This window comes from Panthera onca, chromosome C2 (assembly GCF_046562875.1).
Source record: "Panthera onca isolate mPanOnc1 chromosome C2, mPanOnc1 haplotype 2, whole genome shotgun sequence".
NCBI lineage: Eukaryota > Metazoa > Chordata > Mammalia > Carnivora > Felidae > Panthera > Panthera onca.
The window spans coordinates 95,469,443-95,746,587 of record NC_138347.1 but is presented as its reverse complement, the minus strand read 5'-3'; the positions used below and the strand labels follow the sequence as shown (position 1 = coordinate 95,746,587).

Genomic DNA, 277,145 nt, shown 5'->3' with positions numbered 1-277,145 from the left:
TCAAAAATTTGATAAAGTCAGGTTTAGTGACTGTGTTCATAAAAGCCAATGCACCTGGTAGTTAAAAACTTTGCTTAGTGAAACATTACTCAACACTTAATTTAATATGCTATAATTAAAAAGAATTTTTTAATGTTTATTCGTTTTTGAGAGACAGAGAAAGAGACTGAGCACTAGCAGGGGAGGGGCAGAGAGAGAGGGAAACAGACTCTGAAGCAGGCTCCAGGCTCTGAGCTGTCAGCACAGAGCCTGATGCGGGGCTCGAACTCACGGACCGTGAGGTCATGACCTGAGCTGAAGTCGAATGCTCAACCGTAATATGCTGTAATTTTAAATGAATCTTTTTTCCTACTCAGACACCTTGGAAATGCAGCTAGATTGTTTCAGACACTCACTCAGTGAACCAAAAAAGTGACTTATTGCTTGCTACATACCGGGAAGGTGACGGGTCTGCCACGAAGGCAGCATGGTTCACAAGTTTCTTTTTTCATTCACTCCTCACCATCGCAGCACTTTAACCAAGTGAGGAAAGCACTGTTACATCGGGGTCAGAAAACTGTCTGAATGCAAATAGCCCTGTGTTTATTGCCACTCTTACTCCCCAAGTTTATGTATGTTTTAGTAATCTGCAGTTCAGAGGAGAATTACCCAAGCCTTTTTCCAATGCAGATCTTTCACGATTTGTCTTCCACTAAAAACCCCTGTGCAGATAGACAAAGGACAGCTTGAGGATACCCGAGTGTTCATATTTAGCACTGACACAGCACTTTCATCTGTAATGTGCCTTACAAACATTAACTAATTAAGGGGAACAACACCCCTGCAAGGTATTTAGCAAGATGCAAAAATGAAAATCTACAAGCAAGACAGACAGGATGCATAAATCATGAAGTGTTAAATCAACAAGACCTGAAAACCAGCAGGACTCCCTCCCCCTTTTCTTGTCATGACCGTCTTTTGGGGAAGGCAAGAAGTTAGATTTTGTGCCAAATGATAGGGGTGGGGGTGATGTCTGGGTAGGGGTGACTGTGACAGAGTTCCAAGTATCACATTTCCAAAAGGGAAATGTTCTACTAACTCAGAGGAGGGGCTTCAAGAATACAGCCCTTTTAGAAATACCCCAGAGAATAGAAAATCAATACAATGTTTAATTAATCTACTGCAGATTGACTTCACATAAAGGAGCCCCAATCAGGAAAGTACTGCACTAGGAAATCTGACAGTGCACAGTTGGAGAGTCTAAGAGGGCGGGAGAATGGCCTGTGGCATAATTTGCATTTTTTGTTAAGGGGTGGGGGAGGGCATCGTGGCTGCACTCTGGTCCTACTACAGATTTTGCTCGCTGGCTCTGTGAAAGCGTTCTCAACAGCTAACAGCATTACACAACGGCGAGTGGTAGCTTTTAGGGGAAGGAATGGAGTGTCGTTCAGAAGAATCTGCAGTTCGGGGCTTTGGATGAAGAAGGCTGGGATTCTAACGAGTTCTGTGATCCAAGTCCTGTGTCTTCATCTCATGTGGTTTAATAACCTCTATCACAAACAGGATGCTAGAAAATGAAATGGAGTGGGTGGGAAACATGCTTTGGTGCAGAGTAGATATTCCACGAACGGTAGTTCTCTTCTTGCTGCCTTGGGTGTGCTGCAGGCATGAGGCAGGTACACCCCTGTCTTAAACCCAGGAGGCCCCCACCTGAGAAGCAGTTCTAGAGTCCTGTTGCTTCTCAGATGCCCTTGAAGACCTCTGAGTTGCACTCTCTAACGTGCTGGCCATAAGCCACATGTACTACTGAGCATTAGGCTAGCTCAAATTCAGATGACCTGTCCGTGTAGACTACATGCCAGATTTCGAAGACTTAGTAAGAAAAAAAAATAAACATTTTTATGAATAATTTGTATATTTATTACATGTTGAAATAAGAGTACTTTGGACATATTGTGTGTTTGTTTTTATTTTTATTTATTTATTTATTTATTTTTTTTTAAATTTTTTCCCAACGTTTTTTATTTATTTTTGGGACAGAGAGAGACAGAGCATGAACGGGGGAGGGGCAGAGAGAGAGGGAGACACAGAATCGGAAACAGGCTCCAGGCTCTGAGCCATCAGCCCAGAGCCTGACGCGGGGCTCGAACTCACGGACCGCGAGATCGTGACCTGGCTGAAGTCGGACGCTTAACCGACTGCGCCACCCAGGCGCCCCTGTGTGTTTGTTTTTAAATGTTTATTTCTTTTTGAGAGAGAGAGCAAGTGGGGGAGGGGCAGAGAGAGGGAGACAGAGGATCCAAAGCAGGCTCCGCACTGACAGCAGCAAGCCTGAGGTGGGGCTTGAACTCACTAACCGCAAGATCATGACCTGAGCTGAAGTTGGACCTCAACTGACTGAGCCACCCGGGTGTCCCTGGACATACTGTGCTAAATAAAATATATTGCAATTAATTTCACCTCCTTTTACTTTTTAAAACTGTGGCTATGGAATACCTGAAGTTACATATGGGACTCACATTCGTGGTTCACATTGTGTTTCTATTGGACAGTTTTGTCCCAGAACATAACTCTGAAATAGCTCACATAATTCATCAATGAGAAAAAAGTTTGAGAACGCAGCCCCCAAAGTGTATTTTTTTTGCTAGAAGTTTACTTTATATACATTAGAAAACACAAAAATTGAAAACAAACACATGAATGGATGTTATAGTATCTTCTTCCCACACCTCAGTGATTACCATGTGTACCCCGGGGATGTATATGTGCCCCTTTGGAAATTGTTACCTTAGTACTGGCTAGCTCTTGATGAGGTAAAGGACCTATTTCTTCATACTCCTTTGAGTAGGGGAACCAGGTCCTTATAATCAGAGAGAAACAACATTACAATAAAAATTGTAACAACACACAGATTAAGCAAGTACAACCAAAGTCAAATATTACAAATGTTGCACCTTGAGTAAGAAAAAAGGCTAGGAGGAGGCTCCCCTCAGTTGCAGCTGTAGAAGTTTGTTCAGAGAGGGGCAAGTGGAGGAGGGGCCAAGTGAGAGGCAGTGAGATCCAGCCCCCCCCCCCCCCCCCCCACCTCCCGAAGCTATCTGTACCCAGGACTTTACCTAGGGACCCCTGGCTGGCTCAGTTGGTAGAGCACAGAGCACGTGACTCATCTCAGGGTTGCGAGTTCAAGCCCACATTGTGTGTGGTGCCTACTTAAAACCGAAGAGACAAAAACAGAACTTTACTTCGGATTACAAAATTGTCAAAGGGTTGAATCAAAGATTATGGGGGAAGGACTAAGGTACACCCTAGGTTCTGCTTAGTATCTTGTCTCCCCTCCTCTGTACCCCACCCCTTACAGTGAAGAGGAACAGGCTCTGAGTTTCTAAACGTTCATTCAGAAGAGAAAGGATAGAAGAAAGTAAGGAAGGAGCCAGTACTTACGTCATTAGGTTCTATGAGCAGGGGCCATGGAGTCCTGCTCCACATAGGGCCCCCAGGGGCAACAAGACCTTTCTGATGAGAAGTGTAGGGAGATACTAAGGTTTGAAGGCAGCAGTGAAAGAAAGACTCCTCTCTCCAACTTTGGACCAAGAACTGAAGAGATCACGGACTTTGACGGGACATGGGAACCTACGTGCGCTAGAGACTGGAGAACCTGCCCTGTGCATTCTAGAATACATGAGATCTTCTGGGACTCTTGAATGACCTTAGGGAGACGAGGATTCCAAATCTTGACTGAGATTAATTTCTTGGCAGTAGAATGATTTGAAATAGAAATGTGGCAAGTTTTTAATGAAAAATATCTTAATTTATAAATGTACACAGTTACATAATTTGAAACATCAAATAGAAGTGAAAATAAAAATCCCTCATCCCACCTCCACAAGGTAGATTCCTACTTCCCAGGAACAACTACCTTCAACTTTTTTAGCTGTTTCTTCCCACATTTACCTCCATAATTCTAAATAAGGTATTCATATTACTTCTGAAGTTCTTGAGTTTTAGATATTACCTAAGGACTTCTCACTATGGAAGATGAAAGTTCAACTCCTTTATGCGCGCGCACACACACACACACACACACACTTTACCTTCCCTCCTTCCTTCCTTCCTTCCTCTCAATATAGTTATATCACAACTGCACAATTTTGGTTATTTATAGAGGATTTACATTATTATGACTATTCCAGTTTTATTTACAGCAGAGCCAATTAATAAATTATTTTCCTTTCTTGAGTGATTTTTTTCTAGGGTTACCTAAAAAAACCCCAAAACTTTGCTTAGTTTTCTATTTACCTATTCGTCACTCATTCATCTTCAAACTTTCTCACTACATACTAGGGCTCTCTAAATATGTTCAAACGTTAGGCAGTGTGTCATTTTCTGTCATTTCTCATTCTCCTGCACTAATGTGGCCTGAAACATGCTTGTCATCTGGGGGTTCCCTTCCACATCAGTCTCATCTTTCTGTCCTTTGTCCTCATCTCTGGCGTTTTGTTGCTGCTTTTGTTTGTGCTTACTTTACTCATTTACTTCCCTTTTTTTTAAGTTTATTTATTTTGAGAGAGACACAGACACCACAGGTGTGGGAGAGGCTGAGACAGAGGGAGAGAGAGAATTCCAAGGAGGCTCTATGCTGCCAGTGCAGAGCCTGATGAGGGGCTGAACTCACAAAACCGTGAGATCATGTCCTGAGCTGAAATCAAGCATTGGATGCTTAACTGACTGAACCACCCAACGCCCAGGTGCCCCCATCTTAATGAAGGTTCAGAAAGATGCAGATATCATTTTTTCAGGATGTGTGCTTATTGGGTAGTAGGAATGTGACATTTCCCAACCTCACTCTTGTAGAATAAAAGTCATAGCAGCCACACAGGAATAGCAGCACTTGAAAATCAGGAGCAATCCAATACCAATGACACATTGAAGAGAAGTTCCGTCTCCCAGTTGGAGCTGACTCCAGCCATCTGCATGACAGCTGGACTTCACAGAGGAATGCAGAATCCTCCTAAATTCTAGTAGCACACAGAGTTTGCTCTATAAATACCAGATTTAAGTAACTCATAACAAATTATCTTGTAAGTTTCCAAAAAGTGGCTCCTAGACATATTGCGAAGTAAATGCTGATGTGACTGTGGGTCATTCATCTCTAAGAACCAAAGCAGCTCCTATGGCCAAAAATAGGGCATTTTGGGCAAAACCAAACTATAATAGATTGAGGTACTGAAAATGCACTAAAATCCATGAGTTCATAAGGATGCAAAGATTAAAACTTAAAGTATTCCTTGGTCATCTGTGGAAGATGCTTATCATCCTGAAAACTGGTAAATAAAAGGCAAACATCCTGCCTTCCCTGAAAAACAAAAAACAAAAACAAAAACAAAGCACCCGTACCTGAGAGTAACCAATAGATAATAAAAGGGAGAGTTCTTTTAAAAACACATTCTAGCTAATAAATGAGGAAGGAATAGATGATATTACAACCTTTAGTGAAATAATGAATCCAAGCAATGTCCATCAATGGCCTGTTAAATCATTTGTTGAAAACTGGTGAGGAACTCGAGAATAGATGGATCAGGCTGACAACGCTTGATCAGCTGAAAACACTGATTGATCTTAATAGTACAGAAAAGAGAGACAAGTAGACATTATGTGTCTCATGTGCTGTAAATAGGAAGTATACACCACTGCCAATAAAATATTTTTGCCAACAAATCATACATAATCTGATCAAAGTCTCTAGATTTTACTACCATTATCAAGGAAAAGAGAGGGAGCAGGTACATGAAAAATGAACATTATAGGGATGCAGTCAATAAAATCATCAAGAATCAGAATATAGAAAACTGTACAGGGCAAATGGCAATTTCTTCCACAAATAGATTGCAAAGTAAAAGGCATACCTATAGACTAAAAGACTCAAGAAATACCCAAGTGTAGTTTGTGGATCTTGATTCAAACATATCAACTATAAAAACAAGCAAACAAGCCTTTACCAGAAAACCAGGAAAATATGAACAGTGACTAGATACTTGATGGTATTAAGGAATCGCTGTTAATTATTTAAGGTATGGCACTGGTGCTGTGATTATGTTTTAAAAGAATTTGTTGTTTGGGGTGCCTGGGTGGCTCAGTTGATTAAGCATTTGACTTCGGCTCAGGTCATGATCTCATGGTTCATGGGTTCAAGCCCCATGTCAGACTCTGTGCTGACAGCTCGAAGCCTGGAACCTGCTTCAGATTCTGTGTCTCCCTTTCTCTCTCTACATCTTCCCCGCTCATGCTCTCTCTCTCTCTCTCTCTCTCTCAAAAATAAACATTAAAAAAAATTAAAAAAGAATTTGTTGTTTACAGGTACATATCAGGGTAAAGAGAAGTTTATTTTTTTGCCTTCCTTGTCCCAACTATTATCCCACGGGATTGGCTTTCTTTACAATGGAGTCAGAAAGCTAGTGTAGATGCCCAGGCCCCTTCTGGCTTGTCACAGAGCCCACTCTGTGTGGGCCCTTGGAGTCAGTCTGGGTCTTCAGAGATGAGGAAGATCTACTGTAGCTGGCCACTGTGAAAGGTAATAATTGCTGAGTGTGAAAATGTGTGCCAGGGACAGTGATGGGGAATATTGGGGTTATGGTGAATTCAGGAGCACATGTTCTATCTGAAAGCATCCAAATTCAATGACACATAGAAAGGGAGAGAACCCTGGAGACTGAAGGGCATAGGTCTGAGCTATATTCTTTTTTTTTCCCCCCAGTATTTATTTATTTATTTATTTATTTATTTATTTATTTATTTTTGAGAGAGAGAGCAAGAGAGCACACAAATAGGGGAGGGGCACAGAGAGAGGGAGACAGAATTCCAAGTGAGCTCTGCACTGTCAGCACAGAGCCTGATGTGGGGCTGGAACTCATGAACCATGAGATATGACCTGAGCCGAGTCAGATGCTTAACTGACTGAGCTACCCAGGTGTCCCTAGGCCTGAGCTATATATATTCTTCAGTCAAATTCAGGATCCCCGCAGCAGACCTGAACCTTAACCTATACTGGAGCTGAATCTAGACTTTTCTTGGCCGTACATCCATCCCTTTGACAGCCAGTAGAGAACGCTAGTGCCTAATCAGAGTGGGTTAAAAAATATTTTGCTTATCAAACTGACACAGCAGGAATGGGGAGGAAACGCACTACCAGGAAAAAGTCTGTCCCATAGGGAGCCTGTCTGTGTTGACCTAATGATAAGAATCTGTACACCAGGGTGTCAGCCAGACAGGAAATCCATCCTGGTGGAGAGTCAGAAGTGCCCCAGTCAGGACTGACAGGTTGTGGCCACATCGACTGGCTCCAAAGGGCATCCTTTATACACACAGGCAAAGGGCACGTCTAGACTTTTTAGTCACCAGAGACTTTCCTGGACGCTACAAGGGAGTAAAGGGCAGTGGGAGGAGAATTAAGGGTCTAGGAAAGAGGCAGGGAACTTCTTTCCTCCCTGTGATTGGTTGATTTTTATTCAATTTAAAAATAATTCTGAGATTCTCCCTAATTATTAGAGAAATATCTGTGGTCAGAAACTATTACAAAAAACCAGGATTTGGGTATGTTTTAGGATCTTGCTGATTTGCTGATAGGATTATTAACTTATGTGGTGGGTTAGTAGGAAGGCTGACTGTATCAACTTCTGCATTGTCAAGAACAAATACTTACTGAGAGTACCACGTAAAGGAACCATACCAAACCCCATGGGAGATGTCGACACGAATAAGACGCAGTTCCTGCCCCACCAGATCTTTTAATACAGATGATGATCTAAGATCATAAAATTACATTCTAATACATAATATAAGTATCAGCCTTTCCTGAAAGGCTGAGATAGACAGGCCAAGCTTCACAAAAGATCTGGGAATTGACTCTGGCTTTGAAGGGTGGCCCAAATTTTAGTAGATGTGAAAGGGAGAGAATACCTTCTTCCTATCTTTCACGATGTACTAGATGTTTCTAGTGCCTGCTTGTTTGCATTCCCTCTAAAGAAGCTGTCTTGCTCAAACGTTCTTCTAGGCGGTCAAGTTTTAATGCCCATGACCCCTGTTCCAGCAAAGTAGGTAAGAGATGGTTACATGACCCACAGAATGTCACTCCCAGGTGTGGCCTGATCAGCAAAGCCCAGCTAAGAAAGATATTCTGAGCCTATGAGAGTCTCCTTCTTAACAATGTAAAGGTTGAGATATGAAAAGAGAGCAAATGAAAGGATGCCATTGTGTCAGTCAAAGTTATGATATGAAGGTGGTACCAGGCTATCTAGGAGCCTGAGGACTTTCTGGTTCCAGTTATGGGTGTCTTTATAATCTTCTACCTCTAAGTGATTAGAAGTAAATGGAATGGATATCTGTTTAACCAAATTATCCAATTAAATTATATGGACAAGATGAATGGAAATACTAACTTTTTGCCCTCTCTCTCAGCTTTGAGACTCTCTTCGTACAAATACCTTGAAAGTCGTCTTACTATTTATAAAGTAGACATTGCCCTTACATTTGCATGTGACAGGAACTGATAAATGGTGCAAGTTAACCAGAACTTCCAGTTTCTCTTTCTCTTACTTCGAACTTTTCTCTCTCCCTCCCTCCTTCCTTGTCTCATGGATGAAATGAGAAGGAGAAATTGGAGGTGGGAAATAAAATCAAGACAGATATATAGCCAATACACAACTGTAGCTGGACATTGCTACAGATCTGATTCTGAGCTCGTAAGGAGCCGGGGGAAAACCTGGTTAATAACAAGCTTTTTAGTATTTTAAGACAGAAGTAAAGCAGTCGGGGCCCAGCAGAAATATCTGTATGGGTCCTCATGAAGGAAACACCACATCATCCTCAACCAATAAATGGCAGGTGACTCTTTCTTAGAATATCCATTATACAGAAAGGGCAGAATACCAAATCCTACTAAGGAAGGGAACTCTCCTTGTTTTAAGTATGAACATTGATGGATGAATTTGAACCCAGGAAAGGGGGGGAAAATATAACATGCCTAGAGGAGTGGACGGCCTTCCAGTCCTCCAGGAAATGTTTGATGAATAGCATTCCCCACAACTGTGCTTCGATAAGAATTAAAAAGCAGAGAGGTTATATCATGAAGGGCAGAAATTGGATACAGCTGATTAACGGTAGATGCATATTTCTGACATTTTGATATGTGGACAATCAACAGAGCAGGTGTTATGGCTGGCATCATTTTCTGGAAGCAAAGAGACAAACCTGGAGAGGTGACACCAGACGATCTTCTGGCTTAGGTAAAGGTCTCAACAGAACATCTGTGCAGGTGTGGGGTTGGTAGAATCATAGAGGCCTGTGGGAGACTGGACTCATTTCCTATTTATTATGGCCCACCACGATCTCAGCAGTATGTATTTCATGGAGGGCCTTAGAGGTCTGCTTCAGTATGGATGATTGTTTACAGCTAAATAATTCTGCAATGTTTATTGGCAAGTTGTTCTCCATTAGCCTGAAATTATGGTAATGTAGTATTTATTTTATCTATTTTTAAATGTGTGAAACATACCAAATGCCTGGCACTTGTCCATCCAGGAGAAAGTGACTAAAGCACATGAGGAAAATATTATATAGAGCTTTATTTGACAAGCTGATTTATTTAAAAATCAACAAGGTGGCTAATGGAACTTCAGGGTAGTAATTTCACATTTATATTAACCTTTAATGAGCCCATGTGGTTTCTTTAAAATCTATATTACCTGTGTAAAGAAAACCTATTCATTAGAAATCCCGTCTCTGATTTTGGTAACACAGCCAATATTCATATCCCACAGAGGCCAATTCTAGTGAGCTTTCAAATCCAAGATATTTAACTTTGTGAATATAAGACTTCATTATCAACGGTTATTTCCCATGCTGTCAGTTGAAAGAATATGTTGACCACCTACTGTAACTAATTTAACTGGTAAATGGTTGAGACATTAATGGATAAAACAACAGTGTTGTTAATATTTTCTTATGAAAATAACTTCTATATTTACATTAGGCATATTTGCAAATAATCATTTTATTGCTTGAGGTTTTAATATATAACTTTATAATTTATTTATACAAAGAAAAATGTATATGTCAAGTCTAATTGCTAGTTCTGTATTTTTCTGTTAAATTGTAAAAGGAGAAGGTGTAATTGGCCTAATTAATTAGTATCAACCTTTCCAGGCCAGGCCTTTTGGGTCAGGCTAAGTCTAAAAGTTATTGGCCAGCCTATGATTCAGGTCCCCATTCCTGATCCAGTCAGTGACTGCCCTTTGCTCAAGGAATAGTCTAAGGCCACAGCAAAAGACTATGAACACGGTGGGTTCTGTTAGAAGAGGATGGAGAAGTTGCTGGCATCATGATTGATGTGTCTCATATCAGAAGTTTCCAATCTTTCTTCTTTTTAAAGTTTATTTATTTTTGAGAGGAAGGGTGAGCAAATGAGCACGAGTAGGGGAGGGGCAGAGGGAAACGGAGAGAGAGAATCCCAAGCAGACCCCACACTCAGCATGGAGCCCAGCTCGGGGCTCGATCCCATGACTGCGAGATCATGACCTGAACTGAAATTGAGAGTAGGATGCTCAACCGACTGAGCTACCCAGGCGCCCACCCAATCTTTCTTTATTGTAAATAACACTGACGTACATCCTTGTTTTATATCTTTTCATGCTTGTCCATTACTGTTAGAAGAAATTTCTAGAAGAGTAACTATTTAATTTTTTTAATGTTTATTTTTGAGAGAGAGATAGAGTGAGCGGGGGAAGGGCAGAGAGACAGAGACACAGAATCCAAAGCAGGCTTCAGGCTCTGAGCTGTCAGCACATGAATATTTTTAATTTTGCTACTTATCCTGCCTTAGTCTCTTGCTATTTCACTTCCTGAACACCAAGAATATAATACTCCTCTCCATGAGTGTAAACATATAAGAAATAAAAGTTTTACTTCTGTAATCAACTCACAAAAATGATCGAGCCTTACCACTTTGCTCTTTTTCTTGTTTTTCTGCAAATCTGTTATGAAAGAACTTTAGTGTTATATTTTGGGAGGTATTCATATCTCTAGAATTTTTTTTTTTGCTGCAAGAAAAGGCTAGAGCTGCTTGCCTAGTGCTAGGGAGACTAGAATCCAAGAGAGAGAAAAAGAGAAAAGTCCAGGTGCTTTTTTTTTTTTTTTACTTAATTTTGCAAATTTTGCAAAAGATTAAAAAAACAACAATGACAATAACCAAAAACAAAAACCAAAGTGCCCTCAGTGTGGTGGGACAGCTGACAGAGTTTGCAAAGTGGGTCTGGTTGTTGTTTCTGGAAAGGGTGCACTTGTACTTGTCCTGTCTGCCCAACTGGCTGGTCTGAGTGTTTCTGCTGCCACAGCTGTCCCTGGTCACATTTCAGGTAGAAGAATTCTTCCCTCTGCCTTTCCTGTGTACTTCCCTTGGGGTACAGCTCCTCAGACTTGAGAGGGCAGAGCTGTGCCTGGACGTTTATTCAAAGTGCTGATTCCTGCACTCTAACCCCTGAGATTCTATTTTGGCAGTTCTGGGGCCCAAGAGTCTAGATTTTTAACAAGTTCCCCAGATGACTCTGGGGCAGGTGCGTGGTAAACCCCACTTTGAGGAAAATTGCTGTAGGGACTTAATGGGTACCTTTTGGGTGTGAGGAAATAAAAAGTTTTCTACTTAACAAAATTTTCCTCTAAAAAATGATTATGCTGTCTTTGTTTCAGTAAGTCAGATCTCAATGCATTTTTTTGAAGATTTTATTTTAAAGTAATCTCTCCACCCAATGTGGGGCTTGAACCCACAACCCCAAGATCAAGAGTTGAATGCTCCACTGACTGAGCCAGCCAGGTACCCCAGATTTGGACACATGTTTTTTTTTTTTTTTTAATGTTTATTCATTTTTGAGAGAGAGAGAGAGAGAGCAAGCAAGGGGAGGGGCAAAGAGAGAGAGGGAGAAACAGAATCTGAGGCAGGCTGCAGGCTCTGAGTTGTTAGGACGGAGCCCAACGTGGGGCTTGAACCCACAAGCCGTGAGATCATGACCTGAGCTGAAGTCAGATGCTTAACCGACTGAGCCACCCAGGCGCCCCTGGACACATCTTAAAGATGTGTTTCCCCAGTACTTCCTGAACAAGAATACTGTTGCCCTTGCTTTCTTTTACTATCCATCCTTTTTAATTAACTTATGTGTCTCACAGTCTTCCATTCATAACCCCTATGGTTCTCCTGTTCTTATTGGCCCATGCCAGAATCCACTGAGGAACTCTAGAGTTTCTTCTGACTCTACTTTAGGAATTAATATTTTGAGGACAAATTCCTGGGACAGGTCAGGTATTGTGTGGGGAGGCCATTTGGCTGTCTGCCAGGTACAGACCCAACTGACATTACCTGGCTTAATTAGAACCTGGTTCTTTGCCTAGAAGCTTCAGAGGCTTGATTTTGTCAACAAACAAGATTGGATCTGGTCTGTGAACAGGTTCACTTTAGCCAAACTCCCAGCACCTGGTGCACAAAATCAGCATGGAATGCACTTGTTTACAGTTAGCAAGGAACTGGACATTTGCATTGACATGGACCTCTCGCCACAGTACAGTGGTTTGGGAAACTCAGTTAAACCCAGAAGTTCACTTCATGGCTAAGAAGTCAGAGTAAGGGAGGTTAAATACAAAATTTGCTTTCTGGATACATTGAGGCTGATGCATTCATTTCTACAATTGAGATAGGCTTGCTAATCTTGCTGACCAGTTATACCTTCTGAGGGATACATTTATTTTGCAGGTTTATTTTTTTATTTTTTATTTTTTTTCAACGTTTTTTATTTTTATTTTTGGGACAGAGAGAGACAGAGCATGAACGGGGGAGGGGCAGAGAGAGAGGGAGACACAGAATCATCGGAAACAGGCTCCAGGCTCCGAGCCATCAGCCCAGAGCCTGACGCGGGGCTCGAACTCACGGACCGCGAGATCGTGACCTGGCTGAAGTCGGACGCTTAACCGACTGCGCCACCCAGGCGCCCCTGGCAGGTTTATTAATGCAATCAGGTAAACCTTTTTTTTTTTTTCTTTGAAGACTTTATTTTTAAGTAATCTCTTCACCCAAGGTGGGGCTCAAACTCACAACCTCAAGATCAAGAATCACACGCTCTACCAACTGAGCCAGCCAGGCACCCCGGCAGTTTTACTCTGACCAGAGAACCATTTCGTGTCTTCAAAGCGTTTTTGCCCCTCTCTGCTTTTCTTCTTCTTTCCTTCCCTTCTTTGTTTCTTTCTTCCTTTTTGTTTGTTTTACAAGTAATTCTTATTATCTTTTTCTGTCTTAATCTTGATTGGGAGGTAGGGATACAGTGTACAATGACTGGGTCAGGCGCTTCACAGTTGTTCCCTAGTGTTTCTGCACCACTCTCAGGTTTCTTTTGATTCTCATCTTGACACTGCAAGCCAGCTTCACTATTTGTGTCTTGTCTCTCCTAGAGAGTTATGCGGCCCATTATGATAGTCACTAGCTACATATGGTGGCGATTTAAACTTAAATTTATTAAAATTAAATGAAAATTTTCTGTTTCTTAGTTGCGTTAGCCACATTTTAAGTGCTCAACAGTCACATGTAGCTATGGGCTTCTTGTTGTAAGGTACAGTGTACATACAGAACATATCCATCATTGCAGACATTTCTATTGGACAACACTGGCCTAGAGGCCCCTGAGTTTAAAAAAAGCAAGACGTTCTTTAAATATATATATATTTTAATTTTTTTAACATTTATTTCCTTTTGAGGCACAGGGAGACAGAGCATGAATGGGGGAGGGTCAGAGAGAGAGAGGAAGACACAGAATCCGAAACAGGCTCCAGGCTCTGAGCTGTCAGCACAGAGCTCGATGCAGGGCTCGAACCCACGAACTGCAGGATCATGACCTGAGCCGAAGTCGTAGGCTTAACCGAGAGCCACCCAGGTGCCCCTCTTTAAATATTTTATATGCCAAAGGCAAAAAAAGGTGGGGTGTTTTTAACCTTTCTTTCTTTCTTTCTTTCTTTCTTTCTTTCTTTCTTTCTTCCTTTCCTTTCCTTTCCTTTCCTTTCCTTTCCTTTCCTTTCCTTTCCTTTCCTTTCCTTCTTTTTTTCTTTCCTTGAGGAATCTAAGTATAGCACAATTTGCCAGTTAAAACCAAGTCCAGTGAAGTGTAAAATTGAAGTGGGTAGCTCTTTCTGCCACTACTCCATCCTTCCACTTTTTTCTGACTCTTTTGGTTGCAAGTAACAGAAATCTACTCTGATGAGCTCAAGCAAAATAAAGGGGATTCAGTTCAAGTTTGCAGGAGCATCCAAGGACAGGAGTACAGCTCAGCATGGGAACAAACCGGAACCTAAGACTTGAGTCTTATCAACACTCTATCTGCTCTTCTCTTTACACCTGCCTCATTTGGGTTTCTCCAGGCAGATTGGCTTACACTTCTTTTCCACTCTGTGATACAGCAAGTATGACCCCCAAAAGCTCCAGCGTTTATATTTTCTCCATTCAATACACCAGGCAGGCTGAGGCTAGACTCTTTCCGCGCCCATTCCAAACACCTCTGGGAAGATGTTCATTGGCCTAGGTGTCTGTTCCTGGTCCAGTTGGCTATGATTGCAGGGAAGCTTCACAAAGACCTGCTGTTGTGGCCATGTGGTTCAGAGAGTGGGACATGAGCCAGGAAAAGACACAGAGCTAGGCAGCCAACCCTATGGGAGGCCACTACAATTGGTGGCCCAGTGCTCCCTGCTTTGGTCCTTTACCTGAGCTTTCCCTCCCTGAGCTATACCATGAATACATTCTGTTTCTACATCCTCCTCTAATCAAAGTTTCCCTGTATACCATTATAAAGGGATTCTGCTTGGTGACCAATGAATCTGATAGAGACAGCAAACCATAGCCAAGATTTCAGATAAACCCAGAATATCAGTTTTCTCATCTGATAAGTGGGGGTAATATTGCCTAACTTGAGAACATTGTTGTGAGATTAATTATATAATAATAATAATTAGAGATTAATAGTAATAATGTTTATTCTTTTCCATGTAATACTTTGCAGTTTAACCTGGATACTAATGAAAATAATATATCATGGGAATCTCAAACACTATGTCAGAAAGGCAGTGGGGGTGATAGAATCTTTAGTGACCCTCAAATCATGTAACATAAACCTTAATCCTATTTTTTATATCCAGATTGAGCTTACATAAGATTCAGATTTCAGTATCATGTATAGTCTTTTTCACAATTTGAATGGAAGGATCTGCCTAGCTGTATAATCTTGAGCACAACCCTGTGCTAGTTTCTTCATCTGTAAGATGTGGATAATAATAGCCACTGTCCCATAAGGTTGTTTTGAAGATTAAATGAGCTATACATAAAATACTTAGAACAGAGCCTAGCAATAGTAAATACTATATAAATGTTAATATTGATTATTATTCTTTAATGCATTGTTTCTTAAACTGTAGGTTGCATGCATTAGTAGTGAACTGAAATAAAAAGAAACAGAATAGAGGAGAATAGACTATCAGAGAGCGTTGCCCATAGTAAGGTAAGTGTAATTGTGGGTTGTGATAAATATTCCCCAATGCTTGGTACATTGCTACCTACCCTGTAAGTTTCAATATTTGGTCTTTTTTGGCTATTTTGAATCAGTCCTTATAGCTTATGAAAGTGAGCACCAAGAAGAGTGAGAAAACGAAGAATGGAAACTCCACTGATGTGGGTGGGTCAGATGCATTTTGTTCTGCCACTGATCAGCAAAGTGGTTTGGCTCATAACTTAAACTCTGCCTCAACTTCTCTTTTGTTAAAAAGAGAATTTCTTGTATGTATCTCATAGGAAAGTGTGAAGCACTTTGAGCTACTTAAAGTCTAGTACTACAATTAGACAACACCTCTCACCTTGCGGGTTTCAAATCATAGCTTAAGCGGCAATATCATAGGGCTCATTATGACTTTTTTTTTTCTGCAAAAGAGAAAAGTTCTCTGATTTGTAGTAAGTCAAGCTTTGCCAAACTTTCTAAACACCCATGAAATTCCTAGAATTGACAATGAAATACATTTAATGTGTCTGTTACATTGATTTTAGAGATGGTTGCAATTTAAACACTGAACATTCAAACATTTCTAGCATGATCTTTCTCTGTTTTGCCCTTTCTGGCTATTCCTTTTTGCATTCCTCCTCTTACTTCGCTTTCAATTTCACAGAGCCCAAGTTAAAACCTGAAAAAAAGAAGTGTTGTGTAACAGTATTCAGGAAGAAGAGGTTAATAGTTTTTAAGCATCTGGTTTCCATCTTATTTAAGGCATGAAAATGGGGATTAGGATCTTGAAGATATAGTATTGATTTGGCAGATAAGAGGAGAAAGGAGCCTGGAGGAGAAAACCTAGTCAGTGAGGGGAACTTTGTACCAGCAGGGACAGTAACATTAAACTAATATGGTGCTTAAAGGGTACTGAGGGGTGGGGGTATGGTAGGTAAGAAAAAGATTAGAGTGCTGGGAGGAAGTTAAAGATAATCATCATTGTCACAATTCAGACGAGTAGAAATAAGTAAAAAGCTACAGAAAAAAATGAGATGGAAAAGGAAATAGTTGAGATTCTTTTATAAAACTGAAGGGACTTGTAGCATTTAATTTGCTGCAAAAAAATATTTCAAACAAGCTTTTTTGTTGAAGATCAAGGAAGAGGGGAGAAGAGGCATTAGAACCATCAAGCTACAGTTGGTTTTTCTCCCTTAGAAAAGAGCACTAGGGAGTATAAACAAAAACACAAGCCTGAGTCTGTGTGCCTGATGAACACTTATTTGACCTTTCTCGCCCCTTCTTCATAAAAATAAAATTAATTTACATTGAGTGTTTGCACTTTACCTTTCTGTATCCTTTTCCTTTCTGTATTCTTCATAATTAATATTGGTAGGTCATTATCAATAGTTGGGTAAATGGAGACACAGAGGAAAGCATTTGCCCCAAACCATTTATCAGGTCACAGGTCAGAATTAGTCTTTGAATTTATAACCCCTAAATTCTTGATTTCTATTATTACCAGAGGGCCATAACTAATGAAGAAGAAATTCTAGACCATCTGGTACCAGTTAGCTTAGATCTTGTAGCTGTACTGCTTGATGGAAGATGAGACGAGTAGGCTCCTCCTCCCCTCCAATCATTTGGAATTTCTTACATGCACGAAGGCACACCTCTCACACTGGTCTTGCTCAGCTCCTGCTGGCAGCCAACAAGATGCGGTAGGAAGCCATTCAAAACCTACCTAAAAGCTATTTACTAACCAATACTCGAGATGGCTTTTCAACACTGATTAAGACCATCCGTATGTGGGAAGTACGACATTCATGACCTCACAGTGCTTATTTTTTCCAAGGATTGTATTCTCTGTGTCCATTTAATTCTGTTTCTGAGATAAAGAACCATTCTCATTTGCTTCAGTGTTTTTTTTTCATGTTATGCAATCAGTTTTACTGATAATTTCTGAAAATGTTTAAGTAGGCCTGCAAAAATCTGGCTTAGAATGAGCCTCCCCATCTGCATCATGTAAATGTACTCTGCTTAGTTTAACTTGTGTTCAAACCTGTACCTTGGAGGCTGAGACCTTGGGAATTCAAGGGCAAAGTGAATTTTAATTTGATACGTTTTGTACTTTGATGAATAATGAAAAAAATAATGCCCTCAAAGCTTGATTGGTTCTAGCTACATTTGCCTGTCACTATTTCTCAAACCATTGTACATAAAATAAGAGGCACAAAAGATCCTTCCCTCAAAAAACAGATTCCCGGGGAAAGCAAATCAAAAGAACAGTGGCGGGGATAATGCGTGTGATTTCTCAAAAGTCTATTTACTGTCCAATTTATTTTGGTTCTTAGGTCTTTGGACATGCTAGCAAGTAATTATTTTTATGGCTGATAAAATGAGTACTAAACATGTATCATTAATTGCAGTTTGGAATCACTTTTTAAAAAATCTGTCATTTTGGTTTCCAAAAATTGTTTCTTCTGGAGAGACATGAGCCAGGTGCCAAGGGTTGACTGGATGCCAAGTCTCAGGACTGTCCAGTCTTCCACACTGTATCTGCAGCCGGGCCTTCTAAATATTCTCCCGGTTAGAAAATCTATCCCCCAGACTCACAGATGCTGTTCTCCCCCCACTGGCTCTGCACAGAACATCATTATCTTTGCCGAGCTTCTGTCTCTATGGCAATAACAGATTGGAAGTGCTGCGGAATTATTCATGTTCAGCAAAGGAGGCAGTCAAGAAGAAGGGGAAGGTGGGGGGGGGGGGGGGCGAGAGGGCACGACCCTGGAGCACGACGATGGGGGCGTCAGGACGGGAACTTGGGAGTGGGGGGAATAAGAGGCTTGTGAGCCTTTGGTAGGCCTTCTGCGAGTAAAAGAGGGGGTAAAAATCTATGAGCACAGGACTGTTCCCAGTCGGCCAGCTCCAAATGTGGACCCCGTAGGAGAGACCTCCAAGCAGTAAAACAAGGAGAAATTGGACAAAAATGGGCGAAAAGGAGCGGGGGGGGTGGGAAAAAGAGACTAAGCTCCAGTCCTCTAAATTCTGTGCAGTGCGACTTGGAGGACTATTTCAGTTCCTGATCTAGCACCGGGGTGGAGAAAAGGGGATTTCTTGGTGTTTCGAAATATGACAGAGCAACTCGGCAGAGTTCAATATGCTAATTGGCTACCCTGGGAACACTGACCAGGAAGACCATTCTGCTCGCCCCTGAGGGTCAAAGCCGAAAGCTCGTACGTCGTACCTTTCCTCGTCTTATCTCCTGTTCCCCTCTGAAACAAAAACCAAATAATAAAAGGCCTTAAGTAAACACTGTAGAAACCTGTAATTTCTAGCTCCCTTTTGGAACCGAGGGAGCAACCTAGTGAGGAGAAAGGGTGGGAGGAGAGAGGCTGAGAAGTAGGGACAAAAATGTTTTCTCTCGGTTTTGCCGGAACTTTGGCCAGCCCTCCAGCCTGGCCGGATGGCGGATGGAGGTCAGCCCGGGGAAGGCGTCTGGGCGGAGGCCGCCCCGGCAAGGCGGGGGCCGCCGAGGTGGGGCGGAGCGCAGGCAGCTGGCAGGGCGGCCTGCGGGCGGGAGGCCCCGTGGGGGCGGGGGGCAGCCCCGGCGCGCCCCGGGGAGCGGGGCCCACACCGGGGGCGCTGCAGGGCGGCCGCCACCCGGCTGCCTCCGGGGCGGGGCGGCCCAGCTGCGGCCTCGCGGGGGGAGGGTCGCCCGTGCCTGACCTCGGGCGGCGGCGCTCTGCCGGGCGGGCCCTGCCTCCGCCCTGCCGGCTGCTGGGGTCGCGCACAGTGCACCGCGCGGCCGCCCTGCCCCCTCTCTCCCAGTCGCGCGGCAGCGGAGCGGCCAGGGCGCCCCCGGGTCTGGCCCGTCACCACAGAGCAGCGGGTGGGGCGGGGGCGGGGCGGTGGCGGCCCCAGACAGCCGGCTGGGCGACTCGAGGAAGGAAGGAGGGAGGGCGGCAGTGGGGGTGGGGCGGGGAGGGAACATCCTGTCTGCGCCGGGTGCACCGCAGACAGCGCCGTGCGCCAGCCGCCCAGACGGCGCGCGAGGCCAGGAGTGCCGGGCGCGCGCCTGGGGGGGGGGGGGAGGGGCGTGCGCGAGGCGACGGGGCGAGGGGGGAGCCCCGAGGAGCCACAATAGGCCAGACGGCGCGCGCGTCCCCGAGGGGCTGGGAGTCGCGAGGGGGCGGTGGCAGCGACGCCGGCGGGCCCGCGCGCGCGGTGCCGCCGCTGGCTCCGTTCCCTTCCCCTCCCCCTCCCCGCCGCCCTCGCTCTCCCCCGGGCGGCCGGAGACGGCGGCGGCGTCTGCGGGAAGCCGTGTGTCTCCGCAGTGACGTGGGCGGGCCGAGGGCTCGGTGACGTCAGAGGGCTGTGTGTAGCGATGTGTGTGGGGTTCGGAGCGGCGCCGGCACAGCCGAAGGGAGCGGGCGAGCAGCGGCGGCTGGCACAGGTGCGGCCCCGGCTCGTGGTGAGGACGCGGCGGGCGCGGCGGGCGGCAAGGGGCGCGCGGCCTTGGGGCAGCCCGACGGCGGTGCCGTGGATAGTGGGGAGTTAACAAAGCTCGTCGAGCTACCTCGGGCGCGGAGGCCGAAGTCGGGGGTCCGGATGCGCGGGTCCCGGGTGGGGTCGGGGCCATGGGGGGCGCAGGGCGGGTGTCCCACGGCGGATCAAGCCTCGCTGACCCTAGGCTGGAAGGGCGCTGCACTTGACCGGAGCCGTCGGGACCCCGGAGACCCGGACGCCCGTCACTCCCCCCACCCTTCCCCAGCCGCCAGTCTGCGCTCCTCGGGGATGCCCCGGGCGTCTGTCGGCGCCCGGCGGCGCGGAGATCCCGGCTAGGCGCCCCACCCGCCCGCAGACCCTTCTCCTTTCTGGCCCCGGGGAGGCGGGGGAGGTGCAGCCTTAGGGGTGCTGGGGTAACACCCGAGAACTTCCTGGGGCGAGGGTACGGGGGTGGATTTCCACAGTCCTCCCCGCGGCCCCCGCAGTGGGGCAGTATTGGGAGGGCACTTGGGGTTGTCCCGAGACCGTGGGTGGGGGTTGGGGGACTCCTCTTTTTCCACTTCCCACTCTCCCCTTGCGCAGCCCAAGGCGTCCCGGCTCCCCTGTCCGCCACTCCGCCCTCCCCCTCGGGTTTGTGATGGGTGGGTGGATTTGCGTGGGCCGAGGATTTCAGAGTTTGGGGGGGCTCCCCCATTGTAGGTCATGCCTCCTGCCCTCTTTCTCGGTCTGCGTTGGCTGAGGTGTTTCTGTGGTGGGCGAAAGTCAGAACATTGGTTAGTGGCCTGGGTCCGTAACCCTTTGGGTCTCTTTTAAGGGACACTGCTGAGAGTTTGGGAGGCAAACATTTTTATTTATTGGATTTCTTTTGGGTGTCCTCTCAAGAAGGAAGTGGAAGAAGAATCTTTTCTTTTCTCCTCTTCCTCCATTTGCATTCTTTGTGAGGTCTGTCTGCCTTGTGTTTTTTGTCCGGAATTAGTCTTGTTAAGGATGGAGATTCCCAGGAGTGGAGTCTATAGCTTTTGGCTTCCATTAAGCAAATTCACTAACCTTTTAAAGGGAAAGTTAATTTTTGCCTACAGTCATTCCAGAAAAAATAGCGTACACTGGGTGAATTAATGCCCTTAAAATTGTAAGTTAGGTACATATGGTAGATATGTTAGCACGTATCTGATTTTTTTGGATGAAACTGGCATTTTTTAAAATTAAGAGATGAAGTAATGGATTATTATAGTTCAAATGGCATAACTGGGAAAGACTCTGGTACTTAGTTTTAGGTGAGATGATCTATTTAAGGTTCTTCTATTCCCTTTTCAGGGATGTTATTGCTCCCTTTACCCATTCTACAAATTATTTTCTTGTTTAAATGAAGTTCTTCTAGTTAACTGGTGTTAGATTTAAAGAAATCGCTCAAGTGTCACCTTTGGTAAAGTGAACTCAGTGTAAGATTAAGAAACTAGTTTCAAACTGACCCTTTGGCCTCTGAGCAAATTCAAGTATAACTCTCCCTCACTGCTCTTCTCTTCCAGATTAATTAAAAGAAGAATGAACAGTAATCCATGAAGATAACTGGGCAATTTTTCTTTAGATATCATTTTTAACTGTAGAAGTTCAAGTGGAGTCAGAGGCTCTTCTTACTGTTTTTGAGGATTTCTACAAACCTTCAGTTGGTCAACACAGACCAACAGATCATCACTTTTAGAGAAGATACTGTTTTCTTTTCCTTTTTTTGGTGTCCTTGGTGCCAAAAACTAAATTTGGGTGCAACATTTTGATTTATATTTGTGTCTAGGTTTTATGACACAAGTAATTGCATAAACTTTTCACATGTTTTGCTCCAAACCAGACCAAACCATTGCACTGAATCTGGACATTCCGAGTTGAGAGAATTGATAAGTTTATTTTAATGCGTCTATTTGAAGAGTTAAGAAAAAAGGCTTCCTCAGAGGTGTGCCTCTCAAAATTATATTCTTTATTATTAGGGACAAAAGACATTTTATAGCACTAGCAGTGAAATTATACCAGAGTATAAGCAGAACCAAATAAAACTAAAATCTCTTGAGTAATTTAGGGAGATTTCTCTTTGGAAATTTAAGTTTTCTGTGAGAGTAAGCTAGTATAAGTATTGATATACATTGCTTCTCTCTTGGAATGAGTGACTAAATAACAATGCAAATCTCAGACTTACTTATTTAACACCACAGTTTTTAGCAATGGAAAATCTACAGACAAATTTTTCCTTGGTTCAGGGCTCAAATAAAAAACTGAATGGGATGGGAGATGATTGTGGCCCCCCAGTGAAAAAAATGATGACAGACGTTCCTGCAAATGGAAAAATGATGATGAACAAGATGCCAACAGTAAAGAAGGAACACTTGGAGGACTATGAAGTGCCAATGGAAACCGATGGGGAGCACGTCAAGCGAACCTGTGCCTCTGTGCCAGAACCTTTACATTTAAATCCCAGTTTGAAACACACTTTGGCACAATTTCATTTAAGTAGTCAGAGCTCTCTGGGTGGACCAGCAGCATTTTCTGCTCGGTATTCCCAAGAAAGCATGTCACCCACTGTATTTCTGCCTCTTCCATCTCCTCAGGTTCTTCCTGGTCCACTGTTCATCCCTTCTGATAGCTCCACAGAACTCACACAGACTGTGTTGGAAGGGGAGTCTATTTCTTGTTTTCAGGTTGGAGGAGAAAAGAGACTCTGTTTGCCTCAAGTCTTAAATTCTGTTCTCCGAGAATTTTCACTCCAGCAAATAAATACGGTGTGTGACGAATTGTACATCTATTGTTCACGGTGTACTTCAGACCAGCTTCATATCTTAAAGGTCCTGGGAATACTTCCATTCAATGCCCCATCCTGTGGGTTGATCACATTAACTGATGCACAAAGACTATGTAATGCTTTATTGCGGCCACGCACTTTTCCTCAAAATGGTAGTGTACTTCCTGCTAAAAACTCATTGGCCCAGTTAAAGGAAACTGGCAGTGCCTTTGAAGTGGAACATGAATGCTTGGGCAAATGTCAGGGTCTGTTTGCACCCCAGTTTTATGTTCAGCCTGATGCTCCATGTATTCAATGTCTGGAGTGCTGTGGAATGTTTGCGCCCCAGACATTTGTGATGCATTCTCACAGATCACCTGACAAAAGGACTTGCCACTGGGGCTTTGAGTCAGCCAAATGGCATTGCTATCTTCATGTGAACCAGAAATACTTAGGGACACCTGAAGAAAAGAAACTGAAGATAATATTAGAAGAAATGAAGGAGAAATTTAGCATGAGAAATGGAAAAAGGACTCAATCTAAGGCAAGTTTTTTTTTTTTTAATAGTAATTTTAAATAATGGCACTGGTTTACTTTGAAATCAGAAGTCTATATTTAGACTTACTTAACCTGTGTGATGTTAAGAAACTGTTACTGCTCATGCAACAACAAAAAATACTGGTCTTTGTAATGTGTTATGTTTGTATCACACGTTTTAGGCTATAAAGCGCTTTCCTGTGTGTGTGTTCATTTGATCTTTCAAACAGCCTAGTGCAAGAAGTAGGATTATTCCCATTCTACAGATAAAGAGAATGAGGCTCAGATCAAGTGGCTTTCCCAAGATTATATAGACAGGGTGTGGAGGATTTGGGGCTTCTTTGTCAAGTCATGATCTCTTTCTTTTTCACACATCCTGCTTTTTGATGACTAGATCTGTTGTCCTAGGACTCCAGGTAATTTACACTTTGGTGTTATTTCCATTTGCAAATGGTACAATGGCTGGCCAAAACAATTCTGGTTGTGGGCTTCAAACAGCATTTTTCCAAGGTAGATCTAGGATTTCTGACATTGTTTTTATCCCTGGATATTCAGGTTTGATCAATATTCGGAATAAATGGAAAAAACAGGTTTATCGAAGAATTTGTGATTCTGGTAAGAGTTTTTTTTAAAAGAAAGAAATAACTTAAAAAAATTGTGACAGCTAGAATAAATAGATTATTTTAGGCTAAATAAATACTAATATAAAAACCTGTCAGCAAAGAGATCTTATTATTTTTCCCACTGCAATATCTGCTAGGCTAAACTAAGGTCTTCATTCTGAGAGCCTGAATGCCTGGGTAATAAACAAGATTTGGGTTATTAAATATCCAGCTTGTTGATTTGGTTGTTAAATATATTTTTTACTTGATTAAAGTTAGTATAATAGCTACCACTGTTTAACACATTGTGGCAAGCATTGTTTTTGAGCAGTTTCACATATATAATTTTATTTGAGTTGTACAATGAAAGATTGGCCATGTTTCATCTTAAGAATCTAAGTTTTCCACTATTAGTTTTTATTTCTTGAAATAATCTCTACCTTTTCTACTTCACAGTAGAAATGAGTGAAGCGTATTAAATGACCGCAGCTTATTCACAGCAACATTAGAGCTTGGGCTTGAATCTGAGATTTTGGTGTCGTGTGCCTTATTATGGTACCTTTAAGGTTTTGAGGGAAATTTAGTTACAGTTGAGTTTTAAAACTGTGATTTGCTTCTGAAGCTCAAGAAGATAATTTTAGACTCTTAATTCAGGGTAGTTTGCTACTTGCTGCTTCCAAAGGGTCAGCACTCTGAAATTCCTTGCCTGTGGCTACTAGATAAGTTTATATTGTTCATGTGCAGTTATTGACTGATTTTGAAGCAGGATTGACTTCAAGCCACTTCTCAAATTACTGGACTTGCTTACAGCTGGATTGGTCCCATGCTGAAGCTTGTGCTTGGAGATGATCTATATTCTCAAAATGTGGAATGCTCCTTTTGATATTTATGATATCTTGCTCAATGCTAATTAGAGCCCTACCCTTACGTGTCCATAGGTGACCACATTATTTGCTAGATATTCTTACTCCAGTCTTCATTGCTCTGACATAAGCGTTTTTGGGATAAACTCCTTTGCCTGAAGTTCCTCTTCTGTATTTGTGAACAAAAACATCTGAGAACCATGATAAAGATTAGAAAGAAAAAGGTGATGAATTTACTTAACTGAAACTGTATGTGCTAGGGTTTAAGTAAAATTGAAACCATTCTTCATCTGAATGTAGTCCTTTATTGTCTCAGAAATGATTAATTTGAATTCATTTTTTTGGGGGGGAAGGTGTGAGATTTTTTTCCCTCACCTTTTGGCTGTTATCTTTTTGCAGGATTTACTATAATGTTTTTGGTTTCATTTTGGTATTGTTTGCAATTTTATGTGAATTGTAAGCAATGTAAGGGAATTTAAGAAAATTTCTAGCAATGAAATCTTTAAGAAAGAAGACTTTTGGGTTCACATGTAATACATACTTGAGTGGTTGTTTTATTATGCTTATCACTCCATATTTTGAAAATTTAGTCCTGAAGACTTTTTTGAAGGTCTGTGAACAAGGTTTCTTAGATGAGAAACCAGTCCCAGATGGGTCACATGTTCTGGTTGTATAACTGGTGGGTGGTAGAATGAGGAGCTGAATGCAGTTCTTCTGACTTGAAGTCTAGTAATTTTCACTGCTTTTCCCTAAAGCAAACTTTGTAGTACAAACTACTACTGAATTTTGAGAAACATTAACTTCTTATCAATTTTCCTTAGTGTAATGGTTCGTAAACTCTGTGTTAACTTGAATTTTATACTAAGGTCCTTAACAGGGAGGGGGTGCTAGGAGATATCCTTGACTGGGGAACGTTTTTTATTATCTCCTGTGAGTCAGTGAGTTGGTTGCCAAACAAACCAAATAGACCCAGAGGAAGCTCATTTGAAGAAGTCAATACAGGCTTTCTTTTCTTTTTTTTTTTTTTTTTTTTTACATAGAAGAGTAAACTAAATATATTAATATTTTATGTAAAGAACCTTATGTTTAATGTGAATACTAACGTAGTTCAATACGTTTATACATTGTTAATTTAAAGTATTGTTTTAGATTTAAAAACCAAAATTATGAAACTCAAAAGGCAATTGTTTGAAATGTAGCAACTGTTATTTCCAAGGTTGGAAATTATATTAGTAATGATCACCTAACTATTTGCATAACTAATAGCTCCATTTAATTTGCATAGTTAGTAGCTATATTTAGATGGGAGAAGTAAGTGGTATAAGGTCAGTGTTCTAAGTGAAGAACTGGCTCTGTGTAGAAACTAACGGTATATTTTGAAGCCTTTCTTACTCAGGTCAGGACAAGAAATACAACTGGTTTTAGATCTGCCTAGGTGGCTTTGTAAAATGATGTTCTTAAGCAATTTATTTCTTTGTATCGCCTGAACTTTTTATGCTTTTTTTAGAAATATGGCTGTTGTATTATTTATTTGATCTAATTCTGATTTAGTTGCTCTTACATTTTTGTCTATGGAAAAAAGGTTGCTAAGCAAATTGATCATTTGTAAATAAAATTTGAAGGGTGATGTTTAAGATTATTTTCAAGCACATTGGAAAAGCCCACTTGTAGTGATAGGTGGTTCTTTACTCTTACAAAATGTGACAGAAAATCTTTAAGTTAGAGATGGTGTATGCCCTTATATTTAAAAAAAAAAAAAAACATTTAAAATGTAGATTTTTTAACATTCAGAATTGACTACTCTTAGGTAAATAATAATATGGTATTTACTCTGCTTAGGAAAAAAATAGATTATGATGCACATAAATGACCTAAAGATATCAATTTAAACTTTTTTTTAAAGCCTGTTAAACATTTTACTATTTTTAGTTTTGCATTTTCCTTTCAGTTCCTCATTTTTGTAGAAGTCATTGGAATAATAATAGTACAAAAAAATTCTATCTTGTAAACTGTTTTTTTTTCTGTTTAGGAAGTGCATTTCTTAGTCCAATAAGGTAAGGAAATACACTAGAGAAAATGGGCAACTACAAAGAGTAGTGTTGAGACAAAATGTGTTTCAGTAATAATTGTGGCCAATTTGGTGGTAATTTGTTACATCAGTGATATAGTTTGTATTTTGCGATTAACATAAATTTTGATCAAGTGGGGGTAAGGTTAGAATCAGATGAAGTATTTGTGTTCATATGCACGACGAGTATGAATATTTTTGTCTACTTTTCTGAAATTAATAATTGACTTCATGAGTTTAGAGACCCTTTTTCCTGTTTTCCCAGAATGTAGTTTAGTGCTTGGTGCATCAGAGGCAGTCAATGAAATCTTTTTTTAAACTGAATACATTTTTTTTTTTTTTTTTTTTTTTCCAACGTTTTTTATTTATTTTTGGGACAGAGAGAGACATAGCATGAACGGGGGAGGGGCAGAGAGAGAGGGAGACACAGAATCAGAAACAGGCTCCAGGCTCTGAGCCATCAGCCCAGAGCCTGACGCGGGGCTCGAACTCATGGACCGTGAGATCGTGACCTGGCTGAAGTCGGACGCTTAACCGACTGCGCCACCCAGGCGCCCCTAAACTGAATACATTTTTGAAGAACAACACACTGCATTATATTTTAGAATGTTTGGAGTTTTTGGGTAAAATAATGGTTTGATCTGTAAATAAACACCTGTGATTTGCAAATAAACTGTTGAGTGAGAGAATGGAAGCCAGAGCATTTTGGAAGAGTCTAGAAATGTAGGATGGTACTTCAAACTATTATTAAAACATTTACTAATATGTATTTGGGGACTTTTCCTTTCCCCAAACATCTTCTTGACTTACCTGGAATTATGTGAAGACATTTCTAACACAAATGAGATAACTGAGTAATGGGTTCAAATGTATCCCACTCTTAGTTATTTGTACACAGCTGTTATACTAGTTGGATATTTTGTTTACTTACTAAAAATGAAGTATGCAAGAAGAACATACAAAACAGGTCTATTGTAAGAATTATAAGGACATTTCAATGAAATCTTTAGAATGGCTTTGGGAATAGTGCCCCCTTATGGTTTAGGAAATACAGAGCCTATATTCGTTTTTACCATTAAAAAAATGGTAAAACATTTATAAGTATTAACATTTTTAAAAAGGCTGGTGATAAGTTACAACTTTATTCTTTTTGATCTGATAAATGGGAAAAAATTAAGAAACTTCAAGGAAGAAGAAAAAGGGTATACTTGAATCACTGTGTAGGCAGCCAGCAGTGTTCTCATAGCTATGCATACGTTATAATTTATGCCACTGGGAGAACAAGGAAGTAATCAAGAATTGGGTTAATTTCAATTCCTTTAGTATTCTGGGAAAGGAAAGTGTGGAGCAAAACTCATTTTGTTCAAGTAAAGAGATAGAACTAGTTTGGGAATAGCTTTAGTAATGACTGGAAACTATTCTGTCCACATGCAGAATTTTGGTCTAATGAGGGTTCATAAACTTAAAATAACTTAAGGATTTTATTAGACTGTGAAAAGCAAAAAGAAGATATATAATTAAATTCTAAATCTTTTCTTAAGGTGAAGCTTGCTTCATTCACTAAATTAAGTATTACAGTACCATGCTAGGCAGAAAAAGGAATGAATAGAAAGATATAAATTACTTTAAAACTCATACTGATTTCTAGACTTAGAAGTGGGTCACAGAAATATGTACATAAAGACTAAATGGAGGCTCCTTAGGGCAGGACTTTATCTTCTAGTTTTTGAATCTAGAATGTGGTAGATGTTTAATAAAGGTTTGAATAACTGAATGAAGAGTCTTAACTAGCCCTATAAAGTTACCAGTGATTTTTGAGGAGAAAAAGAGGCTTAGTTTTAAAGCAAAGCAGCATTTTGTTTTTACTTGTGGTATTGAATTTGTTTTGAGATTTCAAATAGCCCTAAAAGTGCGTATTTTGTTTATCTTATGGGGACAAGGAATATGAAAGTTTAGAGGCTCACTAAAGATCATTTTGGTAACACTAGGGCTTTTATTCCATATTAAAAGTGTTTTTGTTGTTGTTGTTTTTTGGTGTGGTTATGAAAGCAATATAGGCCCACTGTAGTAAATCCTAAACAAGTGCAAAGAAGAAAACAAAATTTCGTAATTCATAATTTCAACATAGATGATAATTAACACTGGAGTTTATTCCCTTACACATGTAATCCTTTGTAAATCTGTGCAAATGGCCAGTGCACAAGTGTTATTATTAATACAAGACTAGTTGTTGAAATAATACTTGTGGACCAATTCTAGGATCGCTCACTTAGAGCAAGGTTTTTCAAATTGCAGTTTGTCACTCACACAGCCCTTTTCATCTGGGGTTTCAAGAAAGGAGATTTAAGCCCTACAGAAAATGATCGGAGTGATGGTTTCATCATTTCTTCCAAAGATGGTGTATACTACCATTCTCAAAGCTTTGAAGTGAAGTTAATTCATTGCATACAGTGGATGCCTTGGGGCATTTGGGCTTATCTCTTGAGAACCCCAGTTGAGGGCCAGGAGGGTTATGAAATCAATTTAGTGGGTCACCGACATTAAAAAAATGAAGTAGAGTAAAATAAAAAATAGACTACATTGCATATAGTAAAATTAATCTACATAAAAAAATTAATCTTCATTTTGATATTCTCAACATACATTAATTGAAGGCCAAAATGATCTGAGATCATAATTTTTTATTTTTATTTTTTTTAATGTTTATTTTTGAGAGAGAAAGAGACACAGTGCGAGTGAGGGAGAGGCAGAGAGAGGGAGACAGAATCTGAAGCGGGCCCCAGGCTCTGAGCTGTCAGCACAGAGCCCCACGCCAGGCTGGAACCCATGAACTACGACATCGTGACCTGAGAGAAAATTGGACGCTTAACCAACTGAGACACCCAGGTGCCACAGAGATCATAATTAAAAAAATTTTTTATTAATGTTTACTTATTTTTAAGTGACAGACCATGAGTGGGGAAGGCACCATCATAATTTTTTTAAAAAGCACATATGCTGGGGGGCCCCTGGGTGGCTCAGTAGGTTGAGCGACCGACTTTGGCTCAGGTCATGATCTTATGGTTTGTGGGTTTGTGGGTTCTTCCAGCCCTACATTGGGCTCACTGCTGTCAGCTTGGAGCCTGCTTTGGATCCTCTGTCCCCTTCTCTCTCTGCCCCTCCCCCATTCATTCTCTCTCTCTCTCTCTCTCTCTCTCTCTCTCTCAAAAATAAACATTTTTTGGGGCGCCTGGGTGGCTCAGTCGGTTAAGTGGCCGAGACTTCGGCTCAGGTCATGATCTCACGGTCCGTGAGTTCGAGCCCCATGTCGGGCTCTGTGCTGACAGCTCAGAGCCTGGAGCCTGTTTCAGATTCTGTGTCTCCCTCTCTCTGACCCTCCCCCGTTCATGCTCTGTCTCTCTCTGTCTCAAAAATAAATAAACGTTAAAAAAAAATTAAAAAAAAAAATAAACATTTTTTGAAAAAGCATATATGTTGAAATGGGCTGGAAAAGCAAAACCTTAGATTTATACAGATATTTTAGTGAAAAGATGTATGTGACATGGAGATTGATAAGTTATTGTCATATTAAATGAATTGGTCTCTGTAAAATTGCAGTATAAAAATTTTTATTTTTAGGGGTGTCTGGCTGGCTCAAATCGGAGGAACACATGACTCTTGATCTCAGGGTCGTGGGTTCGCACCCCACATTGGGTGTAGAGATTACTTAAATAAATAAACTTATTATTATTATTTTTTTTATTATTTTAGAAGTAGGAACTTAACAGGACTTATATCAGTTTGCTCCTTTTCCTTCACATTGTGAAGGGAGTGGTATCAAACTACTAACTTCACATGGCTTTATTTCCATAAAGGATTTAAGATAATAGTTGCACATTATAAAAACGTGAGCCTTTGCTTTTGCTGTGAGCATCTTTGAGCACTTATTTAAACTTAAAATTGGCTTTGTGAAATAGGTGGTATCTTTCAGTGTGGGGGAGCAGCAGACATTGCTATATCTCCAGAAGATCTATCTGGTTTTGGTAATTTAGTGGAGGTGCTTAGATCATATTGTTTCAGTTTTGCATTAGGTTGATTAATTCTAATAATTACAATGAAGTGAGGCACAAGATTGAGCCTTAAAATCTCTTAAGTAGCTATTTGCTACCTTGTAACACTATTCCTCTTTCAGTTGTTGAAACGCTCATTCACAACATGTTGGAAGTACTGAGGAAACTTGATCCTTCAGTGAGAGATTCAGTTTCTTTCAGTAAGAGTTGTTGGCAGCTGTGTGGTAGGGTGTCTTTGTGTCCTTCTGAAATCATTTATTGACCACTTGAATGCCTTAGTATTATAATAACACAGCAAAAAGGCCCTGACAGGTATATCCACTTTATTCCTAAGGAATTATTGCTTAGCTGTGTATTCAGTCATGTGTTTAGTAAGGTTGCTAGAGATTTATGTTGGGCTTGTACAAAGTAATGTATATTTAATATACATTATCTTTTATTTCTTGTGTAAGCACATCATTAGAATAGTCTGTTAAATTTACCAATCTGCTAGTCCTTTGTATGCATACTGTTTTAGGAATAAATACCACAATCTAAAAATTTACCTCTTATAGCTCTTTCTAAATTCTGTTTTTAAAAATAATTTTTCCACATATTAAAAAAAATTTTAATGTAATTTTTGGAGAGACTTTGGAAATCCTACCAGTATATGTTGAGGATATTATCTGGATTTCTTTAGTTCATCAATATTTGTCATTTGGATTTAATTAAGGGTCATAATATTAATCTGCTACTATAATTAAAAACTAGAGTATCATCTAAAAGCAAAGTTTATTATTGGAGATAAGTCTAGGAATTGTAAAGTGTTGTGATTTTTTTTTTTAAAGTATAAATTGGAATGTTTATATGTGAATAGCGCCGAGTGGGTAGGATTGCTTTTGTATCCAGAAAGTGGTGACTAAAATGTTTATTGTTTTTTGTTTTTTTTTGTAAATGAAATCAAGTTCTCTAAATTATTTGTCATTGTGAGACTAAAAAGCATTGTACTACCAAAAACACAATAGTTCTTTATTAGGAAATGTGATTATTAAAGGATCATATGTATATAACACAGTAAGTTGAAATTTAGAGAAATTTTTATAAAACATTTCCTAATTTTTATTTATTTAAAATTTACTCTTGTGTACATTTTGGGATTGTTTTAATTTTGCTTTCATAGATGTTATTTGTTGTTTTATGACTTAGAGAAAGAATGAAATAATATGTCTGAAAATTTTCCTGTGTTTCAGATGAGGATGCCATCTGTTCATTTCGCGGTAGATAACGGTGGGGAAGTTGGGCGATAAAAGCATTTAAAAATGTTTAGGGCTCTAACTTAAGATACTAAGTGATCTACTTCTCTCCTTTGCCAAGTAATGTAATGAATTCTATTCTGATGTTTAAAAACACCAAGTAAATAAATTCTTCCCACCTTGAAAAGTGAGATAAGAGGTAATACGTGCTCATATCTTGGTATCTAATTTTTATTCCTGATCAGTAGTAGCAACACTGCTGTGCCATTTAATTACATTGTTCTTTTTTTGAAGACCTAATTTGTATGTTGACACAAATGCAGAATAGATGAGAAAATCTGGCATGCCTGTGAATGTTCTGTTGTATAATATGTGCTTTTCTTAATTGTTTTTAACACACAGTTAGGATAAGTTGTTATAAATGTGTTTATGGCTTACCACATGTTAGATAAAATCAAATCCCAACATTTTATCATGGTTAGCGTTGTATATTTCCCCATCATTTGTATTATTTAATTTGTAGGTCTGATTTCTAAAAATACACCCCAGAGACTGTTGGGCTTTCTGGTACTTCATGGAGTAGAAGGATATTGAATGTGAAAGAGACTATCTTCTTTCTCAGTTTCATGGTAGCACAGTAACCCGATAAAAGGCCACCCTGGGAATTAATGAGCTAAGCTGTCATTCAGGATTCATTCAACAAATATTTATTAGTTCCTTCTACATGCCAGGCATGGTGCTAGGTACTGAAAATACACAAAAGTAAAGAAGATGGCCCTTGACCTAAAGCTGCTGTACAAGCAGAGGCTGGATAGCCACTTGTCAGTGATTTTGAATAGGGAATTCACACGTTGGCTAGGGGACTGCACTAGGTGATCTTTAAAGAGGGTTTCTTTAAAATCCCTAGACTGTGATTCTGTTAGTTGGATTGTGTGAGATTAGAAAATAAAATAAAGGGCAGAAATTAGAGAGGGATGGATATTTAAAATGCTAGCAATTCTTTATGGAGGTATCTGAGGTTTAGAGATAATAGAAAATAGAAATATGTATTGGCTTTGGATCATGAATAAAATAGTAAAATTTAAACAAATCAAGCTTTGAAATTGATCAAAATTGAGTCAGATTTCAAGTCAAGGAGTTCAGAACTTGCTATTCAGGAGATTTGAGATTCCAGATATCTATAATAGAAAAAACTTTTGGGGCGCCTGGATGGCTCAGTCGGTTAAGCTCCTGACTTTGGCTCAGGTCATGATCTCATGGTCTGTGAGTTCGAGCCCTGCGTTGGCTCTGTGCTGACAACTTGGAGCCTGGAGCCTGCTTCAGATTCTGTGTCTCCCTCTCTGTCAGCCCTACCCCCACTCACGCGCGCTCTCTCTCTCTCTCTCTCTCTCTCTCTCAAAAATAAACATTAAAAAAATTTTTCAAGAAAAAACTTTAGAAAATGTCTCAATTTTGGTAATTTTAATTAAAAAAAACTGAGAAGCAATTGATATCTTGGGCAGTACATCCAGAATTATTTGGGATATATAACTGATTTAAAGTGGAGCTTTCTTTATTTTCTAAATAATGAGTTTAACAAGCGACTTCTAGAAAAGAAATTCCGATTTAATTGAAGCTGATCTTCAATTTTTTTTAATGTTTATTTATGTTGACAGAGAGGGAGAGTACTTGTGCATGAGTAGGTGTGGGGCAGAGAAGGGGAGAGAGAGAGAGAGAGAGAGAGAGAGAGAGAGAATGAATCCCAAGCAGACTCGATCCACACTCAGCACAGAGCCCGACACCAGGCTTGATCTCATGACCCTGAGATCATACCTGAGCTGAAATCAAGTCGGATGCTTAACCGGGTGAGCCACCCAAGCACCCTAGCTGATCTTACATTTCATTGATTTGTTACAGTGAGCTTATCCATGCTTATTAACACCTTGTCATACAGTGTTTTGGTGAAAAATGTTCTGCCTAAATGAGTTTTCTGGATGATGAAGCTACTCTTTTCAGCACTGTGTTCTTAAAAACTTTAACCTTTTTCCTGAATTCTAAAATGTCTTAAATAGTTTTCAGTCTTTCTAAGTGGTAGGTATGTATGTATACAGTGTAGTATTTATATCTGGTATAAGTTATAGAATATAGTTTATGTCATGTTAACTCAAGACTTTTTAAATATCAGTTTCTGTGCTCTGTTGTGAAGGTAGGGGACAAGTGAGCTTTATTAAATTATTTGCCCTGGTCTGTGATAAAGCCCTTAGATTGTCTTGCTTTTTGAATTAGTGTTTGTGTTTGCATTTTGTAATTCTTCTTAGGCTGTCGATTGTCACCTGGCATCTATTATTTAGTATCGTTGTTACCAGCAATATCCTTTCTAATTTACTTGTAGAACTAAGTTATCTGAGAAACTATGTAAACAAGAGATTGGCTTATTTTATAAATAAACATATGATTTTTGCCTCAGATTCTGAACTTTAGAATTGATCAGGATTGTGAGGTTGTTGTTGTTTTGTTTGTACTCTTGTAGAGAGCCTAGGGTCCCCTCACTGAATACTCAATTCTTAAATCCTTTGAAAATCTCTTTATTTCCCCTAGTCTTGTGGTCTTGTTAGTTTTTCAAATTACTTGTTCATTCTTTTTTTTTTTTTTAAGTTTATTTATTTATTTTGAGAGAAGGCATGCGCTTGAGCGCCTGCAAGCAGGGGAGGAGCAGAGAGAGCAGAAGGCTAGAGAATCCCACGCAGGCTCTGTGCTGCCAGCGGGGCTTGAACTCACTAACCGTGAGATCATGACCTGAGTGGGTCTTCATCTCATGAATCGTGAGATCATGCTTGAGCTGAAGTCAGGTGTCAGATGCTCAACTGACTGAGCCCCTCAGGTGCCTTCCTTGTTCATTCTTAACCAAAATGTTGGCCTCCTACAAATAGAAGTTACCATATTTTTATTTTTGTGGATTAAAAAAATTGTTTTTAATGTTTATTTTTGAGAGAGAGAGAGCGCGCGTGTGTGCGTGCGTGTGAGTGGGGGAGGGGCAGAGAGAGAGGGAGACACAGAATCTGAAGCAGGATCCAGGCTCTGTGCTGACAGCTCAAAGCCTGATGCGAGGCTCGAACCCATGAACTTCAAGATCATGACCTGAGCCAAAGTCAGACACTTAACTGACTGGGACACCCAGGTGCCCTGTCCATGTTTTTAATTTTGGCTTTTAATTGGCCTTAAATCACCTCCTGATTGATCAAGTTGTGTAATGTTTGCTCCAAAAGCTGTTTTCCTTTTCCTTTTTGGCCCATTAACAAAATGGGTAGTGGGTTGTCAGGTTTCTTCTGAGTTTCTTCCCCCATGAGTGAGATCTCCCCAGTCAAACCATGGACAGTTTATGAATTAATTTTGCTTGAATCACAACTGCTTAGCATCTAGAGATCTGTTTCCCTTCCATTTTGTGTAGTTTCTTGGTTCTGAACTGGAATATTGGGACATGAGGCAAAATAGTTTTCTTGGTTTCTTGGTATTTGGTGGCTGTCCTCTGAGTGCTGTGTTTATGAATTATTGGATGATGGCATCATTTCCCACACACTTTACCCAGTTGCAGAAGTGAATGGAGACTCTCAGAGGCAGTGTCAGAAGAATATGAAGCTCTCCTTTTTGTCACATCCTTCTCCTCCTTCACCTCATTCTTAATTCCATTCTCTCTTACTCCACTGGGTTTGTCTGTTAGCCTCTTGTTTTTGTTGCTCACCCAAATACTGCCACCTTTTAGCTCACTCCTCTACCAAGTGAGTCTTGTTCCCCCTTTAATAAGATACTCTTTTCCCACAAGAGCAGGGTCATTACTGTAATTTGAATGGTGGTGGTGGTGGTGGGAGTGGGAGTGGTAGTGAGGAGGCCATGTGAAACAAACCAAATAAGGGAGAAGTTAGTAGCCACAGGTTATTCTTTTCTGTTTCTTTTCTTTTCTTTCTTTAAAAATTTTTTTTTTAATGTTTATTTATTTTTGAGAGACAGAGACAAATCACGAGCAGGGGAGGGGCAGAGAGAGAGGGAGACACAGAATCCAAAGCAGGCTCCAGGCTCTGAGCTGTCAGCACAGAGCCTGACGCGGGGCTCGAACCCACGAACTATGAGATCATGACTTGAGCCGAAGTCGGATGCTTAACCAATTGAGCCACCCAGGTGCCCCATCTTTCTCAGTTTCTGAACCTCACTTTTCTAATGTGTAAAATGGAGATCATGATACCTACTTAATATAAGTTATTGTTAGAATTAAGTAGGATGTATAAAGTTCTTATCAGGTAGATGCTCATTAAGTAGCCAAAAGGGTTTACCTTCTTCTTTGCCTTTATTCACAGGTACAGTTTATGAGGAAGTATGGTTTACTGATAAGTGTTAGGCAAAGTAGTTTAGCTTGGCAAACTTTTGTGGTGCTTGTGTGTTTGTTTTTTTGTGATGTTTATTAGAGATCAGTTGCCTGTGAAAGGAAGGGAGTAGGGGCAAGACTGGGTAGAGGGAAGGTAAAAATGTGCAATGCAATCCCATCACTGTTTCATCCAAGTTGGTAGGGAGCTGTGGAGTGAATAATGCCCATTTGAGTTGTGCCATAATAGGATAAATTGGCTGCTCTTTGGACTCCTACCCCCCTCACATCAGTCACCATATTAGCTGCATGACCCGGCTTTGAGAAATTTCCTCACAAGCATGGGCTGCTCAGGTACTATGCTGAATTCTTGAGGTAAACCCTCCACAGATCTGTGGAGTTCTCTCTGGGCACCTTTCTCTGTGCTGCAGACTCTATTTGCCTTGGTCTTTCTGGACATTCTACTCCTCCACTCAGGTTACTCTGTGAGGCTCTGCTTGGGTTCCCTTATCTTTTTAATTTTTTTTTTTTTTTTAACATTTCACTATACTTCTTTTATTAGATATCTACCTATTCATCCCTCTATCAATTCACTTTTCTTCCCCTCCAGTTTTATTCAGAAATAATCGATATCATCACTAAGTGTAAGGCATACAGCATGATAGTTTGATTTGCATGTGTTGTGAAGTGAATTACCACAGTAGGTTCAGCTAACATTCATCCTTCTAGTGTAGTCTGTCTTGGTTTCTGAGGTGCGATGGGGCGCTTCAGCTTCACCACCCCCATCCCCTGTGTTACAGCATTCTCTCACTGGTGACTTGCCCTTGAATAGATGTTAGTTATTTTTCTTGCGTGTGGCGGGGGTGGTGGGGCAAAGTCAGGAACAACCTATGTTGCCATCTTAGTGACCTCACTCCCCTGGCAAATATTTGTTGCTATAGAATGCCATCTAATCCATTAACAAATACTGTAGGGAAAGGGTATATTCTAGCTGATTGTAGCAGCAAGAAGGATCGGAACTTACCAATGCTGTACATTTGTAAGGTGCTATTTAAAATGGATTTAAAAAATAGATTCCAGCAGTGCCTGGCTGGCTCAGTGGGTTAAGCATCTGACTCTTGATTTCAGCTCAGGTCATGATCTCACAGCTGTGAGGGAATCTGCTTGGGATTCTCTTTCCTCTCCCTCTGCCCCTCCCTTGCTTGCACGCTCTCTCTTGCTCTCTCTCAAATAAACATTAAAAAAAATAGGGGCGCCTGGGTGGCTCAGTCAGATAAGCATCTGACTTCAGCTCAGGTCATCATCTCATGGTCCATGGGTTCAAGCTCCATATCAGGCTCTGTGCTGACAGCTCAGAGCCTGGAACCTGCTTCAGATTCTGTGCCTCCCTCTCTCTTTGCCTCTCCCCTGCTCATGCTCCATCTCTCTCAAAAAATAAAATAAACACTAAAAATTAAAAAGCATTTAAAAAATAGATTCCATAAGTATGAAATTTTATGAAATCATTTCTGATAATCCATGTTGAACATGCATACTGAAACTATTTCTTTTTAAAAAATTTTTTTTTTTTTTTTAACATTTATTCATTTTTAAGAGACAGAGACAGAGCATGAGTTGAGGAGGGCAGAGAGAGAGGGAGACACAGACTCTGAAGCAGGCTCCAGGCTCTGAGCTGTCAGCACAGAGCCTGACACGGGGCTCGAACTCATGAGCTGTGAGATCATGACCTGAGCTGAAGTCGGACGCTCAACTGACTGAGCCACCCAGGTGCCCCTGAAACTATTTTTTGAAAGGATGGTTGATGTTGTTTTGAGTGACTAGATTTGGTACTTTAAGGACAGACTGCCTTGTAAGAAGATGACTCTTAAATAATGTAACTCTTACTAGGGTTCTCCGGAGACATCCTATGGCCCTATCTGGTTGACACACAAAATTAACCATCACATCTTCCTTCAATGAACTTTTTCCCTTCTACATTTTTCTACAGATAGATACATCATCAGGAATGGAATTACAGTCATGGTACCCTGTTATAAAGCAGGAAGGTGACCATGTTTCGCAGACACATTCATTTTTACACCCCAGGTGAGTGGGTATTGGCTCATTTGTTTGTTCGTTTGTTCATTCATTCATTCATTCATTCATTCCTTCAACATCTATATGTCAGGTACTGTTCTAGACTCTGCCAATTCATTATTTAGTTTTAGGCTTGTTAATAAATGAATTGTAAACTGTGTTGAATATTTGAGATAACCATTTCTTGGTGTGTATGTTCTTTCTAGGAAATCATCATTTCCTTTTCACCCTGAAGTAAACATTGAAAATTTTCCTTTAATTTCCTTCCTTTTAAGAGGTAAACCAACTCTTCAAGAGTTTGGTACGCAACTTTGATATTTTACAAGGAAATTTTTTGAAATTTAGAAGTTTTCATAGTAACCATATCCCTCAAAATCCAGTGTTCACATTTTCAATAAAAATCCACCTTAGATTATAAACTTTTTCTTTGTCGATTTCTAGATTTTTATTGCTGTAAATATATATTCCCCCTCCCCACCCCCCCCCCCCCAAACACAGTGATGAAGAATCTCAGTCTTACATTTGCACAGTTCCTACCATTCCTATTGTGTTGAAGTAACTCTTTGGATATTATTAAATCTGTCCGTTTTCTTAGCAGAATACTGAGTTTTCATCTGCAGAATTCATGTGATTGGTAAAGAGGAACAATATAGATTACTGCGTAAAGAAAATCAGATGTAAGAAGAGATCATTAGCATTTAGGGAATGAAGTATTATGTTAGTTAAATGGTTGCATCTTTTGGCTAAAGGTTATGCAGATTATAGTTAATAGTATGGTACTTCAATATCTAGCTCCAGTTTGTTCCATGGGTCTCTCAGGTAATCTGCAGAAAATTCTATGTGAGCTTTGAGCAAAATTGGTAGTCATGCCTTCAATCTTAGTTTTGTGCAACTTACTATTGAATTTTTATCAAATTAGGAAGTACTGAAGTATTTTAGGAAGATCGCTCTGTGGGGTTTGAAACAAGTAGGACTTGTTGCCCAGTAGCGGTGTTCAGACTGCTATAGAAGATGGGCCCTGGGAGCTCCTGATTGGGCCTGTGGTGAATCTGGCTCTAGCCTTATAGTGTGGAACTGTGGAACTGAATCAGCCTCTCTATAACAGAGCAAGGATTCCTTGGCTTTGGATGGGTGGCAGGCAAGAAAATGGTTCTCCAAGTAGTATATGGTCTGTTTTCTTTCTAGCATAAGCCTTACCTATTTAGGGCTATTAAATAGCTCTAAAAGTGCTTGATGCCTTTAATTCTCAGGTGGTTTTGAGGGAAGGAGATGAGACTAATTTTCTTTCCCTGTGGGTATCTCTCTGTGCTTAGAGATTACTTTTTGCAAAATAACGAAAATTACTCATAATTTTGCACTTACTGCCTAAAGTACTGAATTTTTAAGGAATTCTTTTCTGTGACCCTTATTTTCTGAGTTGTTATGTTGTCTGTTTTAATGTAAAATTTTTTAATGATAGAAATAGATTTAATGTATTTTGTTTTTTTACCCAAGTGTAATATGTGTCTTATTTTGCCTTTCTCTGTCTGTAGCTACTACTTATACATGTGTGATAAAGTGGTTGCACCAAATGTGTCGCTTACTTCTGCTGTATCCCAGTCTAAAGAGGTCACAAAGACAGAGACAAGTAGGACCGTACCAAGACCATCAGAGAAGCCTCATAGTAGTGGGAAACATCAAAAAGTGGTATCGTATCCAGATGTCTCACTGGAGGAACAGGAGAAAATGGATTTGAAAACAAGTAAAGAATTATGTAGCCGTGTAGGTAAGTACTCAGAAATTATTTTTTGAAATCAGATATCTAATTAATCTGTTTTTTCAGCATTTTCAAAGAAGATTTCTAGGTAAGAGAATGTTCCAGATAATTGAAGCTTTTATCTTGAAAAAAAATGTACCTTTCAAAACTCTGAGTTTTTTTTTTAGCACGGTGATAGCTATTGCGGCTAAAGATACAGATATGTGGACTACATGGTTTCATACTGTGGGTGATTTTTGTATGACTTTTTTTTTCCCTTTCCTGCCTTTTTTTTTTTTTTCCTGTCAGTTTTTTTCAGAAGGTCCTTTTTAATTTGCTGTGAGTGGAGAAAACATTTACTAATGCTAGGACTTAGTACATAAGAGTAGTGAGGTGTAGGACTCAGGGAAACTTAGTCATGGGATAAGCAAGGAGTGAAAACTCATAGCTGTGAGTGAGAGCCAAGCAGATGGCATAAAAGCAGAATGCTGGCTGGACATCTTAAAAAAATAAAAGAGCTGCCTATTACAGTGGCTTTTAAAGTGCCGTGGACCAAACAAGACATATCTGTACAAATGCTGCTTCTTTTATCCTCTTTATAGCAGCAGAGCTTTGCTTACAGCTTAGGCAAAGTGTGATAGTTGTTGCAGCTTTCCTGGAGTAGTTGAAGATTCTTGGGGTCAAGGGGGTTTCTATACTTTAATTTTGAGATTTTTTTTTTTTCAACGTTTTTTATTTATTTTTGGGACAGAGAGAGACAGAGCATGAACGGGGGAGGGGCAGAGAGAGGGAGACACAGAATCAGAAGCAGGCTCCAGGCTCCGAGCCATCAGCCCAGAGCCTGACACGGGGCTCGAACTCACGGACCGTGAGATCGTGACCTGAGCTGAAGTCGGACGCTTAACCGACTGCGCCACCCAGGCGCCCCTAATTTTGAGATTTTTAAAATTCAACTTTCTTTGGATATAAATATGGTAAATAATAACCGGTAACATACTAGTAAGTCTTATTTGCAGTATATCTCCCAAATTAATTCTAATGACTTGTAAAAAATTGTTGGGATATAGTTCATGTACCATAAAATATACCTTTTTAAAGTGTACAGTTTTGTGACTTTCAGTAAATTCATAAAGTTGTTCATCAATACACCTATTTAATTTCAGGACATTTTTCTCATCCCCAAAAGAAACCGTGTAATCCATTAGAAGTTACTCCTCATTTTCCTCTTTCTCCAGCCTCTATTTATTTTCTGTTTTTATAGATTTGCCTATTCTGGACATACCATATAAAAGAGATCATATAATATGTGACCTTTTATCGTCTGACTTCTCACTTTGCATAATATTTTCTCAGTCGTTGTAGGATATTTTAGTACTTGTTTTCTTTTTATGGTTTAATAATACTCTGTTGTATAGATAAATACCACATTTGGCTTGTCCACTCATCAGTTGATGGACACTGAATTGTGTCCACTTTTTTTTTTTTTTTTTTTTTTAAGTAGGCTCCATGCCCAACATGGGGCTTGAACTCATGACCCTGAGATTAAGAGTCTCATGCTCTACTGAGTGAGCCTGCCAGGCACCCCAAATTGTGTTCACTTTTTGGCTATAATGAATAATGCTGCTGTCAACGCTTATGCACACATTTTAATGTAGACATGTTTTTTCATTTCTCTTGGGTATATATTTAGGAGTGAAATTACTGGATCATATTTAACATCTTGAGGGACTGCCAAACTGTTTTTCAAAGCAGCTATACCATTTTCCTTCTCACCAGCAGCTTATGAGGGTTCCAGTTTCTGCACATCTTTGTCAACACTTATTGTTGTCTTTTGATTATAGCCATCCTAGTTGTTGTAAAGTGGTATATCATGGTTTTGATTTGCAGTTCTCCAATGACTAATGATATTGAGTACCTTTCCATGTTTTATTGAATCTCTTCAGATCCTTTGCCTATTTTTACTTTGGATTATTTGTCTCTTAACTATTGACTTGTAAGTGTTCTTTATATATTCTGGATAGTAGACCCATATCAGATACATGATTTGCCATTCTATCAGTTGTCTTTCATTTTATTGTTGGTGTTTTTGAAGCACAAAAGTTTTAAATTCTGATGAAGTCCAATTTATTTTGTCTTTGATTGCTTATGTAGATGTTATTCTCAGAAACCATTGCCAAATTCAAGATCACAAAGATGTGCATATAAAAGTTTTAGCTCTTACATTTAGGATTTTGTTCCATTTTGAGTTAATTTTTACATACAGTGTGAGGTTCAACCTCACTCTTTGTATATGAATGCAGTTGTTCCAACACTATTTGTTGAAAAGACTGTTCCCTCCTGACTGAACTGTTTTGGTGCCCTTGTCAAATACCAGTGGCCCATGAAAGTATGGGTTTATTTCTGTATTCAGTGTTTATGCCAGTACAGAGTCTTGCTTTCTGTAGCTTTGTAATAAGCTTTGAAATTGGGCATTGTGAGTCCTACACATTTGTTGTTTTTCAAGATTGTTTTGATTATTTTGGATTCCTTGCATTTTCATATGAGTTTCTGAATCAGCTTGTCAATTTTTGCCACAAGCCAGGTGAGATTTTGATAGGAATTGCATTGAAAAAGTAGATCCCCTTGGGGAGTATTACCATCTATCTTAGTCTGTTCAGGCTGCTGTAACAAAAATACCATAGACTGGGTGGCTTATACCACAAACATTTATTTTTCATACTTCTGGAGGCTGGGAAGTCCAAGATCAGGGCATCAGCAGATTTGGTGTCTGGCAGGGCCCTGCTTCCTGGTTCATAAATGTCTGTGTTCTGCTCAGATACATGATGGAAGTCCTCACATGATGGAAAAGGCAGGAGAGGTCTCTGGAGTCTCTTTTATAAAGGCATAGATTCCATCATAGGTCTTATGACCTAATTATCTCCTAAAGCCCCTGCCTCCTATTACCATCATTGGGCATTAGTATTTCAACATACTGAATTTTGTGGTCACTGACATTTAGTTCATGGCCCCATCTTAACTGTATTAAGTCTTCCAATCCATGAACATGGGGTGTCTTTTCATTTATTTAGGTCTTTAATTTCTTTCAATGATACTTTGTGTAGTTTTCATTGTAGAAGTCTTGCACTACTTTTCTTAAGTTTATTATTTTATTATTTTTATTTTATTTGCAAATGAAATTTTTTCATTTGTGGATTGTTCTAGTGACTTTTTAACAGTGATGCTCATTTTTTGTTACCTCATTTTTGCCTCTCAAAGATCCATCAGTCTCAAATAATTCGACAAGTAAAAAGAAACCCGAGTCTACCACTTGCAATTTCATCAGAGACACAAGCAAGACAGGAATTGACCGTGATATTGTTGCTTCATCGCCACTTCTTGTCAAAGATATCATTTGTGAGGATGATAAGGGAAAAATCATGGAAGAAGTAATGAGAACTTACGTAAAACAACAGGAAAAACTGAACTCAATTTTGCAGAAGAAGCAACAACTTCAGATGGTAAAATCTAAATGATAGTCTATTGTGAAAACAGGCTTTTGCATATCTTTAAGAAACAAGGGATTGTAAATGTGTTTAAGATTGTTTAGAGTTTTATTACTCATAAGCAATTTTCTTTTAAATTTTTAAAGATGTTTTCAAGATAATTACTTCTATATAAAACTGATACGACAGCTGAATATTAGATGTTTTCTGACCTATTTTTTTTCCTGCATTGAAATTTTTAACATGATGGAAATAAAATAAAAATTGTATTGTAATTCTTCATATTACAGGAAGTTGAAATGTTGAGTAGTTCAAAAGCTATGAAGGAACTCACTGAAGAGCAGCAGAATTTACAGAAAGAGCTTGAATCTTTACAGAATGAACATGCTCAGAGAATGGAAGAATTTTATATTGAACAGAAAGACTTAGAGAAAAAATTAGAGCAGGTAATGAAGCAAAAATGTACCTGTGATTCAAATTTAGAAAAAGACAAAGAGGCTGAATATGCAGCACAGGTAAGAATTGCTCAGTTTGTATAATGTTGCCCTTTCAGTGTGGAAATTGAGGTTGTTACCTTCTTTATTAAAGAAGTTACTTTTTATCAAGCTCATTTCATTGGGCAAGATTTAAAAATAGATAATTCTGTTAAACACAAGTTTAAGCTGTATCATCCAAGATGGTTTTTCTATTTTGATTGCTTTATTAAACTTTCATTAGGTTTTTGTAGTTGCCCAAAATGCTACTCATTAGCTTTTGAATAGCAAATGTTACATTATCTTAATATAGAATATGGGCTTTCACATCAACAAATTAACAGACATGAACTGTTGCCCACTATGTTCAGAAGCTCTCGAGCAAAAATGAATAGTAGCTCACTGGGGAAGGTGATCAAATAACCCTTACCATGAGCAGGCTGTGTGAGAGGTATATCAAAGTGTAGGGCATAATGAAAGTGCTCTAGGTGTTATGTTAGTTCTCTTCCCTTTGTTTTTCTTTCAATTCAATGCTATGTCAGAGTCCGACGAATAGTATTAATCAAGAGATTGTAATATGCATGAAGTAGTTCATTTTGTAAAAAGTAATTTGAAAGCAGGTCTTTGCCATGATCTGAGGACTAAATGGAAAAACAAAACTGAATGAAAACTGACACAGTCTTTTAAATCCCACAGTTGGCAGAACTGAGACAGAGATTGGACCACGCCGAGGCTGATAGGCAAGAACTCCAAGATGAACTCAGACAGGAACGGGAGGCAAGACAGAAGTTAGAGATGATGATAAAAGAGCTGAAGCTGCAGATTTTGAAATCATCTAAGACTGCTAAAGAATAGAAACCTTTAAAGAGATACGTCTGTGTTTCCCAACAGGGTTTATTTTTGTTCTTTCTGTGTGTGCTTTGATTATTGAATTCTGAATAACTTGTCTGCATGAAGATAACTAGGCATTCTATCCATTTGTAGATCAGAGAAAGTGATTATATATTAGTACATAAATTTTTACATTTTCCAAATGAATGAAAATGTGTGTTTCTTTGTACTTTTTTTTCAATTGGCTTAGTGACAGTAGTACATGGTTTCAGCTGTTAGATAATCTGCCTAGATTCTGTTGCAAATTTAGCAGTTGTACACTTTTTAAAAGCCGCATCGTGTGATGGATAGTTGTGGTCAGTTTTGTTATCCATATTTCACACTCAATTTTACATACATTAGTGACTTCATATTTCAGATATATAGAGCTATTGAAGGAGTTGAATCTCCATTTTTTCATTAACACAATCTCCCTTCTAAATTGATAATAGTTTTACTCATTATTATATATAAAATTTGCTTTTATTTGGTTCATATTAATGAATTTCCACCAGTGCTTTTCTTTTTAATGTCTCCTAAGAGACATTTTGTCAAAAGAGGAATTTCATTGACGGGGTTATAGCACACCCCATAGGCATAATGAGGAAGGATAACATACTTTGTCATACGCTGCTGTTAAAACACAAGAAGTGGTTGTAATTTGTTTTTTGGTTAAATGTGGTTGTATTTAGAATTTTTTTTATGTAGCAACTTTAGAAGAGGGAATAAAATGTAATAATTTTTGAACTTTTGTTTATGTTGTTAATAGAGGTGTGAAAATATTAATGTTCTTGAGAAAAACTGATACCATTGATGTATATCAGTTTGTATACAATCCATAATCCTCCTGTACAGTTTTTATATGTAGTTATGGGTCTTACTGAAATTTATATAATAGATTTGTTTTCCTTAATGGGTTCATTTTTCCTTAAATTGTAAAATATTAAATACCTTGAAGGTTATTTTGGATTTTTGTATGTTTAAATGTTAAGTCTTACCAATATTTGCACGAATGGACCATTTTCAATTACTACTTAATATCAAAATCAGGAATTTACAGTCACCTGATAGTGTATGAGAGGTTAATATAGGGAAGTTTAGTTACCTGCTACTAAAAGGTTTTTAGATAATTTTTAGAAGACAAAGAAATTCCATAGTTTGGGGGGAGGACAAATCTTCTGCACTTTTTTTTTGCACAGAAAAGTCTGTCATTCTTTAATGGCAAATTTCATATTCTTTAACTCTTGGCTTAAAAAAATACTAGGTAAAGTTCTTAGTATGCATTTTTTAAAGGAAGTTTCCTGAAGTTACCATTTACTGATATTATTATTCCAGTAATTTTATGTTTATGTTCTCATGTAGGGTACTGTATGAAATTACTTGAGAGCTAAATTTATTTTTGAAATAAATCAGCTAGAGTTAAGGTTATATACTATTCCCAGCATAGACGATAGATGCTCTACTGGTATAGAACTTCAAAAATCAGTAGGTTATCATTCAGCCAGTTATTTTCGTATTTTGCTTAATGGTACTTACATATCCTAAAGGAATTTTTGTACTTCTCAAAGTATAGTTTCTTTACAAGAGTGTGATCTAAATGTGTATTTTCTATTTTCCATTTAATTTTACTATATTAACCCTGCAATTTAATTTGTTGATTCTTGGAGTCTCTTCAAGGAGGAACAAATGTTAAAATGACATACAGGAGCAAATGTTAAAAATGATATAATCTCCTAATACCTTTTATTTGGATCTGGAGAAAGAAAAATCATGAAGACATTTTATGATAAAGTTCATTTCAGTTGTGTCACAGTAAGCTTTTTGGGAGATAAACTCAAGCCTTATAATTTCATTTTTCTAATTTATTAAAAAATCTTTGTGCTTATGGTACATAGTAAATGACAAGCTTACTTAAGTTTCAACCCAAAAGTTCTAAAACAAATTGCGATTTGAAATATTTTATTTTAAAATTCTAAGCAGTGCTTAAACACCTTTAAATTATCATAAACTCTTGATGTTGAATTGAGTAAAGAAATATTTTTTCTAGTCCTTTGCATAAGGAAAATTTGCCACATGAAATTGTATAGTCTTCATTTTCCAGAAGATACATTGATGTGCCATAGGTTTACGTCTGTCTTCCTTGAAAATATAGCTTTTTAGTCAATTGTAAATATTATGCCTATTCTAGTTAAAAGTAATTTTAAGTTAAACTGCACCACATAGCTTGAAAATAGATTTTGTAATACTTTAAAAGTGGCCTCTGCTGAAATAACCTTATCCATATAAACTTATTCTTCTATACTTTGCATGCTCATTTTGTGTGTTGGTTGCTAGCTTAAAGTTTGTTTTGGTGTTAGTTTTTGTGTGCCAATTCATTAGACAAGCAGAGTTTTCCTCAGACTTTGTAATATTATTCTTTTTAGGAAAAATATAAAAATATTTACTTTAAAAAGCTGCATTAAAGAACGGCCTAGCAAAAGTGCTAGAGGATCTTAAGGAAAAAAAGATAGAATATTAGCTTACTGGGTGATGGGTGATGTTTAATTTGGGTGATGATAGTTTCTATTCTTTAAATGTTACGAGTAAAAGGTACCAAATCTATAAAGGTAGTAAATGTAAAACCTGCTGTCATTGAGGAAGCTCTAAACCACCCTGATTTCACAAATGCAACTTGTAACACTATCAAAAGATTTGACCAACCACATAAGTTTGGCTTGTGCTTTAGTTCTGTAAAGCATATTGTTTTGCTTGAATTTCTGTGTCCATGAGAGTCGGGATGTTTTATGCTTCTTGAACTAATTTTATAACATATTTAATATATTACCAATTGAGATATAAAATCATTTGTACATATTGAATTAAAAACCAGTTGCTAAAGTAGGTGAAATAGATTGAGTACAATGATATTCGCAGGTTATCCATATGTTTCAGAAGTCATGACCGAACAACCAATTCCTTTGCACATCTATGACTTCTGTTTGAAGGAAAGTAGAATGGTAAGGAAACTCGAGTAATATGATGTGCGTGCAAGATATTTCCCTAAAGTTAGTTGTAAAGCTGATGCTGAAGGTTTTTGATCAGCTTCTAATGTTTTCTTCTCAATGACTTCTGTTTTGATTGCATAGGGGAAAATCCACATTTTCATTTGCTCTTACGCATTTAATCTGCACGACAGGACATTAAAAGTCAATATAATGAAAAGTTGTGCTCATACTGTACATCTATTTCTGTGCTTAGAACTACTTGTTAATTTTTATTGAAGCTGTCAGCAATAAGAGACACATTACTGCTGTATTATACGTTGTGGGATTGAATAAACAGCTTAAATTTTTTTTTTCTATTATAGGATACTGAAGCATTTCCATTACTGGAAGAAATTTGTATGGGTATTCTGTATTGCGTCTTTTTAAAAGGACAGTTTTTTTTTTCTTTCTTTTTTTAAATTTTTTTGTAAAATCTTTCCATTTTAGATGGCTTCTAAGCTGCATAATGCAACCTGGAGCCTTTTTCTTTAGTAATAGACTTAAATGTCTTATATAGTGCTACTGTTTTTGAATTAGAAAATGATCAAATGTAAAAACTGAAATTTAAAAATTAAGCCCAGAAAACAAAATAGTGTATTTAGTTGAATGTAAAAGAAATTTGTAAGATTTTTTCTTCAATATAGATACCTCACTTGAAAATAAAGCACAGCATACTTAAAGTAGTTCTAGTAAAAACGTCCTGCTAAAAGAATTGCTTAATCTAGGACAACTTTGGGGGGAGTTATAGTTTGGGAAACATAAAATACACTTGCTTTTAACCATCCTGTTAGAAGTATTTGCTTATCCTGATGATTTTAAGCCAACACAGTAGTCTTAAATTATTTCTGAATTTCTAACCTGTCTGTGAAAGCAGTAAATGAAATACCTGTTCTGCAACTATTGAAACAAGTTGTTGACTATACTGACTATAATTCAATTTAAAATTTTGCCAATGATGTACAGTTTTATGGTTAAAATTGCTGTGGTTGGTTGCATCACATGACACAAAACTGTCCTCTACCTCACGTGAAATAAATATTTTATATGGTTTTACTATAAAACAAGACTCATCTATCTGGTCACTTAGTTTACAAATTTTGAATTATATTTATTGAAACATGACATACTGTGCTCTCAGCTTATACCTCAATCGTATTTTGTGCTGTTTTCCATTTTCATGCCTTGTAAATAACTTGTATAGATTGTGGATTAAATTCTGAATAAAAACTTTTAATGCCAATGAAACTGATTCAAGCTGTCTTAATATCCTGTGTGAACTCAACTTTCTTGTCTCTTAAGATTGACATATTCTCCTTTTGTCCTTTAAAGTTTATTATTCGTGACACACTAAATGATTAACTTGAGAAATATTTTTAAGATTATAAATTAAGACATTTAAAAAAATTTAACGTTTATTTTTGAGAGAGAAAGAGAGGGGGAGGGGCAGAGAGAGACAGAGACAAAATCCGAAGCAGGCTCTGGGCTCTGAGCTGTCAGCACAGAATCCGACATGGGGCCTGAACTCATGAGCAGTGAGATGGTGAGATAGTTACCTGAGCCAAAGTCGGATGCTTAACTGACATGAACCACCCAGGTGCCCCTAAAATAAGGCGTTTTATGCAATATTTCAGGTGCAGAACATACCAGCATTTGTGATGATTTTCTTTCATGATGTATTCTCTTGTTTTCACATCTTTCCCTTATTCCTCTACCCCCACCTCTGGTATTAGTGGTTTATGACAGCATAACAAATTACTCCCAAATTTAGCTGCTGGAAATAACATTTCACACAGTATCTGAAAATCAGAAACGCAAAGGCAGGTTAGCAGGGTGTGATGGTTCAGGACCTCTTAGTAGTGTGCAGTCACTATGTTACCTGGGGCAGAAGTCATTTGGGAGCTTGACAGCTGGAGGATCTGCTTGCAAGTTTATTCATATGGTTATTGACAGGTGTTCAGTTCCCTACTGTATGGACCTGTCCATGGAGCTCTGTACAGCGTGGTAGATGGCTTCCCACAAATGAATGATCCAAAGGAGAGTAAGAATGATGCCAGTTTTCTTTCGTTGCTTAGGCTAAGTGAGTCCCAAGTCCGGCCCATATGCGATTGGAGAAGATTACAGAAGGGTATGGAATACCAGGAGGCAAGGATTACTGAGGACCATTCTAGAGTCTGATTACCATAACTTCCCAAATTTTTTGTGGCAAAATACACATAACGTAAAAGTTAACATTTTGACTATTTTTAAGAGTGTAATTCAGTGGCAATGGGTACGTTCACAATGTTCGACTATCACCACTATATTCAGACTTTTTCATTATCCCAAACAGAAACTATGTACCTATTAAACAGTAATTTCCCCTATGTTTTCTTCTAAGATTTATATTGTTTTAGCTTTTCCATTTAGGTCTTTGATCCACATTATGTTACTTTTGTATCTGATGTCAGGTAAGAGTCCAATTTTATTCTTTTGCATATGGGTATCCAGTTCACAGCATCATTTATCGAAAACTGTCCTTCCTGTTGAATGGTTTTGACACCTTTGTCCACAATCATTGACCATATGTGTGAAGTTTTATTTCTGGGCTCTCTCTTTTATTCCACTGGTCTATGTATCTGTCCTTATACCAGTATCATACTCTTTTGATTACTGTAGCTTTGTAGTAAGTTTTAAAATGAGGAAGTGAGAGTCTTCCAAATTTGTTCTTTTTCAAGATTGTTTTGCTTATTTTGGGTCCCTTGATATTCCATGTGAATTTAGGGTGGGTTCTTCTATTTTTACAAAAAACACCATTGAAATTTTGTTAGGCATTTCACTGAATCTGGATCACTTTAGATGGTATTGTCATCTTAATGATATTAGGTCTTCCAGTCTATGACCATGGGATATCTTTGCATTTATTTAGGTCTTTAATTTCTTTCAGCAATGTTTTATAGTTTTCAATGTACAAGATTTCCCCCTCAGATTTATTCTTACATATTTTGTTCTTTTTGATGCATTGTAAATGGGATTTTATTAATTTCCATTAAGATTGTTCATTGCTAGCTTGTAGAAAATGCAATTAGTTTTTGTGTATTAATTTTGTATCCTGGAACTTTGCTGAATTTATTAGGTGTAACAATTTTATCATGTGTGGAATTTTTAACATGTAAGATCGAATCATCTGCAAACAAATAATTTTACTTCTTCCTTTTTAATTTGGATGCTTTTTATTCATTTTTCTTGCCTAATTATTCCAGCTAGAACCTCCAATACTATATTGAATAGAAGTGGTGAAAGCAGGCATCTTTGTTTAGTTCTTGATCTTGGAGGGAAAGCTTTTAGTCTTTCATCATTGTGTGTAATGTCAGCTGTGGATTTTTCATATACGGCCTACTTATGTTGAAAAAATTCCATCTATATCTAGCTTATTGAGTGTTTTTATCACGGAAAGGTGTTGAATTTTGTCCAATACTTTTTCTGCAACACTTAAGATGATCCTGTGTTTTTTTTTTCCCCTTCTATTTTTGTGATGTGTTACATTGCTTGGTTTTCATAAGGTGAACTATCTTTTGCATTCCAAGAATGAATTCCATTGCTCATGGTGAATAATCCGTTTAATATGCTGTTATTTATTTAAATGAAATATATTTGACACACAATGTGTAAATTTAAGGTGTACACTATGTTAATTTGATACATTTATTTAGTTTTTAATATGTTGAATTTAGCATTTTGTTGAGGGCTTTTGCATCAATACTCATAAAAGATATTGGTCTGTAGGTTTTGTTTGTTTTCTGTAGTGTCATTGGTCCTAGTATTGGGATAATTGTAGCCTCACAGAATGACTTAGGAAGTGTTCTCTGTGCTTTGATTTTTTTTTCTTAAGATTCATTTTATTTTTATTTATTTTTTTAAGAGAAAGGGAAAGAGTGAAAGTGCAAGAACATGGAGGAGGGGCAGAGGGAGAAAGAACCTTTAAAAAAATTTTTTTGAAGTTTATTTATTCTGAGAGAGAGAGAGAGAGAGAGAGAGAGAGAGAGAGAGAGAGAGAGAATGCACGGGAGAAGGGCAGAGAGAGAGGGAGAGAGACAGACGGAGAGAGAGAATACCAAGCAGGCTCCGCACTGTCAGTGTAGGGCTGGATGCAGGGCTTGAATTCACGAACGCTGAGATCATGACCTGAGCCAAAATCAAGACTCTGATGCTTAACTGACTGAGCCACTCACGTGCCTCAAGAATCTTTCTTAAAAAATGTTTGTTTGTTTATTGTTTATTTATTTTGAGAGAGAGCACGAGCTGGGGAAGGGCAGAGAGAGAAGAGTGAGGATCCCAAGCAGGCTCTGCATTGCCTGTGCAGAGCCCAATGTGGGGCTCAAATCCACAAACCCTGATATCATGACCTGAGCCCAAATCAAGAGTGGGACATTTAACTGACTGAGTCACCCAGGCACCCCTGTGCTTTGATTTTTTGGAAGAGTTTGAGAAATACTGGTGTTAGTTCTTTCTTCAGTGTTTTGTAGAACTCCCCACTGAAGCCATCTGGTTCTGCACTTTTCTTTGTTGGGAGTTTTTTTGTTTTTGTTTTTGTTTTTTTTTGTTTTTTGTTTTTTTTAAATATAATTTATTGTCAAATTGGCTTACATACAACACCCAGTGCTCATCCCAACAAGCAACCTCCTCAGTGTCCATCATCCACTTTCCCCTCTCCCCCACCCCCCATCAACCCTCAGTTTGTTCTCCATATTTAAGAGTTTGCCTCCCTCCCTCTCTGTTTGTAACTATTTCCCCCCCTCCCCTTCCCCATGGTCTTCTGTTAAGTTTCTCAAGATCCACATATGAGTGAAAACATATGATACCTGTTTTTCTCTGACTGACTTATTTCACTTAGCATAATACCCTCCAGTTCCATCCACGTTGCTTCAAATGGCCAGATTTCATTCTTTCTCATTGCCAAGTAGTATTCCATTGTATATATAAACCACATCTTCTTTATCCATTCATCAGTTGATGGACATTTGGGCTCTTTCCATAATTTGGCTATTGTTGAAAGCCCTGCTATAAACACTGGGGTACATGTGCCCCTATGAATCAGCATTTCTGTATCCCTGGGGTAAATTCCTAGCAGTACTATTGCTGGGTCTTAGGGTAGTCCTATTTTAAATTTTTTGAGGGACCTCCACACTGTTTTCCAGAGAGGCTGCACCACTTTGCATTGTTGGGAGGTTTTTGATTAGTGATTTAATCTTACTAGTTACAGGTTTATTCAAATTTTTTATTTCTTCATGAGTTATTTTTGGTGGATGGCGTGTTTGTAGGAATTTGTCCATTTCATCCAGGTTATCTTTTTTGATGGCACATAATTGTTGATAGTACTCTCTTAAAAATCCCTTTTCTTTTTGTAAAATAAGTAGAAATGTTCCTATTTTCATTTCTGATTTTAGGAGTTTGAGTCTTCTTTTTCCTTAGTCAATCTAGCTAAAGTTTCGTCAATTTTGTGATCTTTTCAAAGAACCAGCTTTTGATTTTACTGATTTTCTCTACTGTTTTTTCTTCTCTATGTCCACTCTTTATTTTTTCCTTCTACTGAACTTGAGTTTAGTTTACCCTTCTTTTTTTTATTTTTAAATTTATTTTATTTTATTTTTTTAAGATTTTTTTTCTTTTTTAATGTTTATTTTTTGTGTGTGAGAGAGAGAGCAAACATGAGCAGGGGAGGGGCAGAGAGAGAGGGAGACACAGAATCTGAAGCAGGCTCCAGGCTCTGAGCTGTCAGTACAGAGCCTGACGCAGGGCTTGAACTCATGAACTGTGAGATCATGACTTGAGCCAAAGTCCGACTGAGCAACCCAGGCGTCCCTTAAGATTTTATTTTTTAAGTAATCTCTACACCCAGCATGGGGTTAGAACTCACAGCCCTGAGATCAAGAGTCATATGCTCCACTGAATGAGACAGCCAGGGGCCCCTACTCTTTTTTTTTTTTTTTTTTTAGTTCCTCAGGATTTATAGTTTGGTTATTGATTTTGGATCTTTCATTTGTTTGTTTGCTTGATTTGTTTTTTTGTTTTTTTGTTTTTTTGTTTAAGTAGGCTTCACACCTACTGTGGAGCCCAGTGTGGGACTTGAATTCACAAGCCTGAGATCAACACCTGATCCAAAATCAAGAGTTGGATGCTTGACCAACTGACCCACCCAGGTGCCCAACACCCCCTTTCTTTCGAGAAGAGTTTTATCTAACTTCTTTCCCCTCTTGATACCTCCACCAACCATGCAGCCAAACACAGATGCACATGACCCTGACATCAAGAGTCGCATACTCTGCTGACTGAGCCAGGAAAGTGCCCCAGCATATTTGCTTCTTAACTGAACACTTAGTTGAAATGTAAGTTGAAAAACTTAATTGAATACTTTTATAATGATTTTCTTAGGTAGACTTTTAGCAGCTGGATCAAAGAATATACATATTTAAGTCCTTTATATATTGCTGAATTATTTTGAAAAAGAGCATATCATTTGTGTTATTGGTATTTTGTAATGTTCATTCTTTGTGTTGGTTATTTTTATTAAATCACTTTGACAGAGGGTTAATGAGAGTCTGTGAGAGCCCTCCAGTGGCCAAGCTAATTTCTGCAAAAATATTATCATGAGTGGAATTAAAAAGGAATTGTATCTAGTTGCTGAATCTTAACGGCAAAAAGAGGGAAGTGCTAGAAATATCTTGCCCGTTGAAAAGGGCTTATCCTTTAGTTAGAGTAGGGATGCCATTTGCTTTCTTTTCAAATTCTTGTTCATCTGCTACCAGATTATGCAATGTTTTGAATTTCACTGCTATGTAATATGAAGATTATGCTGGTTTCAAACAGGTTTAAAACCAAATGATTGCTTATAAAAGCTAATGTTTATTGAGTACTTATATGTGTCAGGCACTGTTTCAAGCATTTTACATATGTAATGAATTTAAATCTCATGGTTATTATAACATAATCACTATTTTCCAATACCATTTTACTGGCAGGAAATAGAATTTTCGTTACTAAATAGAATAGCTTAACAGAAAGGTTAAATAACTTGCCCACAGTCACACAAATCATAAGTGATGGAGCTAGAATTCCAACCCAGTGCTCTTAACCACCTGCTCTAATGTCTCCTTTGGATCTTGGTGTCCAAGAATGTTCTCATTCAGGACAATTCATAAAGTAGAATCTTTATTTATGTAACAAATGAATGAACAAAGAAAACAATCGGTACGGTTGAGACATTGGCTTCCCTTCTAGTAGTTCTTTAGGAACAGTATCGTGTTGATAACATAATTTATGATTTTATATCATGTGTTGAATGAATAACAAGAGGACACATGATAGTTTTGATTATTTTATAATTCATACATTTTTCAGTGAAAGACTTAAAGTTTGACAGATTGCTCTGTATTTTGACGTCCTAGGTGGGTAAGTAGAAATACCTGCTCTTAATTTCTAAGAGAATTTAATGGTGTGGCTTTCTAGCTAATTGTCTTATTTTCCTTTCAGTACTTACATACTTTGCCACTATTCTATTTTTAGAAAATGTGATCTCCTGTTTGAACTAAAAATAAAGACTTCTACTGTTCTTCAGGATGTATGATCTTTTTTAAAATTTTTGTTTATTTTTATGTTTATTTATTTATTTTGAGAGAGAGAAAGAGAGAGACAGTGCATGCCCATGTTGGGGAAGGGCAGAGAGAAGGAGAGACAGAATCCCAAGCAGGCTCTGCACCATCAGCACAAAGCCCGATGCGGGGCGGGAACTCATGAACCGTGACCTAAGGAACTCACGACCTAAGCCATGATCATGAGTCAGATGCTTAACTGACTGCGCCACCCAGGTGCCCCTAGGATGTATAATCTTATAGGTTGAATGAGGCCTATTATCTAATGTATTCTGAAACTTCTGGTAGAGAAGCAGATAAATGGCTATTTGAAAGCAGAGGAGAAAACACATTCTGGAAGGGACTCAAACCTAACAATCCAGGTACAGCTTTTTGTTATTTTGCTTTATCTCTGAGTGGAAGGAGGAGAAATTTGGAATAAAATGGCTCCTGAAGGAATTTTTTAAAAAAATGTGTATTTATTTTTGAGAGAGAATGAGAGTGCATGTGTGCAAGGGCCAGAGAGGATCTGAAGCTCTGAGCAAATGGCACAGAGCCTGAGGCGGGGCTCGAAGTCACTATGAGATCGTGACCTGAGCAGAAGTCAGACACTCAACCAACTGAGCCACCCAGGGACCCCTGAAGGATTTTTAAAAAATGTTTATTTATTTATTTGAGAGAGAGAGAGAGAAAGATAGAGAGTGAGTGGGGGAGGGGCAGAGAGAGAGGGAGACAGAGAATCCCATGCAGGCTCCTCACTATCAGCACAGAGCCCGATGTGGGGCTTGAGCTGAAACCAAGAGTCCTACACTTAACTGATTGAGCCACCCAGGTGCCCTAGGAATGTTTTTTTAATTGCATGATGCAGGCCAAGAACTGGGACCCTGAAAAGACAGTTGGTTTTTTTTTTTTCCCCAGTAGCTGAAGTCGAAATTCTAGATGGAAGTAATTTGTGAAAGTGCTGCTTTGCTCTCGAGGGAGTTACCTTGACTGAGGCCAGTATCTCTAGGTAATCAGAGACTTTCCTGCTTGAGACCTGAGCAGCACACATTCCTTACTGGAGAAGTCTCTTCCTTACCAAGGACAGCAGGTGGGTACAGAGACCACACAGGGCCTTCATTACTGCCTCTTGCCTGCTCTCAGACCAGTTCTAATCCCTACCTCCTGATTTCTTCTTCAGATTCCCATCTGCTTCCCATTCCCATATTTGTGTCCTCCCACAATCGCTGGTTGAAACCTAAACCTTTGGGAGGTGATTAGGTCTTAAGAGTGTAGGCCTCGTGCATGAAATTAGTGCCTTTATAAAAGAGACCCTGGGGCACCTGGCTGGCTCAGTAGGTTAAGCATCTGACTTTGGCTCAGGTCATCATCTTGTGGTCCAAGAGTTCGAGTCCTGCGTTAGGCTCTGTGCTGTCAGCACAGAGCCTGGATCCTTCTTGGGATTCTGTGTCTCCCTCTCTCTGACTCTTCCCCACTCACAGTCTCTCTCTCTCTCAAAAATGAATAGACATTTAAAAAAATTAAAAAAAAAAGAGAGAGAGAGCCCCCAGAAAACTCCCTTGTCCTTTCTATCATGTCAGGACACAGCAAAAAGACTACTGTCTATGAACCTAGAGGAGGATTCTCAGCAGACACAGAATCTGCTAGTCAGTTCCTTGACCTTACACTTCTAACCCCAGAATTGTAGAAGTAAGTTTCTGTTCTCTATAAACTACCCAGTCTATGGCATTCTCTTTTGGAAGTCCAGATAGACTGAGACAGCATCTTAGTGAAACTTGGAGGCTTGCAAATGCAGTCTCTCTTTTTGGGGGGAACATTTCAATTCAACTCCATTCAACAGATAGGTACAGAGTGCCTTTAAGTCTTTCAGACACTGTGCCACACTCAGATTTCAGTGATCAATAAAATAGACAAAACCCCCAAACTCACAGGGCATTTCACATTTGCTTACACTATGAGTTTATATTACACTATGAGTTTATACTACAACATTTCTTTTTTTTTTTTAATGTTTATTTATTTTTGAAAGAGAGAGGGTCAGAGTGTGTGTTGGGGGTGGGGTGCAGAGAGAGAGGGAGACACAGAATATGAAGCAGGCTCCAGACTCCAGGCTTTCAGCATAGAGTCTGACATGGGGTTTAAACCCACGAGCCATGAGATCATGACCTGAGCTGAAGTTGGACGCTTAGCCAACCGAGCCACCCAGGTGCCCCTATACTACAATATTTCTTAATTTTTTTTAACGTTTATTCACTTTTGAGAGACAGAGACAGAGCGTAAACAGGGGTGGGGCAGAGAGAGAGGGAGACCCAGAATCCAACGCAGGCTCCAGGCTCTGAGCTGTCAGGACAGAGCCAGATGCAGGGCTCAAACTCATGAACTGTGAGATCATGACCTGAGCCGAAGTCAGATGCTTAATGGACTGAGCCCCCCAAGCGCCCATATACTACGATATTTCTAAAAATGTATGTGTATTTGGAATTTTGTATTACCAAATATTAAAATCCACAAGAGGAATTTATCCTTTAAAAGAAGCCTTATTAAAAGTATTTTAATTATTTTTTTAAGTAAGCTCTATGCAGGGCTTGAACTCACTACCCCAAGAACAAGAGTCGCATGCTCTACTGACTGAGCCTGCCAGGAACCCCAAAAGTATTTTAATTTTTAAATGAATGATCTCACCCAAGTAGTATCATATATGTCCTATGCTTTCACATTTTCTAAAGAAATGCATGTTTCTTAATATGTGAGGAAAGCCTTTTTTTTTTTTTTTTTTTTTTAAGATTTTGTTTTTAAGTAATCTCTACATCCAGCGTGGGGCTTAAGCTTACAACCCTGAGATCGAGAGTCGCGTGCTCTACTGACTGAGCCAGTCAGGCGCCCCTGGGAGGAAAGCTTTCTACAGAGAAGTGTACATTCCATTTGGGGCTAATGATCACACATGTAGAATGTGGGAAGTTGCTGTTAATCATGTTTCTCTGCAAATCATAGGCCCCTTGACACAGAAAATGTTTTCACCAGCTATGCAATGATAAAAGACAACCATTAGTAGTCGCTGTAAGCCCACTCCTTTGGCCCAAGTTTTGCTTTCTGTGTGGGCTTTTGCTGCGTGTAAGCAAACACACTTGTCAGTGCCTAGTGCATTAGTGCTCTAACTGAATCACAGGCTATGTGACTATGTTTCAGTGTGAATAGTAGAACAGTTAACCATGCTGACTCCTTTGTTCAGTACATATCTGGGGTTAAGGTCATCAACTGCCTTTCTAATGCTCTCCATTATACATTTTTGAACAAGATTAAGGAAGGAAAGACCTTCTTACATTTTTTGTAATGGAAAGGATATTGGACTTAGGGTTGGAAGAGCTGGGATCAGATTTCAGCTTTACCTTACTAGTTCTGTTACACAGAAATGTGAAGAGATGGCAAGGCACAGTTTTCTGAGAGAAAATTAACTGGAAAGACCTTGTCTGGGAGGACTGGGAGCCCATCATTGACTGGGGTGACCGGACCCTGAGAAACTGACTTTCACTGCTGAAACGGTACCCGGGACTGTGGTAGACCTGGAACGTCAGTTTATTAAGTCATGCCATGTGGGAAGTCATTTTCTAATCACAAGGAAGCCTTGGGGAGTAGAGTCACCACAGGAATGTGGATGATTTTAGGGTAGGTCCCTCAGCTAAAATAGCTTCCGGGACTTCCCCAGTATACAGGGAACCTTACCAAAGGGACAGTGTTCTTGGTGTTGGTGGGTCACTATACCATCTCCCGTGGATAGTAGAGGATTCTCATGGCCTCTTGGCTTCCAGTTCCTTGTGCTTCCATGGCTGCCCAACTTCCTTTCCGAGGGACATGCTCTGTTATGGCTAATTAATTCAAGCAGGTTACAGTTTGCAGCTCTTCCTCCAGTGGCCTTGCGTACACCTGTGTTGTGATTGTTTCAATATTCATCTTAGGATTTCTCTGTGTAACCTAATTATTTTATCTTTAGTTTCTATCAAAAGCAGCTCATATTTTCAATTAATCCATTTTGCCTATGGATAATGCTAACAGTAGCTAACATTATGAGCGCCCATTTGTAATATATATGTGTGTATGTATATGTAAATAAAGCATTTATATAAATATTCAACTTTGCATACGTTATCTCACTTAACCCGAACAATAACCCTATGGGGCATCGACAATTCTCACTTTATAGATCGAGAACCTGAGAGTTACATAGGTTAAGGGACAGCCCAAGTGATAAAGTTGGAATATAACCTCAGGAGGTTCCATTCCAAGAACTTAACAACCTGACAACCTTTTACCATTTAGTGTCTGAGTTCTAAAATCTGGCTTTACAAATACCTCTGTGTGTGTCACCTGTGGGTGACCTGAGCATTGTTGAGTTCTGATTGGTTGAATTTTTATTGTTGGAATGTCAAATGCTAATGGAGTCATAAGAATGCAGATTTCATAATTGCTTTTTCAATGAATTGATGTTGGGTTTTATAGTTTTTAATATATACATATGTGTATCTATCTATATCTATCTATCTATCTATCTATCTATCTATCTATCTATCTATGTTTTAAGTTTTAGTTTAAGTAGGCTCCATACCCAATGTGGGTCTTGAACTTACAATCCTAAGATCAAGGGTCACATGCTGTACTGACTGAGCCAGCCAGGCAACCCGGATTTTATAGTCTATACTGTACTTAAAACAAAAGCTCTTTTGTAAAAAAAAAAAAAAAAAAAAAAAAAAGGTCATGAAGGAAACATCTGAAAACATCCAGGTCAATAGATCCTGGTGAAGAAATGCCCCCAAACACATGGCTCCTTCAAAAAAGGGACATATTCCTACAGCAGTTTCTACAAACCAAACCTGTATGAATGCAGAGAGAACGTAAGAGTGAAAAGCAAGAGTTCTGAATCGTTATTCAGGTTTACTGAGCACTTTGTACCAGATACTGTTTTAAGCTCTATATGTATATTAACTCATATAACAATCAAGAAACCTACGAAGTAGGCACTATTTTCATCCCCATCTTACAGGTAAGAAAACTGAGGCCCAGAGAGATGAAGCAACTTGGTCCCAAGCTAGTTATTGGTGGAGCCAGGATTTGAAGTCAGGCAGCCTGGGATGCGTTGTTCACCACCACCGAGCTCTCCCCAGTGATTGTTGTGGGCTCTTGTCCTTGACACTCTGTCATCTATTTGTGGAGCCTTTTCTGTTTGTGCGCTTGGATTCTTTGGGGTTTCCTCAAGCCTAGTCTTCCCTAGGAGATCTGGTGATTTGCCCTGACACCCAGAATAGATATGGGAAGGCTTAGTAGCTGTGATTCATGATCCATATCTTAGATTGAGTGGGAAGTTTTGTGTTTGCTGAAATCCTCCTCATCTTTAAATCTCATGGTTGTTGATAGAGGGATATAATAAGATAAGCCAAAGGTATCAAAGGGAATCGAAATTGTTTAATGTAAATATAGTCCAAGGAGGACTTCTCTACTTGATAAAAAAGTGCATATAATGGGTCTCATTTGAATGCAAAGAGAGAAGAAGGCTTAATAATGATGATGGTAGTAAGCACTTGTAGAGCACTCACTTCAGGCTACCCAGAGTTCTCACTGGAGTACAGATACTAACTTAGCCTCAGCCAGAGCAGTCAGCCTAGCTTTCAATGTGTCAAAACACGGAGTTTGAGCCCTTCAAGAATTTTCAGAAAGTGATTATCAGGAGAGGTTCCCAGGAAGGGTTAAGGGGCCCACGGACTCTCTTCCCACCTGGCTGTGTGACATTGGGCAATTGAACCTCTTGTGCTATTTCTTCATACGTATTATGCGTAAACAATGGTTCCTATCACAGAGGGTTGTTATGAGAATTAAATAATACATAAATATAAACACGTGCATATAGTACATGACAGTACAGTTGGATAAATCTGAGTTGCTATTGCTGTTGTCACCATTAATATGGCCATGTCCACCTCTGATGATTTTCAAGCACAAGAAAGGATCATTTTCTTTCCACTAGTAACTGTGGTATGCCGGATGTTTCTCCTCTGTTCCTCAGGGCAATTCTCAGCTCCTCCGTTGTTACCCTCATGGGCGGTGGAGGAACTGTCCCAGCTCTCAGCTGGGAAGAAAGAGCGGGTGGGGAGAATGAGGAGGGAGGGAGCGAAGCGGAGACCCAGAGACAGAGGTGACAGAGGGGCAGCAAGAAGAGAAATAATTTGCAGCGAAACAGAACTGGAGCCTGACGCGGGCCCTCTCATCGCTCTCCACTTCTTGGACCTGGAACGGATTATTTTACTTTCTAACCTGGACCCGCGACGCCGGGCTGGGTGCAGAGGCCACATCGCCCCCTCTCTGACCCTGCTCCCCCTCCCCACCCCCCAACTCCGGGCCCCGCCCCGCGATTGGCTGGCTCCACCCGGGCCGTCGCCGATTGGCGCTCGCCAGCCGGGTCTACGGGGTTTAAAGAGGGGGGCGGGGGCGCACTGCCCAGCCGCGCCGCTGTCCCCGCCGCCGTGCGCCCGTCGCGCCGTCGGAGCTGGGCTCCGGCCTCTCTTTGCCTGCCGCCGCTTCCAGCGTCGCACGTCCGCCCGTCGCCGGTCAGCGGCTCTCGAGGGCGCACGCGAGAGGACCGCGGCAGGTGCGGTCCAGTCCCAGGCGCAGGCACAGCTGGTGAGGGGCGAGGCCCGCAGACGCCAAGGTGGCCACCATGGTGGCCACGTGCCTGCAGGTAGTGGGCTTCGTCACGAGCTTCGTGGGTTGGATCGGCATCATCGTCACCACGTCCACCAACGACTGGGTGGTGACCTGCGGCTACACCATCCCCACCTGCCGCAAGCTGGACGAACTGGGCTCCAAGGGGTTGTGGGCAGACTGCGTCATGGCCACGGGGCTGTACCACTGCAAGCCCCTGGTGGACATCCTCATCCTGCCGGGTAAGGACCCCACCTCTCGAGCGGCTGCTCCTAGCCCTTATCGTCGGGGCAGACCCGGGATGGGCGCATTAGATGGCGTTCACAGAAACGTTTCAAGGCCTTGAAGACCTTAGCGCACATTTTGATACTTCCAGTCCCACCTTGTAGAGAGATTAGGCAGTCCTGAATTTAGCCTCTCTCAGCCTCAGTTTTCTTATCCGGAATTTGGGATGATAGTGGTAGCCACTGGCCGAGTCACCCTGAGAAGTTAATAAACTGAGACGCAGACACCTAGTTGGAACTCTGTCCATGTTAACGACTGACGGTCACCCACCTGCCTCAGGCTCCCACCGTCAGTGGTTCAGAAGTACTGTACTTCCCTCCACCCGCCCCCCCCCCGCCCCCCCCGGGGCCTCTTCCCTCGGGCGTTAGACTCCACCCGCAGAGGCGAGGAGGAGAGAAACCCTAGCATTCCAGCGATCCCAACAGGAGTAGGCCGAGTTACCCGGTCTTTCGTCTTTGTGAGACTGGCCACAAGTCCCGGACCTCCTAGCTCTGCCAGGTCGGTTCCCGTAGGTCCGGGGGGCCTGTGTTACTCCCCCCACGCCTTGCCCCCGCAGTGGGGGCGTCGGTCCGCGGGCCTGCGGGGATTCCCCTCCCTGCCTCTGCACCTCTCATGTCCACTAGGGAAGAGCTGTCGTCCCCAGGGGGGCCCCGCTCACCTGGACCTGGCGAGAAGGCGCGCCACCATCGGTCGCTCGCTCCCCTCCAGCTGCGGGAGACAAGGGAAGAATTATCTAGCCTCCCAACTCCTTCGATGCCAGCAGGGGTCGGGTTCGGAGGGGGTGGTGGGCACTGAAAAATTCTGGGCAACAGTTTCAATTCAGATGTAAACCTCGAGCCAGTGGGTGGTTGGGTGATTGGCGAGGTCGTGGGCTCCCCTTAAGGATTGCCTTCTGTCCCCGCTAGTCTTTGAGGATGGTGCCCATTTAAAGGCCTATCCTTAACCAGCGGGGCAACTTGGTCTCAAGACCAGTTTGGGAGCCTTTGGCTTTGTGCCATCTCCTGGGTGAGCCTTTAGCTCCCTAGAGACTCTGCTCCCCCTTTAAACCTACCCCAAAGTGCCTCCTATTTCCCAGTCCTTGTGGTTGGAATCAATCCCCCCTTCCTCCTTGCTGCCCTGGTATTTGACTCTTGTTTCCATCAGGGCACATTTTGACATTTTTGTTCATTGTGAATCAAGTTTCCCTACACATTTTAAATTCCTCAAAGATAAAGATGGCGTCCTACTCTCTTTCCATCCTCTCCTGCATCAGGAAATCCGGGGAACAGGGCTGGTGCACACAATGTACTTTCTTCTTTTCCGTTTTGAACTTTCAGAATGACAGAGATGGGGGGAACCCAGATCTTCACTTACCTTCACTTAATGGTGGCCTTGGTAGACCTGGGTCAGACTCCGGGATCCAGTGCTCATAACCTGGGTAATTTAGGACAATTCACTAATGTCTGTGAATCCCAAATGTCTTCCTTTAAAAAGTAAAATCAAACCAACCACCTATCTTACAGAGTTGTTTTGGGGATTAGATATGAGAAATGTAAACCTCCTTTGATGTAGTGTAGGTTTCACAAATTGTAGCTATAATTTTTTTTCAAAAAGCTGGGCATGGTATTTGTAGGAATCTGATTGAAGCATAAAATCACTCTTTCCTTCCTTCCCCTGAAATTAAGTTTACTGAGCATTCAGAGCCAAGTGGTTTATTTTCGGAGAACAGACCATGTTCCATCCTACAGATGGAGTACATTTTAGGGAGGGTCTAATCCTTCCTGCTGTCCCCCTCCCTCACACCTGGGTGGGGACAGGAACAGATCTCAGTGTCCATCTTTTGTTTTTTTAGACATGGCCTTGGCATCTAGCACATGGATAGCCTGCACTATGAATTTCAGAACCTCAGTTGCTAGTTGACCGTCTCCGTTGTGTTCACCCTGCTCTCCTATAAGCTGCAGGGGCGTAGGACTTCCGTCAGAGATCCTGTTTCAGAATCCTGTGGCTCCTCTTTGGGGGGGTCTTCAAGTCAATAAAGTCAATAGTTGAGTTACCCTTAATTTTGAAGAAGCTGAGGTGGGTAATGACTGGAAGAGTACCCTTGTGGAGTCTGAATTCTGGTAAAATAGCTAGGTCTTGCTAAGAGACAGTGTTGCAGTTGCGTCTTGGTATGAGAGTCGTGTGGAGTGTGTGGAGGCAGAAATCAGGGCTCATTTTTGGCTTTGCCTTTAACTCTACCCACCCTCCCACCCGCAGCCACTAGCTTAATTTCCTCTGAGTGAAAAAGGAAGAGTAATAAGTACAACCCCCTCCTTTATTTTTGGAGAAGGGAGAGTGTTTTAATGAGAAACAATACATTGAAGTCTGCCATATTCTGCTAGTATCTTGTCAGATTTATTTTACATAAATTTGCACATATTGTAATCTGTTTCTTAATGAAATTGTTACCTGGCATTTTATTTGACAGCATAACGTTCAATTGGGTTTGCTCCACTCTTATTCAACTTTTTTTTTTAATTTTTAATGTTTATTTTTATTTGGAGAGAGAGAGAGAGAGGGAGGGAGAGAGAGAACATGAGTGGGGGAGGGGTAGAGAGAGAGGGAGAGAGGGAATCCAAAGCAGGCTCCAGGCACTGAGCTGTCAGCATAGAGCCCGATGGGGGGCTCGAACTCTTGAACTGCAAGATCATGACCTGAGCTGAAGTCGGACGCTTAACCGACTGAGCTATCCAGGCTCCCCTATCATTCAGCTTCTTATTCCTTAATTCATAATTGTATGTTTACGTCATCTGCTGGGGGCACTGTGTTAACTCCATGAAGACCAAAGCAGGAGTCTGCCCTCTAGGAATCTTTGGGGCCAGAGAGATGCCTTTAGAGCGGATACCAGACCGTTGTGGAAGCATGCCCAGGAGACTGTGGGTGAGGCAGGAGATGGAGTCTGACCATCAGTCAATAGGGGTCAGGATTCGTGAGCACAGCAGTCTCTGGGGAGATGTCAAGAGAGGAAGCCTGAGTCTTAGTTTAGTTAGGGCCACACGCTATGTACAACTTGAATTAAAAGCACATGGTTAGGACAAAATCGCCGAATATACCTAGTATAAAATGATTGCACTGACACAGAGTAATAACACTGGTAATAATAGCTAATCTTTTTGGAATACTTAGTATGCGCTAGGCACTGTTGTAAGCACTGTATGAATTAACTAATTTAATCTTGGTTGAATTCTTTTAGAGAGATATAGGTACTATTATATTTTTACTTTATAGATGCGGAGAGTGTCAAGACATAACAGTTCAGTAACTTGCCCAAGGTCACACAGGTAGAGTGTATCAGCAGCAGGCTGGAGTCAACATAGACCCTCACAGAAGGCATCTTGGAAGATTTGAGTTTTAATCTGAATTTTTCATAAGGCGATGCAACAGTGTAGTTGGACTCTTGGCCTCTTCATCCTGAAGGCTTAGACCAGTGGTCTAGCCTAGAGCTCTCCATCCAGTATCTCCAGCCTCCAACCTCCCTTTCGTGTCATGGAGTCACTTTAAAAACTGAACATGTGAAGTGATCTTAGATAACATTTACCACATTCTAAGTCCTGGAATGGGACGAGAGGAAGGCAGATGGTGCTGAATTCCCTTGAGCCAGGGTTCAGGGGTCAGGGAGACCCACGGTCTAACCCCTCTGTGTGCTCTCTTGTGTCCAGGCTATGTGCAGGCTTGCCGAGCCCTGATGATCGCAGCTTCAGTCCTGGGTCTGCCGGCCATTCTCCTGCTGCTGACGGTTCTCCCCTGCATCCGAATGGGCCATGAGCCTGGTGTAGCCAAGTACAGGCGAGCCCAGCTGGCTGGCGTTATGCTCATTCTGCTAGGTAAGACAGCTTTCTTTTTTTTTTTTTTTTTTTCAACATTTATTTATTTTTGGGACAGAGAGAGACAGAGCATGAACGGGGGAGGGGCAGAGAGAGAGGGAGACACAGAATCGGAAACAGGCTCCAGGCTCTGAGCCATCAGCCCAGAGCCTGACGCGGGGCTCGAACTCACGGACCGTGAGATCGTGACCTGGCTGAAGTCGGACGCTTAACCGACTGCGCCACCCAGGCGCCCCAAGACAGCTTTCTATATAGCACCCCAACTCCAAGTGAGTCTGATGAATCTCAGATCTTGCTGCTGCTTCATTGAGTTCAAGAGCATGTAAAAGGAAGCCAAGTGAATCCACCCAGGAAAAGATCCCCACAATGTGTATCCCTTTATGTTTCCTGCGTCGTTTATGCAGACGGATGTGTAATGTCTGTGGGGGTCACTAGGCATGAAAATAAATTTAAAACCAAAAGGTAAAAAGGATTTTGAGGGTATACTTAAGAGAGAGACCAAGCGACAGAAGAGTAACACAGTGGAATCTTTTCTTTGGGAATACCTTTGCCCGGATCCCATAGCAGGTCAACTGAGTCAGAATTACTTGGCATCAGACCAAGCAAAGATATTTTTGGAAAGCTTCCAGGAGATTCTTACTTGTAGCCACGATCGAAAACTTCAGTTAACCTATAAGGAAAGAGTAGAGAAAGGAGGGCAAGGGAAAAGCAAGATGTTGAGGGTGGTAGATCACTAGTGATGATTCAGTCTTTTATACAGTAAAGATTCACTGGGCATCTACGGAGTGCCAGGCATGACGGTTGGCATTGGGGACCCTGGGGAAGAAGGTAGTCTCTGCTTGGAGTGCACTTGGATATTTTCATGGAGTGTGGCATGTGCTCATCTAAAGAAGGTACACAGATTGTGCACACACATAGGAAGGAACCTAAGCAAGACTGGAGGAGTTTCCCAGAGCAGAGGATCCCAGTGATGAGAGTTGAAGAGAAGGTGGTGAGATCTTAGATTGCGGGGGGTGGAGGGTGGGGAGGGGGCACAGCCCAGGCCTAGGAAATGGCACGTGCCCATTCAGTTTTCCTTGTTGTGCTTGCCCACAGAGGGCTTGATTTAACAACCTAGGGAGGGTCCTTCTAGCTCTGCTCTCTTGAGTGACTTCATTTCTCTCTACTTTTTTCTTGAGTGCTAATTCCATCAGCACATTCTAAATCCTAATAGAAGACATGAATTTTAAGAACAGCAGCTCTTGTTGCAGAGTGCACTGATACATCGGTGAGCAGCAACTGCTCTGCATATGGGTTATACACGAAGTCAGGTATTCCTGAGACAAGGAATTCCCATCCCCAAACTGGTATCAGACCATGTGCTTAAAGGTAAGGGTCAGGGTTCTATGCGGGGAGGGGTGGGTAACAGGAGCAAAAAGGCCAGAGGGCCACTGTCATTTCCAGAGAAGAATCTGGGCATGGACACTTTGGGTCCAGCCACAAAGAATTTGTGATGGAGTGCCCCATGGAACACACAATCAGTATCATGTGACTCATCTAACTCACAAGGTCCTCTTTACAGTGCTTTTTGGAAGTCAGATCTTTACATTCGAATTCTCTTTCCAACAGTTAGACCAAAGCTCTACAGGTAAATTGGTTTGCGGAATCCAGGTGGAAACTCTTGTCATCTTTGGCAGGCACCATGGTTGCTTTCTGCATATTCTTACAGAAGTCCCACAGGGCTCTCTCTATCTCTGAGGGTGCCAGAGCCAAAAGGTGGGCCTGTTGTATTAGGTGTTCATTTTTAGAAATTCTGGCCTTCCATCTGAGAGTCACCGAATATCCACTAAGATATTTTTGGCTGTGAAATTCCCCAGGGCTTTCAGATAATGCAGGAATGTGGAGTTTTCAATAAGGAGGTACTGAAAACAAACAAACATAAACAAACAAACAAAACCCAGCCTTGTTGGAAAATAAAGATATAAAAGCAAGTACATACAGACAAATTGGTATTTAAATAAACTCTAAAACCAACTGAATCGTCCAGCTGAATAGCAAGGGTTATTAAAAAACCAAAGGCAACTAGTTGTTTGAAACTTCCTAGCTGAATTAAAGCTTTTCTTTACGTTTTTCAAGTGGGTTGGTTGGTGTATGGGGACAGAATCACAGAGAGGAGCATGAGGTGGGGTGGGGAGTGGTGTGGGTCCCTCAGTCCCTGACTCCTGTCTGAGTGAAAAGATGGAGGGGCATTGAGTGATCTGGCCCTCTCAGAGAGGCTGTACCTTTCCAGCCACTCGCTATTAGTTTGGGCTGAGGACACCTCCCTGTGCCCTCTTGTAGCGTTTAATTTCCAGTGTTACCTGCCGCCTCTTTCATGGCTCCTGCCGGATTTATTTCTCAGTGCGTGGCCATTTGCCTTCAGGTTGGATGTTGTTTTGACAGGAACAAGCTAGCTCTGGAAATGTAATGCTCATTGTCTCAGCTGTGGCACCGGCTGGTCTCCTCTGGGTCTTCTTTGGAGCCCGGTGCCTCGGTTCCCCTGTTGGCAGTGGGTGGGAGGAGCTAGAGTGAGTGAAGGCTCCCTTTGTGTTGCTCTGGATTGGCTTCTGACGCTCTGCTCTCCCCGGAGAAGCCAGTGCTGGGCTCTTGCTGGATCCTAGAGGTCACCAGTGGTGCTTCCGCTGAGGTGTGGTCACTGACCAAAGGGGACTAGGCAGCACCGGGGTTTTGGGGCCTGGGAACTGGAAACAATACCAAAGCTAATCTTGGTATGGAAACTGTAAGGACTATTAATTAAAATCAGTTCTTCCTGACCCTGAAAATTTTTATTTTTCCAAAAGCTTAAAAAAATTATATGTCTGTTGTACAATAGCTTTATCTTCTCAACTGTCTTAAGTTTGTGAGGATTCAGCCCTGCTTTGGGGGAAGGCATGGGAGCCAGATGTAGCAGGCTCCTTAGATCTAGGATGGATCCAGGCGAACATAATCTGTAGTTTTCTTTTCTTTTTTCTTTTTAATGTTTATTTATTTTTGAGAGAGAGAGAGAGAGAGAGACAGAGCATGAGTGGGGAAGGAGCAGAGAGAGACAGAGACAGAATCTGAAGCAGGCTCCAGGCTCCGAGCTGTCAGCACAGAGCCCGATGTGGGGCTAGAACTCATGAACCATGAGATCATGACCTGAGCCGAAGTTGGTAGCTTAACTGACTGAGCCACCCAGGCGACCCTAGTCTGCAGCTTTTCAAGAGCCCCTGCCAAGGCAGGAAGTGCTTATGCCCTGAGCTGCTTTATCTCATCACTGGGAGCCAGACCAATGGTACTGAATCTCCAATCTGCCACTTTCCAGCTGTGTGAACTGGGGCAGTTACTTAATGTCTCTGAGCCTTTCTATGAAATGAGACCATAATGCTTTCATCTGAGATTGGTAAGAATAGTGAAAGGAGGTATGCAAGTTATTTAGCCTGGCGTCTGGCACATAATAAGTGCTCAACAAATGGTTGTTATTATAATTGCTGTTGTTGGTTAGAGGAAATAGAGACCTAAGCCAGAGGGAAGTGGGTATTCTTTTGTTGATGTCTCATTTCTGTGGGGTAATCTCCACACATGGCACTGGTCAAGAGAGACAGTGAGCTGTTCCTGGAAACACTAGGTTGGTTGCATCCTGGTCTAATGGAAACATTTCCATTGTTTACTTTGTAGAACCTGGAGTGTAGGTTTCAATAAATAGTTGGAGTTCTTTTGCTTATTCCATTATAGGAAGCCATGTTAAGCTACCCAACTGAAAAGGCTCAAGCTTAGTTCTGATTTGGTCTCATTCTCACCTCATTGTAACTTAGAAAGTCCTTGATTTGAGTGTTTCTTGGGGAGATGAGGTAGGGAATGGACAGAAAGAAAGTGTATATTCTTCCCTAAGTGGGACCCTCTCAACTTCTCTCCTTTTTAAAAATATGGCCCCAAGAATCCTATTTGTATTGGAAAAAAAGTTGTTTTAACTTGAAACTTACAAGTTAATAATGGAACTGCTGTAAAATAAAAGGCATGTGCAAATGTGGGACAGGTTGAGTTTGTCCGGCACACAGAATCAGATGTCCTAGGAAAGGTCTCCCTTGGGTGTGTAGTAAACAGTGATGCTCTAATCCCGGCGTCTTAAGCAAATAGATGGAAAAAGTCTTCCTCTAAAGTCATTAGCTTTCTACAAACAAGTCCGTAATGTCAATCAAATTTTATGTGGGTAGTGGGAAGGCTGCGGTATCTTTAGTACGGTTGTGGCTTAAAATGAACTTACTGGTAAAATTGGAGGAGTTAACTGGTTTATGAGGTCTCTCCTATCTCTAAATTCTGTGATTAAAAAAATATTAAATAACCATGAGACTGGCTTTTAAAAAAGGTTATGGGAAAAAAAAGATAATGATGTGTGAAATAGAAAAATAAAGGAAAAAATGTTGAAAGCAGGCCAGGAAAAATAATATAGTCAAACATTCCATTGACTTGTTTTAAATATTAAATCTTCATAAAAGCCATAGTATGAGAGGAGTATGTCTTTTGGCAACTATGTTTTCTTATGTCAAAATTTAGAGAATGACAAATGATAAAAATAAAAAGTAAAATTTTTCTAGATTCAAATTGTAAGGAAACAACAAATAAATATGACTCCAGCCAATAGCTCATTAGAAATCTCATTACTTGTTGCCTTAAGTTAACTGGCACAAAGCTAAGGTTTGTTGCTATTTAGATCATATGTTATAATAGCATCAATTGTAGAAGGCAGCATTCTTTGCATTGTAAAACGTTTAAAAGGAGAAAGTTTAAGAAATAGTTTTTATTGTGGAAAATTTCATACATACACAGAAGTAGAAAAAATAGTATAATGAACCTCCATGAGCCCAAACTCATTCTCAGTCACGGCCAATCTGCTTCATCCATGTACTTCTTTTCTTCTAGTCTCCAGATTTTTTTTTTTTGAAGCAAATCTCAGATATAATGTCAAGGAAGAATTTTTCCAGTATTACTCATATCATTCAGAGTAATTTATGTGACTTTAATGGAAATATTGCTTGGTGCTAGAAATAATGCTCTTAAAAGTACTATCAGTTCTTAGTTCTGAAAGTGACAAAGCCTGAAAACAGAGATGTTCATTGGAGGAAGGAAGAAATGAATCTGGTGCCCTTCTGCCTTTTTGGGCCCCCTTGTCAGTCTTTCCCTCTGTCTCTAAATTGTTACCTTCAAAGTCAAACACACATGTACTAATATTATTTAATTTCACATTTATTTAACTCCGTATATTACTGTGTGTCATTTAATCCCTAAAGAAATTAAAAGCTGTGTTTACATTTCATTGCTCTAAAATTGCTTTTCCAACTATTTTCTGTGTTTGGCTCTATCAAGATCATTGTTAACTTTTAATGAGGCTGTATTCTGTCAACTAAAGAACACATTGTATTACATTATTTGAAACTTACCAAAAGAGGCAAACAATTTATTCTATAAAGAGCAGGAGTTCTACTGGTGAGAGGACCAAGTCTGGATGAATCTATAATCTACACAGTGAAGCTTTCTTCTCCCCTGCTCTCCTTCTCCTCCACTTCCCCCTCCTCCTCCTTTTTTTTTTTTTTTAATTTTTATTTTAGCTAAGTATGTCCTCAATTTTTACTTTCTGCTCCCTCCCAAATGACTTATTCCTGCCCCCCTTGTACAGTTAACTATTGCATCTTTTGAAGGTAGAAGAGGAGAAACAGATTGAAAAATCTGAGTGTTAAAATTCTTCTATTAGAGACTTACTTAAAAAATACATTCTGATGACATGCAAAGAAAAGCAATGAAAATTCTCTTTATCTTTCTTCACTTTTCTTTACCTTATGGGAAACTGTGACTTTTTTAGAAAAGCATTTTCTTTTCTCCAAATAATTGGGAGAGCCGTTATAAACTCTGTGTGTGTGTGTGTGTCTGTGTGTGTGTGCACACGTGCACACAAACAGAAATAAATCCAGCAGGCCTTCTGTGTCATTAAGACAGCCCCAAATTATTGCCAGTTTTATTAATATTTTACATCTTTTGGTTAAGTAATGCATTTTAACTTGCATTTTAACTTTACTGCTGAAAACATTCCCCTTTCCCTTCAAACGATGCTGAAATTGAGTAAATTCTCCTTTTTTAGTTTCTAAACATTCTTCATTCTGAGTTCAGTTGAAGGTCACTGTTTGTATTGAACCTCTCATTTCCCTTCGTGTTGTGTGGCGGCCTGTCATCTTTCAGTGGTTTTGATGTGGTTCGTCTCTGAGAGCCACAGGAATCCGACCCAGAGTTCATTTATCTGCTAGGAAATAAAGACCCCGCTAGCACTAGTCTGCCTTGTTTTGCATGGATTATAAAAGGAGGAAATTTTTAATGAGGTAAATCATGAGTTTGTAACTTTAAGTGTGTTAAAGTCACATTAAGGTTTTATGATTTTGGAAGTCAGTTTTGATGTGTTTGAAGTGGAAAGTAGACTTGAAATGAGACCACCTCTCATCCGCTCACCCACCCATTCAGTCCTGATAGGCTCATTATTTAAATGTTTAGACATGTTCCTGATTTTTCCTTTTTCTAGTGAATTACACTGGAATAAAATCTAATAAAATCCCTAAAGCAATCAAAATCAAGACTGATGGTTGTTTTTGGAATATTGAGCCTGATTTCTTTCCCTGTGTGAAGATACTCTTATTATTTTGCTTAGGAAAGGGGGAAGAACTAAACGAAATTAGAGGCAATTTCTTATCTTATTCTATAAAATCTACATCAAGTCTGTATTGGAGTTAGGTTTACGTGAAATGTGGGGAATACTTGTGAGTGTGTGTGTGTGTGTGTGTGTGTGTGTTGTATGTATAAATACGAAGTAATTGAAAAATATTATACCTAATTTGAACCATAAGCTGTTTTCAAACCAGTTGTTTGGCAATCAAATATTTTTTTTCCTATGGAATTCATCTTTTCACTCTCCACCTTCTCCCTCTAATCAAGCTTGGGTGTTTGGAAGCACTTGCTAGGGTGCTGTTTTGCTCAAGCAGAGAGTGCCCCCTTTGGGGGTCTAGGGGTGTGTAGCTAGGTTATGTGTTGACACGAAGAACCAAGGGCAGTTCTCTCTGGCTGAAATGCTCTAGAAGAGTTTCTGTTTCTTGTCCTGACAGAGAAGACTTCTCTCTTTCTCTGTGCCTTGCTGAGGACAGTAGCCAAGCTGTTCTCCGTGAGTGCCACCCTTGGAATGTGCGGCTGGAGGAGGAGAGAAAAAGACTCCCCCACCCCCACCCCCACCAGGTGTTTGAGGTCCTGAGCTGGAAAGGGAAGATACAATTAACACTGGTCTTCTTCTTTTTTAATTTAATTTAATTTAATTTAATTTAATTTAATTTAATTTAATAAGTTTATCTATTTATTTTGAAAGAGAGCATGAGTGGGGGAGGAGAGGAGAGCGTGGGAGACAGAGAATCCCAAGCAGGTCAATGCTGTCAACACAGAGCCCAATGCGAAGCTCCATCTCACAAGCTGTGAGATCATGACCTGAGCCAAAATCAAGAGTTGGATGCTCAACCAACTGAGCCACCCAGGAGTCCCAGCACTGGTCATTTTGAGAACATTTTATTCACAGAATGAAAATACATATTCTCATGGTGTCTCATACAAACATTACAGAAGCTGGCATGATTGATTTTACTCTTTTAAGAAAAAAATGAAGACATTAATATATAGACAGATTTTAGCTTCTTAGATGATCTATAACAACTCCTTAAATATGTGAATAGTACATAATTAATGGAGTGAATTTAGGCTGTTAAAAAGTCAATTTGAGCAATCAAAGCCCCCAAATTAACTTTCTTCCTTCTGACTTCCACTTGGGATCTATGTATTTTTATGATAGGAATCACATCTATTTATGTGTATCTATACCCAGCTTGGGGGAGTGAGGTTATGTTACAAGTTACACAAATTCAGTGAGCTAGTTTAAGAGATCTTTCAAAATGGGTAAGGCTTCAATCTTTAGTTCAGTTTAGAACTAATGTACGAGGCTGTTAGAATTGAGTGCTTACGTGTACAGAGAAATTATATTTCTTCTATTTGGGCCTAGAGGTAAGTCAGAAAGTCACTCAGTGTGAGTAGAAATCAAAAATGCTTGCTGAGTTGAAAGTAACAAGGATACTGCAGGCAGCAAACATTGCGGTGCTCTGCCTTGAATTTATTGAAAACATTATGGCTTATGATTGGAAACCTCACTGTTACTGTTTTCTTGATCTGCCGACTTTAATGTATCCTCCCAATTTAAAGCTTCAACTAAAATTTCTGTCCTGCTTGTAGTTGTGAGAAATCAGATGATACCAAAGGAGATTATGGAGTTACTTTGTCTAGAGTTGTGCTGTTCAACACATGAGCCACCAGCCACATATGACTATTTAACTTTTAATTAATTAAAATTCAAAACTCTGCTTTTTGATCTCACTGGCCTCATGAAAAACGTTTAAAAGCCCATGTAGCTAGTGAGTGCCGTATTTGGCAGTGCTGGTGTAGAGGTTTAAATTTATCTATTTTTTTAACTTTCTTATGGGCTTCTGCCTGCCTTTTTAGCTGCTTTGCTTAGGAAGAGAAGAACTAAATGATATAGAAGCTATTTCTTAGTTTATTCTTTCAAATCTACACCAAGTCTGAAAGGCTGGTTGGTGGAAGACCATAAAATTCTACCATTGCGACCCATCACAAATTCCAACACCATAAAATCCTCGGATGGGTAAATTCTTTTACCTTGAGTGCTGTTTATGGTATGTTGAGATTTTGTGATTGCGAACAGCATCACACAAACTCAAACTCTTAGCTGATATTCCACTGGTGTCTAACAACATTCATCACAGCAAGAGAATTCACATGGCTTCTTCGGGTCTTTGTAATGTGAATTGACCAAATTGAAAAAATAGAGTGGATAAATGGAACGGGCACCACTGTGTTTCTCATTTCGGAATACCTCAGGCGATGCAGTCATTCAGCTAGTCGACACCGAGCACATACTATGGGCCTCATAGTGGGTTAAATACTGACTTTACAAACATAAGTAGGACATGGCCACTGCCGTCAAGGAACCCAGAACTTGGAATGGGAAATAGACATGTAAAGAGATAATTATAATACAATTAGGTAAGCATAATAAAAGAATCATAAGTATAGATACACGAAGTAAAGATACATAAGTAAATACAAGTACCTATTTTTCGGCCTCAGTGATTTATTTCTGGGCTTTTACACTGGAGTTCTTTCATCTCTGCCACCAGTTGAAAAAATAAGCATCTAGCAGTTTGACACAGCTTTCGATCGGTTGATTCTATAGATGCAAACTTGTAGGTTCAGGTTGCCACGGGAGCAGAGCTGTGCGTATCAAGCTTTCCGGAGTTAGTTGGAGGCCAGAGGGGTGTGCATGTGGAGTGAAGGGAAGCCTGTCTGCTGCTCGGGGTGTGTGATGGGTGTGCCCAGTCATAGCCCTCTCATGTCTCCCCAGCTCTCTGTGCCATGGTTGCCACCATCTGGTTTCCTGTGTGCGCCCACCGCGAGACCACCATCGTGAGCTTTGGCTACTCCCTGTATGCAGGCTGGATCGGTGCTGTCCTGTGCCTCGTGGGTGGCTGTGTCATCGTCTGCTGCGCTGGAGATGCCCAGGCGTTTGGTGAAAACCGTTTCTACTACTCTTCAGGCTCCAGCTCCCCAACCCATGCCAAGAGTGCCCATGTATAAGAGGGCTGCTAGCCTGCCCACGGAGGTGCTGCAGATACTGGGGCCACGGCCCTCGGTTTGCTTGCCACAGGCGGGGAAAGCCCACTCCGCTGCCAGGCTCCAACGCCAAAGGTCCAGAAAAGCATCCTGTCTGGCATTTTTTAGTCTTAACACCCTGCTCCCCATTTATTGCCTTAAAAGAAATCTTTAGCTCAGAAAATGCCCACACACTTTTCTCATGGTTTTGCCCATTATTAGCTCTTTTCTTGGGCATTAACTTTATTGTTCACCAGGATATATACATATATGTATGTGTATGTGTATATGTATATGTATATGTATATGTATTTTCCTCTCTCTCTTTAAATTTTAAATATCTTGCAAACATTGCTGAGTTGGGTGTGGGGAGAGAAATAAAAGACACTTTTCAAACCGTTACAGATGACAATGGGAGCTTCATAAAGATGCCTCTCTGTTCGCTCCCTCCTCTTCAGCTCCAAGGTCATTTAGTTATAAGCGATAGAAAAAAATAGAACTGGGGACATGGGGTGGGGAGGGAGGGGACTGTGGAACTTTCCTCTATGGGAAACTTTCCCTTTTGTAAGTCGAGGGCAAGGGGCGGGGATATTTTTTAGTTTGTGATTTTACATTTATCTGTACATACTTTTTCAAGATTGATCATTTTTATAACCATGGTTTTCCTGAAATTCTCAATTCATCAGTATGAAGGAAATGAACCGAATAGACTTTAATTATATGACAAATAACAGTACAAGTGAATATAACTGTGACTGACATTCCACAAAACGTTTTTGGTTTCCAGGTTTGTACGGTGTAGTTTTTAATCCTACACTTGCATGTGCTTCAAATTAACACATTTTTAAAGCTTTCCCCCATTCTCTATTTTCATTTTGTTAGCCATCTTGGAGTGATATTGTTTAACATAAATTGTGCTGTTGAATTTGGCTTTACGGGTGTAAACACTGATAGTGTATCAGTATCTGAGACCCCAAACTCTCCAAACATTGATGGTGCATTTTGTTCTTTAAGTGAAATCTGTGCAATAAAATAACAGACTGTCTGCAAAAGTGGCCTTTAATATTCTCTTATTTTCAAAACATTTTCAAAAATGTCACTAATCTCTACTAATAATTTATAGGAACCTGGTCAGTGACTCAAGAACAAGTTATTCTGCACGGCCCCGAATAATTAAGATGTTCTGTATTATTTACTGTATCATGGTGGTCATGTGTGGTCATAAAAATGCAACCTAGGTGCTCTGTTAGATTTCTTTAGTGGAATGATGTTATAGCATCTTTAAGTCATATATAAATGGTCAATAATTAGAAACCAAGTTCCAAGCATTACACAGTTAAACTCTTTATCTACTTTGAACACTGAGTGAAGAAATTGGCTAGGTATAAAAGGAAGTATAAACCACACACAGTATAGGGTATTTTGGTAATAGTATCTAAGATGCATTTTTTTCAAAATTGTTTTGAAAATTTGGAAATTTTGGACAAAGACAGATGCATTGAGTTGATTTTTATTTGTTTTTTTATTCCAGAAACTGTGTCAGGTTATGAATCTGTTATAAAACACACAGATTACAATCTATTTTGGCAGTAGTTTTCCAAAAATACTAATTTCTTTAGCTGATAATATAATAGACAGACATTTCCTCTTTGGAAATATCCATTTGGGCTAGTCATTTTGGTAGATATCTGTGTATGTTAGGAGATTATAACTATTTCTAAATTACTTGTGCAGAAGAGACAGTCTTCCTGTTGACCAAAATATTTGCTTAGTTATGATGCAGCTTTTGTAAGAATGTAAGTTGTGTAATTGTGTTGGAGGACTCTCTTTAACTAATAAAACTTGTCAGGTGTAATGACTGTAAGCACTAACAGAGCGAAAGGCATCCAGGGGGTGGGGACAAGACAAGTAAGACCCCCACATACCCTCTCCTTAGCACTGCTGGCTTGAATTCAAGGTGTTTCAACTGATAAATCTATGCTCTTAAAGACTGATCTCCTCACTCAGCCACCTCCTTCATTGACATTGCTGCTTGCTTTCTCACATGAGGGGTAATGCTACATGAGCCCACTTTTCCCTGCAGTGGGAGAACAGACACCCTAAATCTCTCCTAGCTGATCGTTGCCTGTCTAGTTAGGAAATCCCACTTAGAAATTTTATTTATTTATTATTATTTTTTAAGTGTTTATTTATTTTTGAGAGAGAGTGGGAGACAGAGCATGAGCAGGGGAGGGGCAGAGAGAGAGGGAGACACAGAATCCGAAGCAGGTTCCAGGCTCTGAGCTGTCAGCACAGAGCCCGGCATGGGGCTCAAACACCTAAACCTTGAGATCATGACCTGAGCCGAAATGGGATGCTTAACCAACTGAGCCACTCAGGTGCCCAGGAAACCCCATTTTGTATGTCATAATTACAGGGTTGGGTTTTATTATCAGTGCTAGGGAGGGAGAGGAGGGTAACTGTTCCTCCAGAACAGTAGTGTCCAATAGAAATACAATATAGCCACATATGTGATTTAAAATTTTCTAAAAGTCACATTAAAAAGCTGAAAATAAACAAGTGAAATTAATTTTAATTTATTCTATTTAATCTGACATATCTAAAATATTATCATTTCAATATGTAATCAATTAATGGGATATTTTATGCCCTTTTGTATTGTTTTTGGATTCCAATGTATATTTTACACTTATAACATGTCTCTGTACTAATCACACCTTTTTAAAAACATTTTTTTTGTATTTATTCATTTTTGAGAGAGAGTGACAGACTGTGAGTGGGGGAGGGGCAGAGACAGAGGGAGACACAGAATCCGAAGCAGGCTCCAGGCTCCGAGCTGTCAGCACAGAGCCCAATGCGGGGCTCAAACTCAAGAGCCTCTAGATCATGACCTGAGCCGAAGTTGGACGCTCAACCGACTGAGTCACTCAGGCGCCCCTGTACTAGTCACACCTTAAGTGCTCAATGGCCACATGGGCTATCGGCTATTGGATTGGACAGCACAGCTCTACAACTACAGGTTCTGCTTCCGTAATCATCCAGTGGAATTCAGACTTGATGATTTTGTCTCATTAGAGCCCCATTGGAACCTGGCAATACAGTGACAGCAATTGTTAGCCAGGGGAAAACAATGACCCCCCCGCCCCAATCACAGGTAAAATAGCAGACCCAAAGTGCTCTACCTGAACAACTGGGAAAAGGGAATTCATGCTCTTGGGACCTGTTTGTGTCAGGAACTTCAGACTTTTAATCCTCCCCACAGTCCCCGGTGTAAATGAGGAAAATGAGAGAGTTTAGGTTATTTGTCAAGGTCAGATAGCCACTATACAGGAGAAAAATGGGGTTTAAGTCCATCTAATTTTAAAGCCCTTGTACTCTCATATATGAATCACTGCTAGGAAGTCAGGTAAAATGCAGATTCGTTCTCCTCACCCCCAGAGGCCACTCAGTAGTTCCGGGCCGTACCCAGGAATCTGCATTTTCATTGCACACGCCGGTGATTTTGATGAGATGGTCCCCATGCCACACTTTGAGGAACAGTGAAGGGAGGGGCCTCTTTCTCATGTCTTCTGTGTGCAGCTAACCACATCCCATCCCTCTCTGAGGGCGAGATGACTTTGAGACGTAACATCCAGCTTTCCCTCCTCTGGCCTTTTCGAAAGAGACCCCACGCAGGGGATCTTTGGTTTGAAATGAACCAGTTGTGTTCATGCTTTCCACGAATTTGACAGCAACCAAATTAGAGAAAGAATGTTTCAAGGAAATCTCTGAATCTGGGGATGCTAGTTAGAACAACACCAACAAAGAGGAGAAGATTATGTAGCTAAAGAATACAAGATACATATTTGTGCTGAAGTGGTGGTTTGGAATAACAATAGAACAAAGTTTGGTTGTGTCTTGCCCTGTGTGTGTGTGGTTTTTTTAAATTTCAAATCTGCCTGTCAGTGTTTCTCTATACAATGTACACAATGTGAACTGCAACATCTTAAATGTTTGGCAGGACATTCATGCTCATGACATCACATGCTGGGAGGACAGGGAGGCCACTGTAGGGCTGGCCCTGGGGAGAGGCAGCATCAGTGCTGCCATTGAGATGTCCCCACAAAAGAGTGTGTGACGGCCAGATGTGCAGCTTAATGGAGACTGAACCAGAATTGTGGGTGGAACATTGGCACATGCTGCTTAATGGCTTGAATAGCAGCTCTTGAGGAATCTATATTTCTCTACCTCACGCGGAGTCTCAGAGCTCAGGCTTTGTGGCCCTGTGGCCGGGGGAGGGGACGGAGATGGAGGGACTTGTCACTGTTCCATGCCCCATTGTTGAAATGGAAAATGTGGAAGTGTTAAGCCATTTCTAGAGGATTTTGGATTTTGGAGGTAAGAATTGCTTACGCTGTACATCAGAATGACCTTCCAAAAAGTAAAGGGCACCCAGTTGTCACAGCCTGGGGCTGTTATTAAAACTGTTATTTCTAGGGGCACTTGGGTGGCTTAGTTGGTTAAGTGTCTGACTCTTGATCTCAGCTCAGGTTTTGAACTCAGGGTCTTGATTTCAGGGTTGTGAGTTCAAGTCCTGTGTTGGGCTCCATACTGGGTGAGAAGCCTATTTAAAACAACAACAAAGACAACAACAACAACAGTTACTTCTCCTATGTTGAGTTATATACAGCTTTGCTTTTCAAAGTATAATGTGCATACAGATCATGGAGTTGGGGGGGCGTTCTGTATTTCTAACAAGCTCTCAGGAGATGCTGATGCTGTTGGTACAGATTCACACTTGGAGTAATATGTACTCATTAAAGAAAATTTGAACACTGTAGAAAACTGAAATAAAATAAAAAAAAATACCCATCATTTCATCGCTAGAGCAACTACTTTTGTAAAACAAAAACTTCTAATATACTATACATATAGTTTGTAATCTACGTAAAAAAACCTTAATGTGTAGAGCACATTTTCTTTTATCATTAGGTGTTTTTCTAAAACAAAAATTTTAATATTTCCATAATCTCCCATTGTTTGGATGTACCACAAGTTACGCAAGGAGCTCCCAAGAATATCTTGGTTACCTTACTTCCTTTCTAATTTCTTCTAAGTAATTTTGCCATCAATATCCTCACAAGTAAGTCTTGCCCATACACATGATGATCCCTTTAATGTAAATTCCTAGAAAGGAGTTTCTGGATCACATATTCCAGACGGTGTTTTAAGAACAGTTTATTTTTTTGATAAGGGTGTGCTTAGCTTCCCCCAATAGGATAGGGTGTATCAATGTAATATGCTGTTTTTCACATTTTTTAATTTTTTATTTTTTTATTGGGGAGAGAAGAGCAGAGGGAGAGAGAGAGAGAATTTTTAATCAGGCTCCATGCTCAGCACAGAGCCCGACTCGGGGCTTGATTCCACGACCCTGGGATCGTGACCTGAGCCAAAACCAAGAGTCATACACTGAACCAACTGAGCCACCCAGGTGCCCCTAATATGTTGTTGTTTTTTTTTTTTTAATTATTTGAAATCTTTAAAATTTCAGTTGTGTCGATAGGGAATTATATAAAAACAATACTTGTAATAAACAGTCAATGGAAAATTCCAGAAGTATTCACAATAGGAGAAAAGATGTGGAGAGGGGAGGTGGGGGTCTGGAGTTCAGCCTGCTCTACGTTACAATTCTGCTTCAGTTGACTCTGGTCTATAGGGGATCCAAACATGAGCATTTATCTCCAGGAGACCTTGTGCTGGGAACACTCTGATCCCAATAGCGCTGGTTAGGAGTGGGAAGCTCTGTGAGCATTGCCAGCTGAATCATTCTTTATTTTATTTGCCCCTCCCCCCAATAATTTATTAAACTTGAGATAAAGACGAAGTATGGTAAAAACGAGTCACTTGCCCTTGCCTCAAACCTTCTAAATGTTAATCCTGTGCATATGGTGGAAAGAGAATTTACCTGGTTTCTCTTGCTGACTGCTTTTGTTTCTGTTTCAACAAAGGGTCAGAAAAAAAATATGCATAAAGGAGTGCTTCTAGAGGCATGAAAAGGCCTAGGACTGTTGGGGATGAGGGCAGCCAGGGACCTTTGGGTGTTTCCTTTGGTCCTGCTTTGGTTCCCATGAGTAGAACAGAACCTTCTCAGCGTCCAGTCAGGAGACCTCACTCGTTCATTCCAGCCCACAGGCTGACCTGGGGGTACTGCTCTTCCCTTCGATTCTAGGCTGTGGCAAACCCTTCCTCCTCCACCTTGGCCTTCCCTGAGCCAGAACACAGTTCCTATGTGCCTCTGTCGTAGACTGTCTAAGCAAGGATCTCAAACCATTCCATTCATTATTTCTAAAGCATGGCACAGGAGGTCACCAACATAAGATTTATTCAGTAAATGCAGATTTGTGGGTTCTGCCCCAGACTTACAGAGACAGTATCTGGATGGAGCCTGGGAATCTGCATTTTAAATGACTCCTCAGGTGATTCTGACACACCCCAAAGTTTGAGAACCATTGAAAAAGTTTCAGTGAATGTAGGTACTGGAAGAGAACATTACAGAAAGAGTATCTGGTCAAATGAAGAAACTAGAAGCCAGAAAGTTTGCTGTTTTGCCAAGGCCATATTCTAGGGAGTCATTCTTCATTTCCTAGGACTGTAAAATTATAAGGTCATGGTTTGGGGGACCTTCTCCTTCTTTGAACTAGCCAAGCCATCAGAATGAGGACTTCCTTTGTCTTACTTGACCCTTCCTCCCTGGTCTTGGAGCAAGCACCTGACTCAGGCTCTCCCTGAGAGGACAGGGGTGGCCCATCCAAAACTGGAGCCCATCCTTTATTGGAGCTGTGGGTCAGAGCACGTTCCTCTCTGAGAGCCAGGCTGGGAAGATGTGAGATTGGAAGTTCTTAGAGCTGCACTTATGGCCTTGCGGAAAAAGGGAGCCTGGGGCATATGAGGCCAAATGCAGAGGGAAGTAGGGATAAAAGAGCAGAGAGTATAAGGGGACCTGGTTCCATCATTTCTGAGGCCACCTTTACAAATACTCTTTGGTTACACAAACCAGTACCTCCATTTACCCCTTTACTTTTCTTAATTGCGTTCTGTCTCTTGCAACCAAAAGAATTCTGACTAGGAAGAGGCGGTACTTATAGGCACAGTTCCTACGCTGTCCATGCCAGTCTTCTCTTCCTCTGGGCGTTGTGCCTTTTTTCATTAGCTGAGTGGTCTGAGTGGGACTGTGACCCTCCTCCTTTGCCACAATGAAAGGCCCAGAAGATGGATGTGTGACTCAAGTCAGGCCAATCAAGTTCTCTCCTGGAATTTCTAAATGAGGTGACCTTTCTTCTCCAGCCGGGAGAGTTTTCCAGTCTCCATGGCGTCCATCAACTTTGTGAAGCAGCTTATCTGTAGGAATGGAGGGAAAGAGAAGAAATGGGGTAGGGAGGGCAGAGAGCCCAACGATATTCAGGTTTCTAGTTCTAGGTGACCTGGGAACCAGCACCATCGTTTATGCTTAAAGCTAATCTGACCTGGTGTGCTGTCACTTGTAATTAAAAAAGTCGCCTGTCATAGAGGGCCCTGTGAACGGTTTGACTTAGACCCGGAGCCTGAGGCTGTCTCGTGTTTGGGCTGCTGCTGTGGTATGTTTATGCAGGGCGGAGGGCTGGGGTTTCATCACTAGTGTTGATCCTAACTGAAACTCACGGACACCTCCTCACACCACTGTCCCCTTCCTTGCCCCCCATATACTAGCTGCTGAGTCATATTTCCGGAAAACAGAAACCGACTTAGGGTTACAAGCAGAGATTTTAGCACAGGGGATTGGTTCCAGATATGGAACAGCTGAAAAGCCAAACAGGGTGATAAGGTAACACCAAGTCGGCAGGAGCAGGAAGCCACTAGCAGGGGATGGAGAAGCAATGGGATGGGGCCATGTGACCAGAACCCAACAGCTGGGGCCATCTGTTCAGGGCTGGGACCACGGTGGGTATCTGGTAACGGCTGAGAGCACAGAGGGAGAGGCTGTCCTGTGGGATCTGGGACTATGGAGGAGACTCAGCCCCTGCTCAAGAAGCCACCAAAGCAGAGTGAGAGAAAGAGAAATACCCTGGTGTCTCCCCTTCTCCTACCCTCTAGTGTTCTGACAGTGCCTCTCTTTGGCAGAGCTTGCCAGAAGTCAGCAGAGGTCAAGGGAACCTGGGGAATATAGAGGGAAGAGTAAGAGAAGGGCAGGAAATGGTTCTCAGAGCACATGGGCAGTTAAGTCTGAACATGGCAGAGCAGGTGCAAGGATTAGGGAGTCACAAAATCTGGAAGTCGCTGAGGGCAGAGGGGGTGCCAGGGGTGGGTGGGTAGGCATTTTCTGAGAGGCTGCCTGTAAGTACCTCACAGATAGGTACTTCTAGGCTTGTTTAAGATATTGATTCAAAACTGATTTCCAAATCTACCTTCTCCACTGGAATCAGTGATGTTCCTAATAGTGCTCAGCATTGCCCTGCAGTTCTACTGCTCAGGTTCAGAGATGAGATTGCTTCTCTTACTGTGTTCCCTAGAACCAAAACCAGAACTTGGGTTCTGGACCACTTCCTTTCCCATTGATGCTACATAGGCTGTACCCTGGGGGGCCCTTTCACCTGTCCATTCTCACTGTCTCCTTATTGCCTCAAGAGTACATCATCTCCTTCCTGGATGACTCTTCCCTCTCTTCCTTCTATCCATCTTCTGCCTTCACATCCATACACAAATCTCGACAACATGTATTTCTCTGTCTTGACATCCTTTGATATGTTCCCTTTGCCCACTGGATAAAGTGCAAATGCCTTAGCTTAGCATGTAAGGCTTCACAATATGCCCCTAAGATACCTGGCTCTTATTAAAACGATTTGGTTATGAGTAAGAGAAACAGACTCTGGATAGATGAAATTAACACACAAAAGATTTTTGGAGAACAAAACTTAACTTTTCAGGAAAACTAAACTCCGAGAAGGGCAAGCACAGGACAATTTTGTAAGGGCTCTACTGCTAGGATGAAGAACAACAATTATGTTTAGTGTTTTGTCACTCAGCTTAAGATTTGAATACCAGGAAGAGAGCATCTGATCAGGTACAAGGGTTATGTTCCTGCTCCTGAGCCAGTCTCTGAAGCTAGGGAAATTGGGGCAGGCCTGGGTCATATACTCCATGTAGATTTCTTTTCCTGCTGGATGAGAAAAAGTATGGCTTCCCCAATGGAAGTTACAGTGCTTTTACCAGAAAAGGGCACAATGATGCTGAGAGGACCCAAAATAATATATGTCCATTACACTTACCAATACCTGAAAGTTTAATTCAACCAACAATCTTCTTTTACATTGGCTTGCTCTGCCTTATTGCCCTGTGATCTCATCTACAGAGTCTTTTGGAAAGAATCACTTACCACCAAACAAGGGATATTTTATAGGAACAATCTCCTGGTGGATTAATTATTATAAATTTTAAACTTATTCCCTAGAGCTATTTATATTTTCTGTAAATTTAAAAAACTGTTATTAATTAAAATATTTTCCTCAATTTTGTTCAGAATAGAACAGAATTCTGAATAAGTTGGCCTTCAGGGTATGGTGCCAGCTACATAATTCACATGTTTTTAGGTCTGGGCTTCCCTAGAGCTTATTGACATTAAGATTTGAAATCTAGCTTATTATTTAAAAATTCACAAGCTCTTAGACTTTTGGTCATTTAAAATAGATTGAAAAACCTGAGGAGTGCTGGAGGAGGGTGGGGGAGAGAGGGGTTAAGTGGGTGATGGGCATTAAGGAGGGCACTTTTCGGGATGAGCACTGGGTGTCATATGTAAGAGATGAATCAATGGGCTCTATTCCTGAAGCCAAGACTACACTGTATGTTATCTAACTTGAGTTAAAATAAAATAAAATAAAATAAAATAAAATAAAATAAAATATAAAATAAAATAGATTTAAATTTTTTTTTTTTCAACGTTTTTTATTTATTTTTGGGACAGAGAGAGACAGAGCATGAACGGGGGAGGGGCAGAGAGAGAGGGAGACACAGAATCGGAAACAGGCTCCAGGCTCCGAGCCATCAGCCCAGAGCCTGACGCGGGGCTCGAACTCACGGACCGCGAGATCGTGACCTGGCTGAAGTCGGACGCTTAACCGACTGCGCCACCCAGGCGCCCCTAAAATAAAATAGATTTAAAGAGCATCTGCTAAAATTATATTATTCATTTATTCACTCATTGAGTCATTTGACTAGTTAATTGATTAAACAGACATTTAATGAGTGCTTGCTGTGTGCCAGCCATGCATTAGCCACCAGGTATAAAAATAAGCAGGAAGGCAGCCCTCAGATAATGCACAGGCTAGTGGCATAGTCAGGCACATCATGAATAAGGATGCCGTAGCTTCTTATCATTGCCATCCTTAATCTACGTCGGAGAGTTACACCCTGACTGAGAGGGGAAAATAAAATGCCAACAGAAGCACGTTAGTGCAGATTAAAGATAGGAGTTCACAGACTATCTGATATATAAAGGCGTATTGACTAGGTCATCTCTCAACCTGGCACCTTTTTGGCTGAAAGTCAGCCAATCCCTAAACTACATAAAACCTATTGATTTAATTATGAGCCGAACACTGAGGAATTGGCAGAAAGTGCCTTCCCAAGGCTTTTGCACAATGTCCTGTTGAGACCTTCTGCAGAGAAGCATGTTGCTTCTCCTTAGGGCTGGAATTTAGTGGAAGGTGTCAATCTTTTCTCTTCTGAGTGATTTAAAAACTTTCTCTCCAGGGGTTGGGACTCAGTTTTTATTGTGTTAAGGGCAACAAAAACAGCTGAGTCACCTGGCACTGACATGCATGTAAAAGACACGACCAGGTACAATGGGCACAGTACAGTAGAGACAGTGACCTTCATGCTGGAAACTGTAGGTGGTCTGAGGCTGCTGAACAGTTCCTCCTCTAAAAATATGAGGAGTAATGTTTCTTTTCATAGTCGATTAAAAAAACCCAATCAAAACAAAAATCTAGGCGTCTATCGAATAACTAACATAGGCAATATGCTACCACACACACGAGTCATTTCATGAAATGCATTTCACAAACTGTAAAATTTGGCAATCCATAGTCTTGGCCTGATACGATGATTCTTCTTCACAAAGTGCTCAGGGACCCCCGGCTCCTTCCAACACACTGCTTCATCAATCCTAGAAGTGGCTCTTGAACTCATGCTCCAAGATGGCAGCATCTACATTGCAGGTGGAAAAAGGATCGAAGAAAAGAGGCAAAGGCCCATGCCCACTATGTCCTGGGATAGTTTCCTGAAGCTGCCACAGGAATCTGATTGTAGTAAGTCACATGGCCACATCTAGCTGCAGGAGAGGTTGGGAAATACAATCTTCATCAGGGTTGGCTATGTAATCTGCAATGCCCAGTGTAAAATGAAAATGTGGAGCTCTTTTTAGAAAAAGCAGGAAAAAAGTGTTAAAGATAACAAAAATGTAAAGTTTTTTCCTTTTCCTGTGGTCTCTCTTTTGACTTGTCATGATCTTTCACTTTGTTTTGTTTTGTTTTGCCATTTAATGTTGTTCTAGGTAAAGAAAAATTAAAATCTTAAATTACTAGCATGAATTTTACTATTCTTTATATTGTGGAATGTTTGTTTTATTATTTAATTTTTTTAACGTTTATTTATTATTGAGAGACAGAGAGAGACATAGCATGAGTATGGGAGGGGCAGAGAGAGGAGGAGACACAGAATCCGAAGCAGGCTCCAGCCTCCAAGCTGTCAGCACAGAGCCCGACACTGGGCTCGAACTCACAAACCACAAGATCATGACCTGAGCTGATGTCAGACGCTTAACCGACTGAGCCACCCAGGCGCCCCTGTTTTATTATTTTTTAAATGTTTATTTATTTCCTTTTGAGAGGGACAGTGATAGAGAGAGAGAAAGAGGGAGAGAATCCTAAGCAGACTCTGCACTGTTAGCAAAGCCCAATGTGGGGTTCGAACTCAAAAACTGTGAGATCATGACCTGACACAAAATCACGAGTTGGACACTTAACCCACTAAGCCTCCCAGGCACCCCTGGAATGTCTGTTTTAAATGTAAATATAAGAACATTTTACTTTTATGCAGAAACTTAAAAATCCCACAATTTGTATTTGGTCGCTCATGCATCTATTAGCACTTAATTCTTATTAGAACTGTGGAAACATTGCACCAAGCTAACTAAATTGTTTTTTATTTTACTTCTTGACATGCACCCAGTCTACCAATTCTCTCTCGTTTCAGCTTCCTGATGAGTAAGGAAATGTTGAAATGAAAAGGAACTGTAAGTTGCCCTATTTTTCCCTTTCCTTCTCTGCCATCCTTTTCAGTATAAAGTAGTTGGCGAATACAGGGAATTAATACAAGGATGTGATAGGGTTCCTTGGTCATTGGTGTTTCTTAGGATTCCATTGCCTTCTTTCTGTTTGAAGTGAGCCGTGGTTTGAATGGTAGGTGTGGCCTCTGGAGACTGTCAGTGCACTTGCTTACTCAGTGTCTTAGTCTGTTTCTGCTGCTATAACAAAACACCACAGACTGGGTGGCTTATAAACAACAGAAATTTATTCTCACAGTTTGAGAGGCTGGAAGCCCACCATTAAGGCACCAGCATGGTGGCGTTCGCCCTCCTCCTGGTTCACAGCCAGTGCCCTCTCACTGTATCTTATGCAGCGGAAGGGGTGAGGGACCTCCCTGGGGCTTCATTTATCAAAGTGTTAATCCCAAGAGAGCTTCACCCCCAAGTACCTAAGTACCTCCCGAAAGATCCACCTCCTAATACCATAACTTGTGGGGCCTAGGATTCCAACATATGAATTTTGGGGGTACTCAAATATTCAGACCGTGATACTCAGTCATAGATATAACCCACTCTTACCTTTGAGCTTGCTTTGAATCTTGCTGAACTCCCATACATCATGGATCCACTGGAATTCTGTGCTCGCGGGGCATTGTGAATGCTATATGAAAATACAGTGGCAAGAAATGTTGGAAACATGTATTGCACATATTTTCTCTATTCATATGCATGCTCTATTGTCCTGTTAGACTTGACTTAGAAAACACAAGTTCAATGGTAAAATTGTCAAGAATTTCAAGATGGCAACAGCAGAGAATTAAACCAAGTACAGGGTCCCCCTTCTTTCAGGGACTGTGAGACTACACAGGTCATTGTGTCCACGAAGCTGGCCCTGGCTTTTGTTCTAGCTGGCCTTTGTTCTAGCTGGCTATGTACCCAGCTAAATTTTCAATTATTATTTTTTTAAATGTTTATTTATTTATTTATTTATTTATTTTGAGAGAGAGAGTGAGCAGGGGAGAGGCAGAGGGAGGGAGAGAGAGAGAGATAGAGAGAAAGAGAGAAGAATCCCAAGCAGGCTCTGAGCTATCAGCACAGGGCCCGACGCAGGGCTTCATCTCATGAACTGTGAGATCATGACCTGAGCCGAGATCAAGAGACAGACGCTTAACCGAATGAGCCACCCCAGGCTCCTCGATTAAATGTGTAAGAAGAGAATGGATTTTGAGGGAAACCTATGTGATACTTTCTAACAATTCTATGAGAAGGGTATCTGTCTTAGTTCAGACTTCTGTAACGAAATACCATAGACTCGATGGCTTAAATAATAAACATTAATTTCTCACTGTTCTGGAGACTGGGAAGTCTAAGATTAAGGTGCCAGCAGATCTAGTATCTGGTGAGGAGTCTCTTCCTGGTTTGCAGATGCTGCCTTCTTGCTGTGTCCTCATGGGGTAGGAAGAGAAAGCAAGCGAAAGCTCTAGACTGTCTTTCTTTCTTTCTTTCTTTCTTTCTTTCTTTCTTTCTAATGTTTATTCATTTTTCGAGAGAGACAGAGCATGAGTAGGGGAGGGGCAGAGAGAGAGAAGGAGACCCAGAATCCGAAGCAGGATCCAGGCTCTGAGCTGTCAGCACAGAGCCTGATGTGGGGCTTGAACCCACGAACCGCAAGATCATGACCTGAGCTGAAGTCAGACACTTAACGGACTGAGCCTCACAGGCTCCCCTAGACCTTCTTTTTATAGGAACACAAATTCTATCATGGGTTTCCTCTGTCATGACCTTATCTAAACCTAATTACCTCTGAAAGGCAGCCCCTCCAAACACCATCACTTTGGGGATGAGGGTGGCAACATATGAATTTGAGGGACACACACACATTAGGTCTATTCAACTATTAGTATCACCCCCTTTTTCCCATGTGAAGAAACCGGGGCTCAGGGAGATGAAGTAATGAACCACAGCGACAGCTCTAGCAAGTATCAATACTTGGGGGCGCCTGGGTGGCTCAGTTGAGTGTGTCCGACTCTTGATTTCGACTCAGATCATGACCCCAAAGTCGTGGGACTGAGCCCCACATCAGGTTCCGTGCTCAGCACGGAGCCTGCTTAAAGATTCTCTATCTTTCTCCCTCTGGCCCCTCTCTTGCTCGCACTCTTTCTCTCTCTCTCGAAGTAAGAGCCTTGAACGCACGTGTTCAAGGTATACTGCTACAGCATACCTGGAGTTTACAAAATGAAGTTAAATTATGTTTCACAAACTAGAGCAGAATTACAATATCAAAAATATGCATCTTTCACATAGGACTTTAAAGAGAAGTATTGATCTTACCTAAAATAGTAACAGAGTTCATCACACAGGTTTTGTTCATTTAATTCTTACAACCATTCCATGAGTTAGGGACGATCACATAGTCATTTTTACAGATGAGAAAATAGAGGCGCAGAGAGATTAAGTAAATTGCAGGTTCCATAGCCAAGATTATAACCTTTGCATTCTGACTCTAAAGCCTGAAGTATTAAATGCTACTCTAGCCTTCAAATGGAATTTGCCTCCTAAGAAAGTGGAGTGAATTACTATGGAAAGCCATTTAATAAAAGGACAGATACAAAATTAGTGTAAGAGTCTTTAACATAAATCCTCTCCTTCTTAAAAATGTTAGTTTAGAAATAGAGTTAAATTCTGGACCTATTTTCAAAACAATTATTCTTAGAAAGGGATCATTTATCTGTGGTCAATTGGAAAATAAAGGGAACTCAAGCTTCTCTATGGCATAAGAACTATTGGATATTTGTGTCTCTGGAAAGAGGAAAGGTAGACTCATATTCTCCACCAGGCCACAAATGGATTTTCAGGAAATAAGGGGAATTAGCTTCTGAAGGGAGTGAACTCTTTTGTAGGCTTTGAAGTCCTAATGAATGACAGATCATACATAATCTGTATGCTAGGTATGGGCCACTGTGGTTACCACTTGTTAGCAGGGGGATGGGAGAGGGGAGGAAGGGGACATGGCCAATGTTCAGACTATGGGTTTGGTTTGCAAACAAATACCAAAACGAGTGAGCGCACTCTGTTTTTAGCAAAGAAATCATTGTGCTGGAAAACCCTCAAAATATCAATCACTCAATAAGACCTCTTTAGAAAAACAGTAAGATTTTTGTACAGAGCCCTCTTGAAGTTAACCAGTTTGTGTTTAAAATGTGAAAGTAAAAGAAGAGAGCACTCCAGGTCAGAAGGTCTTTCTGAGCTACTTTCAATCCAGCAAGACCCCGAAAAGGGAAGTAGGGCCTCGCTTTGGTTAAAGATTGGCCTCAGGATGGCAGAGAGGGTCAGGGTTCTGATTCTTTAGTCCTGTACTTCTCCTCCTAGCCCAAGGAGGGTGGACAGTGTCAAGACCAGGAGGCTGTCAAAGGCTCCCTCTGTGTGTTAGGATTTGGAATTTCTTTCTTGCTTAACGTTTTATTTATTTTTGAGAGACAGAGCGTGAGCTGGGGAGGGGCAGAGACAGGGAGACACAGGATCTGAAGCAGGCTCCAGGCTCCGAGCTGTCAGCACAGAGCTGGACGCGGGGCTCGAACTCATGAACTGTGAGATCATGACCTGAGCTGAAGTTGGACACGTAACCAGCTGAGCCATCCAGGCACCCCACAAAAACAATTTCTTTAAATATTTATTATGAGAGAGAGAGAGAGAGAGAGAGAGAGAGCAGGGGGAGGGGCAGAGACAGAATCCCAAGCAGGCCTCCAGTTGCCAGCACAGAGCCCCACTCGGGGCTGGGAGGAGTGGGGGTGGAGGGGGCTGCTGAATCTCAGGAGCTGTGAGATCATGACCTGAGCCGAAATCAAGAGTTGGACGCTTAATCGATTGAGCCACCCAGGCGCCCCCAAAAGCAATTGTTTTTCATGAATTGTTATAAGATCACAGACTAACAATGTTTGTTTTTAAAATTCTTAGATAACAAACTTTTGTACTTTTGGCTTCACTGTTTCTGCCACAGTTTGTTAGTTTATGCTTTGTAGGAAGCTTTGTAAATGACAGCTCTTTGTGTGGGGTCAGTTTAATAAAAACAGACAATGCAATCCATAAATCCACTGAAATGGGTATTTGTAATATACAAAATATCATAACTTGAGTGAAATGGTGAGGGTGGTGAGGGTGGTGCTATCTACCTCTTCTCAGTCCTCAGAAGTTCTTAGGGACCCATATGACCATTAGATCCTCGCAGTGATGATCTGATGAATATGTGGCTCTGAGTAATGCATAGTAAGCTACTTAATACAATATAACACAAATAAAATTAAGTCTTATACTTCATCCATTGAATATGTTATTGTTGTATGTTAATACAGATTATAAGTATATTATAATATATATTAATGTATTATAATAAGCATATTGTAATATGTTAATTTTATATAATAATCTATTGAACATAAGGCTTAGTTTTGTTCTCATTTTTTAGATTTTAAATTTTGGAAAAGTAGTTCTAATATTTTCTTTGTTATTTTTTTTTGGATGCACCTGATCTAGTGCAGGGAAGAGACATATAAACAAATAACTGTATTCAACATGGAAAATGCTAGACACATTAAGGAAAAAAGAATGCTATAGGAACATGTAGTTGGGAGAGGAGTCAGGGCAGAGGTTAAATTCCAGAAATTCAGAAAAGGGATGCATTTGAGAGGAATTTTAAGGATGAATGGGAGTTTGTTGAGTGGATGAGGGGTGAAGGACATTCAAGAAGAGGGCAAGAGAATGGGCTTAGAACACATTCAGGAGTCTGATGGGGTCAGAATATAGGACGCTTGGGGGAGGGTTAGGCATGAGACTGGAGATACTGGTGGGATATATGCTATGGAGGGCTGATTCTATTGGCAAATGGGAGCCAGTGGAGATTTTAAGTAGAGGAATGACCTTAGAGAAGGATATATTTCCTTTATAAATCATGAACAACATGTACATTTTGAAAATATATTTTTGGCTGGTGTGGATGAAACTCTGATCGAATTTAAGAAAAAATTATTGATCATTTTCTGTGTGACATGCCATATCCTCAAGGCAATGCAAAGTTGTATCAATACACATTTTCCATGGTGGAAAACGTGGGCACCCAGGTGCCCCTTGAAGACAGTTTTGGTTGGCTGTACATTACTGAGTTCTACAGTTACATTGCAATTTACTTAAACAACCTCCTGTTTGGGACATTAGTTTGACTTCCATGTTTTGGTATTTTCCCCCTGTAATTATAGATATAGTCTTTGGCATAAACCTTTGACCATATCTCTGATTATTTATTTTCTTAGGATCAATTTCTAAAGAGTTGATTTAAAGGATCTGAAATCTGTCAGAGAGGTGAACTGCCCAATATTTAATAGTGTGATTGAAATTGTTCTCCACTTTGGCAAAAGTGTAGGGAGGGCCTCTGGATGGTGAAGGAAAACTCAACTTCCAGTCATTCATCCGTTTAACAAATATTCTTTGAAGGCCTCCTGCATCCCAGGCTCTGCACTAGGTGCCAAGGTGCAGTAGGAAGCAAGAGAGTTGTGTTCACTGCCCTCATGGCAGCGATCTGGAAAGTTAGAAATCACAGGTCAACTTATTGTTTATAGATGAGGAAACAAGGTTTACAGAACCAGCTATGGAGAGCCAGGACTGGAATACCGTCTCTCTCTAGCAGTCCAAACCTCTTTGCACCTCACCTGCCAGCTCTCCCCTGAGAGTGATCTTGGGGGCATCAGTTCAAGGCAGATTTATGGTATCTAAACCCTTGCTGTATTTAGATTTAGCTCTCAGCAAGATTGTGAAGTGAATGGGGCTAAGTGTGTCTTTGGGACCCTGGCCTCTTCCTTCTGTGACATTTTCACCTCTGGGAGGCTCCCAAACCCCTGTCAGGCACCCAGGGCCCTCATACTCTGTTCCCATGACCAGGGAAAATCAACTTTCTGAGAAGGAACTAATATCAGTCATTCATATCTCAACATGATTGAATTAAGACACTGTGTTCCTTCTTCCAAGGGGAGTTAACTGTGAAGGCATTTAAAGATCTCTTTCTTACTGAGGAATGCCAGACTTTGTTTCCAATGGAGGCATTTGGGCCTCAGGGAGCAGATAGGGCAGAGGTGTCCTCTCTCTGCTGGTCTTCAAGGCTCACAGCCTACCTCCTTCCCATGCCCTTTCCAGTGGGTTGATCAGCCCAGTCTCCTCCACCTTCTTTTACAAGACTGACAAGGCTGGGTGAGAAAGTGGAGGACATTGTATCCACACCTTGAATAGTTTCCAGTACATTAAAGGGGTTGCTTTGGACACGGAGCTTCATAGAACAGGGAAACCCCATTGCTAGGAAACCCCCTTTCTCCTCCCCACCCTGCCCTGTGAGGAGTGTCTCTGTTAGGAAGGAAATTCAATTACAGTCTTCCAGCCACCAGAATTGAATTTAGATGGACTATTTCCTCTTCGGATTCTGTGCCAAATTGTATTCCTGTTGCTGTGTTTGAAGTTAATTAGAGTCACAAATCATTTGTATTTCCCTCCTCTGAAGGAAAGCCTGCCACTGCACTTATCTCAGCCAGTTAATTGACTTATAGAGGGCTGGCTCATCCCTTCCCGAAAACACTCTAAATGGCTCTGATGGGTAAGCATCAGGATTACACATATATGTAATAAAAGCTTGGAGAATTCAAATTTTCTAGGTCATAGAAATGGGATGTGTGTGTGGTTTTCTCTCTGAGCCTCATAGCTTAGAGTTTTTCTTGATTTGATTCAGGCCAGTGTGAGAATGGAAAAAAAAAAACCTATCCTCAGGTGGGGGAAGAGGTGCACGTGGGCAAAAGAGAGGAGGGGACCTTGACACAGAAAGGACTCTCACTGCCAGGCACTGAACTGTTAATAGTTGGAAATAAAATGTTTAGTGTTTGGGATATGGGGGTCCCTTAAATTTCGAATGGGGCATTTAAGTTTTAAAATGGTTTTGATATAGGAGAAGGGAAGGAAAAATGAGATAAAAACAGAGAGGGAGGCAAACCATAAGAGACTCTTAAATACAGAGAACAAACTGAGGGCTGCTGGAGGGGAGGTGGGTGGGGGGTGGGTTAAATGGGTCATGGATATTAAGGAGGGTGCTTTTAGGAATGGGCACTGGGTGTAATGTAAGAGATGAATCACTGAGTTCCACTCCTGAAACCAAGACTACACTGTGTGTTAACTAACTGGCATTTGAATAAAACAAAGGTTTTCAGTTATGGCCTAAGGAGAAAATGCCTATACAGCGGCTTTGATACTCTGAACAACCTTTGAATCTTTTTCACTTTTAAAAATTGTGGAAAATGTACATAACCTGACACGTATCATCTTAACCATTTGTAAGCATACAGTTTAGTGCTATTAACCACATTCATATTGTTGCACAGCCATCACTGCATCCTCTCGTGAACTCTTTCATCTTGCAAAACTGAAACTCTGCACCCATTAAACAATAAGTCTGCGTTCTCCCCTCCCCTCAGCCCTTCTTACTGCTTCTATGATTTGGATTACTCTAGGTACCCCATATAAGTAGAGTCAGATGGTATTTATCTTTTTGTCATTGGCTTCCTCAGCATAATGTCCTCAAAGTTCATCCATGATGTAGCGAATGTCAGGATTTCCTTCCTTTCTTTTTCTTTCTTTCTTTTTCCTTTCTTTTTCTTGAGAGAGAGGGAGCAAGTGAACAGGAGGGGGGCAGAGCGAGAGGGAGAGAGAGAATCTTAAGCAGGCTCCACACCCAGCATGGAGCCTGACACAGGGCTCCATCTCAAGGACCATGAGATCATGACCTGAGCCAAAATCAAGATTTAGTTGCTTAACCAACTGAGCCATCCAGGTGCCCACGATTTCCTTCCTTTTTAAGGTTGAATAATATTCCATTGTTTATATATACATACACATATATACACATATATGTATATATACATATCCATTCAGTCATCGATGGACACTTGGGTTGCTTTCCTGTTTTAGCCACTGTGAGTAATGCTGCTGTGAATAAGTACCTTTGAGACCCTGCTTTCAATGCTTTTGGATATATATCCAGAAGTGGAGTTTTTGGATCATATGGTAATCTATTTTTTTTTTTTTTTTTTTGAGGAATAGCCACACTGTTTTCCACAGTGGCTGCATCATTTCACTTTCCCACCAGGGCAAGTTGAAGGGTTCCAACTTCTTCACATCTTCACTAACGCTTGGTATTAAATAACCTTTCAACATTAAGACCCATGTAATGAGGCTGTATTTTGGAATATGTATCCAATTCTTTTGATCCTGGTGATCCCCAGTTCCAGGTTGTCCTGTGAGTCTCCTTGGCTACTATTTACAGATAAACAAACGGGCAACTCTTTCACCAGTAAGACAGAGTTCCAAGGCGTATAGACCTCAGGAGGGAGGTAATATGTAGGGAAAATCCTTTTTCAGACTGAGAGAAGAGTGGAGAGCCAACCCCTGCTGGTCCTGCTGGATGGTGGGGAGAAGAAGAGAAACGGAGGTAGAATGGAAAGGGAAAAATACTTGTCCAGGCTTTTCCCCTCTCTGTGGGCAGGGTTGTGTTAGGAGTGATAACGTCTGAAAACACTGGACGGATTAGTGGTATACTTACCTGGCAGGGATATGAGCGGTGGTGTGCTTATCAATGTCTAACAGATAGCTCTCTGGAAACAAACAAACAGACCCTGATTTTGTAGCATGTGTCAATTTGCACGGTGTGAATACTCCCACCATGGCTGATTTCAAGCTACCAGTGTGAACTCACTGAGCACGAAGTTGGGAAAAGATGTTGATAGCACATGATTGTAGAGTGTTCCCCAGACAGATATAACGGTTGTAAATAACCTCAAGAAGAGTTAAATGTAGTAGATAACAGTTAAATGTAGTAATTAGTTTTGAGTATTTATTACCTTTGTTTTCAATACAATTGATTGTAAGGTTATAGAAATTAAGTTTTTAAAAATTTTTTTTGATTAATATTTATTTATTTTTGAGAGAGAAAGAGACAGACAGAGCACAACCAGGGGAGGGGCAGAAAGAGAGGGAGACACAGAATCCGAAGCAGGCTGCAGGCTCTGAGCTGTCAGCACAGAGCCAGATGCAGGTCTCGAACCCACGAACGGGAGATCATGACCTGAGCCAAAGTCGGACGCTCAACCGACTGAGCCCCCTAGGCGCCCCGAGTTTTAATAATAGTTGTCTTTAGCAACTGACTCACAAAAGTTATGAAAAGTTAACAATTGTTCTCAGGATCAGGCTGCAGCACACCACAGGCTAGAAGCTGCAATCATGGGCTATAAGCATCAATGAGCAGAGCCCAGAAATAATAGTGTGTCATTAGTGACAGAAGTGACTGGATACTTTGGCCCGTGGTGGTGGTCCTGCCCCAGGTCTCAGAGGGGATGCAGTGGGTTCTAAAGTGGAAGTGCTGAGGGCTTGGTGGACCAGCAGAGGCCTGGAATCATACCAAGGAGCATCTGTGTTCAGGAACTTCACAACTGGGATTCAGTGTGGACTTTGGAAGTGAATGTCATCATGAAATCCATATGGCTAGACGGGCCAGTTCTTTTTCCATGGTCACCTGTGCAGGGAACAGTCCAGGTAGCCATTCTGCAGCAGCAGAGGGTCCAGAACACCTTAGTTCTCATCTGCTCGCCTAGCCTCCCCCGACCCCCCCCCCCCCCCAACTTCTGTGAGATCCTATAGGTTCTGTTCCCAGATGTCATTTTGGAGAGAAGCAAGGGGGAGGGGAGGAAATCCAAAAGACTGAGCCTGCATCCCAAAGAGACTCAATCATCGAAAAAGAGACTAAACTAGAAGACAGCCGTGATTCTGCAAATGAATACATTTAAAATTTGTTTTTCTCTCCCTGCTACCCAGGCAGGTAGACCCTGGCAAGGGAGATCAACGCATTGCAGAAAATAGAGACATGGCAGGTTCTTTGCATCTCATGCGGTGTGGCATTATGTGACCCTACCACACCACTTTACCTTTGCTCCAGATGTCACCACTGTACTGTCAAGCAGTAAAAATAAATTAAACCACCAGAAATGCTGTCTGTAGGCAGGTAATGGTCCTCCAGTTTGTCCCTAAAATGAATGGGGGCAACGAGTCGGAATGCTCCTTGGTGCTGAGGATGGAGGGCAGGTGTGTATGTCTTGTGGTATTGGGGATGGGGTATTTCTGGAAGCAGTGTAGTGGGGGGTCCCAGATGGAGCCTGGTACCAAGTTAGAAGAAAATGACCAGAGGGAGATTGGGTCACTTCCTGTCCTCCTGAGAGTCCACTGAAGAAGAACTTGTAGTTCTCTTCATGGAAATAAAGTGAATTTGAAAGGTAGGATGACACTGACTTTCTTCAAATTTCAATTTTCATAGTCGATTAGCTGTAATTTTTAAAATATTTTTATTCTGAAAATGAACTTTTCCACAGTAATGCAATTAGTTCCAAAAAAAAAAAAATGAGCTCATTTATCTGGCTTTTCTACAAAGGACAACTGAAACATTTAAGGCAAGATTCACTTATTCGTCTCCATTTTAGAATGGAAAGAAAGTATCAGACTTCAGGTACTGATTAAGGTGAACAAAATAGGGGGAAGTTCCTTTTTCTTTTCTTTTTTTTTCTTTTGGTAGTCTTCTGTGTAAAAGCTTTACATTACTATGTATATTTTATAGTAAGACATTTTTGTTTCTGACTTTATCACCCATTTTTAAATTTAAAGGCACACAATAAAGCTTTATGCATTTATTAAAATATACACATTTTGGTAAATTTAGAATTTTCCCTTAGTATCTTGATAAACCAATATATTATCAACACCACAGTCATTTGAAAATAAAACACACCCCATAACATATCTGCAAATTATTTCTTTCTTCATGATACACTACAACACCCCATTGTACAGTGCACCAATGGGAATTAAAAACCACAAAACGAACAAACTTCAGCAAATACAGCAATTTCATACTCCCCCCACCAAAAAAGAAAAATAGCAGAGAAAGACACTAGAAATTACCATCGGCAAAAAGCAAGTTGTACTTCTCAAGGACCAAACAAAAATGAAACAAGTTAGTAAGATTTACAAGCTGTATTTATAACTTTGGACATGAATTGAACAGTAATGTTTCTTTTCCACAGTGAGAAAAGCTAGAATATCGAGTGAGTTCTGTCCTTAGATGGTATAACTACATGGGAAGAAGAAAGAAGAAATAGCTGCTCTCTTAAAAACCCGCAGCCCCTCTATCAGCCCAGACAGTTGAGGTATTTATGCGCCATCATAGCACTAACATGGCATGTCTTTGCTTTGGAAAGTGGGAACGTATGATTTCTGCCGTAGATTCTCGCCTTCGGGAGCATGAGTGAGACCAGTGAACTGGCAATTGCCAACACCAATCAGTCGGAGATGTGCAAGGAGCTCTCTCCTCCTCTGGATATTGGAATGAGCACAATCCTTCAAAGTCCGCACTGCCTGGGAAATTTACGTGACCCACAACTCTCTTTAGCCAATGTCACTAATGTCAATGTTAGGAAAGTGTAATAGAAAAAAAAAAAAGCACAGGGTGAGTCCCTAATGAAAAAAATCCAGGCTGCTCTTGTTTCCGAATTCTAATACGGAGCCATTTTCTCTTCTTATTGTACCAAAATGTACTGAATGGTCTCCTGGGGTAAAAAATAAAAGCTACCTGTTTTCGGAAGACTTCAAGCCCAAAGCTGACTTTGCGGAAGTCCTGTATGAATTTGGTAATGCCATGCACGTAGAACACTGTTTAACGATTTCGAGCACTATTTTATTTTATTATTTATTTTTAAATGTTTATTTATTTTTGAGAGAGTGAGAGAAAGAGAGAGAATGAGAGTGTGCAAGCATGAGCAGGGGAGGGGCAGAGAGAGAGGGAGAGAATCCCAAGCACTGGGATGAGAGAGAGAATCTCTGCACTCACAGTGCAGAACCTGACCCGGAGCTTGATCCCATGAACCTGTGAGATCACGACCTGAGCCCAAATCAAGAGTTGGATGCTCAACAGACTGAACCATCCAGGTGCCCCTCTAGCACTCTTTTAGTTGACACTGCAGAATATATATTCACTTTTGATGGGCTTCAAAACTCTCACCAATCCCTGTTGGGCTTTAAGCCCTAAAAGAAAAAAAAGAACATTATTTTAGAGCAATAATTTTGAGAAAAGACAATGGCCTAGGTATTTCAGAATGATGCATGTGTCATTCAAGCCAAGCCAGAAAAGGAAAGCATTTTAGAAAGCAGTAGCTCCTGAGGAGGAAAGGAAATTACAATAGCTTCTCCTCTAAAGTCTTAGATAAAAAAAAAAAAAAATAGACACAGGGCTAACGGTTGTGTACATGAAAGGGGCTTTTTGCCACCCATCACCATTCTAACTGAGAAATACAAAGTCAGCTCTTTGATGAAACAACATCCGGGTTCCTGCTCGCCATGGAGCCTGTGGTTTGGGATGCCGTTTCTGCGTTTGCCTGCTGTTTAATTACAAATATTGGCTCTTTTCACCGCCAGGCCTCAGTGGTTACCAGCTGGTAACTCTCTCTCTTAGGGATTTCAAAGGGCCCTTGCAGATAAACGGGTCCTCAGTGTCAGGGAGGTGAAGCATATGGAAGTAATGGAGGCTCTGTGGACATTTTGGTTGGAAACACCTTCCTTGACTAGTCTTGTTTCAAATGGCGTAAAAATGGAGTACTGCCATGAAGCCCTAGTGGCAAACTTTGGAGTGTGTGTCTCATTCGTGCCCCCTCTCCCACCAGCATAAGAAATTAAGGCCATCTCTGGATTGGTCACTAACCTGGAAGCTTACATCCAAGAGGGGCCATTAACTCCACCTGGATTCAGTGAGCTGGTCCCTTCCCTGCCTTCAGACGTGGTTCCTGACTTCTGACTTTTCCACTCTGAGATACAAAATTAGGTCAACCTGTGGCTGACCCGCCATGGGCTTCCACTGACATCTCAGCCCCTGGTGAAAGCTGGGGTGAGGGGAAAGCCACTTCCTTTGGTCTTTTAGGCTGAGTCTCAAACTCCTGTAGCCTCTGTTTATAATACAGAGAGAAGGTAGCCCCTTGTAGACTTCCAATAAGTGTGATGTGAAGGAGGTCAAGTTGATCAATTCTTTTCAGGAGAATAGGGGAAAGACATTTCTTTGAAGGAGTTCATGTTTTGTTTCCCAATAATCGCTGGCTTTATATCTAGACAAATGGATCGTTAAATTCAACAACTTCCGCCCCCCCCCCCCCACCCCAGCACAGAGCCGGATGCAGGTCTCAAACCTACAGTGAGATCATGACCTGAGCTGAAACCAAGAGTCGGAGGCTTAACTGACTGAGCCACCCAGGTGTCCCTTAGCCTAATTCTATCATCCAATTCCTTTCTCCAGTTCAACGTGGCCTTGCAGTCAAGCTGAGTAAAATCTGGAGCTGAGGTTTTACTGTTTACATTAGTTAGATATAAAAAGTTGTTAGGTTTGGTCGTTTAAACTTATTGTTGAAAATTATAAAGTGGTCGGGGCGCCTGGGTGGCTTAGTCGGTTGAGCGGCTGACTTCGGCTCAGGTCATGATCTCACGGTCCATGAGTTCAAGCCCCACGTTGGGCTCTGTGCTGACAGCTCGGAGCCTGGAGCCTATTTCGGATTCTGTGTCTCCCTCTCTCTGACCCTCTCCCGTTCATGCTCTGTCTCTCTCTGTCTCAAAAATAAATAAATGTTAAAAAATTAAAAAAAAAAAAAGAAAATTATAAAGTGGCTGTGAATAACTTCGTATTGTCTGTCTACACGTTAAATGACTGTACTTTTCCTAGGTTAACGATGAAATCAGGATTCAAAAGAAGAATCAACCATACACTGCTTTAATTTGGATATATTTTCCCCTTTAATGTATTAAGTCAATTTGAAATGTGTATGTGATCTGTTAGCTCCTTCCACAGGCGGATGAGGCCACTGGCCCAGCTTCTTAAAGTCCAACCTGACTCATACCTTCCTCATTTCCCCAGTGCCTCCCCACCCAGAGAGAGCCAGCCAGTTTAGTTCGCTGTTCCAGTCTATCAGTGAGTAAGCCCTGACCACCTTCTCAGCATTACTGCTTACTGTTCCATATGTAAATCGTGCAGACAGCATAAGCTCCTGTCAAACTAGCTTCTTGCCTTCCCTTGAAGGAGGCACAGTACAGATTATTAGTCACAGTACAGATTACCAGCCAGTCTCCACCTTATGCGTGCTGTTTCTCCACTTGGCAAGCCTCTCCCCCATTTCTACCTGGCAGAATTCCGCCCATTCCACAAGGCTCAACACAAGGGCTGCATTCCCTATCATTTTTTTTTTCTCCAATGGAAGGAGGTCTTTTCCATACTTGAACTCCAATTTCACATTGTAATTCCCTCATCTCACCTGTAACCTTCACTATAGTTTTTATTTATATATCTTATATATCCTGATTTCCCTCATTTCTTATGCCATAGCACAGAATAAGGACTCCACAAAAAATTGTTGAATACATGACATTTCATTTTCCTTTCATCCATCTATTCATCCATCCATCTCATCATCAGATATTTATTGAGCATTCACTATATGCCAGGCACGTGTTTCTGACAAAATCTAAGTCTGAAGCTTATATGTGGGTTTCAATAGTCTATGCTATTCTCTACCCTCATGGGGAAAGATTTGTTGTTATCATGCAGAAGTATTTCTTCTTGTCATTACTAACAATTCCATTATTTTTCAAGTTGCCCCTCACTGGCAAATCTAGCAATGCACATAAAGATTTTGCGTTTGTGCACTAAACACACTTCTAGATTTGTCTTATCCTTTCTATCTCTATTTTTAATTTATCCAAACTCCTCACTTTTTTTTTGGTATTATACGTATTTTAATGGCCACCTCAAAATCCTTTTGAAATGAAGCAGAGTACCGATAAATAGAATACAATTACAAAAAAAAATCAAGTAGTTGGTTCCAAACTACTAATTTGCACAATGAAACTTCCCTGGAAGAGCCTTTGCAGCAGAGAAGAATTCAATAAAATGTAGGTCTTCCTTGAACTCCATTCAAGAGGGCTAAGTTTCTTCAGTAATTATAAGGTGATCTCACTTTTAACATGATCCCAGAAAGTGGTCTTGCAGAAATTGTTAGGAAACATTAATAGAATCATTCTAGTCATTGACGGTATTTGAAACTGCATTCTGAAATCTGGGACCATTGCACAGAGGCTGGGAAACATGAACAAAACATGTCAACTTACCTTAAGAAATCTTTTTCTATCATACTAAGTTTTTGATTTATTTTTTTTTAAAACCAAGATTGCTAGGGAGATGACTAACTTTAGAGAAATGAAGAGGCCAGGATTAAGAAAAGAAGGAGGTACCATTTGGGAGAAATGGCTCCAGAAAAAAGAGCAGCTCATAGGACCTTCACAAAATCTATATGCCAGCGGTGTTTACTGAAGCGTGCGTTCTCTCTCCTCATGCTACAGAAATTTCGTACATCTGCCACCAGACTATTGTAACTTTAACACTCAACCCTCATAGTAAAAGGAAGCTCTTTCACCCATGTTAAGATTTTGTTATTTTGCATTCATATTTCTTTTGGGAAATTTTTAATGAATACAGCCCCATCCCATCTATCTGGATATCTCAGGCTTAGCACGTTATTATTTGATTTAGGCAGATTTGTTGAATCTCAAAACTATTTCAGAACTTTGATTTCACAAAACATTCCTGATAATTAGCTTACGGTTCATTCCCACGACTATATTTCACAGACCAGCTACTGTATCTTTATGGTCAAGTGTAGGGGAGAGAAGACACGGCATTGCCATGCATCACGTTAAAATGACAGAATGACCTCAGGGAACCAGAAATCTGAACAATTAATACAGAAAAAGAAGATCTAGAAAATAGGAGTTGTTTGAATTTATTGGTGTACATTGGCTATGGGTGTGATATGCAATTGACTTAAAAGCGTGTTAAAAAACTAGTTTCAGTTGACCTTTAATTTTAAGCCCAGTGCGCCATCCACGAGGACTCAGGCTTGGTGGTTTTGTCTGCGTTTGGCAGGCGTCAGAGCTGTGCCTTCCCTGAACTGGGAACCCCAAGGGCACAATGTTACACTTCTTTCCCTTCTCATCTCTTAGCCCTTGGTACTTTCTCAATCAGTGTTCACTGAGTGAAAAAATGGAATTTGCCTCTTCTTCAGAATCCTAAAGCATGCCAAGATGGCAGGAACCTCAACAGTTAAGAAAGAATACACTTCACATTAGTCGATGTATTCTGGAAAACTTTTGGCATAATGCTAGATCCGGGAGAGAGAGAGCACGAAATTTGCTATTTTGTCCCCCTTTCAGGAAACTCCCACAAAGATTTTAGCTCGACTGAAACTGTGCCTTCATGTTTTCGCATGCACATCTCAGTGCAGCCGTGGGAATCCCTGGAACCCAAGAGGAGAGATTAGAGGCCATGTGCTTTCTTCCTGCGGCACGTTCTCTCATCTAGGTTATTTCTGAGAAAATTCTTTTAGGAGCCCCTCTCATGGCCCAATTTAGACCTTACTGGGTCGGTGTTTCTCTGGGCTTCAGTGAATCCTGCTCTGGGAAATAACAGACAAAATACATGTCTAAAAGGGAGCTACTCCAGAAGAATAAGGTTCAGAGGTGAAATGTGATCTCTTGGAATGTGATTACCTAAGTAGCTGTGCTTTCACATCTTTGTTTTCAGAGGAGCCCCCACCAATCAAGTGGTTGCAAATCTCAACAAACTGCACAATTTATAATTTTGGAAATCTGAAATAGAATTTGCAATGTGATCTCACTGGCTGGGTCACTTCTTGTAAAGATTTTTATCCGATTATAAAACAAACGGCCTACTTCTTCAAGGCATATTAGTGCCATGAAATCATGCTCCAACTTTGCCCTCTTTCATTATATCAGCAGGAGCTTAGGGGCTGGTAAAAGAAAAGGTATGACAGAGAGTTAATTTCTGCCAATGCCCTTCTGGCCTTCGCTGCAAGAGATGCTTGTTTAATTTTTTCCCGGGCACGTAAGTAGGCCTTTGATGGTGCTTCTCACCATGTTGTGGGGTCTGTGCGACTGCTTTATGGTAAATCTGAAACCTCTGGGGAAATGGTCTCAGAGTCCCTAACCTTTGCTGGTTCCTGAAGTTATAGTGTGGAGACTGAGAACCTTGGGGAATAAAAAGAAGCACGCGTCTTCTCCCATGAATTCGTTTTTGTGAGATCTGAGGACAAAGTGTTGCTGGCTGAAGAAGTGCTAGCACCCACCTGCCCACCCCCTGGGGAGCAGTCCTCAGCCCACCAGCGCTGAGAGGATCTTTGCCCTTGTGATCCCGGTGCCTGAAAAGCCGCCCTGTGCCCACACCCGCCTGCTTTGGCACATCTCCAGGAGGAGCTGCAGCCTCGGTGTGGCCCAAGAAGTTAGCCCCTTGCTTCTGGGGTCTCAGTAAGAAGCAGAAGGATTCAACCAGCAAAGCAAAGGCCTGGGAAACATTTGCTGCCATCAGCTCTGATGGTTGCACCTAAGATAGAATTTCTTGTAGCCTCCTGTTTATTTTTTTTTTATTTTTTTTAATTTTTTTTACAAGGGAATCGGTGACGAAACCCAGGTTAGACCCTTCAACAGAACTATCCTGAAGAGCAAAAGTAGCAAATGAAGGGCTATGACTGGGGACTGACTCTGGGGGAAGGCTGGAGTTTTGAAATGAGAGCCAAAAAATGTTTTCACCCTCTAGCCCACAGGTTAAGTTACTGAAAAGAAATCACCATCGTGTCTACACGTTTCTTGTGTGTTTACTCCTACTCTGGAGAGTAATCTAACTCATCATTTGCAATCAGGGCCTCTGAGTTCTGTTTGTGTTTGCTTTTGCTCTTTGCTTTGCTACTTGTCCGGGTGTTTGCCTTAGCATCTGACATCTGTTGGTAATAGAAGCCTTTGTCCTCGGCGGGCCCGCCCCAGTTCTCCTGGCTTTCGCCTTCGGTGGCGTAGGAGAAACCCTCCTCCACCGAGAAAGGGTCATCCACGTCGTAGCGCTGGTACGTGCTTTGGTGCAAGGCTTCTTCTCGAGCACTGATTTCCAGGGTGCTGTTCCAGATGCCATACCCAAAATAAATGAGCATACCTGCCGGGAGGGAAAGGCACAGGTGAATAAGCAGTTGCTTGGGGATCCATGGGACTAGCGGGGAGATCACTCAAATGGTGAAAGCAGGGCTAGGGGTGGATGTGTTTTCTTTGGTCTGCATAGTGTCTGGAAAAGACTCAAAGTGGGATATCTTGCATTAAGCAACCCTTATTCACAGCTTTCCCTAAAAAACTCCGAAGGTCTGACAACCCTGTCCCCACATTTCTATATGACAGTTTTAGCTGGAGGTGAGAACAGCTGCCGCTTCGGACAGAATGTGGGCTCTTTAGTCGCCTCTGTCCCCACGTCCCTGTTGACATCCAGCCCACTACACTCATGGAGGTGCCAACCAGGACTTTGAATTTTCCACCCTGGCTTAAATATTTATGGATCACCCACAGTGCGTCCCCAGCCTTCTTACAGTATTTTATTATCCCACGCCTCCACCAGGGGACTCCCTCTTTTATCTTACCGTTGAGCAATGTGCATATATTGCCCTATGGTTTACCTTGACATTTTTCACTCACCAAAGGAGTATTATTATATTACTGCCACTCAGAGCTGTTTACTTTCTTCTGTGGGCTCTCAGAGTGTCTGGAGCATGCCACTGTTACGGCCCTGAGAACATCTATTGTGTGGTTACCTGCACAGGGTGGTTCTGTTTTATAGACTCTGCAGAAAACTGGCGCTTAATATTTGTTGCATGAAAGAATGAGGACTCCTGATGAGCATGAATTTTCCAGTGCAACCTCCTTACTTTGATGTCATTCCAAGCCAAGGAAAGAAACGTGTCTTCCTAATTGATAGGTAGCATTAATAAGGGCTAATGTTTCATTTCTATTATAATTTTTTTGAAATAACAAAATAGTTTGAGAAGCCCCGTTTTCCACCTTGAAAAGCTCATAAAGGCTCAGGGCCTGGAATGGGTGAGAACCATATCCCTGGGAGGTCATAGGGCATGATGATTAAGACTGTGAGCCATGGGTTCAAATCCTGCCTCCCATCACTATTAGCTGTGTAACCCTGGACCAGTTACTTAGCCTTTTTGTGCCTCAGTTTTCCCTTTTAGAAAACCATAAGATAGATACTGATAACTTGGGGTTGCCATGAGGATGGAATGAGATAAGCGGTGGCTTTCAACCCTGGCTTCACCTGGAGGGTCACCTGGGGAGTTTTTGAACCGCCCTTATACCCAAACACCACCCCTGGAGATTCTGATTTAATTGGCCTGTAATATGATCGAAGCATAGGTATGTTTTAAGACTTCACAGGTGAGTCCAATGGTCAGCCAAGGCTGGGAATCCCTTAGCTCAGGAGTATAAACCTGAGGCACATACTCCATTGCCGACTCTGGACACATTATGGCTTGGCCACTGGATGGCACTCTGTTATGCAACCCCCTTCCAGACCCCAGACACCCTCTTCCGAGTGGCATTAGCACCTTTGACTTTGCTAACGCTGCAGGCATCTGTAGAGCTGTTTGCATAGAACCTTAAGGTCAAGTGTGCTTTCCTCTTTGGTACTTGAGAAATCCTTCTCCCTTTTGAATTTGAAGTGTGTCTTTTTAAGCTTGGATTTCTCCCTCCCTGTCTCAAATGACTTTCTCCTCACCCCTTCCCCCATCCCCCAGTGAAATCAACTTTCCAGGAGCCAAAGTAAGCAGAGATTTATAGTCCTAATTGGTAATAAATCCTGGAGTTAATCTTTTGCAGATGTAGCTATTCTCAAATAGCAACTTCATTTTTCTGAGCACGGATCTTTACTCTTTCTTGTCTGGGGGCGGAGGGTGGCCACGGGGATAGTTATCATCCTTGTGTAGCACAAGGCATCCAGACCTCCTCTAAAATGGCCAGTATGCTGCAGCTTGAAGAATGCCTGTTTTGGAAGCATGTTTGAGATCTGAGAGTAAATTTCAGGAGACTAGGTGGGATCAACAGGTACACACCTTTTTTTTTTTTTTTTTGGCCCAATTTTGCTTTTTTGTTATTTTTTGTCTTAGACATCAAGGCAGGTGTCAAATCTTGCCTCCTATTCCTGCTTGGTATCTATTATATCAATTTTTTCCATCTCTGATCCCCTTCTCAGACCCTATTTATAAGCAAATTATTTTCCTACTGAGCTTAATACCATTTCCCCCCCTTTTCCCTTTGCCCCTAAGTTTTCTGCTGTGCCATTACGTGGCTCATCATTCAAGCACTGGTTTGACATGTATTCCAACAGACCTTCCCATGCCCCCACCAGAATTTATGGAAATTCTCTAAGAGCCTCATAGAATCCTAGATATATAGAGCTGGGAAAGAGGCTGTGAATGAATGCAATACCTTCCCTTTACAGAAAAAGAAACAGGCTGAGGGCAGAACCAGCATTCTATATGGATAGAGAGAAGGCTCTTGCATACCCAGTCCTTCACACCTCTCCTCCGCAGGCTGGTGTATAGACTATGCATATCACAGTACATATTCAGTGAGAGGTTATGTCTAAAATAACAAAAAGGGGCACCTGGGTGGCTCAGTCGGTTGGGCGTCCGACTTCAGCTCAGGTCATGATCTCACGGTTCGTGGGTTCGAGCCCCGCGTCCGGCTCTGCGCTGACAGCTCAGAGCCTGGAGCCTGCTTTGGATTCTGTGTCTCCCTCTCTCTCCGTTTTTCCCCTGCTCGCTCTCTCTCTCTCTCTCAAAAATAAATAAAAATTAAAAAATTAAAAAAAAGAGGTTATGTCTACATTTGTTGTTTGGGAATGGCTGAGTCTGAAGGAACGTGTGTGTGTGTGTGTGTGTGTGTGTGTGTGTGCATGAATGCATTGACTATGATTACTTTGAGAAAGCAACCTATGGAATTCTGCCATGTAAATATTTATGGGCCTTTTAATGTTTGCTCTACAATTTCAAAGGTGCATTATTTTGTCTTCTAAAATATATTTCAAATATGAGTGCTCTGAACCAAGAAGTGACTTGTGCATGCAGCCTGATGGAATATATGGTCAACCTGGGCAAAGGTCTGGTGTTCTGTCTGCCTTCATCCTTCTTGCTGGCTCTTGAGTAAATTCAAGAAAAGTGTTGTGAGGGGCGCCTGGGTGGCTCAGTAGGTTGAGCGCCTGACTCTTTATTTCGACTCAGGTCATGATCCCAAGGTCATGGGATTGAGCCCTGTGTCAGGATTTGCACTGAGCATGGAGCCTGCTTGGGATTCTCTCTCTCCCTCTCTCTCTGCCCCTTCCCCCCTTGTGTGAGCTCTCTCTCTCTGTCTCTAAAAAAAATAATAATAAAAAAAGAAAAGTGATGTGAAGCACTGAGGATTGAATAAAAGGAAAAATGTAGGTGGACAAAGAAACAGGAACAAATGAAGTGAGGAAGGGAGGGTAGAAGGGAGGTAGAGAGAGAGAGAGAGAGAGAGAGAGAGAGAGAGAGGAGAGAAGCATGTACTACCATCTGTCACACATAAACAAAGGCTTTGTGTCGGAGGAGTAAACAGAGCTGCTAAAAGCCTCCTGTGTAGAAGCAGGGTGTTTTGTTTCTGCTCCTTTCTTCAGCTGGCTTACAAAACTAAGCATGAGGTAGTTTCTGAAAAGTCTGTGGGGATTCTGGGAATTCTGAATCATCTAAACTGAACTTCGCACAACACCTCCGGGTGCTGAGGTCCTAATGATACATTCGTTATGTTGCGCCTTTCCCCCAAGAAGCTCAAAATGTTATACATATGTTATCCTGTTTAGATCCCTCCTTGCCTGTTCAGGAGTGTGTGTGAGTGTGTGTGGCTGGGAGTGGGAAGGTTGCGATTACGTGTGTCGCACAGACAGGAAACTTGGGCACGGGACAAAATAAGAGATTTTCCACAGCAACATGGTTAGTGGTTGGACTGTGGATCCTTCGGGGTCTCTCCGTGTCCTGATCCAGGGTGCTTCTGTTATTTCTCTCACCTGCCAGGGCTATAGACTGATTGCAGTCAATCTTGCTTAACTTTTTAGTTTGAAGAATTTCAAACATATATCAAAGTGGAGAGAATAGTATAAAAAACCCCATATAGTCATCACTACTTTGCTCCTGACATCCACCCACCGCTCCCTTCTCAGGTTATTTTGAAACAAATCCCTTCCATCCTATGCTTCACCTGTAAATAAATAAGTACGTATATTTAAAATAGCATTCTTCTTTAAATGTTCATTTATTTGTTTTGAAAGAGAGAGTGCAAGCAGGGGAGAGGGAGAGGGAGAATCCCAAGCAGGCTCCACACTCAGCATGGAGCCCAATGCAGGGTTAGGTCCCACAAGATTGAGATCATGAGATCACGACCTGAGCCGAAATCAAGAGTTGGATGCTCAACTGACTGAACCACCCAGGTGCCCCTAAAATAGACTTCTTAAAAATACTTTACTTACTATCATTATCACATCTAAAAACTAATAATAATTCCCTAAGATTATCTGATATGCAGAAGTATTAACATTTCCCTGAATTATTGTGCATGTGGGGGAAATACTCTTTACCGTATGAGGCTATAGACTTACTCCAATGATGCTATCACTGCTTGATAGAGTTTTGGGGCACTGTTATTCAAGTCATCACTGGGGCTGGCATCATATTCTTTTGCAAACCGTTACAGATGGCAAAGTTAATCTTTTGAGAGAGGATTCGCTTTTGGCCTAAGCCAGAAGTCATTTGGAATGAACCCTTAAGAATGAGACAGCTAATTGACATTTGCATATTTAATCCTGCTGTGTCTTAAAAACTTAGATCCATTGCTTTGTAGTTACACGTCTTATATCTGTGATAAATGAAAGGCAGGGGTGATGTTAAAAATCAGAGGGGGGTTAGATCTTCTGTTGCCGTAGGGTCTTGGAAGCCCCCCTGGTGGGCTGGAGTTATTTTTTTAGGGAGAGGAGAAGCTCAGGGCAGCAACAAGTTAGCAGCAGGCACAGAAGGGTTTCAGTATTTTAAAAAACAGACATGGCTGTACCGGGCACATGGGCTGAATGCCAGCCCTGGTCAAAGGTAATGGCCATGAGTCCCGCAAAAGGCTGTTTGCAGCGAAGGGAAATATTCATTCAAAAGGAGGCATTGGCTTTTGTTTCAGACAGAAATTCCCTGGTGGAGAATGTGCCCAGGAGAGGTTCACGCTAGACAAGATGAGGAATCACTCCTTCAGCAATTTAGTGGGCTTTTTAAATGTAGTAGAATACTTTGTGATCATAAAGCCCTTTGTAGAAAAGTACTTCCTCGTCTATCATCCCAGAGAGGTCAAGAGCTGGTTAATAAGTCAGTGATTGAAAAGGCACTGGAACTTTCATCTGTTGGGTCTAAACTGATGGCTGTGCCCATCCCACCCGGGCACCTCCAGGGAAGGTTTAGAAATGCCAAGCCTGCCTTCAGATGCTGGGACAAACAACAACTTACTCTACTTGTGTTGCTCCATTTGTGCAAACTAAGCAAATGGCGCCAAACCTACAAGTGAGGGGGTAGGAGGAAGGGGGTGTCTCTGGATCATATGGGGAAAACTAGCACAAAACCTCAAGTCTGAAAAGAGACTGGGTGACCTGGAGATAGACAGCAGCAGCAGATTTCTAACCTTACGGGCCCAAAGTCTGGCTGAGGAGCAGATGTTGGATCTCTAGAGTCCCCTGGGGGCTTCCTGTCCTCTGTAGGCAGCAACAGGGCTCAGGGCCAGATGAGGTGGGCCACCTGACCTCAGGCTGGGTGGAGCTACCTCTTCCTGGGGTGCACTTTCCAGCAGGAAGCCCTGCCCGCGGCAGATAACTGAGGCACTTTGTTATGCCCAGAGGCTTTTTTATTTTTACTGCTCTGGGATCGACTTCCCAAAACAGACATTTGCCAAGGCAGAAATGAAAACTAAATGGTAATGAGAAGGTGGCCTCCCCACCCACTGCCATCCCTACCAACTCCTGCTTTGCTAGTTAGTTTTTAAAATACCACCAGAGGGGCGCCTGGGTGGCTCAGTTGGTTAAGCATCTGACTCCTGATTTTGGCTTAGGTCGTGATTTCACAATCGTGAGATCGAGCCCCGCATCAGGCACTGTGCTGGGCATGGAGTCTGCTTAAGATTCTGTCTCTCCCTCTCCCTCTGCCCCTTTCCAGCTCTCTCTCTCTCTCTCTCCCCGCCCCCCCAAAAAAAAAATACCACCGCAAGCCCATTGATTATAATAACAGTAAGGTTTGTTTAAGATGGTGTGGCCAGGAAGAGCAGGCTTGGATTGAATGGGGGGTTGGGGGGGGGTGTAGAAATTCTCTTCCTGGCCCTGCTACCGATCAAATACAAAGTCACATTACTTTATGCCTCAGTTTCCCATCTGCAAAATGGAACCGGGGACTTATTTTATTTGAGGGGTATAATGGCCATGAAACAGAATGCAATCTTATTAAAGAATATTTTAAAAAATCCAGTAATGCAAGCCAGTAATGCCACTTCTAACTCAGCAGAAACCCAAGGGAGATATGTTCATGTGTCCACCAAAAACACGTACAAGAATGTTCACAGCAGCTCTATCTGTAATAGCCCCAGAGTAGAAGCAAGTTAAATGTCCACAGGCACTAGAATGGATAAGTCCACTGTGGCATATTATTATCACAGTGGAATGCCAGCCGGGTAAGGAGAGTGAACGAACTAAAACCACAAGCAACGACATGGATGAGTCTTACAAATATAATGCTGAGGGAAAGATGCCCAGTGCCCACTCTTTCATGGCTCTAAGTGTGTTCCAGGGGCTCTGTTCACATCTGCTCCGGGGCCCTTCGTCTCTGCCATGGCCATCTCTCCCTTCCTTCTTTTGTCTCAAAGGACAGCCGATATTGTGGCTGCTGCTGGGTGCAGAGCCATGGTATCACCCGGCCCTTTTCTCCATGCATAGCCCTGCCCGGCATAGCCCCTCTGCCAGCAGGCAGCCTGGACTGTAGCAGGACCCCCCTCCCCCCTTCCCCTGCTTCTTGGAATTGCGCTGCTCCTCTTGCCATCCTCGCCCTGGCCTTCATGAGTTTTATTTTGCCCTTTTGAGCATGATTTATTTGTCGAAGTTGCCAATTGTTTTCTCCTTTGCCTACAAGGAGAATTTCAAGCTGATTTATGGGACATATCCTCAGGAATTGATTTATCTTGGTGTCCTCTCTGCTCCCCATTCAAGGCCCCCCTCTTCTCCTCCTCTTCCCTACACGACAATGGCTGCTTTGAGTCAATTTCCAACAGGGTTTTCAAATGATACTGCAGGTAAAGACCACAGCTGTGTTTTCCCTTTGGAAACCATGTTTTAGTCCAGGATTTACGAAGCTCATTGCCAGATTAGTGTCTGTTCTCTAAATCTATAGATGAGAATTTGGTTTTTCTCTGAGGGGCTTAAAAAATTCCAGGTGAGAACTTGGCAGCCCTCAGGGTGAGGGGGCCCACGTGCTGGTTCACCCGATGATTATTTTATACTCAGGTCCCACAGGGAACAGTAGACCTGGAAAGTACTGCCGTATAGTCTCATCACTGGTAACTGCTAGTTTCAGGCTCCCTGAGACTCTGCCCAACACTTCGAGGTGTTCTTTTACAAAACCGCATCAGCCGAGAGAAAAGGAACAGGAAGTCTGATCTGTGCTCATTTTGCTGGGGATTATCAAACATTTGCTGTGCGTGTTACTTCTCTTGTCTGAAGGAAAAGAAACAAGTGCTGAGTAATCTTGCTGGGACTTGGGCCTTATTTTATTCAGTGAGTCGTGCTCATCCAAAGGTTCAGAGCTTAGCAAAACATTGTTAGAAAAATGCTGTGATTAAGATTCATCTAGAGAAGGCTGGTTAAAAAGATATGCCCGAGAAGATGATCGAGTTATGACTCAGCCTAACTATGTAAATCTCGTTTTTAAAAAGTAGCTAATGTTTCATAAGAAGCTCCGCTTAAAATATCTCTACTGTTCTCCCCAAGAAAGTTATACTATGAATAACAAAATAAAAATCTGACATCTTGGAGACTCAGAAGTTTAGAGATGGGATAATTAGTCTATGAGATCACTGAAAATTGTATAAGCCAATTTGGGGTTGTTTGATGGATATATTTTACATGTGCAAAAATTTGTTTTTGAAAAACAGGGAGTTTTTATAATTAAATTATTTGCCTTGCTTGCTAATATCTTCTTATTCTTCTCTCTAGACCAGTCCTTGTCACATTTGAGCATGCATCAGAACAATGTGTAGGGTTTGTTAAAACCTAAATTGCTCTCAGAGATTTTGACTTGGCAGGTCTGGGATGGGGTTTAAAATCTCACTTTTAACCTGTTCCATGTATGATGCTCCTGGTCTGGGACCACACTTGGAGAACCACTGTTCTAGATCATTGTAAACCTGCCCGCACATTAAAATTCCCTGAGAATCTTAAAAAAAAAAAAAAAAAAAAAATACCCAGTGCTTGGCTGCACCAGACCAATTAAATCAGAAAATCTCTGAGATCCTGGGTATAGAATATTTCAGGAGCAGCTCGGGTGATTCTGATGTGTAGTCAGGACGGAGACTGTTTGTTCTAGGCAGAAATTACTCAGGGACCATTTCTCAAAGACCACGATGCTAAAGCAGTTAGTAGCCAGCAGCTGGATGCGAGCTGTGAGCTCCTGTGTCCTCTGCCTGGCCAACTCCAGGCTGCGTAGTGGCACCCTCCCATGTCGTGGAGTATCAATTTCTGGAGCGAGTTTGAAGTTTATGCTATCAGCAAGATTACAAAAGGCTCTCTGGGAGTTTTCTTCTGCCTGATAACTGGGAGGGCAGCCTGAGTCAGAACAGGTTCATGCTGTACTTTGGCATGTGATAGCTAGTCTGGGCGACAATGAATCATTTTAGATTTTAAAGAGAAAGGCAGGGAAGAAATAATTCTTATTACTTTCTGCAATATTTTCTTATTTAAGCCCCAAACAGCAACCAGAAGAAGACGAGTAGAATTAATCTGCATTTTTACAGATGGGTAAACTGAAACCCAAAGGAGCTAAGTGAACTTCCCAAGGTCACAAGACACAGAGGTGGCAGAACTGTGATTTGAACCTGGGCTGTTTGACTCCAAAAGCAAGGGTCCCTGCCACCTTACCATGTTTGCAGAGTGCCTCTGGTGCTCCAGAAACCATAGATTTAGTGCAGAACTGGTGACGTAATTTACGGGCCCCAGTGTGAAATGAAACCATAGAGCCCCTTGTTAAAAAGTTGTTAAGAAAAAAAAGGTTGTTAAGAATTCAAGAAAGCAGCAGCAGAGCATTAGGCCAAATGTGGGGTCCTATGCGCCCATGGAGCTAGCCCTGATGTTAGGTGTTAATCCGCACAAACTACGTATCAAACATCCTGATCCAATAGGGAAGATGCTCAGAGGCACCCTGGCAGGGAGGTACGGGCTGCAGATCTGGGCGTGGAGATACTGAGTTTTTAATAATAGCTCTGTGAATAATCTCCAGTTATTCCTGTTGACCTTGAGTATGTTGTTTAACCTTTTGGAGGTTCAGGTTAGTCATCTGTGACATTGAGAGAGGGAGCGGTGGGGAAGGGTAGATGATTTCAGTGTTTCTCAAACTTTGTTGTTGTTGTTGTTTTGTAATGCTTATTTATTTTTTAGAGAGAGAGACAGAGCATGAGCAAGGGAGGGGAAAAGAGAGAGGGAGACACAGACTCCGAAGCAGGCTCCAGGCTCCGAGCTGTCAGTACAGAGTCCTAGGTGGGGCTCGAACCCACGAACTGTGAGATCATGATCTGAGCTGAAGTGGGACACTTGACTGACTGAGCCACCCAAGCACCCCTCAAACTTTGGTTATTTATATACCACATATTTTGTATCGTGGCCATGGTCATGATCCCTGGACCCATACTACCTGACTTCTAATTTTGGCTCCCCTAAATTCTAGCTATGTGACCTCGGTCAAGTGCTTCCACTTCCTCATCTGTAAAATGAAGATTGCTGTGAGGAATACATAAGTTAATGTGAGGAAAGTCCTTGAGTAATAGTTGGTGTGTGATAAGGGCTACATTAAGTGTTAATTATTACTACGAATCATGGCACCTGTACCAGTAGTAATGCTTTTTCTTTAATTGGACTCACTTCTTAAATTTAAAAATAATCACCAGATTCATGTGAGTATGTATATTTTTTCTCGTACGTGTGCAAATGTATAATACCTATATAATACTTTTAAAAATTCAAAAAAAGTCCATTCATATGCTCCCTAAAATCAGTCCAAATATTACTGATAGAATGGTACCAAAACCATGGGGAACATTGTGCTAGATATTGAAGGTCCCTTCCAGCTTTAGTACTCTAGGAATGAATGAATAAATGCACATGTCTTTGTGTCTATGCCTTCAGTCATTTGACAAATACATGACTGGAATATTTCTACCCTCCTCAGTCACTTCTACCCACAGTAGAATCTTTCCATTGGTTGGCTACAGGTTTCAGTGGAAAAATGTTTAAATGGAGACGAGAGATTGTGAATAAATCATGTAAGTGGTTTAAACTTTGAGAGGTTAGTGGGGTTCTCTCAAGAACTCCCCCTAAAGTCTAACAAAGGATGAAACCTAGAGCTGTGAAAGTTGGGACCGGATGCTTCTAAGAAGACACAGGATGGCCTTGAGAGTTGAGGAATCTGCTGGAAGGTCTGGACCCTTTCCTTTGGGTACTGTTTTTGCCCCACTTCCTTCTATGCATATCTTATCTTATAGGCTTACAGTTTCTGTTTGTTTTTGTTTGTATGTTTATTTATAATTTGAGAGAGAGAGAAAAGGAGAGAGCATGAGAAGGGGAGAGGGGCAGAGGGAAAAAGAGAATTTTAAGCAGGCTCCATGCTCAGTGTAGAGCCCAATGTGGGGCTTGATCCTATGGCCTGGGGATCATGACCTGAGTTGAAATCAAGAGTTGGACTCTCAACCAACTGAGACACCCAAACATCCCTAGGCTAACGGTTCAAATTCCACCTCCTCAAGTTCCTTTCCAGCTATTCTTTTTTTCTCATCGGAAGAGTAGTCATAGAGAAGTATTTATTAAGCACATGCTGTGTGCCAGGCACAGAGGACATAGTGCTAAACACCCGTATTCCTATATCAAGGAGTGGATGGGACCTCAGGGCTATCAATTTGTATAGGGAAATAAAGGCAGTGACTAAGGAACTTTAAAATCAGTTTTCACTTAAACCTCCCTCTCAAGTTACCATGAGCACTGATCTCCAACCATTTCATGAACATCAGTACTTGTTGGATATAATAAACGTGTGATGTGAATGTAATACAAATCAATCACAAAGGAAAATGAAAAATCTTGGGACAGGGGCAGGGCTTTTTGAAGGCAATAAAAGTGAATTTAGAGAGAGAACTTCTGATTTACACCCAAAGTTGTGGACAGTTGAAGTTCTAGCAGAACTGTATCAGTTGTCAACAAAGAGAAAATCAGTTAAGATTGACGGCGTGATGTGTGCTTTCCAAGAGAATGACTAGAATATCGAAGGATGATGAAAGAATCTTGAGAGAAAACGAAAAACTCTTGAATATCTTATAAAAGTCAATATGAAGTGAGGGATGGTAAATGGTATAATCTAGTCGGAAAAATTATGCCAAAATCCACACTTAATTCATACTTTGCTCGTTTAAAATATTAAGGCATGATTGGTATTTTACTTTAATTTTGTCAAATATAAGAAAAGTAATTCTTCCATAACTTTCAGTTTCATAATTTTCAGTTTCTAAAATAGAATTCCAGTCAACCTTTTTCACTCTAATGTTTACTGTGTTATTTATGTCCCTTTGTTATGTGGATTCATTTTACTGAATGACTGTTTATATTTCTATAAAATTTATTTATATTTTTAATTAATGACTTTTTATGGAATTAATTATCCATAAAAAGAATGTGAATGTCCAGTAATAGTATTCAATGAAGTGATGGATTGATTAGCATCATTCTTCAGAACCAACGGCCAAGACCATAATAGGCAGAAAGGGCACAACTGGCTTTATTGACTCTAATGCAGAGAGCGAGGGTGCATAGAACAAGCCAGACTTCTCTTGCAACGGAGATGCCTAGTCCAGCTAGGAGGTAATTTTGGGATAAGCCTGTTTAAGGTCTTGAGAGGGAATTCTCCAGGCGTCAAAGGAAATTGCTTACCCACAAAGCACCAGACTGCAAACCGGATCCATGTGATGGTGGAGAGCTTTAGCATGAGATAAATGTTCACCAGCATGGCAAAGGCAGGCACGAAGGGGAGGCAGGGAGCCATGTAGGGTAGCTTTTTGGGGTTCTCTGGTTGCTGCAGGATCACGAACACCAGGGCGCCGATCAGCAGCACCATCAGAACAACCAGCAGGATGGCCCACCAACTCCGCTCTGAGATGTGGTCGGAACCAAAGATGAGGAAGGAGCAGAAGATGAACATGAGGATGAAGAGCAGGAGCACGCAGATGGTCACCGTGTGCCCTGTGGCTGCTGTGGGCCGGTCCATTTTGCCTGGAAGGCCCAGCCGGATCCTCATGGTGTAGTAGCGGGGCCCGATCAGCTTCTTTAACTTGATGAGATAAATGTTTTCAGATTCGTCGGCTTCGATGCCTGTGGTCATGTCCACAGTGCCGTAGTTGGGATGGTTCACATTGTAGGTTGACTTGTCCGACTTGCCTATGAGCATCTCGTTGTCTCCCAGGGATGGTAGGTTCTTGGCCCCGCATGTGTTGGTGGCTGGGCCGGAAAACTCTTCCCCTTCACTCACAGGAGAACAAACTTCCTTCTCACAGTCCGCCAGGATGCCCTCCTTCTTCTTTGTGTGCTCCTGGGACAAGAACTTGACAAAACCATCAATGTCACTCTCTGGTTGGTATCGAAGGAGCAAGACGCAGACAGAGACCAAGGTGTAGGCAAGGAGTGTGCCGATGGACATCATCTCTATTAGGTCTTTCAGGCTGACTAATAACGAGAGGAGAGCTGCTAGGAACCCCGATACAATGCAGGCCACCACTGGTGTCTCTGTGTAGGTGCTCACGTGAGCCAGGAACCTGGAGGGACGGGCAAGCAGAGGGTTAACAGTGAGCTACAGATGGTGACTGACTCTAACACGGCTTAAGTCCACCTGGTCCTGCTCCTCCAATGTACTTCTGGAGTCACTGCTTTGAATACAGTTATTCCTACTGCAGGATTTGGTTTCTGGAATACAATTTAAAAATAATTTACTTTCATGCCTTGGTTTTGAGGCAAACTTCTTTATTAAAGTTCCTACTTCATTATGCGATGTGAAGGGATGACTGAATTTAGGAAGCATGTTAGAAATCTGAATCGAAGTGCAAGCTTTGCTGGGAAGGAGTGATATGTGGAACATTCATACACCTCCTTGGGGTCCCCTAAACCTGTGTAACCTAAAATATGGTCAGTCTGTGGACCAGCAGCATCAGTATCACCTTGGAGCTTATTGGAAATGCACATATTCAGGTATCACCAGAGACCTCCTACATCAGAACCTCTGGGCATGGGGCCTAGCAAACTATGCTTTAAAAAACCTCCAGAGGATTCTGATTTATACCAAAGCTTGAGAAGCATTGCTGTACAACAAAAGTGCAGAAGTTTAGTTGGCAAAATAGCGCAATAACTCAGAACATGTGCTCATAAAAGCAGCCCCAATCCAGCCACTTACCAACTGGAGAAGACCAACAAAGGTGAATGAATGACAGGTGCCTCTTTAGCAGTTCCTGTGGGCCTTAAGCAGGTTCCTGCTCTCCTCCTCACTCTCCTCCTAATCTGCCCTCCTCCCACCTCTTCCATTTCTCTTTTATTTTCGTCTTTCACATATGACTGACTATCAGCTGCCTTTGGAGCTCCAGCATCTTTCCTCTTTGACAGCAGAAAAACCTTTTGGGTGTCTGAAGTTGTAACATCTCCGCCACACTCAGCCTCTTCTTGATCTGTCCAGCTCCCCAAACATGGCAGCTCTGACCTGGTGATGACTTCAGGGGGTATGCAGGGGAAATGGAGCAGAAGATGACAGCTGGTGGCAGAGAGGAAGTCCCTGAGCTGGATTCCCCCCTCCCACCCCCGTACCCCTGAGCGCTCCTTGACCTCCATGCTTTACACCTTGCTTTGTGTACTTGAAGAATGCCTTCCCTGCAAGCCCCTCATACAGTGGGCACTGGGAACCGAGAGATGGGCCACATTTCCTTGGGGCAGATTGACCACTTCATGGCCAATGTAGGGGGCTGGAAGCCAATATATTGGAGTGCTTGAAAATCCTGTCTTTGGAGTCATACAGTCATGGATTCAAATCCCGGCCTCCCCTCAGCAGCTGGGGGGTTGGGGTAAGTGTTTTTGCCTTTCTAAGTATACTCATCTACTATATTTGTCTGCAAAACAGGGTTATTGTGACAACTACATGGGATCTGTATACAAAGCACCCAGGGTACACAAATGTTCAATGAATGGTAGTTATTGTTGCTACTGTTATTAGGTTCTGTTCAGATGGTCTTATACTCCCTGTGATGGTAGCTTTTAATGTTTTCACCTTCAGAGGGGCTGTGGAGAGATGGTCAGTACCTCACCTCAATGTGAGGGCAGGCCTAAGATGTCCCTGGGAGGGGTCCTTCCTTCTGGAAGTCACTCAGTGCAGCAGTTTGACACCCACAATCTTCACAAAGCAACACACAGTGTCAAACAAGAGGGGAGGGGCAGTTAGGGGGAGTATACCAGTTTGTGCTAGATTGGGAGACCCAGAGTCAAACTGAGAGGCTGTTATGGGGCTTACATTCTTTTCGCTCAAAGTCTTTATCAGGATATATGACAAATTCCATCGTCTATGTGACATACACGCACATCAAAATTATAGTCAGGCTGACAGTGGGTGACATTCTCCCTGGAGAGGCATGGCAGAGCAGAATTAATTTCATAAAGCATAGTCCTTACCTGAAAAGGAGCCCATCACCAGCCATGGCGTAAATGACCCTTGGCATTGGGAAGAGAGAGCCCAGCAAACTGACTGTCAGTCCTGCAACTGACCCGATGGCTACTACGAATTTTGCAGCATAGAACCCATGAGCCACAAACATCTCCATGAGTGGGGATTCCGTGTCGATGGCGTAGAATGGCACCATCAGAGTTAAGATTATGCTCACCTGTTGAAACAAGAGAAAACATGGCTGGAGGTGGAGAGGACTGACAGCATGGATGGATGTCCCATAGGAGAGCGAAGAGGCCTGGACTTTGGATTTGTCACTTCTTGGCATGTGCCCTTAATTTAGACCAGTCGTTTTGCATCTGGACCTCTTGGTCTCAGTATTTTCTCCTCACATTAGAATTTAGTGGACTTGACAAGATGGTCCTCAATATCTCTCTCAGGCTTTCATATCTGAGGAATAAGTATGCAGGTATCTAAGCCCCACAACAGCAGAACTACACTGACAGTTCAATGAAGGGCAGATACCATCACATGGAAGGAACTGGAGCCAAAGGTGCTGGAGCCAGGACCTGGCAGTGGCCGCGAGCACCCTGCCCACATGGGCAGGACTCTCATTTCCTTTATACTTTCAGGATCCTATATGGTCTTAAATGTATTCTCCCATTCACTCTGAAAATCAGAGATAAAAACTCCAAAGATAAGTGATCAGAGGTCCATAGCCAGTTAACAGGGGGCACCCATATGAGGACTATATTTCCATTTCCTCTCTGTAGCTCAGTGCCAGGAGCCAGGCAGCCCACAAATGAAGGCATCAGGATGGAACCCGGTCCTACTCTGGGGTTGTAAGACTACTGTGGCTTTGCTTAGCCAGGAATCACTTGGCTCCTAGGGCCCATCTTCCTTCATATGTCATAAATCGGCCATAACAACCCTCCCTCCATGGCCCCAGGCAATGAAACCACCAGTTATAGGTCCAGGCTCCCCCTGGCCTGCAGGGGCCAATGCTGGCATCAAGAATGGAGGTCAGAGCCTGAACGGGAGAGGGTGGTGCATTTCCAGACCACTTCTTTGCATATTCCTCGGGAGCCAACATCCTCCAGTGAAGCCATGGGCTGCTAGGGAGGACAGCAGGATGGACCACCACAGCCCAGCAATTTGGCTCTTCTCCTGATGGTGGAATGGCAGCCTGCTGACCGGTGCAAGACCAAACAGCCCCTGAGGCCTGGTTAAGGGCCGTGTGTTCTAGAAGAGGATGTTTCCCAGCAGCTTCACCACTTGCAACATGGGGTGGGCTGGGAGACAGTGGGATTGATTCCTACAGCGGTTTGCGTTGAGTCGGCTGCTCATGTTAGATCCGGATGGGCAAAAAGTGGGCAGATGCATAGAAGTAGTCTGTAGTCTATAAGGCGCTATTCTAAGAAAGGAATTGTGATGACCAACGTTATTATGTGTGCAGCAGGGGTTGACCCCTGGAGGAGGGGGAGGTATATGAGGGAGGAATAAGAGGGGAAATGCAAAGCAGAGCATCTCTGCCCTGAGATACTCTGCCCCACACCACCCTCATGGCCTGAACGCTGTCTGCAGGGATCATCAGAGTATGGTTAAGATGAAGCCACTTGCCTGTGTGTGCTCAAGGGGAGGTGATAATTGACCCATAAAACAATTGCCAGGGACAAGTGAATTCCTATAAACCACATCCATGGTTGCTCTTGTGTTTTCCTTTGGTGCCCAGGACAATCTTATTTTGCAGCTTGCCCTAATGATCAAGCCAGCCGCTGGTCTGGCTTCCTTAAGTAGTTGCTAAAGCTGTTTCTGTTTTGTTTGTTTTTTGGGAAGGAGGTGCTTTTCCTATGTTTTGCAGCAGGGGTGCACGTAACAGCCGTGGATCTTTCCTATTTGTGGTAAGTGAAGTGAGTGGGACCCCCAGGGCCTGGGGCATTTTTGTGACCACACACCTATTGACTTGTTGGCTGGTTCTCTCCATTGCCAGGGGCCGAGGAGGATGTTGGCTGCGAGTGAGCTATTTCTGTGATAGAAATTCTGGGATGGGAACTGGGAAATGACACATCACAAGTTTGAGGAGCGTCTGATCCTGAGATGACAAGAAGCTGCAGGCTTCCTTCTAAGGATTCCCCTTGGCAGGAAAACTTGAAAAATGAGCTTGGGCCGGTATAAAAAGAGGGAGCAACAGCAGAAAGAAATGGCATTTCCCCTGAGATTTAAGGGGAAGAGTGTCTCTAGGAGGGTGGTGTACTATCTCCCCACTCTGGAGGAGCCTCGCCTCCCGCTGCCGGGAAGATCCCAGAAGACAGAAGAGCATTGAGGAGGGTGCACAGAGGTCCACAATGCCTCTGCTTGCACACCCACCCGTTACTGCCAGCCTATGATCTGAGCTCCTTGGACAGCAGCCCACTCCCTGTATACCGTCCCCTGGGCAGTAGTGGATACCCAGAGCCTGTGTGTGCGGAGGAGCAGGGATGGAAACTCAGAGGTCAAGACTGCCCCCGTCTCCAGTTCGGAGTGCTGATTTTCTTCTTGTCATTGGTGGGTGGGGATATAGGGTGCATGGACACATGCATACAAACGCCGAGACAGCACAAGGAAGGGATCATTTCCTGACAGAGGGTGACCCAGTCCCAGAGCTACTTTTTAAGGTCAAATATGAAAAGGCCATCAAGATGGTCCCAAAAGGATGTAGTACTTACAGATACATATGCTGTCAGGCAGATGACCAAAGAGGCGGTGATGGCATAAGGGATGGACGTGTTGGGATTCTTGGCTTCCTCTCCAGTGGTGGCAATGATGTCAAAGCCAATGAAAGCATAGAAACACGTGGCTGCTCCTTGCAGCACCTGGTGGGACAATAGCATTTTTCAGACTCAGAGTGTCAGGGCAGCACGAGGGCCTAACATGTGGTACCAACAACTGCCCAGTGCTCGGCCGCGTCACTGAGCAGCAGAGGGAATAACATGGTGGGTCTCGTGCTCAGCACTTGAGTTCTGATCTCCTGTGCTTTCTAGCTGTGTGATCCTGGGCAATTCCCTCATGGGTAAAATGGAGATAAGAAGACTTATGGCCACATAAACACTGGGTTGTTCAACATATTCAAATCATTTCGGGAAATAAGTGGGGTTATAAGTAAATCAATAAACTGGCTATCCCTATGTCTTGCGGAACTCATTAACTAACCTCTCCGTGCCATATTTTCTTCCAATGGTTCTCAACCACAACCAGGGGTCCTATGACTTCCCTTAGGGGATGTTTGGAAATGTGAGGAGCTACTTGTGACTTTCACAGAGACGTGAGGTTTGCTTTCAGCATTTAGGGTACAGGACTCAAACGCTTCTGCACCAAGAATTGTCCTACTGACATTACCATTGGTGCCCTTCATAGATCATCTCTGTGGTAACACCTAGATCTGAAATGATAGAAAAGATTTTCAGATCTTCAGATATCCTACTGTCTTCCGTGGGGAGACAGGTAGAGACAGTCTGATTTTTCTGTCCCTTTGGGGCTCGAGTGTCCTAGCTGGGTTATAAGGCTGGAGAAGATATGCAGTGAGAGGCAGTGTCAGGCTGGGGAGGTGGTAACCAGTGACATCTGCTGGATGCCTGTTGGACTGAGCCTGCACGGCTGCAAGGGCGGGTGGGACTGTAAGTCAAGATGTCAGTGCGAATCTTCTCTTAAGGAGTGTGTTACTTTCTTCCAAAGAATTGACTGAACTTTAGATGAAGTTTCCCCACCTTGGCATTCTCATTATCGGCTGAAAGCAAAAAGTGTGCCTGTCTGAATGCTTGGGGAATGTCCTTTCAGGGGAGGGTGAGAGAGCTTTTTCTAGACTTGTGTGTATGGGCCAGGGGCCTTGGCAACACGCAAGCTCTAGCCAGGGGTCCAGGGGTGAGCTTCATTGTAGAAGGATCATTTCCCCGCCTTTAATCCACATGTAGCTTACAAATGATGAAATTCAAAACATGTGCCAAGCAGATACCTGTGCCCAAAGTTTCACTCTTACCTCTCCCACTGGCTTCTCAGTAAATAAAATACTAAGTACTGGAATCGGCCAGGTACATGACAAACTGAATATCTTCTCAAACCTCAGAAGCAAGTTTGCTCACCTGTAAAATGACTTGGCCCTTTCTGTGGTCTTTCCCACTAGGATTCTAAAGTTCCAAGTCCCTAAGTGGGCATTCTTATCCTGGGGTCCGTTCAACTCAGGGTGGGAGTCTATGAACTTTGCTAAGAAAAGATTATATCTTTATTGTTAGCAACCTCTGACTAAACATAAGCATTTCTTTTAATTATGAATGTAAGTGACAAACTAATAGTACCTGTGATTTTGTCACCAAAGCAATCAGATATTTTTTCTATACTAGTAGATAGTTGCAGAGATCTTGAAATATTTCTTGTGCTTATTGCTACTTCCAAATTACGATAGTTATTAGACACAGATATTAATATTTAAAACACTAATATAGAAGCACATTGTTATTATATCACTATTAAAAATGTTTTTATAACTATGTTTTAATATATTTGCTTTCTTTTGGATTCCTATGTAATTAGGTTATTCATTTATAAACACAATTCTCAGAAGGGATCCATAGGCTTCATCAAACTGCCAAAGAGTCCATGGCACAAAATAATCTAAGAGCTGCTGGTCTATTCCAAACTCCTTTTTTTTTTTTTTTTTTTTAACATTTATTTCTTTTTGAGAGAGAGAGAAAGAGAGACAGAGCATGAGCAGGGGAGGGGCAGATAGAGGGAGACACAGAATCCAAAGCAGGCTTCAGCCTCTGAGCTGTCAGCACAGAGCCCGATGCGGGGCTCAAACCCACAAACCATGAGATCGTGACCTGAGCTGAAGTCGGATGCTTAACTGACTGAGCCACCCAAGCACCCCATAAGAGCTGCTGGTCTATCCTAATAACTCAGGTAGAAAGAACTTCTCAAGGAATTGTCATCAAAGGACTGCTTTCTGGGAGAGGAGATATCTCAAAATTTACTTCAGTAAACTCCTTCATTTCAGGGAATGGAAAGTGTTTTGGCCTCCAGGTAAGGAGAGAAAACAGATCTCACTTCATTGTACCTGGAGGTTTACCGGTCTGGAAATGTGCTTGTTTCGCTTATCTAGCAAATGTTTTTGGTCTTTAAGGATAAACAGAGGCTGCGATTGCAGGCTCCCTAAACCTCCCCAATCAAGGAAAGCCTTGCTTTAAGATAGCTACCAGAAAACAGGTTCTGCTTTCTCTTCCTTTAACATCTTTCTTCCTTTACACGTACATACATACGTACGTGTGCGCGCACACACACACAGCTCCTGCAAATCATACAGATCTGTCAGGACAGTCAGTTGATGATGTATCACTCCCAGTTAGGATGTGCCATGAATAGTCCCTGTGCCTATTTGCTGTGGTCAGTTCTGGATGGAAAGTTCACAGATATTGCAAGAGCTTACTGTTGAGGAAATGGGGTTGGAAGGATCTTAAAATAAGAACTTGGGGGCCAATCTACCCTAGAAAAAGATGAGAGGTCTGTAAGCCATGCCTTGTGAGGAATCACTGGGGGCCCAGGGATGTCAAAGGTGAAGAAAAGAAGACTCAGTGGAAGACTTGGAGGACACCTTCCAATTTTGAAGTGCTGATCATGAAGCAGTTGGAGGAGAAATATACTGTAGGCTCCAGAGGGAATCCCAACGCCATGCACAGCCATCCACAGGTTGGGGGTTGGGGGTGGGGATTGGATTTAGTTAGGAGAACAGATTTTACAGATTGTCAGACTTGGTGTGGTTCTGTCACATACTCGCTTGGTGACCTAGAATAAGTTCCTAACCTCTTGGAACCTCATTTTCTTAAATGGAGATGAAAGTGGTATTTAGTTCATAGGGTTGTTAACAAGGATTAAATGAGATAATACAGTGAACTGCAGTCATAGACTACAGCAGGTACTTAGTAAATATTAGCTCTTACCAGCAGTATTTTTTAATCACTATTATAAAATTTCTAGAACAGATGAAACTCAAAGGCATAAACAAATTCTTCCTCCTCCTTTTTTTTTTTTAAAGGGCATATATTTTATTAATTGCTCCCTTGTGCCAGGCACTGTGCTTGGGGATGTGGATATAGTCATGAGCAAAAATACTGTGAGCTTAACCCCCTGGGACTTGGAGTCTAGAGGATACTGCAAGACCTAAAATACAATATTGACTGTGGTAATAAACTGAATGAGATTAATAAGTGTCTATGTTATTTATGAAACACAAATTCTGCTGCTCTCCAAATAATTGAAAAAATAGATGGCAACTGCTGAAAATGATGAGATACCAGAATATTGACTATGGTCAAGTTGGGAATGGAGAGAATTAGTTTGCAAAGAGAATGTCTGTTAGCCTGAATTTGCTATGTAAAACTAGAAAGTCATTATAGTTGAAGGAAGACTGGATAGATCAAAGGTAGGACATTTGGAGGTTCTATTGCATTAGGCAGGAAACAGAATTTAACTCAGATGGTTTAAATGAAATGATTTCAGTGAAGGCCCATTGGCTAAGTCCATCAGGGAGCAACCAGCAAGGGGCCTTCTGGAGCACAGAACGGAGTATGAAAGATGGATAATGGATCTGGGGAGGGAGGAGAAATAGAAAAAACCCAGCATACCTGTCAAGATCAAACAGATCCTGGTCTAACAAGTTATAGATTAAATAAACACATTATCAAGGAGAAGATAATAAAATTAGCGAATAAGATCACCTTTTTGCCTAAGTTAGTTTTTTTTTTTTTTTTAAATTTTTTTTTTTTTCAACGTTTTTTTATTTATTTTTGGGACAGAGAGAGACAGAGCATGAACGGGGGAGGGGCAGAGAGAGGGAGACACAGAATCGGAAACAGGCTCCAGGCTCCGAGCCATCAGCCCTGATGCCTGACGCGGGGCTCGAACTCACAGACCGCGAGATCGTGACCTGGCTGAAGTCGGACGCTTAACCGACTGCGCCACCCAGGCGCCCCTGCCTAAGTTAGTTTTACTTAAGTTAGTTTGAATGAATTTTTCTTCCTTGCAAGCAAATGATTCCCGATTGATGAATACAAAAGAGCCAGGAAATGAAACTGGGTATGGGTCTGTCTCTACCCAAATAACCACTAAAATTATTCGCTCTCTCCAGACCTCAGATCTGGCCATTGGTATTTGTGATTAGGATTCCCTTCCAAGCATGAAAGAATGCGTATGTTCTTAGGAGTGAACATCTATGAAAGAAATTGGTGGGTGAAGTGTGCGTATGTGCATGTTTCTGGGTTCGTTGGTGCTTTCACCTAGCTTTAAAAAATATTTCGCATAAATAAAAAATAGCATTGACTTTTTAATTTGACGACGTAAGTGGAAAGTTTTCCGTGGCAAAGCTGGTGTAGCTGCTCAGCCCGGCGATCCAGATCAGCTCATCCCTCTACAGAGCCTTTGTGGGGAAGCAGCACGTGCCTCAGTTGCTGGAGGGCTGCTGCTTACTTGGTTGTCGAAAGCAATGCCATTATAGCGGCATGCTGTTCAGTGTGTGGGGTCCCTAAAAGCTGGCCCTCTGTGTCTTGCTGATATTCAAGAGGCATAGGAATGAGGCAGCTCTCCATATTCTGCCTTGGCCAGTCTGCCAGATGTCTAGGAGATAATTGGGCACCTTTATATAATTCACTCCCACGGTAACAAGACAAAACTCCAACTTTAATAGCATTTTCTACCACCCTCAAGCTCCGGATATCTATTAGCAGCCTGTCCACAGTGACAGTGGAATGTGTTAATAGGTTCCAACAAATGAATTAAACTGTGGAGAACACGAAAGCCAACGTTTCCTTTGTTTGGAGGCGTTCAGCATTCCCCACACATGCTTGCTAAGGACCATTTTCCTTGGAGCTGTTTGTGCGGTGGAGTGTCTCATTTGGTTCAAGAGAAACCATAAGATAACATCAAGAACAAATAACATACAGGCAATACACATCCAACAGTGTCCAGGGGCTAAAGAACTGCAGATGGAAGCAGGGGTTCAGCTGAGGGCCAGCAGTTACTTGATCTAGAGAAAAATGTTTGTTGTTCTTCGGCTCTTCAAGACCAAAGCAGCATCTGACCCAGAACCTGTAAGTGAGTAAACCATTCCTTAAGCTATTTTCTTTGGAAGGATGTGGTTGGGGCAGGGAAAGAGTAGGCTTGTGAAGGGTCTATGGCCAGAGGACAGATTGTTTATTATTAACCCTTTCAAAGTACTTGAGAATTGTGTGTCAAGTCAGGTACCGGCATCCTTATAAACCATCTCCTACATAACACAATGATCTCCCCCAGCCCATCCTACCAGAAGCGATTGAAGAGTAAAGTGGATTGGAGCTCTGTACTAGGCCCTTTGTCAGGGAGAAGGGTTGGGTTTTCCCTAAGGAGAAGTCTGCAGCTGTCGAGTAGTCAACTCACTTTTGTTGACAATTGTCAAGTAACGGAGTAGGGAGTGTGTTTATTCACTTGATGGATGTCATGTTCATGAGAGGGTTTCAGACCTTAAAAATTAGGATCCATATTCAAAGTGGCCTTGCTAGGGGCCATCTGGCTGGCTCAGTCAGTAGAGAACAAAACTCTTGATCTTGAGGTCATGAGTTCAAGCCTCACGTTGGGGTGAAGAGTTTACATAAAAAAAAAAAAAAGAACGAAAAAGAAAAAAAAAAAAAAGAAGGAAAAAGAAAAAGAAAAAGAAAAAAACAAAACAAAACAAAACAAACCCAAAGTGGCCTTCATGGACTAGAAAAGTGACCAGAAAACAAAGTTGAGAAAGAACAGGTCCAGGCCAGTTTGTTAGGGAGGAAATGTACTATGCAGAAATCCAAGGCCGGGCAGATAGAGAAGAGGATGAGTCAGCAACATCCTCAAACTGGGCTGTCCTTTGTGCTCAGCTGATGCTTTTAGTCACAGCCACTAGAGCACATATTTGAATTCCCTGCAGGGATAATGGATTTGCAGCGAAAAATACAAAATCCCAGCCAGACCTTTTTGGTGGCCAGTGACAAGCCTACTCAAGATCGTAAGGTTGGGTTGCAGTGAGATTGCGAGGCCAAAGGTGCAAAGAGAGGCAATCGGTCCCGTGTGTCCAAACCAGGTTGGGGGATAGTGGAGTAAATAGGGCTCTGACTGAAGCAGAACTGGGATTGAATTTCAGATCCATTACCATCTAGATCTGTAGCCTTAACTTTTCTCAATTTAAGGTATTTTGATGTACGAGTAGAGACCATTGTCCTTATTTTGTAAGGCTGCTGTGAAGATGAAATGAAAAGTATACATGAAAGAGTGCATCACAAAGAAAATGGTTCGTGTTAGGAACAGAATCCTTCCTTTCCTTTTTTATGCCTGACTTCAGATCTTCTTTTCTCGCCACAAAAGCTAGTGAGAACATGGGATATGTATAAATGGGGACCCCCTAAGGCTGGTTTGACTTAGTTTCTTCCTTGATGAGGTAGACTCCTGACTATCCTGAGGAGGGATATGGAGCCCTTGAGTGGGAAGAGGAGACCCCCAAAGAGAATAAATACCCCAGCACAAAGCACAGGGGGAAGGGTAAAAGATTCATTCATCTTTTTTGGCACGGGCACAGAAGAGATTGTTTCTAGTCTTTACGTGGGGCCTAGACTACAATGTATGCCATTTCGGTGAACTCTTAGGATTTTGAAAAGTAGACATGAACTGAGTAATTAAAAAAGGTTTTCAAATTGTTTTGCTGTGTTGTCTTGGTAAACAATGCACTTTGGCCTAGGTTGGTTTACGTGCCCAACTGTAGGTAAGAAGAGTAGCTAGACCACGTCTTAATGCTCCTCCTAGCTCGAAGACTTTATGACTCTGTAAAAGCTTAAAGGAAATGAAAATGTAACATGTTGGATGAATTACCTGATTGCATTTTTTAAAAGAAGGCTCAGATGGAAGGGGGTGATCATGCACAAGGTAGTCCATGAAGTAGAAAGCATGTGGTAGTCACATAGACCCAAGTAGGAATTTCAGTCCTGGCACTGACTAGCTAAGTGACCTCAGGTAAGCTCCCCAGCCTCTTTGAGCCTTGGATTCTCCACCTGTTAAGTTGGGGACAACAGCACCTCCTTTAAAGTTTTGTTATAAGAGTGAAATAATATCCATAGAACACAATGCTGGGTACCTAACTGGTAGTCAATAAACTCTAGCTTCTTCCTCCTGTAATTATCACTATTGCTAACCACACAATGTGTACTAAAAAAACTATCCAAGATGTTATTCTTTTTTGGCAAACATTGGATACAATTAGTTTTCCCAGTTGGTGGATGAGAAAACCTGAGAGCACAGAAGTTAGCTGTTGGTCAAAGTCCTAACAGTAAGTCCATGACCCCCAAATGTCTTAGATTGTGAAAAAAAATGGTGGGAATTTGTGCGCTACAGTGGAAATGCAGTTGTGTTCCGGAAAAACACTTTTTTTTTCTTTGCCACTCTTGTAATATATTGTTTCTCTTATTTGATAGGAAAGGAACGATTTGTATCGCAAGAGAATACAGACTCAGGGATCCAGAATAAGGTCAACAGTGTTTCTTTGTCTTTTCTAGTTTTAACCAGTTTTGGGATTTATTCAGTTCAAGGAGGAGAGATGAACTTTGCGGTACTGTGGGATTCTTACAGATAAGCAGAAGACTAGAAATCTTGGCTAGATTCCTCCTTTGCTTATTTCTTGGCATTGAACAGTGTGGCACGGTTCAGAATAAACAGGAGTTATTTTGAGTATTCTCCAAGAGAGATTTCTGGTCCCTGGACATCTTGGAGGAAAACCAGTCTAAGCAAAAGCTACACAAGCAAATCTGGGAGAGTCCTGGACATGCGTCTGCCAGTCGCATGGCAGTCTGCTAGGCGGCATGCCTTTCTCGGCCTCCATTTCTTCACCTGCTAGGTGAGGAGATAAGACCGGGTGATTTCTAAGACCTCTCCCAGCTCAAAATTCTCTGGTTTATGTTCTATTATTAAAAAAAAGAAAAAGGGATAGGTGGGTGAATTTTACCAATGAATTCATAAAGTAGGCATTTTTAGTCATACTAGAAAGAGGATCCAGACACAATTTAGAACTATTTATTAGCCAAGTAGTTGGCTTGCCACTCTGACCTTCCCATTTTTCTTTAGCATAAACCTCACCACCCAGATCATGGGGATGAGATCGGAAAATGTCCTTTTGGTCCAGACTGCTCTCTGGTCAACTCCCAGACCACTCCAGGTGGACTTTTGTGCTGTGAGCCACACCACTGGAATGGGATTTATGAGCGGCCCTCACTGGGCCGGCCCAGCTGCACTTAGACTTCAGTGGGCTCTCCATATTGGGCCAAACATTGGGATTAAATTTAAAAACTGTTCTTTCTCTAGTTCTGTACCCAGGCAACACTCATCCCTTACCTACCCACCCACTCTCCCGGCTCCTTTACTGCCTTGTCTATTTAGGGCTGTCTGTCTCTCGGAAAATACTCTACAGAGATTCTATAGGACCAAGCTGTACAGGCTTTGGAGTCAGACCATCCTGCCTTTGGGTCTTGACTCTGCCAGTTACATTGTATGCTTAATAGTGAGCACACACTGACCTCTCCAAGTGTGAGTTTTTCATCTATAAGACCAGAATGTAAATATCTTCCTTGCAAGGTTCTTAGGACACCTAAATGTTACAAGCAGAGCACTTAGCATAAGATTAGGCATATTTCACGTGGCCAAAACATAAAATCTTTTCTTGTTATTTGTATAAAATAGGATCTCAATGAATGTGAAACAAATTAAAAAATTATATAGGAACCACTTTTTCAGAGCATTCCAATTAAATTCAGATAAAAAGTAATGAAACGGATGCCATGAAGATTACAGGACAGAGCAACATTTTCTTAAAAATATGTCTCAGACTAGCCACAAGATGGAAGGCAGAATGTGCAACAGCCATACTAGACTTTAGAAGTGAACTCACCCCTGACCAGCCGTGGGGCAAAAACTGGCCCTCAGCCCAGTATTTCCCATTGATGAAGAAGAGGCCTGCAATCATGATGAATGCCCATACTGCCAGATTCAGCACGTTGAGGACGTTGTTGAAGCCCACGGAATTCTTCACCCCCAGCGCAACAATGATGGTGACAATCACAGCAATTACTAGAGCCAGAAGGTCAGGGTATGATTTTTCACCTTTCCCTAGAGGGCAAAGATATGAGTTAATGTTGTTCAGAGGGGAGAAAGGGCCATGCAAACTCCCAGCACCGCTTCAGAGCATTTGCACGCAGCTCTGACAAGGGTAATCAGTTTGTCATGGAGGGAGGAGAGGCTTGCGTGTAAGTGTGTGTATGTATGAATGCATGTACCTACACTGTGGTCCACAAGTGTCTATTTGCAAATGGGAAGATTTTGAAATACAAGTAAGACGACCTGATATCCTGGACCAAAAATTGGGATACATGATATGACAATGACAACACAGCCTAGGGAAGGAACCATGGCACAGAACATTTGAAGTCAGAACCGTACTGACATATCGATGGTATAAAACATGGGTTTAACATGTCTTTTGAAAACTGGTTTATCTTCACAGTTGTTCAGTATAGAGTCCATAAATTTTCCATCCTAGTAATCTTTTCATTTTTAGAAAGTTTTAAAATGTGTATCTTTGAACGCTATTGGAAGAAGAGTATTCTTTGCATTTATGTGTATGTGTTTGCAGAGAAGATAAGCAGTGAACATACCCCCACCTGATTGGTCTTGTCTGTTGGCCAGTGGACTCCTGCTCTCTACAGAATGGAAAAGGCACTGCCTCAGCTGTCAGGGTCCTGAATTTCAGCTGTAGTTGTGCCCATGACCGGTTGTGTGGCCTTGGGCAAATGTCTCAGTTCCCTGGATCTCATTTGTAAAGTGAAGAGTTTGGACCACCTGATTTTGGAGGCCCTTTTGAGCTTAAAAATTCCATGAAATCAGTATATTGTGGAGATGTGGTCTTCATACTTTTTATCTTCTTATGGTATCTGCTTGCTTAGCATTTTTGTCAATTCTTCTGAGATAGGCACACCAAAGTCACATGACTAGCACACAGCCAAGAATCTATACTTGGAAGTTCTGGGACAAGACCCCCAAGTTTCCCCAACTATTGTGTGGCTTCCCACAAATATGAGAGGTTAAAGTCAGACATGAGGATGGGAAGCAAGGCAAGCGATGGATGGAGTGAGTGGTATTTGTTATGTGAGCTTCTGACTGTTCAGTGTTCACCCAGTTGTATTACCCCTTCCTTGACCTCTGCTAGACTGGAATCCATTTTTCCCTTTTAAAAGTATATTTTCTCATTTAAAAGTTAATACATGCTTATTTATAAAAATTAAAAAAAATCTGCCGAATCCACTAGAGAAGTTCCTTACTGTTATTTTTCCTGCATTGATCTCGTTTTTATATAGTTATTAACATAATGCGTATACAATTTGTATCCTTTGTCACATGACATTGCATCAAAAACATATTCCATATTATTACAACAGTCCTCCTAATCATCCTTTTAATTGCTACATAATATGCTTCCACAATTTACTTAATCGTTTGCTCCACTGTAGAGTATTTAGGCAGTTTCTAATCTTTAATATAAATAAGGCTGTGATGAATATCTTTTCATATAAAGCTTTTATGGAAATTAGAATGATTTCCTTAGCATAGATTCACAGAAGAAGAATTACTTTGCAAAAAAAAAACAACAAAGAAGAAAGAAACATATTTAAGGGTCCTGATACATTTTGTCAAATTGAATCCTGAAGGAGGAACCCATTTGTTTGTTGGGGTAATTTTGCACGTTGGGGCAAGAGGATACGGCAGTCTCACCTAGGCCATTGAGGGTTCCCACAGTGTCCACCATCCAGCGGCTGATGGTGTGGTTTGCCAAGGAGTCGAACATGCTGCTCAGAGCACTGGCGCCGGCTGCAGTGCCAATCAGGTACTCCAGAATCAGGTTCCAGCCAATGAAAAATGCCACGAATTCTCCGACAGTGACGTAGCTGTAGGTGTAGGCCGACCCCGTTGTCTTGGGAACACGGACTCCGAACTCTGCATAGCAGACACCTGCGTGGGAAAAGCATATATGGGTGGGGGACTTTAGGAGATGAGATAACCTCTTGGTGGTCAACCATCTTGGGTACAAAATACTGGGAATCTCTGGGATCTTAGAACAAATACACAAAATTTTATGTATATGAATAAATTCAAGGCCAATTCTAATGTCTTTCAACGTCAGTTCTGAAAAACTTTTAACCTGAATGTTGGGGAAGAGAATCAGAACTAATTTTAATGGACTATTGGAAACTGCTCTTTGTTTAGAAAAATTCCTATTTGTTGTATGTGTCTCTGTCATGTTCTTTAGGTGTCCTTAGGTGTCAGAATGAGCACGGTCTAGTTCATGACTTGATGACACTAAGTTTACATTATGTATAACATTCTTCTCTTTCATTTTTACATATTACAGAGGTCCTCCTCACTTGACAATGATGGTTCAAGTGATCTATGAAGATTCTGAGCTATATATGGGAGGCAGGATTGATACAAAATGCAAATATAAGTAAGTGTCTTTTTTTTTTTTTTTTTTTTTTTTTGAGAGAGAGTGAGCATGAATACCAATGGGGGAAGGAGAGAGAGAGAGAGAGAGAGAGAGAGAGAGAGAGACAGATTGAGAGAATCTTAAGCAGGCTCCACACTAGGTGGAGCTGATGAGGGGCTTGATCTCACAACCCTAAGATCATGACCTGAGCTAAAATCAAGAGTGGATGCTTAATCTACTGAGCCACCCAGATGCCCCTATTGCCTATCTTTGATGGAATTATAGATTAAATTAGAAAGAGACTGGGAATACACCAAGCTTCTGGGAACTAGGAGAGTTCCCTACGTCTTGCTAGAGACTCTGGATGTGAGGCCAGTAGGTAGGATGCCAAGTTGGAGGACAAACCTAGGACAGCCTGGAGGAAACACACAGGAATGGGTTGTAGGAGGGATTTCAAAGTAAACTTTACCTTCATTACCAATTTTGTTAAGGGCCAACCCTGAGGTTCTCTCATCATAAATCGGGGAATAACAGTTCACTCTTTTGTGAATAAAGAGAGCAAATTTCTTCTCCTTTGAAGGGAGTGATATCAGTGCAAGGAGGCACAGAGATGTCAGAAGCCACGGCACAATGAGTGGTTAAAGGTGATGCACTTTCTCTTTTCCTCCCCCTTAGTGGTGCCGGCTCTCCAGGTGTCCATGTGAAAGGAGTGCTGGAGCAGGGGGGCTGTGCTCTTGTCTCAACTTTGCCTTGAACCTGTTCATCCCTTTATATTCAGTTTCCTTCTTTGTAAACTAAAGGAATTAGACAGGGATGCTCTCTTAAGGGCCTCCCTACTGTGACACTCTAGGATTCTACCTGTTACACTGAATTTTATGGATTTTGCTGCAAAACGCATTGAGCATGGTTCACTTTTCTTTTACATCAATTACTATATTGTTCTACATATGGAGACATTCTCAGGCCTAGCAAAGTCATCCGTCCCTGCACTGAATGACCTAGGCCACTGTTTGTTTTGAGTTCCTATGTTGGCTCCCTCCCCCACCTTTGTAAAACAGTTTTTCATCTCCCTCCTGGAGGTCAGACTATAAGTTGTTTCTTTTTGTTGCTGTCACAGGGATTACCTTGAACAGGCTGGCCACCTCCTGTTCTAAATTGCCACTTCCAACACCTGATGTTTACATTGTTAGAGCGAGTCTAAAACTAAGAGGAAGTGGTCCCTGAAGGAAGGACTGGAGGAGTTTTCTATGAGGAGTGTATGGAGTGAATAAGCACTCTCTCCTGAAGAGAGTTGGGTTTGTGGATACACATTAGGTTGCCCTTCACAACTGTGAAGATAAACCAGTTTTCAAAAGACATGTTAAACCCATGTTTTATACCATCGATAGGCAGTGTGAGGAAAGGATTAGGAGGCAATCCTAATTCTGCTCTTGGGTATAGGATCCATAGCTTTACCCAAGAATTCTTACATCCTGTGAACTTCATCTTTTCACCCTTTTTTACCCCTGATAATGCACACGGCTTACAAATAGAAAAATCTCAACCAATGCTTTTGAAACTGGCATTGATTTGATTGTAAATTTAATTTGGAGAGGCAATATTTTGAAGTTTGGGCAATCAGTGGTTCTCTCCTTAATATTTGATCTGCCAAATTAGTTGTAAAAATTCCTAATTCACCATCAGAACTCACTTGCCAAGGGTAATTAGCAAATAGCCACGTCTTACTTAGGTCTTGTGAAGGAGCCAGTGCATTGCTGTCCTGAGGCAGAGGAAGAGGCCCTTAGCTGTGCACAGTGTAGGAGCATATGACATCAGTTGTTTATTTCCCAAGGTCCAGCTTGTATTCTGATAGGTGGAGTTTGGGAAGAACAGCAGGAAAACTAAATGAGACACTAACTAGGTAAGACAATTTCTGCTCCTAGAGACCATTCTTTTGGATGCATTGTAAAGGATTTTATTTTTGCATCTTTCTGATTTATTTGTATGCAAGAATCCAGGCTTTTAGTGGGCATTAGAGACTATCCAGCCTGGCACTGAACCTCAGTGGTGAGGAGTAAGTGATCTCAACCCCAAATGTCCTGAAAAAAAAAAAAACAACCAACCTGGAAAATGTTGTCAATCACTCCACTTTTTTCAAAAAGATGGTGTGTAAGAGAAACATATTCAAAAGTATCTTTCTAATTTAATAAGAAACAAGAACCAAAGAAAGGGAAACCTTGGTTTTTATCTTAGATTATATAATAGTTGAGTGTTGAAGAGAAAGTTACTTACCTAACATGGGTAAAGTGAAGGGGCCAGGTAGATAAACTTTAGGGTCCCTTCTAGTGTTACCATTCTTTGGTTTCACAGCCAGAATCAACTTTCAAACATTTGAGTCAATGGGGGCAGCTCCGGAGAAAATACTGGAAACCAGTAGTTTTCAGCAAAAGTAGTACTGCCATCTAGGGGGAATTTTGGAAATCTGTGGGGGTGTCCAAGATTTTCATGATTGTGGACACTTGAGGCATTCAATGGGTAGGGAGCCATTAGACATTCTGCAGTGTGGGACTGTCCCACAGAATGAAGCATTTTCCTGTGTCTTACATAACTTCTGAGGGTCCCAAAGGACCTGTTCATGAAAACAAGTTTATAAATTAAAAAAAACCTTTTTATAATTTCTGAGCCTGAATCTATCTCCATTTTAATACATTAAAAAAACCCACTTTTTTTACATTTTTTTTTTGATAGGCAGAAAGAGACAGAACACAAGTGGGGGAGGGGCAGAGAGAGAAGGAAACACAGAATCGGAAGCCAGCTCCAGGCTCTGAGCTGTCAGCACAGAGCCTGACACAGGGCTTGAACTCACAAACTGCTAGATCACGACCTGAGCTAAAGTCGGACGCTCAACCAACTGAGCCACCCAGGCGCCCCAATTTTAATACATTTTTAAGTTTATTTATTTATTTTGAGAGAGAGAGAGAGAGAGTGAAAGCACAGGAGCTGAAGAGAGGAGCAGAGAGAGAGAGAGGGACACAGAGAATCTTAAGCAGGCTCTGTGCTGTCATCACAGGGCCTGATGCGGGGCTTGATCTCATGAACTGTGAAATCATGACCTGAGCCGAAATCAAGAGTGGAATGCTTAACTGACTGAGCCACCCAGGTGCCCATATCTCCATTTTACATATTAACACAAAGTTATTTTTTTTTTCATGATTTTATATGCATTGAATTTTCCAGGGCTGTAACAGCTGGGTAAATTGAGGGACAGTTGCAATTTGTTTTGTTTGGAATTAAGAGTTGGTCATTATTTTGGAAAACCACATCATCAACAGCAGCATAAGTCATGGTCTCTGAATATACAACAGCACACCTATGTGACTTGTGTTCACAGTTGTTCTACAAGTGACAGCAGACATCTGATGACTTCGTTACGTCTCCTATTGTTCTTATGCTCTAGCTTCTACACACTGAAATATTATTTTTACTAGACGTGACTCTTCTTTCGTTTACCTTCCATACTCAGGGGAGATATATATATATATATTTAAATTAAGTGTGTGGCTCTGGAAAATAGTAAGGTTCCTCAAAAAGTTAAAAATAGAACTACCTTATGATCCAGCTATTGCATTACTAGGTGTTTACCCAAAGAATACAAAAACTCAAATTCAAAGGGATACAGGCACCCCAATATTTATAGCAGCACTATCTACAATAGCCAAATTATGGAAACAGCCCAAAGGCCCATTGACTGATGGATAAAGAAGGTATGGTGTGTACACACACACACACACACACACACACACAATGGAATATTACTGAGCCATAAAAAAGAATGAAATCTTGCAATTCGTAACAGCAAGGATGGAGCTAGAGAGTATTAATGGTAAGTAAAATAAGTTAGTCAGAGAAAGACAAATACCATATGATTTCACTAATATGTGGAATTTAAGAAACAAAAAAAAAAAGGAACTAAGTGGGAGAAAAGGAGAGAGAGAGGGGGGGAGTCAAACCAAGAAACAGACTCTTACCTTTAGAGAACAAACTGATGGTTACCAGAAGGGAGGTTGGGGGGGGGGTATGGGTTAAATAGGTGATTGGGATTAAGGAATTGGCACTTGTTGTGATAAGCACCAGATGTTGTATGGAGTGTTGAATCACTAATTATATAACTGAAGCTAATATTACACTGTATGTTAACTGGAATTTAATAATATTTTTGTAATGTTTATTTATTTTTGAGAGAGAGAGAGAGAGAGAGAGAGACAGAGTGTAAGCAGGGGAGGGGCAGAGAAAGAGGGAGACACAGAATCCGAAACAGGCTCCAGGCTCCAAGCTGTCAGCACAGAGTCCAATGTGGGGCTTCAACCCATGAACCTCGAGATCCTGACCTGAGTTGAAGTCGGACGCTCAATGGACTGAGCCACCCAGGCGCCCCTGTTAACTGGAATTTAAATAAAAACTTAAAAAAAATATATAATTTTAATCACTAGAAAAAAATAAGTGTGTAGGAAGGTCACATTATCTCTAGTTTATTTCTAGAACTATTTGATAGCAAAGGAAGAATTTCAAAGTATTCATTACCTAAAGTTGATTTGTACTAGGGGGGAGAATCACTATGAGAGAAACATTTATAAATAATCTGTACTCAATTTAGTAGTGCATTAAAAAATTTCTTGCCCTAGGGTTATCTTCCTAGTCATATTTGCTTTATGCTATTGTCAAAGTGATTCTGCATTCCTTGGCTAACCATCAAGTGATTGGAGAGGGAGAGATATATTGATTTCAAAAGTATAACTGTGTGGCTGGAGAAAATCATGAAGTACAACGTCGGGGTACAGATGGTGCAGACCACTGGGTGAAAGTTTCCCAATGGGGTTGTTCAGAGTTGGCAAGTCCAGGTCCTTGAGAAATATAGGGGTTCATTTGAGCAGGACAAGAGGGAATAGAGTGATTTTTCATAGCCTGAAACTCAAATATCCTTTTCAATTTATCAGCTCTTAAAGTATATTGTAAACATGCCCTTCTTTTCATTTTGTCATATTCCTAGTGTTTTGTTTTATTTGTACGCCCAGAACTATTTTTTGTTAAATTGACAACCAGCCAGCCTGAATAGCAGTCAAACTTAGGACTTACAACATCGAAAAGAAGGTTGGGATAAGATACCAAGGGGATTCTTTATTTGAAATATTCTCTATTGATCTCTCGTGTACCCTATAAATGATGCATGGTTTGGAGTTTAGAGAAATTTGGTCCTTTTCGAAGTGGATTTCTTTCCAACTCAGAGAATCTGTGGTTCTATTGCATATAGTTATAATCAGCCGGCCTTACATTAAATTCTCCCAGAGAGCCTAGATGAGATGTCGAACTTTCCAAACTGCCTAATATGCTATTGCCAATCATCAAGATAACCTCTACATGTGCTTCCTGTCACTCGAGAACCAGGAGGCGAAGATTCTCCTCCATTCTAACAGGTGTAGAAGAGAAAGATCCAGCTGGGCGTAGGTGAAAGTTCGAGAAGGATTTCTCCACTCAAGAACTATATTCCCTCCACATTCTGCTAACAAAACAAAACAAAACAAAACATTGTCTGCATAAGTACTTTTTAAAATACTTTCACCTGGAAGGATTAAATCTAGAGGTTTTTCACACTTGCCAATTACTCTACTCAGATACAAACAGGTTTTTCCATTAACATGCAGTTTAACTTATGGACTGATTCCCTAACTGACCTATCAACTAACTTACTGATTTCCTACAATAACTTCTGACTTCCTAATGTCTTTCCTTTAAGTGATGCACACAGTTAAGTGCCTACTATGTCAGGCACTGAAGTGAATACCAGAGGCATAAATCTCCTGATCTTGAAGCATCTGGATTCCAACCAGGAAAGAGTTTAATAAACAGATAATTCCATGCAGCCAGTTTCAGTACTATCAGTATTTATGAGGTGCTCTGGGAACCCAGTGGGGTGAGCGGCTCTTAGGGAACCCGGTCCTCGGTTTCTGGGGAGGTAGTGACGAAGGGGAGGCTTCTGAGCTCATATTGAAGGGCGACTTGGGCTTTTCCAGGCAGAATGAAATGGAAAAGGGTGATCTCAGGCAGATGGAAGGGGGTAGCTGGATGACACACGTGGGCTGCTTTGTGGATTGAGGAGGATGAGTCTTGTAGAGGTGAACTGAGGATCAAGTGATTGAAGGAGTGGGATCTTCTTAATAGACTGGGGGAATCTAGCTGAAAGAAAAAACTGTTCAATTATCTACTTGTCTCGTTTTAAAGCTTTGTCTTGGTTGTAAAAACCTCTTCGCACACAAGTGTTCTTTAAGAGTCTCATACATAAATAAGTAAAAGCAAGGTGGCTTTGTTTGAGGAGGGGGTGGGGAGCCTGAGGCTGGTCTGCTCAGGATCCCCCTCATCCCATACCTCCCAAAATGCCAACCCTCCTCTGTGGACTCACGGGGCCACACTGAGCGCAGTGTGGGGGGTGCGTGCCACCTGCTCATCAGGGCTTTTCCCTTGATGGTTGATGCAACTGAGCCCCAGACCTGACGTTGCACCTTCAATTAGTGATAGAGCCGTGCATATACTGCATATACTGATATGCAGTTCTAGGAGCTTTCCAACTCATCCATTCATCCACAACATTTATAAGGTTCTATCTCTATGCCTCTATGTTAGATTTTAGAGATTTAAAGGTGAGTGGGAAGAATACGGTCCCTTTGTTGTGGGTCTTATAGTCTAGTGGAGAAGACAGACAAAAAAACCCCAACATATTATAATAAAACGAGAAAGGAGATATTAGTCGTGGCGGGGGGGATGGGGGAAAATTCATGAGCTGCTTTAAAGAGCTGCAAAACTGAATTCTAAAGTAAGGTCTTTGGACAGCCAGAAGGACTGTCTCTAGGGCAAGAGGTATCCAGAGATATGAGAAGGAGGGGGCGGAATCTCCAAGAAAACAGTTTGCCAAGCTGCCGCTTCATTCAGGCCTCTGGGATCAGTAACATCGGGAGTGTTGCTCACAAGGTCAATCAGGCTCTCTTGGTCACAGACATCAAGCCTGTGCAGTTATTTTGAACATGCGTCTCTCAGTGATTCTCATTCATGAAGTCGGTTCCTCCCGAGTGCCAGTCATCTGCTCTGTCTCCCAGACACAGGATGGAATCAGCCATTGGATGGAGCCTGTGCACCACACCAATTAGGCCTGAACAAGTCCTCACCAAATACAACATTTTTGCTGAGATGGTTGTTAACTCATTTCTTTGTCCTTTTCTTAGTTTTCTTAAGACATCTTTGTTCTGTTTACAGATTCACAGCCGGGCTAAGACACGACTATATTGCTGTGGGTGATAGCACTGCATAAATGTGGATTGGGAGTGGGCTATCGGGAGAAATCACAGGACCTCAGAGAGAAATAGAGTGTGGATTCTCTCGGAAACATTTGTTTCCTTTGTGACACCGGATTCCAGATGGCAAGTAATGAAGTATCACCATCATTGCTGTTGCCCTTGAGAAGCAGGCTGCTGGATTCTCAGAAACATCTATCTCTTCAGTCCCCTGGTTTGTGGGACCCTGTGATCCCTGCCCCCGTGTCCTCTTTCCAATGCTCTTGATTAGCCAAGAAAATTGTGCATTTCTTTTCCCAGGAGAAATCCATCAGGCTGTCTCTTCCTCTCACCTCCCTGCTCCTGTCTCATCTACCTGAGGAACCCTGGTCACTCCATCACCTGTCAGGGAAGTCCAGGCAGTTCTAACAAATGCGTCTGGAAGAAAAGCAATTTGTCTGGGAACGCCCATTTCTTTGCGTCTAAGAAGAGACATCATTTTTCTGCCAAAGCAGGGCCTTAGGGGGACAGTAGGAGCCTGTGTTCAGAGGATGGGTAGCATCTTTGATCAGGGTGTGTGTGACACTATTCGTTACTGAACCTGACAGGGCTCCAATTAAAGTTGGGTTGGGGAAAAGAGGGCTCGCAGGTTCCCTAAACCAGAGCACCAATCTATCAACACCTACACAGAAAGGAAAGAAGCTGTTCTCATAGTCAGAGAAGTGACCCCTGAGAGATGTCGAGGAAGTTTCATAATTTACTGATTAAATGTGACCAGACTATCTGTGTACTCTCTTCTCTAGATCTCCTTCTGTGAAAAGACTTTAAAGGTTTGTCGGAGGTACGATTTCCATAGCATGATGGATTAGAGTATTATATTGTGTGGCCATGCTATTGTTAATTATCATCATTAGTGCATACTAGTTTTATTGCTTTATCAAATGATGATGGAGATGGTAATAATAATAACACTCATGTGGTTGCTTTCAACGAAGTGACCCACAGGCTTAGCTGTTCCTTGATCCCATATTCTGACCCAGATTGGTCCCTCTTCATTGCTGAGGTGGCAGGTGGACGGGGACAGCTCTTTTCTCTGCTGCTAACATTTCTATGTAGGTGACCTCAGGGTAATGTCAAAGGCAGCCTCGGAGGGAAAAAGAAGTTACAAAAGAGAAAGGCACCTGGTTATTGGCATCTACCTGTGCCAGGCCTATTGTACACAGTTTTTCATCTGATGCCCAGGTAAGCTGTAGGCAAATGACAAGGCCAACATCAGCAGCCCGTCTCTGGCTTTAGGAGAAGCAGTGAGTGTCACAGGAGCCACACAGCATCTGGAGAGAGGTCTAGAGAGTGGTTTTGACAGCTAAATGAGATAATGCACACACATCACTTTGCCCAGTGCCTGGCACACAGTAAGTGTTTAATAAATGGCAACTGAAGTTATTACTAACTGTGGCCTTGAGTAAGGCACCCGGTTCACTGGGCGTTAGTTTCCCCATCTGGACAGTGGCGAAGGTGATCCCTGCTGTGAGGTTGCCATGGGTCTGCAAAGGAGCACACGTTCTGGAGTGTGGCGGGCACTCCGGCAGTGGGACCAATGGCAATTATTACCGAGGAGGAAAGGGAATCGCACAGACTTTCTTAGCAGTAGCCTCCTGAGTGTTTCTGCAGGAACCTTTTCCTTGGGGATGGGAGAGAAGAGGTTGGAAGCAAGAATAGTTGGCTCATGGTTTTAGAGAGTCAGCGTTGGCAGGGATATCAGAAATCATCTGGAGTCTAGACCAAGCCCTACGTGTGCCCAATTCATTTCTTGATGGATGCTTTGGTTCTTTTTTTTCTCCTCTAATTCACTTCTAAATGAGAATGTGGAAAAGTTCCTTCTTAGGTTTTAAACCTTTAATCTGGAAACACATGTTCTTTTCCGCAAGTCCAGCTGGACGTTGTGAGGGTGGAGAGAAATTTCCTGCTTTCTTGCTCAACCTTTCTTCATGAGGCCTCTGGCCCCGTTCAGATGACTCTGATAACCGGGCTAGAAAGACTTTGTGCAGAAAGGAGAGAACAGGGGTCAAGGGACAGCCAGCAATTCTTGTGCACCCAGGTATTTTCCGGCTCACCACTCCCCAGGGGTAGGCAGTGTCCCCATTTCTAAAGCAGATGATAGTGGCACCAACAAGGATGATAGACCTAAGAAGCTCTGTGAGGGGACCAGGCCATCACTCCCTGCCCTGAGGACTTAGTGGGAGGGGGTCAAAGCCGAGTCCTAAGAGAACACACACGAGCCCTTGTGTGGCTCCTTGGCCCAGTTCATGGGCAGGTGGGACTGGGTTCCCCCGGGGATTCAGGTTCCCCCCCGGGTTCCCCCGGGGTTCCCCCGGCTGCATTCTCAGCAGATGCCTGGGAGCATGAGACACGCTGAATCTCTCACGAGCCTGGATCTGTTCTCCGTAGAGGACCTTCCCAGAGACATGAGACACCCTTCATTTAAGAAGAGGGGTGCCATCTCCGTTTTCCCAGATAGGGCTAATATGCAGGGAGGGCGGAGCAGGGCCAGGGACTAGGGATTTAGGGGACCTAGCAGTGTGAGGAGGGGCACCGAGTGCACAGAGCCAGTGCCTGGCACCTGCAGAACTTCCGAGCCGCTGTGCACGAAGTCTGCTTCGTCCCGGGCCTCCGAGGGCGAGGCCTCTTCACGCTGTCTCATGCAGTCTTGCCTTACTCACTTCTAGCACCCCCATTCCAGTGCTTCAATACCCCTTGTTCAGAAAGAGTACTACGTCACGGGACCCTGTTTAATTTCCTTAAGGGCACTTACCACAATTTGTAGTTAAATGTATCCATGTACTTGTTTTCTGAGGCATAGTCTGCCTGTACGTTTTGAAGCACAATCTTTTGGAGGGCCTTTTGAAGCACAATCTTTTGGGAAGGCGGTTATCCTGGTAGAGATGAGAATTGCTCTTGGGAATATACCTTCAGATGCAAAAGAATGCTCTTTGTGGAAGGTCCATCTGGAGAAAGGGTGAATAGGAGGCAGGCCCTCTGGGTCTTTTACTAGGTGTGCACCAAGGGGCTTCAGAATCTGAAAGATGTGTGCTCATTTGCAGTAGGAACCAACCTACCCTTGTTAGGTTGGAGATCTGGCTAATAGTGTTGGCAGTAGTAATAATCCGGGCATATTTACTGAGCATTTACTACGTGCACCGGCTCTACTAAGCACTTTACATACACAATCTTCCCAAGTAGAAACTATTATTATTTCCATTTACAGATGATGAATCTAAGATCTAAATGGGCTATGGTGCAGACATGAGAGGGAGGTCATCAGGCACAGGGTGAGGCCGCTCACAGGTAGAGGTGATAGCCTGGGGTCTCTGCCACCTGCTAGCTGTGCTGAGGGCCGAGGGCTCAATACCGTGGCCCACCTGTAACTTCGGGCAGCCTGTTTGGGAAGGTCTAGGTTAAGTATGTTTCCCAAGTCACACAGGTTGTAAGTAGCAGAGCAGGGCTTGAAATGAGGGAGATCCATTCCAGGGACTAAGTGCATCTGGCGCCTGGCTGCTACATGGGGTTGGAAAGTGTGTGTGGAAAGTTGAGACATTGTGTCTTTCTTTACAGATCTTTCCCCTCCCTGGGTTCTTTTGTTGTCCTCACACAGGCAATCTAATCTGAACTGTTCCTTTTGCAGAGGAAGAAACTGAAGTCAAGAGGTCAGCATCCCGAGCTGCTGAGAAACAGAGCTGGAACTAGGACTCGGATATACCGACTTCTGTCCTGGGCCCCGTGGTCTCTTGCAGTGCTCATGATTATTTCATGCGGGCTTATCTTGTTTCTTCGCATGGATGTTGAGCCCTTTGTCTCCTGGTTTCTTTCCTGTGTTCTGCAGCACAGCGGCTGTGCTGAGCCCAGAGCAGGTGACCAGTCCCTCCCATGGCCATGCTAGCTGCCCTTGTTCTGCACTGTCTACTCTACCAGGTGCTGTACAAGATGTAAAATAAGCCCGGTCCTCCTCGGTTTGCTGGAGGAAGCTCATCTCAGAATCAGCAATTTGAGAGCCTTGTAAATTTTTATTAAAATGCGCTCACCTTCTCTGAACTGGTAACTGACATCCTTCCTACAGGACTGTCAATCCAGCTCTGTATAGAAGAGTTACATGAACTTCACAACACCCTTCTCACTGCTGACAGGTGACAGAAAGGTGCTGAGCTTAGAAAGCATTTTCATGACCTGGGTTACAGAAGTTATGATCTAGAAAAGTGCTCAACTGATCAATAGAACAGAGTGAGCTACAGGCTCTTTTGAAACCTCAGTAAGGGTGAGAGTTTTCTTGATTCTCTTTGGTGAGTTTTTAAATTTGGAGGATGTGTCTGCATGAAGCAGGTTAGGGGTAATAGCCTTTGGAACCAGGCAGAATCAAATTTAGATTCAGCCTTCGCCGCTGACTGCCTTATGGGTCTGGATAAGTCACCATACCTCTCTGGGCCTCAGTTTTATCATCTGCAGAATAAGTATACAATATCACTTATTTTGTAGGATTCATTGGGAGGATTTTGCAGCTGTGTGCAGCTAAAGCCAGGCACATGAAGTCCCCAGTGCTTTAGCTGTTATGATTAGCCATAAAATGGGGACACTAATAGTTAGTGTCTCTCCCTCCCAGAAGGGAGGTTGAGAGCATTAAATGAGGTAATATATGCACAGTGCCTGGGGCACAGTATTTGATTAATAACAATAAAAATAATAGTAATAATAATTACTAACATTTATCACGTGCTTCCTAAGCTATGGCTTAGAGACTTCACCAACATCGGGGAAGCTGCTATCATTATTAAGAATTCGACATAGAGCTGTGTGTTTGGACAATATTTTGGAAAGCTAGTTTTCCAGAAAGCTTGAAGACTGGCACATAACTGTTCATCTTTGCCTTTCCTTTCTACCCTTTCAATGTTTCTACCTCTCCCCTCACCAGGGTGGCTGAGAGCAGTGCTCAGGTATGTTTGGGCAAACGCATAGATGCAAGCTTGTGAAATGAATGAGTGATCCTAGATCACTGAGAACGACCAGTGCAAAAGGACCCACCCTCCTGTGTCCACCTCTCTAGTCTGGCTTCAGTTTGAGGAGGGGAAAATGGTTTGTTCTGAAAAACAAGACAAGGGAACTGAGCAGACTATCTATATAGACTCTGAAGCTTTAGAAATCTTCCTTGGTCATGAAAATCCAGCCTGAGATGAATATTGGAGTGAGGATATTCTGCTGAAGCCTGGTGAAGGCCCAGCCCAGAGGGTGGGGAGCTTTGCCTGTGGGGAAGGCATCTGCTTGACAGAACTCTGTGCCCCTTACCGCCTTCCCAGGGATTCTGTTCCCACACTCTCACGTGATGATGGATTAGAAGATGCCAAAGAGTGAATGAGGATGGCAGGAAATACAAATGATAAATGCTAGCGCTAAACCATAAACTAAGAATGCCAAGAAAATGCTACTCAGCATGTTGGCCTGTATTGCCTTAAATTTTTTTTCAATGTTTATTTGTTTTTGGGGGGGGGGTGGAGAATGAGTGGGGGAGGGGCAGAGAGAGGGAGACACAGAATCTGAAGCAGGCTCCAGGCTCTGAGCTGCCAGCACAGAGCCCATGGGGCTCGAACTCACAAACTGTGAGATCATGACCTGAGTCAGTCCGAATGAAGTCAGACCGACTGAGCCACCCAGACGCCCCCGGTATTGCCTTTTAGGTGGTTGGCTTCAAAGATCTCAGAGGCACTTGCTGAAATGGAAGACTGTGAGTTCTGGAGTCCTGCAGGCTGAGGTTGGAGTTCTGGCCCTGCCACTAAATATCTGCCTGCCTCTCAGGAAGTGACTTTAACTTCTGACCGTCTGGCTCCTCCAGCTGAGGGAGGAGATAAAGTCACTCTTCGCCCCACTGTGTCCGTGGGGCTGTGCTGGAGCCCCGCCTGCGGCGTTCTGCACACACGCGTTCATTCACTGCCCCTGGGGGCATCTGTGGAGGTCCCCTTTCCTTGGGTTTTCTGTTTCTACTTTCATTTTCTGTCACCAGAACTGTGCTGTAAATCCGTTATTCTAATGACATTATTTCAAAAACACTCTCATGTGTTACGTCTTTTCTCAGCTACAGAGAGCATTTATCCCTCTCCCCCCATCCTCCCTTGTCCACCCATGCCCGCATCCTCTCCATCTGAAGCTTCCTTCTGATCTCCACTCATGGTCTCTTGCCTGTTTTGTACAACTGCATGGCCAGTTTCTTCACGCCTACTCTCTCTCCACCGTATTAATACATTACAGATCTGGTCACGTTGCTCAACTTCTCTGCCGAACAAGTGATCTCCAACCTTCTTGCTTGGCCCCCAAATCTCTCCCTTAAGAACCCACTTTGTTTAATGAATTATCTTGATGGGCCATTTTTGTTAGGGGACAATAGTCTTTGGAGTATGGTGGGGATGAACTTGTAGAGAGATAGAGAGTATACTGCTCTGGATAAGATATGGACAAGGTTTTAGGGCTTGACAGGGAGCAGCAAGGGAAAAGAAGGTGAGATTGAAGGAGAAAGGCTGCCCATTAATGGTACTGGATGCTGGACCCAAGGAAAAGAGAGAGTCTGTGGACTTGTTTAAAGGCAGGGAGAATTGGAGTCCTACATTCAACTAGAAGTTTGTGGTCTGCTGGGACGGACTGTATTATAGCTCCCGCCTCTGGCCCAAACTTTCTATAAAGTCCACTGCACATTCAATTTTGTCTTGTGGATACTTGGGGAGAGGAGGGATTGGAGTTCACCTGGTTGCATGATGAGGTAAAGAAAATGGGCAGAAGCTAATGAAATGCAGAATGGAGACGAAGACTCCATGGGAGCGGAGATTCAGAGTCGGCAGAACTAGGAAAAAGTAAGCCTTGCAACTCCCTAGGTTTATTGAGGGGGACTCTAGATTTTCCAGTTGTACATTACTGGGAATTAGAACCAATTTTATTTAAATATTTCAGAACAACTTGACCTCAGCAAGATGGAGGGCTTAGAGGTTATGCATCCACTATAGATGTGGCAGTGACAGCCAGTTTTCCTGTTCTTCCCCATCGACACAGCCCCTGTAATACGGGGGTTGGCAATATACCCTGTCTGAAGACTATACTTCCCAGCCTTCCTTGTTGTGGCCAAGTGTCCAAGTTTCAGCCAATGTAAGTTATAGAGAAGGAATTCTGAAGAAGTTTCTTAAAAGGGGACTGAGGGGCACCTGGGTGGCTCGGTTGGTTAAGCGTCCGGCTTCAGCTCAGGTCATGATCCCACGGTTAGAGTGTTTGAGCCCTGCATTGGGCTCTGTGCTGACAGCTCGCAGCCTGGAGCCTGCTTCGGATTCTGTGTCTCCCTCTCTCTTTGCCCCTCCCCTGCTTACACACACACTCTCTCTCAAAAATAAAACAACATTAAAAAAACTTAAAAAAGGAGGGGGACAGAAATATGGGAAATGATCTGCCTCAACTGTCTGTTCTCCTTCCTGACTTCTGGAACTCAAATGTACCAACTGGAGCTCCAGCAGCCATCTTAGGGCTTGAAGTCATCTTGAGGATGGAAGGCAAGCATCCTCATCGTTAGAACCAAAGATGAAGGGGCCTGAGTCCCCATGACTGCAGAGCCACAATACCAGCCTCCCTCCGGATTCTTTCTACACAGGAAAGAAGTGAAATTGTCTCTCATTTTTAGTTTTGTTTTGTATGTGATGGAATCTGACCCTAATCTGCTACCGCAGTAGCCGATTACCAGCAAGGTGATTAAGATTTGGCCCTGGAGTCAGGGTGCTTTCACTCTATTCCTTGCTCTGTCACCTCTTAATCAGGTGCCTTAAGCAAGTTACCAAACTTTTCACAAGGCTCTGTTTTCTCCATCTGTAGTATGAGGATAATGACACCACTTATCACGTAGAGTTGATGTGAAGGTTAAGTAAAATAATGTGTTAAGCACTTAGAACTCTTTTGGTATATAGTAAGTGCTCAATAAATAGTAGCTACTGCTGCTGCTATTATTTCTTTTCTTTTTTTAAAATACTTTTTTGAGAGCTTGGCCTCCTGAAGCATTCAATAGGCACCTTTGTGGTCTAGAACAGAACCTGCAATATCTCCCAGACTTTTTGTTATGATTGTTCTGTTTAATCAAGATGTCTAACAAAGCAGGGGCTTCCAAGAAAAGATCTCAACAGTTAAAAAAAAACCCAAAACGAAAAACTGATGATGAAGAAGTGGAGTTACCAGAGAGAAAGGTTAGAAACACAGCAAAAAATAAAAATCCAAAGCATCTGCCTTCTGAAGTAACAGGACAAACAGAGCATACTAATCTAAAACGGGTAAAGGTAGCATTCAACAAGAGAAAAACCTGGCAGCCTCTTTCAAAGAGGAGCAGAGAGCATTTACAAGCTATGATGGAATCAGTAATAATAACAATTTTGAGTAACAATATTAGAGAACATGAACAAGTTCAGTATCATCTTAACTATCTAAAGAAAAGATTGCTACAACTGTGTGAAAATCTTAAAGTCCCTCCCAGAAAGCTGAAAGATTTAACTAATGTGTCAAGTCTACTGAAAATGGAAAGGGCAGAGCACAGAGCTAATGAAGAAGGTCTGGCATTATTGCAGGAGGAAATAGATAAAATACTAGAGACCATAGAGTCAATGACTGGGAGTATTCACAGCCTAAAGAACAAAATTCAAATTCTGACAAGTGAGGTGGAAGAAGAGGAAGAGAAAGTAAAACAGATGTTTCAGATAGATAGTGGGGTACTCTGTCTTCCAGAACTTTCTCAGAAGAGTCTCAAAGCTCCCACACTTCAGAAAGAAATTCTGACGTTAATTCCAAACCATAATGCTCTTCTGAAGGACTTGGATGTTCTCCATAATTCATCCCAGATGAAGAATATGTTAACTTTCATTGAAGAAGCCTATAAGAGACTGGATGCCTCTTAATGAGGTTTTTTTTTTTTTTTTTTTTAGACTGGTCCATATTAATTTAATGTCTATGAATTTATAAAACTGTTACTTGTGATGATATTGCAGAGGGTGAGTCTTCTTCAGGATGTATTTCCAATACACACTTAAAATTAGCCTTATAGATCTGTTAGCATCTAATGTCCTAAAAACTGTTTTGAGTAGTTGCCAAAACTGGGAACTCACATTTCTGTTGCTGTATCTCTGGTTATTTGCCTGAAGCCATGAAACAAGGAACAGTCACAATCTAATGATTTACAGTGACTGAATTGAACTCATTTATTGGCTAGTGCAGTGGAAATGTGGTACTGTCATATATAAAGTGTGTGTAGTAGCTGGTACATAGAAACATAATTGTTTGCTAGCATTATTATCCTTTAGCTCATGACTTGCATTTTCTGTGTGGTTATCTGGAACTTGAGAAATCCCCAAATGCCTTAATTCTTTTACATAACTCCCTGGATTTTTGTGGCATAATTAAGAATTGCCAGGTGTCTTTGCCTTTGGAGGTAGCATGACCATATTTCTTTGGTTGGGTTATTGACTAGATGTTGAATATTTTCCACTATCATCAAAGCATACTTTATCTAAAAGAAACCTAAGCACATTTATCCCTTAAAAGAAAAATCAAACAAAAACCCCTTTCTATAAACCTTTTCTCATTGTAGTAATAAGTATATGTGTATATATATATACATATATATATACATATATATATATATATGTATATATATATGAGTAAATTATCATTTGAATATATTAAAAGTCTTTTCTGTACACTACAGTATATTGTCTGATTTGCTTTTATTTATTTGTAAAATAAAATAACAAATAAATGTAATTTCTTGGAAAAAAAATACTTTTTTATGTTTATTTATTTTTGAGAGGGAGACAGGGGACCATGAGCAGAGGAGGAGCAAAGAGAGAGGGAGACAGAATCCGAAGCAGGCTCCAGGCTCTGAGCTGTCTGCACAGAGCCTGATGAGGGGCTCAAACTCATAAACCGTGAGATCATGACCTGATCTGAAGTCGGGTGCTTAACTGACCGAGCCATCCAGGTGCCCCTGTTGCTTTATTTCTATTATTACTACTATCATTGCCATAGTTACCTATCAGATTAGGTGTTCATCTGCATCAATAAACAATGGGTCCTTTAGAGTAGAAACAATCTCTTATTTGTTTTTGGTACTGCCCCAGAACTGCTAGATGGTGGGTATACAATACATCTGTACTGAACCACGTCTTATTAGATTTTTGTCAACTATTTCTTAGGAGTAGATGATAGAAATTACTGGTTTCATGCATCAGACTGGGGACTGATGTGATGTGTGCACACTGTCACTTAATCCCTACCAAAACCATTTGAGCTACGGGCCTTAAGGGTTATTGTAGGATCCACATGAGCTTAGTTAGGAGTCATTCAGACCTACATTCTATTTAAGGTTCAATTTTAATAATATTAAGAGAGAACTGGAAATAAACTTAGGAAAAAAAGCCAAAGCAGGCATCCTCACTCAAGTTCATAGGAGGCTCTTAGAACTTTGAATGACCCAGTGTCACTGGCATGGTGGCTTTGCTTTGTGTTTCCTCCTAAGTCAACTGAATTAGAGAACCTCTGTAAGCCATCCTGCTTCTGTCCCTCAGTGTCTCAATAACGTTATAGGTGGGAATCATAAAGGAACACGATTTCTCCTATCTGGTTGATTCAATCTGGTGTATCCAAAGGGTGTTTTAGGTCTGGTATGGGCATGGGGCCTGCTGAACTATTAAAGAGTAGATAATACTCTATGGACAAAGGGTAAAGGTTACAGCACAAGCTGCTTCCTCTGATAACTTTCCATCCACCTGTGATAGGGCTGTGGGTGGGTACGGTGTTGGGGCATGACTGGCAGGAGCACCTGGGGAGGTTATTGTAACTTTGGGTCTTGTCAAATTGTAGAGGAAATGGCTTTCTCCCTTAGTCAGATTTGTTTCAGGTTATAGGCTGGTTTGCATGGCATGGGTGATGATGCCATAGGGCCATGAAAATCACTTAAGAATCTGCTATCTGCTGGCCAAATAACTTGTATCTGTTTTTTTAAATTTTCTTAATGTTTACTTATTTTTGAGAGCGTGCGCATGAGAGAGAGAGAGAGAGTGAGAGAGAGAGAGAGGAAGGAACAGAGGAGAGGGAGACACAGAATCCGAAGCAGGCTCCAGGTTCTGAGCTGTCAGCACAGAGCCCGACACAGGGCTCGAATTCATGAACAGCGAGTTCATGTCCTAAGCTGAAGCCACTCAGGCGCCCCAACTTATATCTTAACATCTATTTTCTATTTTCATAGGTCAGCTGCAGCAGAAGTTAAGTTTTGGTCCCTATGACAGAGTAATTCTTAACTCTAGCTCCACGTTCGAATCCTCTGAGGCTTGTAAAAAAAAAATACGATTCCCCAGGTTCTGCCCCAGTCCAACTGAATGAGAATCTCTGGGGGTGGAACCTGGGCATTTTTAAAAAGAAATCAACAAATTAAAAGAAAACTAAAAGATGAGCCATAAACTGGGAGAAAATATTCACAAAATCACATATCTGATAAAGGACTTGTATCTAGAATATATTAGAAAAATTTAAAAGTTAGTAATAAGAAAATGAAGAACCCAATTAAAGAATGGGCAAGTGATTTGAACACTTCACCAGAGAAGATAGATGGCAAACAAGCACATACAAACATGTTCGAAATATTAGCAGTTAGGGAAGTGCAAATGAAAACCACATTGAACTACCATCATTCACCTTTTAAAGTGGCAAACAAACGAAGCAACAACACAAAGCAACACCTGACAATTCTGAGGGCTGGCCAGGAACGGAGCAACTGGAAATCAAAGGCATGGCTGGTGGGAATGAAAAAGAATCCAATCACTTTGGAAAAGAGTTTAGCGGTTTATTTTGAAGTTAAACCTACACCTAACACACAATCCAACACTTCCATCCCTAGGTATTTACTCAAGAGAACTGACAACCTGTGTTCACACGAAAACCTGTACACAAATGTTTATAATGGCTTTGTTTATAATGGCCCCAGACTGGAAACCACCCAATTCCACGTTCAACTAGTAAATGGATAAATAAACTGTAGTATGTCCATACAATGGGATACTACTCAAAAATAAAATGGAATGACCCACTGATACATACAATATGAATAAGCCTCCAATGTATCATACTAAGTGACAGAAAACAAACTCAAAATGTTACGTACTGAGTGTTTCTGTTTATAGGACATCTTGGAAAAGGCAAAAGCATAGGGACAGAAAACAGATTAGTGGTTGCCAGGGGTTGGGGGTGGATGTGAGGAGCGTTGCAAAGAGATAACATGAAGGAATTATTTGGGGATGATGGGATGCTTCTGTATCTTGATTATATGGAGGTTACACAATGATATGTGTTGGTGAAACTCACAGAGTTGTATATTTAAAAAGGTAGATTTTACTGCATGTAATTATAACCTTTCTCTGCCAAACCACGATTTGAAAAAATAAGCTCCCCAGGTGATTTAAATTCATAGTCCGTGCTGAAAACTACTGCTGGTATAATAAATTTGAACCTAGGTTCTGTTATTGAAATTTCAGCTTTCTCCTATGTGAAAGTAATAAAACCCACCTTGAAGGGGTATGCTGCCTCTTAAATGTGTTAACGTATGGCAAACTCTGAACACAGGGCTTGGCACACGATGATAAGAATGACGTGTCGAGGGCCGTGTACCAGGCACTGTGGCTGGTGCTCACTGGCGTCACGAATCATCACAGGAACTCTGCGAAGGCGGTAGCATGATGGCCGTTTTCAAAGCGGAGAAACTGAGGCTCAGAGAAGTGATGGAACTGGCTCAAGGTCTCACGGCCAGTTAGCGGCGGAGCCAGGTCTAATTTTAACATCACTGATCGCTGTACCACTTCCAAAATCTCCGCTTCAAACATCCCGCTCTTTGGCTACACGTCTATCCTTCTCGCGCACTTTCTCAGTGTTTGCAATGGTGTACCCCTCAGAGTTGAGCCAGGTTTTGGTTAAGGTCAGAAGGAGGAAGGAGCAGGTGTTAAAAAGTCTGAAGGTAGAGGGGAGCTTGATTATCATGAGGCAGAAAGTGGTGGCAAGTTTGGTCAAGGGAGACGCGACACCAGGATGATGACACAGGAGTGGAAAGAAGGCAGCAGGGGGGGACTTCCTTTAGTTTAGTGACAAAGAATCACAGAATGAGATGCCTGGTTGAAGACTTCTGTTATAAAAATGCTAATTTTGGCACAAGTTATTTGGGCCCGGGATCTAGCTGGGGCCTGTAGGAGAATTCTGGCTGGCCTCAGTCACAGAGTGTAAAGAAGTGTTGTGGATGCAGCCACATGTGGAGCGGGGGGGGGGGGGGGGGGGGTCTCTCCTTGGGGGAGAGACAGAGTTTTCTTTTGGTGCCTGGTGCAGTGGTGAAGGTACCAGTTACTGGGCAGTTCCAGGGCTTTCAGTGGACCGGGTCGGTGGTGAAACAACCAACCAAAACAAACAAACTCTACCTGGAGCCTTTGCCAATTTTTGTGGTGCAAATACTCCTGCTGTAGCCAATTCCAAGTTAACAACATAACCTTGCGGAAATGCAAAGGTGGGGAGAGGTGTGCACAATTAGGGATCTTGGCAGCCGGGGCAAGCTAGCTCCAGCACAGTGCTGGCCGGGTCTCCTCCACAGGAGCAGCAGAAAAGTCTGGGTTATATAGCATCATGGGCACCTTGGCAGGGGGGCAGTTTCCCAGAATGCAACTGAACCTTGTGCTGGTTTCTAAATGTAATGTAGCACTGTGAAGGATAAGATGTGGGTGATTTGCTTGCAGCAATCATTGTGGTTTGGGGATGGGGTCATAAAAGGACGGGTCAAGAGGAGAAAGGGCAGTATGCATTAAGTAGGCGGGACTCTTAGCCACCTGCCCTGTGCCTTCGATGGGAGCCCTGTTTATATGTCTGCCTTTTATCCCACTATCACTATTTTGGTCTGTATGCAAACACTTCTAGGTCTCTAGATTTATGGTGAATAAGAATCTGGCACCTTCCTCCAAATAATTTCTTTGCCAAATAAGTTTGAAAATGAACACAATGAGGTTAATAGCATTTGAGGTATCCACAAAATTCATCCATGGGAATGATTTATTTTCATCTCTAAGAAAAAAAGTTCTCTTTTCTGAAGGAAATTATTAGGCTATTCATGCATATTAGAGAATAACTTCAGGAAAAGGGATAGTTGTAACACCAACAGGAAAGTAAGCCATGATGGGAGATAAATAAAATCAGTCTGGAAACATTTCTGCCATTAAGTTAAAAAGATATCAAATATAAACCAGCGCACTTTCTGGTTGTGTGTTCCTGGTCCATGCACACACCGTGGATGGGGGCTGTTCAGTCTGGATATACAATATGAATGTAGAACTTTTCTTGTGATGATGTGCATTTGTACACAGAAATCCTTATATACCCCAGCATTCTTGCTTCTGAAGCTTTGGAAGAGACCATGCATTCCCTGCCAGGATGTGAGTTGACCCACCTGATTCACCACCAAAACCCAGCAAAGCCTCGGGCTTGCACAATATTATGATCAGGAAGCAGGAAGTGTTGTTTCCTTCTTTTTCAAGTTACCTGTTTACCCATTCCTGGCAAGATACTGTGGACCATAGCTCAAGAGACAAGGAGGGAAGAGGGAAAGGAAAATAGAAGAGCCATTTCACAAATTATCAATACGTAAGTCGTGGCACCTTATTTAAAAAAAAATGAGTTCTATGATTCTTTCTCAAGGAAAGAGATAATGCTCGTTGAACCACCTCTGTAGAATACAATCTGTTGAAGTGCTTGTGGCAGATGGTGCGTTGTGATTCTCATGATGGCTTTACATTTCCTAGCTTGCTTTCCTCCTGCTTGGGTGTCACAATGCCAGTTTTTGGCTCATCAAATCCCAATCACATCAGATTTAGTGACTTGTCATTTTGCTACTCTGCCTATCCTTTATGTATTATTTATAATCCTAGCTATATCCACATCTCCACCAAGGGATTGACCTATCCTCCATTGAAAGGGAGAGTTATAATAAAAACGGAGCCATTAGGACATGACAGGGAAAGAGAAATTGGGAGGAAGCAGGGCACCAGAATAATTAGTTGTATAGAAAAACCAAAGAAAAAGGAAGCTACTGTAATTGAGCCTTGAACTCCCTGGCAGTCCAGGCAAAAAAGGAGCCCAATGGCCTCTTTGGTGACACTTCTTACATCTCACCATTCAATATTCTAGAAGAGCGGGATGAGCGGTAAAAGACTGGCAAGTGCACTTTCCATAGGCCTTTCACTGTACTGAGGCACTTACCTGATAATATGGACGCAACAGCTGCAATGATGAAGGACACAATGACACCAGGTCCTGCCATTTCCTTGGCCACAAGACCAGACACCACGTACATCCCTGTGCCCACGCAGCTGCCAACGCCAAGTGAGATGAGGTCCATGGTGGTGAGCACCTTGGCTAGCTTGGTGCCATGGGTTGTGGTGGCCCCAGTTCCCTCCAGCATCGACTCCACTGGTTTGGTGCGCAGGATCCTGGAGTGCATGGCATACCAGGCCGCCCCCCACTGCACCCGCCGGGGGTCCAAGGAGGCAAGGAAGCCACTCATCCTGTGTGAGAGGGGTTACGGTGAAGGTCAACTGATGGAAGCGAGCTATGGAAGCCTTAGTGGATGCTTCTGGAACTCATCTAGTGAATGGGGATCTTCTTTTTAGGAAAGGTCCAGAGGGACCCAAAGCAGCCTTCTCCTGGGCATGAATGTCTGCAGGAAAAACACAAGAAAGAGAAGATGAGACCAAGCAGGAACAAATTTTCATTTGGAGGCATGGTTGGAGGTCAGTATACTGAACTGGTCAAACTGGTCTATCTTGTGTTCTCATAATGCAGAAGGGGTGCATTTCCCCCTTTGTGTCTCCTCCAGTCCTAAATAACAATCTGTTATTTGCACTGTGTCCCCAAGTCATTCTGAAGAAGATGGTCTGAGTCAGGGCTCTGCTACTTATTGCTGTAGGACCGTGGATAAGTTATCTCATTTCTCTGTGCTTCAGTTTCACCTGTATCATGGGGATAATAGAGCCTCCTGCCTAGTGTTGATGTGAAGATTAGATTAGCATCTAAACAGAGCATAAGATAATACCTGCCACATGGAAAATGCCCACTTGTCCAAATTCTTAAGTGCTTCTTACCTGACTCTGCCAAGGCGTGGTCTGTGATTTGGGGCATATTCTTTGGGGACACAATATCCTCTTTTTTTTTTTTAAATATGAAGATGTAAAATTAGATTTTTGACTCTTAAGAGAGACAGTCCCACCCATGGAGTTCTTTTGGAACTTTGTTCTCAAATGAAATGAGAAGGTTTTGAGCAATTGTTTTGCTCTCAGAGATTGAGAAACGGGGAGGTGTTCCTTGCATTTGGTGGGTGAGCCCCAGAGATGCTAACTGGGTGGGATGGTGTCATCCAATTTTCAGTGATCGCACAGACATTCCTGTAGGTGAAAATTCTGGTTATGATGATCTAAACCTAAAACCTAGTTTTAAAAAATGTTTTATTTATTTTTTGAGAGTGCAAGCGGGGGAGGGGCAGAGAGCGGGGGACCGATGATTGAAGCAGACTCTGCACTGACCTGAGCGTGAGCGCGATGTGGGGCCAGAACTCAAGAAGCGGGCGATCGTGACCTGAGCTGAAGTCAGACGCTCAACTGACTGAGGCATCCAGGTGCCCCAAACTTAATTCTCTTTTATATATATAAACATGTGGGGGTTTTCAGGGATGGTTTTAAAATACAAGTACGTTGACTTTTCCAGGAATGCAACTATAGAGTAAATTGAAGGATGATTGTAAATTCTTTAGTTTGGAACCAAAAAGGAGTTCTTCACTGCTTCTGAAACTCAAGGCCACCTTCCAGCACCACCCATGGTACTGCATCTCACATGCACACCTACCATTTGGAATTGGCACACGGACAGTGATTCTCAATATAGTGAGAGCATCTGACAGCCCCATGTGTGCTTGCTGGAGTGTTTACATACTGAAATATGTTATATATAGGCAGGTTTTTCATGCATTTTGCTTCAGGAAATTAAAGAGAGGTATAATAAATCTTCAATACAGAAAAGAGGCGCTGGGCCTGATAGAACTGGGGACTACTATATTAGACCGTTTCCAAAGTTTTGACAAAGTGGAGAATATCAAGATGATAAGAAACTACGAAGCCAGGAGCTTTTTACAATTCTATAAAGAACTTCTAGAGTACATGTGAACATTGCTTCCAAGAACTGTGCTGACAAGCCTAGGACATTTACATTTATGAGAAGTACCAGCCCATGTAATCTACCAGTATGATTAATACTGCTTAGCACTTAATGTAACACTTGTCTGCTTCTAAAGGCTTTGCAAACACAACCTTAATTAGAAGAATCGGGGGAAATGTGGCAGTTTGGTTCACAGGGGTTGGGTGATGATAGATCTAATGGTTTAATTTCCTCCTAGATTTGACAATGTTGCTTCATGCTGTGTTTTAATTCTTGATCATATCTTAAATATCACTATAGTTGGAGAGTGACATTGTATACGGCAGAGTCATTTCAGAGCCTGAAGTGTCAGCGGTTTTTTTTTTTTTTTTTTAAAGATTTCCAGATTCGTGAGAAAACATGTCACATATATCCCAGCAAGACTGCAAGGACAATTGCTTCACTTGAGCTCTTGTGGGAACTTAATGTACATATCTATTTAATTTCAACTCAGCATGTACCAAGCATCTGTTATGTGCCATGCATGGTCTTAGGCTTGGGGGTGCAAAGACATGGTTCCTGCTCCCATGGACCTTTAAGTCTAGCATGGGAGGAGGTGAACACCCAAATCACAATGCAAGGAATAAGCTTTGTTTTTCTTCTTATCTGAAAAGCCTATCTTTTATTGTTTTTCTTATTATTCTATTGCAGAAAAATTGGACAACACAAACAGTAATGTTCAGCGAAGAAAGAATATAATACAACATACAGGATGACAAATAAAACCAGGTCATTCCAGGGAGGGAAGAGGAATAGATATGCTGTGTGCTGAACTGTGTTCCCCCAAATTTGTATGTTGAAGTCTTAACCCCCAGTGTCTCAGAATATGCCCTTATTTGGAAATAGTTGTTATAGATGTGGTCAGTTAAGATGAGGTCATCTGGAATAAGGTGGGCACTTAATCTACTATGACTGGTGTCCTTGTAGGAAGAGGAAATTTGGACACAGAGAGAATGAGGTGTGAAGATGAAAGCAGAGGTCAGAGCGATGCATCTAAAAAAAGCGAAGAAACACCAAGGATTTGCTGACAAACCACAAGAAGCTGGGAGAAAGCCACGGAATGTGCATCTTCCTCAAGGAAGGAACCAACCTTGCTGCACCTTTATCGCAGACTTCCAGCCTCCAGAACTGGGAGTCAATATGTTTCTATTTTCAAGACACCTAGTTTGGGGGTGCCTGGGTGGCTCAGTTGGTTAAGCGTCCCACTGTGGCTCAGGTCACGATCTTGTGATTTGTGAGTTGGAGCCCCGTGTTGGGCTCTGTGGTGACAGTGTGAAGCCTGGAGCCTGCGTCAGATTCCGTTTCTCTCTCTCTCTCTCTCTTTCTGCCCCTCCCCTGCTCATGTTCCGTCTGTCTGTCTGTCTCTCTCTCTCTCAAAAATAAATAAACAATAGACACCTCATTTGTGGTGCTTTGTTATATAGCAGCTCAGCAAACTAACATGGGTCATGAAGGATATGAAATGGGCTGCCTAAGGGGTGACAGAGGGTCTGTGCAGTCATGACATTGGTTCCTGGTTCCTGAGTGACGACGGGAACCAGTCGGGCCAAGTGTCAGTGCTCCCAGGGGGAGAGCAGTTGTGGCTCATTCCTGGGACTAAGTCTGGGACAGGGTGAGGAGGATTCTAGTGCCCTGTTAGACCGTGTGCCAGCTAATTTAATCCTCACAACAAATCTGCTTTTGGAGAGGAGGTCGGGAGAGGTCCAGTAACTTCTCCAGAGTGGAGGAGCCCATGGCACCGCACTTGGCCCTGTGGTGCTTGCTTGCAGAGTTCACGTCCTTACTCCCCTTCCTCCTGCCTGAGGTGGGCAGGATCAGTCTGCACAGGGCTTGCAAGCCAAAAGAGGGCTGGGGTTTGCGGTAAGCACAGTGAGAAGTCACCAGAGGGTTTTATTCAGGTGAGTGATATGATAATATTTATGTTTTTATTTTTTTTAATATTTTATTTATTTTTGAGAGAGAGACAGCGTGCGAGCAGGGGAGGGGGCAGAGAGAGAGGGGGACACAGACTCCAAAGCAAGCTCCAGGCTCTGAGCTGTCAGCACAGAGCCCCACATGGGGCTCGAACTCATGAACTGCCAGATCGTGACCTGAGCTGAAGTTGGACGCTTAACCGACTGAGCCACCCAGGAACCCTGATACTTATGTTTTTAAAAGCTCATTATAGCTGCTGTGCAGTTAACTGAACAATCACATCCTGATGATAAGTTAGCTTCAGGATGGAGTAAAAGGTGCGGGAGGTGTGGCCCTGCTGCTGAGGAGACAGACAAGCAAACAGAGAACCATCACCAGTGCAGTTCCACAGCAGCCTGTGTCAGGACCTGTGCACGAGGACAGGGGACACAGAGGTGTGGGGACAAACTGTCAGGAAGGCCAGGGAGAGCCTCCTAGGTCACTCGTGTTAGAAATGAGGAGAGTGGCCCCATGGCAGGGAAGGCCAGTGGTAAATGCAGGTGGCCTTAATGTCGGCTTTTTGAGGGAGGGTATAAGGGTTTTCTGATCTCCTGATCCCTTTGCAGTGGTTCTCCATCTTGGCTGCGTGCTGGAATTGTCCAGGGTTCTTCCAGAAACACTGCTGCCTGGCTTCTACCCCAGAAATTCCAGTTTAATCTGTCTGAGGTGGGGCCTAGGTATAGGGATTCTTTAAGGCTGCCCAGATCGTTCTAGCAAGGCACAGTCGGGTCCACTGCCCTATGGCACCAGGGAAGACTAAAGCTTTAGGTGTGGAAAACCAGATAGTTCCTGTGATGATTAAGTTTGTGTCAACTTGACTGGGCAAAGGGATGCCCAGATAGCTGGTGAAACATGATTTCTGGCTGTGTCCATGAGGGTGTTTCTGGAAGAGATTAGCATTTGAATCTGTAGACTGAGTGAAGAAGATCCTCTCTCCTGGTGTGGGTGGGCATCTTCTGATCCCGTTGAGGGCCGGAATAGAACAGAGAGGCAGAGGAAGGGCAAATTCACAGTCTTTGCTGGAGCTGACATCCATCTTCTGTTCTTGGACATTGGTGCTCCTGGTTCTTGAGCTTCTGGATGCAGACTGGGCTCTCTACCACTGGCCCCTCCACCTTGATTCTCAGGCCTTCAGACTCAGACTGAATCATACCACCGGCCGTTCTGGGTCTCCAGCTTGAAGATAGCAGGTTCTGGGTCTTCTTGGCCTCTGTAACATGGGACCCAATTCCCATCATAAATCCCCTCGTATGTATCTGTATATGCCCTCTTGGTTCTGTCTCTCTGGAGGACCATGAAATACATTGTCATTTCCCACATGGGGCCACAAGTCTGACAGGTACTTTCTATTTCTCTTTTTGGGCAGGAAGCTGGGCTTTTTGGCATCTGTCTTCTGCAAGCAGTGACTACGGATGCTGTGCGGTCTAGAGACACCCTCTGGGACACTAGTTCTGATCAGCCTTCCTCAAAAACTGTCACAAGGACACAGAGAAATAACCAGGCTTGTTAGGGAGATGAGGGCTTTTATTTGATAGATAATTAGAAGCGTGGTGAAAACATAGAGAACAAACTGGAACAAAGGTTGAGGGTGGTGAGCATTCCTTCCTGGCTCTATTCCCTCTGCGTAATTCCTCTGAGTGTTTGCTTTGTTGATGCAAACAGGAACTTGGGGGCATTTTCTTTCTTGGTTGGAAATTTACTGGAGAGAACAAAATGTACGAGAAAACATGCTTCGAAGTGACTATTGACAATATCCATATTCATTACCCTTAGATTATGTTAATCAAAGATAGTTTTGGAAGCTCATTGCTGTTGTCTTTCCAAGATGAGCAATAAATGTGTGTTGTGCTTTCTCTAGCACTTTAATTCAAGTTTCTCAAAATACTTCACAGCTATAACTAAGAAAGGCTTACAGGGCCTCTGGGAGGAGAGAGTCCTCATTGTGGTGTTTGCCAGCGTGGCTGAGGGTTCAGTGGACTCCAAGAATAATGATGGTAAAAACAGGTTTGTGTCAGGATGAAAACAATCATGGCTCAGAAGTTCACTGAAGAGGTAGGATTATCGAATTAGGTTGGAGCTTGCCTTCGGAGGTGAGGAGAAGAAGGAAATGAAGACTAACAAAACAGTAAACGGCCAAAAATCATTCTAGCTTGATTTTGCAAAAACACCGAGGGATTACAACAATCCCTCCCTCGCGTCCCCTAGAAACAGTTGTCCAGCCTTTGCTCGAACATCTGGAGCAGTGGGAAACATGGGCTGATCGAAGCAGCCCCTTCATGGAGTTGGACAGTTGTGACTGCTATAGAATTCTTCTAATCAATGTCCCCTGGCAAAATGAGGTTTCAGTTAGAGTAAAAGGTGCCTGGTTTAATGAACCCTACCTGGTGACTTCAGGATCTCGAGGAGCCTTCTGAGGCCCTCCCCTGTCCCATATCGTGGGGTCCTGCACTAACCCTCCTCCTCACCAGTCTGCTGTTTCTCCTCCTCTGGGCTGAGCTTCTGGTGCCTGGTTAAGAACATAATTCAGGGGGCACCCGGGTGGCTCAGTAAGTTGAGCATCTGACTTTTGATTTTGGCTTAGGTCATGATCTCAGGGTTATGGGATTGAGCCCTGCATGGGACTTTGAGCTGAGCATGGAGGCTGCTTAAGATTCTTTCACTCTCTCTCTCCCTCTGCTCCTCTCCTCTGCTCACATGCTCTCTCTCTTAAAAATAAAATAAAATAAAATAAAATAAAATAAAATAAAATAAAATAGAACATAATTCAGTAGTAGAGTTCTCTGGGTTCAAATTCTGGCTCTGCCCTTACTAGCTAAGTGACCTTGAATGAAGCCTTTCTGTGCTTCAGTTTTGCCATCTATAAAATGGGATCATAACGGTACCTAGCTCACAGGGTTGTGGTGAGGGGCAAAGGAGTTAATATGTGTGAAGCTTTTAGCACAGTGCCTGGCACACTGTGGGTGCCATGGGAGCACTAGCTCGCATCACCCTGCTCCCTGACCAGGTCTTTTTGTCCCCTATTGCTGACACCCCTTCTCACTGCCTCCACCTCCCTAGGCAGTTCTCAGAAGACCCTTGGCCTGCTGCCCAGTCCTCACCCAGGGCTTTTCTCTGCTGAAACTTCCTTGGGTATCTTCTGGCTGCAGACTGTGCCCTGATATTTTTCCTCCAACGGATTTGTTCTTCTCTTCTCGTGCTTCTCTTTCTCGTGCTTGCAGAGAATGACTTCCTCCTTTCTTATGTTTCATTATCGAAATGGGCTTCTTAGCAGATTTGCTTGGGGCTCTGGGTGCTACTCATTCTTTTACGCCCTTGACTTTTCTCCCCAAGATGTACATGCGCTGTGAGGGGTCTAGGACATGGTGGGTTCATTTACAGTCATCACCGTATCCCTGAAAACATGCTCCACTTCTGACCTCTATGCCTGTTGCTCATTGCGGTTCGCTCAGCCAGTCTCTGATGGCGGATTTTCTGCTGAGGTACTTGCTTCTGTTGCTCTTCTATTCTTTCCATGCTTGCCAGATACGGCTCTGTGTTTGCACCCTGACTGTGGATGGGCTTGCCTGTCAGTCACTGTAACTTGATTCTGGGTGGCAAGATACAGACGTGTCTGAGTCCCAGGGTCTGCCCCATTCTAAAAGAACATCCTAGTGAATGGAATTGAGATCTGTGTCCTGGTAATTTTCTCCTGTTATCCTCAGTTTTGCTCCCTGTATCTATGCAGATTAGGCTTAATCTCCTTACAGGAACAGGCTTCATGTTTTTGAAGGCAACTAACATAACTCTTGGAGTTTTATCTTCCCCAGACTGAACATCCTCAATTTCTTCAGTGAGCAGTAGTGTCTCACATAGTACAGCTTCTAGATCAATCACATTTTGATTTATACTTCTTGGGCAGGCTGCAGTTTATCATTGTTGACATTTTGGGACCATGACAAGGCAGTAAGGAAGATGTTTTTGATCAGTCTAGCTCTCTGTGTGTGTGTGTGTGTGTGTGTGTGTGTGTGTGTGTATGCACATGGGTGTCCTAAATCATGCAATACTGGTGCCTGACAAATTGACTCAGAGGTATCCTTGACTTCAAAACCAGGATTCCTGACTTTGAGACTGCTAATTTTCCCAGTTATATATTTTCTAAATGTTTGATTGATGGAACCCACTTTAAGTATTTTTGATCACTTCCCATATTACTTAACAATGTGCTACCCCATTTACATTACATGCAGAAACTCAGGCACAGCTGGCTTTGTTTTGCTTGGAATGCTTTTAAAGGAGAGTTTGGATCTCTGACAATTGAGTAGCTAAGCAAAAGAGGTTGTTCCAATTCAGCTTGTTGTTTCTTTTTCTGTTTCTAAAATGTTATTGAGTGCATTAATCAGCTTTTGCTGCAGTAACAAACAATATCAAATTTCAATATGTTACAACAATGACATTTATCTCTTGCTATGACTCTACTCCAGGCTGTGCATTGGCTTCAGGTTTTCTCCCCAGGGTGGACTGTGAGTCCCCACATGTCTTCTCATTCTGAGAGTCAGGCTAAGGAACAATCCCTACCTGACATATGCTGTTCTCTTGTGGCACAGGCTAAGAACAGGCAACTGGTGGAAACATGCAATGCCTCTTCTGCTTCTGGTTGGGACTGGAATTCAACAGGTTTCCATTGATTAAGGTGAAGCAAATGGCCAAGCTCAAAGTTAGAGGGGTAGGATGTATATTTCTTTCATTGAAGACAGGTAAGTATGCATGAGGTTGCATACTTCTCTTATGAAGGAGGATATGAAAAGCTGTGACAATCATGTAACTTATCTTACGGAACCCCTTCTATGTACTAGGCAAAACAATTGTATTACGATTTTTTTTTGAGGCTGCTTTTCCGGAATAGGCAGAAGTCTGGGCATCTGATATATAAACTTAAAAAGACTCTGATAGTCATTCCTGTACTTGCACGATTAATGCTGTAGAGGTATGAATATTCATTTCCTTTGAATACCAGTATGAATCCAAAATTCATCTGCTTCTGACACCAAGCACAACAAAACAATGAGAACTCATTCTAACCTTATTTGCTAGAAATAAACAAATACATATATGAGTGGATATACACACATACATATGTATGTTAAAAAATATATATGTATACGTATATATATATTTAACCTTATGAGAATATTTGATCTTTGCCTGGTCTGGGACAACATTTCTGTTTAAAAACGTTTCCCATTCTGCTTCCCTATTTGTCAACCCTTCAGGGTTGAGAATATTATCTGTGTATGTATTTGGCAGCAACTGTTGTGAAAATAGTCTCAAGGGAATGCCTGGCATCTACTAAGCAGGAGAATTGAGGAGAAGCTTGTTCAGAGATCTGATTATTCAGCACTGAGATACCACGTTTCTCCTCCAACAACCCAGTCAGGGAGGATATCACAGCCTGATGTCACCCTTCTACTCTTTCCTCTAGGAAAGAGTAGGTCCAGGGTCTCAGGTCTCTGTGCAGTGTCTTGTGTTATTCATTGTGCATATGGCAACATGAGCAAAACCAGAGGAAATGAAAAACTCTGTACTAACCAGATTTTCTTGGGGGAACACTTCTTTCAGAAGGGAAAAATTACACAAGAAAATTAGTTCATTTTCCCATGCCAGTAGAAAAGATTTAAGAAATTGCATTAAATTAATCATTGCTAAAAGTATTTAATGAGTTTCTACTATGTGCTGAACTGAACGGTAGCTGTTGTGGCCATAAATTACTACAAGACGCAGAATATCAGGAACTGGGGTCCCAGGATCCGTCTTTAAAGTCAGCAGCATGGCGTCTTCTCTCCTCTCTGTCCTCCAGACTCCCTCTTGTAAGGACTCCTGTGATTGCATCAGCCCATTGATTTAATCCAGGATTAATATCCCCATCTCAAGACCCTTAATTTAATCACCCACAAGTTTCCCCTTTATCATGTAAAGGAACTTAGTGACAGGTTTTAGAGATTAGGTTGTGGGCATCTTTGAAGGAGTTATTCTTCAGCCTGAATGCCTTTTCATACTCTTTAAGGACATATCTCTTCATAGTCCTACACTCTATGGCAAACTTCCACCTCTCTCTTTTTCTGGAAACACTTGGCTCAGCTTTTCTTCATACCCTCTCTCCAAAGTTCGGTCCCTAATTACAACAAAAACTTAACCGAAACTACATTTGCCCATTGTTCTGAAAGAATACCCTTAGCAGAGTAATTCATTCAGCTACTTTCAGATAGATGGATCCCGGGCCTGAGCACTGGAATGACTTATCCAAGGCCACACTCAAGGTAATGGGATAATATGGGTCTCCTTTCCTCCACCCTGGGGCCCTCCCTACTGCTCCATATTTAAGAAAGTGAATGGAGCTGCCTCAATTTTCTTTGAATGATATCACTCTCATGTCAGGCTTGGGATGATCCCCAAAGGAAAAAAAAGCATTTGTGGTAATGTCCTATGTGGTAATGTTCCTTTAAAATATATTTTTCTTGGTTGTGGGGGAGAGGGGAAAATGGGTGATGGGCATTAAGGAGGGCACTTCTTGGGATGAGCACTGGGCATTGTATGTAGGTGATGAATCATGGGAATCTCCCCCTGAAACCGAGAATGCACGGTGTATGCTATATGTTAGCTAACTTGACAATAAATATTAAGAAAATAAAAATAAAAAATTGAAAAAAATAATAAAAAATAATAATAAAATAAAATGGAAAAAAACAGGAATGAATACTAGGGATAAGTAGGGAAAATATGTAATTGTAATACATAGTGAGCACTAGTGGTTCATATTATTTCATCTGACATTATCTAAAATATGAGAACCAGTGCCCTCCCTAAATTATTGTATTGACTGGGTTGATGGGTTTCAATATGTTCTTTAAATGTACTTAACAACCTACAATGAACTTAGATATGGCCAAAAAGAAAAGCTCTTTCTTAGGAGCTAAGGGAATGGACAAAGGTGTTTGATGTATCTCAAAACTCTTCCTGGTGACTTGGCCTCAGTGGGCATTTCGTCATGCCAGTTTGGAGAAGCACGGCTCTTGTAGGAGTCTTCCAAATGCTATTATTCACATGATTAACCAGCTGGCATCCCCAGCGTTACTCGGGAAAATCCTTCAGTAGGTACATCCCTACAGCTACTCTCCCCGGAGAGGCTAAACACAAATCAATAATTGGATAACTGACTTCGTGCCCTTGGGTGTTATATGAATATATGAAACAGCTAATATATGAAACAGTTTTGTTTTTCTATTCACTGTGTCTTAACTGATACCCAGGACTCTTTTTTGTACTGTGGATTCAGTTATCCTGGAAGCCATTCACCCGTCTCTTTGAGATTCCTTCCTCTCCCCCAAAGGAAATTTCTACTACTCTAAAGAGTCTGCATTTTAAGTCAGGTAATTTGAAGTGGACTCTTCAAGTTTTGATAATGGCCATTTACATGCGATACAGCTATAAACAGACAAGTGGACAGAATCTTCATTTCAATTGATGTAGGTCACTTTACATGCTCTGTGAACTTCTAGCTCTTAACAAAGACTGACTCCTCACACCCAGCTCCACTCTTCTCTTTGTACTGCTCTCAATACACACCATCTGCTTTAATGGGTTCAGAGCACCTAGTAAATGTCGGGCACCATGTGTGCAAGATGCAGGGACAGAAGGAGGAAGAAGATGGCCCCGTTCCTCCAGGAGCTCCCGATTTGGCCAGAAAGATAAGCCTGCCAATGAAGTGACCATCTATCGTAACAGTATGTCTCCCCACTGATTATAGTGATTTTACTTCTTAGCCTTTCTATTTGCTGCTTTTCTGACCTTTCCCCTGCAGCCATCCACCTTTTCATGTTCTTTTGAAACTCAGCTCATACTCCATCTGCCATTAAATGTGTGTTAACCACTTGGGCCTCCTCTTCTCTGATTTCCTACGGACCCCCCAAGTCAGCATGTATTTTTCAATTGCCTTGCACAGATTGTTACACACTTGAGGGCTAGAATATCCTTAAAACCCTCTATTTTTTTTTGGAAAGGAAATGAAATACAAACTCCTTACAATGGTCTACAGAGCCCTATGCTGTCTGGTGTCTCTTTCACCCCTGAATACATCTCCTGCCAGCCTCTTTCTTGGTGCAGCCATGCTGTCCTGCTTTCTGTTTTTGAAACACAGGAAATATGCCTGTTATTTCAAGGGTTGCACTTGTTTCCCCTACCTGGGATCCCTTGCTCCAAGTCTTTGCATGGCTCTGTCCTTCTCATGATTCTGGTCTCAGCTGGAATGTCACTCTGCAGGAGAGGCCCTGCTGAACTACTTGAGTTGAAAGTAGCCATATCTTGAGACAAACCATAAGAGACTTATATACAGAGAACAAAGTGCTGGAGGGGTGTTGAGTGGGGGATGGGCTAAATGGGTGACGGGCATGAAGAAGGGCCCTTGTTGGGATGAGCACTGGGTGTTATATGTAAGTGATGAATCACTAAATTCTATTCCTGAAATCATTATTACACTATTTGTTAACTAACTTGGATTTAAATTAAAAAACAACAATAACAACAACAACAAAAACCAAAAAAACAAACTGAATTAGGAAGGGGGGATTAAAAGAGAAAGATTTTTTATTTTATTTTATACTTTGCTGTAATGTATGAATCAAATAGATTAAAAAAATGATCTGGAAATAATAAAAAAAAAAACAATGGCCTGGTCTTTGTACTCTTTCCCTCATGTTCTTCTATCTATATATCCATCTTTCCATTTATCTACCTATTTATTTATTTACTTTTGAGTAATTTATCCCTATTGGATATTTATTTGTTTATGGTTTCATTGTGTGTATTCTCCCTCTAGACTGTAAACTCCTTGAAGGTAAGGATTTTGTCCATCTTGTTTTTTTGCTGAATACCTAAGGACCACAGCGGGGACTGGCACAAAGCAGGTAATCAATAAATATTTGTAGAATAAAATTCCTCCACAGTGCTTAAAAGACTGTTGGGAACAAAGTATTTCTTTATAAAAGATATAGTTTACAATAGCAGTTTGTAACAACCCTTGCTATCTTGCGATTATCTATTGGAATATGAGATGACTTTCTTTGTTAATTACTCTTTGTGCATAAAATCACAGAACACAAAATTTAGAAATCAACTGGTCCAAGTCTCAGATTTTACAAATGAAAAAATTATTTTTGTTGAATGCCTTCACAAATCCCTTTGGGAACCTAAATCATCTAAAAATAAGTATGTCTGATTATAAATAAGTTATCGCTATCTATTTTTGATTCTCTTATATTCATTAAATCAAGAGAAGACTGGATGAAAACTATACGGTATTAAAATATTAAAATCTAGTTAAGGTTAGAGTTGTACTTTTTGATGTAGATGTTCCATGCTGCAATTTGTAGGCTCCAACCAGAGAGTCAGAGAAACCTCCTAAGTCATAGAGTATGAACCATAGAACGGAAGGTATATTTTTCAGTTTGCTTCATTGCTTTTTTTGTTTTGTTTTGTTTTCTATCTGGGAGGAAAATAGTCGAGACTTTAATAGCCTGGGAATTTAGCATGTTGTTGAAAAATGGAGACGTGCTTTGTCCTATGGGTGCACTATTGATTTGTAAGTTCTGAGTCTCTTTTGAGAATGGCACCTGCATGCAGGGTTGGTTAGTCTGCATGCAGGGTTAGTTAGTCTGCAGGCCCTCAGGGTACATTCTGGATCCACAGCCCAAAGAATTCTTTGTGGCAGATTCCTTTCCTATTATCTGTCATTTCCTCAAGAAATCTGAAAGCTCTGAGTGCATCTTTCAATGTCAACAGCACGAAATCACAGAAAAATACCAGGTTTCATTATGGGAGTTTAAAATGAATTTCCAGGGGTGCCTGGGTGGCTCAGTCGGTTAAGCTGCTGACTCTTGATTTAGGCTTAGGTCATGATCTGATAGTTCCTGAGTTTGAGCCCCACCTCCGGTTCCATGCTGCCAGCAGAGCTTGCTTGGGATTCTCTCTCTTTGCTCTTCTCCTGCTTGTGTGTGCTCGTGTACATGTGTGTGTGTGTGTGTGTGTGTGTGAACACATGTGTGCACACGCACTCTTTCTTTCCTTTAAATAAATAAACATTAAAAAAATAAAATGAATTTCCAACCTACAAGCTATACAACTGAAAAGTGCTTACTTCCAAACTGTTGAGTTAAAAAATTTTCCATTCTTCAAGTTCTTTAGTTTAAATGTATTCCTCGTAGAGCCCAGTAAAGAGCAACCATTAATGCAAATATCAATGTTCAATAATATGAGACATGTCCGTTATCACTAGTATTCAAATAAATGCCAAAAAAGGAGTCATTTTCACTTATTAACATGGCAAAGGTTAAAAGAACCACTCATTGCTGATGGTGGTGGGGTGGTGGGTGGTGGTCAAAGAAACAATACTTCCATTCACTGGTGATGGGAGTGCAATCTGTCTTAAATGTTTTGGAAAGTAAATTGATCATGTGGAAATAATCAGGTGCAATTTTTTTCAAGGGCATCTATTGTAATATTATTTAAAATTTTTGTAATGTTTTTATTTATTTTTGAGACAGAGAGACGGAGCATGAGCAGGGGAGGGGCAGAGAGAGAGGGAGACACAGAATCCGAAGCAGGCTCCCGGCTCTGAGCTGTCAGCACAGAGCCTGACGTGGGGCTCGAACTCACAGACTGTGAGATCATGACCTGAGCTGAAGTCGGACATCCAACTGACTGAGCCACCCAGGCGCCCCTATTGCAATATTATTTATAGTAGTAAAAACTGGAGACAATCTAAATGCCCCTAACTATGGATGAAGTCAAATCAATTATGAGCTATTCAAAGAATAAATAGTAAACAAACATTAAAATATTATTTTAAGATAATATTTAATGACACAAAAATCACTCAGGCTATATTAAATTAAAGCTACTACAAAGAAAGGATATAGAACTGTGTATTGAGTGCAATCCAATTTCATTCTCTCCTTCTGAAGGCAGTGTGCTAGAATGTTAAAAATATGGAACTAGGGTGGTGGAGGAACGATTTCTATAGGAGTGATTTCTACTCCATTTTTGTTGTGGGGAGCATGTATCTCTTTAAAATCAGAGGAGAACTATTTAATTAAAAACCAAAACAGAACACGGAAGATCCCAGAATAATGAGCATGCTCTTATCTCTGGCCATGAAGAGATATCTTTGATTTTTGTAGTTACGTGTCTATGCATCTTTTATGGAGAACTGTTTTAGGATCTGTTTTCCCCATAGAATTAGATTAGTCAGTATCATTATCATTCTTTTCACATTGGAAATAGAATTTTAAGGCCCAGGGAAAGTTCGGACTTGGTTACAGAATCAGCTTCAGATAGCAGGTTTGAGTCACCAGGGGCCTGAAGGTGGGATTCTCCCGGTTTCTACACAAAGCTCAGGCTAACCTCCCTGCTGGGAAGATAGACTCTGTCCCTAAAGCAAATACCACAGCCCTATGACTTTGGTTTCTCATAGTTTGGTTTTCTTTCTTTCCATGTTGATCACCACCCACAGGCAACTAATTCTAATAATTTCATGGACTATTGTAAGAATTCTAATTATTTCCAGTAGGTTCATCTTGTAAAACAAACAAGTAAAAACCCTCCTCTTCCCCCAAACACTATGCCCTCTTTAACTATTGCCACACTTAGACTATCGTCCTAGGAGCTATCTCCACTTCTTTATATCTTGTCAGTCATGGACCCTCTCCATTCTGCCATATGCATCTTTCTTGCTACCAAAACTGCTTTTGTTGAGGTCATCAGTGGCTTCCATGATGCTAAATCCGATGAACGTATTTTAGCCCTCATCTCTTTCACTTGACCTGTTAGAGGCATTCAACACAGTTAAGTCTTCCTTCTCAAAGCACTCTTAATTCTTCACTAAGAGATTTGGATTTCATGAGGGGTGTGTGTGTGTGTGTGTGTGTGTGTGTGTGTGTCACATGCAAGCTGGACTGTGACCTCCTATCATTCTTTTCGGAATAAGCTCTTGTGATTTTTTTCTTCTTCAGTGCAATGAGATTTTAAAAGGAAGAACACATCCTCCAGACGATCCTTTACTGCTGGTACATTTTTAGTTATTTATTTATTTATTTATTTTTCTTTTTTAAGTTTTTTTTTTTTTAACGTTTATTTATTTTTGAGACAGGAAAGACAGAGCATGAATGGGGGAGGGGCAGAGAGAGAGGGAGACACAGAATCCGAAACAGGCTCCAGGCTCTGAGTTGTCAGCACAGAGCCCGACGCGGGGCTTGAACTCACAGACTGCGAGATCATGACCTGAGCCGAAGTCGGCCGCTTAACCGACTGAGCCACCCAGGCGCCCTTAGTTATTAATACAGTGTCTATTATTACATGGAATCACAGAATGAGATTCTGATGTGACCATGTATTGGTCAGTGTGAGTCAATGTCAAGAAGTCATTGTGCCTTGATGCCTGGAATGCCTTTGCTGAAAGAGTGGTCCTGAAGGGGAAAGAGACTATGTAAATGTCTTTTAATTCAACATGAAAAAGAAATGGGAGAATTTCCTTGATTAATGTTAACAAGAATTAAAATATTCCTTGGGGTAGAGTATTAGATGGTTTACAGACTTTCAGGTCTATCTGGACTATTTGGCCATCTCTGCACCTTGACCCATGCTTGGAGCTGACCTGTGTGAGGCTGTTGCCCTCTCTGAGATTGAAGCTTAGGTTGAAAGTGTAAAGTCCTCTTGCCAAACTAGGCTGGTGGACTTGCTTCCCTGGTGTCTTTGACTTCTTTCCTTCCCCCGGTAGGCACCAGCCCAGATCTGATTGATACTTTTATTCCTTCTTTTGTAGAGAGGTGCTTACTGTTTAGAATCAGCCCAAGAAGAGCCCATTTCACTATGTTTTGCATCAGTGAGGTCCATGAGCCTGTGGTCCTCTATCTGTAAGAAGCACTATCTCTCTAGAACCAAGAGAGGTGGGAAAAGAGATGTGCCAAGTTGTGGTTTCTACTTTGACAATAGAGGAAAATGCCAACAAATGAGCCTCTGCATTCAGAGCCTGGTGTCTAGAATGCTTAATTGGTTCTACCTGCCATAGGCAAGTGCTGAGCATGTAAGTCCTTCCTGTTTGCAGTTTGGGTCTGACCAGAACTCCCATCCATTCAGTTAGTGAGGAATTTACAAGTAGAAAGGGGTGAACCACCCTCAGGCACATAAAAGGTTTGAAACAGCTCTCTTGTTATTTTGAATTCTGGATCTCATGCTGTATTGAGCAGATAAAAGGTGAAATAGACTAAAAAGAGTCTCTTATTATGAAGCTAAAAATTAAGAGGTTAAATGGTCATATATATCTAAAAAACAAATCATAGTACTCAAATAAGAGTGTCTTCCTTCTCTGCCTTCTATGTTTGTACACCTGAGATAGAAACATTTGCCCATTGGGGCACCTGCGTGGCTCAGTTGGTTAAGCGTCCAACTTTGGCTCAGGTCACGAACTCACAGTTTGCAAGTTCGAGCCCCACATCAGGCTTTCTGTTGTTATAGTGCAGAGCCCACTTCAGATCCTCTATGCCCGCCTCCCCCCACCCCCCATCTAAAAAATGAATAAAAATTAAAAAAAAAAGAGAAATATTTGCCAGCCCCTCCTATGTGCCAGATACTTCCCATGCTTTTTCTTGGGTGACTGTACTTAAATAATAGCATCACTTATATGATGTTTACTATGTACCAGGCATTTTTTAAAAATGTTTATTTATGAGAGAGAGAGAGAGAGAGAGAGAGAAAACAAGCAGGGGAGGGGCAGAATTCCAGGCAGACTCCAGGCTCCGAGCTGTCAGCAGAGCCTGATGAGGGGCTTGAACCCATGAACCATGAGATCATGACCTGAGCCGAAGTTGGATGCCCAACCCACGGAGCCACGTAGGCGTCCCTGTACCAGGCATGATTTTAACTGATTTGTACATACGTATTATTTTGCCAACACTACTTTCACTACTATTTTTAACCACTTCCAACTTAAAGACCAGGGACCTGAGGTACAGAACAATGAAGGCAGCTACTAAGTGGCAGAGCTGAGCTTCAAAAGCCGGCCCGTGCAGCTCTGGAGCAGCGGGCCACCTGGAGCAGCACCGCCCAGCAGAGCTCTGGGATGCTGAACACGGTCCCTCTGCTGTCTGGTACAGCAGCCACTGGGCACATGTGTCTACCAGGCACTTGGAATGAGGCTAGTGCAGCTGGAGGAACGAAGTGTAAATTTTACTGAATTTGGATTAATTTAAATTTAAATGGCCCCACGTGGCTAGAGGCTACTATACTAGACACATAGCTGTAGGGTCTACACTTTAATAACTTCTAAAATATCACCAGAAAGGTGACGATATCCTTTACAGAAGAGGACACTGAGTGTCAAAAAGGTTAGGGGATTTATCCAAGGCTCCGAAGCTAGAATGGGGAAAAGCCAGGATGCCAGCCTCTAAGGCCCAGCCCCATGCTCCGGTCGTCAGAGATGCACCTCCCCCTCCAGTTCTGCATCTCTTTCCAAACAGGATCTGAAAGCGTACCTTTCTTCCTCCACCCTTATCAAAGTCTCTTTTTCCCTTCCTCTATTATGAATGCAGTAATGATAGAACAGTAGCACATGGTGGCAGAATGCCATGCGACATGTGTGGGGGATGTGGCTCGGCCCTGGAGAGTTTAACTGGCCAAATCCGAATAGCTGAACCTAAGAGTAAGCGGTGTACTCCTTCTTAACATTCTTAAAGGCCTATCCCACACTATTCTTTTGTTGTCTCTTTCTTCTCGGTTGTTCTTCTCTCCAGCTTACCCTAGTTCAATTCTTCCATCATTGGTAACAAAATATATGCTACATAATCAAACAGACTTTGCTTAAAAGTACTAAAGTTTTATCTACCTCAAGCTTTACTATTTAATTTGAAATTCCACCCCCCCCCCCCATTCCCCAAACAAACTTCTTCCAATTAGGTTCATGTTGGCTAATATTATTAAAGAAAAAAATACAATCATTATGGTTTAGAAGACTTTCTCTTAAGGGTAGTTTTTTTTTTTTTAATTTTTTTTTTTAACGTTTATTTTTTTATTTTGAGACAGAGAGAGACAGAGCATGAACGGGGGAGGGTCAGAGAGAGAGGGAGACACAGAATCTGAAACAGGCTCCAGGCTCTGAGCAGTCAGCACAGAGCCTGACGCGGGGCTCGAACTCACGGACAGTGAGATCGTGACCTGAGCCGAAGTCGGACACTTAACCGACTGAGCCACCCAGGCGCCCCAAGGGTAGTTTTGAATAAGCCAACCTTATGTTGACCCATGTGAGCCAAGCGTATTGTCTTGTACAACTATTAACATTTCACTGATTTGCCTTTTTCTACCTTCCATTAGTGAGTTTGGAATTATCTGAGTAGGAAACCTCACTTTAACCATCGGGCAAGAAAAGAGAAAACAGAGCTCTGTTCAACAAAGAAAAACCAAATTTAAATACTGGTGCGTCCAGGCTTAAAGCATTCAGGCAATCCGTTTTGGCCTCAGAAGAGAAGAAATGCTGTCACTTGTCAGATAGCAGCCTGCCAATCTGATCACGAGACGCGATCACTGTTTTATCTGGAGACGAGGACTCAGACAGGAGGAGGCAGAATCTAATGTTTCCTGATGGAGAAGAGCACACCAGTATTTCCAATGAGCTGGAAAGTAGGAGTCCGTTGGAAAGCAGCTTGAGAAGAGACAGAGGAGGGAGGAAGACTCTTTTAGAACGTAATAAAAGTGGGGGAGAAAGGGCATCTGTGTTTGGGTCTCCTCGATGATTCTAATTGCCATGTGACATGCCCTGGACACGGTGGATCTCAAATGATGATTGAGCTATGCCAGTACAGCCAGCCTGATGGTACTTAAAAACCCAGAACATTGATGTAAATGAGCATTCTCGTTTCCACTGACTCACGTAGAGGGAACGAGTTCATATGGTGGTGTGACAGAAGAGCAAGAAATAAGGCATTTTATAATTTTGCAAGATATGACATCCAGCACCGTGGTTTTAACCAGGAGCTCTTTCTACTTGCAATCAGACCTGCAAGCCATTTCTTGGAGAAAATCCCATTGTCAAACTGTGCCATTCCCTGGTGCATCCAGCTAGAAAGCAATCAGACGGAGGCCCCTCGCACAGATGGACAGCTGACTCCAGAAGGTAATTTGGATCAGCTTTCACTCATCCAATCATTTTTTTCACCCTAAAGGCTGGACTTGAACTAGGATTATTGGCGAGAGCCAGAGTATCATGCATAATAACACATGTAGGTAGATGATGCACATGTTTCCTTGGTCTTTCAAGCTAGACTCCCAAGATTTTCCACCTCTTTAGAATCATTTAGAACCATTTGAGTCACTTGGGGAGCTTCTAAAAGTAACAGTGTCCAGTCTCACTTCCAAGAGATTTATGTTGAGTTGGTCTGAGGAGAGCACCTGGCGTTGGTGATGTTGGAAAACTCCCCAGGTGATCCCCAGTGTGCAGCCTGAGCTGAGACCACCAGATAGAGTAACCAGCAGCCTCAGGTTGTCAGGACCCCCCTCCCCTCCTCCGCTCCCCTCTCCTCCTCCTCCTAGCTATCTCCAGTAGTGACTCAAGGAGCCAAATAGAGTAGCTTACACTTTTTGAAGTTGGGGATTTTGTTTCCTTTTATGCACATGAAAATATTTTCCATCCTTTATAAACAAAACAATCTATACCTATTGTAAATAATTTCAGACAATTTGGAGGGGTCTAAAAAAGAAAGTCAAAACCGCTCATTACCTCCTACTAGAGATAAGAACGCTATTTTGGTATTTTCTAGAAAGTTTTCTAGATGTAAGTATTTTTCTTTTCAATACACACACACACACACACACACTTTTGCAATTGAGATACTTTTAAAATGGAAATTGAAGCTCTTCTCATTATGTTGCTCTTATAAACAATGCCTCAGTGGACATACATTTTGCAGACATTTTCATATAAACCCTTACTCTAAGTTCCTAGGAGTGAAGTTACCAAGTTAATAGGTATGCATCTTTTATGTTCTGGTGCCTTTGCCAAATTGTCCTCTCAAAAGATTGTGCCATTTTACGTGCTCCTCAGGATAGCATGCCTGTGTCCATTTCCCATCAGTCTTAACAGTCTCTGAAATGGGTAGATCCCATGAAATAAAAATTTGCGTCTGTAAAACTTGATTTGAGCCACATTTACAGAGTGCCTAATATGTGCTGGGTGCATTAGAATACCAATGCATAAGCCAGAGTTCTGCCCTTCCTTTACCTAGTATTTCTGGGTACTTTAATGTATGTAAATATCACCTGGCCATCTTGTTAAAATACAGCTTCTGCCTCTGTAAGTCTGAGATGGGGCCTGAGATTCTGCACTTCTAAGAAGCTTCCAGAAGATGCCTGCACCTGTATAGTTGTCTACATCTAGCAGCAAGGCTCAGTCCTACCTCTGGGCCTTTGCAATAGCTGTTCCCTTTGCCTATTTTGCTCTTCCCCTTCTTTGCCTAGCTCAGTTGTTCCCCTACCTGGCTGTAAAGAGAATCATGTAGGAAACTTAAAAAAAAAACAAAAGCAGAAACACAGATCCTCAGCCTTTTCCATGGAGCTGCTGAATCCACATCTCTGGGAGTAGGGTCCAAGAATCAGTGTTTTAAACAGAATCATTTAACTGCTGGTTAGGTTGTTCTTCTGATCCCCAGGCCTTACCCTGCATGTCACTTCTGATCTATCCATCTCCCCAGCATAAACTTAAAAAATTTTTTTTAACGTTTATTTATTTTTGAGACAGAGAGAGACAGAGCATGAACGGGGGAGGGTCAGAGAGAGAGGGAGACACAGAATCTGAAACAGGCTCCAGGCTCTGAGCTGTCAGCACAGAGCCCGACGCGGGGCTCGAACTCACGGACCGTGAGATCATGACCTGAGCCAAAGTCAGATGCTTAACCAACCGAGCCACCCAGGCGCCCCTCCCCACTATAAACTTTTATAGCACTCTGCACTTCTCTGTTGGAGCACTCCATATAATACACGGATTGTGTCATTATTTATTAGAGTCTGTGTCCCTTTTAGTCTCCGAGGTCCATGAAGGCAGAGCTATGTCTGTCTTGGGTGCTCAGGGTCTGCTGGCAAGTATGTGGCACCCAGGACACAGGAATGAATAAATGAGTAGACATACTTTATAAGAGACTTTGTAAATATTTTCACATTCAATTGTCATAAGTCTGTGAGGCAGGAAGTGTAGGCATGTCTCCATCTCACAAATGAAAAGACAAAAGTTTGGAGGGAGAGAGTGATTCATTCAATGTTGACACAGCTTGAGTTAGACCTGGCCAATGGCATTCTGAACACCAGGCCAGCCCATCTTTGCCTATCCAGGCTGTTCCTTTACAGCTTTTACACTCAGCCCACGTGGAGGACATTTGTTTAAGTGTCACCAGTGTGACACTTTTTATAATTTCAGAAATTAAAAATGCTAAGAGTGATCCCCACCTGACACCCTAGGGAGAGGCAGTTAGTTTGAACAGTGACACGAGGATCGCATCTTTTGAGAACAGACAATGGTTACCCTGGTTACTTCCACGTTATACTTTTTAAAACATGAGCAGGTGAATAAAACACATGTAGAACAATCAGCAAAAGTCAGCTTCTCCCTCAAACCCACGAAGGCACGGGGAGTCTGAATGAGAGTGAAGACAGTAAGGGAATTTAAGCTCTTTACAAGGAAACCTTTATAATTGCGGGGGCAGAGGCCAAATGGGTGAATGCTACGGTCTAGGGAAATGCCAAAGATGGGCTTGCTGTGGTTTTGCTTGTCACGATTTTATGTGCAGAGACGAAAAGAGGAAGACCTGGGGCTACAAGTACATATTTGTGACTAACATATTTAATGAGGGGTTGATCTGAAAATAGGTCAACGGACCTCAATTCTTTCAGCCTCACTGCCACCATTTATTATAGCCCACATTGCATTACGAATGTGATGGAGCATTACACATTTGTGTATCTTGACAAGAGATTCATAGATAATATAGTCAACCCACAGATATTACATAAGAAAAATCAATACAGGGCATTCATAATATGAAGAACTAAAAGGCAATTAATTCATAATAAAAATGCTCTTTGCACTGTAAATGCCCCAGCACAATATAATGAAGGACTCAAACTTGCATCCATGCATTAGAGTCACTGTGAGCTCAACAGCCACACATGATAAAGTTGTGCAGTGCTGGTGATTCAAATGCTGGTGATGAGCACTTATGCGCGAAGTGATTTTGTGAAATGGTGAACAGCTCTTGCAAAATTCCAAACGAAACCGAATCCCATCTTTCCTTGATTTGTACGTGAGTTGCCGTTCTGAGAAATTCAGCACATATACATTTTTTAAATTGGGGTATAATTCACATACCATAAAATCCATCCCTTTTAAAGGGAATAATTCAGCATTTTTTTAGCATTATACAACCATCACAATGACCTAATTTCAGAACATTTTTATCACCCACACCAAAGGAAACCCATGTACATTAGCAGTTGCTGTCTATTTCCCCTTCCTCCAACTCCTGGAAAACACGAATCTACTTTCTGTTTCAATGGATTTACCTATTTTGAACATTTCATGCAAATGCAATATTATAATATGTGGCTTTTTGTGTCTGGCTTCTTTCACTTATAAGGTTTGCAAAGCTCATCCACATTGTATCATGTATCAGAACTTCATTTCTTCTTATGGCTGGATAAAATTCCAGGGCATTGATATACCATATTTTGTGTATCCATTCATTAGTTGATGCCATTCGGGTCATCTACATTTTTTGGCTATTATGAATAATGCAGCTATGAGCATTTGTGCACAGATTTTTGTATGGACGTATGTTTTCAAGTGTTGGGTATATACTAGGAGTGGGATTTCTAGGTCATTTGGCAACTCTATGTTTAACATTTTGAGGAACTTCCAGATAATGTTCCAAGGCAGCAACAACATTTTCTGTTCTCTTCAGCAATATTTGAAGGTTTCAATTTCTCTCCATCTTCATCAACACTTGTTAATGTCCATTAATTTTTTTTTAATGTCCATTTTTTTTTCCTATAACCATCCTAGTGAGCATGAAGTGATATGTCATTGTGGTTTAGATTTTCATTTCCTTAATAATTACTTAGAATCTTCTCACATGCTTGTTGGCCATATGTCTATCTCCTTTACAGAAATGTCTATTCAAATCCTTTGCTCATTTTAAAAATTGGGTTATTTGTCTTTTTACTATTGAATCATAAGAGTTCTTTATATATTCTGGATATTAGACCCCTATCAGGTATCGGATTTGCAAATATTTTCTCTTATTCTGTGGGCTGTCTCTTCGCTTTGTTGATGATATCATTGGCATTTCAAAAGGTTTTTGGTTTTGATATAGTCTAATTTACCTATTTTTTCTTTTATTGCTTATGCTTTTGGTGTCATATCTAAGAAACTACTGTTTTTTTTTTAATTTTTTTTTTTACGTTTATTTATTTTTGAGACAGAGACAGAGCATGAACGGGGGAGGGGCAGAGAGAGAGGGAGACACAGAATCGGAAGCAGGCTCCAGGCTCCAAGCCATCAGCCCAGAGCCCGACGCGGGGCTCGAACTCACGGAGCGCGAGGTCGTGACCTGAGCTGAAGTCGGACGCTCAACCGACTGAGCCACCCAGGCGCCCCAAGAAACTACTGTTTAATCCAAGGTCATAAAGATTTATGTTTATGTTTTATGTTTTCTTCTAGGAGTTTTATAGTTTTAACTCTTACAGTTAACTCCTACAGTTAGGTCTTTGATCCATCCTGTATTAATTATTGTATATCTTCTGAGATGAGTCCAATTTCATTCTTTTGCATATGGGTATCTAATTGCTCTAGCACCATTTGTTGAAAAGACTATTTGTACCCCATTAAATTGCCTTGGTGCCCTTAACAAAACCAATTGCCCATAAATGTAAAGGTTTATTATTTCTGAACTCTCAATTCTATTCCATTGATCTATGTGTCTACAGCATATATAAAATTTGCACACAACATTTACATGTAAAATGGAATTATGTTCTGGATTCAGACAATTAAAAAAAATTATTTTAGGGAGAGAGGGAGAGTGAACGAGGAGGGGAGAGGGGCAGAGGGAGAGAGAGAGAATCTTAAGCAGAGAGAATCTTAATCTCCACACTCTCAGTGTGGAGCCTGATGTGGGGCTTGATCCACTACACTGGGATCATGACCTGAGCTGAAATCAAGAGTCAGATGCTCAACTGACTGAGCCATCCAGGTGCACCTGGATTCAGACAATTATTAACAGGTTTTTAACCTGTATGATTTTCTTGTGGAATATTTCAAAGTCATGTGGGAGGCAAAGCAATTCTTCCTCGTGTGGGACTATGCTGCCCATTGCAGTACATCTAACATTACTAGCCTCTATCAACAAAATGTCAGTGTGCCGCCAACCTTTTTGACAATTAAAATGTCTTGTAAATATCTAGAACAACCCTCAGAAGGTAACGTCACCTTTGAGAGCCATTTCTTTAACGTTATCTTCTGCACCCTTCAGCCTATCTCCTCCTCTGCCTCTTCAGCCCATCTCCCACATGCCTAAAATACAATCTTCCCAGGTTATTCCTTGCTTAAAAACTTTCAATGACTCTTATGCCCTGTGAGACAAAGTTCAAGCTTTTCAACAGGGCCTGTCAGCTCCATTACCCTTCATAACCTCATCCTGCATGCCACCTGGCCTATGGATCTGACCTGGCCACTACACATTGCCCCTCCATTGAGCAAACCAACAGCTCTTTGGAAATCACATTAATCCTTTGGGACCAGCTTCCTCAGCTCCTCTGGAAGCCTGTGGGTCTTTACTCCAGCTGGTGCTTCCCTGCCTTGAGCTCCCAAAGTGCCTTTGGGAAACTTCCATTCTGGCATTTATCACTCTGAAATGCAAGAGCTGGGTTCTCTTTCTGCTTCTGGCTGTAAGTGTCCTACCTTGTTCATCTTGGCATCTCTGTCTCCACCTCAATGCCAAGCGCGTTGCCTGACATACTGTTGGGGTCAGTGAAGTTTGATTGAAAGAATGAATCCTCAGTACTACCATAAGTTCTTACTGCTCCAGTTCTCCTGAGACATCGATTAGCCTTGAAGCTCATAAAGATTTATGACCATTTATTTATATAATGTACATGCGTTTATTTGAGAACATAGGTAGGGGTCTGTATGTGTAATCTCATGGTGTAGGGAAGAACTTTGTTCAAAACATCAACATTTTCCTTTTCTCCCTCCTCCTTATCATCATCAGCAGCAACAACAGAAAGTCTTTTAAATACTAGAAATTCTCTAACAGGGCAAAGCCTTTTTGTTTTATACACTAAAGAAGCAGTTTAAAACCCAAGTGCCCCATGTAAAATATTCAAGGACAGTGGAAATGTCTGATGGAAGATGACCAGAGGCTATGGACAGATGAGGAGGCCCTGGGGATCTAAGAGGAGCCATAGTGCAGGGGTCCCCACAAAGAAACAGTTGGAAGGATAAGTTTGTCTGAAGTGGCAGCTGCTGTGTTTAAGTGACCCATTTGCAAACATTGGCACTGGGATCAACCTTGGACACCGATCTTCCCGCTCCAGCTCTGATGCCTAAGCCACTGTTAACAATTTTTTTTTTTTTTTGCATGATTTGGCATTTTCGAATCATTCTTTTTTTTCTTTCCACAGTTAATACGCATTAATTGGAAAAATCTTTAAAAATATGGCTAAATAAAAAGAAGCAACATCTATCATCATGAATGCCATTGCCTACAGATGGCACTGTGCATATTCTGGTGTACACAATTCTGTTTTCTCCCTCTAGCATTTTTAACTTCTCCGCGGTGTGATTCTTACAGTCAGTCATTGGGGAAAACTGCAAATTTCAAAGCTAAAAAAGAAAAAAAGGTACAATCAAGAAAAGTGTAAACAAAAAAATGTTGATGGGTTTGTCAGCTATTCTCAGTCTGGGACTGTGCCGGGCATGGCTAGGATTGATTAGAATATTGATTTGATTACATCTTGCATTGCACAGGCTTGACGTCAGTAATGCAATTCAGAATGACCAGAACAAAATTAACCATGAGTCAGATGGCAGCTCCTGGATTTTTAACTAAGGAGAAATGATTTTTGCAAGGGTTCCGTAACTCAACATATTCTCCTCTGTGTCTATGTTTCATTCACTCAGTATGAAGTCCAAGGCGCCATGTTGAAAATGCACCTTAACTTATATTCAGCATTTCCTTCTCCTTGCTTCCTTCAGTTCTACTAGGCCTGTGGATTGTCTCTGGCACAGCCCCTGCCCCCTCCCCCCCCCCCCCCCCCGTTTCTTCCCACAGTCCTCACTCATGTCAGCCTTTGTGAGCCACGCTACTCTGACCACGTATGATAGCCTGATGGGCCTCTGTTTTCAGTTCGCCCTCCCCATCCTCTGCCCCAGCACAGCCACTGCTCCCAAAGGCCAGCCCTGGTTATCACCTGTCTTCTCAGAAACCTTCAACAGTTCTCTAACACAAAAAGAATGAGCTGCCTGCCCTTAGTAGGTTATTTGCCCTCGTCTGCCTTTCCAGTCTTACATTCTATTACTCTCAGATGGCTCCAGTTGGAAAGTAATGTCTGAAGAGGTTGCCAAGCCCTTTGAAATCTATATTGCTTGTTTAGCTAATAGTGAAAGTTATACTTTCATAATACTCATTGCAGACAATTTGGAAAATGCAGAGAGTGTAAAGAAGCAAATAATCACCCATATTCCACTGCCTAGAGTTAGCCACTGCTAAATTTTGGTGCAAAATGGTCCAAAATTATGCTTAAACTGTACATACGATATCATATTCCTGTATTTTCACTTATTATGTCATGGACATTTGCTCAGATTGTTCAAACATTCTTATAAAATATTATTTGAACCATTGTTCAATGACCCATTATATAGCTGTGCTATGATTTAATCATCCATCTATTGTTGGTATTTTTAGACATTTAGATATCTATAAAATTTTATCATCATTATAAATAGTGCTACAGTGGATTTGGTTGCATATACGTCTTTGATTACATTGTTGATGTTTGTTTAGAAGATATTCCTAAAAGTTGACTCCTTATATTTCTTCTATTATTTTAATAATTGGCATAATTTTTTTATCTGTCCTACTAAATGTGTGTCTATCCTGTGTAAACTGGCACAAAGTTCCGACCAGAGAAGGTTCACTACAAATGTTGGTTGAAGTAACAACACCTCCCTGGGTCTCAGTTTCCTTCAGTGGTTTCCTTTGTTTCTAAAATGAAGGCATTGCATTATGTTACCTTTTACCAATGACAGTCTGTCATTTTTGAGCAATTCTGACCTTCAGATTTGAGCTAATAACATATATCTAAGATATCATATTCACAAATAATTGTTATCACAGCTCATTTCTTGTATGGCTCATTAATTTCCCATGGGGCTCGGGATGGCCTATAGCCTGTATAAAGACTGGGTCTAGCTGTTGGGAGGCAATATGGCAAGTTGGGAAGTATATGGTGTTTGTGTTCCATCAGCCCTGGCTTCAATTTCTCCTTTGTGACCTTGGGCAAAGTAGTTTAGCCTCTTTGGATTACAGGTCTTCTTCTGTAAATGCTATTTATCATGCCTGTTTTGCAGGGTTCATAGGAAAACTAAATGAGATAATGTATGAAGGACTCCTACATACATTAGTGGGTTTTTTTGCTTTGTTTTATTTTTAGTACTTATTTTTTTTTTGAGAGATAGAGAGGGAGCAAGCAGGGGAGGGGCAGAGAGAGAGGGAGAGAGAGAATCCTAAGCAGGCTCTGTGCTGTCAGCACAGAGCCCAAAGTGGCGCTTGATCCTATGAACTGTGAGAACGTGACCTAAGCCAAAATCAAGAGCTGGATGCTTAACTGACTGAGCCATCAGGAACCCGGTAATAGTGGGTTTTAATTATCATAGCTATTACTGTAATATACATTTCAATAAATCACGTGGGCATCATGTGCTCTGGATGGTGACACAAAAGTTTGATCTACCAGAGTTATTCTTCAAGGAAGGCATTAATCCTCTTTTTCAATAACAGCACAGTAAATGGTGAGTCACCATCTAAGCCTGTTTTGTACCTGTGTGTTTTTAATAGAAGAATCTGGACACACGGCCTATTTGGGCACTCCCCAGGAAATGCAGAGGAACTGGGTATTGATTTTGCCCCCCATAGACAGACACAGACACACCAAAGGAAGCCAAACCATTGATATTTCAGGTAAATAATTTCAAGATCTATATTATCCTTGCTGAAATATAGCCTACCAGGCTCTCTCCCCCTCCCATCCCAACCTTTGTAACGAAAGTAAAATTAAAGCCATTAAGGCACTAAGAGGAAAAACAAGAGACCAGAGGAATAAATGGATAAATGAGAGTCTCATTTAAAAACATAGCGTTCATGAGGCCTTTCTGGTCCCTCATGGAATCCTGTCTTTTCCCCTGTGTCTCAGTCCTGATCACTTGGAGAGGTGGGTCAGGCTTCCTGTGAGTTCATACTGCCTATTCTTTCCAGTGACCTCCAGGTAGATTATGGAGCACAATTCTGTTAAGTGTTTTTTGGGGATGAATTGGTGTTTCTCCTTACTAAGTATAGGCCACCCTGGACTTTCTAATGGGATGTATTATGGGGGTTCACTGGTTCTTCTGGAACGTGGAGCCCACTTTTGCAGAGGCCACGCAATCATGGGCAGTAGAACTGCCCGAGACCACAAGGGAGCAGGGTGGGGAGGTGCAGGCACCCTATCAACAGAGACAGGCTGAGCTGGGCCCAGTAAAGGAAGAAAGCGTGGCTAAGGAGGGCTGGGGCCAGTTATAAATAATGCAAGTGCTTGCTGCCTGGGCATTGCCTACATCCATACTGTTTGTATATCAGAGGAAAGGACAGAACCATGCTCTGTAGAGGGAGCTTGGCACTGTCCTTGTTGCTTCCTCCTTCCAGCTGGGCCCCAAGGACCACTCTGAGCAGCTGGAGTGGGGGTGGGAGTGCCCAGTGTGAACCTTTATATTCACAAACTGATAAAGAGATTTTTGGAAAAAAACTCAAAATGGTTGGACTTACACAGATCTTATATTCATAGGAGTAAAGTACACACATTGGAATAAGACAGTCCTGTGTTAAAAGCCTGTCTTTGCCACTTAACTAGCTGTGTGGTCTTGGGCAATTTACACCAGCCCCTCAAACTTGAGTTTTCTCATGTGTAAATTGAAGGGGAAAGCAGCACCTGTCTTGCAGAGTTGTTGTGAACAATTAATATGAGTCTACGGCCATACCACCCTGAACGCGCCCGATCTCATCTGATCTCGGAAGCTAAGCAGGGTCGGGCCTGGTTAGTACTTGGATGGGAGAACAATTAATATGAAACAAGGTTTGCGAAGTGCTTAAAAGTGCTAGAGAAACAAATCCAAACAAACCCACAAACCAACCTTTTTATTATTTAAAATATCCAGGCTTTAGGGCAGGAAGTTTGCAATCAGCCTTCATTTGTAACTGAGTTATGTAATTTCATATTGATTTTAAGAACAGGTGTCTGGAGTTGCCTAATTTTGTTTGTTACCTGGAGTTCAATCCCATTTATCAAACTCTTAACAAGCACTGATTCTGTGTCAGGTGCAATGCTGGGTGATGGGGCAGGAGATGAAGGGGACGAGGCCCCTGTCCTCGGGCTTCTCATACTCAGTTGCTTCTGGCCTGCGTAGTGGAAATGTCATTGGATTAGCAGACGTGGCCAGAAAGAGGGTCTATGAACTAATGTGTAAGAGCACAGATCTGGCATCCAACTACCTCCATTCAAATCCCGACTCTGTCACTGACCAGCTGTGTGACCTTGTAACTTTAACTCTCCACATCTCAGTTTGATTTCTTCCTTTTGTAAGATGGGGGTAAGAATAGCATCTTCCCTAAAAGTATTATTGTAAGGATTAAAAAAGATGCTCCACAGGACTTGCTTAGAAAATGTAGAGCTGATTGTAAGCACCAGTAAATGTTTATTACCAACTACTGGGAGGCAAGAGCGTTGAATTTGAATCCTCTCTTTCCCATTGAATAATTTTGTAATCTTGGGCAAGACTCGTGCCTCTAAAGCAAACAGGAAAGAAGGGGGTTAGTGTCTTGGCTGGGCTGATTTGTCCTGACTGTCAAGGAGCAATTGGGCTGTGCCACACACTGGAGGTAAGAAGGATGTATCTGGAATACAGGAGCTCCCCCAGGGCACTTCAGTACCCTCTGTCCTATGATTAGTGGCAATGGGAAACTACAACAACCTAATTCAGGCAGGAGTTCTCTGAGCCTTGGTATTCTGAATTTAGAAAAAAGGGTAGTGGGAGGGATTAACTACTTAAATTCCCTTTCAAATTTACAACTCTCAAGCTCCAAATCCCCAGTCTACTTGTAACTTGCTGTGTTTTGTACTTGAAGGCATCTGGGCAAACAGCCAGTTTTTATTTTCAGATCACCATGGTAGATGTGAGTAGCTCAGTAATAAGACTGTGTGGCTGAAAATCAAATAGGAAACACACCCACTTCGTATGAAAAATGTCAAATGACAGAGTTAAACATGATGTTTTTCCTACAGTGTCATTCTGAATGGAGAATTACAAAGTTGGATTTCAATGACTGGGCTTTTTCGTTGGCTATAAGTATAAGGTTATAGTATAAGAATGGCTGGTTTAAGCTTCTCCTTACACCTTAAACAGAAGGGGTGGCAGTTCCTTCTTGTTATAAATAGTTTCCCCTGTGTGTGGCCCTGCTGAGCTGAAGGATGTGAACTGTTGATTTTCTTGTTAGTAGCTGCCAGGCCAAGAGACTGTCTTGGATGGTTTATACAGGAATTCAACTGCATGAAAGTCCGGTTCACAAAACTCACGAATGACACGAGACAGGGCTTTCTAAACTTGCACCTCAAAAAATTACGAATTAATATCTCTTACCAATTGCCAGTATTAATGCTGATAAAGGACCCATTTAAATGGCACATTATTAGTTTCAAAGGTTTGTTTCAAATTTTAAATTTGTTCAGGCAGAGAATAGAGGACGCGATTTTGGAAAGGTGGATTGTTACTAAAACCCATTCCTTAACCAATTGTAAAATTATCTCCTGGATAGCAGAAAAGATCTATTTCTTTTAATCAGTAGAACTCATTGGTTTCAGAAATGCAAAGCTACCCCTTTGTCTTAAAAAATTTGTTACTGTAAAAGTAATAATTAGCTATCATTATAGAAAATTTACAAAGTAGGAAAAAGACCTGTAATCTGTCACTTTAACATGCCTACTATTACAAGTTTTAAAATTATTTCTATGTAAGACATGCAGTATTCCCAGAGTAATTTTTTGTTCCTTTCATTTTCTCTGGCAAATCTTTTTTTTTTTTTTAATCCCTGAACACACACTAGTTTGCATTATTCAAAAAAGGGATTAAACCATTGATTAACATTGATTAACCCATGTTCTAAGTAAATGCCATTGATTTTGAATAATTACAAATTCTAATACCTGAGTTAAAAAACAAACAAATGGATTAAAAGGACACCATACATCTCTCTTCTTCTCCCTCTTTGGCTCTCTCTTGAATTTCGGAGGCCACACTGTGGTTGGTTTTATTATTAAGTGGGATTCCTGTCTCACACAATGTGTAATTAACAACCAGATGGAACCACACCCTTTCGGTCCACGGTCATTTCAGAGGCAAGAAAGACCTGTCAGTCTTTGCCACGCTGTTGGCCTGGCTGAGTCATTCATTGGGATTAGTAGTAACTGGGAGGAAGAATTTCCTCCCATTAGGAAGCATCTGTGGCTGACAGGATCTTAAGTCTCCAACAAACAAGCACAATTAGGACTGGGCCGGCCAAGGTGTGCAAGGACCCTGCCTCCGGTGCGGAGGGCCTTCCCATCCCCATCTCTCTCCATGACCGTGACCGTGAGACTGTGCCTTCCCAAACTCCAATCTCATATGAATTGTTAGGAAGACTTTTCTATGATCCCCTCAACCTCACTGACACCATCTTGCTCTGATGTGGTGGCCAGACATGGTGCCTCTCCTTGAGAAACAAAATTTTGAAAATAAGTAAATGAAAAGATTACTATAGTTTTGAAATATTTCACCCATATATAAAAGCATAGACAGCGTTATCACAGGCACTCCTATTTAACATTTTTGCTTTCGATCTCTCTTTCTGAAAAGAAATAAAAGGTAGCTGTTAATAGCTAAGGCCCCCTATTACCACTCTTCCCTCTTTTTCCACAGAGGGACCCACTATCCTAGAGTCCACATGCATCATTCCTGTGGATGTTTAAAACTTTAAAAAATCACTTAGGTTATACCCACACAGATTATTGGTTTGTAATTGTCCAAAATATTTAAAAATAGTGTCAACTATTTATTTAAAGTAGTGTCAAATTTTTATTTTTGAGATTTATCTGTCCCTTGGTCTAGATAATCTATTTTAACTTAGGTACAATATCTCACTGTATGAATATACTAGTTTGCGTATTCATTCTCTCGATGCTGGCAGTTTGGTTGCTTCTCTTTTTAGCACTAATATGAACAATGCTGCCATGAATATCTTCACGGTGTACGTCTCCTTACACATATGTGGATGGAGTTGCTGGGGTATAAGGTGGGGGGACCTTTAACTTGACTAGATATTGCCAAATTGCTCTCTAAAGTGGTAGCAGAGATTGTATTTCCACCAGCTGCATGTATGACTTCTTGTTTCTGCACATCCTCACCAACACCTAGTGTTATTGGACTTTAAAATTGTTGCTTATGTGATAGATTTGAAATGGCTTCAATGGGTCAAATTTGTATTTCTCTAACTATCCATTTAGTTAAGTAAGTCTTTTCATGTGTTTTTGACTATATGAGTTTCCTTTTCTGCGAACTGCTTGTTCATATCATTGTCCATTTTCTACTATGTTGTTTCTTATCTATGTGTAGGAATTTTAAAATACATATGATTTCTACTAATTTTTTCTTAGTTTTAGGCATCGAATATATCTTCTCTATGTTTGTGGTTTCTTTTTTTCTTTTAAGTTTATTTTTATTATGACATCAAAGAGTCTTACATCTAATGCACTTATTTTGCTGGCAGAATCCTAAAAATTAAAAAGGGATTTTTATTTCTTTTTTTTTTTTAATTTTTTTTTAACATTTATTTATTTTTGAGACAGAGAGTGACATAGCATGAACGGGGGAGGGGCAGAGAGAGAGGGAGACACAGAATCTGAAGCAGGCTCCAGGCTCTGAGCTGTCAGCCCAGAGCCCGATGCGGGGCTCGAACTCACAGACCGTGAGATCGTGACCTGAGCTGAAGTCGGACGCTCAACCGACTGAGCCACCCAGGCGCCCCAGGATTTTTATTTCTGATGAAGCTTGGTTTTCGGAACCTATAATAAAAGATGCTAAAATTATATAAGAAATGTAGAGCTCCCGGGCTGTTTCCTACCATTTCTTTTTTTTTTTTTTTTTTTTTTTTTTTTAATTTTTTTTTCAACGTTTATTTATTTATTTTTGGGACAGAGAGAGACAGAGCATGAACGGGGGAGGGGCAGAGAGAGAGGGAGACACAGAATCGGAAACAGGCTCCAGGCTCCGAGCCATCAGCCCAGAGCCTGACGCGGGGCTCGAACTCACGGACCGCGAGATCGTGACCTGGCTGAAGTCGGACGCCCAACCGACTGCGCCACCCAGGCGCCCCTGTTTCCTACCATTTCTGATAGCTAATGTAAAAGTTTGCTTTAAAAGATAATTTAGGGGACCATGGGTGGTTCAGTGGGCTAAGCATTTGACTCTTGATTTTGGCTCAGGTCATGATCTTATAGTTCGTGAGTTTGAGCCCAGAGCCTTGCATAGGGTGAATGTGCTTAGGGTTCTCTCTCTCCACTTCTCCATCTCTCTCTGCCCGTCCCCCATGCACACTCTCTCTCAAAATAAATAAATAAACTTATTAAAAAAAATAAAAGAGAATTTAGTTGGGATAATGCAACTCACTGAGGTGAGAAATTTTACCAAAAAAAAAAAAAAAAAAAAAAAAAAAGGAGCTATGGGGATTGGATTTCCTTTATTCAACATAGCCTGGGTCCTTCCAACATTTTTTTTTTGGTTAAAACAACACCTCTGTTCTAAAACCAAAAGAAATCATTTAATTGGGAGATGAGCCTCTTCCTTGATGGACAAAGCAAGTACTGCCTCTCTACAGAGCCCCTCATAATCTGCACATAATGCACCAAGGTTTTGGTTCATGGAAAACAATAGCACGATCTGAAAGTGGCCAGCACTGGCAGCTCTTCTCAATAACAATAATTTTTCTCAGAAATATCAAGTTTTCTCAAGGCAATCCTGAGCATAGTTGGACATTGTTTTTAATTTCCAATAAAACTTATATTCAGGTAATCTGCTTGACTTATTTTATTTTAGCTTATACATTGAAATTGCCTCAGTCACATATGTAATCACCACCACTATGTGTCAGGAGCAATGCATAGCAGAAAACACACACACACACACACACACACACACGCATATTTAACTGCAGTGTTGACCTGCAAAAACCAGTACCAGCCAGTTGCCCCCATTTTTAAAATTCTAACATATATAAGGAAGAAATGAGCTAGGGGAGCTAGTCTTGTTATCTATTTTAAAATTTACTCTGCATTCTAATATTTTATATGTGTCTCATAATGCATTGCTATAATCAGTCTGTGGCTTAGCTCTGTTTTAAAAAAAAATAGTCTTATACAGAACTCTTTGATTTTAATGTAGTCATTAAATATTTTTTATTTTTTAAAGGTTTTATTTATTTTGAGATAGAGAGAGCATGGACAAGTAGGGGAGGGGCAGAGAGAGAGAGAATCCCAAGAAGGCTCTGCATTGATTGATGTGGGGCTCGAACCCACAAACCATGAGATCATGAGTTGAGTGGAAGTTGGAAGCTTAACTGACTGAGCCATGTAGACGCCTTAATGTAGTCATAAATATTTTAAATTATGACTTACTGTTTTCTTTGTATGTGTGTGTCTGTGATTTAAAAAAGCCTTTTTATTCTGATGTCATAAGATTTTATCTTATATATTGACCTAAAAGTTTTAAAATTTAGTTTTCACATTTGGGAATTTTATCCATTTGGCAATTTTTACTTCCTATTCTGAGGCTATGTTGTTATGGCTATAGAGGTTCAGAATTATGATATGTTCCTGGCAAGTTTTTCCTTTTATTATTATGCTATTACCATTTATATTTATAATAATCATGTTTTTATCCTGTAATTATTGTGTCTGTAATTTATCCTGTAATTATTGTGTAATTATTGTGTGTAATTATTTATAATAGACCTTTTTTTTTTAGAGAGAGGGCACAAGTGAGTGGGGGCAGAGAGAGAGAGAGGGAGAGAGAGAGAGAATCTCATGAGAAGCAGGGAGAGAGAGAGGGAAAGAGAAGTGGGGCTCACCCGAAGCGGGGCTCGTGTTTACCTTAAGTGGGGCTCATGCTCACAAACCATGAGATCATGACCTGAGCCAAAGTCAGATGCTTAACCGACTGAGCTACCTAGGAGCCTTATGATAGCCTCTTTTAATCAGTATTTGAAAAATACTGATTATATTTTTCTATCCCTTTATATTAAAAATTTCTGTGTCTTTATGTTTTCCAAGTATATCCCATAAATAAAATATTAAAAATCTACTCTTAGAACCTTAAACCTTAAACCTACTCTTAGAATCTTGAAGTTACCAATTTAATCTGTTTATATTTATTGGATTGCTGGAATATTTAGATTTATATCCATTATATTGTATTGTGTATTTACTGTGCCTCTTCTTTTCCTCATCCTTCACCTCTTTCCCTTTATTTTTCTATAGGACTGAATAAGTTTTCCCCTCTGCTCATTTTATTGTTATAGAACATATTATTTTTCTAAGTTACCTTACATATTGACAAAAAAATCTGAATCCGGTCAATATCTTTGTCGACCTTCTGCATAAAACAAATGCTTTAACTCTTTTCACTCTTATTGATTTCCCCTCTACTTCAATGTTATTGTTGCCTACAATTTTATTCCCACCTTGTTTTTAAGTCTTCACTGCCTTGGTAATCATCCTTAATTATTCACTCATTCATTTATTTATTTGCAACAGGTAGACGCTTCTTCAGGTTTATGCACAAGTTTCCTAATTTCTTTCTTTGCCCATTATTCCTTTGGGTTCAGTCTCCTTCTTCGACAAGAATATTCTTTAAATGTACTTTCATTAGGGTCTTTGAGTGATTATCCTAGCATTCGTTGGAAAATGTCTTTATTTCATCCGTTCTCTTAGTGTGTGTGGAATACTAATTGACAGTTGTTTTCCCTGAGCACTTTGAACATACTATTCTATTGTCTTTTGACCTCTATTGTTGCTTTTGGAAAATGTGCTGAGATTCTGCTGTTGTTCCTTCCTAGATAGTCTTTTTATATTTACTGTGAATATTTAGAGTTTTTTCCCTCTTGTCTTTGGGATTTTGAAATTTGTTACATGTATCTAGGTACAGATTTATTTTTATTTATTCTGCTAAGAACTAGTGGTTATCTTTGCACCTGAAAATTCAGTTTTATGAAATTCTGGAAAATTCTCAAACACTATGTTTTCAAACACTGCTGCCTTTATATTTTCTATGATCTATTTTTCTGAAATGCCTATTTGATAAATGCTTGGCCTTCTCATTTCATTCTTCTTGTCTCTTAATGGTATTTTTATATATTTAGCTTTTTAATCTTTCCCTAATGCATCCTGTACAGTTGCCTTAAATTTATCAGTTCACCAAGTCTCTTTCTAATTATGTGTAATCTGCTTAGGCTTTAAATTTCAATACCATACTTTTTATTTCTAATTATTCAATTGGTTCTTTTTCAAATCAGTTTATTTTTTTTCTCATGACATCTTGTTTTTTCTTTGTGGCTCCCTCCCTGCTTTCTTTTATCTCTTTAATTATTTCAAACTCATTTATTTCGTAGTTTCCTTCAGATTTTCTGTTATATCAGGTTATTGGAATGCTAACCTCTAGTTTTTTGTTTTTACTCATTCTGATTCACGGGAGAGTATTTATTTATCTGTTTTTTTATTTATTTTTTTTATGAGCTAACTTAATGGGATTTGTTTTCTCTTGCGTATCTCATCTAGCCTGGGTTGTGGAGGTATCCTTCCAGAGTTGTTTTTTTGTTTTTCTTCTGCCAGGTGCTTCATGGATGAGAGGAAATCTTGAGCATAGTTGAGCATGGGTATCCAGGCCTGATTTTTTTGTTAAATTCTCAGTCTTGGGGCTCTTATATCATGTGAGTAGTGTGAACCTGGATCCCAAGCCCTTACATGGAAAGGCTTAAGGTTTTGATTTCTCATGCAAGACATTTATCCTCTACTCTAAATATTGGGCAGGGACACACTTCCTTGATGATCACTGATGCAGTGGGTATTTTTCTAGTCCCTCTTTCACTGGCAATGAGGTCCTTTGAGGGTCCTAGCTCCAGGTAGGGGGTCTCAGTTTCAACTCTCCTCCTCTAGTGGGCCTATATCTGTTGTCTTTCCTGCATGGGCCTTCAAATCCAAGCCCTGAAGCATTAGTACCCTTTCCTGGGTATTATAACTCTTCCTCCTCTCATCCTTACCTGCAAGAACATGCTCTCATTTCTTTCTCCTGACTCTTCTCTTTATTCTGTGAGCCTTAATTTGTGCTAATACTATTTCCGATAATACATTTTTTGGCCTTCAGTCCCTTCACAGTCCAGACCTTGCAAATGTCAGCTTGCAAGCTTCTTGTAACAAATATTTGTTCGCTGATCCACAAACTCACCAATCTGGGCAATTACTGTGTGTGTATCTTCATATAAAATATAAAAGCTGTTTTCCAATTAAACTGATAGAGTTGGGGGTGTCCTAAGCCTCAGATCTTATTGGGTATTGTGGAGGGATCACTGGACAAGGAGTGAGAAGTCCAGGGTTTTAGATGAATCTATTCTAGAAAAATTGTGTGTCTTCAGACAAATAATTCTACCCTTCTGGACCTCAGTTTTATTTTGTTTTGTTTTGTTTTTATGTCTATGAAATGAAGACAGTATATCTGCTTTGCTTATCCCACAGGGTTGAGATGAGGATTAAATGAGAAATGCCATGTGCAAAACTGGTTTAAACTTTTAAAGTCTATCTATTGGGTGTTGTGGATATTGTGTTGTTGTTTGTGGGTCAGGACATGGTAAACCACAGAGGCAGTAATAAGATTTCCTGATTCCTCCTGGGAAATATTGCTTATTCTGGCATTGTCTTGTTTTGGCCGTGCTACAGAAATATTATTTTCACTTGTCAAACTCTCTTTAATGGTTAATACGCTGACCAAAGGAGTCTTATTGTTATTCTGGATGGCTTAGACAAAGCTTCTTTTTTGGCTGTTTAATGCAAATACTTGCATCAAATGTCATCACCCCTTTTAACAACATCATTCCAGTTTTTTTTTAAGTCAATACAATATTTGCCACCATGATGCTTTTCTAAGCAAAAATGGTGTTCACTCACACCTGGTCTCCACTTCCCTTTCCCCTCCCTTACCAATGTACACCCAGCTCCCCTGTGTCGATTTATACCAGTGGGCATCCTGCCACACAAAAGATACATTCATATCAGTTCAACAAACATCGGTTCCTAAGGGTTGTGTGTAAAGCAAACTTTTGCAAACAGCATATCATATTCTCTCATTAAACAACATGTCCCCCCTTTGATTATGATCTGCATTCAGTCAGCATTGGATTTAATATCTATTTCTCCACCAAATTCAGTCTCTAGAAGACTAAATATACACCATTTAGGAATCCTGATGGTTCCTTTTATTAAATGAAAAATCCTTGCTGGTAAATAATTCTATCTACCTTTAACACGTTCTTGTAATGGGTTTTCACATAAGAAGTATGAGTGGGTGTGTAATATTTATCTTTTCTCTCTGTTGCACTTTTGAATCACTACCTCTTTAAATCCAGGGATAACAAGTATTGAGCCCAGATTCTCCTCCAATGTCGGCAGAGAATGCCATGGAGACCTCCTGCTGGCAGAATAAACAGCTGTGAATGTTACCTAAGCCAGCCCTGACCACTGGGCAATCGAAGTCAGAAATTATAGTTTCTCTCTGGAGAACAGAATTATTTCCTGAGTCATTTCCAGAGCCTCTAGAGAAGTGGCACTTCCTGTTGTTAAAAGTCTATTGTGCTGAGGTAAGATTTTAGCTGCTGGCTCCTGTGGAAGAGACACAGGGACTAACTAGAAAGCACACTTCTGGGTGCAGGAGCTGGAAGAAATCATTGGATCCAGCACTCTCATTTCATGGACAAAGAAAGTGAAACCTGAAAGATGTGCCCAGGGTCAAGCTGCTAGTTAGAGGTAGGATTTCCACTACCTAAGTTCCACTTGTCTTTATTTCTCTGGGTTTGGCTTTATTTTCGTAAGTCTTAGTAGTTTACTGTTTCACAGAAGTAATAGGCTATAGCCTCTGAAGTCAGATGGATCTGTGTTAAGAGTCCCCACCCTGCCTATTACAAGTCTTTGTGAGCCTTGGTCTCTTCATCTAAAAAATGGGGCTGATAATGCCCACCCTGTAGGAGTATTGACTCTGTTGGGAATCAAATGTTTCATTTTTTAAAGGATTCGAGCAGCCCAACGATCCGATTCGTGTGTTGTTATGAGGAAATCTCAAGCCTCCTTCAGCTCTGAGGACCAGCAGAAAGAGATTCTGTGTTCTTTGCTTTATTTCAAGGGCAACTTCAGTTGTCTCCAAAGGGAGAGAACTGGGCTAGTACAGGAAGTGAGTCACCCAAGCAGTGGGTCAGAAGTTCTGGGCTGGTGGTGGGGGTGAGGCAAGATAACAAGGTAGAGATCCTACCTCAGCTCAGCCTCCACTGAGATGAGCAAGGCAAGGAAGTGCTGGTTCTCAAATGCGACTGTAATTCCGGGGACTAGAAGAAGACTGACTAATTCAAGGTCCAGCTTTTCCTTGGGAAGTGTGATCTCCATGGCTCTGCTGACCTGCTAGATTTGAGGAGACAAGTTTATTTATTTATTTTTTAAATGTTTTTTTATTTATTTTTTGAGACAGAGAGAGACAGAGCATGAACGGGGGAGGGTCAGAGAGAGAGGGAGACACAGAATCCGAAGCAGGCTCCAGGCTCTGAGCTGTCAGCACAGAGCCTGACACGGGGCTCGAACTCACGGATCGTGAGATCATGACCTGAGCTGAAGTCAGACACTTAACCGACTGAGCCATCCAGGCGCCCCTTGAGGAGACAAGTTTAAATAGAGGCAGTTGTGGATAGAAGACTGGCACTGGGTATGTATACGTGCATGGCACTCACATGGTTATCATCAAGTTAAACTATGCTAAGACTTGTGCAAATCATCTCCCTCTGTAGTACTTTTCCTAGAAAAGGGGGTGACAACAATCACCTAGCTTGGCCTGCAGGCAATGAGACAGATAGAGTTGCCTAGAACATCTGGGAGCCTGCAGTCTGGCAGAGAAAGCAGTGATAAAAAAAAAATAAGTCAGAAGACAGGCTGAGTAAGATTTTTTCTGCTTGCTGGTAAGGACTGAGGTCTAGCAGCAGAATGTTGTGGAAAAGAGCTGGCTGCCTAGGCCCTGGGTTCTCCTTGTCCTGTGGATAAGCAGATGACCTCAGCTTCCTGTCTTATTGAAACAGTACCTTCCCTGCTGTCACTAGAAAATGAAGAAAAAAGTGGAAGAGGGGAAAAATACTGCTTCAGAAAAGTAATGGAAAAAAACAAGAAATGGAGGGCAGAAAAATAAAGCGAGGAAATCAAGCCCTTAGGAGCTTCGGCATTTTGTGCAATGATCCACCCTGGAATTGAAGTGAATTGAGTATGATCCATGAAATGCATCTTTAAATTAATAATACGCTGCTGATGTTATAAATTGTCCAGCTGGTAAGAACCATGGCAATCATCTGTGGCAGCCTTTCTGTCTTGTAGATGAGGTGTCTCAGGCCACACGAAGCAAAAGGACCTGTGTGAACTGAGGTGCACACAGCTGGAGAGGGTATGAAACCACTACCCACTCAGCTCCACTTCTCCATGGTGCTTCCTTGGCTTTGTTTTGGTTCCAAGTGTGCAAAGCTCATCTGTTTTCCCTCTTCTCTGCAACTCTGCCCATCCCTACCAACTCTTTCACCATCAGCAGAGAGGGGCTCCTGTCAGCTGAGAGAAACATCCCACCGATGTTAGGTGTGAAGCCAACGAGAGAGGGGCGCCATCTCCCCAGTGCTCAGAGCTGTGCTCACCTCCAACAAGATTTGCGTTCCAGGCTTCAGCACCAGCCAAGAAATAGCAACAATGGACCCTGATTCTGTAGCTATGAAATGTTTTTTTTTTTTCTTGCACCTTTTCCCACAGTTTACTCTCCTGACTTACTTTTCTACTTCCTCGCTTTCTCTGTGTTTCCCTGATATATCCCACTCACTGTTGTCGGAAACTTCCATGACTGTTCGGGTCACAACTCTGCACCAAAACCTTTGGGGCTTCCACTGATCGTGGCTTGAAGCCCAATTTCTCGAGCTCAACATTCAAGATCCAGGACAGATGAGTTTTACTCACCTTGTAGCCACAGAATTTGTAATGCTTCTCTAAAAACCCCAAGAAGCTGAATGATAAACAAATTTTGGTGAGGATCACCTTATAGTTTATTTTAAAAAATCTGAAAAAGCTAACCCTGAAACCTTTGCTTTAATATTAAAAGCAAAGTTAAAATGGATTGCCCTGAGTGATGTCATGCGGTCATAAATATTCCATTTACAACTGATATTATCCTACAACTGGTATAATCCTTTTGATTAGAAATCGGCCCTGCATACAAGCTGAGCTATGAGATCAGGCTGGCAGGCAAATTTACTTCATTTCCTAACGACAGTGGTTTCCCCTTGATTTTTTTTTGGGGTGGGGGGGCTCTATTTTATTTATTTATTTATTTGTTTTGATCTCATGCTAGGAAAGACTTGATGTCCCATGTTTTAAGAGAAGAAAATCACCTTGAAAGTCCAAATAGTTTCCTACATATAAATTGGGTCTCTCAGCTGGGCACAGTTGGGGGTCATTAAATAATGGTTTTGTGATGATGCCTCTTGCAAGTGGCTTCTGAAAATTGGTGACAAATTGAAGAATGCAGAAAGAGACAACTGAGAAAAAGACAACTGTGTGTTTATGTGTGAGAGGTACCTTTTACTTTCAAGCCTGGGATACTGGCAAAGGTTTTGACTCAGGGGAATGAATTGTATCTTCCCTTCTCCTGCCCAGCAAATGCCTCCTGCCGCTGAGCTTTAAAGGAAAAGTACTTAGGAAGAATAAAATTTTAAGGAATAGTGTCTTAGAATAAATGTAATTTCTTTCCCTCTTTTTTTTTGTTGCCTTAATTTTCTTTTTTACTCTCTCATTCAACGTTTTTTTTTAATATGCTCTAGCCCATCAACAATATTAAACTTTAGAATTGTCTTAAACTGAAAATTGCCTTTCAAATTACTTTTCTTCCTTTAAATCTCCTGTTCTGTTTTGCTTAATAAATATCCCTTCTGCTATCAGTCTCCCATTACAGCTTATTAGTCTTCCTGTACTATGTTCTTGCTTTGGGGTATTCAAACAATCTCAGCCTTCGCTGAAAGAAATGAGTTCCTGTATGGAATGAAAATGTACTATGAATTTTTAGAATATGAATGTATTAAGTCTAGAGTTGCAATGTATATCACTGATAGTTTGGAGCAAATCTGTCTTCCAGAAACCAACCACAGGAACCTTGAGGATCTAGACTTCTGCTCTTTTAAGTAATAACTTGCATTACATTGGTTAGTTGGGCCTGTAATTTTGTTTATTTGACAATTATATGAGAAGAATTAAAATTATTTCACTGATTATGAAAACTTAAGCAAAACAATCTTTTTTTTCCCCAAAACAGCAAATCTTGGATTCAATCCTGTACATATCATGAACAATAGGGACTTGATATTGTTTTTATTTTAGTAACAATATTATGAATAGTGGTTCCTATTTTTACTAACAGCTCCCGGTCTGTGTTTTTTCCCATTGTCGTTTTAGTGTTTACCATATTTGTGGAATGAGTGAATAACTAACCAAATGAAGAGCCACTAGTTTTCTCTTTCCTAGATGGAATGACTGAGGCCTAGGAAAGAGATGTGTTGCCCAAAGTCCTATGCCAAGTCTTTGGAGTCCTGAGTCTAATCCTCTGAAAGACCATGAAGGTAAACCTGAAAAATCATTCTTATTATCCATGCACTCATATGAGATACATTAAGACTGGCCTCTTTCAGAGAGAATTTTTAAATTGTGGACGGGTAGAATGAGTGGGGAAGATTTTGATGTCAGGTGGCACAGCATTTGAATCTCAACCCTGTAAAACCTTTGTCTAGAAAACCTTGGACAAGTCATTTAAATTTGCCAATCATTGTAGGTAGAATTGGGATAATCATATCTCCTTCATAAGACTTCATGAGTAAATGTGAGCTATTCTGATCACAAGTATTGTGATGTAGCTATTTAGTTATCCTTGACTTTAAGAAGAACATTGTATAATTTGCCATACTGGAATTACATACGTAAAGAGATAACATCATAATGCTCGATGGACAAGTTCTCCTCAATCTCTTAATGCACTGTGATGGCACCATAGTATTTATTTACAACTATAACTTGGGGGCAGAAAGGAAGAACACAGACAAGATACTAAGATAGTATTGAAACAGTAGTTTTGTTTCTATTTTGACAGCTAAGTTCTATAGAAGCATATTTTAGTTGTCTATATTAGGGATTTATTTCTGGCACAACAGTCTATACTCATTCAGATTTTTTTTCCCTCTGTATTCTGATGCTGGAATCGAAAGTGTGTCAAAAGTCTATGTGATTAGGAAAGAATTTAAAATGAATCCCAAACTGTCTGTGTAGTTTGTGCCTGCTTGGAACCAGGGTAACCAGTCAGGTCAAGGGGAGAATAAAAATAGTTAAAATGGTTGTTTGGCCTCTTTCAGAGGTAATTGTCTGATTTTTAAAAAACCTTTTGAGAGTTGATGCCTTCAGCGTTTTGTGGATGAGTCATAGTCACCCCATGAATGTTTTCTGTATTGAGAGTGATGAATGGATACAGTTTCAAATGTCAGGGTCCATACACGTAGATTACTGACAAGGATAAACCAGACCCCAGAGCTCTCAGAGCAATGTCAGATCATGGTACCCTCTGAAGCAGAATAAACAGAACTAACACAAAGTACAAGAGATTTGCCCCTTACAGAAATAACCTAACCTAACCTTCCAGAGAAAACTTAAGGCAATTTATTCATGATTGGTGCTTAAACTGGGGCATCTACCAGAACTTCTTGAAGGAGACTAGCATGTAACTAATATGAGATAGGCTATGAATTAAGAAGTTATAACATGTCCAAAGTAATATCCGAATGGAAGATGAGGACTCCATAGAGACTAGATAATGTCTCTATCTTCTACTGGAAGTGTTTGCCAAAGTTTCTACAACATTAGAGAAAGTGGAAACAAGACCCTCTTGTGAGCATCAAATTGAAGGGCACGACTGTTTCAGAAATCTAAAAGGTGCTTTTGGGTAGAATCTGAAAGAATTCTCTGTCCCTCTTGCAGCCTGCATAGCACGTTCTATGAAACTCTCTGTCTAATGCCATTGGTCCTTATCTTGTGCTTACAGCTTATCTTTGATCACTCCTTTGGTTTTCTTGTTAACCTAATACCATGAAGGGAATGACCTGGGCAATAGTCTACAGTATCTCCCCATTGCATGTGACTATACTGCATCTAGTTTACAAATCAGCCTCTTGGGATTTGGGGGGCATGGCTTGATTCTTCAGAGCTAGATGACTTTTGACAGACTGATAAAATTGAGTTTCTATACCTAATAAATAAGCCTGGTCAGACTATGAGATAATCATGAGCCTATGAAGACTTGGGTGGGAAGCCAGTTCTTGAATTTCTCTGCCCTCTTCCCTGCTTCTATTTTCCACATACTCTTTACTCAAACACCACCTGTTTTTTTGTCTTAAAATGATTCATCAGAAGGAGTTTAAACAGAAAGTGTGAATTCCATTGATTTTCTAAAAACAAAAACCCTATCATTGTAAACTTTATGTACACTAAATGAAGTGTACCATGCTGATCAATTCAGGCAAAACACCTCACCCCTAGAGAAGGAATGGTGTGGGAGTTGTCTTTTTTCACTTTCTTGGCTACTACCAATATTGCTTAACTCCATCTAATTACCCAATTGTCTGGTCTCTGGGATTATGAATCTAATGACCTATAACTTATAGTGAATTTTGGATGAACTTTGCTCCATTGTCAAATGATGGGAGCAGCAGACCCTGTCCTCTTTCTTCTTGAACACACTGTTCTCTGTGGTGATATCTCCTTGAGCAATGGCAATGATTGTATATAACCTCCAGAGTAGAAAGTGTGTTAAACTTCTCCATAATCAGCTTCTTAAAATGATAGGTGGACAGTAGAGCATGGTGGGTATTCTAAACAAGGGCTTGGAATGAACTTCCAAGCAGTGCAAGTAGTCATTCCCATCCATTCTTACAAGGTTATGATGTGCATGGCGGGCAGGGGTGGTGAAGAGTGCGAAAACGCTGTATTCTCTACCCTTGGAAAGCAGTTTGGAGGGACAACCATGAGACTGGGAGTCAGAGAATCTAGTTACAGTGCTGCTTTTGGCTGAGGTGAAGGAAGAGTGGCCAGAGGAAAAGAATGGGCGATAACCAATCGAACCTAAATATGCACAGACTAACTAGACTGTGACATAAAATTTAAGGCCGCAAGTCTGGATAAATTAAGAGTGTGCAAATGGGTGAAATATTCAAACTTGTTACAAAGAGGTCTGGTGCTCTGGGGTCTGAAATCCTATCTGATGTGCTGTGTGTGCTAGCAGCTTCATTTTTCTGAAGGATCCCTCATCTAGAAAATAGGCTGTGATCATTTCTATGCAGGCATGAACAGCATATTATTTACAGAACCACCAGAGATTAAGATACCTTCTGTTCAGGCTGTGCCTCTATAATCTCTGGCGGTTTGAAATGAGGCAGGGGAAGAATGTCATGCCCATGTGTTCGGAATGCTGTTTGTTTGTGTTTCTGAAGAGAATGCTCTCTCATGTAGATAGAAGCAGCCCAGGATCTGATCTATCATCTGGCTGTAATGAAGAAACTATACCTTCATAGTGAGCAATGGAAAACTCGGAGCTTCATAAATACTTAATAATCACCATTTGTGTTACATTGGGTTATGCTCAGATGATGAATAAAATCCCCGAAGGCAGCACAGAACAGGACAAAATGCTATGAACTAAGAGGATGGACTAGGCTCTGGTCTTTGTCCTGTCACTAATTTGCTGCTGACCTTGGGCAAGTCACTTAATGTCTCTGGGTTTTAATTACTTCAACTGTAAAATATAGGCAAAGGGGAAGGCCGATATGATTTCTGAGGTTCCTTCTAGCCAGGAAATTAGACTTCATGATTCTGGCCATGAACCAACACTGAAATCAGTGGCATTTCTAAAATATTCATAAAAACTGTCTTCAAAGATAAACTTCAGGCTGAATAAATACATCCACCCAGCTGTATTCAAGTTTTTTCAGAATCTTTTTCAATATGACCTTCCACCTTTCCAGCCAAGTCTCTAACTAACCACATCAGCCTATGTCATTTACATTCACACTGTTTATGCTGTTCCCATTTCTACAATAGCCTTCCCTCTTATTTATCCACATGAGAAAATATCGCATATCATTCAAAGTATAATTTCATTGTACTTTCTGTATGGACGTAAATCATTCCCTGGTCTCTCCTTGAGGCTCCCTCGTAACATGTTACAGCATATATTGATATGTTGCATACACGATTAGTGGAGTTTACATCCATCTGACTGCCGCAGAGGCAGAAGTAGACTTACGCATCCTATAATTGACTTTGGTATTGGTGGGGTATGTGACTAGTTTAGCAAGCCAGACACTAGAGCTAAAGAATAAAAGGATGTGTATGAAATGTGCAAAATAATATATTAAATATATCACATATATTTATTATCTTATATAAGTTACTATTATATAATCACCCAGCTGTTGGAATGGCTAAACTCAACAACACAGGAGCACAACTGATGTCGGTGAGGATGCAGAAGAAGGGGAACCTTCTTGCACTGTTGGTGGGAATGCAAACGGGTGCAGCCACTCCGGAAAACAGTATGGAGTTTATACAAAAAAGTTAAAAAGAGAACTCTCCTACAATCCAGCAATTGCACTGCTAGGTATTTGCCCAAAGAATACAAAAATAATAATTCAAAGGGATTACATGCACCGGGATGTTCATAGCAGCATTATCTACAATAGCCAAATTATGGAAACAGCTCAAGTGTCCATCAACCAACGAATGGGTAAAGAAGAATATTACTCAGCCGTGAAAAAGAATGAAACCTTGCCATTTGCAATGACACAGGTGGAGCTAGAGAGTATTATGCTAAGTGAAATAAGTCAGAGAAAGACAAAGGATTTACTTATATGTAGAGTTTAAGAAACAAAACAAACGAGCAAAGGGGAAAAAAGGAGAGAGAGGTAAACCAAGAAACAGACTCTTACCTATAGAGAAAAACCTGATGGTTACTGGAGGAGAGGTCAGTGGGGTAATGGGTTAAACAGGTGGTGGGGATTAAGGAGTGTACATGTTGTGATGAGCACCAGGTGTTATATGGAACAGGTGTTATATAGTGTTGGATCACTATATTGTACACCTGAAACTACTATTGCTTTGTATGCAAACCAATTGGAATTTAAGTAAAACCTTTTAAAATTAAAAAATAAAAGCATGTATACAAATAATACTTATTACATTATATAAGTTTTTACATAATCATATATTTACACAATAAAAATGTATGTACATGCTAGGCTGCTGTCAGAGCATTCTATTTATTAGACATGACATATTAAGTACAGGATGTCCGTGAACAGATTAAGCACATGTTGAAATCCGCAGTAGAATAGATGGGTACTGTGGTATATGTATTTAATGATTAATAACTGAATCCCACCACCAGAAAATGACGCTTTGAAACTCTCTCTCTCTCTCTGCCTTAAAAGCTGTCTAGATTGTTACTCTGAGTCAAAAACTTGGAGACAAAAGCCAGAAGATGCCACTGAACAATGAAGATGTGGGAGGGTGACTTCTGTAGTTTCAGAAGGTGCTGAATCCTATACCAGCATCCATCCATTTCTGGCAATGCAGGCTGTCCACATATGCTGGGGAAAACACAGCAGAATGGTTCTCATTGCATGCAGCAGCTTGCAAAGCACCAACTTTCAGTACTAAACCATTGAAATAATTGATCAATGGTATCAAATGCAAAAGGACAAGAGCCATCTTGCAGAAAGACAATGAAGATCACTCTACAAGCCTCATCAGACCCAGAGACCTGAAGTTCTATTTACTCTCTTGATTGCTCTTCTAGTCAGAAAATGTAGGTAAGATGGAAATTCCCCCAGAAAAGGGGCTTGTGTGTTAAGTGGCCTGTAAATGACGCACATCAGTTATCTGAGAGACCAGTGCTTTTCAAAGGAGGCAGTGTGCATGGTGGTTAAGAGCATAAAGCTATATCAATTTGGGCAGGTTATTTAATTACTTTGGGACCCGGGTTTCTCACCTGCAAAATGGGGATACTAGCATTACCAACATGATAGGGTCACAGTAAATGTAAATAAGTCAATAATTATTAGCTATTGTCATAAGTGCTGTTATTATGAATATTGTTACTGAATGAAGTACTAGCATGAAACGGAGCCTCCAATAAGTAGTGATGTAAAAATAAGAATCCGGATTTGTTTTTTATTATGTGGTCTGAGTGAGGCAGAACATGGATAATTTAAATCCTTGGCCTCATTTCATAAAACTATAGAATGTTAGAGCTTATAGGATCTGAAACTATTTAATTCAAATTTCTTGTTTTTAGAGACGAAGATGATGAAGGTAAGAGGAGTTAAATCCTTGCCCAGGTTCTCACAAGGATTCTGGGGTTTTGATGCTTTTCTTCTGGCTCAGAGTTCCCCCCATGAAATTTCTACTTGTTGACTATCCTTGATTCCGCAGTTCTTTCATCTGGAGGTGCAAATGGAAATAGTATGAAATCCAAATACATATACTTTCCTACTCCTAGTAGCCCTGGCAAAAGTTTGGTGGCTAAACTCATTGACTGAATAGGTTTTCATGACTAATGAAAAGATGTCTGAGGTTGAAATATACAAAGAGCAGTGGATTGAGAGAGAGGAGGCTCAAATCTTATTTCTGCCTTTGCCATTGACTTGGGTGAGTGTTCTCAGCCTCAATTTCTCTGTCAGATGAGAGAGTTGGGTTATGTGACCATTCCAAAACATTGGCACAATAATATATTGTATAAATATAATCTCTAATGAACAACAAAGTATTTATAATTATGAAGACAATTTGTCATCAGAATGTTCAAACACCTGGATGTAATTTTTAAAATTTGCTAATTATTTAAAAAACAAACAGAGAAAAAAACAACCTAATAAATGAACAGGCCATGGAAATCAGCTTGCTCATTTGTAGGACAGTTTATTGGGTTGGAATATTTTGCCTTTGGCAAATGAGAATCAGTTAATTCTAGGTATTTGCTTATTGACTTGCTAGAATAGAATGATCTATTTTTCTTCCATTTTTGTCAGTAATGACCAGTCAAAACTCTTGAAAGAAGGCCCAATTATTCCTGGAAAAGGAAAATATTCTGTGACCTTCCAGACTGTGATGTCATCAGCTCTCTAATTAATGTATGTGCTTTCATTCTAAGCTTTCGTTCTAGTTCCTTCTGAATTTAGGAACAATAGTAATTTCCTGTAACAATCTTGCCAGTCAAATATTTTCTCAAGGAAATAAAGAAATATCTCTAAAGTCAAAAATAACATACAACTCTATTTTAAGCTTTGGCTTCATGGAGTTGCCTCATCACAGTGAGATTCAAGACCCTCGAGCTAATGTATCCCTTATTTCCTGGAGGAAGGTGGCAAGACCCAATTCTCAGGAGCAGTCTGTCCAGGCCACTTCTACTTATGGTTACAGGTGTGGTTGTCAGGGTAAGATTTGATGTTCGGTGCTTGCCTCCTATTTCATTTGCTAAAGGAAAATGCCACAGGGTATACTTATTTCTTGGCTAGATGAGTGCATGGCATGAACCGACCTGGAACAATGGCCTGAATTCAACAAATATGTATTCAGCACTCATATGCCAGGCTGTAGGGGTTCCAAACACCCATGGCTACCAATATAGGGCTACCTCAGTTACCTTATTTTTTAAATTTTATTTATTTTGAGAGAGAGAGAGAGAGAGAGAGAGAGAGAGAGAGAGCAGAGAGACAGGGAGAGTGAGAGAATCCCAGCAGGCTCTGCAGGGCTCAAACTCATGAGCCACGAGATCATGACCTGAGCCAAAGTCGATGCTTAACCGACTGAGCCACTGAGGTTCCCCTACCTCAGTTACTTTAAGTGAATGATTGCATGCTACCAGCATGAGTTTCAAAGCTACATTGTTAATTTTCTTTCCTGTGATATAGAATTATTGATATCCCTCAAGCTAAAGACAGTGAAAAGTAAGCTCTTTTCAGCTCCAAGGTAATGTATTTTCCCCCTTCCAAAATCCAAGCCCTTCCAAGAGACAAATAATTCCAATGAAATTAATAACCATGATTCTTAACAAAGGGTATCTGTTATTAAAGCTAGCATGAGCTACCAGAGACCAGAGTTGATAATCTCACTAATTTTCCCTTTAGTAATATAATTTTATATGCAACAAAGACCTGAGAATGGTATGCTTGACCAGCATTTGGAGCTGAGAGTATGTTTCAGCTATTTCTCTGGTAGAGCATATTGTAAATTACCATGCGTGCCTTAACAAAGTCTGAACAAAGGTAATCTCGGGTTCCAAGAAAGGAAATAACCTGCCAGAGAACCAGAGATAGAATCTAGAGCCCTTAGCTACACTCAGCTTGATTTTTCAGGAGGTTTACCTACCCCTTCCCAATAAAAAAATATATTACTTCATTGGGTTTTCAGGATCAATAGCAAACATAATACAATTAAGAATCGTCTGATGGAATAGTTTCCTTTGCAGACTTATTTTCTATAATACTTGAGCATTGTATTAACTTTTGTGTTGTAGGAGAAAAATATTTAAGTATCAAAATGGTGATCTATTAGAGAAGGCATGACTGTCTTTGTGTCATTTTCTGACCCAGTCAGGCATATATAAAAAAAGCACTCCTACTTGAGTTATAAATGCTGTAGATTAAAGTTCAGGCATAGGCAATAGATGCCAGGTTTGGGAGTAAATGTTAGCTAAGTTGTAGAAGTGCAGACAACACTGACTCCATGTTTGACCCTCCATCTTGTTCATGCCCATGAAGTGACCTTACTTGGGGCTACGTGTTCCAGGTTCCTTGGAAGTTAACGTGTGCCTTAACCAGAATGTGGGAAGGCTTGTTCTGATCTTCCCTACAGTTGCACACAGAAGGCTCCACGTTAGATGACTAGTAGAGACCACTGGTGTACAGGTGTTGCCATTTTAGGTGCCTACCCTTTGACCTCACCACGATGCCCCTTGTTCAATAAAAGGTATGGATTAAGGTTTGGAGGGGGTGGAGAATAGCTGTCTAGTGCCCTGGTACTTCTGGCCTCCCAGTCCCACCTGTTAGCAAGTTAAGTTTCTACTTCTGACCCCAACAAATTTTACCTTAGAGAATAGATAAAGACCCTTTATTTAAGGTCAGAATCCCTAATGCAACTTCAAGAATTCAGTCAAATTGATAGCCTTTACTTTTATTTTTGGGTTAATCAATGGATAAAATAGAAGTCTTCATTGATTCATGAGATGGGTAGTTCATTTCAATGAATAAATAGTAAAAATGGTCATTTTAAATCATCCCCTTTATCCACCCATGCTCAAAAATATCAATAATACTTTTTCTGTTATCTGAAACACTATTGTAATGACAAGATAGTTATTGACAATTGATTTAAGGCTATTAGTTAACAGGTAAAAGCTATTTCAGAACCAATGAGACTTCCTAGGTATTTTTTTACCCTGAAGGAAATGTTCAGGGCCAAAGGAAGTAAACCACAAACAGTAAACAGTATTTCAATTCATAGAACTTAACCAACAAGAAATCTCAACAACCAAAAAGATTTTTTTCTTCAGCATTCTCCTTTACAGTGAAAAATGACAACAAAAGAAAAACATATTTATATGGGACTAAAAGCATTCAGAAATGCTGTTGGTTTTAGCTATCCTATTTGTTTATATACTATACAATATCTACATGAGATTATCAATCATGCTCCCTGCAAAGTACTTTCATTTATCTACATTTTGAATCTCAAAATAGCCTGTTGAGATAGGCTATTCTTGTCAACATTTTACAAATGAAGTAATGGAAATCTAGAGGGCCTTAAAATGTCACCAAGTAGTAAGTGGCGGATTTACTACTAACTCCAAGTCCCATATTCTTTCCATATTTATCATACTATACTTACTAAGACAAGATATACATACATATACGTGTAAACACACACACACACACACACACATACAGGTTGTTACATGTATATGTGATATATATGTGTATAAAACTTGAATTTTGAATAAAAACTTCCAGGTTATTTCTAAGATGGAATCCAGGAAACCAGCAAGACCCATTAATGGAATATTTTACTTCATGGTAAAACAGAATTCACGTGAAGCAAATGCCAGAGGTCACCAGCTCCTTCAGTGGGACATGTACTCTCTTTGCTAGCCTTATTATCTTGAGCATATTTGGGCTTCTAGGGGTGTCCTAGGCCACAAGTGGCTTTTCCTCCTTTCTTGGCAGAAGTTTTAAAGCAGAATCCCAAGTTCTTCCCAATTCCAAGTTCTCAGTTGTTGTTGTGAGGATGTTTTTAGCACTTTCCAAAACAGCATCGTGCAATAGGACTTTCTACAATGCTGGAAATGTGCCATATTTGCATGGTTCAATAAGGTAGTTATTAGCCACATATGGTTATTGAGCACTTGAAATATGGCTAGTGTGATTAAATGTTAATGTTAATTAATTAAAATTTAAATAGCTATATGTGGCCAGTGACACCATATTGAAGAGCAGTTCTAGACAGTTAAAGATTATGGTTCACAGGGCCCAGAGCACCTCAGGAACAGCATCCTTGCAGGATCACCCTGTGAGGGTACAATAGAAGTTATATATTTAATTATGAGTTGTGCCTTAATTCATTCTAGATGGGGTTTGAAGCAGAACGTTAATATTAGAATTAAGAAGGTATATAAGGATCTTTAAGTAAAGGATGACAAATGAAGGAAGAATATGTTGTGGTAAATATTGAGATAAAAGAACAGAACATTACCATTTGAAGTGAATTTGAATTTCTAAACTTTACACACTGGAAGAGGATAGAACAATTCAATTCAAGATAAAAATTTCCTCCTCCTTGCCAATGCAATAAAGTTGGGATTTTACTAGGGGCTGAAAGAGAAGCAAGAAGAAATACATAGAGCATCAAATCTGCTGCATGTTAGTTACAGTGGACTAGAACTCTAGGATGACCTCTAATGAAATTATCTACTTGACAGAATTGTGAAGATCCAATGAAATTATTTACAAAAAGGAACTAGGAAAGTGCCTCACATTTGACTGATATTAGCATTTATAATGATAATTTATTTCTGCCTAGATGTTTTAAAGGCCTATTCCAAGTACCTGTGAGAACACAGAAAGATGCTTAGAGGTATTTATTTTTGAAAGCTTATTTTGTTGAGAATAGACCACAGAAGAGGAAATATAGACAACACAAAGGCAATGCCTTTGTGTAGAGAAATGCCATGCCCCCATCTCCATTTGCAATTTGCTCCCATAGGGAGAACTGTTGTTGAGGAAGGTGGGTCAGGTATGTTGGGTCAGACTACAATGGAATAGTGAGACCAGAGGGAAAAAGAAAAGGAAGAAAATTTAAGATGAGCACTTGGATTTTAGGTATTTGTGGTATATTATTGCATATGGTTTACTGATGCTGATGTCCTTATCAAAGATAACCACAGAAGGAAGCAGGGAAGGGTATCTGAAGCACGATGAGGGTACTTGAAAGGCCACTGACCCTGGAATTGAGTTAACTGGGTTCCAATCCTAACTTTTCAATCATGTGACTTAGACTTATAATCATCTTTTGGTCCCCAAATTCTTCTTGTAAAACAATGATCTGAATGGTGCTCAAGGATCTTTAAGCCCTATTCCAGCCCTAAAGCTCAAGAGTATAGTTCTAATTATGAAAGCACATGTGGGCTCTAGTTCTCCAGATCCTGTGAAGCCCCACTGCTCTTTCGGAAGAGCCTGCTGTTTTAGTCCTTTAACTTGTTTCTGTAATTCTGAATCTCAACTTGTGTGAACAGTGATATCTCAATCAGCATGCACAAAAGCAGTTGGTATGGTGGGAGTTAGTGACAGTGGGTGGGTGAACAGATTAAAGAGGAAAGGGTTGGGAGAGAGAGTTGTGTGTGTGCAAAAGAAAGTAGACCTTCCTCTTTTGACATTCTTTTGCTACATTCTCCAATAAAGCTATCAAAAGCCAAATGCCAAAATGAGGGCATGAAAATAGCTTGGGGTTTGGAGTTAAGCAGACCTGAATTTGAATCCAAGCTCTGGATTCTAAATTCAGTTTTCTTATCTTTGTGATATTTGTAGTCAGCAGCTATTATGAAGCTTAAATGAGATAATGTTACCTAGTAGATAGCAGGTGCTCAGTAAATATTTTCTTAATTGACCCCCCCCCGAAATTGGCTTAATTCTTTCCCCATTTTACCCATAATGTAAAAGATTAGTCGAAGAAACAATCATGTAGGGCTGCTTAGAGGTCTATATCTAGAGGATGTAAACAATCTGTGGTGGGGAGAGAAGGGTGCTGAAGAGAGTAAAAGCCATAGCCAGGAATAGAAAACCCAGGCTTTTCGTTAATGAAACCTCTTCTTTTGGTAGCCTCACAATTCTCTGCTTCCTGAAAGCCACAGAAGTGTTTATCAGAATAACAACCCTAACTGCTTTTCCAACACTTTACCAGTAGGAAGATTAACCGCACAGGCCCAGGACATAGAAAGGGGAACCACACGTCTTATTTCCACCTGAAGTTAGCAAAACTGGATCCTGGAGTGACATCCGCTACTTGCTCCTCTACCTAGGAGTCGGAAAAACCTCTTTCCAAGAGGAGACCAGGGGAAGGCAGAGAATCGGGGAACGCAGAGCTCCTAAACCCCTTTCTCCAGGTCGCTTGTTCCACCTGACCGTCTTTACGTGGCTCTAACGCAGTTTCAGCTTGCGGGAACCGCCGGCGAGCAGTGAGCCGCCAGTTGCCCGCGGTATTTAGCTCCCGGCCTCGCAGAACTTTCAGCACCGCGGACAGCGCCCTTCCCTGCTATCAGCTCTGCGGCCCAGGCTCCTGCCTGGTGCTATCCTGCCTGGGATGTTCTTCAGGACCCCTTACCCCGGCGACAGGCGGGTTATCACTCTGTGGTGCTTGTCAACTCCGGCCAGTGACTGGCCCCGCCACTTCGACGAGAATCCCACCTGCTCCTCCCACCCCACCCCACCCCAAGTTTTTCCTCTGAATTTGAATTCAGTTCAAGACTCTCGGTTCAGGACTCAGTGAATGGAGCCTCGCACAGGTAGTGGGGTGAGGAGTACCAGGAGCAGACGAGATCCCTGCTGTTCTAGTTTTCCTTCCATCTTTCCCTGCCTTCCCTTTGCTTCTGGTCACTTGGCGATTTCTACCTTACTTTTCGATCACGATATAAAATAAACGTTGTGTGTGTATGTGTGTGGGGGGGTGGGGGAGGGGGAAGATGACTCTGGATGGAGGAGGGGGTTTGGGGCTGTACCCGCGAGGCCACACTGCCTTACTCTGGCCCTCTTGATTTGTAGGAAACAGACGTGTTTGGGATGAGGGAAGAGAGAAAGCTCAGATGGGGTGAATAAGTGCGGGCGAGAATCCTCTCCCCCGGGGCTGCGCGCTCTGGCAAGAGAGCTTCCTTGGACACTTTTCCCATCACGTCCTTCTCGCTGCCCCGTCGCGTATCACCGCTCTCTGAGGACAGGAGCGCACCGGCCCTGTGTGGGTATCGGGCTCAGCTGGAGCCCCTTTGAAGAGTTTGCTCTCAGGTAAAAGGGCAGACGTTGTCCCCGCCCTCCCCTCGGGCTACAGCCGGAAAAGCCTCTCTTCCTTTCCGTGGGCTCAGTCCGAGGCCGAGAACCTAGCTGCGGGAGCCGGGTGTGTGACAAGGCAGGGAGGAAAGGACAGGCCCGGCATCTGTGGAGACCCAGGCGGCCCGGACACTGCTTGCGGCTCCCTCTTCTGCCTCTCACTCTGGCCGCGCCGGAGCTGCGTTTGCCCCAGCCCAGCCTGGCAGCTCCCGTGAGTCGGAGCCCGGCGTCCCCCGACCCTAGACCCTGTCCAGGCCCCATCCCGGGCCAGATACGGAAAGACCCCAACCCAGCTCCTTCCTTCTTCCAAGGGACCCCTTCCCGGCGGGCGCCCTCAGCCTCCGCGCCATGTTCCTGTTTCCCCTCCTCCTGTGGCTCCGGCTCCCTGGTTCATTCAACAAGAGGCGACCATCCTACTCGCGGGGGTCCAGTTGGGGTGCAGGGGGTGCGGAGGGGAACAGACTGCGGCGAAGGGGGACGTTCACTCACCGGAGAGCTGGAGGCGATGAACTAGCTGCAGGGACTGGTGGCTAGCCGTCTGCACTTACAGCGCCAGATTCTGTCTCTCCCACTATGATGCGGAGCGGTTGGAGGCAAAGGAAGGCAGGAGGCAGCCGCTGCTGCTGAACAGCTCCTCAATTATTCAGTTCGCCCCCCTCCTCACCTCCCTCCGGGCGGCCTGTCAGTCCTCCCTCCAGCTCGTCTGTCTCCGCCTTTCTGGAGTCACGTGGGCGGCCCAACCCCTTACATTATTGAGCCGAGGCCTCTCACCAGACGCCCCCGCCTCCCAGCGCGCACACACACACACACACACACACACACACACAAACACACTCACTCAGCTATATGCCACTCTCAACTCCTCTCTGGCTTGCTGAGCCTCCGGGTGCTGCTTCCAGTATCTCAGGCTGTCCCGAGGCTTACTGGGCCTGATAAGGGCGCAGTTCTCTGCCCCTGGGAAAGCAGGACTAAGCAGATGTCTGCGGTGTCGGTGGGTTGAGAAGGCATCCGCCAGCAGCTCCACCTTTGCTGGACTTGGCACTGAACAAAGCTGGCTCTCCAGACCTGCTTCCTACCCTCTGAAAGCTTCCCTCCTCCTTTGCTGAACCCTTGCTGCTCGTAAATTTCTTCCACTTCCCTCAGCATTGCTGGAAAGAAAGGATGGGAGAGATTGATTTCCTCTGTCTTCTTAAAAAAAGGCAGACCCTCCTTCTCCAAAGCTCAAGTAGGTCAAATTTATCTTTGGGTTCTCAACATCTTATGAATGGAAAGACTGTGGGTTTGAGTTTTGAAGACCCACCAAGAATTCTAGTCTGTGTGACCTTGGAGTATTTCATCTTCCTAACCTTTCTTCTCTCATCTATGAAATGACCACCTGACAGGACAGTTATGAAAATTGTAAATGATAATGTTCTTGAAATTGCCTAGCCCAGTGCTGGATACGTATTTGTAACTCAATAAATAAACATGCTTTCCCTGTCTCTATTAAAATAAATTTCAGAAAACAAGAAGATTGTAATTTGTGCCAGCAGGACAGAATTATCTTTTGTAAGACCGGGAGGGGCATCTGTGAGGTCAAGCTAGAGAGATAACCAGTCTGAATGGGGACAGGAGAGACAGAAGGCTTATATTTTTCATTGGTTCCATTACAGTAAGTATCCCATAACTCCGTTATGCCTCAAAAGGATGAGGACTAGATGGTACCAACCCAGGCATATTTGGTCTCGTCAGAGAATGAATTATTTAACATTCATTGAGTAGACTGAAAGTACCTCCATGAATGCTTGCATCTTTGGTCCAAGCCCTCAAAATATGTGGGAGCTAATGAAATATAACTCCTACCCTTGGAAACAAATTCACTGAGCTTTTGTTTGAGAAGAATGCTGGCTGACTGACACACCCTTTGTCAGATAAAGCAGTTCAAGTTTACCTTTAGGTTGTGGATTATGGCTCAGAGACCCTGGGTTCACCCAAGGAAATGACTGATTGGTGCCAGGACAGTCTCAGTAAGTACACCTAGATCAAGCTCATTATTTCTTGGATCACCAGCATCCAGGTCTGATGTCTTGAGACATCCCCCTAGTTTAAGCTTATGAGAGTACTTCAGGGTATGTCACACCTCCTGGGATACTCAAGAAGCTGTGAAACATTGCAGGAGAGGCACTGAGTTAAAGACTCAGAAGTTTGGAGTCAGCACAGGTTCTGCCCGTTACTTATTGTATGATCTTTGGCAAATCATTCAAGCTTTCAAAGTCTCATCTTTAAAATGGGAATAGAATGTTTATCTGCCTTCTTCATAGTTATAATGTTAAAATGGGATAATGTACGAGAAGACATGCTGCACAAGGTAAAGAGTAAACAAATGCAAGCTGTTAATATTATGCCCTAAATAAAACCCTGTATTTGTTCTAGATATATCATGGGCATGAAGGGATGAGAAGACAGGATTTGTCATTAAATGGGCAGCCACTAAAATGTCAATGTATTTCTGTAAGTCTGTGTGTGTGCATGTAATTCAAGGGGTGTGGTGTTTTGAGCATTGTGTTTTTTCATTTTCACTTCTGTGATGGATTGCTGGATTAAATCTCATCCATTTTTACCCCTTGTCTTTCATTTTTAGGACAACACCAGCCACAATCACAGGGGTTAGGAGTATTTAATATCTGAGATAAGTTTGTGCCTGTATTTCAGGACAGCAGAATTTAGATTTTTCTGCCTTTGCTAGGTAAAATTGATTTGGGTTAGAAATTCAAAATGGGTTTTATTTCAAAATTAAAAAATTCAGCATCCAGGAGCAATTTCTGGATGTTCATCAGCAGCTTGAATGGTGAAATGAATCTCTAGTCCATTGCCAATAAATCCAATGAAACGTTCACACAAACCAGAAACTCCCAAGTAGGCTTTCCTACCCTTAAGCAGACTCCAGTCTAGTTTTCTGGTTTATTTCCTTTTAATATCCCTCAGAAACTATCAATCTAGATCTCTTTATATTTAGAGAGATCAAAAGACCAGAAGATGCCAACTCATGCTCCTAAATGTATCATTTAAAAATATTGTCCAGGCTAAATAAGATGCTGCCTCTGACTCCTACCCACCTTTGTGTTGTGATGACAAAAACATGAGAAATGGAAGGATGAGAATGAAATAATTTGCCTCAAAAATGGTGCCTTTGTAAACAGTTCCTTAGATGAGTATACATTTTAGAAAATTATGGACAGTTTCATCAGAAGTTGCTCTAGGACTCTGAATAATTTTTTTTTGAATCAGTTTTCAAAGCCCAAGTCAATTTTACCCAGCTAAGGGCAGAAAAGGGAGCTTCGGGGACAGATCTTGGATTGATTGCAATAGAAAGTTACACCTTAACAGTGATTTCCTGATAAGGTTTCCCTTGGGTCCTACTCCTTTACTTATAAGCTCTTATCTTTTGCCTGTTGACTGTTGCCTTTATAAGCTAGTGCAGATGCTTTTCAGCTGTTAGCAGAGCATTAATGAGCCAACAAATAGAAAGGCAGTAGATAAAAATGTAGTGGAGCACTTAGAGCCACACATAGCAGGGAAAATTGATACATATCTCACTCAGTTTCAGGGTTAAGCAATAATACTACAGGGTGACTGCTAATTAGACCTTGAAAGTAAACATTCTAGTTTCTTTTTGTTCCAAGTGGAATATGGGAGGGTTGATTCATTTATTCGACATGTTCCAGATATTTGAGATACGGCCACAAACAATTCAGAGATGATTCTTGCTCTCGTTTAGCTTACAGTCTAGTGGAGGGAGTTAGATTCTAAAGAAGGAAAGAAGTGGCGAGAAGTATCATGATGAAAACAAAATGGACTGTTATAATAAGAAATAAAGAGGCACCACTGTATTGAGTGGTGGAGAACTGATAAAGACAAATGCAGGGCCCAGACACAAAACTGATTACTCTGCAAGAAAGGTGCAGTGCCCGTTTTACATAGGGCTCTTTGACAAAATTCTGTGTCATTAGCAGGGTAGTCATTAAAATCCTTCCTGATAGACCTGCTTTGGTAGATTATGGTTAACCCATAAGGGAATTGGTCAGATGCCTTATGAACAATTACCTGGTTTTTGTCTCATGATTTATAATGATGAGTACCTAATGTTTCCTTCTAGGAGAATTCCAAGCTCATCAACGCTATTGACATTTTCCTCAGAGCATATTTAGAAGCTGAGAAACCAAAAACACTGCAACAGCATGGCTAGAGCCTGGTCCAAAACCCTCCAAAGGGGGAGGTGCTTCTGGGTAGCAGGAGGAGAAGACGAGATCCTCGTGTACCTTGGCACACAATAAAAGTATATTGAATGAAGAGCCTGCTGCTAGGATTCTACCAATTGGACTGGGAGTTTATAAGTCAATTATCTATGAGTAATTATACTCTGGATATCCAAATTCTAAGAGGAAGAAAGGGGATTTCATCCTAAACATGTTCATTTCACTCTTCTGAAATTTACAATGACATATATCACTTTTCCCACCCCCACCCCATATAGAGAGAATAAAGTCCCTTAATGATGAAGCTGTGGAGAGAAGTCAGGAGTGTCAAACTAATGGCATTCCCTGACATGGGATTAGGAAACATTAAAGCAAACACTTCTTGGGCACCTGGGTGGTTCTGTCAGTTAAGCACCCAACTCTTGATTTTGGCTCAGGTCATGATCTCATGGTTTGTGAGGTGGAGACCTGCCTCCAGCCCGGTGCTAACAACTGGAGCCTGCCTGGGATTCTCTCTTTCTCTCAAAATAAATAAATTTTTTAAAAAGGCAAACATTTCTTCCCATTTATTATATTTTATTTATTTAAATACATTCACTTTCCTACTTAATTTACTTTGAATAGGTTTCTTTCACTGCTTTAAACAGAAAATTGGCATCAGTTGCCATTAATACAAGATAACCATGTAAGTAAACACAATGAAAATAAAACAATGCTTTGATAGTCAAGCTAAATACTATTGCCTGCCTAGGCACCTGAGGCTTGTTTTCTCCTTATGAAAAAAAAGAAAATTAGCAACTGTAGAGAAGTATTTAAGATATATTGGCATCAAACTGAGACTTTCTCCATGAAGTAATCAGAAAGATTGAAAGAAAGGAATAAAACTAACCTCTCACTCTGTGATTATATGCCATTTAGTGTTGAGTCCTAGTACCATCTAAATCAGTATTTCTCCTAACTTTAATGTGCATGGGACTCATCTGGTGATTTTGTCAAAAATGCAGAATTGGATTCGGTAGGACTGGGGTGGGACCCAAGGACTTGCATTTCTAATACGGTCTCAGTAATGCTGGTGTTGTTGGTTCTTGGACCACTTTTGGAATAGCAAGGATCCAAAGTACCAATAATGTTATGTGTCTCACACTCGGGGATATGCTAACTCTTACTTTATAGATAAGAAAAGTGAGGACTTGAGGTTGTGAATAACCTAAGGTCCTACAGTTGGTAGATGAGCCAGGGCTAAAATTTCATTAGCTTCCTGTCTTTCAGTCTAGTGTTCTTTCCCAAAAGATCTGTAAAGTCACTGACTTGTCACTAGGGACACAAAATACCTTTTTCAACGGGCTATGCCATGAAAGCCAACGTTTGCATTGCTATATTCTCTAGGTTATGCTATGGTAACAAACATGCCCAAACTTACAGTAGCTTAAAGTTAGTTTACTTGTTGTTGACATTGTGTTTCCACTGTGGGTCACTATGGGCTCTGCTCCGTGTAGTCACTGTATGTCATTTTATGTTGTCCCATCCTCACATGGTAGTTCAGAGTTTGCTTTGGCAGGCAGGACCAATGCTGGAGGACCTTGCACAGCAGCTAAATGCTCAGGCTTAGAAGTGATGCATATCACTATTGCCCACAACCCATTGGCCAGAACATATCCCCACTCAGCTGCAATTACAAGGGTGGAGAAGGATAATATTTCCACCTGCCTAGAATGAGAATAGAATCAGATACAATGAATATTAAAAGTCTCTAACAAATAATATAGTTTTTCTATCACTGATGATCCATGAGTCTGTCATGGCAATCTTTTCCCTCTTCTCATGAATTTTCCAGGGCAACAGGGCCACCATGAGTCCATTTCTCTCCTGGGTCCTTCTGTATCATACGGAAAAAAAAGAAAGTTTAATTGCAGAGAGAACATAGGATTCCTGGAAACTTTGGTGACAGCAGGGACATCAAAAGAAAGAGGCCAGTCAGGAAAAGAGGCCACGGTGACTACGAGAGGGGGAGGGGTAGAGGAAAAGAGACAGGAAAGGAAAAGAAATGATCATTTCTTTAGAACTTAGGATATTTTAGACGCTTTATTAGGATCTTTACAAATTTTGTCTGCATAACATTCCTGTCAGGTTGTTATTAGCCCGCTTTACACTCAAGGACACAGAGGCTCAGGAGGCTTCTATAACTTTTCAAGGTCAACACAGAGAGTAAATCGGGATCGATGTCAGACCGTAAACCCAGAATCTCTACTAGGGAGTCTAACAAAGTCGCTCTTACAGAGCGAGGCAGGATGGGACCTGGAGAAAAGATTACTTGTTCATAGTGACATCGGAATTCCTGAGACTTGGCTCTGCTGTAGTAGACGTGTACAGACAAATAGCTGAAACGTCCTGATTCCACAGTGGCTATTACATGGGATTATACAGTCCTCCTGGGAGGCCAAGCTTCTTCTGAAGCCACTGAGGGGAAGATATAACAGCTAAGGTCATCGTGGGTATTGGGGAGTTTTTCTCTGAAGCCTGAGAATGATGAGGGCTAGAACTCTCCCATGCGCTGCTGAAGTCTTCGTGGGAAGGAGCAGGAGCACTGAATTCAGACAGACCAAGGTTTGTATCCAAACTCAACTACTTGTTAGTGATGGGGCATCTGGCATGCGGTGAATCATTCAAGTTCTCTGAGGCTTAGTATTCCTATCTGTGAAAGAGGATAATAATGCCTAACTGCAGAGTTCTGGTGAAGATTGAAAATAACATACATAAAGTGCTCAGTATATATAGTTGCTCAACATCAATGCCTGTTGTTAATGTTATCAGTAGTAAGAAGATGGATGTGAAAGAAACTGAAGAGGATCAGCCTCCATCTACTTGAGTAGGTTTACCTCTGGCAGTTTCCTGTTCTTAGCCTTCGTTTGTTCTTTGGAAAAATGAAGGAATGGGAGCAGATTGCTTCTAAGAGCTCTTTCATAGACTGAAGTCAACGAACCAGGAGTCATGGTGTTCTCCTGGGGAAATCCAGGCAATACTCGAGGTGAGCCCCAGACAGCAGCAAACTGCTGCAATTTTATTGCTGTTCCACCAACCAATGACCCATTACAACAATAGGCAACGTAAGGATGATTGTGGGTCAAGGGATGGTCTTTTTGGCCACTTTTGCATGTCAGAAAGGTCACATGGTTAACAAAGGTAGTAGCCACAGCAGCAGATTTGAATACAAAACAATCAAGAAGCACCAGAGAAATACTAACAGGATTGTAAGCTTGCTCCTGTCTCTGCAACCCATACTATTGCCACCAAGTGAAGGGTGGATTTTATTAATAGTGGGTCAAATATCTCCACAGAGCATTCCCTTCATGAGAGACAGGCAAATCACTACACTCTGAGTAAACATCCATCGTGTAAAACAGTGATTATTTTATTGTCAGCCTTTTAAAGATATGTATTCACCTGCTGTGTATAAGCTTTCTCCTGTTTAATTCAATGACTTTTAGAAAATGAGAATATTTTATTCCATTTACTCTTTCCTTAAAGCCCTTAAGAAGACCAAAGACTCTGCAAAGCATTCCAGCACATTAGATGAAAGCTACGAGATAATTTAGAAAAGGCAATGAAGTTCCAGTCTTTATCTCCACCAGGTCCTAGTGGGAGAAGGCCTAAGTCAACAATCACTAAGTTGACCAATGCCAACGAAGGCAACCAACAGATTCCTGTGTTCAGAATCTCCAGGGAGGGAGAATTTACAGCCTGACTGCCCCATTCACTCTCCTTCCACAAAATGTTATAGTCTTTAGTTATCCTTGCATTAAGGTTTTCTATGTCCATTGTATTAGGTACCAGAAGTGCCTGTATGATGTTTCAAGGCAAGAGTCAGTATGTCCAAGTACTTGGAGGGCTCAATCACCCCACTAACTGTAGCCATCTGTCTTCAGATTGGCTGATCACTCGAGGCACTGGCCCTTCATTCTGTGTTCAGATTGGTTTGGAACACCTTCTCCATGTGGCTTGGGGCAACTACTAATGAACTCTCCAATCCTGAAACATGATTTGGCCTCTTGGACTAATTCTTGAGTGACACCAGTTCACTGCTTTCTAGGTTCTGACCCCATAGGCCTCCCTTTTAATTATCTAGCTAAAGCCCCGTATTGTTGCATACACTGAAGTGTTTCTTGTTTTGATCTATGTTTATATATACATGATCAAATAGGAGGCATGCCTAAATAAGGATTGTTCCTTTTATCCCTACTCAGCCCTAATCATTACAAAGGTTTGCTTCATCCATGAGGTTTGTTTCCAGTCTTGATAATCTTCCTGTTCTCTGGAATCTCCACCTTCTGGTATGAAGATATGGTGATGAAGATGATGATGACAGTGCAGTAAGAGTGTTGATGTCTTTCCTCCCGCTCCCCAGCGCCTCAAGCCCCCTACTCTGGCTGAACCAGCTGCTGCTCTTCTCACTATGTTTAGTCTTGGAAACATTTGTACCAATTAATGTGTCATCATAAGTACTTTAAGCTATAGTGGGAAACGAGGCAAAATTAATCCCATCTCACAATAGCTTAAAGACTGGAATTGTTTTGTCCAGAACAGATGCTGACAATGGCTGATTTAACAAGCAAGTGCCCAACTCCTTTGAATTCTGTAAGTAGCTTTAACATCCCTAATTCTTTGCTCTGATCTCTGCATAAAACTCGGGCCAATCTCGTACATGCCAGTGCTTTTGGCTGGTTTGGAATCCTCATCAAACGAGAGAGAAAGGGTATAAGACCTCTGGATTTGAGAGGGACATGTGTCTAGTTAAGGGAATAGCACTAAGTATTTTGAGAATTAGGTCTTTCCCATGTCGGGTAAAGTGCATTACAAGATAAAGAAACCCCAAATTGTACACATTGTGTTTATGTTGGGGTGGGTGGGGGATACTCTTCAGTGATGTGAGATGTGGAAATAATTGCTATGCCCTGAGGCTTTCCTTAATGAGACTTAGGCCGGTTTAGGACAGTTGTTGGAGGAGACGTTTATTTGAACAAAACGGGAAGATACGAGTAAGAAAACCATCTTTTTGGGTGATTTCAGCCTGATCAAGAAGACTAGAAGACTTAAGGATAAAAGTTATAATGGCTAACACATATCGGGTGCTGACTAGGTGGGGTTTGAGCAAGACACGGATGTCATTTGGGACCAGTGTGGGCTTTTGTGATGAAAGAAAAAGAGGAAGAACAGAATGCCTAAAATTGAGTTGTTTAGTAGAACTGAGAATTTCTTTTGGAGATAGACCCTAGGATGGCATGTGTGAATGAAGGGTAGGTAGAGGGGAGGGGCTAGCAGTTGGGCCAGCATTGCTGTGGTCTGAAATAGGGTGAGGAGTAAGGAAAACGTGGCTGTGACTTGGCCTCTGCAGTCTTCCCTGTGAATGATTTTCCTTTAAACTTTTTTTTTAAAGTTTGTTTATTTAGCATGTGCACGTGTGAGTGGGGGAAGGACAGAGAGAGAGAGGGAAAGAGAGAATCCCAAGCAGGTGCTGCACTGTCAGCGCAGAGCCTGACACGGGGCTGGATCTCATGAGCCTCGAGATCATGACCTGAGGTGAAATCAAGAGTTTGACACTTAACTGACTGAGCCACTCCAGCACCCCCCTTGTGAATGATTTTCTAAATGGAACGCTCATGTAACTAAAAGTTTAGAGGTGTAGGACACAGCTGGGTTCAGGTGCTGAAAGACCGTCACGAGGTGTTTGTCATGATCCTTAAGTTCTTGTTACTGAGTTAGCTTCTTCCTCAGCCAAGCTCTCCTCAAAGGTGGCAAATGGCCACCACTGGCCCCAGGCTCACTTAAAAAAACAGGTTAACAACCCCAGTGGAAGGAGAATATCTCTTTTGCAATATTCCAGCATAAGTCCAAGGCTGATTCTCATTGGACTGACTGATGTCATTTGCCCATTCCATAATTAATCATTAAGTTCAGGGAAATAGAATGTGTTAATTGACTGGTCTATGCCTGGGGCCCACTATAGTTCTGGGAGAAGAGGTTAGAACCATATAAACCACATGGGCTTGGGGTGAGGATAAGACACTACTATCAGGAGAAAGAAATATATTATAACTGGATGAAAACAATGGTTCCCAAACTTTACTACCTATAGAATCCTTTTTCCTTAAGATTACTATCCAGTAGAACACATCTGGGTAAATGCAGTCTGAAGTGATCTGATCCCTAAAAAATGTCTCACAATAATTATGGTCTTATGCCTAAAAAATCTTATCTGACCTCACTGAAGTTGTTTGTATATACAGGTGACGAATGCATCACCTGGTTTTTATACCCCTAGGAACTGCCTTATTGACAATGATAATAGTGATTAAATATCTTCTTAAAAGTACCATTCTGCATTTGTTCAGTACTATATACTTTATCAAGTTTTTCCCCCACATACCATTTCATTAGCTCTTGGATGCTATTCAATGTAGTTAATTACTCAATGACCACAGCTATCGGACATCAGTCATCTTGTCATTAGTTGTCAAAATATCATACCCAATTTCCAACTCCCTTTAGCTCTACCTGTCACCTTGTTGGACTCAAAAACTCTTAATGAAGATGTTAAGTATGCTAATTAACTTTGCCTTAGTGAAAGTATCTTTTATTTTAGTGCCATAAGAAATTAGCAGATGGAAGGGCCGCTTGAAGGGAGAAGACTGGCAAATTGCACCCAGCTGTCACTTTGAAAAGTGACAGAAGAGAATGGTCCCGGCCACAAGTTATTTATGTTTAAGAGTAGTGGCATTGAGATGGCTTAGTTGGAGTTGCCACTGGGCACTAGGCAATTCATTTGTTATTATTTTTTTTTTTTTGAGAGAGAGAGAGAGAGAGAGAGAGAGCAAGTAAGTGTGAGTAGGAGAGAGGGGCAAAGAGGGGGGAGAGAGAATCTTAAGCAGGCTCCACACTCAGTGCAGAGTTCAACGTGGGGCTCAATCCCACAACCCTGGGATCAGGACCTGAGCTGAAATCAAGAGTTGACCGCTTAAATGACTAAGCCACTCAGATGCCCCTAGACTATTCATTTTTACCTAAGAATATATAAATGTATGTATGCATGGATCAGTGAGGATGTATTTGGTTGCAAGTAAAGGAAAGTGCAACTCAAACTGACTAAAAATAAAGGAATTTATTGGCTCATATAATCCTGTGTCTGCCTTAGATTCTTCTTAGGACAAGAATGGATGGATACGTGATAGATAGATAGATAGATAATATATAGGGTAGAATTCAGCATTTGTTTGATTCAGTAGCTTAATACAGTCATCAAAAAGAGTTCTTAGCATGGCATCGAAATGGCTGCAATGTGTCCAGGCTTTACATCTGTACTGTTTACCATCCAGAAGGAGAGAGCATGTCTTTCTTTCCCATGAGACCCTAGCAAACATCCTCTCCAGTCTCATTGGCTTGGATTAGGTCATATACCCCTTTCTTATCAAAAGTTCTAACCAGATATTTGAATTTTGCCAAATGATATTCTGTCTCTGAAGGCAGATGTGGGGTTAATTTACCCTGAATCTTATGTGAGCTGAGTAAACTGGGTTGTTACCAAAGAATGGGAGTCAGATATGTGGGATGCAACTTCACACAAAGCCCATTAGAGTAGGATTACATTATTGTATACTCTCTCCCCACCTCTCTATCTCTCTTTCCTTTGAGATATTATCTATTTATCCTCATTCTACAAAAGACTTCAGGAAGACATGGGCCATCTATAGGAGGAGGTTGAGGATAACAGAGAGAGTACTGGACTTGGAGCTCGGTGATGCCATATCCCATCTCTGTGACCTTGGCCAAGTCCCCTATCTTCAACCTGAAATTCAGTCTCTCTCACTGGATAAATGAGAATAATGTTTACCCTACCTAGCTCACAAGGTTGTTGTGATCAAAGAAAAGATCATGAATTTAGTAACATTTTCTAGTTTACAATGCAAATGTAAGTTATTACTTTTTTTAATGTCTGTCATCATTTAATGAGGAATAGAGATTTCAGAGCAATCACTCAGAGCAGCAGATTTACTTTGGAAAATGTTCTATCCTAAACCTCCAGTTGCCACAAAAAGCAGCAGCAGTGGATTTTAGGTATATGGTGCTGAGTACAGGAAACAATGACTTTGGAATAGCTGGAGAAAGACCAGATGGATGCTTCTATGATCAAATGAGTTATTTTTAGAAACATGTTCAGTATCCTAGGACAGTGTCATGTGGGGAGAAATTATGCTCTGCAGTATAAAGTACTATACTTGTTATTTCCCTTCGAATATCCAGAAGTAAACAACATGGGTTTCAGGACAGACAGACACCTATTTATTATATAACTGTAAGCAATCATTAACCTCTTTGATCCTCAGATTTCTTATATGACAAAGGAGATAATAACATTGACCTCATAAGATTTGAGAGATGGTTATGTAAGTTGGTGACTATACAATGCCAAACGATGCCTGGCACATAGTAGCTGCTTACTAAGTGGTAACTCCTCTGGCTGTCTGTAGTAATTGGTAAATTTACAAGTGGGTAATAATAGGAGGACCTTATCTCTGAAGCTTTCTTCTCTAAGCCTCAGAAGTCCATAAACATTTTGAATAGGATTCTTGATATTCTTAATCTTAAAAAAATGATCTGGAGATGACATTAAGATACTTAAAAACAGGGATTTCTGAACTTCTTAAAGTGTCTTAGCTTGCTTGGCTCAATGTTTTCAAGTTGATTTGTCTTACTAGAGCGATTTGGATAAAAAATACAAAGAGATAGCCATCTGTTAATCATCAATATGACAATTTATATATCTAGTTCTTACCTTGTGAAAAGTTGTTGAGGTTTCTTTTTAGAAAATAACTATCCATCATTGTCAAAATTCAAGAAAATTTAATGGGTCTTAAAAATTTGGAAAATCAATTTTTGTCTTTATATATGGGCAATTTCTGCTGGCCAATATATCTATAAATTAACAGTTCAGTGTTGATTAATATTTGTATTGACTCTCAAGACATGGTTAGTACCTCTAAATCATCAAACATAGGCAGAGTAACATTCAAAACAGCTTTAGGATTCAGACTAAGAAGGTGTAGGTTCTAAACACTAAGTATCTTCACAACTTTGGGGAAATCACTTAACCTACCTCGCTTCAACTTTGTTATCTGTAGAGTAAGGGAGGTGTACTAGATGATTGCTGAGATGTCTTTAGCTCATAACATTTTATGTTTCTATTCTAATATGTAATATGTACTGTGTGTTTTTAATAAAGAAGCAAATTAGGCTACAGTTGGAAAACTAGGAGTAGCTTGCAGCAAATTTATTAACTACCCCAAAGTTACTATTTTTAATCGTAAGTAAGATATTGTAAAACCAATCACTGTTTAAAACTTGAGTAAAGAATGGGGCACCTGGCTGTTTCAGTTGATAGATCATGCAATGACTTGATCTCAGTGTTATGAATTCAAGCCCCATGTTGGGTATAGAGCTTATATTAAAAAATGAATGAAGTATAGAGGTGCCTAGGTGGATCAGTCAATTGAGCATCCGACACTTGATCTTGGCTCAGGTCATGATCTCATGGTCCATGCTGATAGCATGAAGCCTGCTTGGGATTCTCTCTCTCTCTCTCTCTGCCCCTCTCCTGATCATGCCCTCTCTCTCAAAATAAATAAATAAACTTAAAAAAATTATATAAAAATTAAAAAAAAAACTTGAGTAAGGATAGATCTCAGGGAGCCAACTCCAAGTAATCCATTATTATTTCTGAGATTGAAGTACATTATTGTACATACACTGTATGACTATGGCAAACTAAATTGATAATTGAAATGTAAACAGGCCAGTTTTGAGCTAATTTGTTAATAATCTTCCACTATTAATACATATTTCATCAAATGCTTTTTTCAATCTTGATGTAAGTGAGTAACTTCAGTTATAGACACTGTTATCTATTTATTTTATATGCTGTCGCAACAAATGTCCCACAACTGGCTAACATTCATTAATAATCTTCTAATTAGTATTTGTGCATTTGTTGACAATCTGCTTACATCCTCTAATGGCCTGCTCCTTATTTAACTATTAATCATAAAAATACTTAGCACAACAAAAAAATATTTAAAATGTCCAATTATGATAAGTACTGGGATCAGCAAACATTGTTGGATGTGTAAACAGCCGTCAGTAAAGACAGCTTGTGTACAATTCTAAAAAGCCAGGGTTGATAGACGTTAACCTGTTGGTGGACTTTGGTCATGGCATGTTCACTCAAGCTACAATAGTATTTGTGATGGAAACTCCCCCAGGAGCAAATGTAGAAGCATCAATTTCAGCTGATTAGATCGCTGCCTTAAATATGCACCAGCAAGTAACAATTTAAGGAGACAACTGACATGCTACAGGAGCTGGAGATCAGACACAATGGGGAACGTATTCAGACTTAAGCAATGGGAAGTCAAGTGATGTTCCATGTCTGTCAAGCAGCAGAGCTGACATGACTGCTGAGGTAAGGAAGACATGCTATGACCCCTACTATGACATGAGGCTTTGTTGGAGAAGGAAAATGTGGTTTTCTGGGAAAGCAGAAAAGAAGGAAACTTTAATTATGCTTACTCTGGTGAATAGCTAACTATGGACATATCCTTAGGGTTAGTCTAAATTCAAGAAAGCACTTATTATTACTCACATAAACTTTTGTATGTTATTTTCAAAGTGCCATTAGGCCCTACCATGTTAATACCATGGCTCTCGTTACAGTAAGAAAAAGAGTCTTTCAAGGTAGTGCAGGCAAACAAGAAGGGGCCCGTGTTAAACCACGTGTATCTGACAACGTGACAATAACAACCCAAACTCAAATCAACATAAAGAATAAGAAATTTACCAATGATTCAGAGGTAGGTATAATCTATGCCAACTTAATCCATTTATTCCATCTTTGTCTTTCTGCTGTTTTCTTGATTCTTCTCTCGCCTCTGCGTGGTAGCTTCATGCTGGTACTGAGGCATTGCTCTAGAATTAAACCTCATATCTACCAATGAAAGAATATAATGATAGATAAAGTATTGCTTCTGGGGACTTTTTTCTAGAAGATCAAGGTAACCTTTTCAGAAGCCATGAGAAACCTTTTTTTTTTTTTTTTTTTAAATCTAGTTGATCTAATTGACATCCTGTGACTAGTCTGGAGCCAATTATAGCAAGGAAGATGGGATGGCCTTAAATGAATCAAGCCCACCTCTCTGAGGCTAGATGTGTGGACAGCTTCTGTGAATACAAGGGCACCGTGTGTGGGAGGAGAGGATATCTGAGTCAAATCAGGGTTCTATTAGGTGAGCAGAAGAAAGAGAAGAATGGATGCCCAGACACTAGTCTAGGATCTGTCTTTACTAGCTGTATGAGATTGGGCAAACCAACTAGACACTCTGAGCTTTATTTTCCTTATCTGAATAACAGGGGCTACTCACCTACATGGTACCCATTTTCTCTTTCCTTAGTAATAATAATGTCTTTCTGTTCTGATTGGAAAATTGCCAGCTAAAGTCTATTCTTTTTAGTCTACTCTGTCTCTGAGGCTCCTGGGAAATGATGCATGACTTTCTTGACTTTCTCTGTTTTATCTTGCCCCATACCTTGAATCAGATTGTAATCATTAGAGTCCAGGCAGTCATTTTGGATCAGGAGGGGATTTGAGAATGGACACCATATATTAGGGATGGTGGGGCAAAAAGATAGAAGGACACTGGGTCCTTTATGACTATAGAATTGCCAGGTCAGCCCTGGACTTCTGACCTAGAGTCTTCTTCTATGTGTGAGAAAAATTAAGCTACAAATATTAAAGGCTACTCTTATTTGAAATATTTGTTATTAGTGGTAAAACACATTGCTCTAATGATTGTCTCCAATCACCAGTGTATAATAATTGTTGTAGACATCACTATGGCAAGTCATGGCCACTCAAATGGATGACCTGTCAAAGCTTCCATATGTCCATGCAAAAAAATTTTTCTCTCCCAATGCAATAAAATTATAATCAAATTAAATTATCATGCTCTTTATTCATTTCACACATGAGTAGTTGAGAGATCAATGCACAAAAGACTGTGAATTTACAGAAAAAAATGAGTAGAATTTCTTTTCCATATTGCTTCACTCTGCAACAGTCTGCATCAGAATTCATGATTCATTTAATACTTCCGCACCAATTTTTCATGGAAAAGTGCATCATCTTGGAGAAGAGTACTTCTGCACTGTTGTAAAGCTAAGTGAACAGCTCTTAAAATATCTTAAATCATATTAAATTTAATCTGCTGTTAAAGTATGTCTGGAGGTACTCAATGATGGCAGAAATGACTAATGCTTTGATTAGAGATTGTGTTTATGCCAGGGGTTATTTGTGATTTTTTTTTTCTGGAAAAATTACATTAAGAGATATTTGCATTCAGTTTCTCTTAAACCATCTAAATAGATGGCATCCACAAGGGGGTATGACTAATACTCTCCTTCCTGCCTCCATGTTTAGAGATAATGGCATTCACTTATGTTTGCTCTTGCTTGCAACTTTGAGTCTGTACTCCGTACTATGATGTCAATACCTCCTTGTAGCTCCTTTGGCTTTGGGCGATATCCTCTCATTTTTCACTGAGCACTTTTGTATGCTTCTTTTTCTTTCTATAACTTTTCTTTTGATTTTGGGAGTTGACATCACCTTAAGTAAAATCGTCATCCTTCAGCTCCTAACCCACTGAGTTTTCCTTTCAGCATCCTTCCAGTCTTGCTCAATTCCTAGACCATAGTTTTGAGTGGATAAATACATTGTTTAATGATTCTTCTTTTTGATTTAAGGTGGTGGCCTGAGGGAATGTGGTAGGGAATGCTTGGGACTGAGGATGAGGTCAAGGGAAGACTGAGAAGATGATGGCAGAATTTAGCCCTTGATTTTAGTTTTAAAACATTGTACACCCTCTAAGTTTTTATTTAGACACATGATCAGGCTCTGGATCTCATTTATTTAACCAATAATTTATAGAGCCTCTATGTACTCAATACATGGTAGTTACTAGGAATAAATACAGAGAAGATACAATTTCTGCCTTCCAGGAGCTTACTATCTAATGAAGGAGGCAGAGAAATATACTGAAAATTATAGTACTCTGTGGTGGGTGCTATGGAAAGCTCTAAAAGAATCAGAGATTGCCTAAAACAATCATTAGTGTTTATGATTTTCATTTGATGAGCTGGCATGGAAATAAAGCAGGGGTTGATCAGCTAGGCAAGAATTGTCAGACAATATTTATAAGTCCCTTTCATCTGCTGAAGACATTTGCCTTAAACTTGGTGTAGTTCTTAGAATGTCAGGGTCTCCCACCCACACACCCCAGAAGCCAAGGGTTGCCGTCCTTGGTGCTGGGACAGATATTTCTGTGTCTGTAAAGCTGATTGTAAAAATGGTCCTGGTGTCTAAAACTGGGAGGTAGATACAAAGATATTTATCTAGAGGGCAAGCTGGGCAGAGGGTAGGTGGGCTCCATTTTGACTGAAGGAAGTGTTTATGAGCAGTCATCATTGAGAGAGAGCACAGGTCCTATACTGTCTAATCCCTTGTGTGATTCATTGGCCCCAAGGAAGGCTCACCACACTAGCGTGGGGGAAGCACAGTGAGTGTAGGTGTTCTCTGCCCTCATGTCCTCATGCAGCAAATGCCATGGGTATGTGTAGGCAGCCAGGGTGTGGGTGTCTAGAAACACACTGTGCAGCAGCTGTTTCTGGTTCACCTTTCCCAGCAGTTATTGTCATGGTTTGTGGCCGAGGCTGTATTTACAAACACACCAATTCTGGGGACACACTTAAAAAATGTTTAAGCATGGGTTTTTTTCTAACCCTGAGTCATATGATGTCTAGATTTTTCTGCCCCAAAGGGCTTGTATTTGTTTCTTTTTTTAAGACCAGTGTGGAGGCGGCACAGTGTGGTAGAAAGCCAGACAGGGCTGGAAGCTCCGTTTGTTTATTTGCCAGATACATGATTTTGGGGGGATTAATTCTCTAAGCATTGGCTTGCTAATCTACGAAATGGGGTAAGAAACTTAACTTGCATAATAGTAATGAGGCTTTTTAGGCGTAACACCTGTAAAGTGCCAGCACAATTCTTGAAAACAAGTAGGTGCTTCATAAATAATAGTTATTAAACTTAGATTTCCAGTAAGGGTTTCCCCCCCGCCTTGGGGGTGGCTGTGTGGGCAGAAAAGCAGATATTATCTTTTGACAGGAGCCAATGTAGTCTCACTACTGGCAGGCCCAGAGCACCTTCATTTCTCTTTTATTCTTGCTGAGAAAGGAGCTGTCTGGCAGGTATATGGCAGAGGCTGGGGCAGTTAAGAATGAGGCCTTGATCGCCTCGAAGCTAAAGTTCCTATTCAGGGTAGTCCAGTGGCTTATCCACTATTCATGAATTTGCTTTTCTTCTCTTCACTCTGGAGTACAAAATTAGTTCATCATATGTACTCCTAAGTATCCCCTAAAATCATGCCTGATTATCATCATTCATTTATAGAGAACCCTTCCTTTATTTATACTTTATTTCAATATTTTCTCCCATCTTCCTCTAAACCAAATCCTCTAACCCAAATTTCCTCCTTCACTTAAAGGGCACATTCTTGCTTATTTTATGAATGTCTATTTTACTATTAATATGTCTCTTCACACATACTTATAAATAACAATACATAGTATTGTGTGTTTTAAGTGTACAGAAACAACATTTTGTCAGAAGTATAATTTTGTGGGACGCCTGGGTGGCTCAGTCGGTTGGGCATCTGACTCTTGATTTTGCCCCAGGTCATGATCTCACCATCATGGGATCGAGTCCTGCATGGGGCTCTGTGCTGACAGTGTGGAGCCTGCTTGGGAATCTCTCTCTCTCTCTCTCTCTCTCTCTCTCTCTCTCTCTCTCTCCCCCTCTGCCCCTGTCCCACTCACGTGTGCTCATTCTCTCTCAAAATAAATAAATAAACATTAAAAAAAGAAATAGCATTTTGTTTCTTAATTTAAAGTTCACAACTATGTTTTGAGCTTTGTTCTCAGTGCCATATGCGGACCTAGTTCACTCTATCAGTTACCTGCCTAAATCTCCTTCTGATACATCCACTGCATTTTATTTATGAAATCCCCCTGTTGTTGAATCTTATTCTTTACTGTTTCAAACCACACTCCAGTTAATATTAATTTATATACTTCCCTGTGCATTTCTGTGGTTGTACATCCAGGAGTAGGATTGCAGAGTGGTCAAATACAAGCATGCTTTGTAGGCTTGATTGCTTTACGGAATGGCTACTTTCCACCAGCAGTGCAAGAGAGATTCTGTTTTCACACATCCTCATCGGCACTTGATGTTATCAGCTTTTCTGGGGTTTTTTTGCCAATCTGATGCAAAGTGGTGTGCTTCTATTGTTTTATTTGAATTTCTCTGTTTACTGGCAAAGTTGAACATTTCTTTACATAGTTATTAAGTGATTGTGTTTCCTGTGAATTGCTTTTACTATTTGACCCCTTTCCTGTTTGTTTACCTTTCTTTGCATTGTAGAATTCTTTATATATTTTAGATATTAATCTAATGTCAGTCATGGGCACTATAAACATCTTCTCCCAGATAGTCACATATTTGTTACTTTTGTCTATAGTATTCTTTAAAGAGCAAAAAGATGTATTTGAATTTAGTAAAATTTTCAGAATTGGGCTATAATTAGAATATAACATATATAAAATTTTGCACAATATTGAGTGTCCAGCTCTCTTCTCTTTACTAACCTCTCTTTCTTTCCTAAACTTACCTGCCTTAGTCATCTATTTCTGCATAACAGAAATAGTTATTCTGCATAACTCACTTAGTGAGTTAAAACAATAAACATTTATTATCTCACAGTTTCTGGGTATCAGGACTCTAGAAGCAGCTTAGCTTGGTGATTTGAGCTCAGACTCTTGTGAGATTGCAGTCAAGATGTGGTCAAGGGCTGTAGTCCTCTGAAGGCTTTATTAAGAGTAGCGGATCTTCTTCCAAGAAAGCTCACTCACATGACTTGACTGGAGTCCTTAGTTCCTCTCTGGCTGTCGTAAGAAGGCTCGTTTTCTCACCATGTGGGGCCTTCCCTGGAGCGTTTCAGAACATTAGCTAGCTTTCCCAGAGTGGAGGTGGTAGAGGGAAGCTGGGAGAGAGGAAGGAAGACCTATCGTGCCTTTTTCTGATCTAGTCTCTGAAGTCACACACTGTCATTTTCACTTCATTCTATTTGTTAGAAGCTGGACTTAAGTCCAGCCCACACTTAAAGGGAAGATAATCAGAATCCACTTCTTAAAGGGAGCAACAGTGAAAAATTCGTGGACATATTTTTCAAACCATCACTAAGACTACCTTTACTTCTAACATCTTTGAGTTTTTCTCCTCTGAGGACTTTAAAGAAATCGAATCTATTCTTTGGTATCTGACCTCTTTCACTCAGAATTACGTTTGTGGGATTCAATTTTGAGAATAGCAGTATGCTCTTCATTGTCATGTCTGGAGAACACTCCATTATAGGGATATATCACAGTTGATATATTCACGGGCATAGGTTGATTGCAGTTTGGGGCTATTACAAATGATACTGCACAAATATTCTTGGACGTAACTTTTGGTACACATGTGAGTACATTTCTGATGGATATTTACTTTGGAGTGAACTGCTGGGTCACAGGGTATGCATATATTCAATTTTGGTAAATGATGCCAGAGAGTTTCCTAAACTGGTTGTATCAATTTAAATTCCCACCAGCAGTGTATGAGAGTTCCAGTTACTCCACATTTTAAAAAAAAATTTTTTTTTAACGTTTTATTTATTTTTGAGACAGAGAGAGACAGAGCATGAATGGGGGAGGGGCAGAGAGAGAGGGAGACACAGAATCGGAAGCAGGCTCCAGGCTCTGAGCCATCAGCCCAGAGCCCGACGCGGGGCTCGAACTCACGGGCCGTGAGATCGTGACCTAAGCTGAAGTCGGCCGCTTAACTGACTGAGCCACCCAGGCGCCCATTCCACATTTTTGTTAGCACTAGGTATTACCAGTCTTTTCTATTGTAGCTATTCCAGTAAATGCATATAAGCATCTCATTTTAGTTTTAATTTGTATTTTCTTGATTTCTAATGAGATTGAACTCCTTTTCATTTCAATTCCACTTTTCCTATAAATTGTCTCCTCAAGTACTTTGCTCATTTTTCTATTGAGTTATATTATTTCTTACTGATTTATGGAAATTCTTTGTAAATTTTTGTTACATGCATTACAAACATCTTTTTTGACTCTGTGCCTTGTTTTTTTCATTCTCTTAAATGGCATCTTTTGATGAATAGAGGTTTTTGACTTTGCTGTAATCCAATTTATCAATCTTTTCCTTTGTTATTAGTGCTTTTTGTATCTGTTTAGTTATTCTTTCTTGATTTCTACTATGAAGACGTGAGCCTGTATTATCTTCATTAAGTTTTCATGTTAATGAAACTATAGAGAGATACTCAATCCATTTATCTTTGATTGTTGCATAAAGTGAACTAGGGGTCATTTAACTTTTTAAAAACACTCAACCAATTGGGTCTGCACTGAAAGGTGGCCTTTTCCCACTACTCTGAGGTACCACCTGTGTAACACTTCACAAATGCATGTGGTTGTGGGTCTGTTCATTTCATTGATCTGTTTGTCTATCCCCACGTCAACACTACTCTCTATTAAAAGCTGTATCTTCATATGTGTTGAATTTATTCAAGTACTTCCATTTTTCCTTATTATTTACGATTTGTTTCTTTTTCATGCCTTTGCATTTCTTCGTTAATTTTGGAATCGTCTTGTTCATTTCCACAGGAAAACCTACCTAGAATTTCACCTTGGATTGTGTTGAATCTTTAGGCCTATTTTGGGGAGGATTAATTTATTTATGGAATATTCTAATCTACAACACACTGGAGGCTTTCACTTTTTTAAGTGTTCTTTTATTTACCTTAATAGTTTTTTAGAGTTTTCTGGCAGAGGTTCTGTGCATCTTTTGTTAAATTTATTCCCAGGCAATTGATAGTTTTAATACGAATGTATTATGAAAATACTATTTTCGAATTTTTGGTTTATATATAGAAATAGTACTGATTTTTTAAATATTGACGTGGTGTCCAGCAATTTTGCTGAATTAAATGATTAACTCTAAAAGTTTATATTTAGAGACAGTGAATTGTCTACACTACTTGCCATGTACAAATACTTTTATTTTTCTTTTCTAAGCTTATACTTCCCCACCTTGCATTGCTATGACTTTCAATACAACATTCTATTGAAGGGATAGTAGCACATATCCTTGTTCTATTTCCAAAGTCAGGATTTGAAATCTGTCCTTACTCATTTATATTTTACTTTCACAATTATTTATTTTGATTATTTTACTGATAATTTATATTTTACTTTCACAATTATTTATTTTGATTATTTATTTGATCAGAAGAATGTGTTTTTTAAAATGTAATTTATTGTCAAGTTGGCTAACATACAGTGTATACAGTGTGCTCTTGGCTTTGGGGGTAGATTCCTGCGATTCATCGCTTACATACAACACCCAGTGCTCATCCCAACAAGTGTCTTCCTCAATTCCCATCACCCATTTTCCCCTCTCCCCTGCTCCCCCCCATCAACCCTAAGTTCGTTCTCTGTATTTAAGAGTCTCTGATGGTTTGCCTCCCTCCCTGTTTGTAACTATTTTTTTCCCCCTTCCCTTCCCCCCATGGTCTTCTGTTAAGTTTCTGAAGTTCCACATATGAGTGAAAACATATGATATCTGTCTTTCTCTGACTTATTTCACTTAGCATAATACCCTCCAGTTGCATCCAGGTTGTTGCAAATGGCAGGATTCCATTCTTTCTCATTGCCAAGTAATATTCCATCGTATATATATATACCACATCTTCTTTATCCATTCATCAGTTGATGGACATTTAAGCTCTTTCCATAATTTGGCTATTGTTGAAAGCACTGCTATAAACATTGGGGTACATGTGCCCCTATGAATCAGCACTCATGTATCCTTTGTATAAATTCCTAGTATGCTATTGTTGGGTCATAGGGTAGTTCTATTTTTAATTTTTTGAGGAGCCTCCATACTGTTTTCCAGAGTGGCTACACCAGTTTGTTTTCCCACCAACAGTGCAAAAGGGTTCCTCTTTCTCTGCATCCTCGCCAACATCTGTTGTTACCTGAGTTGTTAATGTTAGCCATTCTGACAGGTGTGAGGTGGTATCTCAATGTAGTTTTGATTTGTATTTCCCTGGTGATGACTGATGGTGAGCATCTTTTCATGTGTCTGCTGGCCATGTGGATGTCTTCTTTGAAAAAGTGTCTATTCATGTCTTCTGCCCATTTCTTCACTGGATTATTTGTTTTTCGGGTGTTGAGTTTGGTAAGTTCTTTATAGATTTTGGACCCTAACCATTTATCCAATATGTCATTTGCAGATATCTTCTTCCGTTCCGTCGGTTGCCTTTTAGTTTTGTTGATTGTTTCCTTTGCTGTGCAGAAGCTTTTTATCTTGATGAGGTCCCAATAGTTCATTTTTTGTTTTTGTTTCCTTGCCTTCAGAGATGTGTCAAGCAAGAAGTTGCTGTGACTGAGGTCAAACAGGTTGTTGCCTGTTTTCTCCTCTAAGATTTTGATGGTTTCCTGTCTCACATTTAAGTCTTTCATCCATTTTGAGTTTATTTTTGTGTATGGTATAAGAAAGTGGTCCATTCTTCTGCATGTTGTTGTCCAGTTCTCCCAGCACCATTTGCTAGAGAGTATCTTTTTTCCGTTGGATACTCTTTCCTGCTTTGTCAAAGATAAGTTGGCTATACATTTGTGGGTCCAATTCTGTGTTCTCTATTCTATTCCATTGGTCTATGTATCTGTTTTTGTGCCAACACTATACTGTCTTGATGATTACAGCTTCGTAGTAGAGGCTAAAGTCCAGGATTGTGATGCCTCCCGCTTTGGTTTTCTTTTTCAACATTACTTTGGCTATTCGGGGTCTTTTGTGGTTCCATACAAATTTTAGGATTGTTTGTTCTAGCTTCGAGAAGAATGCTGGTGCAATTTTGATTGGGATTGCACTGAATGTGTGGATTGCTTTGGGTGGTATTGACATTTTAACAATATTTGTTCTTCAAATCCATGAACATGGAATGTTTTTCCATTTCTTTGTGTCTTCTTCAATTTCTTTCATACGTTTTCTATAGTTTTCAACAAACAGATCTTTTACATCTTTGGTTAGGTTTATTCCTAGGTATTTTATGGTTCTTGCAATTATAAATGGGATTGATTTCTTGATTTCTCTTTCTGTTGTATTTTAGTAAGTAAGAGATGGGAACTACCCTCAATTTTTTGGACATCTTGATCCCCATATCATTTTCTAAATAACTCATTTTTTCACTATTGTTTGGTTTGTATCTTTGATTATATACCAGATGAAAAAAATAATGGTTACTTACGTCAGTGTGACTGTGATAGATGTGGTGAGAAATGGACAGGTTTTGGATGTTTTTTGAAAATCTCTTTTTGTGTGTGTGTGAAAGAGATGGGGAGAGGGGCAGAGGGAGAAAGAGAATCCTAAGCAGGCTCCATGCCCAGCACTGAGCCTGATGTTGGGGTCAGTCTTATGGCCCTGAGATCATAACCTGAGCCGAAATCAAGATTTGGACGCTTAACCAACTGAGCCACTTAGGTGCTCCAAAAATCTCTTTTCTAACTTAAATGTTAATACAATCTACAGCTATGGAAAAGAGAGCACATACTCTAAGTGTGGCATGAGAATGATGACGTTTTCTAATTGTTTTTGCTTGGCCTGAAAGTATATCATTTTTTATCATAGATAGTCTTTACAAGGAAGAGCAGCTGTTCACTGTAAGACTTCTTGACATCGAAGGTCAAGAAAACGATGGATAACCTCTTGACACTACTATATGATGCTGCTCATACGGTCTGTTGGCCAAGAAGAGCAGAGGAGACGATAAACTTTCAGTGTTGAATCAATTGGTTGTTTGAATGCAGGAACACAGATAACTGCCCAGCTCACTTCCTCACTTGACTCGAAAAAATATATTATATGATCTCTCTCTCCAAACTGTAAACTGAACCCTACCGGGGGTAAGGATTTTTCTGTTTGTTTGTTTATTTGTTTGTTCACTGATGTATCCCAACAGTGAAGGAGACAAATGCCTAACATATTGTGGTGTTCGGTATGTATCTTCTGAATGGATGTATCAGCTTAATTAGTAAAGAAGGTATCAGCTTAACTCTTGTTAAGATTCCTGGCTCACCCAGTCTCTCCGGGATAGTCTCAGGTAATGGGACTCATGGTCCATACTCCCATGGTACCCCTTCTGAGAATTACTTCCATTCTATCCTTTCTCCTGACTGGAGAAAGCAGGCCTAGTTTTCTTAGGAACTCACAGGCATTTGGACCATTCCATCCTCCCCTTCACCATCTGTAAATGTGCAATCTGGCTTGGAATAAGAAAAAAACTTCACTCTTTTCTGGTTGGGGGCCCCACTTCCTTTTGGGATCCCTTTGGAACAAGGCAGATTGAAAGGCAGAATTAAACGTGATTATGTTACCTGTGCTTATGAGTCTATGTTCCCTGAATTAACGCCCACTATTTAAAGGAAAAGAGAACCCACTTTAAAAAAAAAATTTTTTTTTAATGTTTATTTATTTGTGAGAGAGAGAGAGACAGAGACAGAGACAGAGTGTGAGCAGGGGAAGGGCGGAGAGAGAGGGAGACACAGAATCCGAAGCAGGCTCCAGGCTCTGAGCTGTCAGCACGGAGCCCGATGCAGGGCTGGAACTCACAGACTGTGAGATCATGACCTGAGCTGAAGTTGGAGCTCAGCCGACTGAGCCACTCAGGTGCCCCAAAATAACCCACTTTTAACTCCACCCCTGAAATGAGAAAGTTAGTCTTTAATCAGGGAAACATAATCAGGTAATGATTCAGAAGTAGGTTTCACAATTTATTGAGGAGATTTAACTCAGTGGAGTATAGCAGCTTTATTTTTTCCAATTACCATTTTAAACTATGCTCTGATAAGTCCTCCATTTCCTGTCTCAGCAGCATGTTCAGCCGATTCCATAACTTTCTTGTCACTTTTACTAATTAAGAGTCCAGTTCAATTTCAAAGTGTATTAAAGCTCGCTCTCTCCCTTCCCTGCAGCACAGGCCTGAGCATGACCTCTGGATGGTGGAAGAAGAGGATGTGAGATGCACACAGCCTGCCTTCTTCTTTTCTAGGTCTCCATTCTGTGTGGTTGCAGGGGGCTGGAAGGAGAGATGATGCAGGCAAAAGTCATATTATATACCTGACGACATATATGTGGCAGGAAGATGTCCCTGGCCAAGCTCTGTTTTGATCTGGTTCTGTTTGATGCTAGTTGCCTTTGCTGATGGGCGTGGTGTTGTAGAAATAACTATTTCATATTTTCTTGAGGGTGATGTCAAATTTTGTCTGATTCTCTTCCCACACCACCCTTGGTACTGAGGATCCCTCAGAGAAAGACAGTTGTTTGTCTTTGGCCTGGCCGTCAGTCCACGTCTCCACCCTTCTCTCTCAATGGGTATCACCTCACCTGGCCCTGGCAACCCTGTAACTCCTCTTTCTGCTACAATGTCTGTACTTCTTTGCATGATGTCATCAAAATTGTTGAGGTATGTTCCACACCCTCTGAGAGTCCTAGGGGACTGAGCTGTAGCTGTTCCAACTTTCATTTTCTTACATGGCATGATGCATTATAGTTCTTCCTAATTTGGATAAGTGGTCCAAACTGGAAAGTTTAGAGGGCCATAGGTGCAAGGAAGAAAGTGGTCAAGCATATCGACACCTTCTGGTGTCTGAAATTCCCATCGTTAGAGTTAAGACTTTAGGTTAAAATAGCACGGAAGGCCATTATTACAATGCAAGCATTTCTCAAGAGAAGTCATTAACATTGGCACATCTGCATAGAAGAGAATCATAAAAGCTAATTCTGAAGGGATGAGAATTTCTTTGATAAGTCTCGTATATGAAATGTGAGAGGGAACTAACTTGTCTGGTTCCTACTATAATATACTCACTTTTAAAATCTGTATTTTATTTAACCTTCCCGTCATCAACTTTAGGTTCACATCCTTGTTCTCACCTCACAGTAATTTGCCAAAGGACACACAGTAAATGGCTGTGGCAAGGTGTATTATTGTTCAACATATTTGCTATCCTTTGTTGGGTTAAATATCTCTGCTCTGTTGATGTTAGATTTAGTGGTATAACTGGTTTGGTCAGTAAAATATGAATGGAAGCGATGAGAGCAGAAAATTTTAAAGCCAGCATATGATTTCATTGTATCTTCTCCTTCTTCCACAAGGTCAGTTTCCTAAACAGAGGCTGCTCCTTTAGCCTGGGTCTTGAGCTGAAGAAAACATGAAACAGAACTGCAGCTGACCTACAAATGATGTGTAGACTGAGTGAGAAATAAACCTTTGTTATTGCAAGCCACCAAGATTCTGGATTTGTTTGTTACTGCACCATAACTTAGCCTGAGCTGGTTAATACAGTGACCGAAACAGGATTCAAACCCAGGCCTGTCTGACTTCAAAGCCCGTGCTTTTTTCTCTTCTAGCACGCCTCCCTGTTGGGAGGACACAGAGGCCTAATCACTACTTCTGTGCCACATGTAGTACCTCCTCATCCCTCCTTCACCTCCTTCCACAAATGCCCACTGGGAGCTTGGGAAAGTTTCTGGAGGGCACAGCCATTCCTGGAGGAGCCCTGCCTAGGCCTGAATGTTATGTAAGCTCAGAGCAGATCTGATTCCCCAGTTTCACATTGGCCTCCCCCTTCTTGGAAGCACTAAAACAGGGAGGAAGGGACAAGTGATGACAGTAAGGAGTTCCATGCTGCCCTTCCAGGCGCTCTCTGGCTCAGCTGAAGGGGAGCTGGTATGATCTGGTGGACAGACAGGCACTGAGTGGTGTGAGGCTTTCCGTTCCCGGCTTCCTCCCTACCCCTGGGGTCACTGGAAAGTTTTTCATCCCAGATTAGATGTGAACACTTTTCTGTAGGAAGGGGAAGGTCTAAGGGCCTCTCATTCAAAGCAAATAGGTGTTCTAATGAGAACTAGACTGGGCCTTCGGGCAAAATGGAATTTTGCTACTTAGATTGACTGGTTAAGTCAGGCCAGTGGGGAGAAGGAAACAGATAAAACAACAACAACAACAACAACAACAACAAAACAACACCTGTCTGTTTCTGGAGCTCAGCTAATCCAAAAAGTGATCCCGACATTTTTTTTTTTCTGCTCAAACACATGTGGCCATATTCCTCCAGAAATTTAAACTGAGAAAATGAGAGCTGACAACTTTCTTTGTTTGGATCCCCCCTAGGATTCTGTGCCACCTGGGTCAATGGCCTGGAGAATTGTCCTGAAGATTCACCTCCTCTGGCATCTGTCACAGGAACTAGACGATCAGGGAGCAGTGGTAGGGGCTGAGTCCACTGTTACACTGTGACCACAGCTTCCATTTTGGGGGGAAAGGAGGTCTGTGTGGTCAACTTGCAGCCCACCAGCTTCACATTTGTTTTGCTTTTAAATGGTCTTTGGGTGGCTACATAATCTTCCCCAAGTGATTGATCACATAGAGGAGCTGATTGGCACTTGAGTTTCTTGGGTCTCTTCCTTTCCTGGATTCAGGGCACCAAAAATACCATTTGTGCTGTTTTACCATGTATCCCTTTGAGATACCCATAAGACGGACATTTTGAAGGAAACCTAATAGTCAACGCTGATATGTAAGTGATTTTCAAAATGGAAGAAGACGCCAAAATTCCCTTTGTTTCATGATATGTATATTTGCCCCTGACTCATTTACCAGGGGGGCTTTCCCTCATTGTATGGCTCCCCATTTCACCATCTGAGCAACAAAAACACATCTTCTTAGCCCTGATACTCTCAAGGTACCTGACAATTACAGTCGACTGGGCCACATGACCAGCTCCAGTGGATCCGACTGCTGTTTCAGTTTTTTGTTTTGTTTACTTCTGCACAGTAGTAATAGCCAGCTTTTGAAGAGGGCTTCACTGCTCCTACAGTGCTTTCATATACATTGCCCAATCAAGCGCTCGCAGTTCCTGAGGAGTGGGTTGAACAGAACGTTGTTAGGAACTCCTGTACAGAGCAGGTCAGACAGAACTTTCTCCGTCGTATTGTGTGGAGCTGGAAGGTTAAGGACTATATCACTTTGGTGTGATTCTGAATCATGTGCTCTTCTATCTATTGGACATGTACACAGAATGAGAAAAAAATGAGGAAAGAGAGAAGAAGAAATTGGGCAAGAAGAAACAAGTAAGGAAGATGGGTCAGGGTGTTAAAATAACAGGTGAAGTATCTAACCAACTGGAAGCTTCGGTTGGCTGGATTGAGTACTCCCTCAGGCAGACATGATGGTTTTCTTTTCTGATCTATGGCAAGCCCTAAAAAGACCTGGGCTCTTTGTAGGGGCACTCACTTAAATATTCACTGCCTGAGTTGATTAACAAGGATGACTTATAATGCCTTCTCCTGGATGGAGGGATTATTACATTTTTATGGGTATGAGTCCCACTCACTTGTTCTTGTTATAAAATGACTGGTAACAAATAAAACTTTCCAACAATCTAATATTCTCTTGCCTAGGCAACTTCAAGTAGCATTAGAGATACTATTTTTTCACTAAATTGATTGAATTCATGAGTTGCCTTAGTATGGTGGGGAGATACGCATATCACATTATAATTTAGTGAACGAATTGTTTTCCCAAACTCCATACAGACAGACCCTTGCCCACAGCACCTGGTACGGTAACTATGGCAAGGACTAACTGTTGTTTGCTTCCTCATGGATTCTTAATTTTCTTTTTTTTCTTTAAATAGGAGATTGTGCCTAGGAATCTCTAGGAAATCTCACTCAGGGGCTCCTGGATGGCTCAGTCAGTTAAGCATCTGACTTCGGCTCAGGTTAATTATATTATATGTAAATTATCTCACAGGGTCATGTTTTTGAGCCCTGTATTGGGCTCTTTGCTGTCTGCACAGAACCCACATTGGGTTCTCTGTCTCCCTCTCTCTGCCCCTCTCCTGCTCTCTCTCTGTCTCTCTCTTTCAAAAATAAATCAACATTAAAAAAAAAAAAAGAATTTCACACATTAGCTTCTATATTAACTTTGACATTTAATTGTGTGCTGCCTTTAACATTGTTTCTTCTCTTTCCTTCAAGCATATATGGCTTAGCTCACTGACTCAAATGAAAACTCAAAGACAGTGTTGTGAATTAATTGTGTCCCCCAAAATTCGTATGTTAAAACCTTTAAAATATGACTGTATTTGGAGAGAGGGTCTTTAGAGGAGGTAATGAAGTTAAAATGAGGCTGTTAGTCTGGACCCTAATCCAGTCTAACCGTGTCCTTTTAAGAAAAGGAGATTAGGACACACAAAGAGACATCAGGGATGAACAACATGGGAGAAAAGGTGGCTGACTGTAGGCCAAGGAGAGAGGCCTCAGAAAAAACCAACCCTGTTGGTACCTGGTCTTCCAGGCTTCCAGAACGGCAGGAAAATAAGTCACCTGCTGGTGGTATTCTGTTACGGAGGGCCCAGCAAATTAATACAGATAGTGACCTCTTCTATTTCTCTGATATATCTGCCCCATTGTGTCATGCAAAATGCTCAGGACACAATTTAGGCAGCTCTTAATAATACTAGCTGTATTTATTTTCCTTTTTATCCTTTATGTATTTTAAAAAAATCCATTCATGAAGCATTTAACGTAATTTGCTTCATATGCAGTCATTTTGGTTTGTTGGCAAATGGTTCTCTATCCTCATTAGCGAAGACTTAGTTATTTGTTTGCATGGATAATATACATAAAAGGTAAGTATTTAAACAGCATGAAAGATGATACAGTGAAAGATGATACGCTCACTCACACCTCAGTCTTCCAGTTCACTTCCTTAGAGGCAGCCATTATTACCAGTTGTCTGTCTTTCCAGATAAATCTTTGCTCAGAAACATGTCTCTGCATGTGAGTGTCTAATATACACATCTGTATTATAGATATATAGTATATATATTTATGCAAATCCATGCTTTAAAAAAATCTATATATAGATATAAATATATATCCTCCTCTGACTTTCTTTTTTTATTTTATTTTGTTTATATCAAATGATGGTATAATGCACATGTTTCTACTTTTTGTTAATAGTCAGATGTCTATTTAAAAGAAAAAATATGGAACACTTCATGCAATTTGTGTGCCATCCTTGCTCAGGGGCCATAATAATCATCTCTGTATTGTTCCAATTTTAGTATATGTGCCACTGAAGCGAGCGTGACATGTTTCTACTTTAAAAAAAAATTTTTTTTAACGTTTATTTATTTTTGAGACAGAGAGAGACAGAGCATGAACGGGGAAGGGTCAGAGAGAAGGAGACACAGAATCTGAAACAGGCTCCAGGCTCTGAGCGGTCAGCACAGAGCCCGACGCGGGGCTCGAACTCACGGACCGTGAGATCATGACCTGAGCCGAAGTCGGACGCTTAACCAACTGAGCCATCCAGGTGCCCCTGTTTCTACTTTTTAAAGAAAACTAACTCAGCAATAAATCTTGGGAATTGTTGCACATAAGACATAGAAATCCATCCCATTCCTTGTAACTTATTTTATAAAAATTTATTTTTTTTAATTTGTTGAGAGAGAGAGAGAGAGAGAGAGAGAGAAAGAGAGAGAATCTTAAGCAGGTTCCATGCCCAGCACAGAGCCCAACATGGGACTCGATCTCAAAAACCCTGAGATCCTGACCTGAGCTGCAATTGAGTCAGATGCTTAGCTGACTGAGCCACCCAGGCACAGCACACTTTGTTGCAGTTATTTTAAATATATTGTCCTCCTTGTTTCCTCCACCCTAACCAACACACTTTCACACAGACATCCTCATGGAGCACAAACAGGAAATATAACTTTTACAGATGCTCATCTTGCTGTCATTTCCTGATAGGAATATTTTTAAAAATTTTAGATGTTTATTTATTTTTGAGAGAGAGAGAGAGAGACAGAGCACGAATGGGGGAGGGGAAGAGAGAGAGGGAGACACAGAATCCGATGCAGGCTTCAGGCTCTGAGCTATCAGCACAGAGCCCAATGTGGGGTTCGAACTCACAAACCATGAGACCATGACTTGAGCCAAAATCGGATGCTTAACCAACTGAGCCACCCAAGCGCCCCTCCTGATAGGATATTTGAGTGAAGAAGCATTGAATCAGGCACTAAAGCCATAAGCATTAAACAGAAGGGCACAATTTTTAGGCAGCCCAAATAAGCCAGAGTAGTAACAGTGAGACTTTCTCAGGCTAGCACCATGCATTTCTAGTAGGTACAGTAACTTCAGGTATGTACCAGCAGCCATATTTATAGCCCATGCTCCCTCTGACGATTGTGCAATTAATATTGGACCAAGAAATAATAATAATTTTTAAAAGAATCATACATAAATAAAACACACTAGAAAACCAAAGTGTTTTTTTCCTGTTTCCTATTCGTTCTTGTTCATTTGTATACATACTTTGATGGTTTTAATTATAAATCAGAGCAATTATGTATTCTGCTGTTGCCTCTTAAAATGAATCATAAACATTGTTGCTTGTTACTATGTCTACATAATAATAATTTTATATGGTTGCATAATAGTCCATCCAGTTGATGTATTGTTTCCTCTAATTAAAAAAAGGGAAAATTGTATTATATGAGCTATAATTAAATAAAACTTAAAAGAACATCAATCTGACACATATTAATGATAGGCATAAATGTTATTGAGCTACAAGGCAATTGACTATAAAATAGACAGCAGCTCACATAAATTATAATTAATATTCTCTTTACCCTGTGAAACCAAAGCTTTCTGGGGGAGAGGCTACAGAAAAGGAAACTTTTCAGAAGTCCTCCTGAAAAAGGAACAGAGTTTTCTATTCTTTTAAGAGTTGGTTTCAGGAAATGAGGCTGCAAATTCTTTTTTCCCTTCGTGTGGCAAAACCTCTACTTGCACAGAGGTGGGGGGAACAGAATCTGCCTCAGTCAGATTAGGTTAATCAGAATGTTTTCCTAACAACTAGCCACAAAATGGGAATAACTAATGTCCTTTAATTAATTAATTTAATCAACAGATATTTATTGAGCACCAGTTATATGCTGGATATGAGATACATAGGCAAGAAGAGAACCTCTGCTCCTGTCTAGAACGTTGACGTTGTCCTTACTAGAACAGTAACCAAATGAGTGACAAAATAATGACAGGTTTTAGAAAGTGCTAAGAAAGAATAAACAGGGTACTGTCACAGACAGAAATGAAGGTGGGGTATCCTTTGGATAGGTCATCAGAGAAGGTCTCTCTGTAGAAGTCACACTGACACTGAAACTTGAAGAAGAGTCAGCCACACAAACGGTGGGGGGGGGGGGGGGGGGTAAAGGGAACCAGAGGGGCAAAGACTGTAAGGCAGGATCACATGTAGCATGTTAATTCGGCCAGTGGGACTGCAGTGCACTGGACCAAAAGAAGTGTGACCCCAGGCAAGGTGAAGAGGAGGCTCATCATGAATGCCTTAGGACCCCATAGCACGAGCCTAAGATTTCATCTGAAGCACAGTGAAGAGACAGGTATAAGTTTTAAGCAGGTGAGCAGTGTAATTCAAACCACGTTTTGAAAAGAACCTTTGGCTGCAGTGCGGAAACTAGATTAGAGGGGGGTCAGAAATGGAAGTAGAGAGAGTAATTATGAGGTTATTCGTGTTGCCCCCACGAGAGGTGACAATGGCTGGAACCTCAGTGGTGACAGTGGAGATGGGGCCGGTTGGATCTCAAAGGAAACAGAGCTGACAGCTGAAATGATGGTGAGGGATGAGGAAGAAGGAAGACGCCAGTAATGACCACTGGGTTTTGCGGGGAGCACAAAATTCAGAAGTGGAAAGCAGGGATTAAGGGTTATCTTTGGAGGGGCGCCTTGGTGGCTCAGTCAGGTGAGCATCCAACTTCGCTCAGGTCTTGATCTCGCGGTATGGTTGGTGAGTTCCAGCCTCGTCTGGGGCTCTCTGCTGTCAGTGCAGAACCCACTTCAGATCCTCTGTCCCCCTCTCTCTCTTCCCCTCCCCTGCTTGCGCTCTCTGTCTCAAAAATAAACATTAAAATAAAAGAGTTTTCTTTGGATATTTAAATTGGAGATGTCTTATAAGGCATCCAAGTGGAGTTGTCAGCTAGGTGTGAGATCCATTTGGGAGTTGTCAGCAGCCTGATATTTAAAGCCGGAAGACTGGATGAGACTCTGAAGAAGGGTGTGCAGTTGAGGAAGGGAAGGGGGCCTGGGGACTGAACCTGTGACCTTCCTCCGTGTCCAACCATGTCAGGAAGTAAATCCCCACCTGCTGGAACCCTCAGCTCTCTGGAGATTCGTAATGGATTCATTATTAACTGACCCCCTCAATGGTCAGGGAAATTCTCCAGGGAAATATTTTTCTTTCAGATCTTATAGTTTCTTTTCTGCATTTTCCTCTAGTCCCGGCACCTCCTGGACCTAGGAACCCTCCTATGAGGAAAAGACAGGGCAAGTGTGGGTGAGGTTTTTCATGCTCAGGGATCAGGTAGGTTGTCACCTTACGCAGTTGTACGTTGGAAAGTCTGCACAGCTGCCAGAGTATTTTGCCATTTGTTTCTCTGTTTTCATGGATGTAAGTAACTATTGCGGGTATTTCCTGAGAGCCAGAATCCCCAAAGCTCCTATATCTGCATCTTCTAGTAGCTCCTGGGTCAGCCCTAGGTGCTCTGTAGTAAGCCTGCAAAGTAGGACGCCGAAAGGTGGCTTTGGAAGCATAAAGCCCAAGCCTCCCATTTTACAAATGAAGGAATTGACTCACCCACTAACACCCATGAGATGAAGCATATTTCAGGCTTCATTTTATCAACCACTGATAAACTTCTTTGATTAAGGGGAGCCCATCAACCTACATTTAATGCAAGAGATGATTTACTTACTTCAGCCCCTAAGAAAAGATCAATCTAATGTTTAAAACCTCTATCATTGGGAAAAGGAATGAAGAGCATTTCCAGGCCCTGAAGCATGCTAAGAAACCCCCTACTGGGGTGCGTGGTGGCTCAGTTGGTTAAATGTCCGATTCTTGATTTCAGATCATTTGATCTCAGGGTCTGTGAGTTTGAGCCCCGTGTTGGGCTCTATGCTGACAACTCAGAGCCTGGAGCCTGCTTCCGATTCTGTGTCTCCCTCTCTCTCTGCCCCTCCCCTGCTCGCATTCTCTCTCTCTCTCTCAAAATAAACAAACATTAAAAAAACAAAACACAAAAAACAAAACCCTCCTACTAATGCTTCACTTTCCCCTGCATGAAGAATTGGTAGATTCTGTTATCCAGGGTCACCTTCAGTTTTAGACACTGAATCTGTAGAAGCTCAGAGTACTCTGTATTGTGAATGACCACGAGAAAAGCAAAAGGACTTAGAAATTAGAGATATAGGTTTTGTATTGGCATAGGGAAGCCCAAATCGTATATAAAGGGCACCACCTCTACATGGCCGAATAACAATAGATTGACATGTGCTGAATAATTGATAAAGCTCGCCCTTCCATAAAGCTTGGTTTTATACACTAAAAACAGAGCATGTGAGGAGTTCAGTGGGAAGGACCCTGTTTAATCTCTTCTGAGCAATATCTGATGAGACAAACACACGTTAGTTTCTGATTCTGTCCCTTCTCTGCCTGACATTTTGCCCCTGATTTAGGTGAAGAAGTGTCTCAGTTCCCGTTTGTGATTTCAGTGAATTGAGACACATACTCTTCCTCCTAGAATATCAAGATTCATAGATTTGGGGGCCAGAAGGAGCTTGAGAGATAATTCAGTGCATCTCTCTTCGTTTCTGAAAACAAAATCAGAGAGGTAAGGGGCTTGACCAAAATTACACAGTGATTAGAGATGGGCCCACTACCCAGGACTCATGACAGACAACGGCACTTTTCCTGCTGTTTGAACTAAGCTGGTGGAGAACTGCTCCTGATATGACATGGGTAGGATTATATTTTCCTTGTAAATTATGCATTTTATACAGGTTTGAATTTTATTCTATTAATTTTTTTGGAACTTAGGAAAAAGAAAAAACTATCATGCATGGGATCACTCTCAGTATTTTTAAAATATTTCTTCCCAGGTTTTTTTTTTCCCCTGTGCATATTTTAAAATAATTATTACTTAGTACATACACAGTTTTCATTTTTTCAGTTGATCTATTGAACATTTCTAATGGATACAGAATAGCCAGAAAAATGGATATACTACAATTCACTGAATGTCTCTGTGGATGTTGAGGGTTTAGGGTGATTCCTTTTTTTGCTACAGTATGTAACAGGATTGTATGATATATAAATATTTTAAAGCATATAGCTTTTCTGATAGATTATTCCCTTAATATGGAACTCCAGAAACAGAATTAGAAAGCCATGGATATTACTATTTAAAAAGACACAAGGTCGACAAGGTCAGCCCAGTTAACTGTTGCTTTACAACATTGAGCATTATCATTAAAAATATTTGCTAAATTCCTCGTTTTGGTAGATGTGATTTCTCAAAGCAGTGTCTAGTTATGTCCTTTGTCCATTTAGTTATTGATGTCAGGTTTTTATTGGTTTTTACTAGTGTTTGAATATGAGAACATAATCACTCTTTTCCTGTCACATTTGGGGTAATAATTCCTCCCAGACTATGGTCTACTGCATATTTTAAAATAGAGAGTAGAAATTGGGTTAATAAATATGCCATCTCATGCTGCATCTTCTCTGCTTCAAAGGTGCTCAGGGGGCACCTGGGTCGCTCAGGTGGTTAAACATCCAACTTCAGCTCAGGTCATGATCTCATGGTTCGTGAGTTCAAGCCCTGCATAGGGCTCGCTGCTGTCAGCTCAGAGCCCCTTCAGATCCTGGGGCCTCCCTCTCTTTCTGCCCCTCCCCCACATGTTCTCTCTCTCTCTCTCTCTCTCTCTCTCTCTCTCTCTCAAAAATAAATAAACATTAAAAAAAAGTGCTCAGGGGGCACCTGGGTGGCTCAGTCGGTTGAGCGCCGACTTCGGCTCAGGTCACGATCTCGCGGTCTGTGAGTTCGAGCCCCGCATCGGGCCCCTGTGCTAGCAGCTCAGAGCCCGGAGCCTGTTTCAATTCTGTGTCTCCCTCTCTCTGACTCTCCCCCATTCATGCTCTGTCTCTCTCTGTCTCAAAAATAAATAAACGTTAAAAAAAAAAATTAAAAAAAAAAAGTGCTCAGAAGGTGGGGCAGGGGGAATGGAGAGAGAGAGAGAGAGAGACAGAGAATATTCTAAGGCAATGAATTCTGGATTCTAAGAAACATCGGGCAGTTCGGTTATTCTATGTAAACAGATTGCACGGGTTGTTCATGTGAAAAGCGGAAATGTGCCGACCACATTTCAGGCCCTGTGAAGCTGAAAAGGTCAACCAGCCCCTGTATGCAATGAAAAACAAATTCTGCTCATCCACACAGAGAGGTAGGTTTCAATTAAAAACCACACAGAGTGGGTGAGTAATTTCTTAATATATTCCACTTGTAAATGAGAAGTGAAAACACTCATTAGTAATCCTTAAATCCGTGGTGAGTCAGCACTGTCCACAGAAAACAAATATATACCACCCTGCTTACACTGAAGGGGAAAAGAGATTCACATGAACTTTTCCCCCCTTTTGTTGTCAGATATGCTTTTCATGTTTTTAAAAACCTATCAAAAATGATATCATCACATTGTCCCTCTGGGTCTGTTGCTGCATTTGTAAACTTTAATATTTTTCTGGTTAATATTTTATAAAGCAGGCAAACTCATAAAATGCAAGCTGTCAGGAGCCTTCAAGATAACATCAGCCCCTTCCTCCCCCCACCACCCTCACCCAGTCATTTAAGTGGAAGCTTAAGCCACATGGCTGGAAGTAAAGAGAAAAGAATTCTAATTTCCCAAGATGGTTAGATTTACTCTGATTCACAGGCAAAAAGAGAAGAAGGAAGGAAGGAAGGAAGGAAGGAAGGAAGGAAGGAAACAAGAAAGCAAGCAAGGAAGCTATCTCCCCTACTAGAAAAAAGCTGCTTGAGGTTAGGGACCCAGAATAGACATGTCAAAGTGTCCCCAGAACACGATGCAGCACTGGGTAGACAGTTCTGAACATGCTTGAATGGCAAATAAATGATTGGAGCGGTACTGCCTTGGAGGGTGGATGTCTCCTGTGTGTACCACCAGGTCCATTGTCCACCTTCTAGCTACTTCTCTGCACCAGAGGCTGACCTGCACAAGCCACATCAATGAACTCCTTTCCCTCTGGCTTTCCAGGTGAGTCAGCCAGTGAATCCCAGAAGAAGCTTGGAGGGACAGAGCAGAGTGAGGTGGCGGTATTTATTCCCTCAACTTTCTCCCTGTGAGACTTCTTTTGACTGAACGGCTTTCCTGAGGTCACAGCACCTGGCAGGTGACCTCCTCTACCCAACCCTGTCTTTCCAAGGTCCAGTGACACCATGACTCTCATCCTTTCAGACTAGAGGTTCTGTGCAACCCCTTGTGCTTCCTCCCCTCACCCTGCCCACACCTTAATAAAGGTCCATTATTAAACCTTCCTTGAATTGTCCTAATTTGAACGCTCCATCTATTTTCTGCTGGGATATGACTGACATAGGTGATCATGGGGGTGTGCATGTTGGTTTAGTGGCTGATGCCTAAAATCCAGCTACAATCTGTTCACCACACTGCGTGCCCTAGAGGAAGAAAGGCCTCTTTTTTTTTTTTTTTAAGTTTATTTATTTATTTTTAAGTAATCTCTAAACCCAACGTGGGGCTTGAAGTCACGATCCCAAGATCAAGAGTCTCATGCTCTCCCTACTGAGCCAGCCAGGCACCTGGAGGGGCCTCTTTTTTAATGCTCATACAGGCGAGTGTGGGCTGGTACCACCTTGGGCTGAATGTATGGATAGGAGCTTTAACTTCCCAAAAAAAGCAAATCCACTGACAGATCCTTTTTTTTTTTTTTTTTTTTTTCCTTTTCTCCCTTCCTCCCTCCTTATCCTGTGAGTTACAGCTTTGCCTGAAGCCTGGTTAGTCATCTGAACCTCCAGCTGCAGCCACAAAGGCAGTAACAAGAGGGACTCCACGTGCTCTCCAAATGTTGACTACTTTGGCTGCTCCTACAGAAGGAGAAAGACCAAAAACGACGATCACAGTTCCTCTGGTTGTTTTGTGTTTTGTGGCTGTTTTCACCTGTTCCTTCAGCTGTGTTTTCATGCAGACACCCTCCCCCAACTCACTGGAGGCTTGCGTGATCCTTGGCCGGCAGCACAGTCGGCAGAAAGTGTGCTTGCCATTCCCGGCTGTAGTGGATGATGACGTCAGCTCTAAAGGACAAAGGATACCTCAGTGCAAGGAAACGACCTGCCGCTCTCTCATGCCCCCTCCTTCGTGGGGTGTGAGCCCCAGTCCTGTTGGGTGTGCGAAGACCCCCACCCCCTCCGCTGTTCAAGTTTCCCTTCCAGTTGTTGCTGATGATTTTCATTCACTTCACAACTTCTGCCTCTGTGCCTGGAATGCTCCCAAGGAGGGGTGCTGCACGTGAGAAATGGGATGTGTCACTCTGTTGGATTTTTTTTTGTCTTCATCCACTGAGGGTGCGCTGGGTATTGTAAGTGAAGGAGACATTCATCATTCATCTCTCCTCTTCCACACAAAGAATTGGCAGTTGCCTGGGTTACTAGATGAGGCTAAGGCCTCTAAATCTGACTTGATGGTTCAGTTCAGATATTGCTTTTCCTATTTTTCTCTTCCCTGTGCATTTGGGGCTCATCTGACCCTCTGACTATGCAGTTCCCTCTGCAGCATGGGCTACCCCCTCTAATGCTAGACTCAAGCTGATTTTATTGTATTTTTTATTAATTTAATTTATTTTTTTTTCTTTTTGGTGAGAGAGCACATGTGTGCAGGCTCAAGCAAGGAAGAGGGGCAGGGGAAGAGAGAGAGAGACAGAGAGAGAGAGAGAGAGAGAGAGAGAGAATCTTAAGCAGGCTCCACGCTCAGCACAGAGTCCGACACGGGGCTTGATCCCAGGACGCTGGGATCTGAGCCGAAATCAAGAGTCAGACGCTTAACAGACTGAGCCACCCAGGTACCCCCAGACTCAAGCTGATTTTAGATCAGGATCCAACAGAAGCTTCCAGCAGCACTCAAAGAGATGAGATCTGTAGCTGTAGACTGTCCTTGCTGCTGACAGAGACTGGCTAGATTTGAGCAGCAATAATTAATCTCAAAGAAATTTTCCATCTCCAAGGCTTTGCATCTCACGAATTATTTTTCTTTTTTTTTTTTTTCCTTTTTTTAAAAAATTTTTTTTTAACGTTTATTTATTTTGAGACAGAGAGAGACAGAGCATGAACGGGGGAGGGGCAGAGAGAGAGGGAGACACAGAACCGGAAGCAGGCTCCAGGCTCTGAGCCATCAGCCCAGAGCCCGACGCGGGACTCGAACTCACGGAACGTGAGATCGTGACCTGAGCTGAAGTCGGATGCTTAACCGACTGAGCCACCCAGGTGCCCCTCACTAATTATTTTTCAAGGTAACTTGAATTTGCTTTGCAGTATCTTCCAGCCCCACCTTACAATAAGCAATTTGACGTTGAGGTTGCTGAGTGTACTTGCTCAGTCAAGTTGTGGATTCCCAGCCCTTCTACGGTTTAGACTTATATTGTGTTTCAGCTGCAGCTGATTTTCCACCAGCGCCGTAATCACTTCCCTCATTTTTACCTGTAATGAGTGGTAGTATTACAGAAGTGCATAGAAAAGCTCCAGCTAGTGGCTGAAAATTACAGAATATCAATCTCTGACTGCTAGGCTGTGGGAGGGTGGCAGCATATTAGAAAATGGAACTGTAGGTCATTTGGGGAAAATACTTCAGTGAAATCCACCAACTTGGGTGATGTGCTGAATCCTAAACCAGGAAGAAAGAAAGCCAAACCAAACAAAAAGTAGGTTGTTTTCCCCTTTGAATGAAGAAAGAGCAACATCTTTAAATGCTAAATGATGCAGTCCTGAGCCCTCCCTGGTGCCCCCAGGGACTGTGGTCTCACCTGCCAATCAAGTCACTTGGTTTTCTGCCCTCCGTGCTTTTTCCTTCCCAGCTTTCATTCAAATGTTCTGCAGTGAGTTCTGCAGATGTTCTGCAGAGAGTTGTTTGTCTTTTATTTCACAAGCCTTCTCTATAGTATCAGAGCTATATTAGTTATCTACGAACTGGTCTAGCATAGCGGCTTGATATCATTACACCTACATGGCAGTCAGCGATATCTGGAGCAATCTCCAGATTTTGGATCTATTTCTGTTTGGCCCTATGTTAGGTCATTTTGTCTTCAAAGGTTGCCAGATGTTTTAGAATCCGATTCCCCTGGATGTTCCTTGTTCCTGTGTGTGAAGAAACAGGCGCAGTGTAGAGGCAGGAATATGCACAGGGGAGTCAGGAAGACAGTGAGTAAAGAGCCCACAATCCAGCAGGAGAGAAGATACACTGGTTCCAGGAGTGCTTTTGACCTCAAAATGGAACCCAAGACTTTGGAGAAGGCTTCTCCCAAAGGGAGGCCGAAGTTCTGAGGAAGGAGAGGGTAGATTTGCAGTGATTCTCAACCAGGACAGTCTTGTCCTCCAGGGAAGAACATTTACCAATGTGTGGAGACAGTTTTGGTTGGCACAACAGGAGGCGAGGGTGAGTGCTAGTCTCCAAATGAGGGCATGGCTTACAGGGGTCACACCCCAGGAAGTGACAGAACCAGGCATTTAACTTCCTGACTCATCCACTCCTGCCAGTCTCCCTATCTGCCTCCCTTCTAGGACCAGCTCTGATACCTCCTTCTCACTCCCAACCTCCCCACCTGACCGCCAGCCCGGCATTCCTCAGCTCAGCACTGCGGACATGGCTTTGCTGTGGGGAGGTGTCCTGTGTGTTGTGGGGTGTTTAGCATTCCCACGTTTTGAGCGCCAGTTTCTTCATCTGTTAACTCAGTTCGTTATTCAAACGGCAAATATCTATGGAAAACTGTTATGTTCTAGAAGCTGTCCCAGTCTTTGGGGATACCCATGTTGAACAAGAAAATGTCCCTGCCCATAGTTAGCTTACATTCTGCTGGGGGCTAAACAATAAAAACATAATTAAATAGAAGTTTAATATATTATCAGCACAGAGAAATGGTATGAATAACAATAAACAAGGGAAGGGGTGGAGAGTCATAGGAGCTGTTCATTTAGGCAGGAGCATCAGGGAGGGCTACTCTGAGGAGTGACATCACAGCAGTCCTGAATGAGGCGAGGGATCAAACCATGGAAGGGCATTCCAGGCAGAGGGAACAGTGAGGGCAAATGCCCTGTGGCATGGGGTGTGTTTGGTGTCCTTCAAACAGCCAGGGAGGGGGCGGGGGGCATGGACTCTGCTTTTTCTAAGTGTGTAGGGAGTGTCTTCCATGGCTGAGATTCTACTGGAGGAGGAATGGTTGAAGTCAGTCCTCCTTAGCCCTGGCTGTACATCGGAGTCACCGAGGCTGCTTCTTTCTGAAAAGTATCCCTGCCAGGTTTTTCCCAAGACCAAATAAAATCAGGATTGTTGGGGTTGAAGTCATCAGTATTTTATAAAAGCTCACTGGGTAATGCCAATGTGTTTCCAGAGTTTGAGAGCCTCTGGTTAAGGTGAACTCAGCGGCAGAGACTAAAATGTTTACAGAAATGAAGTTGAGAGGAACACAGGCTTCTTCCTGCAGGGAGAGAGTAGGAACATGTGAGCTAGGTGGGGGGGATTTGAACATAGAGAACTGGGCATGGTGGAGGGAGACAGGTTGCCGCTGATAAGGCGCCAGGCTGGGCGTGGGGGCCAGGAACAGCAATACTGCGGAGGCTGCACTGGGGCTGGGCTCACTCTGGCAATCCTGGCCTCAGCAGCAGGAGGCTACAAGAGGTTTCTGTCTGGGTTTTCTTCAGTTTTGGAGTTCTCTCTGCCTGCCTCTGTTCCTTTAATTGCTCAGCTTGCTCTTATTTCCCCCCTTGTCCCTGGTTTTTTCCTGACTTTAGCCTCCTGATAGGGGGCTGGCTTTGATTCTCTGCACTGTCTTGACCTCGGGTCCTTTGAACTCTCCTGCCTGGAGCCCCCTCCCAGTAGTCATTCTCAGCCTGTACTGAGACTTTCCGGTTCCAGCTTCTAGCCCTGAGTCTACAGGCCCTTTTTGCAGTTAGGGGGCAATTATTACCTTCTCTTGGGTCCCCTGGTTAGTAGACTGTTGGTGATGAAGAGGTGTACAGGGCTCTGTCCAGTTTGTGATTATGTGTAACACACACTCACACATGTGTGTGAGCAGTGAATGCTAGGAACAGGTACCATCTATCAGTTTCCTTTCTCACACCCATGTCAGATGAAATTTCTGTAATCGACTATTATTATGACTGTCCTAGAAGCCAGTGGTAATTACCAGATAAGAAGCAACGTTGGCTTGAAGATGCCACATCTTGCCTTAAAAAGCAGCCTGTGGTGGGGCACAGGCTAGATGGTAACATGGCACATACTATCAGGAATGAAGAAACCTCTCAGCCACAGTCTACGGGGTGGATCTCAGGTTCACAACCACCAGAAAATGGGAAATTTCTCCTACCACACAGAGTTTCAAATAAGTTCATCACAAAGGGGTTTAGACATCATTCTGAAGTTCAAACAGGAAGCCATCGTGGGTTTTTGGCAGACAAGTGGCATGATTTGAGCTGTACTTCGGGAAGACTGATCTTGCAACCTCATGTAGGTTGACTGTGGGTGGGATGGGAGAGGATACATGAGACAGGGTAGAAGGCACACAGGCTTGAAGGGGCTCAAGGGTACATGGTGCCATACTGCCCCACGGTTCCGGGGCAAGGCAACTTGTGGGACTGAATACAAAGGTTGGGATTTTCAAAGGCTCCGAACCTTGCCTTCTTTACACAATTTCAATACCCACAAACTTCAGAAGGACCAGGGCTTTCCTGGAGACCAAAGTGGTCACCACACAGCATATGCAGCTGAAGCAGTTATTTAAATGGACATGGCCTTGCTATCAGAAATTAATTACCATCTAATTCGCATGGCCTGCCGATTAATTGTACACATGGCCAAAAGGCCAAGCCAATGCTCTTTAACTGAGAGCTGGTGATGCTTTCCCATTGCTCTGGGAGAACATGAGTCCAGTCAGAGGTGCTTTACTAAACCATAATGACTCAAGCCAACAGCAATAAGGCAAGACACTGGGACATGCCTCACCCTCCATTCGCCAGCCCCAGGTTCTCACTCTGAGAAGGTGCTCGGAGCTTGGTGAGCCATCTGTGTGCAAATTGTATTTATTTATTTATGAGGCTGAATGTACTCTTGAGCTAAATACTGATTTATCAAGTACCTTGTATGAAAAGGAAATATTTTTACTGCAGATATACAAAGATTCTGAAACCCAATAGCACTCCATGGAGTGGGCTAATTATAATGAAACCCATTCGTAATGAAGGGAAATGAAATGAATAAACACAAGTCTGTCCAATGTTGGAGCCCCAGGAGTAACTTCACTGCTGTTATTGATGGACACCATTGTGATGTTGAAGCCAAAAGCAGCAGATGTCTGCTTGGGTCTCCAAGGGTCTTGGAGATGCAGTGTTGACAAGCTGGCATCTTATCTCTCTGCTAAATTAGATCTGGGCCTCCTCTTCCTAAAGTGCTTAAGTCTTGGCTTGGCTTCAGGAAAGATGACTATCAGCAAACTGGCCACTGGCATGGAGAGGGGTCTTTCTGTCACCTGATCTTAGTTTAGGGAACCTAGTTTCTTCATGTTTTCACAAGAAAGAGTTTAGCTTCATTGAGTGAAGTGTGGAAATACCTGGCTATCAGCTGGACACCAAAACCTATGGAAAATAAATGCCACTTGGAGTGTCATGATGGCCCAAGCCAGATACACTATGGGCCATATCCAAGCAGTGGATCTGAACTGGAGAGAATTTCAAAGATTTTTCCTAGGGAAAGTGGCAGAGCCTAGGGCACATGGGTAGTTGATGGAGGCAGAGAACCTACCCTTAGAGAGTTTCCTTAAAACTAGTCTGGACGTTGGGGTTGAACTACAGCATGAAGAACCTAACAATGCCACTCCACTCTCCCAGGACCAGTATTGGACCAGGTACTGACAATTTAGGGCTCAATCAAGGCTTGAAAAATGATGGAACAAGAATGGACTTTGTTGTAGGATGGGGTAAAACCCAGAATGTGGAGATGTTGTGGGAGATGAGTTAGTTTTAGAGTTAAGACCATCCTGTGCCGTGCTTACAAATTGCTAGATGTCATTTTCTTTATTTATTTCACAATTACTCTGCATCAAATTACCAGTCAATTCCTCTTACTCCTTTCCACATTTATTCATGAATAAAATCTTCACCACAGAAGATTCCAGTGGGCTATCTCTCTTAGAAAAAAAATATTACAATCAGAAGATAGAATAGGCACAGGGATGAGACTTGGATATGCATGCCCTGCCCACAGCCCTGTGATGGGCCCCTTTCTCTCCTTCCTGCCCTGCCGCGATTGAGGGAATGCACCCTCGCAGACCTGTGAGACACTGTTGGGGATGGCTATGAAAGCTCCCCCTCTCAAACATTCCAGGTCCACCTTCTGGAGGCCCACATCTGCGCTGAGACCACGCCCCTGCCCCCTCCCAGCAGCTGCACACCAACCTGGAGCCCAAGGGTCTGGGAGACCACAGCTCCCTCTGTGCTCAGGCGATGTAGTAAAAGGCTCTTTGCTCCCAAGGACTTGTTCATTCAAGTATCACTGTGTCACCTCTGCACATAGGGATTTCCTATGTAAGATTGACACCATTCTGGATGCATTGCCCCACCTGTCTGACAATATATTGACAAAAGTGAGCCATTTGAAACCTCTGGTGTATGTTTCCCCTCCAGTGTGAGGGCTTTGTTGCCAACAGTAAGACCAAAGCCTCGGAACCTGTGACTCGGTTTTGGCCGGAGGCGGGGCACCCAGGCTGCAGGGTGACTTCGAGACAGCCGCACAACCCACCAGCAGGGTTCCCCTGGGACCCTTTTGCCTCAACTGAGTGCAAGATAGGAACCGAGCCATGGGGGGCCACAGAGGTCTTTTCTAGGTTTCTCACTGTGTTTGCATTAGAATCAGAAAGTTGCTTTTGTGTTTTACACATGAAAGAAAGGATGACTGAACAAAGGAGCCATGACCCCGAAGGCTGTGGGGATAGAGGGAAGACAATGGGGCCTGTATTTTAGATTTTCCTGAACCTGGCTTTATTCCCCATCATGAGAGAGTGAAAACGGCACAGGGCCCGACTCACCCACACCTCTTCTCCTGTGCCCCTGAGAAGGGCAGAGCTGAGAAGGGAGAGGATCTAAAATGGTGCTCTGACAGAGAAGTTCTCTTCACTGTAAGGGGCACATTTAAAAAATGTGGAAGAGTGAACAGCTGACTCAGCTGTAAGCCCTGCCTGGGGCCAAGCTGGCTGCAGCCCCAGGCTGGCCCCAATCAGCGCTGTCAGCGGGTTCTGTCAGACCTCCATTGGAGAGACTAGTGCGACAGACACGGAGGGTGTGGTTCTCTCAGGGGGCTGGAGAGATTGGTGTACAGCCATCTTGGGGGAGGCTGTGCTGCGGGTGGAACTCACATGGCACAGCCAGGTGCAGTCACCCCGAAAGGTTTATGCTGTGGGATTTGAGTTGAGGTGGGGGTGGACACTCAAGAAACATGGGTGGTGGGTGGAGATGGCTTTTGGGCCTGGACGTGGTCCGGTGTGTTTGATGACAAGAACAGTTAGTCCTCTATGGGGGACACAGAGGCCATTTCCAATCTTTTCTGTGTTGCATGCTGCAGTGAATAACCTTGCTTATACGTCACCGTGCCTGTGTGTGAGCACATCTGTGGTATGAAGTCCATGAAGTGGAATTTCTGGGTCAGACAACAAGTAGAGACAGCAGACAAACACATACTTAATTAGATGTGTGACCTTGGAAAGGCACTTGCTATTTTGGGGCCTCGTTTTTAAAAATTTGTAAAATAGGAGAGTTGGCCTGGGTGACCTGCAGGTCCTTTCCACCTTGGGAGCTCCTGGGATTCAGAACTTCCCACCTGGGAGGAGTTTGGCAAGGAAGACTGCTGTGCCTCCTGTGATCTGCCCACAGACACAGTGTCCCTGGGTCTAGGCCACCACCTGGGAGCCAAAATTCATTCTGTGCACAGCCAGCAGAGCAAAACTTGAAGAGACAAGTCCAACGGCCAGGACTGACCTCATTTGTCCTCTAGTGGCATCTCTCTTCTCTTTAAAGGTAGCTGTTTTGGTAGACTCTTTGGAAATCAGAGGTGACATGGAGGCATTTTGCCTCAATTTACAGGACTGAGGGAAATGAAAGGGATAAATATACTTAAGATGAAGAGAGTGAAGCATTCACCAGAATCTTGGGAGGTAGGAGGATATTAATGAGATAGTTAGCAGAAGATTATCCAACAACGCAATCAACCAACCAATGCATGTTTTGTTGGTTTATTGACTAAAAACAAGCCTGTCTTGATGGCTTTGCACTCACTGAATATTGAAATTATGTGGCTGCTAGGCTAAGTCTTAGGATGGCCACAGCCAAGGTATGGGATTTCTGCATGTGCTCTGATACTCACTGTATTGTCACTCAGATTTGAGAATCAGACAAGATACTGACAAGACGTTTGATCTCCAAGATGCCCTAGGATCACTCAAGCAAGCCTCTTGCTCATGTGCAGATAAGGAAATGGAAAATAATAATGGGTAAATACACCAGGGCTGTGGTAACTGAGAGGGAAAAGGCCCTGGAAGCAGACCCGGACACTAATGGGGTGGTGAGTGAATGGGGCAGTGGAACATCCATCATGGTGGATGGGTAAGGTTTCTGAAAGGTACAGCAACATATTTTTGCTTCCCATACACAACCAACATGTGTGAGGGGCCCAGCAGTGCATAGAAAGTGCAGTGGTTAATTGGGGAGCAGGTAGAACTCAGAGACCCAGGCAAAAGTCTTCAGGAAACTCTGATAAAGGGAGAAGGACAATGGGGGTCCCATCCAAGAAGGCCTGTGTGTCCCTGGGCAGGTTGTTGAGACACATATATAGGAATAAGGGCAGGAACAGGGCAAGAATCCAGATTCCAAGACTGAGGCCTCCCATGGGGACAGGACAAAAGTGCATCTGTCAGAATTAGGACCCTAGCAAGAGTGATTTGATTTTGAGCAGAAGCTTCTCATATCACCCTGTCTTGGATCATGATTAGCTCTAGAGACTTAGAAAAGTAAGCTTGCAGATGGGAACACTCCAGCCTCGAGTGGGGAGAAGGGAATCAGGAACCAAGTGATTCTGATTACCTCCTAAACAAATTCCCCTTGAATCCTTCCCTCCTCCCTCTGCAGATCCACCACTGCCCTTGTTCAGACTCCCATGTCCCTCTCCAGGAATAATGCAACAGCCCAACTTCTGTCCCCTCCTTCATCATTTCCTCTCTCAACCTGTTCACCTGGCAGCCAGATCTGGCCATGTCATTCCTCTGCTCCAAATGCACAGTGGCTCCTGATGGTGCCCCCCAAGTGGCATATGAGGCTTTAGGAACTAGTCTGTCTCTCCTTTTGAGCCTCATCTCATGTACATTTGTGTTCCAGGAATACAAAACATGCCATGGTAATTCTAGCCTCTGAAGTTGTGTTCACACTATTACCTTTGCTTAGACCTTCTTTCTCTTTCTTATTTACCTGAATGACTCTTACTTTCAAAACTTAGTTTGTCTCCTCCAGAAGGCCTTTCCTCTTTCCCAAGAGTGGCCTGGTTCCCATAATCTATTTCAGGGTTTCTCTGAGAACTTTGGAACAACTTCGGCTGTGTGTCCGAGACCAGCACCCTACTCCAGACCTATTAGTACGTCAGTCCAATGTATGCTTACACTTTTAGCTGAGGTCATAATGTCTGCATCCTATTTCCCAATGGTTCTGAAAAAATGGTGTGTTTTATTTATATTTCTATCTATCTATCTATCTATCTATCTATCTACCTATCTATCGTCTTATCTTCTACCTATCTATCTAAATGTGTATAATTGTTTAATGTATGGTGTTCTGCATTTTTGGTATTTGAAATTTTTCAAAATAGAAAAAGGAGAAAAAATTATTAGTTCCATCCAGATTGGCCAGGACACGTATCCAATTTTACAAATCTCCTGAGTGGTGCTTTTGCCCGAAGCTGGTGAAGACTATGGCAGTCATCATTTGCCACGTTATTGACAGTCTCCTTGTTGTGACTGTGACCCTTTGCATCTCCTCTTTTTCCAGCTATCGTATGTGCTTGGTATATCGTGGGTATTTAATATGTATTTGTTGAGTGTGGCTGAGAGAAAATTATATCCAAGACAGACAGGTAATTTATATTTGTTATTCATTCACTCAGTCAATATTTCCTCATTTGTTGAACACCTATTGTTTCGTGTGTGTCTGAGGCACAATGGGTCATGTAATGATCTCAGTACTATTGACATTTTGGCCAGATAATCCTTTGTTGTGGGGACTGTCCTGTGCATTGTAGGATGTTTTGAATCATCCTTGACCTTTATCCACTAGAATTCAGTAGTACCCACCCCCCCCCCCCCCCAAGTCATGATAACCAAAAATGTCTCCAGATGTTGCCACATGTCCCTGGAGCAAAATCACCTCCAGTTGAGAAGCACTGATCTTCAAGACAGTCTGCCTTTCAATGAGAAAGAATGAAATCTGGGCTTTTGCAGCAATGTGGATGGAATGGGAGGGTGTTATGCTAAGTGAAATAAGTCAGACAGAGAAAGACAGATACCATGTTTTCACTCATAAGTGGATCTTGAGAAACTTAACAGAAGACCATGGGGGAGGGGAAGGGGGGGAAAAAGTTACAGAAAGGGAGGGAGGCAAACCATAAGAGACCCTTGGATACTGAGAACAAACTGAGGGTTGATGGGGGCGGGGGAGAGGGGAAAGTGGGTGATGGGCATTGAGGAGGGCACCTGTTGGGAGGAGCACCGAGTGTTGTATGGAAACCAATTTGACAATAAATTATATTTAAAAAAAAAAAAAGACAGTCTGCCTTTAAGATACCGGAAACAGACACATACATGCAATGAAAGACAAGTGTGAGGGTGGTGATGTATCACAGAATGCTGTAGAGCACAAGAAGAGGAAAAAATTAATGCCATCTGGGGCATTTGGGAAGACACTGTATGGAGGAACTGGGTCTGGATTTTAACGGCTTTACAGACGGGAAGCTCTTTCTGTGTAATTTGCTTTCTGAAGCTTCTGCCCTCTCACGTGTGTACAGTCAGTCTATGGTCACCCGTGTCTCCTTCTGGTCCTCATCACAGTCCTTTAAGGTAGACAGAACAGATGTTGTTGACTCTAGTTTATAGATAACAAAATTGAATCCAGGCTAGTCTGGATAAGTCGAGAGGCCACAGGGTGGTTCACAGCACAGACCCTGGAAACTGCCTGCCTGGGTGTGAATCCCACCTCCACCTCTTATCATCTGTGAGCTCTGGACTTGTTTCTTCTTTACTAAAATTTTTTTCTTGTGTATTAAAGTACAATATTGCCGTGTAATATTAAATTAGTTTCAGGTATACAACATAATGATTGAATAATCATACGCAGTATGAAATTTTCACCAAAGTAAGCGTATTACCATATTATTTACTATATTCCTTATGCTGTGCTTTTCATTCCTGTGACTTATTTAATTTCTAACTGGAAGTTTGTACCTCTTAAGCTTCACCTCTTCCCCCATTTGGCTCATCCCTTCACCCTCCTTCCCTTTGGCAACCACCACTTTGTTCTCTGTTTTTGTGAGTCTGTTTCGATCTTCATTGTTGTTATTGTTTGCTTCTTTGTTTTATTTTTTAGATTCACCTATAAGGGAAATCATATAGGGGCACCTGGGTGGCTCAGTTGGTTAAGTGTCCGACTCTGGCGCTCAGGTCGTCTCCAGCAGAGGCAGGACAGGTGTCTCTGTGTTTGCCATGGAAAGAGATGGTAAGTCAGCCAGATGACAGAGGGGCACTTAAGGCTTCATCTGGGTGGGAGCTTGGGGCTCCCAGTGGTTATGTGTGTGTGCTCTTGTGAGCTGCCTGAAGGGTAGCGTTGGAGCGTCATGGCATGATTTATTGAAAGCCGTACTCAAGTTAAATCAAGAGTGAAAAGACTAATTACTGAACTCATAGAGTTTTAAATACACAATTGGCTTCTTTTGATGAAGGTAGGGTAGGAGCAAGCCAGGAGGTAATTCTGTGTCCCGAAAATAAAACTTAGGATGTCTTTCGCTATTTAGTCCAGTTTGCCATTTCCAGGGCACTGTCTGAAATAATATGAGTGTCTAGTTACCAAAAACAAAAAACAAAAAACCAAAACAAACCAAAACAAAACAGCTCTTGGCCGTGTTTAGAACACCAGTACTCTACAATATGGTAGACACAAGTCATGTGTGGATACGGAGCCACTTGAAGTGTGACTAGTCCAAGTGAGGTGTGCTATATGAGTACACTCTGGGCTTCCAAGACTTAGTATGACCTCATCTCGCCTCCCAGTGCCTCTTGAGCAAGCTGGCATCATCCCTCCTCTGCCATCCCCGGACTGGGGGATGGAATGGAGGCTGAGAACAACCAGTGGCCTGTTTGAAGCCAGGCTGTAACTTGTCACCACTGAAGGAACACAAGCTGTCAGAGCCCTGGGTGGCTTCTTTCAAACGCTCTGCAGTGCTAACATTGCTTACTCCCAGCATTTTAATAAGATTAGTGTCCAGGAGGATGATAACTAAGTTCTCACCATGCTTAGTGCTTTACTTAACTGATTTAACCTTCACAAAGTTAAACTGATTTAACTGTTTAAATAGTTTTTAAACTGTTTAACAGTTTAAACTGTTAAACTGATTTAACTTAACTGATTTAACCTTCACAGGGGCTCTCTGAGGCTGTTACCCTTATTACTTTCACATTGCAGATGAGGAAACTGAGGCATGGAGAGTATATGGCTTGCCCAAGGTCACAAATGTAAGTAGCAGAGAAGAACTCAGACTGAGCCCGAGCTCCTCGCCTCACAGCAGTGTACCTTTTGACTCGGGTTGACCTACCAACAGTTCAGGGAGTAGAGGCTCCTTCTCGGTCCTCAGTATCTAGAAGGGTACATGACATTCACCAGGTGCTCAATAATTGTCTTTTGACTGACTGACTGTCACCTATTCACTGTTGGTGATGTCCAGCCTTAGCTCTAAACGACAATCTAAGCAGATGGTTCCTCCCGTTGGCACTTTCTATCCTGCACTTAAACTGACTTTGACTTTATGTCTTGCCTCCTGGGTTGCAGGATTCAGATCTTTTATAGAGAGGCCACAAAATTAATTCTACCAGTTTCTTTTTACTTTTTTTAATATGAATACTAGAATCCTGACTTAAAGCCAGAGATGTGTTCATTTGCAACTCAGGCTCAAGATAAGTCTAATCTTGGCATGAGTACCATTGAGTCCTATTTTCCCACCTGCTGAATGATGAGACTAGGCCAGAGGATCTCAAAGGAGTGCAAAGCTTTCCACACCTTTCCTCCTGGCAAGTAGGGATTGAAGGATTGAGGGTTGCAAGTAGATATAGGATATAGACTGAGGTGCCAGGATTTCTGTGTGCAAAAAAATGTGCAGTGTATCAGTCAACATGGTTGGGGCAAGGAGAGGAACCTGGTACCAGCTATCCATCTGTAGGCCTTTAAAGTCTAGCCTGGAAGGAGCAGGTTTCCATTTTCCTTCCTCTTCCTAGCCCAGGCTCTAACTCAGGTCTGCCTGACTCCAGGATCCATTTTGTTTCCACACTGGCTGATGGCTACAGGCTATCCTGAGAGAAATCATCCTGTGCTCCTTTTCCACTCACCCACGAACACTTCATTTACTACATCTGAATACTGGGTATAGCAACCACTAGGAACTTCCTTGAATGGAGGAGAGTGTTAAAAGGTGAAGCCTTGGGAGGGCCCTGGGGAACCCAGGAAATCCTCTGTTGTCTGGGAACCTTCAGCCTGGTTGCTCTGCCTTCCACCCCCCCACCCCCACCCCCCCGCCCCTGCAGGCTCAAGCCCTGGTCTCAGCAGGTACACAGACCCTTATACACCAGGGCCTTCAAGCTCATGCGTCCTGGTCTTGGAATAAGGAGACCCAAGAGTGAAGGTCTTAGACTCTGTGGAAAGAAAGCAGAAAGCTGGGCTGTGAGTAGGGGAGGGACACAGGGCCAGCTAAACAGGTTCATGTAGAGCTTTTTCCTTCATTTTATATCCTTTGATTCTCAAATGGGAATGTTTTTTGTGATACCACAGGGCAATGATTGGCCAATTTTTCTTCTCTGTCTTTCTGTCTCTGTCTCTATGTCTGTCTGTCTCTGTGTCTGTCTGTCTGTCTGTCTGTCTCTCTCTCTCTCTCACACACACACACACACACATATCACACCAAGCCCCAGATCTGAGGTCTTCAAAAAGAGCATGAAGAATGTTATTCAGCCATGAAAAAAAAAAAAAAAAAAAGGAATCCTGCCATTTGCAACAGCATAGATGGATCTTGAGGGCATTATGCTAAGTGAGTAAAGTCAGACAAAGAAAGACAAATGCTGTATGGCATCACTTACATGTGGAATCTAAAAAAAAAAAAGTCAAACTCATGGAAACAAGGAGTAGAAAAATGGTCGCCAGGGCCTGGGAAGTAGGAAGTCAGGGAGAGACTGGTAAAAAGGCTACAAACTTTCAACCATAAGATGAGTTAGTTCTGACGATCTAATATAAAACACGGTGACTGTAGTTGATCATGCTGTATTATATAATTGAAATTTGTTAATATAGCAGAACTTAAATGTTCTCACAATAATAAATAAATAAATACGTGAGGCAATGATGTGTTAATTAACCAAATGGTGGGAATATTTTCACATGTATACGTATACTAAATCTCCACAATGTACATTTTAAATATGTTACAATTTTATTTGTCAATTATACCTCAGTAAGCTGGGGGGGGGTGGGGGGAGAAAGGGCACGAGGGAAAACCTCTCAGAGGATTTAATATTACACTTCCAAACTTGATTAAACAAAGCCATCTGGAAACCCTAGAGGCTGTTATTCTTTAACTTCCTCAAGAGCAGGGGTTAGTGGTGCTAAATGCAGAATGACATCTCGCCAACCGAGTAATAGCAACCCTGAGTGTCAAAGGCCTGGATGGAACAGCAAATTTTGACCCTAAGCACGAACAGTTCCATGGCTCGTGGAGCGTGTGGAGCTTTGGATCTCCAGGTGCTGCCATCCCTTCCGGGGACATCCTGGTCAGTCAGTATACAGACTGCACCCAATACCTCCTTCTCCACAGCCCGAGAGTTCAATCCTCCACAGGGCTTCGATGCTTCTATTGTCCACCCACAGAGACAACGGAAATCGGGAGACTCAGACACATCCCAGATGAGAGACAAAGCACAAGTCATTCTAACAGGCTATGGAAATAGTGGGCTCGAGATAGAAGTTGGGCCCACGCCGCCGAGGGGGCCGGGGTGAGGACCACCTGCTACAGGTGGGGAAGCAAGGGCTGAGCTCCTAGAGAAGGTAACCCAGAGCTGAGTCTGGAAGGGTGAGTTGGAGTCAGCTATGGCATCCCTAGCAAAGCAGACAGCCAAGCGTGTGGATGTAGTCAGTGTGGCCAGAAGGTGCAGTGGGACACAGCCCGCAGGAGACAAGCTGCAACCCTCTGGAGAAGCTGGTCATGGAAAGCCTTGCGTGCTGTGATAGGTAGCTTGAACTTCATCCAGCAGGAAATGAAGCATCAGTAGAGAATTTTTAATTTTATTTATTTTTTTTAGAGAGAGAGTGCAAGGGGGTGGGGAGGGACAGAGAGACAGAGAGAGAGAGAGAGAGAGAGAGAATCTTAAGCAGGCTCCATGCTCAGTGAAGAGTCCCATGTGGGGCTTGATCCCACGACTCTGGGATCATGACTTGAGCAGAAATCAAGAGTCAAACGCTCAACTGACTGAGCCACCCAGGCAGCCTGAGAGTTTTAACTAAGACCATAACATGGACAAATAATTGTAATAGCTAACATTTACTGAATGAATATTTTTGTGTTGTCCTAAGTACTTCTCATGTATGTATTAACTCATTTAATCCTTACAACAGCCCTATAGGGCACTTACCAATACTATTCCCACTTTGCACTGGAGGATGTGGAGGCCTGGAGTGCCCACACAGTCACATAGCTCCTAAGTTATGCAGCTGGGATTTGAACCTAGGAAGTTTTGTTCTTGAGCCCACTCTCTTAGCCATTCTACTATTAACTTATAATTTCATAGCCATCTCTCCTCAAAAGGGATTTTAGGAGATTTATAATAAAACTACAACTATACAGATGAAGCAAATTAAAAATGAAAAAGAAAGCAAATATGGAAAAGCAAGGATACAGTTACAGCAAGAATCAGATTGGGTAACCACACAGCTCGAGCCCTAACCTCCCTCTGAGCTTTCTGATGAGAACGATGCAAAATGTGGCAGGATACAAACTCTCTTACTCCTTACTGGGTAAGGGTGAGCATATACATCAATTGGAGAGACACATTGCTTCCTTGGACTGAATTCTAGAAAGACATTTGTTGTCTAATCTCTGATACAAAGTGTCATATGAGATACCAAGTGTATTGGTTTTCTGGGACTGCTGTAACAAATTTATGCAAATTTGTGGCTTAAAACAACAGAAATTTATTTTCTCACAGTTCTGAAGGCTAGAAGTCCAAAATCAGGGTGTTGACACGATTGGTGCTTCCTGGAGGGTCTGAAGGAGAATCCTTTCTTCTAGCTCCTGATGGCTGCCGGCAATCCTCAGTGTTCCTTGGATTGTAGATGCATCACTTCAATCTCTGCTTCTGTCTTCCCATGGCCCTGTGTGTCTCTGATCCCTGTGTCTTTGCATGGTTTTTTCCTCCCTGTGCCTCCAAACTCCCTCCCCTTTCTCTTGTAAGGACATCACTCATGGGATTTAGGCCCCACCCTAAATCCAGAACAATCTCACCTCGAGACCTTTAGTTTAATTACATCTGCAAAGACCCTATTTCCAAGTAAAGGTCACATTCACAGGTATCAGGGACAGGACTTGGCCATACCATTTTTGGGGGAAACTCTTCAATTCACTATACAAAGCACTCAACAGCAATTGTGCAAAATAATCAGAAGGTTGTTTTTTTGTTTTTTGTTTTCTTAATGGCTGTTTCTCACGGTGATAAAAGCCAAGGATTGAGTTTTGATTGCAATTCAGCCCACTCAAAATAGGAACTCCATTTAATTGGGCCACCAAGGGACTTATCTGTCTTTCTAAAAGTGTCTTTGAATACAATGTCTTGTGAGCTATGTGTCTTTGGTGCAGAGAACTTCATTGTGGGTGAACTCAGGTGACAAACAGGACACTCAGTGAGAAGCAAAGTTTGGGGCCAGAACCTATTGGTGGGAGGCTGCCTGATCTAGTAAGGAACTTCCTAACTAGAGGTGTACATGAGAATCAGCAGAGAGATTTTGCAAAATACACATGCCCCAGTCCCACCCAAAGCAAACGAATCAGAATCTCTGATATGTATTATTCTTTGTCTTGTACTGACTTTTTAATGGGAACCTCGGTTTGTGATGGGGTGGTTGGAACAAGCTGTTCCAGGCTGCTGCTGGGTTACTTTGTCTACTGACATGGGAGGGGGCACATGTGCTTTACATATTTTATTTTGTTGTCATGTTAAAATACACATAACTTAAATTCACCATTTTATAGTATATAATTTAGTTTACAACATTCATTACCGTGCAACCATTATCACTATCTAGTTCCAGGATATTTTCATCATTCCAAAAGGAAACCCAGTACTCACTGAGAAGTCACCCCGCATTCCTCCCTACTCCCAGGCCCTGCAAACCACTGACCTGCTTTTGGTACCTGGAATTACCTATTCTGGGTCACTTTATATAAACGAAATGATACAGTATGTGGCCTTTTGTGTTTGTGTCTTTCACTTGACATGTTTTCATTATTCGTCCATGTTTTAGCATGTATCAGTACTTTGCTCTTTTTTTAATGCTTATTTATTTTTGAGAGAGAGAGAGAGAGAGATACAGAGTGCAAACAGGGGAGGGGGAGAGAGAGAGGGAAACACAGAATCCAAAGCAGGCTTCAGGCTCCAAGCTGTCAGCACAGAGCCTGATGCAGGGCTTGAACCCACAAACCATGAGATCATAACCTGAGCTGAAGTTAGACATTTAACTGACTCAGGCACCCGGCTCTTTTTTATGGCTGAATAATATTCCACTGTATGCAAATACTACATGTTGTTTGTCCATTCAACAGTTGATAAGCATTCAGGTTGTTTCTACCTTTTGGCTACTATAAATCATGTTGTTACAAAGATTTATTCCCAAGTATTTGTTTCAATGCCTTTTTCTACTCTGTTGTACACATTTTTTAAAGTAGACTTATTTATATCTTATTTTAGAGGTGAAGAAATTAGGCTTTAGAGATCTCACTTTTCCGTTCATACATCTAGGAAGCCACAGAGGTGGAAATAAATACTGGTTTCTGTCTCCTGATTCTGGGCTCGCTCTACTGGACTACGAGCTGCTCATGAGAAGTCACACCTGAGTTGTCCACTACAGTCACCTTGGAGTTATGCTTCCTTGCTCTCTGTCCTCAACTTTGGAGGACTCCTTTTTGGGCACATGAGACATGTTATTGTCTGACATCTGCCTGTTCTCTTTGATGTCTCTGTCCCAGAAGAGCAGCCAGGTCTTGAATTTATCAAGGGAGGAGATTTGTGTGCACTGCTCCTTGGACATGTAATTGGAAAGGATTACCCGAAGTATAGTTATTCTTTTAAAATGTGTAACTATACAACCTGAATTGCCATTATGATAGAGTTCCTCCCTCAGCATGATAAATGTACCTTATCCTCCCCAAATCAACTCTTCATTATGTTTGTCAGTGTAGATGTAGGATTTATAGGTGTTCACTTTCATGATCAGTCAAACATTAATGACAAAAGAAGACATTGGAGTTACTGTCATCTTGAGACTTGAGGAACGTGATGGGAAATGATGGGAAAAGGAAGGAAACGTGAAACCTTTCAAGAAAGAGCCAATCAGAAAGGACTTTTGAGGTGCCCTAACATTTACTGGAAGCAAAGAGAGAAAAGAGTCCTTGCTGAACAGTGAGTTTCCTTGTAATCTGACAAGGGCCAACAAGGTTGCTGGAAGTCAAGGTTGAAGTCACCCATGATCCTTGGTCTTAAACTGCAAGAGCAGGAGTTTCCAGTAGGAAAGTTCGCAGGTGAATTGAGGGACGTTGTGTTTGATTTCCTGCCAGAGAAATCCCAACATTCTCAAGGACCAAGTAGCCATTTAAGGCTTGAGATGGGTGGATGAGAAGAAGCCAGCCTTGGTTGTTGCTTGCCAGGGAATTTGTTCAGTTGATCTGTTGCTGCAGGAAAAAAAAAATCATCCGAAACAGTGGCTCAACACAAGAACATTTATTATTTCTCATAGCTTCTGTGGGTCAGGAACTGGGGGGCAACTCAGCTAAGTGGTTCTGGCCCAGGGTTTGTCATGCAGGAGTGATTAGCCAGCTCCCATTGGAACTGGGATGAGGGGTAAGAGTGTTGGAGCAGCTGGGTGCTGGCCAGTATCTTTCTCTTCATGTGGTCTCAAGGCTTTTCTCTGGGGTCTCTGCACATGGCCTCGCTTGGGCTTCCCCACAGCATGACAGCCTTAGACTTGCTACCACGGTAGCCCAGTGTCCCAAACTGAGTATTTCAAGAGAAAAGAGAGAGAGCCTGGTAGAAGCTGTGTCGCTTTTTGTGACCTCACCTTGGAAGCTCACATAGCATCACATTCCCTAGAGTCCTGACCCCATCTCAGAGCACCGTCAAGATGCTTTCATTTCTTTGTGTCCCACCACCCCCAAAATCATATTTTGAAAAGAAAGAATTTAATCTTATTATACTGTACATTGTTTCAGATGCTGCCTCAAGGAAGCCCTGAGCACTCACAAAGGAAAAGCACTATTTTTCGTTTGTTTAGGTATTACTATACACAGAAAATGTGTGTTGCAGAGTCTTGCTTGACAAATGCTAATTTTTTTTTCCCTATAGCTTAAATTAAGGATGTTAGGAAAGACACAGAATCACATGCTTTTCTTCATTAATTGCAGCAGCTATTGCTTATCATTTTTTAAAACGATACCTTGCCCCAAATTCGCTACTCTTGGCAGGACGGCATCAATTGCTACTGCTCATATTTCCCATATCCAGGTGATTCTTCACTAGAAGCTCAGTAATACATTCTGGAACATCTGTGTGTGTATGTCTTGTGCATATATATGTAATGTATATACTTTTTTCCTCCTGACAATTATATGATCCATTGTGTTCTTTTTTCATTATTAAAAAAAAATAAACTTGGGGTGCCTAGGTCGCTCAGTCGGTTAAGCATCCGACTTTGGCTCAGGTCATGATCTCACGGTTCGTGGGTTCAAGCCCCACATCGGGCTCTGTGCTGACAGCTCAGAGCCTGGAGCCTGCTTCGGATTCTGTGTCTCCCTCTCTCTCTGCCCCTCCCCTGCTGCTTCTCTGTCTCTCTCTCAAAAATAAATTAACATTAAAAAAATAAAAAGTAAATAAACTTTATTTTTTAGAGCAGTTTCAGATTCACAGCAAAATTGAGGAGGAAGTATAGAGAGTCCCCATATACCTCCTGCCCCCATACATGCCTGGCCTCTTCCTCAACCCCATCAAAGTGGTACATTTGTTACAATCAGGAAATCTACACTGACACAACATTATCACCCCAAGTCCACGGTTTACCTTAGCGTTCGGAGTACATTTATGCACATTTATAGTATCGTACAGAATGATTTCACTGCTCTAAAATTTCTCTGTGCTCCTTATTCATCCTTCCATCCTGCTTGGCAATCACTGACTTGTTTTTTGTTGTTGTTGTTGTTGTTTTTTTTTGTTTGTTTGTTTGTTTGTTTCTTTCTTTCTTTCTTTTTTTTTTTTTTTTACTATCTCCATAGTTTTGCCTTTTTTAGAATGTCACATAGTTGGAATCATACAGTATGTAGTTTCTTTCAGACTGGCTTTTTTTCACTTAATCACATGCATGTAAGGCTACTCCATGTCTTTTCATGGCTCAGTCCATTTCTTTCTAGTGCTAAATAATATTCCATCGTTTGGATGGACCACAGTCTATTTGTCCATTCACCCAGTGAAAGACGTCTTGAATGTTTCCAACTTTTAGCAATTATGAATAAAGCTGGTATAAACATCACATCAACGTGCAGGATTTTGTGTGGACATAAACTTTCAGCTCTTTTGGGCAAATAACAAAGAGTGCAATTTCTGAATCACATGGTAAGAGTACTTTTAGTTTTATAAGAAACCACCAAACACAGGCTTCCAACGTGGCTATCCTATTTTGCATTCCCACCAGCCACGAATGGGGCTTCCCATTGCTCCACATCTCCACCAGTATTTGGTGGTGTTAGTTTTAT

The 277,145-nt window shown here is 41.6% G+C and overlaps 3 protein-coding genes, 1 non-coding gene and 1 pseudogene across 5 annotated transcripts; 3 read left to right on the top strand and 2 right to left on the bottom strand.

Moving 5' to 3' along the window:
* Positions 1-19,579: 19,579 nt before the first annotated feature.
* On the top strand, positions 19,580-49,385 carry SKIL (SKI like proto-oncogene). 2 transcript variants are annotated; one of them, XM_078432166.2, is made up of 7 exons: positions 19,580-19,980; positions 21,560-23,341; positions 38,469-38,566; positions 40,090-40,322; positions 43,548-43,789; positions 44,065-44,289; positions 44,944-49,385. In XM_078432166.2, exons 2-7 carry the CDS (start codon positions 22,244-22,246, stop codon positions 45,100-45,102), a joined length of 2,055 nt encoding a protein of 684 aa, XP_078288292.1. In that variant the 5' UTR covers positions 19,580-19,980; positions 21,560-22,243; the 3' UTR covers positions 45,103-49,385. The 2 variants fall into 2 exon arrangements, with proteins under 2 accessions (XP_078288292.1, XP_078288291.1); XM_078432165.2 differs by having other exon boundaries at positions 19,580-19,998.
* A 12,825-nt stretch (positions 49,386-62,210) lies between these two features.
* CLDN11 (claudin 11) lies at positions 62,211-77,345 on the top strand. The gene is made up of 3 exons (XM_078432164.2): positions 62,211-62,673; positions 66,394-66,558; positions 76,046-77,345. The coding sequence occupies exons 1-3, from the start codon at positions 62,448-62,450 to the stop codon at positions 76,276-76,278; spliced, it is 624 nt and encodes a 207-aa protein (XP_078288290.1). The 5' UTR covers positions 62,211-62,447; the 3' UTR covers positions 76,279-77,345.
* Positions 77,346-99,052: 21,707 nt separating this feature from the next.
* Positions 99,053-216,903, bottom strand: SLC7A14 (solute carrier family 7 member 14). The gene is made up of 8 exons (XM_060639205.3): positions 216,627-216,903; positions 158,797-159,253; positions 135,460-135,696; positions 133,583-133,800; positions 124,329-124,475; positions 121,632-121,840; positions 118,863-119,740; positions 99,053-106,760 (listed from the first exon to the last, which is right to left on the bottom strand). The coding sequence occupies exons 2-8, from the start codon at positions 159,098-159,100 to the stop codon at positions 106,438-106,440; spliced, it is 2,316 nt and encodes a 771-aa protein (XP_060495188.1). The 5' UTR covers positions 159,101-159,253; positions 216,627-216,903; the 3' UTR covers positions 99,053-106,437.
* On the top strand, positions 151,518-153,141 carry LOC132683373 (centromere protein Q pseudogene; annotated as a pseudogene).
* A 30,784-nt stretch (positions 216,904-247,687) lies between the features above and the next one.
* Positions 247,688-247,793, bottom strand: LOC132684412 (U6 spliceosomal RNA). Its single transcript, XR_009612635.1, has one exon. It is a non-coding gene; the product is annotated as a U6 spliceosomal RNA (small nuclear RNA).
* Between the last annotated feature and the right edge of the window lie 29,352 nt (positions 247,794-277,145).

What these genes read in the sequence shown, in the direction of transcription:
- SKIL (XM_078432166.2), top strand. Translation starts at nt 22,244, where the DNA reads ATGGAAAATCTACAGACAAATTTTTCCTTGGTTCAGGGCTCAAATAAA. An exon ending in CATTCATTTTTACACCCCAG is followed by an intron (nt 38,567 to 40,089) that starts GTGAGTGGGTAT and finishes CTCTGTCTGTAG; the next exon opens with CTACTACTTATACATGTGTG. An exon ending in AGAATTATGTAGCCGTGTAG is followed by an intron (nt 40,323 to 43,547) that starts GTAAGTACTCAG and finishes TGCCTCTCAAAG; the next exon opens with ATCCATCAGTCTCAAATAAT.
- CLDN11 (XM_078432164.2), top strand. Translation starts at nt 62,448, where the DNA reads ATGGTGGCCACGTGCCTGCAGGTAGTGGGCTTCGTCACGAGCTTCGTG. An exon ending in GGACATCCTCATCCTGCCGG is followed by an intron (nt 62,674 to 66,393) that starts GTAAGGACCCCA and finishes TCTTGTGTCCAG; the next exon opens with GCTATGTGCAGGCTTGCCGA. An exon ending in CGTTATGCTCATTCTGCTAG is followed by an intron (nt 66,559 to 76,045) that starts GTAAGACAGCTT and finishes ATGTCTCCCCAG; the next exon opens with CTCTCTGTGCCATGGTTGCC.
- SLC7A14 (XM_060639205.3), bottom strand. Translation starts at nt 159,100, where the DNA reads ATGAGTGGCTTCCTTGCCTCCTTGGACCCCCGGCGGGTGCAGTGGGGG. An exon ending in GCCTGACAGCATATGTATCT is followed by an intron (nt 121,841 to 124,328) that starts GTAAGTACTACA and finishes TTGTTTCAACAG; the next exon opens with GTGAGCATAATCTTAACTCT. An exon ending in GGTGATGGGCTCCTTTTCAG is followed by an intron (nt 119,741 to 121,631) that starts GTAAGGACTATG and finishes CCGTCCCTCCAG; the next exon opens with GTTCCTGGCTCACGTGAGCA.